At 41.0% G+C, this 234,552-nt stretch overlaps 7 protein-coding genes and 2 long non-coding RNA genes across 15 annotated transcripts in view; 6 read left to right on the forward strand and 3 right to left on the reverse strand.

The window, feature by feature from the left end:
• Window positions 1-1,631: 1,631 nt before the first annotated feature.
• Window positions 1,632-3,856, forward strand: LOC115797819 (uncharacterized). Its single transcript, XR_004021456.1, has 3 exons — window positions 1,632-1,745; window positions 1,861-1,954; window positions 3,749-3,856. It is a non-coding gene; the product is annotated as an uncharacterized LOC115797819 (long non-coding RNA).
• A 4,446-nt stretch (window positions 3,857-8,302) lies between these two features.
• On the forward strand, window positions 8,303-10,586 carry bhlha15 (basic helix-loop-helix family, member a15). The gene is made up of 2 exons (XM_030755002.1): window positions 8,303-8,631; window positions 9,275-10,586. Exon 2 carries the CDS (start codon window positions 9,323-9,325, stop codon window positions 9,872-9,874), a length of 552 nt encoding a protein of 183 aa, XP_030610862.1. The 5' UTR covers window positions 8,303-8,631; window positions 9,275-9,322; the 3' UTR covers window positions 9,875-10,586.
• On the reverse strand, window positions 10,574-24,719 carry tecpr1a (tectonin beta-propeller repeat containing 1a). Its single transcript, XM_030755003.1, is given in 24 exon segments — window positions 10,574-12,204; window positions 13,137-13,256; window positions 13,461-13,567; window positions 13,714-13,806; window positions 13,950-14,085; window positions 14,807-14,981; window positions 15,268-15,324; window positions 15,443-15,522; window positions 15,732-15,828; window positions 16,316-16,546; window positions 16,662-16,819; window positions 17,067-17,216; window positions 17,463-17,618; window positions 17,710-17,855; window positions 18,040-18,635; window positions 18,722-18,870; window positions 18,980-19,081; window positions 19,516-19,616; window positions 19,710-19,884; window positions 21,369-21,497; window positions 21,591-21,716; window positions 21,813-21,995; window positions 22,628-22,867; window positions 24,586-24,719. Coding segments are annotated over 23 exon segments (3,642 nt in total). The 5' UTR covers window positions 22,853-22,867; window positions 24,586-24,719; the 3' UTR covers window positions 10,574-12,054.
• A 2,289-nt stretch (window positions 24,720-27,008) lies between these two features.
• On the reverse strand, window positions 27,009-50,910 carry baiap2l1a (BAR/IMD domain containing adaptor protein 2 like 1a). Of its 2 annotated transcripts, none has more exons than XM_030755386.1 (14): window positions 50,670-50,910; window positions 49,199-49,274; window positions 48,922-49,008; window positions 40,374-40,435; window positions 39,586-39,657; window positions 38,565-38,699; window positions 34,431-34,583; window positions 34,192-34,335; window positions 33,538-33,658; window positions 32,914-33,127; window positions 31,141-31,200; window positions 30,903-31,050; window positions 28,267-28,307; window positions 27,009-28,170 (listed from the first exon to the last, which is right to left on the reverse strand). In XM_030755386.1, the coding sequence occupies exons 1-14, from the start codon at window positions 50,718-50,720 to the stop codon at window positions 28,098-28,100; spliced, it is 1,437 nt and encodes a 478-aa protein (XP_030611246.1). In that variant the 5' UTR covers window positions 50,721-50,910; the 3' UTR covers window positions 27,009-28,097. The 2 variants fall into 2 exon arrangements, with proteins under 2 accessions (XP_030611246.1, XP_030611245.1); XM_030755385.1 differs by having other exon boundaries at window positions 30,903-31,053.
• A 1,709-nt stretch (window positions 50,911-52,619) lies between these two features.
• tmem130 (transmembrane protein 130) lies at window positions 52,620-56,792 on the forward strand. The gene is given in 9 exon segments (XM_030755816.1): window positions 52,620-52,730; window positions 52,802-52,878; window positions 52,978-53,055; window positions 53,058-53,147; window positions 53,243-53,386; window positions 53,806-53,890; window positions 54,027-54,229; window positions 55,762-55,868; window positions 56,297-56,792. Coding segments are annotated over 9 exon segments (933 nt in total). The 5' UTR covers window positions 52,620-52,722; the 3' UTR covers window positions 56,438-56,792.
• Window positions 56,793-61,857: 5,065 nt separating this feature from the next.
• nptx2b (neuronal pentraxin IIb) lies at window positions 61,858-67,858 on the reverse strand. Its single transcript, XM_030754958.1, has 5 exons — window positions 67,165-67,858; window positions 66,431-66,650; window positions 65,866-66,113; window positions 65,595-65,774; window positions 61,858-63,236 (listed from the first exon to the last, which is right to left on the reverse strand). Exons 1-5 carry the CDS (start codon window positions 67,603-67,605, stop codon window positions 63,006-63,008), a joined length of 1,320 nt encoding a protein of 439 aa, XP_030610818.1. The 5' UTR covers window positions 67,606-67,858; the 3' UTR covers window positions 61,858-63,005.
• A 4,621-nt stretch (window positions 67,859-72,479) lies between these two features.
• On the forward strand, window positions 72,480-158,657 carry trrap (transformation/transcription domain-associated protein). 6 transcript variants are annotated; one of them, XM_030754529.1, is made up of 72 exons: window positions 72,487-72,519; window positions 73,053-73,220; window positions 74,157-74,206; window positions 74,576-74,686; window positions 76,068-76,172; window positions 76,574-76,657; window positions 77,068-77,124; window positions 77,294-77,419; window positions 78,012-78,089; window positions 78,962-79,050; window positions 79,547-79,643; window positions 80,943-81,081; window positions 81,265-81,343; window positions 81,941-82,175; window positions 82,264-82,600; window positions 82,855-82,952; window positions 83,335-83,529; window positions 83,672-83,863; window positions 83,956-84,121; window positions 84,204-84,460; window positions 85,098-85,298; window positions 86,621-86,772; window positions 88,230-88,429; window positions 88,651-88,868; window positions 89,149-89,346; window positions 89,441-89,701; window positions 89,967-90,128; window positions 90,364-90,460; window positions 90,702-90,823; window positions 92,306-92,476; window positions 92,767-92,835; window positions 94,767-94,886; window positions 95,560-95,679; window positions 96,010-96,174; window positions 96,340-96,521; window positions 97,123-97,321; window positions 101,097-101,225; window positions 102,608-102,874; window positions 104,136-104,342; window positions 108,212-108,370; window positions 108,659-108,796; window positions 109,870-109,980; window positions 110,766-110,912; window positions 112,671-112,884; window positions 113,508-113,636; window positions 114,591-114,740; window positions 116,122-116,321; window positions 116,752-116,873; window positions 118,351-118,564; window positions 118,729-118,908; window positions 119,186-119,332; window positions 119,622-119,741; window positions 121,151-121,438; window positions 122,090-122,227; window positions 122,392-122,504; window positions 122,986-123,121; window positions 125,115-125,306; window positions 128,399-128,594; window positions 129,337-129,443; window positions 129,589-129,735; window positions 130,399-130,499; window positions 132,666-132,867; window positions 134,070-134,231; window positions 141,504-141,594; window positions 141,890-142,095; window positions 142,714-142,975; window positions 148,251-148,476; window positions 148,775-148,992; window positions 149,977-150,161; window positions 152,366-152,569; window positions 155,040-155,234; window positions 157,559-157,843. In XM_030754529.1, the coding sequence occupies exons 2-72, from the start codon at window positions 73,121-73,123 to the stop codon at window positions 157,841-157,843; spliced, it is 11,520 nt and encodes a 3,839-aa protein (XP_030610389.1). In that variant the 5' UTR covers window positions 72,487-72,519; window positions 73,053-73,120. The 6 variants fall into 6 exon arrangements, with proteins under 6 accessions (XP_030610393.1, XP_030610389.1, XP_030610388.1 ...); XM_030754528.1 differs by having other exon boundaries at window positions 72,488-72,519; window positions 129,325-129,443; XM_030754531.1 differs by lacking the exon at window positions 113,508-113,636 and having other exon boundaries at window positions 72,488-72,519; window positions 129,325-129,443.
• A 24,313-nt stretch (window positions 158,658-182,970) lies between these two features.
• On the forward strand, window positions 182,971-205,937 carry LOC115798880 (uncharacterized). The gene is made up of 3 exons (XR_004021510.1): window positions 182,971-183,019; window positions 205,383-205,543; window positions 205,640-205,937. It is a non-coding gene; the product is annotated as an uncharacterized LOC115798880 (long non-coding RNA).
• A 21,285-nt stretch (window positions 205,938-227,222) lies between these two features.
• The window catches only part of fam20cb (FAM20C golgi associated secretory pathway kinase b), a 20,001-nt gene continuing 12,671 nt past the window's right edge, over window positions 227,223-234,552 (forward strand). The window contains exons 1-3 of the mRNA XM_030755784.1: window positions 227,223-228,496; window positions 228,715-228,890; window positions 232,686-232,764. Of these exons, the coding sequence (XP_030611644.1) occupies window positions 227,985-228,496; window positions 228,715-228,890; window positions 232,686-232,764 (767 nt within the window). The 5' untranslated portion in view covers window positions 227,223-227,984. The remainder of the gene's footprint in view (window positions 228,497-228,714; window positions 228,891-232,685; window positions 232,765-234,552) is intronic.

Raw genomic sequence — 234,552 nt, forward strand, 5'->3', positions numbered from 1 at the left:
GAAAGTTTCCTATTGCGTCTTTGTCTCCGTGGATGGATGGGCTTCGATATTTATTCAGGCTCAGGAGTGAGTGGCCAAATAATGTTCGTGTTTGTGTGCATGCGTGCATCTGCGGCCAGTGCTTCAGCCAATGGACAAAGGCTGACAAATCAGTTTCAGCACATCCTGTTATTGAGAGACACTGAATGGATGTCTGAGCACCGCAACTGAACTCGTAAAAAGCAGAGAGTGCCAAGGAATTGTATTCAGAAGAGACACACAAGGGAATACTGGTTAGAAAAACCTTGAATGCCATTTGTGGTGAAAATGCCAAAACCTTAGGTTTGTTGAATTTTTAATTTATTATTTTTAACTGTGACAGTTATCCCCACACCTGACAGGGACCACTAACAAGTGGCCAGGCATTAAAAAGTCCCCTTTAACACTTAAGCTACTATTAGGACATCATTTTTAAAAAGGTAATTTGGGCTTGAGCACTGACAAATTAATTCTAAGTGACATGTGCCATCCACACAGTTAACTGTAGGTGATAAAATTACCCAACATAACCTCTGCCACCACGGCCCCCAGAACAGCCTTAATGCTTCTTGACGTTGATTCTCAGAGTTTCAGGAACTATGCCGGAGGAATGGAACGCCATTCTTCCAAAAAAAAAAAAAAATCTATATATATATATATATGCCTTCAGTTGGTGTTTTGATGATGGTGTTGGTAGAAAGCTGGCTATATAGCTTTGAGTCAGTGACATGTTATAAAGCCATTACATGTGATTCACATAGTCTTCATACTCACCACTTGTTACACCCCTCTCCAATCCTATGTGTGGTCAGACATCAGGTAAGTGCATAATTAGGCAACACTGATTTTTCAAGGTAAAGCTGAAAGAGAAAACTATGTCATATACTAATTAGGTTCAATTTGTTACTGATACTGTAGGGACAATGGGCAACCAAAAACCCGCTAAAATAAGAGCCAGTTTGCAGTGGTTATTATACTGAAATTACACAAAATATTTCTCAGTCATTGTGAATCATTCATACAGGGATGAAGAGCTCCATTTCTGGCTGTCCTCAGATCAGATGATACAGGATGATGAGGAGGAGGGACTGCCAGTTACCTGCTTCTGTTTCCTCGATCAAAGAGGAGATTCCACCCATAAAGCCTGGAGGAGCACTGACTGCAGATCAGGCTTGGTAACAAGCTCAGTATCCTTCTCCCTCTGTCGTCAACAGCGATGGACCCAACAACCAACATTTGCTTCACTTGACCTTTTTGATACAGCTTTCCCAAAAGAAACCACTTGGACAAGACTGAGTTTAAATGTGCGGGAGATTTTCAGTTTGATCACAAAGAATTTAGACATGGCAAACCACCAAGATCCCCACAATAGGTTTATTATGTTCAGTGATGACTGTATACCGTCACAGCTTTGTAGTGACGTTTACTCCTCTCAGAACTGCAATACTTTTATTATGAATAGTGATTGTCTTATCAATGATAACAACAACATGACAGCTGTGCAAAGCTCCACTGCCCAATGGTCTTTCTGTCCCAATGCAAACTCTCAGAACGATCAGAGCAAAAAGACTGACAGAGACAATTTAAATACTGCCAAACGTAGAAGTCTTTCAGCATCCTGTCAAAAGTACACTCACACAGGAGACTCATCTGGACAGGAAGAAAAAGTGAAAATAAGGAAGAGTGTGTCCTTTGATGATGATGTCATGGTCTACCTGTTTGATCAGGTACTTATTTACTGTTGTACTTTATCCTTTAGGTTCAGTGAGTTTTGTAGACAAAGATAAAGAACCTCCTCTTTTTCCACTTATTCTTGACTGAATAAATGCTCTTTATTCTTAGGAGAGCTCCACTCTGCAGATGCACTCTGAACCCCACACGTCTCTGATAAGCAGCTATTCCTGCAACCTGCCAGGTGTCACATTAGAAGATAATGGTAATGTCTTCAGATAATGGTAATTGTCTTCAGAATTTCCCTCTGGGATCAATAAAGTATTCTGATTCTGATTCTGATTACAGCAGTGATTTTGTAAATGTTATGCCATTATTTAGAATAAGGAAAAACAACAAAATACGCACTCTGTTGGAGTACACGTATGTATTTTAATTTTCATCTGTGCTATTTGCAATTATTTACCATAAATCAAAGAAAAATATTACGCTTTTACTTGACATGTTTATTTCATTCAGGACCAATCTAGTCAAAAAGTTATTTCCATCTGCAATAATTTATATTTGGTAGTACTGTCGTGGAAAGCCTGAGGCAGGGAGCGCAGGAGCAAGACTTCACTATTGCAGAAAACAGCAGACACCCATGACAGCAAAGTCAGACTCAGTTCGCAAAGGAGCTGGGGTTGAGGTGCATGAAAGGCTGAAGCAGCCTAAACAGTGTGGCCTATATGACAGTTAGCAATTTGATGCATAGAAGGGTATCAGCTAAGCCAGGGATGTCAAACTCATTTTACATCTTGGGCCACATACAGCCCACATTGACAGACTGGTGAAAGTCCCTTTTCTGTCAGTGTAAAGATGTTTAACTGCACATTTAATCCCTGAGATATGGCAATATAAGAAAACGAAGTGTAAGTTCAACAGTACGTCTCAGGTTTTTTTTTTTTTTTTCATGATAAAAAGAATATTGCTGTAGTTAATGAAGGAAATCTGTCAGCGCAACTCTTTGGCCTTGAACTATAAGAAATAAATATGTAAGATTACAGAAAAGTTCTGGTATCTCATTGCCCAAACTTTCCTGTAATTATAAAGTAGAAAGTTTTTGTTAATTCAGAGAAAATGTCCTATTTTATTTATTTATTTTACTGTGGACAGGATGCACCCTGCCTCTCACCCTCTGACAGCTGGGATAGGCCACCCTGAAAAGGATAAGTGGAAGAAAATGGATGGAAATTACTGTGGACACATTGTAACAAACAGAAATGGGGGTGGGGGTGGGGGACTTTTGCGACATTTGTTTATCAAGTACTTCATTACTTTGCTGAAATATGAATGGCTGTAGGGGAGGACCAGCTGTAAGATTTATAAAAGTACAATTTAAGTCCAAAATTTGTGCCCTCCTTACCAAAGACGTCCTGTGGGCCAGATTGGAGCTGGGCTGATTCTGGCCCCCGGGCCTTATGCTTGACACCCCTGAGCTAATCCATTAACTTGACTGAAACAATGTTATGCTTAAGTTATTTTAGTTTGTCGTTACTTTGCATTACTTCTTCCTTTTTATATATATAGAAAAGGAACAATGAGCTCATAAAATAGGATGCTCAACTGTCTGACATCATACACAACACCTTATTTGCTGCTAAATTTTTATGCAGTTGATTGTGGATTACTCCTCAGTGATTAAATAATTATGTAAGAAAAATACAGACTTCACACTGCAAGCAATTTTTTACATTAATGCATTAATATATTAGTAATTCTGATCATTTGTGGAATAGCAGCAGTGTTTTAATAGACATATTTCTGGTTGAGTTTCTTGTCTATACTGAGCATGTGTGTGAACATAGTAATTACATGATCTTCTAAAAATTTAACATGCAAATTGCTGATAAATAATATTTAACTGACCGCGTGATTAATAGTCTTCATCTCACTTGTCATCTGTGTCAAACAAAGGCTTATAACAATGTAAGAAGATCAGGGGCTGAAACACACACTGCAGGATGTCATACAGTTGTCACTGTGACTAATTATGCATGTGGTTGGTTTTTGCATGCAGCCTTGGAGTGGGAGGACGACTTTTCAGCTTTGGAGCAGACTGAATGCCATTTTCAGTATGACGGGCGCTCTCATCCCTACAGCCTTTCCTTGCAGACACATAACCGGACAGCCCAGTCAAGACCAGAGAGTGGCTGTCTCCCCCAAAACTGCCTTTTCCTCACCTATGTCACTGAGTCAGACCTTGAATGAGGTAAGGGTGAATGGCACACAAATAAACACACATACCGAGCTGCATGTGGTGAATTTTATGGTAGGGGGTGAAGTAAAGACAGCCTATCACAATGTCCGCCTTCAGCCAAAGGCTATCTCACTGTCACCATGGCCTAATGTGACATCCACACTTGTTTTTCTTTCAGAGAGCCAGCCTTGGTCTAATGGAAAAACTGACTAATCGTCCAGATCTCCCCTCTTCAGCCTAACTCATCTCCTACCTGCCCTCCCCCCTTTTATGATGAGTCAGTGATTTTAATAGCTTTTTTTTTTTTCTCCGTCTTTGCTCCAGATTGATTCAATGCACTTGCTGTTCGTGACATCACAGCCAAGCAGGACTCTCTGACAGCACATTAAGCTTTCACAGTCGCTGGTATGACAAGATAACTGGCTGTGATGTGAAATTATAGCAAATAACAGTTGCATAAGAGTGCTGGTACCTTTCCAGCTGCAGCCCACTTTGGAAGCTACTCTTTATGCCAGGTTGCGTCCTTGGACCTGATGTAGGCAATAGCAACATGGCTGGTGTCAGCTCAAACTTACACAAGCTTAATGAACTCACATCTGCTTCTGCAGTCACATTTTATATTCAGATTTTTGTACAATCATTTCCAGGTTGAAGAAAATAGGTTGTTTATACAGTTTGTTTTGCTCAGACAGACCATGCTTGTGGGGGGGGCCTGTTTGCTTGCCTCATTACTGAAGTGTATTCAGCTCAGAATTTATCTGCAGCTGTGGCAAAATAAACAGTGCAAGCCTCAGGGGCCAATGGAGGTAAACTAAAATGCAAAGATAATATTTCCACAGAGGCGACTCCAGCAAGCTTTGGTTGATTAGATACAGTGTACCTGAGGAAGGAAATCTGGCAGGACCTGTCTTACTGCTCACAAGAACAAGTACATACAAACACACAGGCACACACACACACACTGCTTCTTTTCCATTTCTTCAGAAAACATTACTTTAAATTACATTAATTTCTTGGAAACTAACCTTTAAACCATGTCCTAAAATGTCCTTTAATAATTGACATCACATGGACTTTTGGGGAGTTTTTGTCCCACTAAGTAAAACAAGTCCACACACGGTGACTGTGTAAACAGATTTATGTTCCCACAACATGAGTAATACAAGTACACACACACACATATACACACAAACACACAAACTAGCTGCTCAAGGGCATCAAAAGCTGGAAGTGTTTGCTTCTAAAAGCTGGGAGCTTCACACCTGTAACATTACTGTTTTTTTGTGATATCCCAACACTGTGCTAATCTTGCTAACAACTAAATTATACCTTTATTATATGACACAAGTTATGAAATTCTCCTGATTAATGCCCCATTTTAAACTGATAAATACCATAATGTTTGTTTTTATTTCTGTCCTTTTTCCCCTCAGCTTTCCCTTAAATTTGTTTGGCTTCCTTTAAGCTAATAAGTCCGTTAGCTATAAACTTACATCCAAACTATACATCATAGTGAGATCTGCTGTGATGTGTGGTTTGGAGAAACAGTGGCACTGACAAAAACACAGGAGGCAGAGCTGGAGGTGTCAGAGTTGAAGATGTTAAGATTTTCACTGGGAGTGACCAGAATGGATAAGATTAGAAACGAGTACATCAGAGGGAGTTTGGAGACAAAGTTAAAGAGGGAAGGCTGGCATGGTTTTAATATACGCAGGAGACGAATAGTGGCTATATTGGACAAATGATGTTGAAAGAGGAAGAGCTCAGAGGAGGTTCATGGATGTAGTGAAGGAGGACATGAAGAGGGTCAATGTGACAGAGGAGGATGCTAGGGAAAGGGTGAGATGGAAACAGATGATCAGCATTATCTTTTATTATCTTAAAGATTGCTGTAAAATTTATTTTTAAAAAAAATTTTCTATTTTCTCCAACAGGCCATGTCTGGATCTGTAGCTGGGACTTGAAGAGCATATCCCAACATGGAACGATAATATTTATGCCTAGAATTGGCAATGCATTGGGGTGGTTTGGGTCATCCTTTGAAATCACAATTCCCATGTCCTTCAAGGTAATATCACCCATCTGTACTTCAGCTATCAACTTTAGAATTTGAGGTCGCCTTCATCTCCTGGTTCCTTCTCTCCAAACAACCTCTTAAAACAGGCCTCAGGCATTAGTGTCACATTTGAGCCAGTATCTAACAAAAATGTTACCATCAACAAATACCTCTACTTGGCAACATCTCCCTACAAATTGAGAGTGGTTTATCTGAGCTGGACTGCTGTCATCCGTTTCAGTCACCTGGTCCATAGTCATTGGAACTATTTGTTTAAAGCCATTTGGGATGAGGCTTCCTGACACTCTCTTGCCATGTGTCCACTGATACCCCCCTTGTCGAGCCCACTGATACTGTTGCACCAGCGCCTTCGTTTCTGCAAGAATCTCAGCTTTAAACCTCTCTCTCCAATTTAAGGTGTCATGCCACTTTAAATCTCCTTTTACGACTGCACATGCAGAGTTTTCATATAAGTTAGGTGAAGCATCTTCTTCCAGGTGTAAGGACTCTTTACATACCTGCTCAAAGGAGAGGTCGAGGGTCAGGCTCTCGTTGTATGTCACCCAAAACAAACTGGTCACACACGTGCAGGTCAGCACACTAATGGTCTTGTGGCTCTTTCATCTGCAAATGATGAACCAGCTCCCTTAACGTAAGATATATTTTCTAATTTTTGATTTTGATTGATCGTTTTTGGTTTTCGGGGTGTCTTTGAATTCAGTCCTCTGTAGGTTGATAATTTTAATTTACATCAATTATGTCGAACCCTTTTATATATCAGTCTATACCAGTTTAATTATCCACCATGATTTTTTTCCCCATTGAGATCTGATATGCTTTCAAAGTGTTCCTTTAATTATTTTTTTTTTTTTTTGAGCAGTGTAGTATAAGACATGCAGTGTGACATTATTTAACTCATAAATGGTCAGTATATCTCACCACAGTAACACCTCCCTGTTTCTGTAGTCTGTCTCCCACTGAATAAGGTAATCCTAACTGCCAACAGCTGTATTAGGCTGCCAAGTTAAACAGATCACATTTCCATGTGAGGAAGGGATGTGTTAATAATTGCAGTTGTTCTGCTACTCTTGGTATGGCGTGTTTTTTGTTGTTGTTTGTTATATTTTGTTTTGGTTTATTTGTTTGTTTTTGTTTTCTGTGGGTGTTTTTTTTTTCTCTCTAGTGGCCGGAGGCTGTCTGTCAGAAGCAACATAATTCAAAAAGCTCAAAAGGTTTGTCTACTGAAAAGTAAATATTGGAACATAGTTTAAATGAGGCCTACTTCTGTACATTTGGGTGTAGCCTGGAGGACTGTATTCAAATGAAGCAGTAGGAGGTGATAAGCCACAATGGAAAATATGTTAACTGTTTGGACCAACTAAATTTACCACTTACAGTTCTGAAAGTTTAGTGCACCTCTGCAGCTTAGCAGTGAAATACTCAACTGAGTGACTAAACAGCAGTTTATGTTTGGAAATGTTGTTGTTGAGCATGTTTTATAGTGACACAATGGCACATAAATGTGGAAAAAATTAGCATTTTTTAGTCATTTGAAAATATTAGACAGTGCATAATTATATGTGCATTTCTATCACTGAGGAAAATCCTTGCAAACTGATTATATTACCTTAATTCTCTTAAAAATTAAATAAAATAAATTAAAACTCCCCATTGTGTTAGTATTTTACTTATCTATTGCAAAATGGCTACATTTTTTTGATAAATGGGAACCAGGAAAAGCAAAAAATAAATAAATAAATAAAATCACATCAAAGTATACTTAGTTCAGCACATTCACTGTCAAAGTACTTTGACTACAGTTACTGCAGGATTTTCAATAAAATATATCAACAGAAACCGTTCGTCACTCAACTGTGGCACACAAATCATCAGTTATGATTATCTATTCAAATATCAGTTTCAGCTGCCATTTGTTGAAGCTGAGCACACATATTCAAGTACTGTCCTTATTTACTTACCATTTCATGCTTTTAAAAAAAACAAATAAATTCTCTCCATGTACTTCACTTTTTGAATTCAATATTTATATTTAGGCTGCTTGATGTACTTTCTATGACAAAAATATTAAAGTACATAATCATGTGTATCCTTAATTATATTGATATAAGAGGAGTCTTGGGAGCCGTTTTGAAAACTGGTTCCACCACTAACTAAAACTACCAACTAAAAACATTAGTGGAAGCCAGAAGGGGAAACTGCACTTATGCTCGCAGGCACAACAGCCCCGAATAAATCTGTCGTTTTCTTTCTTTCCTGCTCTCTTTACTGCAGCCACTTTGTTTCTGCACAAACCATGCTGCAACAGTTTAAACCGCGGTGTAAACCTCGCAGATCTGTGACTTTCTGCAGCAACAGCAGCAGGCGGTTGGCAGGTTTGGGGCGGAGGCGGAGCTGGAGGGAATTGGCTGGCTCTGTGATTGGCTGAGCAGCGCGACGTGTACATCTGTTAGCAACAGGTAGTCGTTCACATGTGACAGTTATCTGGGAGCCGGACGGTGATGTGCTGCTGCTGTCTCTGTCTTTCTTTGCTCCTCTAATTGACTTTATGGCGCTTATAATGACTGGCTGCGTGGTGACGCTTTTTCTGTAAAGAAAGAGGAGGGAAAATATTAGTTTAACTTCCCAGGTAAGGCTTTTTTAGTCCACTCTGCGTTGGTTAATTCCCCTTAACGGTGGGCGTATCATTTCTCCTGTGAATGAGTATGACTTGTGTCTGTTCATTTCATATCGGTTACAACACTTCCGTTGGTGTGATTAAACTGAAGTTAGGAAAATAATGGTGATGGAGCAATGCCCAGAGTTTACACTACTTTTTTTTTTTCCTAGCCACTTATCTATGTAAAGCAGCTTCATTTAACAGCATGTGATAGTATGGTTTAAAGAAACGTTAATTCACTGTTTATAAACCCACAACTAAAGCTACTCAACCTATATTAAAACCCTCTTGAATAAGTTTATGAGCTGATGGTTTAGTCTGAATATATGAAGCCATCTTATGTAGTGGTTTAAGTGAAGTTAAAGAGCTTGGCTGTTGCTGAGAGCTGGCAGGTCTGTTTTTGTGAGTGTAACCTTGGGCATTATCTCTGAACTGTGTGGAGTAAGAGGTGTAGAGTAACAGCAACATCGTGGAGTTTTCACACCGCAAGAGTCTGATTAGATACAACAGGATGCAAAGCTGTTTGAACTGGAGCTGACTGAAGGAAAAATATGAAGTTGAATGCTTTATATCTTTTTTATCTGTTCCTCAACACTCCTGTCTTTTCTTCCAGGATTCTTCAAGCTGAGATCTGTTCTGCCAGAGATAGAGGAGCAGCAAGATGAAGTCCAAAGGGAAGGCTGTGAAACCATCCAGAAGGACCTGGTCTGACCCGGAGCCAGAATTCGAGCCAGACACAGAGCCAGGCTCCAGTGAGCAGGAAGGCTCAGAGGCCTCGCTCCGGATCCGTGGCTCCTGGAGGGGCTCTCTGAGGAGCGGGGGTGGGAAGAGGCAGGGAGGAGGCCGGCGGCGCAAACATGGATCCAGCACCAAAGAGCGTAGCATTCGGCGACTAGAAAGCAACGAAAGGGAGCGCCAGCGCATGCACAAACTCAACAACGCCTTCCAAGCGCTGCGCGAGGCCATCCCACATGTCAAAACTGACAAGAAGCTCTCCAAGATCGAAACACTGACCCTGGCTAAGAATTACATCAAAGCTTTGACCACCATCATCCTGGACATGTCAGGGGGGTGCCTGCCTGCTGGCGGGGTCCCTTCGGAAGCCAGCGCTGCCAAGCTCCTCCAGTGCTACCAGCAGCACCTGGAGGAGGAGGGGGAGGAGGGTCTCACCCAGTACCTCACCAGCATGCATAGTTTTAGCCAGCAAAGCTAACAGTAAGATTAAAGTGAGGAGAGCCACCAGGAGGAGGGATGGACACATCACAAACATTATCCACTTCCCACAGTGGCACTGCTCTTGGAGATGTTCAGCAGTGTTTCCTGTGGGAATTGGGCTCTTTTCCAGATCACAGACCTCTAATAAATGCTAGCAAGAGGTGTGCTGTGCAGAACTTGCTCCTCACGCAAAATATGGAATGATTTAAGGGAGCATTCATGCAGCAGACACAAAGACTGCAGACATGGACCACAGTTATGTTCTGTTTTTAGAAAAGGGCTTTGCCACTATTGTTTTTCATTCTCTCTTTTTCTTGCCTGTTGTGGTTTAAACTGGGGAAGGGGACTGTTCTCTTTTGTGTTATCTTGTCATCTTTTATCCTCTCGAGAAACCTGCTCAGCGTAACCTCCAGCCATAACCGTTACATCCAGGAAAGGATGGCAGATAACCAAGCAGAAGGCTTAAATATTAAAATGGTGTTGCAAGAGAGCGTTTGCACATAATGATCCACCCTTAATCTGAATACACGGCTTGCTTCTCTTCTTTTGCACACAGACGAGGCAGAAGAGCTCAGAGAGACGCAGCTGCTGTTTAAAGTGTGTTACTTGCTTTTTTTGTGTGTTGCTGTGTGTTTGGGTTGCAAACTTTGTATGAAACATCAGAAGGGGAGAAACCATTTATGTTGTTATTAATAAACACATTTATTTATTATTGACACAGACCTTTTTTTTTTTTTTTTTTAAACCATGCACAAATGGACCACAGCACTGATGTGTTCATTATTCACAGATAATAGTGATCTCTGTACACTTGCAACATTTACAAATGATTCAGCACATTTAGACCATAAAGGTGCGTTTAAGCAGCTATTGATGTAAACTGACGCCCAAAATAATCCAGTATATGCCGTTTAGTTGTCCATGTAATATTACAATGACCAAAATACTACGTATATATTACTAGTTTGCAATTTTGTAACAAAATATAGTGTCTTTTCTTACTGCTCAGTCATTCTATAACCATTAAGTCAAAGGAAGTAGGCAGCATGCAAGTGGAAACACTCCTGAGAAAGAGGAAGGTTCAGTTTGAGTATTTAAACAACAAGACTTTTACACATAATTCACACTTTTTCCTTATTTACAATATTCACCAGTGCACACGCTCCATTATATATTTTTTTTGTAGGAAATAAGTCTTTGCACGAGGGATGTAGCGTAAGTTTAAACCAGTGTAGGTCTTTTAACAGTTGCTACATACTGGCTCCAAAAAAACACCCCAACTCTGTCCAAGTCAACGGGTAAATCTACAATCTGTCTAGAAACAATATATTTGGCTCATTAGAAGTGACTAATGCTAATAACAGAGCATGTTTTTTTACAATGTCTCAGCCAGTTTCATTCAGCCAGTGGTGGTTTCCCTTCACCATGCAGGCTGCTATAATGCAATAATCACCCCAATTCTTGGCTTCAGTGCAAAAGGAAACGCGCAAATGCTGCCCCCATCTTTCCTGCACTCTGTGGCATAAAGTCATTCAACAGTTCAACAGCATGTCAGATCAGCACACAAAAGAAGCAAACACTGTTTGTGTTAATTAGATTAATTGGCCCTGTTTTCTTGTTGCTTGCGGGCTAAAATGGAACACAATTTTTTTATTTTTTTTTTTTATTGTGCACAGCACTCACCCTGGAGCTGGTGATCCAGCAACTACTGAACTACAATTCAAGTACACATTAAAAAATATATATCTTTCATAAAAATCACCTTAACCTTGACTTGATGTGGTACTCTATACGCAGAAACCACCCAAATAAACAGAACAGTCACATCTTGATTAATAAATAAGGACAAAAAGACCACCAAGTTCAATGGCAAAAGACTAACAGTGCTAACAAAAACGTACACAGAGATGCCCGTAGCATCACATGAATGCACAGTACAAATGCAAAACAGCATCAGGACACATTCAGGTCAGCATCTACGTCATCAGAGATGGCTCTGATTGTCTGAAATCCATTATTCAGTTACACTCGCTCACATGATGTGAAGGCTGAAATATGTCAGTAGCATTAAGGATCACCTTGCTATTCCAGTGTTAAAATTAGCAGTAGTTAAAAAAAATAAATAAATACTACAAAGGTAATCTGATTTTTTTTTATACAGTTTGTGTGTGTGCCTGTCTAAGATCCCACAGCATCGCTGTTGACCTCCGTGTTCCCGACTTCCAGCAGGCTCCGAGGGAAAGAGGTGGATGAGTCTGTCAGAGCGGTAAGACTGATGTGGGACGGTTCTATAGAGTTCCCTCTCACTGTGATATGGTCCCATCCACCCTAAAAACAGGCACAGAGGGGTTAGCTCCAGGCACTTGTGTTATGTTTGAGGATAAACTTGTTTACGATCTGGCTTTAAACACTAAACACAGCCATTAAAGCCTTTGTGTTCATCACTGAGAGACACACCTTTATGTTATTACTGCAATTTGCACTTGAAGCCTTAGGTGTAGCACCTAATATTTACTTGATTGTTGTTTTTTTTTTTTGTTTTTTTAAATGGCAATAAGCTTGATATACTTTGTGTTGGTCAGTATGGTTTTTGACACCTCCTATCCAGCCCACAGTTAAGAATGTGAGCTCATAAAAAAAAAAAAAGCTGCATACATAAAATTTTACCCCTCTTTTCTTAATAAAAACAACACTTCAGGCACATATTTAAACAAGCCAGGAGAAAAACACCACATTTGGCATGTTGAATACATACTCTAGATTACGTGCACGGTTTCCACACACGTAGATTTTACTTGGACAAGCTGCACAGGATGCTTGGCAATGCATTTTAACATAAAAAAATATCAGTCCAAGAAAACAGTGACATGCACAATTGATTTTGACCGTTTAGTCACTTCTGGGATATTGATCCGGTCAGTTAAGCAGCAGAGGGGGTATTTAATCAGTTTCAGCTACTTTGGTCATAATGAAATTAACAACAGGTGCACTAGAGAGGCAACAATGAGACAACCCCAAAAACAGGACACCATCTGTCGTCTCTTTAGGAGCACGCCCCGATGTGTGCGGCCTGTAGGGGAGCACGTGGGGGGCCATACAAACTCCTGAGAGCCATTCTGAGTTGATGTTACTGTGATAACAATATGCTTTTATTATGTCGACTAATTACATCGTGGGTAGCACAAAATCAGTTAAAATGGTGACAATTTCTGATCACTCATAACATATAAACAACATATATACACAACAGTTCAGTTTACCCCAATGCCATAGTCCCACGACTGTCCTTTGGGGTGCATGGGTTGGACTCCGAGTCGATGGCACACCGTCCCACAGCTTAGACTGTGGCTGCCCTGCACCTTGTCTGCTATGATCCACACCTGCAGCCCCACAAGAAAAGCAACAAAATGACCCACAAAACAACATTTAATGTGGTGTTTATTGAGATGAATTACTTTCACATAAGAAGCTCCAAAAGGTTCCACACCCATGAATATGTGTGGTATAATCTATTAACTGAATTCAACTTGTTTTCATGTAATGCCTCATACAAAATGCATAAATGTGGTGCCATAATGTCCTACCTGATCCAGAGGCCCTACAGAGACTTTGCGCACATTATTAGATACGTGTTCCCAGGAGGAGCCCTGAGGGTAGCTGGGGGTCACACCCTGTCTGTACCACAGGTTACCTTGACAGAAAAATATCCACATCAGACACCTGGTAAGAGATACTTACCAAGACGTCTAAACAGAACAGACTTAACTGAGAATTTGCATCTATAAAAGTTAATTTACTCATAAACTTAAGCTGTAAATAAAAGTCTTGGCCCTTTACCGTTTTCATCTACAGTGTAGACTGATGTCCTCCCAACGGAAACCTGCTTCAGCTTCTGTTTGGCTGGAGAGGGGATGTGGTACCAACAATCTCCTGCAGAGGGAGATACCCACACATAAAACACTAGAAATAAAAAAGCATCCGCTCGAGTAAATTTTAAAATTCCTGATTTAATGATGACAAATTTAATGATTTTTTTCCATCTTCATTTTCGGCCTTCATTTTCTCCCACTGACCTGCTGGGCTCTGTGGTGACACAGATCCCCTGTAAAAGGCCGATCCGTCTCTGGCAATGGCCCAAACCTGGCTGGCAGCCCCAACGGAGATGGACTTGAAAGGCTGGTCTGTTCCCACATGGAGCCACGAGGATCCCTGAGAGAGCAGAGGGAGAAAAAGAAATTACCTCTGGAAAACCTGTTTCAGATACATTTAAAATCCTTGTCCATATTCAGATGTTCAGCTACACAAATGATCAGAAATCAAAGAAACTTTGGTCTTTTTGATGAGTCAGTTGATGAACAGTCTTTTTAAATTTTTTTTTTTCATTTTGATGAAAAGTAAATAAACCAGACTGCAAAGTCAAGGTTGTCTAATCATTGCAGATCAGCTGATCTTAAAGCTAGCACACATCAGTTGCTGGCTAACCTGACACCCTGCTACAGATCTGACTGGCTTTAGTCTGTCCATTGTTGCGGCGCGCTGCAAGCCACTTTTCAACCCACCAACAGTTTCACCATCTGTTTCATTAATGCCTACTCTGCTCTGTACGGGGGGGTTATGCTTTCCACGCATGTATATGTAAAGGTAGTGAGATCCCAGAATAAAGTCATGCTGCCAAATATAAATTACTGCTGAGAGAAATAACAATAACTTTTGACTGAAGTCGTAGTAATTGAAATAAATACAAAGATTTCTCTAAATCTTCTAAATCTAAAGCTTCTACTTTGACAGAAAGAACCTACTCAGTGGAAATAAGTGATGATGTGGTAATGCGCCTTTCTGCACTTTGTGTGTATTCTTTACGCAAGCAATAAGCTCCAAAGATGTCAAACAAGTTCATTTGGTTTCCACTTGCATATTATTAATGACTCACCGCAGGTGTTAGGGCGGTGACTCCCAGTCTGCAAAGCACGTCTCCCTTGTTACTGATCGCCCACACAGGAACCACGTCCACAGTGCTCTGAGCTGCACAGGGCAGGATGGTCACATCACTTAGTGGGATGGGGGGAATTTCTTGCCAAGGTCCCGTGGTGGTCAATTTACATTTCCTGTACATGAACGACAAATACAAAGCTCACAGGAGTCCTTAATAACAAAGATGTTGCTGCAGAATGACTATTTCAGGTTTGCTCCAAATCTATTATTTAAAATTGTGAAGTGAAAAACTTTATATGATTAGGAGCATAATATATGTTGCTGATTATAGCCTATTTGTCCCAGTCTGAATGAAAAATGTACCAATACACAAGTGCACCGGCCACTTTCAGACTGCTGTTTACCTCATTGGACAAATACTGCACGGACCAATAAAACCAGAGTTGCTTTTTATTGTACCTGGCCCATCGCCTACGACGCACGAAGTCCTTCATCGTTTTATAGCCATGATATGACCTGCACAGAGACATGAGCAAGCAAAAGAATTAATTACAGGAAAAATAAATAAATCAAGGTCATAGTTTGGACCAACTGACGCGGCAGGTGGGTTTCAGGAATGGCAAATGAAACCTACGCTGGAAAATCAGCTGCATATTGCCAGCCTTCTCTGTCGGTGCCGCCAGAGACGCTGTAGTCGACAGCCCAGTCAGACACCTGAAAACAGCAAACATGGGAAGTGAAACGCTGTGAACGCGGTTCCACCTTTGGACGCGCCGAGTTAAATTTAAGAACTGATACTAGCATATTTTTGAACTAACGGTTAGTAAGGTAGAATAACAGCAAACATATTTGTCACAGAACTGGTTTCAGATCAACACGGGGAATCTCCCACTGTGTGTGTGAATGTGTGTGTGTCTGCTTACCCATGTCCACTGAGGCGATGGAGGTTTTGTGTTTGTTTTTGTGCACTCATGTAGTCCCGAAGCATCACTCCACATGTAGCGGTCTGTCGGTAAGCCTCTAAAAAAAAGAATACCAACTTTCAATAAGACCTCAAAGAAAACGCATAAATCAAAACGTGTGATTCAGTAGAAATTACTGTTAATGTATGCTTTGTATTTGTCACATCAGAGTGCAGTGGTGCAGTGGAAGTGTCCACGGAGGAGAGTGAAACAGCTACATCTACTGGTGTTGCCTGAGAGAGACTCAGAACAAAATGTGGTCTTTGGCCACCGCCTACAAAACCATTCTCTCTTTGGAGGTTTCTTGTTGTGGCCTCTCCAGTGCACCTGTTGGCACTTTCATTTGCACCAAAGCAGAGGAAATGAATGATGTGTCCATATTTATATGCATAAATATGGACACATCACACAGCTAGGCATTAGACTGGATATTTGTGTGTCCCAGACACAGCAGAATTATGATACAAAACAAATGATTGCTAATATTTTGGCAACACTTTCCAATAATAAAATGATTAAAACTCCACTCTTGAATTGTTCAGTACCTATTGGTGTAGCCGGTGACGGGGTTCCACCTTTGATTCTCATAAATGAAAACACTCTTAACATCCGTCTGAGTGTAAATATTATCTGTGCTGCTGGCCAGTCCCTGGAAGAAGCCTCCTCCGTAGCCCCCAGTGTAGTACCAGGCTGTGTGGTCATGGCCGATCCCCCACACTATCCCAACACTGTTACACTCCACTATACGCAGGTGGCCTCCAACCTGCCGCCAGAACCTGCAGAGAGGAAATAAATATAGCTACGTGGTTAGAACAGAAACTCCTCTAGTTTTACACCCCTGTCTATGAATAGGTACATGCATCAGTCTAGCGACATGCTGGTTATTCTTACATCTGGTCGCAGGGTGTGGGGTAAGGCACGGCCTCTAAGCCAGCAGAGGGCTCACTGACAAAAATGTCCCCTTTACAGGTAATGGACCAGATGGCCTGTTTGGAAGGGGGACCCTGGATGCCCCTGGAGTCGCAGCATGACATACTCAACAATGCCAGCTGAAGAGCAGGAGGTAGGTGAGGGCAGACAGAAGGAGCCAAAGATGAGAAAGTGTTAGAAAGAGCAGAAAGAAGGGAATGAAAAAGAAATGGTAGAAACAGCAAAATGCATGTGAAATTCCTAATGGCATTTTAATAGACAAGCCAGTATAACAGTAAACCATTTTGTTTAGAAGTGCATATGTTATAGTGCATACTGAAACAGATATACTTTCCATTGTGCTATTTTTTTCCTTTCCATACCCACCCAATCATGCATTTCCAGCTCTGTGGCAGCTGCCAACCTAATAGGCCACCTCTGTTTGGTCCGCTCGGGAGTGTAGACGGCAAACGTGTGTTTGGAGTCATTTAGCACAGGAACCAGGATGGTCACTTCATTAATAAAGGCATGCAGGTACTGGAAGTGTGGAAGTGTTAGCAAAGAGAAGTTGAAATATACAGAAAATAGTCTGCTTTGGGGTTATGCTGCAGCCAGTGGTACGTTAAACACAGATGGAGAGAAGAGGTCACGTAATGTTAGCAATAACAGGAGCATTAAAGGAATGCCAGCTGAAGTTGCTGGGATGGCACAAAGTTCAGCACATGCCACAATAAGTGTCTTTTTTACTGTACGAATATACAAACACGCCCACATCCTTCTTACCTTCTTTTCCTCATAATAGTTGTAATAGATGAACAGGATGCCGTCCTTGTTGCCCTCTGGTCCTGAGAACTGCTCCAAGGCAAAATGAACATCTATCCACTTGTGAGGCTTCCAGTCTCTCCACCACTGCATGGTTCCCTTCTTCACCCACACAGACTGCAACGGGATTGAGTGAAAGAATCGATGACATGCTAATGAGTGAAACAGGTGGATCAGCAGGTCATAAAGTGCGCTATCACACACGTACCTGTTCTATGGCTTGTTCATAATGTTTGAAATTATCAATCTCTCTTTTGGTCCTCTCGCTGAGTTGCTCAAAGATTTGTTTCCGCCAAGCTGCCGTCTGGGCTGGACTGACTGACAAACTCAAGGTCTGGATGGACTGGACCAAGGCTGGATAAAGAAAAGTACAAAAGTCATGACATCAACACAGCTTCCCTCCAAATGTGGACTTACAAGTGAAACTGATCCCTTCATACATGGACTTCATGTAAAGTTAGAGAACAGCCAACAATCTTTGATTCTAAAGATTCTAAAAGTTCAATCAATTACTGATGAATTAGCTCACTAAACTCACATGCAGTGTTCACAGAGTTAAACCAGTTGAGCTGGGAGTGACTGTCCACAGAGCAACCTCCTCCACTGACCCAGGCCCACAATGGGTGCTCATCCGCTCCGTAAGGATCCTCCATGGCAAGGGTGTAGGTGGCTACTGAGGACAAGCTGCAGGTATCAGCGGAGTCCAGAACTGCTCCAGTTTGAGCCTGCTGGCTCTGTGCCTCCTCCAGATCCACATTACTCCACTGGGAATCAAGAGGACCTCCAGACTGACTAGGAGAGAGAGCAACACCAGCACAGGGAGCTTTGGCAGCTCCTTCTTGTGAGACGATCTCCTCTTCTGGGACAGCAGGAGTGGCTGATCCAACATCTCTTGAGCTCTTTCCCGGTTCTCGGTCAGAAACGAGTTCAGAGATGAAGCTGTCGCTGGTGACCTTGGGGATACGGGGTTTGGGAGTGTCAGTGGACGGGTCAGATGGGGCATCAACATAGGTATCAGGGGAGGTGGAGGTGACGAGGCAGCTGGCCCCATCTGCAGATCCCTTCTCTACGTCTGATTCTGCATCGCTTACTACTGACGGAGCACGTACCTCACCACAGAAAAAACATCCCGCACTGCGAAACACAGGCAGAGAGAGAATTAATTTTATTATTATATTCTGAGAATGCTAACTAGGATGTGTCCACTGAGGACTATCCACCTCTGCAGGCTGTTTGCGCTGGCGCTGGAGTGGGATCGGTCTCCGTCTCGGGGAACAGTGATAGCCTTCCAGGTTTTCCCACTCAGTTCACTGGAGGTCACACCTTGTCTGAAGTATACAGCCCGGTCCTCGGAGCTAATACCCCACACCTACACACACCAGCAAGACTTTCACTTACCAACATGTAGTAATAAAGCCATGTAGTAGATATTTGTCATGTTCGTTCCTACCAGTTAAACTCAGGACACAGTGAATCACCTGGTCATTCTGCCCTACGTTGATCATGATCATTTCTCCAACCATGCTGATCCAGCCGGAGCCACAGGGGTTGTGAGAATTCACACCCCGCCTGAACCACACCTGGTAAAGCAGGAGAGCAGAGTGAGAGATAGTCTGAAGATGCCACGGGTTTGATCCCATGATTTTATTTTGTCAATAATCTGCATGAATATTTGAAATAAGGTTGTTCTTTATCCTCCACTCCCACTTTATTTCCATGCAAAGGAAATAAATAAATCTTCATTATAAATAAATAAATACCTGGAAGGTTTTAAAGCTATTAGCCTGGTCATCCCACCATCTCTGCACATTCGGCCAGCGCAAACTGACAGTCAGGCATCTTATATGCCAGTAGGCCAATATGCAATAATAATACATAATGCATGACGCATAATAGGTTAAGCTATTGGGTTATGAAAGGAAAAGCAAACAAACAAAAAAAAGTATTTCAATTGATTAAAAATTAACTTGTTAAAGGTCTCGGTTTTTTTTACATGCTCGTAGCATTTTCTTACTTTATTGTCCTTCGTCACAACCCAGACAACGTTCCTTCCCACAGCTACATGTGTAGCTCCTACATCAGCGCTGGGAGACTCCACCACTGCCCAAGAGGTACCTGGATTCCAGGAAATATTATTGTCAGTACAACCAACAAGCACAATCACACATACACACCACATCATCCTCCCACCAGTGAGCCTATCTGTACCTTCAGGGCAGTCTCTGCTTATGCCCTCCCTGACGATGAGCTGCCCCTCCCAGAGCACAGCCCAGACCAGGTCTGCTGGGCCACAACTGATCTGGACCACCTCTCCAGGTAGAAGCACCTCCTCCCATAACGAGCCCTCAGGATTTTGGTGATAGATTCCCTCTCTAAACCACACCTGAGGAGAGAGAAAAAGAGATTCTGAAAATCAGCAACTGGTATCAGGCATTGCAAACACAGGTGCGCAATCATATCATTTTTAACTAGCAAGGTAGCATACTGCTAACTTCTAGCTTCGCTTATAATAGTAAATCAGCAAACTGATAAAGTCACACTTTTCTGTCTCACATTATTGTGGAGGACTTTTGGCCCACTCTTCATTGAGATTTGCAGGTATTTGTTTATGCACAGCTCTCTTAAGATCCTGCCATAGTATACCAATCAGGTTGAAGTCTGCTTTATTGCAACATCTAGATTTTTTTTCTTTTTCAGCCATTCTGTCTTAGATTCGCTGCTTGCCTGGGATCACTGTCATGATGCATGATCTAATTTTAGCCAAGCGTTAGCTTTCACACAGATGGCCTCACATTTGCCTCTAGAATACTTTAGTATACAGAGGAGTTTATGGTCAACTCCATGACTGCAAGGTGCCCAGTTCTTGTGGTTGCACGCCCCTCTGCCGCCATGCTTGACAGTTGGCATTCAATTGAATTCAGGTTTATTTATATAGCACCAAATCACAACAACAGTCACCTTAAGGCACTTTGTACTGCAAGGGAAAGACCTGACACTATTTTGGAGAAAACCCCAACAATCAAGCAACCCCCCTGTGGGTAAGCACTATGCAACAGCGGGAAGGAAAAACTCCCTTTTAACAGGAAGAAACCTCCAGCAGAACCAGGCTCAGGGAGGGGCAGTCATCTGCTGTGAACGGTTGGGAGGTGAGAAGAAAGAAAAAATAAGAAAGAGAAAAGAAAAGAAACAGAGTGCATGGGGACAGGATAAAACTCAAGCTAAGGAAGACAGAAGAGCAAAAATGTAACGACAAACGCTGCAGTGGTATATAAAACACGTGGGGAGTGAAAAGGAGGGAAGTGCTCACAGTGTATCACATGGAAGTCGCTGCAGCATTCTGAGCTATAGCGCATAATTACATTTCCATATATATATATATATATATATATATTTATATATATATATATATAATATATATATATATATATAGTATATATATATATATAATATATATATATATTATATATATTATATTATTAATTTATATATATATATAAAATATATATTATTATATATATATATAATATATGATATTATATATTATATATATATATAATTTATCTATTATATATCTAGTATATATTATATATATTATATATTCTATATTATATATTATATATATATATTATATCAATATATATATATATATATATATATATATTATATCTAATATATATCTATATATATATATATATATTTATCCGCTATTATATATTATATATATCCTCTCTTATCTCTCTTATTCTATATACTTATATCTATATATTATATATATAATATTATCTCTATATATCTTCTCTATCTATCTATATCATCATATACCTCTCTCTCTCTCTCTCTACTCTCTCATCTCTATCTTCTCTCCACCCCCTCTCCCTTGCCCTGCAGGGACACAGCCACAGAGACAGCCGGCCCTGGGTTCATCACTAATCTCTCCCAGCCTCCACAGCTGATGTCGCTGAAGGGATCCGGTAGAGTTGTCTGCTGTGAGGGGATCTGTCAGCACACAAAGAAAAAAAAGACAGATGGACAAACTGAAAACATACATTCACACATGAACACTCTTACATGCATATATTATACAGTAACACCCCCTTAGCCAAGCGTCCATGCTTTGTACCTCCTGTAGCGGAGCCATCGCCTGCGACGGACCAGGAGTTCCCACTTCTTGTCTTTAGTATAGGTGGCAGGGAAATCAATAGCATAGGTCCATCCCTGGAAGTACAAACATCTGAAAAAGTCGTACAAAGGAGAAAGAAAAAGGGCAGTAACTGAAACTGAATTAAGGGGATACAACAATTAAAAACTCACCCCTTTCTCTGTGGGCTCTCCCTCAAAGTTTTCATCCACATACCAGTCACCCTCCCACTCCCAGCTGCTGGAGGGCAGCTGGAAGTTGTCCAGAGGTTGGTGTTGTAGACCAGTGACATCACTCCACTGCCAGCGGTCGCTCGGCAGCAAACGTTCAGAGAAACCATCAACCGGATTCCAACGCTGTTACAAAGACAGGCAGAGAGAATGAGGCGTGTTAAAACATGTCACAGTTATTTTTTTAACCCCCAATCAGTAACAACATTTCGGTGTGGTATTTTGTCTTCTGTTGTGACTGTATTTCATGTTAAGGGACACCAATCTAAAGGCTTCTTCAGCTAAATTTACTGCACCTAAAAATACTGCCAAACAGCACTTTGGTGAGATATCCCATGGGATGAGGAAGTCCCAAGAATGACCTAATGCAGATCGTCTGACCGAGCAGTGTTGCAAAGGTCTTGCAGTTCCCACCAGTTGCAATCTTGCACTGGGAGAGTAACATTAAAAAAACTGGATTAACCTGCTTCTAATGTTCGCTTTTTAAGACACGTAGTCTAATGGGTGGTGGATTTAGCAACAAAGAAGTGGGACAGTACTGTGTGGGGATGTCGCACTTATAATGGGGAACTTTAACTTTCAATTTTACTCATGCAGTAAATGAAGCATATCTAAAAAGGTTTTTTTTTTTTTTAAACTTCACTAAAGAATACTGCAGAGTCCTTTTTACAGATTTTTCAGCCTTCACCACAAGAACATGTTTTTGTTTTTTTTAAACTATATAAAGAATGACACCCCCATTGGTCACAGAGACCCACTTGATTTTCATAGGTCTCTTCTTGGTAGCGGATGGACAGGTCAGAAGCATGAACGTTCAGGTAGATGTTGTTGTCGCAGGCGATGCCCCAGCAGCACTGCTGTGCCGCTGTGACCCGCTTGAACTCCATCTGGGCATCGCGGCACTGATCCCACTGCTGCCCCGCTGTGGACAGGCTGTAGACCCGCCCATAGACATCCACTGCCCACAGCAGGGAGACGGGCATGGCTGCACGTGGAACCTGACAAAGAGAGTGTGTTAATTTTGATAATGCATCTTTTAAAATGACATTGTGTTTGCTTTTATAGGGGAACATGCATGAATTTACTGGGCCTAAATTATTTGGTTATGGCAAAGACCAGTGAAGTGGGGTCAGAGAAAGGGTTGGACACTCCATTTAAGCAGATCAGTAAACAACTCAATTTTTTATCCACTACAGTTGGTCCCTCCATGGGCTGCCAGCAGTCTAGACCTCCCTCTTCCTCTAGCTGTTTAGGGGGACAACAAGGTGTTCCCATGCCAGCTGAGAGACATAACCACTCCATCATGTCCATGCTTTGCCCCAGGACCTCCTTCCAATTGGACAATTCTAAAACACCTCACCTAGGAGGCATCAAGGAGGTGACTGTTTGTTGTGATTTGGCGCTATATAAATAAAATGGTCATATCACTTCAATCCCTTCCTGAATGACTGAGTTTCTGACCCTTTAAAGCCGAGCCCAGACACCCTTTGGAGGAAACTCATTTACACCGCTTGAATGTGCAATCTAATTGTTTTGGTCACTACCCACAGCATGGATGTAGTGATTAGATGAACTCTGAAATGTGCAGAGGAATTTCAGATCCAAAAGAAATGGGGTAGATGTTGATTTGTTATGATTCAAAGCAGCCGCACTAAAAGCAGAGTCCAACGACGGCCCTCACAGAGCCCTCTGACCTTTGTCCCACAGACAAACTACAGGATCCCATGGACAAACATGTCAACTATCCCATCACACATCTAGGTTATTTTTAGCAACTATACAAGCAAAGGAACAATCCATCCATTTCCTCCTCATCCAATCCAGGGTCGTGGGTGGGCTGGAACCTATCCCCAGATTTTGGTCCATACATGTTCCATCTTTTAAAACCTAATAAGCCTCTTTCATTGTATTGATGTATTTATCTTTGTGTATTTAGGGTATTTTTCTGTTAAAACCCCATAGCTTTGAACAGTTTATACTGCCCAATTTAGACACACAATACAGAATGAGTAGCAGCCTAAACACATAAGTAGCAGGCCACAAATATGAACAAACTGTGTATGGAAAATAGGAATATAAGGGCTGCAGTGTAGTGCTGTGACCCTTACTCGCTGTTGTTGTTTACAGCACTTTTTGCTTTTTCTTATCACATTTCCCACATTTTATTATCATCTATTATTATTATTTATACATCTGGCCTCAGTAACGACTAATTGTATGTGCACATATGAAATGAACACAGGCAGAGCCAGCTCAGTGCTAGCTGTAAGTGATGGTCACCTCTTTCACAGCCTCTACTAACCAGCAGGGACGCTGCTGCTGCTGCTGCTACTGCTGCTACAAGGCGTATCCTCTGTCACAGTGTGCTGTAAATGTAGCACACATCAAATGGATGGTAATAATAAAATACATAAATCTATCTAATGCATACACCTTGGAGCAATTATGCTTGTGTATGCGTGACGCTTGCTACTGAGTAATAAGGCACGTAGCTGCCTATTAGCACGGTATCAGATTAGCTTCAGTTATTGGACTATTTACTGCAGCAGGGACTGGCAGCAGAGGGAAATGTGAGATGAAATGCCCCCTAACGAACCAGTGTACAGTAAAACCAGCTGTAGGTTTTAACGACAATACTCAGCTTGCTTTTTTTGGTACAGTCTTACAGGCTTAGCCAGATAAAAATAGCAAATCAAAAGAGTTCAAGCATACCAACCTTGAGCTTCCTCTCATAAAACGGCTACCGGCGCTGGTGGGAAGTCACAGCTGTTCATTCAGCCGGGAAATTGATGGAGAGCTGTCTAAATCATCATGTATGCGGTAGCTGCTCACATTCACATTACAAACACTCTCCCGTGTGAACCAGGAAGTGCTTTTCTTTATTCCGATTGGCTCTTTCCGCGGTAGCAGGGTGTTTGTAGAGCTCGTGTCCAGCAGGGGGTGCTGCTAGGCTATAATTCACGTTTACATGACAGTTTGAGCCAGGAGCAGTCAGGGATACTGTGGAAGTCTTGTGTTTCCATTTTTTATTATTTTTTAATTTTATATTTTGCTTTCAAGGAGCCAGATTTTGTTTAGAGTGGTTGAGCAATAGTTCTCCAGGCTTTCTGAATGTGTTTCAAAGCTTTTCTTTGGACACTGGCTGCTTTTTTGTTCATTTTCAGTCCAGTCCTTGCACCTGACCATTTTCAGAGGAATTTTTTTTTGGTTTTTTAATCCACGTAACACTGACCATGAATCATTCAAGCATAAAAAAACACCTAACTCAAGGGATGAACCAGTGTTGTGTCTACACTGACAGTATATGAAAGTCATGTCTTTAAGAAATTGAGAGAGATGCATCTCACCCTTCAGCTGATCCAACTACTGTTCAAAGAAGCCTCACCAGAAATGGTCTCAGTGGAAGGGCGGCTTTCAAGAAGCCATTCTTAAGGAAGGGAAACAGGGAGAAAAGGCTGAAGGATGCCACATTACACAAGAGCTGGACTGAAAATCCGCGACAACAGGTCTTATGGAGGGATGAATCCAAATTTGAATTTTTTGGTTCAAATCATTTTTGTTGTCATATATACAGAGGTCGTCAGGAGAGAGGTGCAACAGTGAGTGTCTAGAGCCATCTATAAAACACGATGGGCGCTCTGTCATGGCATGGTGCTGCATTTCAGCCAGTCATGTTGGAGATCTTGTCAAAAGTGAAGGAATAATGAACAGAGCGAAGTACTGACAGATCTGATCCACCATGTAGTTCCATCTGGAAAGCATCTAATTGGGAACAGCTTCATTTTTCAGCATGACAATGATCCCAAACATGCTGCCAGTGTGGTAAAAGCATACCTGGATAGAAAAACACACAATGGAACACCATCAGCCATGGATTGGCCTCCCCAGAGACCGGACCTCAACATTACTGAAGCAGTGGGATCATCCTCACAGAGAACAAAAGGCAGAAACATCCAAAGAAGAGCTTTGAATGTCCTTCAAGAAACCTGGAGAACTTTTCCTGAAGACTGCGTAAAGAAATTAGAAGAAAGCTGCCTAAGAGAGTTCAGGCTGTCTTGAAGACTAAACATGGTCGTACCAAAATACTGACTTTCAAGCAATTGAAATTTCTGTTTTTGCCTCATATGCTGTATTTCCTTTTATGTTTAGCTGCACCCATTTCCCATTTTCCTTGCAAAATATAACAAAATGCAGTGTGGCTCAAGAACACAGTACTGTATTTAGTATAATTACTTTTCTTGATTTGTGAAGCTCTTGGGCTGCATGTGCACATGAAAGGATGCTACGCACAATAAACAGAATTAAGTCAAGGTCCTAAAATACCTTAAAAAACAATTGCAGATGTTCTTTGTGGGTTTTTAATGTTATAACAATAATATTAAGTTATGATAAAAAGCACTACCTTCCATCTCAGCTAATAGCCAGTTAAATTAATGAGAAGACAACAGAAAACGAACACGAAGGTACTACTCAGGCTTTATGGTGTTTTATTGAGAAAAAAGAAAAAAAAAAAAAAAGACTACATTTGTCAACACAGTGGCAAGGTACTCGGAAGAAAGCATGTTTCAGTATGGCGGTGATGGGCTCACGTACATCAGAGGGTTAATGCGATTCAATAAACCGTCTCATGAATCACTTTCTCATCATACAGTTGGATGCAGAGAAGCAAAACACTTGGGAAAAAGTCTTTTTCCTCACAGAATAACACTTTGGAGATTTCAAACAGTGAGTCACTTATGTACATTTCAAATGATTCCCATTTAAGTACATTTTCATTTTTGCATAACCTGTGTGTTGTTCACAGAAGCTACATAACAACAGTGAAACAATGAGGAGTGAAATAATTCCCTTCATCAAAAGGTCATTTTACCCATTTAATATGCAAACCAGCAGTCAAATCTAAAAAGAGGTGGCATCCACGGCTCGCACTGAGCTGCTGCGTCTGATTTTTGTTTACAGATTTATTTAAATATTTCATACAAACTTATTGTATAAATACCCTTCTCATTCAAAACAGTGACTTACTGTTTCTGCCTTCACACACACCCTTTCCCCAACACGTCACTCTCCCTTCATTCTCACAACCTAAATACCTCTTTAAAAAAAAAAAAAAAAAAAAAAAAAAGACAGAAATAACCATAATATAAAAAAAAGAAACAATATAGATATTTTGGCAAGTCAGGAAGACAGCCTGTATGCTCGTCTGCTTCATCAGTATCAGGTAGGAATCATTTCCATCTGGATCTCATCGTTTTTCATCAAAACAAGTGTCTGAGTGTCCCACAGTCTTAAAGAGACGGGTTCACCCCACACAGGCTTCATCTGCCTGTTAGCATGTTAGAAAAGTTTTGGTTAATCTGTGTGAGCCCTGATAATTTTACCTATGCCTCATATAAAGAAAATGAAGATAGTTTAAATAGCATAAAATAAGCAAATAGGGCTCCTCAGTTTTTGCACTTGTTCGTACACAAAATGCCCGAAGCAGGTGGAACAGTGTTAAATGCAATCCACCTCATTTTTAAATTAAAAAAAAACAAAAAAAAAAAAAACAATCTATGATCATTCAGCCCATTTCCTGGGAGCAGCTGTATATGTATACATACTTTTTACTGGTAGTGATAGAGCACATTCTTGTGGTTTATTACTGGCTGCTTGTAATTCAGTGCAAATTTGATTTCTTTGATAGCAGCCTCACTGTTTACAGTTTTCTGTCTCCGTTCAATGTCAAGCCTCATATTAAGTTCCCGGTAAACAATGTAAAATAAATGTTTCCTCCTGCTGCTGCAGAACACATAGCAGCATTGACTGCAAAGCAAAGCAAGAAAACGCAACATGTTTGCCAATTTAACTGCAACTTTTACTGACATGATGGAGATTAGGCAAAGTCTGAACGTTCATTTTGTCTGGACTTATTACACAAACTCAAACCAGATGAATACACAAACAGTTTCTTTGTCCACAAAATTTTTTTTTTTTTGGCAATTCCTGCGTCTCCAAATGTGGGTTATTACTGTTGTGGCTGATGTTAAACACGCACTGGATTTCTTTAATACGGCAGACTGGTACTGAGAAAAACCGGCATGCAGGCTGGTGAGATGTTGGGTCGGGGAGATATTCAGTGTGTCGCGGGGGGATCCCTTGTTTTATGATTCCAGCACATGTAACATGAGTCCCCTGAAGGCATAACAGCGGTGAGAAAAAAAGAAAAAAAAAAACATAAGTTTCGAGTTAGATGAGCGGCGCAGATCTGTCATTTGTGACAGTCGGCTTCAGCTTGACCGTGGCAAAGGGGTTCCCTCCTCTGCGGGAAGAAAAGGAACAAAGTGGTTATAAGGTTATAGTCAAGTATCAGTTTAGTTAGTCGTAACGATCTGTGAAAATCTGCTGTGTCACTCACCCAAGAAAAGGAGCCTTTGCAGTTCCATTGACTAAAGAAACCTGTTATTTAAAAAAAATAAAATAAAATAAAATACAGAAGAAGAAATGAGTCTTCAACATCAAATCACAAAAGCAGAAACAACAGTGTTCAACAGGCACCACCACAATATCCAAAGACTGCCTCCAGCTGTTAAGAAAGCCAGAGTTGCTGGACTGGTTTGATAAGATTTCTGATCAACAGTTGCCCCCCCCCCCCCCCCCCCCCGCACCTCCTTCCTTTCTGATCAGCACAGCCGAGCTTTGACATGTAATTATGCCACAAACTGAGAACTCACCGAGGCTGGAATCTAGACAATCTAGAAAGGCTGCTGAGTGAAACACCCCCCCCCCCCCCCCCCCGCCCCCCACTCCCCGCCCCCTCCACCTCACCTTAGGATGGTGATAATCTTACTGCCAGCAGAGAGCAAGGCAAGCATGGAAAACAAAGTTTAGGAGCTGAAATATCTGACCTACTTACCTAGAAGTCTAACATAGTCACATAGTATAAGTTTGTTTATTCGTGGTAGATCAGATGAAATTAAATTTATATAATAAATTAGTTCTCTGTGTATAAGAAGGGATTTTTTTTTTTTGGCAGGAAACTCCCAGAAGTCACCAAAAATGTGACCAATCTTAAAGCTGCATTCATTCATTTTACACATCTGAGGTTTTTGTGTGGTTCTCGTCAAGCTTTTCTTTGTGGTTACATGAATCACAAAGAAATGAGCACAGATTTGCCTTACAAAGACAAACCTTTGATTAAAATTATGTTAAAACCAGAATTGGACTTTTCTAGATCATACAAAAGTAACACTTAAAAAAAATATATATATAAACAGTACAGTGACTCAGATTCAGTATCCTTTTCCAGCCCATTTTCTTTAATTAAAACATAACTTACAATTTCCCGGCACATAACCTAAAACTAAAAGTTAACTGGGTGTTGCAATTTTTCCCCTCGAAGAGCACAAAATTTAATGGTCTTTGACTCACATCGATCAACCACAATTTCAACGAGTGGCTGGCAAAGTGCCCACTGATCATCTTGTGATGGTGCAATCTTAGAACAATGCATGGATTTTCTTTTGCTACAAACCAGGCAATGTACACACCCCCACGGCAACCAGTGGATTTTTCCCAGAAGGAAGGAATGGCTTTAGGAACATAAACCCTGCCTCCAAAATCCCCAGACTCAAATGTGAGCGTTTGTGGGATGTGCTGGAAGAGATCTACCGAGAGGTCTCATTTCCGTGCTCAGGTGGTTTTTAATATTGTAGGCGATCAATTTAAGTAGCAGAAGTAAATAATTTGGCCGATGATGTGAACACAAACCATTTTTTCTGTAGCTGCTGGGCTGCTACTTTCTAAAAAAGGGTGTAAGGTATTGAGAATTTCAGGAGCAGCGTCGTTGGGCAGGTATAGGTCTCCCCTCGCTGTCGTATATTTCATAGCGAAACCCTGAGGCAGCAAAGGCAGAGGACAGTACAGGCAGTCCAGTACAGACAGAGCAGAAAGAAAGGTGATGAGGGAGAAAGAGGTGCGCCTGGGCTTGCCTGCTGGCTCAACAGACAGTAGTTCATTTTCAGTCAGGCGGTACGGTGCAGCTACAAAATTAAATTGAGACTGCACTCTCTTGTCCTTTATGCTTCCCTCTGTAACTCCTTCGTCTTCTTTAGTCTTGACATTTAAAAAAAAAAAAAAAAAAAAAAAAAAAAATCTCTGGTTTGTTTTACACTCTTCTTCTTGATATACTATATTTGTCACAACTGAAAACACCCCCGCTGAATGCAAATCTAAGCTCTCTGAAGATTAAACATGCTTCGGGGAAACGGCAGTTTTGATAAATATAGTTTACTTCCTTGAGCCTGTTAAAAGGAGCAGAGGTGCACGTCTAGCTGCGCTGCTTTTAAGGGCGTGGAGCCGATGACTGCGACTCAAGGAGCTGTTAACACGTGAACAGTCGGACTTCAAGCGCCTGTGTGATCCCATTTATGGTGTAGGCGTGGAGCGACAACTCAGCTAGGACACGTGTCCCAACAGGAAGCAATACCCCTGTGTGAACATGATGACTAACTTCATAAACTTCAGTCATTAAGCTCAAGCCATCGCAGCTGCCCATACTGTTGCCACCGAGGGAAAAAGGCGTCGCACAGAAGCACATTAAGGAGCAGCCCCAGAATATTAGCTTTTATGATGGCAGTATTGCTTCAAAGCACTACTGTGCCAAAGTATCCTCTTGTTTTAACTACTGTGTAGTTACAAGTTAGATTAATAGGATAAAGTGTCGAGTTAGCCACACTCACTTAATGGCTTCTGATTGTCCCTAAAAATGAATCACTTGTGAAATTAGAGAAATTCCTCACTTGTTTGTGTGTTACAGCAAAACATCCAGTATAAATCATATTTTCTTGGTAATCGATACTTTATTTCCTCCAAAAAAAAAAACAAAAAAAACTTAACTGCACACTGCTGCCTCTAACCACTTCCACCAGCTTAAGATATTTCATATCAAACCAAGTCATCAAAGCATGAGAGGCAAAAGATATCAGGTTACTTTAAGATGTTCCTGATGCAACAGATAACACATGGTTTACTCAGCCGAGTGCCAGTACTGACCGTGTTTACTGTTGAAGGCATTGAAGGGATGACTGGGCTGGAGGGGTTGTCGTCGCTGTAGTCTGGCGGTGGCAGCAACACCGGCTCCTCCTCCTCCGCCTCTTGCAGGCTGGCTATGCTCAGACGATGCACCGGCGTGCCTAGATTGCTACTGAAACATATTACATAAAGCTTCAGTTATCCAGCAGCAGCTGTGAAGTTATTGATTCAGTGCTTGGCATGCTGTAGCACCTCTTACCTATTTGATAGCGCTGGCTCAGTGTAAGGTCTGCAGTAGGATGAGGGAAACCAGCCCCGCCTGGTAACAGAAAGACACCGTTTAATCTCAAAAAGGTCAAAATAAAATGACATAATGATTCAGACGACTTCTTTTCTTCAGATCTGCTAAGATATAAAAATCACCGCAGCAAACGCAACACTTGAATGAGACGCTTACATCAGACAGAAAATATATGACAGACAGAAAGATTTCCTTCACTCCAAAGTTGTCTCCAAGTCACGTCGGGAGAAAACGATGACTTATCAGACCAGTGCAGTGGATTTGTTGCTAAGAAACAGAATGTACTGTGATTTCTCCCAACATGGCCTCTTCTTGGGGGAAAGAAAAAAATGCCACTAACTGCATTAAAACCACTTGAAATTAAAAAAGCCGCTTAATGACACGCACAATGAGCCGATAAGGCGGGCTTGCGTTAATTCTTTCAAAGTGGGACCGAAACGCAAACTGAAAGCACTCCGTAATCCTGCACGATCATTCCTAAGTGATCTGGCGAGGATGAAGATGAATGCAATTATTTGCAGAGGAGCGCAACGCTGCTGCAGCTCCATTAAACACAGCCTGCTGTACATAAACGAGTCTGATCATTTGTACAAACGGACACAAAGTCAACAGGTGCTCTGTTTGTCTGTGTGAATATAAAGCAGGGAAATACTTCATTTAGCACCTGTGCACATTTTTCCCTCCTCCCCTGGAGGTGACATGAAGTCACAGCTGCTCTACAAAAAGTGTGACTGCACCTGAACAGCTTTTTAAAAAAATTTCCAGCTAACATATTTCCTGTGACAAGGCATTTGAGGGAAGTAAAATGAAGAATTTATTGCCTGTTCAGTAAAATCCACATGACCAGATGCTATTTTTGTGCTTGTATTTCTGCATGTGTACGTGATGTTTTGGAGCACAACCAGTCGGCCAGATTGAGCTTTGTGACTGTCATATTAAACATACCTGACATACTCTGTCAGGCATGCGGTACAAGCACGGCACAGCAGTAAAAGTGCAAAGGAGAAACTCGTACTGCCACCTGAGTTACGTGGAAAAAACTGTACCCATGTGCCACCATCACTACATGTTTCTTGGAATAGACCTTTCCTGCTGCAGGTGTGCCGACGAGCTGCATCTTGATTGCTTTTAAATGAAGTACGTGTGGGAGGGCTTCCACAATTTTGGATTCAACTGTGGTTATGCAAGTCTTTAAACACCTAATATCCCATCCGGCTCTTAAAATTAGAGTGTAATACTAGCATTGTTTTTGCATTTCGGCTGCTTGGCACTCTCAATACTTTCTGTATTCCCAAACCTGTGAACGTGTCCTTTCTGAAGACACAATTCTTTAAATATGGGTTACAAATATGTACTTCAGAATATTGTACTCCTAAATATACACTGATTAGTCTGTGATTACGTCTTGCAACAAACTGATCTGTTCTCAAACTTAGAATTAAAACATAGGAGCGGCCGTCGGTTCGTGGATGCTGCCATGTAGCCCCGCCGTCCAGAATACATTGGACATGGAGGACATCGCCCTGCTGCCTAATTCATTTTATGCACGTGGCTAGAAACTGGCCACATGCTACGCCAAAGGTGGAGGAGAGGAGAATTTGCACAGCTAATGCTCCAGCTAATTTTACTAGTACCAGAAAGAAGAAAGGTTCGTGTTTTGTGAGAAAAACAAAGCTGGGGTTTTCTTAGTCGTCAACACAGCCCTGAATACAAAAGCAGCTGAAGACTCACTGCTGCGCCTTCTCCAGCTCTCCGTACAGCCAGCCGTCCTTCTCCTCCTGGATGAGCAGAGCGATGATGTCGCCTTCATCAAAGCTGAGGAGCGTTTCGTTGGTGCCCGCGGTGTGGGGGAAAATGGTTCTAACCCGGGTCTTCCTGCCCACATTCAGACCAGATGACTGCGATGTCGATCTGGACAGACTGCCCTCTCCAATACTGCCCTGATCTGGAGGCAGAAGAGATCAGAAATGAGACTGTCAGATTTCTGTTGAACCTGTGAAAAAGAATAGCAGCCTGATATTTTGGGGAAATGGCTAGCTGTTTTATTTCGTTTCTGTTCCCGCTCTTGTTTCTGGCTGCCTTTTTGCAGGTGTTTAATGAACAGGTGTGACATGAGAATTTATTCCTTACATTTTATTTATACCTATAGCTATCTTCAACACAAAAACACTGATCATGTTCATATCAAATTGCTACCTTTCCTTTTCCAACCTTTATTAGTTTTTTTGGTTTTTTTTACACCAATAAAGCCCCCCCCAAAATAAATCAGCATTTTCTAAACTCTAAGTCTGCAAAAGCTGATTTATGGGAAGCCCATATATATTTATTTATGCAATTTAAAACATCAATCAATACCTGAGCTGTGGTCTGAAGAGGAGTTAAGTGGAAATCGGGGCTCTTGATTAAACATATTGGCAAGAGGACTGATCTGGGCTTTCTGGGGTGGTGCGGGAGGAGGGCCAGACTGCATGTTGTTCTGGAGAGATGACAAAGACTGATTAGCAGACATATTATGATGACGTGAGTTGGTATTATTCAGATTTTGACAGGCATTTTGGTCCTTTGATCTCACTTGGATAAAGTCCTTACTGATGTGATAATAACGGTAAATAACGTTTATTTTCTTCCTCTTTATGCAGCACTAAACAGCTGTTGCTTCTGTGGACCGTAACACAATGCAAGAGCAACAACACGTACAAGATTTCCTGCTGATAGCCACGGCTGATGTCCTACTACTTTACACAACAGCTTTCAGCTGATACAACAGATTTCATCACTTCCAAAAGATAAAGTACAAAAACAACGGCACGACAAGATAAAACCCCGCAGGGCCAGTCTTTTACAAATGCTTTGTTCTAGTCATGTACTATTGTCTGCTTTATCCACAGTTTTTAATCAAAATAACCCCACAGTATGCTAAGTATATCAAGATGTGCGATCACATAAACTAATGCGTGACAGAAGAAATCTAAAAATCTTACATTTACAAATCCAGTTATAAAAACTCACCCTGTTATAGTGATCAACCAGCGGTGATTGTTCTGGAATGACGGACAGCCCTTCTATCATGCTCGCCACTGAGTCTGGCACCTTGGTGATGTCGCTGCACTTTTCCTGCCAGCTGGGGATCTTCACAGCCAGGATGTCTTTGGCCTGGAAACACCAGAGAATGAGAGTGTGTGTTAAATTATCCATTATGGAAGGTGTGATGTGGCTGTGCTGGATGTTCATCTCTGTCCTGTCCTTACTTTCTCGTGGAAGTTGCTAATTTGATAGGAGAACATGCAGTGTTTGTCTGCCAGGAAACAGAAGCGTCTCTTTTCTTCCAGCAAGGCCTCTCTGCAGCCATCGGCGATGAACTTCTGCATGTCCATCTGGCGTGATGAGATGGTCTGCAAATACTGCAGAGAGTGGTCATAGGACAAGAGGAACGGGATTAATAACAACAGCAATGACATGCATGAAAGATTGCATTATGTGTATTTGGAAGATTTCTCAAGAGCAAGTGAACCAAACTTGAACCATATGGTAATTTTTAATCTGTGCTCCATCAGGTTCATTAAAAGGCACAATGAGCATATATATAATTAAGAGGATCTATTATACTAATTTCCAGCTCCATAGTTTTGTTCTTAGACTCTAGTAGAGTAGCTTTGCCTGATTCACAGTTCAAAATAAACATTATTAATCTTAGTCCAAAAACTGAATTTAAAAAAAAAAAAAAAAAAAAAAAAAAAGAAAAGAAAATAGTTGTTTTCACTCCCTTCAAGCCAACTTTTAGCTGATTGGCTGCCCTGACAAACAAAAGGTTTGAACGCCATGTGGGCGGGGCTTCTGAGAGTCCAGAGTTTTGCCTGAGACCTCATTGAGGATGAGCCAAGAGTAGAAATAAAAAGGACAGAAAATAAGGAAGTGGTCTACTTTAAAATAATAATAGTAATTAATTAAAATAATTATTTCTATTTTATTTATGTCAATGCATTTTTTTTTATTTAGTGTTTTTTAACTTATTAAACTATAATCAGCCCATAATTCGTACATAAACTTGCAGCTTGTATCAGCGTTAAAACAAATCCTCAATCCCATTTTAAAAAAGGGGATTGAGGAAAGCTCAAATATTTGCTGTTTACTTTATTTTGATTTACTGCCTGTTTATTTTGCGAGTGCCAGCACCTCCGAGCTGCGGGATTTTGTTGTTTTAACACTGACCCGAGATGTGAATGAAAGTCGTTTGTGTGCACAGGTTAGATGCACAAATCACGGCATTAATGAGCTTTGTAGTCAAAGTCTCTGCACTTAAGGACAAGTTCGAGTCTCCTGCTGCTCCTGGATCCATCTTAGCTCAGTGGGAGCCCAAATCAGTGACCCCCTTTGCCAAAGACAGCCGGAGGCTGATTCTAGCTGTCATGCAGCACACACAGGCAACTGGACCCTGACACAAGATGCATCGAACCCTTTAAAATAACTTCTCAACCTTCACTTCATCCCTTTAGTCTACGCCTACTCCCCCAATCCTTTTTCATTTTCCCCAGGTTGTCATGGTGATGGTAAAGTAGCCTGTCTCTAAGGGCTCTGTCAAAGACCCTCCCCTACTGTCTGGTCTCATTCCCTCTGTGTGTGTCTCGCTCTCTCAGACACGGAATCAAAGCTCTTCATTTCCCATTTTCACCACTAAAATTGCCCAGACTTGAGGTGGAAGAGCAGGCAGACAGGGCTGAGCTCATTACTGGCAGCTTACCCAAGCCCTACACATTATTAGAAAGCCGGGCAGTTAGACTCGTCTCGAATGTGGCTCATTGGTGTCATTTTTATCAGATAATGAAAAAGTCAATTCTGAGGAAAGAAAGGCCCCAGTTTCAGCCCGGCTTGAGAAACGGGATCAGACTATCAAGCTACACCTGAATAAAATGGCTTGTTGTATGGGTGCCTTTTAAAAGGTGCCATTCAAATGGAAAGATAAACAGAAGACTGATACCAATCTAGCAGAAAAACACAAGAGTTGCAGAGGTGAGCCTGCAACACTTAGATCTCTTTTGCACTTTGCATTTACTGCTTGAAGACTTTGTATGAATCTCCCGCAACACACCAGGAGTACACACTGATGAAGATGTTATCAGCATGGGAGCATACCTTACTAAAACTGTATATACTTTTCAGCATTGACGGTGCCTTTCCAGATGCTCAAGGTGCCAATTCCATAGGCACTAATGCCATCACACCATCAGAGATGTAGTCTTTTGAACTGGGCACTTAGTCTGGAGGACATGGCATTCATGTTTTCCAAAGAGAATTTCAAATTTTGATACATCTGACCACAGAACAGTTTTCCACTTTGCCTCAGTCCATTTTAAGTGAGCTTTGGCCCAGAGAGGTTGGCATTGTCATATATGGCTTCTTCTTTGCACAATAAGAGCTTTAACCTGCATTTGTGGATGGCACGGTGAGCTGTGTTCACAGACGGCTGTGTTCCTGAGGCCATGCAGTGATTTCAATCGTGCCTGCTTTTAATGCAGTGCTGCCTGAGGTGACGAAGATCACAGGCACCCAGTACTGATTTTCAGTCTCGTCCCTTGTGCATGGAGATTTCTCCAGACTCTCACAGTCCTTTGATGATATTATTTATAGTAGATGATGAGATATTCAAACATTTTACATTGAGGAACATTATTCTGAAAAGACCTAATTAGTTGCAAAATGTTCCTCCAGCTGTTTCTTTTTAGTGCCACATACATTTCTACAATTTTTGCCCATATCCTGACTTTTATTTTTTTTTAGATTTGTTGCTGCTATCAAATTCAAAATGAGCTAAAATTTTTCTTAAAATGGCACAAATATTACAAATGTTCTATTGAGAATAAAACATGGGTTTATGAGACTTAAGTCAGTGCATTCTGTTTTTATTTACATTTTACACAGAATCCCAAATTTGGAATTGGGTTTGCACATCTACCAATAAAAATGGATCTGTTTTGGTTGTGATCATCCATGTCTACTTGTGAAAAGCTGTTATGCATGTTCTTTGCCTGAATGAACGTTGCTATAACACTCAAATAGGAACCAACTCTGACTCAGCTTCAAGCGTCCAAACTTAGATCCATTTCAAAACCTGAATAAATGCATCACATTAATTTTCCAGAGTGCAATGAAGCTTTAAACTCCCCAGTAATACTTTCTCTATTACATGATTACAGGATGGAAAAGTTGCTGAGCACAACGCAAAACAATGCTAAGAATGATGGGGGGTGGGGGTGGGAGGGAAGGGTAGTATTTATATCAGCACCTACCCACACATACCTGAATGCATTCAAAGTCCATCAAATTAAAACATACAGTACAACTTTCCTTCTAATCCACTATTCAACAGTAACTAGACAGAGAGCCAGAAAGTGATATTTTTTGCCCTAAGATGTTCTATATGGTAATTTAGAACTAAGTTTGGCAATTTGTAATGAAAAAAAAATAACAAAGGTAATAGTTTTTCATAAACTGCTGATTTTTAAATCACATGACTGCTCTATAGACCACACATAAGAAAGCCAGAACCAACCTCAGACACAAAGCTGATGACAACAAGATATTGGAGCATTTGGTGAATAAAGCACTGCTCTCTGCAGAGGAGCTGTGTGAGAGGTTTTCATTTTGATTGGACCATACCAATAAAATACTAAAAGGCTAAATGGAAAAGTATTTAACCTCTCCTGGCATTTTAGTTTTACAGGAATCAAAAGACCAATCCAATGTGCTACATCGAATACAACCTGCATCTCAACAGGCTCTGGAACTGTGTGCCTGCATGCATGCTTTCCTTTGTACAAATATAGGTGTGTGAGCCTCCAGTGAAAACAGTCATTCAAGCCAGCTAATAGTTCTATTGTACATCATGTAAAAACAGATGATCTGCAAGCAGCTTTGCCTATAGCGACATCTTTGATGGTTTTACTGCCATCTGAAAGGCATTTATAATGCCATTCTATCCCATGTAAGTCTAAAGATTTGAAGACACTATAGGTGTCCTTTCTTAAATGTCTGTCATCCGTGGGGCTGTTATGTAACATTAAAAAAACACACACACACACACACACACACACACACACACACACACAGGAAGAAGCAAACGTGGAATTTCATTCCAATGAGATGTCTTAATGTTACCGACAAACCAAGACCGCGAACCCTTCTTTCTTTGTGCTGATATGCGACTATCATGAGAAGTCTTGCCCATTTATCATCTATCCTGTCCAATAAATGTTGTCATCCTGATTTCATAGCCACCAGAGTGCAAGCATTTAAAGCTCATATACTTTAAAGACCTTCCAAAATATTAGTGCATAGTCCATCTTGACGTTAAGGAAAGGTTGGAGCTGGTTTTGCTTCAGTCTCACCTCGTTTTCTCTGAGCTCATACTTGGATGAGTGCTTTCCTTGGCTTTTCCTCCTGAGCTTCTTCAGGTCTGTCTGAGAACGCTCCAGGTAGTCCTGTTTCATCTTGTGCTCCGACTGATAGCGCTTAAAGGTGGCCTACAGAAGACATTTCACAAGAGGACATGGGAGAAAGCAAGGCCATTTCATTACACAAACAAGAAGAACCAAACCATCATCTTTACTACCCCCGGGGCACTTTAGCATCTATGAAATATGTTTGCATATCGATGGGCTGGTGTATGCAATGGAAACCTCCTAAAAAAAATGAAGTGGAAATGCCTAAAACTGCATCAGCTGGAATAACCACTTGAGGCCAGCTTCAAAAGTGAATCAGCTTGAAAACCTGCCCAACACTTCAACAGAAATCAGTGTGTCTGCAGCCTAATGCAAACATTTATTTCGGGGGGGGTATAGTAGCCAACTTCCCAACCTTTATGTCAAAAATGTTGTGTGTTTTAACTTATATTAAAGCTTAATGTTATGCATTATTAGGAGTGTGGCCGCACTGAGTACATGCGGCTGTCTTGACAGGTGCTTCTAGCTAGTAGCCATCTGCTAGGCTTTGCTAGCCACCAAACTCTTGACTTGTGTTTGTGATGTTGGAATATTTATACACAAAATATGCCTTGAACTGTGGCTATTTGTACTAATAGACTATGCAAGCTCCAATTTTTGGTGAGTGAAATTATAGCATTTTATTTGTATGCTTAGCACAATATGCACTGACGCATCTACGTCCGTGCACATCTCCCACATACCTGCCAACCTTAACTAAGCAGGTAGAGTTAACTGATAACTTAGCACTCTACCCTGTCTTCCAAAAATAGTCACTTCTTGCTCCAAACAACAAAAGATGATGGTGGTCAAAATGTGACATCCAAAACTATTTGCTGATGTCAAGGTGGCTATGCCCATCTTTTATATAATTGTGGTTGCATGTTTGCATTATAAATGAAAATATATTGCATATGGTGACACTTACATTCATGTATTTGACATCCATCTCTGTCTTCTTCTCCAGCTCAGTAACAACATCTCTGTGGAATCTCTTGAACTGCAAGGAGAAAACACACAAAACATCACTTATTTGTTGCAGCATACAGCGTTCTGCATGCATAGCTTGATAAACGCTATGTACAGTTCAGTCGCATGGCTTGTTCTAATAATCATGGAGTGACTTGGTGAATATATAGAATATATAGTAATGGGTTTCTGAGTGGATGAGATTTCACCCACAATGAATGGATTATCAGTTTATTAAGGTTAAAGATTTACAATCAGGCCAAGGCAGTTAAGATAATAAAAAAAAAGTTTTACATGCACACAGCATGCTGCGCCTTTTATTTTTTTTAAACATTGTGCTTCAATCGCTGGCATATTTCACCTAGTGACACTTGCCTTCAATTTACATATTGTCACAAGTATTTCACCCCAAGGCATCAGGTCCTGGAAATGTGGCTTTTCCACTTTGTCAGCTTTTCTATCCTCTTTACTTAAAACTATTTCAAACTCAGAAATTATTTAAAAATTTTGTAGAGGTTTAGTGCTGGGAGAGGACTGAGAAATAAAATGTTCAGTGTCTAACATTTAGAAATAAGCTAAGCATTTTTTTTTTTTTTTTTTTTAATCGTGCTCAGGCTAAGGCCAGCCCTGCATGGACCATATTTGGTGTTTTTGTTTTTGTCAAAAGATGCTAAGAAAGAAAGAAAAAAAAAGTGCAACACTTTCTAACTTAACAAGTAACCAGACTTATTCTTTAGAGCTACTTACATTCTCTTCCAGTTCATTATGGACCTTCTTGTGGGCTTCTGCAATCTCCATCAGAACAACACCTGGAGAAAAATTCAGCGTATTTCAATAATTGTGTCGAATCGTTGGCTTGTATGCCCACAGGGTTTGTACATATTTTTTACAAATGCGTTATTCTGATTCACTGCACTTTAGGCATTTGTTAGAACACACTTGGACAGAGATCTTTTGCTCCCACCAACAAAAGCTAACTTTAACTGCTGGCTCTAGCTGTATTTACTGTAGGGACATTAGCGTTGTCAGGCTTTTCATCTAAATTTATATTTCCATGGATCGGAGACTGTTTCTTCATGAGGGGTAGGAGACAGAAAGCATTTTAAAACCAGCAGGCACAGATCCAAAAAGCATGACATAGGCAGATACATATTAAGGGAGAATCTGTATCAACAATTGATACTTTTTCAAAAGCTTCCAGTTTCATAGAGCCTTTCACACATCTTTACAGCCCATACTTTACAAATGACTTCTCTCCTTTCAATATTTGAACAGCTGTCAACAAGCAGTCTCTATGAAACATTCTGGTATTGTGCAGTCAGATACAGAACAGTCTCCATTCACAGTCTGGCTACAGCACAGACCGAGCAGCATATGACATGAAACAATGGGCGTGAGTCAATACTGTAAACAGAAGGGGGACAATCATAGCTAAGCAGTTTATACTGTTACCTCTATCACAATTGGGCAAAATCTAGACTCGAGGTTTATTATAGGACAAAATGTTCTGGTGAAACCTGCAAAAACATGCACATTTCTGGGGATGTGACAGTCAATATGAGGGAAAAGAGTGAAAGTGAATGACCTGCACAGATTTCAGCACCTTCTGAAGGAAGTAAAGAAAGCACAAGTATCAGTTTCACTTTGTGATTTTTGGGTGAAGGAAAAAAAAAAAAAAAAAAAATCTCTAAAAAGGTGTCCATGTCAGCACACACCACCTCTGAACACCTAAGCACTCCTATACATTTGATCCAACACCTGACATTCCTCTCCATACACCCCCACTCAGAGCAAACAAACGTAATGATACAGAGCTGTACGTCTGCGATCCTGCGGGCAGCGCCCAGCTACAACAACATTGCCCTCTGAAGGTCACCAGAACGTACTGGTAAATGCTGCCTTTGTGTTTCAACCTGGGGGTTGATGGGGTGGGGGGTGGGGGGCAATGGATGTTGAGCTGTTTGCACAGCCCCAACAACAGACCACATGGGGTGGAAGGGGGAGGCTGAGAAAGGCCAGGAAGGGGCCTTCAAAGAGGCCATTGTACACCTGCCGGTTTCACCTTTGGGGTGAACAAGGTGTGAAAGCCGGCCCGAGGGAGGCCAAATGCTACAGAAAGTCATCACAAGGTGCATGAGTCTGTCACATGAACAACTGAAGGAAGACAGCACAATGTACAATTTCTGGGTATTTTTTTTTTTTTCCTATGGAAAGTAAAGAGGGGAAAAAAAGCAACTCTTTCCAGCTGGTTCTAAATAAATAATTATGAAGACACATTCCCTGGCTACACAGTTTTGCTTAAATGTTAATATCTACCAGACTGGTACTGCAATTCCAACATCATCAGATGAACTGAACTCCTCTGTCTGTTGCTAGTGGCTTATTTTCATTTGAGCACTGCAAGTATAAAGACAATGTAATCTTCCCCCAAGCTTTTCAAATAAACAATTGCATGTTCACTTTTTTTTTTTTTTTTTTTTTTTTGCAAGTAGATACAAGCTTGATAAAAGATCCTTGTGGAAAACCACACAATCCATGATTCACACATTCGACCTATGATTCATTATTATTAACACCAAACGCCTTTTCTTCACTTCGTTCAGCGCCCACTTAGCCCATGTAAAATTTACCCTAGCCTGTACATTACAGATAACACATCTTACAACTCCATTAAATGACCTTTGGACTTCAAACACTTGGAGCTTGGTGGATCTGATGCTTAGACAAGAGGGTGAAAAAAGCACAATCCAACTGTGCTGTCGAACAAAGTAAAGGTTAAAACTAACATCTGAAAAGACGTTTCTTTTAATGTCATTTGAAGCTGAACATAATTCATGTTCCTCGCTCCACGCCTATCAGTTGCCACTTTTATAAGACTGCTGATAAGTCAGTGAATGACAAACGCCTTAGACACAGTCAACAGGTGACGCTATTTATGAGATGGAAATGCCCTGTGCCAACAAAAATCCTGCTAGATAAGGAAACTGCCCAGTATGAGGTGATATTTGCATGGTAAACAGTGGAGCTCACACATTCTCTTTATTTCACAGTTCTTTCCAACTAATGCATCACATGTTCACCTATTCAACGAGCGGACACAACAAATCGACTAGCCCAGGACGCGTCCACAGTCATCAGCCACCGTCTTGTAACAAGGTTTGATCACTGAGGAGAGCATGCAGTGTCTGCGTGATCCTGTGTGAGTCAGAATCAAATGGTATCCAAGTTATAAGCATTACAGTGAAGGTGGGAAAAGATTGTGTTTGGAGGTTGCTACAGAGGAGCTACTCCCTTAATGTCATCATGATGATGAGGCCACCATGATTAATGCTGAATCCAATACGGTGATAACACACTGAGTGATCTCCCACTCGACTTCCTTATGACAGAGATCTTAGATACTCCTCTTAATTTAGCTAAGGTTAAATTACAAGCTCCCAGATGACTTCATGAACAAACTGCAATTGCAGACTGTTTTAAATGTAGCAACTTGCATATTTCTAATGTTTCACATGATTTCCCTTCATACTGCCGGCTGTTATTTTTTTGCCAGAGGCAGCCTCCCAGGGCGTCACCAGCTGAAAGGGTGCCAAAAACAACGAAGAAGTGTTTTCTTTTTTTTAAACCACTCCTAACGTTGACTTTTCAAAAAGTCTGAGATTTAAGACGTGAATAAAAAGCAACTAGCCGCATTTGATCGCCACTGCAGAGTCGTGATACAGAGTGAAATTACAACTAAGAGATAGAAGCTTTATAAAATGTGCCTAAATTTTTCTCCTCAGGAAAAGTACATCACTTGCTGACAAGTATTACATAAAATGATAAAAAAAATAAATAAATAAAAAAATAAAAAAAAAACTCCAAAATTACTAACAAATGGAACTTGAGGCGAGATTCCTTTAAAAAAAAAAAAAAAAACCCTCCACAAAGTCAAATAAGCATTTTCTAGCTCACATTTGAGAGATACACTTCTTTTTAATGGAACCACACTCAGTTCACACACAAACAAAATCTACTCCAAACACACATATGATAAAATCGATAGCCATTTTGACACATGGGCACATTTCTACTCAAGCCTCTTCCCTCACCTTAAACACGTGGAGACTTCAAGTAGCATGAACACGCCTGAGGCTGACTACTTCCTGCTGTGTGCTGCACATAGGAAGGGACAACATATCCCAGCCTGATTCTCTTAAAACTGTCTGAAATTCATAAGTAAAAATAGCTTATGGTGCTTAAAACACTATGGACTGCATCCTGCAGGCATCTTCATTTACATAAGCCATTTTGGGGTGTTGATTCTCAGTGTTAATAATAACAATTATCCACAGTGATGTTTTTGGCTTAATGTTGTTTAATGGTTTGAGTATTTACTGTGATTAAATATCTACTGCGTCTGTATCCAATCAATACCCGTTGCCTTGACAAAAAGTAATGACTTGCCGTCACACAGAGTACAAAATATCATTTATTAATACCAGAGCAAATAATACCCTGAGCACAGAGTCTCAATTTTTTTTAAACATTAAACTGAATGCTAGCTTCAAATGACTTCAAGAGGTTAGCTGAGGTTTGTATGTACATGTATTTAAATTATAACAAAAGTTAGTTTTGAACTGGCCATCAGGCATTCTGAGACATACCCCACTGTGTTGCAGTGGACTTGTGTGTCTCTGCACTGGCTCAGAAATACTCGTTTCCGTGTGCCTGCCAATTGGGTGAAAGCATGAATGTGTCTGTGTGGTTTGAACTCAGCACAATGTCAAATATCAGCAGTTTCATTTCTCATAAGCTATGTAGCATCAAGTTTTAAAACACTCCTCACACCCATGCACGCTAAGATATAATATTTTCATGCCTCCAAATAAATTAATAAAAGAACCTGGAGTCTAAAGACTTTAGCTTGGCAGACTGAAAGTCAGAGGACAAATTGAGCCTAGCTCAGTCTGAGTGTAACAAACTGAACACAGACAAGATAAAATGTAGAAGTATTGCATGTAGAAGGTTTTGAGGTGTAGGCTGGAAGATTTTTATGAATTTATTACCTCAGCAGTTTAGCAGTTTTCCCCATTTACAGTCTTTAAACTAAACTACGTTCACTGCACACGGTCACAATAAATTTTGGTCATGCTGTGGTGTCCAACCACTTTTCCCCCGTGTGACTGTAGCATATGAGATGAAAGAGGGATATCAATCTCTTCAATAAACTCCCAGAAGAAAATTTGCCTAAGCTGCTATCATTTACTATTATTATTATTATTATTATTATTATTATTATTGTTTCACAATCACGAGGGTGACGATTTTTTTGTTTTCAAAAATTATGCATCACATTTATTCCAAGAACTTGGAATCTTGGAAACACAAATGGCCCAACAAAGCCAGGTATTTAAAAAGAAAAAAAAATATCACAGATGTTTTTTCCTAAGGATAAATGTTGGTATTACATAGCAGGAAAGTCACAGACATTAATAATGATTGCTTCTTTTAAGGTGATCAGGTTCCAGGGTGACAGTAAAGTGAACACTAGCTCATCAGCATAGCTTTCTGAGACACTTAAAGGACCTGAGTTATCAGTTCCAACTATGACACTTTAAAATGTGTACCATAAAAATACATTGATTGCTAAGGAGACACATTTTTTACTCATTAAAGTGAAACGTAGCAGAATATAGCTTGGTTTTTTTTTTTTGAGTCAGTACAGGAGTACAGGCTATTAGGAAAGATAAACTGCTTAATCACACTGATTACACAGGCTATACTGTGTGTCATATCTAAAGAATAAAGCCAACCTCTGAAATAGCTATAAGCTAAATATTTGAAATGCCACCAAGTCTTATTCGCCTCAACATTAACCAGTCTTCAGAAGAAATGGTGCCTCTCAAAAGCAAAAACTTGTTATAAAAGCTATCAGCGGGACACACTCAGCAGACTGAGCTCTGAATCCTCGCTCTCTAAAGTGAAAGAAAAATCATTCTGGCTGACATCACCATTTTTCTCTTGCCGACAGTGTACGTCAATATTAAAAAAAAAAAGCAGACTAAGGCTTGACAAACAGTGTAGAGAAAAGGTGGAAGGGGTGCGGTTCATGCTATTCATTCTCCCGTAACATTTTCAGTCCTTCAATACCTGCTGCTTTTCAGAGTGGAATAACTCCCTGTGGAGTCCAGTCATTTGCTCATGCATAGGCAATTTCAAAATGTAAAAGCCCCGACTATAACTTTCATCAATCAAATGAAAACTTTTTGTAATGACCTGCTAAAATGTTAATTTAAGGGTAGCAAAAGCAGGCAGCGGCTATAAAGTCTGCAAACCAACTATGCAGAGACAGGCAGTAGTAGTTAGTAGCAGCGGTGCATTAAGTGATCACAGATGGAAAGAGATCTGGGACAAAAGAGTGCATGGCTGAAAAAGCTCATTATCCAAGTAACTTACTGATAAAGTGAATTCGTTACAGCGCTGCCTTTTGTGAAGCCAATAAATGAGATTAAAGAGCGCAGGAACGGTGACACAGATTAAGGGCTTTCACTCATCTGAGCACTTAGTGTTTCTTCAGGCATTAGAATAAAATTCTTTTCCTATCACTAATAAGCTTTCACATTCATTAAAGTGAGAATCAGAAAAAATTGAGCGGCACCCAAGTAAAAGCCTCGGGTAGCTTTCTGCAAATACCTTCTAACCTCTGTGACGCACGAGCTTTGTGTCATTCACGGAGGGAAGGGGGGAGAAAAAAAAAAATCTATCACTACAGAGGAAAAATCTTTACAGGTGTCTGCAGCAGAGAAGTATAGTAATCTATCTGGTGTCTCATTCTGAATAGTCGTGCAGCTTAAAGTAAATAAAGATTAAAGATTCACTTGAAGCCATGATAAACAAGTATAAATCCTGCAATAGTCAGGGCTCCCCTGTTTAAAGACAGTTAGGAAAGGCAGATGGAGGGATGGGAGGGTGAGGATGAGGATCAGTGGTGGGTAGGCAGTCTCCTCGGTCTGTCTGTTGAGCGTGTTTGCTACTCTACATGCTGAGGTGGGTGAGAGAATTCACACTATCGTGTTGTCTATGCCAGGCAGTGAAGGAATGGCCACGGAGCCTGGAGTTCAACACTTCACCTCCCATTCCACAGTCTGGATATCTGGGTAGGATTTTAGGCCTGAGCTCACATAATGTGATGGAGTAACCTGCCCCCATGCATGCGGATAGATGCGATCACACATACACACACACACACGTAGGATACACACAATCTAGTACAAAATTTATTGAGATACTTGAGTACTTGTTACCCAGAAGGGGCCAGTTTGACTACCGGTGAACGTTCAAAATCACAGCTCTCATCTGTGAGTTTCCATAACAGGAAATGAAAAGTAGAACGCAATGTTTGTAAAGCCATTTCACTTCAGTGATTTTGGTATGCAGAGACAAGCCTACGTAACGCAAACACATTATTAAGTGAAGAAATGAAAACTGCCATTGTTCACTGACAAGAACGTCTTAAACATGAGCTCCATTTCACAACAGCGCAGTATGAGACGTCTCCGATTATGTTAAAAACATTTCAGCCCTTGTCAGAATGTCAAAATATAAATTTGCCTTCTCTGTGTTGCCACTTTGCAGCTAGATGGGCTATGCTGTAAGGTGTCATAGTGGTAAAAAAAAAAAAAGAAATATCACTAACTTCTCTTTTCGCATCTGTTCCCTTCATCTACTCTAAAATTTTCTCAAATCTTAATCATGACTGTCCTCAGTGTTCCTTTAAAAGACAGAAGCAAACTGACAGAGCGTTGTCTTTCCATTTTAACTACCCTGCTTTGATTTCTTGTCTGGTTGTCACATCCTTCTGATTCACAACAGGCCAATCTGTACAGCACCGTGTCATGAAGTGATGCAGCAGAATACAAAAAAGCAACTTGATGAATTGTAATTGCGTTGAATTATGACCCCCCCCCCCCCGGACAAAGTAGGTCGGCTCCAAATTTCAGCACTAATCGAATAATTGGAGATGACTCACAGGATGGATGAAAAACAACCTGTACGTGCTTGATGGCAGCCTCAGAGAGGAGCCTGAGAAGCGAATGCGCTTCAATCCAAATGAGAGGTAGACGGTGCATAATGAATTTCTGCTGCTACCTTGCCTCAGGTACATTGTTATTTTGAGATGCTTGTGTAATTAACTAGCATATGGGGTGAGGCAAGAGGAATGTGTCACTATTATTAAACTTGAAATTGCAGGAAACGGCATTTTAAGAAGTGTCCAGCTTACATTACACTGGCAGGATGTGAGAGAGTTAAACTTCAACCATATGCAATATATATTCCAGTCCCCCTACCCCCCCACCCCCGTGTCAGAGATGTGGACCTGCACATTATTAGGCAGATGGGTTTAATGTTGTGGCTTTTTTATGTGTCGCTAATACAAACGGGGTAATCAGGGGAAAACAGGAAGCGTTTTCCCAGGCTAATAAAATAAGTCTGTTTACCAGATGATGATTAAAGAGTGGGTGTTAACCTTCAAGTCTGGAAAGAAAAACCAATAAACATTCTACATTCTAGCCAGCAGGGGGCAGCTCCTCTGGTTGCAAAAAGGACTCTGCTTGCATACATGTTTATGAGAAAATGACCTTCCTTCTCACTTGATTTATGACCTCACTATGCATGTTACTAACAACTTTATGGTCTCAGTCACTATTTTTAAATTTTATTTAGCAGAGCATGATATTTATTTAGGAAAATTATGACATCATTTAGAGGAATCCTCTAACAGGGACAACAAGGCATGCTTTGGTGTCCTTATTAGTTTGTCAAATAGATATTTATAGACTAGCTGCTACTGTATGAGTACGCACTTTCAAGCTCTTTTATGGTGAATGCAAAAATGCTCAAACTGAGGCTTCAAAATGGTCTTCCACAAACTAATGGCTGACAACAGCTGGGAACATAACCCTGCTGTAAAAGACACAAATTCATAGGTGTATGGGAAGCAGGTGGATTTTTGTTAGTTTAGACCAGAACCAGCCTAGCCATTCCACAGTTTTCAAGTTCTCTACTAAGCTAATGGCTGCTGGCTGTAACCTTACATTCATGTAGAGACATTAACGTGGAGAAATTTGGTAAAAGAATTTCCCATAAAATCTAACTGTTTCTTTAAGTACATAAGAGGAATTCTGCAGTCATTTTTTTTTCCAAAGCTTTAGTCTCACAGCAGAGACATTCTGGCATGGATATGCATCAGGCAGCCCCTCTTGAGAGTTCCCTCATTGCAGGTAGATTTAAAGTGGACTTGCATAATACTCACCGAGCTCTCTGGAGACTGGAGACATTATAGCATTTTCTCCGATCTTTGACACTGCATCAAAATACGCTTTTCCAGCAAGAGCCATTGCTGTGTGGGGAGAGAGATGGGCACAGTTAAGCTTCAGTGGACTTCCTGGATCATTTTTGAGCTGTGCTTTGACCATTTAGAGTGCTGCCACTTTAAAACAGCTGAAGTGCACCAAAGTTCACTGTAGTGCTTATGGCTCATTGTGGGCTCATGCCCTTTTGTCCTGTGCGAGGGTGAAAACTGTGTTTACCTGTGACTGATTTCTCATAGCTCTTCCCGAGGTTGACCAGGTTCCTCAGGCCTGGGTTGAATTGCTCCATTACATTCTGGGGTAAAGAGCAGAGTCTTGTTATTGTGGATAAAAGCAAAAAAAAAAAACAAAAAAACATGGCATCTCCTAACAATTCTAACTTTGAGACATTGTTTTTTAAAGTTTTTAAAATAGGGGGCCTGGTCATGAACAATAAAACTCACAAGGCTATTTTAGTGGGAGTGGGTGGAGAGGAGAAATACTAGAAAACAAGTGCAAGTGTTTGTGCTGTTGCTCTATAAATATCACCATGTGAGAACAATAAAACTTTCAATCTTTAACTTGACCCCTCACGAATGCTGTGCAACTCCCTCGAAAGAGCGAAGTCCCACACAAAAGTCCCGGCTATTTGCAGCACGAACCTCATCCCTCTCGCTCTCTCCCTCTTTCCCTATTGAATAATCAAGCACTGGTCACCCCCTGCCTCTATTCCCCTGGCACACCCTCAGTAGAACAATGAAGGGGCAGGTATGACTTTACATGGGGGAAAAAACCAGCAGAGAGAGAGGATTAAAAAAAACAAAACAAAAAACAGCAGGTTCCTGGTACACTAAATTACAGGTACAACTCCATCTCTTTTTCCACTGTTCCACAAACCAGTAAGAGCATTTCAAAATGTACTCAAGTCCACCCCAACTATTAAACTTTAACCTTTACTCAAAAGGCTTTCCATTTCCTGTCAGAGATGTGAAGGCTCACTTGCTTATCACTACTGAAAAGTAGAAGTGTAAGCTTGATTAGATTAGCCCAGAGTGACTAATCAAGATTACATTCAAATTATTGCTGCAGTCCTTTCAGATCTTCTGATAAAGCTGCAGCAGATTGATTGATTGATTGAGGGACTTGGAGGAACTTTAACAGGGCTGTGGTTCACTGTGATTTATGAAATTATTTAACAGCAGGGTGTGTCCCTGCTGTGGCAGTGGCATTGTTGAATTTTCTTTCCCTGTTAAACAGAAAGTTTCAGTTGCTCCAACAGTTTTTTTTCCCCTTCCAGTGTGAAAGCACAAATGGCTCCTTGAAACATTAAGGTAATGAGGGGGGAGAAAGTACGATTAGTCCCAATAAAACTAACGCACAGTAACAATATAACCATTTCTATCATTTTATGGTAGTTTTACCTGCGGTTTACAGCCACTGTTGAAAAGCAAAAAAGCAGACTCGCCTAACTAGAAATAGCTGATTAGTCCCAATAAAACTAACGCACAGTAACAATATAACCATTTCTATCATTTTATGGTAGTTTTACCTGCGGTTTACAGCCACTGTTGAAAAGCAACAAAGCAGACTCGCCTAACTAGAAATAGCTGATTACCCCTCAAATACACACACAAAAAAAAACAAAACAAAACAAAAAAATAAATAAACATAATATCTATAAATCATTTGCTGAATGCATCACCTCACTCACCTTAAATGTACTTTCAGTGAGCTTGCTCACATCCTCCGGATCCCGAGCCATGACTGCAGGTTGTTTCTTAAGCTCAGAATTTATGATATATAATATATAAATATAAATGAAGAAAAAAAAAATCACAACAAAGCGGGAAACAAAAAGGGCACTTGGTAATTCAGGTGTTGTTTCACTCCGAGTAATAAATCCCACAGCGAATCCTGCTCCGTGTCTGCACTCCGTGCATGCGAGCGGGTAGCGACGCTCTGCAGCCGGCGGAGGACGAACTGACTGGGACACCGAAAGACTTCCCCGTGCCTTTAGGGGCGGTGAGGGCGGGGGGGAGCTCAGACGAGGTGAGAGGGCGGGGGACCGGCGTGACGTCACGAGAGGTGTTACACAGGTTAAAGTTTTCAGGTATTGAAATACAAAGCTATGGCCTGTTGATTCAATTGACTGCTAGGAAGAAAAAAAACATGGAAATGTGACGTATTTTGCCAGCGGATTTAGATACAGTATTCCTTTTAGCCTAGAGAGGGCGCTACTGTACAATAATTAGTACTGTCACAGTGACGGAAGATCCCACTTGGAGCATGCATTAGCGATGGAAGGTTTACTGTAAGTCTGTACTCTAGTGGAAGTATTATTATTATTACAAGTATCTTCTCTTTAAGCTATTAGTTAGACCTACTTTTTACTCTTAATGCTGAATACATTCTCAGTAGCAATCAACAGCTGAGATACATCAGAATATTATGTTTGTATATGAAAGGTCATTTTCTTATGTTGTCTGTGTATGGTCAATAGGCTATGATGGCTCCTCATAAATATCATGTCAACACTTCATTAATCAACACTTAATTAATTTTTTTTTAATTTTAATTACAACTTTATCAGAACCTTACACGCTGCAGTTGAGTGAACAATATCCACTTCATATGCAGTTAAAGTTCAAAGCAGGTCAAATTTTAAACTAATTTCACTCCAAGTGACCAATCAAACTGACCAAGACTACAGCTTTCTTTGTGCTTAAAATGTATCTAAGTTCTCCCCTCAGTAACAAGCTTTAAAACTATCTGACGCAAACAGCAGCCACACCCATTACTGAAACTAGCCTTTATTTTGATATCATTGATGGGCCAGTAAAGCTATATAACTGTGTCTTGCACAATCATGGTGCTTTTGTCATGATAAAATCTGTCCACAGACATACAGTGCAAACACCCGCACAAGTACTTAAAGCTGCCTTTGTAGTAGTTCCCTGAACAATAGGTGTCACCAGCATCTCATCTTGCTATGGTGACACTCTCTACCACTGACAAGATTAAAAACAAAGCTGGTCTAGCTGCCACTAGTGACAATAAAGCTAATTCATCTCAGCTTAAATGTGGAAAATAATAGAGGAAAAATGAAACAGTAAGTAAATCAACAACTGTACTTTAGTATTGTGTTAAGCATTGCGCTTCAGTAAGAAAATTACATGAAAATGTACATGTAATCAAAATACTTTAAGTCAGCATTTTGGGCATATTTGTTGTTGTTGTTGTTGTTGTTGACTGTAACTAGGCAGAAAATAAATCAGGAGCATACATATATATGAATATCTGCTCCACTTGATTCATTCTGTGTTACCTGTACACTGAAATACTTGCATTTAAAACAAAAACAGTGGATGTAGGCGATATGGGGAGGGGGGGGTAATAACAAACCTATTAACTAAATCTTAACTCAATTTAAGTATTGTCCCAGTAACAAGTAACAAGTGGTTGTGCAATTTTTGTTTTGCTGATGCTAATTTCCAATTCAAAGAAACGCAGAGATAAAACCTGCCACATTTAAGGAGCTGTCCCACATGACTGACAGTAATGTGACCCAGGCTGAAGCTTCCTACTCAAAAACCAATTGTTGTTCTTCTTCCATGTGATTAAAATGCATGGTTATGATTTCAAGCCTTTCCGGCTCGTATCTCTTAATCTGGCAGACCAGAAGGAACGGCGTTCCCTCCTCTCTCCCTGATGCCAGTCGACTCTGTTTTCAGAACTAACTTCATACTGTGAGAGGACCAGCAGATATGGACGGGTAAGTTGAACAACTGCTACATTAAAGACAATTACTGACATGTTTTCAAATTTTCATATGTGTGCTTACAGAAAACACATTGCATGGATGTTGATGCTTCCCGTACTGGTCCTCCCGGGTGTAACGGGGACTACGGAGTCAGATTTGAGTATGTAATCCATGATCTCTCTCTTTCTCTCTCTGTTTTATTACTGTTCACACAGAAATCTTGGCTTCACAACTAAACACAGCTTCTCTTTTTAACTAGAAAATATTGCATGGAAGCTTGTTTTCTATCAAATGGAGGGAAATGCCACCTATGTGAGAGACAGAGGAGAACTGGCGTCAGATGTTCCACAGAGACCACGTTTGAATTCTGTGATCCCCAAAAGAATTTCACTTACACAAACTTCACCTATACATGGGACCTAGGAACGGGTATGACTTCTTACACTTTTAAATAGTTAAAAAAGGAAAAATAATCAAGTTTCTTCTCTTTGTCTTACGTTCTTTTTTTGATCTTTGCTACAGAGAAGTGATTAAAGGCACTGAGCCGGTTGTCCGCTATTATTACCCAGAATCAGGAAACTACACAATGTGGCTGAAAGTGGGAGCGAATGAGACCAAATATGCAGCTCCGGTCACTGAGTTCTACTCCACAGATGTTCAAGTGCTTGGTGGGCAGCTTTGAATTCATATATGCATTAACATATTCTAATATCACTTTTTAAAACAAAATTTCAGCAATTTTCTGTAGAAAAGGGCAGACTGCTTTAGCCTGAGCATCCCTGCAAATGACCTAATGTAAATGCTCTCATCTGGCACTAAATGAACCATTAAAACAGGTTTATTAGAAACCACTTTTTGTAGCACTTCTTTAAGTGAAGGTGTCTCGAAACTGGTGCTTCTCAAACTTAAAGATGGGAGTTCGAGGTGCAGAGGGGGCACGGGTGACCATGAGTGAAACGAAGTTGAATTAATGTGATTTATGAAGGGACAATCAGCGAAATGTTATAATCGTGACCTTTGTGGTCTTTGTGTGGAAAACCAGAAACTTAAAAGGATGAAATGATTAATAGCTGAAACTTTTTTGCAGATGCCATCAAACACATCGAACTGAAGGGGCCATCAGAATATGAGGTGTCGCAGGACAGCAGACTGACTTTTCATGTTGATGGAAGGTAAGAGAAGGTGGAAAGTGAGACTGAACAGTGTCCTCTGCTTTTCATTCAGCTTTTAATATAAAATAATATTGTCATGATAATCATTACTATAAAGAAAAAATCTCCTGTGTGTTGTTCGTATGTGTATCTTTAGTCCTCCCATGTGGGCTTGCTGGCGTTTCCTCCACAATTGCGTGCCAGACATGACGGAGGGCTGCACGCTGACCATGCTGTATGATAACATGCTCAATCTGAACCACACCTTCACCTCTGCTGGCTTCCATTGTCTGGACATCAGCCTCCGTAACGACGTCAGCAAGCTGCAGACCTCCTTTAGCCTCTACGTCAGGAGGAACAGTGAGTAACCACCTGCAGGCTAACAGGCTGCTTTCCATAATGAAAAGCAGAGGAATGAAAAGGAGAGAAAGAAAGAAACTGTGTGGCAGAGAAATTGTTTTAAAGGTTTTAAGGATCATTTGCTGTTGTGTGATAACTTTTAAAAGAACCCCTTTGCAAAATTTATTGGATAACAGCAGAATGTGCTGTCGCGATGTTACACAACACGGCTGAAACTCTGCGTTTGTGTGGATTCTTTCCACACGGGACAAGTTTCTCTTCAGTGCTCTCTGCCAGACAGGCTCTGCAGGATCTGACTGATGTTTTCACACAGATGTATTTTTATTCAAATAGCAATCTTTTTAAAAACCTAACCAAAGCGCAGCTGAAAATGTTTAAATTGCAAAAGAATAAAGAAAGGACAGAAATAAAAGTTGAAGGGTAAGAAAACCAGAAAGCTTCCTCCTTATAATACTAGATTGGCCACATCCATCAACATTACTACTAGACTGCATCTTCCTAATAGCTTCATTAGTTCTACTGAGTAGTGAGGAGTCAGATGAATATATTGTAAAGTTTAAACTGGCAGAACTAAACTACTTGATCATAAATGACACAGAGGAGTTCATGATTCAGCAGCATGCTCAGTTTTGAGTACTGAGGATGGGTTGTGCTTAATGATTTCTAAAGGCTCCAAAAAGGGATTCAAAGACACCTTGCTGCTGCTACAGGTCAGCCTGAAGGCTCAGCCTGGAGATACCCAAGCTGTTCAAGACACCTTTACTATTCTAAATCAAGAGACGTTTTAGGTTTCCACATGCTTTTTTTTCTGCAAATGATCTAACCTTAAGACTCCCTAACTACTCCCAGCACATTTACAATCTGTTAATGCAGCTTAACATGAAAGCTATTCAAAGTCTTCCCAATTTTGTGTTGAGGAACATTAAACAAATCATGAAACAAAGCTACTCAAGCAACCTTTTAGAAACTGGATTTGTAAATTAATTAGCAATTTTATGGCCATTTTCAAGGCTCTCTTGGCACTCATTTTCACTAAATTTTTATTAGTCTGTGGGTAGTTTCTCCTTTAATATAATTCCACTGAATCTCATCTAAATCATTGACTTTTTAGAATAAGTGCAAGAATACTGTTAAATACTCTAAACCAGAGACAAGCCATCTCCTGTTACTCTGTTTCTGTGTCATGAGGTGTTTCATGTGCCGTTTAGCTGCGTTAGTTCCACAGAGAGAGAATGAAGAGTGAAAATCGAGGAATCCAAGCATGGCAGAGCAGAATGATCTGACTGGTCCGAACACGTCTGCTGTGCTCAATTGATTCGTTGTTGCGATTGAGCCAAAATTAGTGTCAGCTTCTTACTCGCACAGAAACGCACATTTTCTGGGGCAAATTTGGAACTTACAGTGTGCAGCATTGTAGTGTGGCAACACATGGCCCAAGTAATATATGTGATATAATGGTTTCAGTTTTTATTGTCTCAAACAACAGACCGACACTCACTCAGATTGTAATGTTGTTTCTACCTTAATTACAGATAGTGCCCAAATTTTCTTCATCCTGTCATGTGCCGCCATTCTCGCAGCAACGTTGTCCTTCATCACAGTCATCGCCTGCCGCCCTCATCACCACAACAAAGCAAAGGTACGTAATGTGGTTTTTTTTATACCACTAAAATAATGTTTCATTAACCATGAATCCATAAGATAAAGGCATAAGTACTGATCATTACAACTAAACAAAGCTTTCATTGCAAATGTTTCATAAATCATGTTAATAAGAGGTTTTAAAATTGTGTATTTCATCAATCATGTAAATCCTTGTGGTTAGGATTTATGTAAGTAGCCTTTTATGCTATTTTTCAGTAGCTGAGTGGGTGCCAGTGATTGCAGTTAAATGCTGTGTGAGACCACAAGGAGGCTGCCTATTTCCAGAAATAAATCACACTTGAACAATAAATTACAAACCGCAGAAACGCAGAAATTTCAACCTACCTTACTGTGAAGCTGCATTTTAACTAAAAGCAACTTTGAAGCTGGCTGATATTTTTTTGGTTTCATGTCATCTTGCAGATTTCTGCTTCCAGTAATGCCCTGTTTCAGAAGAACCAAGACTCTGATGGTCAAAGCTCAATTCTTTTGAAACTCTCCAACATGGAGAGAGGAGAGAAAGAGCCACTTCTGTCACAACATGGGACTCAATGCTGCTCTTAACCAGCACACTGCTTTTTTTTTTCCTGCCTTTCGTCTGTGTGCCCCATTAGTGTGGCTACATACACATGCATGCATTTGGCAAAGGAAAATGCACACTGTCACCCTGTATATCCTGCATGTCTCAATATAGATATATATTGCTGAAATGTGCATGATCAGGGTGCAAGGCATCATCGCTTGATATGGCATTGTCTAAAAAAAATAAGGTGCCTGCATATATTTAGCACTAAGCCCTGAACTGGGTTAATTAATGGTTTCACTGCTAATGTTCACTTGGCTAATAGGTCAAACATTGCATTTGTCATAAAATAATGATGGCGATCAATTAATGAGTCACAGGGCTCAGGCTGACATTCAAATAAACTCATAAAAAATTAACAGCTCAAGTGTAGGTCATGATTAAACAATGAGTGTTAATAATCATGCTGTGAATGGATCGGACAACTCATTCATTCCACTTTTTATTAAAAAAAAAAAAATGACCATGACAAAACTTCGTTTTGTTGTTGCTCTCCAGAAAAAGAATGAAACAACTGTTTATACATTTATCTTCCAGTGTTAAATGCTGAGGGATAACTGCACAAGATTTAAATTTTTTTTTTTTTTTTTGCACAAAACTGATATTTGACCTCTGTCCTTGAACCTTTGACCAAGACTGTTTTAGGTGGTGCAATAATACTACCACAAACAAGCAAAACAGTTTTTTTTTTTTTTTTTTTACAAGTACGGATTGATAGAAGAATTTTGTTGGACAGCTACTGGAAATTCAACAGGTAGGGCAGTTCTCTGCCATACAAAGTGACTGATGGTTAGCTTCCCAGAGCGCAACACAGCAATAGGAAACAAAGGGAAACTGGTTTGTTAAGTTCTAAGTAAAAAAGAAAACTGTCAGTGAAGGATAAGAAGGCTGGATTATAACAATGCTGCCTGATGATATGTAGCACACCAGAATGATATAAAACTGCATACTTTTGCAATGTATTTTCTTGAATGCCTGCCAACCCTATTGACCCTGCAGGCTTATTTCATTTATGAATAGCATATTGAACAAGCCTAGGCAGTATTCAACAGCTCTGTATAGCTGTGCTTAAATACAACTGTGCATAGAACAAAAATGCTAATGTTACCATTAGTTAAGTCAAATTTATTTACAGAGACCAGATTGCAGGTTTCAGATTTGACTCTGAACAGCATTTGTATCTGTATAAGAATAAACTTACCACCTTAAATGGGAAAAAAAATGGCCTCTTTTGGGGTGGACAGACATGCAAAAGGTGTTTCGCAAAGACAGCTGATCCTGTCACAGCAAACATTTCAACTTGTTTAAACAGAATAAATTTACAGTACTGGCAGTCAGGATAGATGACATGTGACTGAGAGGGGAGGACGTCCAAGTTACACCACATAAAAACTGCAGCTTGCAATGAAAATGCTAACATCATGAAGTTCCTCATGTTCACAATTTAAATTAGCATATTTGGCTGCTAATATTTTCTCATTAGAACTTAGAACAAAGTACATGTGAGGCTGTTGGCACTGACGTTAGTTTAGTAGATTTTTTATAAATAAACCTCAAGTTTTCTATCAGCTTATACTGATACAATTCAATGCACAGTACAATATATATAATTGAATGAATGGATGGATGTCGTGAAAATGAACATTAACCAAACTTCAATAAGGCTGGTGTAGGCAACATGTTTTTGGGTCACTGGCCAGAAAATCCATCTGTTCATCCATTTTCTTCCACTTATCCGATTCAGGGTTGCATATCCCAGCTGTCGTCAGGCAATAGGCTGGGTACACCCTGGACAGGTCGCCAAGCTGCCGTCTGTCGCAGAGCTAGAGTCAGCTATACTCACATTCACACCCAGAGTCAGTTTAGAATCACCAGTTAACCAAACCACATGCATGTCTTTTGACTGGGAGAGAACCCACATAGACACTGGGAGAATATGCAAACTCCACAGGCTGCTGTGAGGTAATAGCACTAACCACCACACCAGGGTTAAAGACACAGTGCACACCATGCCAAGATAAAGAAAAGAATCATTGAGTTGCAATGGCCCGGTTAAAGTCTCAGCCTCACTGAAATGCTGTGGTAGGACCTTAAGAGAGACATGCATAAATGAATACCTGCAAACCTCAATGAACTGAAACAACCTTGTAAAGAAGCATGGGCCAAACTTCCTCAACAATGATGTGAGAGACTGATAAAGTCATACAAAAGCAAAAAAAAAAAAGCAAAAGGAAGCTCTACAAGCTATTGAATCATGAGCTGTCCTTAGTTTGACACACACTGATTCTGTGGCATAATTTTTGTTAAATAACTAAAGTCCTAATTATTCAAAACCAAAACATGGGTGTGAGATGAAAGAAAGGCTTAAATAAAATTCAGTAGAAAAACAATAGATGACCTTACATAAAATCTCTGAATCTTTTTTTAACTCCTCTGGCGTCAATCATTTTATTTTTATGCGTTTTTTTTTTTTTTTTTCACCTTGATGGTGTTTAATGATATAGCGTGTTCTCTGTTAGAGACGTCAGCATTATTAATTGTGAGTGCTTTGATGAATGCTGGTTGTCAAAGACACTGTGGGGAGATGCAGATGCTAAGATGAATATCAGGATGACCTTGAGCTAAAAAAAAAAAAAAGTTAGTCTGCAGCTGGTCACATTTTTTAAGAGAGAGAGAGAGAAAAAAAACTCATGTTAGCTTTCAACTGTGTTACATTCACTCATTTCTACTGAAGCTTTGCCAGCTTTGAGGTTTGGATGTGGTCATGGGTACATGGGTACATATATATCAGCAATATGAAAATGAATGGTCAGAATACAGCAACTTTTTCCTCAATGTATTAAATAAAATATTATGTTATATTTTTCTTTAAAAATAACAGGCAAAATGAGAATATTTCAAGCTGATGAAAATTTGCAAATTTTTCAGGTAAAAAAATGTGATGTGAATTTCTGCGCGTCACAGTAGGAAAAATGCTGCTTAAACTGCGCAGTGAGTCCAGCTTATCAGCAAAAGGCGCAGCTGGAAACACAGCGGTGGAGACCCGGACTGATTTATTTCTTTTTTTTTGGCAATCACACGCGTAATGTCCCTGAATCTGCAGGTTTAACGCTTTAAATAATTCGTTATGTCGCAGAGAAAGGCCGACTCACGGAGACACCTTTCATTCCAGAGCCCTGCTCTTTTCCTTTACTTTCCACGAACTCGACACTTGGCATCGATACTGTGTGATGAGGCACGTCACCAAATTCAAAAGCTATTTTCTCCAACCTTTGCCTCTTAAAAAGTTCACTGTCTGTGTTATGGTGCTTAGTGCGCTAGCATAAATGTTAAGGTAAAAAGTGCTGACTGATGTTTTTATCCGCTGATCACTGATTAGTGTTTCATTGGCAACATGGAAAATGTGTTCGCGCACAGGTCTTGGCCTGCCATCTGTTGCAGTGCATTGTGGGATTTGTAGTGTAAGTGGTGGGAGCGCCATTAATAATAGCTATATGACATCATCTCGCAGGCCATATATAAACTCAAGCCAAATCCGGCCCACGGGCCTTGAGTTTGACACGTGCTCTAGACACTTTGTATCATGGAGCATTAAGATTTATCTCAAATTCTAAAGCTCTTACTCATCAGTGTTTGCTGTATGAGCTGGTCCACCCTTCATGCTCGCAGGTAATGGTGTATTCTGATATATAAGTGTGTATTAGGTCTGCTTCCCTCTTGTCTTCAGACCAAACAGAAGAGTTCAGGTCCTTACACTCTGAGGTCTCAGGATCGTCTGTTGTTGTCTGTTCCCAAGGTCAGGATTGGGACAGGCAAAAAGCATTCTAATTCGCTGCTCCTTCTACATGGAATGAATTACAAAAAGACCTTAAACATAAGGGCCTGGTCTCAGTGCATGAGTTTAAGACACATTTAAATGAAACTTGAAGTAATTGTTTCCTGGATGACTTTATCAGTTGCTCACATTTTTGTGGAGAAATTTTGGCCCATTCTTCTTTACAATGTTGCTTCATTTCATTGAGATTTGCAGACATTCATTTATGCATAGCTCTTTTAAGGTCTCACCCATTTCAATCAGGTCGAGGTCTAGACTTTAACTTTAATTTGCTGCTGTGAACAATTTCCTGCCTTTAGCTGTTGGACAGATACCCACACATCTGACTCTGGCATAAAGAGGAGCTGATGGGAGACTCAATGACTGCAAGTGGCCCAGGTCCTGTGGCTGCAAAAAAAGCCCAAATCATCACCTCTCCACCACCGTGCTGACAGTTGGAATGAGGTCTTTGTGCTGTCTTTGGGTTTGGGCTCATCTGTCCAAAAGACATTGTTTCAGAAGTCTTGTGGTTTGTTCAGATGCAACTTTGCACACCTAAGCCGTGCTCCTATGTTCTTTTTAAAGAGAAGATGCTTTCCCCTGACAACCCTTCCAAGCAAGTCATACTTGTTCAGTGTTTTTCTAATTGTGCTGTCATGAACTTTACCATTTAACATGCTAAGAGAGGCCTGTAGAGTCTGAGATGTAGCTCTTGGTGTTTTCCAGTTTCTCTCAGCGTTGCACGGTCTGACCTTGGAGTGAATTTGATGGGATATCCACTCCTGGGAAGATTGGCCACTGTCTTGAATGTTTTCCACTTGTGAATAATCTTTCTCAGTGTAGAATGGTGGTTCAGGCTAGTTCATCTGGTGTTTTTTTTTTTTTTTTAATTCAGACCTTCTAAGGCCCAGATTATGTTTATTATGTCCTAGACCTTAAAATTTTAAAAGGGTGTGCTTTCCTTTTACCAGCTTCTTAAGCTTCTTAAATGCTTACCTCTGCAAATCCCCTGAAAACAACCTCTGTGAATTATACAAATTATTCTTCACTATTGGTTCGCTAGAGCACAGTGAGTATTTCCCTCTACAAAGAGCCTTTCAGTATAACAGGTTTTGGCTATTTTTCATTCAAGATCAAGTACTGTATTCTTTTGGATTCCATAATTCTGGGTTTTACTGAAGCTTAAATGATCAGTGTCTATTTTCCAAAAAAATAAAATAAAATGAATGTGTGCCCTGTAGTTTCAGCCCTTGTGCGAGACTTGCTTGTCTAATGAAGAGTGTCTGTGATGTGACTCCTGACCTCTCTCATCTGTTCAGAGTTGCTAATGCCACCAGGGACACCTGTTGTTGCTTGACTGACGCCATCAGAGCCTAAAGATCCCGCTCAGTCTGTCTTAATAACTGCTGGTGCCACTCCTGCCTCAACTAACCATTCTGACAAGAACAAGGCAATTTTTAAACCGGTGTACATGTCCATATCATTTTAAAACAAAGTCTACAAGACAGTAACCTCAGGAAAACATTTTATATTAATATTAAGGACATACCTTTTCAACATGAAGCTTATGGATTCATTTTGCAGCAATAATTTTCTTTATTTTCCACATTTTCATTCCACATTAAACACTTAGAAACACTTGGAAAACATTAATGGCAACTTATGCATTTATATAAGAAGGCACAGGACAATGGGATTGATTATACTGTGCTAAAAACAGATCATATTTTAAAAAAAAATACATTTTCCTTCTGGACAGAGACACTACATATTAGAAAGTTACATTCAAATTTACATTCAAGTCAAGCGCACGTTATAAGGTTTTGATAGTTTTTTTTTTCTTCTTCTTCACAATATAGAAGCTGTGAGTATGTTTTCAGCATGATTCACCATTTAAACAGTTTTTGTTATTATGGAGAAGGTGAGGAAGAGAGCACTGTGCTAAGCAGCATCACTGGTGTCGGATATGCAAAGAGACAGTAATGCTTCCCAACCCGGTTTATCACAATGCAAGCTGTAAAATGAAATCAGCAGCATTTCTAACACAGAATTCGGTCTATCGCAGGTGATCCGTGTGACCGTCACCGCCACATAAAATATGTTCTTCAGACGTCACCCCTTTAAAATAACTGAACATGTGAGGTTCAGATTGTTACTGGCTTTAAGCCCCACTGCCTGGTTAAAGAGGAGGCATAACATTAGTCACCCTTTTAATCTTTCCTCCCACACAGCATGCAACACTCACTCACATGTTAATGGCAAAGTTGGTCTGGACCTGAATGCATTTTTCATACTACGAGTGCGCTGGACTAGAGTGGATTTTCATTACTTCAGAGCTTTGGAGTGAGTGTGTGAGAGCGTAGGAGTGGGTTTGTTTTACATCTTAACACTAATACCTGCAGGGACTACGTTACTATGGGTGGCATACTGAAGCCAAGGATCTTAATTGTGGCAGAGAAACTGCTGTCATTAAGGAGCCACTGGAAATAACAACCAGAAGTGATTGTGCTCAGGCTGCCCAAAACAGTTTGCATGTTGGTGTGTTCCCACATTCACTGCTACATATCTAACAGTCAGACTTGGTTCAATTATCCCCTAAAATCTGCGTGTAAACCAGGCTAAGAAAAGCATCCATCTACAAGTGAAGTGAACAAGCTGTCTTACAGTAATAGAACACAACTTGGAAAAAAAAAAAGCTGAATGGATGGAAATGCTAGCATGAGAGGCTGAGATATCTAAGCGTTGGGCAGCCGCTCCTGACATATCTCCAAGGGCCTCTTGAACGCTCCCCTCCCAAACACTTCGACATTGCTCGCCAGCCAGGAGATCACATTCCCGGGAATGTACGAAGTGCAGTTGGCCATAGATTGGATCTCCACCGGCTTCAGAACACGGTCCCAAATGTTCACCTGACTCAGCTCGCCCACGAAAGCCTGTCCGGCATCAAAGCGCCCGCCCACCATGTCCTATAAGAGCCATAAACAGCAGGATGTGAATTTAAACAGCATCAACAACAACATTATCAAAGGTAATTACCTCTTCCAGAGCGGAGGAGGAGGCAGTCAGTGGGAATGTGGATGAACCACTCATTAAACTTTTGAACTGTCTTTTAAAGTGCTCTTGCTTTGCTCTAGTGTCAGCGCTACGTGACCCCTGAGGACACAAGTCAGGTCCTTCATCTATTTTCTGAGAAATCTCTTCTTTTGCCAAGGCTTTATTTTCATAATTTAATTTAAAAAAATTCTTATAAGCACAAGGACTGCTTTGTGGCCAACAAACAAACAAAAGCAGAATAATCTGATGGTGTCATGGTTGAATATTGGATTCATGGTTAATATGTTTGAGTTTTGTTTGTTGGTTGTGTGTTTGTTGAATTGTTGGACTCCTGTTTTGATTTCTTTATCATTCTAGTAGATGGAGACTTTTTGTTTCTTGTGATATTATTGAACATTTTGCTGTATTACTTCATGTTATCCTCATGATAAATTTCAGTTTTATGTTTCTGTGCTTTGATTCATGTCTTGATTTTTATTCTCTGTAGTAGATTTAGTTCTCACTGCGTTCCCTCGTTCAGCCTTTGTGTTTATACAGTCCTTTGTCAAAGTGTCTATCAGGCTTCCCTGTCTGCCACCTGCTGTGGTTTTGGAATAAAAGGCTCTCCTTCAGTTATTATAGTGAGCCTCTGTCTTGCAGATAAACTGCTTGAAAAACAAAACTTAGTTAAAGTATTCTCAAACTGTTAATTTCAAGATTAAAATATGACAAATACTTATTATTTATTTGTCATGTCCGGTGGAAAAAACTGTGAGAGACAGACCAGAGTGCAAAGTCCTTAGACAAACAGACCTGTTATAGCTGAAGCGCCTTCTCTTACCATCTTCAGAGAATATTAAGGAGACTAGAGCGACCTAAAACGACTGTATGACACAATCATCTGTCTGAACTGCAGTCGCACTCCTTGTTATGTGCAGTCTATAAAATGCACAGCTCTTTTGCTTCCTGTGTTCTTGTTTATGTGTTTGTCAGCAAGATTATGATAAAACTGAAACCCAGTGGAGATGTCAAGAAACATATGCATATAAAGAACCCATGCAATTTTGGTGTGTATTCAGCTATTTTTTTTTTAAGTTAAAGATAGAGTACTGGCATTGGCATTGGCAGAGTTTGTGCTTTCCATGTGCCTGTGTAGTGGCTCAGATATTTCTGTTTAAATCAAGGTGGCAGACTGACATACCACCTTACAAACCAACAGACAAAAAAAATGATATATATTTTAGGTCCAGTGGTGGATGCAAATGTGTTAAAGATGCCCAAAGTTTCAAATAATGAAGTTGGCATTTGTACAAGTAATCCCTATGAACCAAAGGCTCGGACCTCAGAGGGTTCTAAACATCCAGTTTCACACTGTTTTTTCAACTCTTGGATCAGTATGATGTCAAAGAGAGTTGGATATTCTAAACACCATAATTTCAGCCACACATCTCTGGCTGTGAGCACAGCAGCTCCACCCACTCTGCTGTACAGAGAGCAAGGAATAGCCAATCAGAAGAAAAAGGAGGCTGGCTGTAAAGGGAGAGGAGGTAAGACGGCTTGTTTCAGCCAGAGGAGCAACAAAGAGGATGTATCAAAGCCCAGTATGAGATAAATAAGAGTTATTTTGAAGTGTGAATCATGCAAAGCTGCTGCAGTAGATACCATAATAAAAATATGGAATAGATAAAAGGTATCAGAGCTAAACAGCAATATGACATTTTTTTTTTAACTAAAGCACCACTTGAAGACCACAAACCTTGGCAAATGCCCATTTGTGCAATTTTAAAGAGTGATCTGGACGCACACCAAATATTTAATGGTTCTTTCCGCACCAGGAGGTGTCATGAAAATAGACTGGGGTGGGTTTTGTGTAAACCCACTAAAAGCGAAACAAACAAACCTCAATAAAAACATGCATTATTAGCTACTTGGCAGAGATAATGATACATTGATTCATTCAGAGAGACAGCCCTCAGCATCTGTGGGCAGTGACAGATTTACTGTTGTTCTAATAATTGTTTCGTCCTGATAACCAGCCTGCACCTAATTTGTGCTGCTTTAAATCTGGGTAATTTTCTTCTTTCTAGCTGCAATTTGCAGAGACACCTCATAAATAACACTTCTTATTAGAGAAGTACTTGTTAAAACATTTTCGAGTTGTTTTAACGTGAAAGTGACGCACTAGGCAGTTCATGGTCACTTCATGAAGCCGTATCATTTCAGGCAAACTGACTTTTTTGATTATGAATCTAAAAATAGAGACATTCATCAAAGATTGTATTGTATTTTACCTGCTCCTGCCCCAGGATGATGACTCCTCCAGGTTTGATGGGGTGCCAGGCCGCAAGGTTGTCACCAGCTCCCAGCTTCTCCCCGTCTTGGTAAGCCTCCCACTGACCATCTCGTGTAGTCCAAGAAATGCAGATATGGTGCCACCTACCATCACGTACCTCCAATGGAAGCTGGGCTACCTATTGTTGTGAAGAAATCGTAATTTTGAAACATGTCCATTTTGGACAAATATGATTTTTACTGGATAATTATGACAATTTAATTACTTGCCTTGTCATTAATAAGGAGCTCAATTGGGTTATTGCCCCATTCAATCAGCACAATCTCATTTGCTTGCCCTGGTACACCATAAGAGAAGGGTGTGCCTATACCAGGGCTGGCGCTGGACTTGATCCACATGCAGAGAGTAAAGCGTACATTTCCTTCCGGCAAGCTCTTGGTAATACGGCCATACAAGTAGTTGGTACGCTGGGGCAGGGACAGCTTAAACTGCTCTGGGGACATGAAGTCTCCTCCACCTGTAATAAGATGGGCAGAAAAGACCCACAGAGATGGATGTGGGAGAGGTGACCCATGAGGCTGCTATGATTCATAAAATCATCAAGACTATTCTGAGTGCTGCCCTCTGTTTCATAGTAAATGAGTTTGCAGCACATTTTATTCACTCATAATTTTCCTTCTGTGTGACACTATTCTCTGTGTAATCATCCATCCCATAGAATGTGCTGTATATACCACTGAACCTTATTTATATCTCAAAACAACATTTCCTCTTGATTTCATCTCTGCAGCTTTAGTGATGCAATCTGATTTGACAGTTGGCGTTTTGCTGTACCTTTCTCCAACTCATTGATCCTCTCCACCAAGGCGTTTAGTGTGCTCTCTGTTTTCAGCCTGTACGCAGCTGTTGCATTGGACAGCATGCTCTTTTCCGCCTCCAAGGTGCTGACTTTTTTCAGGAGCTGTTTCTCCAGTTCCCCAAGACGCTGCTGCAGCAGGTCACGGAGCTCACTGGGGAATGAGGCTCCGGATATGTTGGCCCTCATTTGCTGTTGCTAAGGAAGGATAAACACTTGATCATGAGCAGGAAGTGCACAAAGATAAGCAGGGACACTAAGCCCCTTGAGAGCCATAAGCTTCTGTATGACTGATTGATGGGTTTACAAATTCAGTTAAGTAAAACTTTTTGGTCAGTTTTCCACTCCTGTCAGGATCATCCACAAAATTACTTTAACATGAGAGCCACACATTGGGCTTAAAATTGAGTATTTTCTGTGAGGCAGTCATGATAAGACTACGAAGAAGACACTGTTCAGTCTCTTGAATGCACAAGCAAAGTGATCGCAGGTCACCCGAGGTCCTGCCTCACACAGAATTAAACAATTAGGTGTATAATCTCTGCCCACTTACTGTTTTGATTATCCGCGAGAAATTCAGTAGCAATTCTCAGAAGTCTGTTGCTGTGCAAACAGAGTTTGTTTTAATCCCTTTAAATCCGCAATCCGTAATCAAACTAGGGTGTTAGGGATAGGTTTTGGCACAGTGGTTTGCGCAACGATGGCGTCTTACCTCAAGGTTCTCCAGCCGGTCCTTGAGTCCCTGCATTGTTTTTCCAAGATTGTCGATAGTTTCATTTGGATCCCCGGGAACATCCCCCATCGTGTTTTGCTTGTCTTTGCCCCACGAACCCCCTTTGTCGTACTTTCTATCGGCGGTGGCTGAGGCGCACAGAGACAGTTTGGTGGTGAGCTCGTTAATAGTGCCGAGCTGTTTGGAAATCGTTTCTTTCTGTTGTAAAATCGTCTCTCGTAGCTGCATGACCGTGTTTCTGAGCTCTTCTTCTTGACTCCCGGCATTTAGCTCGGGTAACAAAGTCACGGGGCAACTGGCGTCGCCCGTGAGGGGTATTGCCCGACAGATGTAGCGCTTTCCATCGTCCGCCTGGCCGCTTGTTAACTGACCACATCCCAGAGCACAAAAACACAACACTCCGTACAAAAGTGTAAGCATACCGGCGGCTTGTATCCCTCGGAAAGGTCGACGAGTAGGTGAAAACACAACCGTGAAATTCTTAGCACTCCAAGGCGAGTCCGCTGTTCAGTGCGTAAAGGTGTACTCCAAATGCGTCTACGCGTAAACCATCATGTATAACTATCTCTACAAAGTAGCGCCATGGTGTCTAACGAGCAAAATCAAGAACGGAAAATCTGTTCAGGGTAGTTTGCCAGTGTAAGCCCGTTAGTGTGGCTTGTGATAGCGAAACTATTCCTGGCACAAACGGAGCGCACAGTGTGGTGCTGATCAGACAGCTCCTCTTGGGAAAGAGGATTACCAAAAAAGGTGTCTGTGGAAAGTCCTAGATGTGTTGTAGTGGGCTGACGTCACCGAGTCTGGGTGAAACGTTTGCTTAAATGATGATTTGTTAAGCTGATTAAGACTTTAAGACTTTAAGTCGCTGTCGGACAATGATAGGATTGAAAGGTGTGGTCGATCAAAGGGTGTGGTTATTTTCATACTTATTCTTTATGATTATGCTCACCCTCCCTCACCCCTTATTTTCTCAGTTAATTAGTTTCCACTTCCCGATATGTGTGTGCTGTATGTGTCCAGGTCTGGTGGTGTATATGATAGTTTTTAGATAATAAAAATACAGTAACTTCCGAACGTATTCGTTATGTAAGTCCTGGCAGGTAGTGCATTCAAGTGATAATGCAGCTATGTTCGGCTGCATTAATTTTTAAACACTGCACCAACACACATGGCCTCAAGGCATTTTAGGAGCAGAATTACAGCCGCCAAAAAAAACAAAAAACGTAGCAAATCATTCCCAGTGCAGGTGAGTCTCTTCAATACAGCAAGCGGTGAAGAAACAGGATGTGGTGGTAAACAATTAGCAACAGTTGCCTGCCTAGTTGTGAAAGGTCAATAAAGCCTGTTGTGCTGACTGGAAGGCCTACCGCTGTGCTTTGAAGATGGCATCCAACCATGATCCAAACCACAAAGTCAATCAGGGTCTTTTTTTTTTTTTAACACTCTGGGATGATGAAATAAAATCATTTGATCACTGAGTAGAAATTGTTCAATTCTGGGATTTAAAACAGCAGAAAGCTCATGGAAATTTGGATTTGTTCTAATGTAATGATCAAAGAAATGTGGCAAAAAAAGAGGATTTACATAATTATCAGAGAACTTGTGCTTGTCATCCAGTCAGATTTGACTTTTTACGCCTGCCATTCAGATAAAAAGTGGCATTAGGGGTAACATTTATTCTCACTGCTGCAACTTGAATTGGAACTATTTTTAATTACCGTGCACATTCAGGTAAAGTTATACATATTTACAGCTAGATATAGTTAGGATTCCAACAAAGAAAGAAAAAGTCACAAAAGTCACTGAGCAGAAGGGGTTATAATGCTGCATGTTTTACTGGGAGTGAAAATAGGGGGAAAATAACTGTGGTTACACTTATGCATCATTGTGTCTGAAACATTTTTTGAAACCATTTGTCTGTTTCTTTTTTTGTTTTTTGTAAATAAACCTGCTAACACCTTAGACATTTGAACTGCGACACAAGGCTTCACCTAGTCTAAGCACAGCTTTTGTTGTGAGGGTCCAGAGGCCATAAAAGTTAGGACTCGTTTGATTCATATTTAAGTGACTTAAATGTGATACCTGGCATCTCTCATAGTTTTAGTTCATGTAAGTGCAATGCTCAGCAGGACAATAATCCAAAACCTTCGGGGAACATTATCGCAAATATGTTGGATGATTAAAAAAGAAAGCATTAGAAGCAAGATCAGGCGGCAGGGACTGGCCGGCGATGCCATTAGTTTGCCCTGGGGTTTAGCTGCTTGTGCTTGTGCATACAATAATCAGTGACAGCCCCTGCCTGCCATGATTAAACACAAAATATTTTAGACCATCACATCTTTTTTCTGTTTATTACAGAACGTAGACATAAGCTAACTGCCAGCAACAGCTCCTGGAAATGAAACTCCCAACACTGAATAAACTAGGGACAGCACTGCCATTATAAAATTCTGATTTTTCATTAACAGCCACATTCAGCACAGAGCAGTTTCTGATGTGAGTCTTTTACACAGCAGCTTGTGTGTCACATAGAACATGTCCTCTTATGCATGCAGACCTCGGGAGTGGATATAAAAATAAATAAATAAATAAAAGAGTGAATGTCCGCAGGAGCTCCAGAAGCATGAATAGATTTTAGGGTATTGTTGATGATTCAGACTCAGTCTCAAGGAAAGTGCACTTCTTTCTATGGAAGAAATAATGCAGGGGCGATGCGGCTTCATCATAAGGGCAGTGGCAGTCGCTGCAGCGCACTGAGAAAAACACATATCTAATGGACAGATGAGTGGTTTTGGAAACCAGTGTGTCATCCACTCTTCCCTCTCAGGATAAAGCCCCCATCAGTGAGCGAGAGAAAAAAAAAATACTGATGAAACAAACAGGACAGCGCAATAAGCCTGAGACAAACATCTTCAAGCAGATCATTATTACTTAGGGAACATAGAGTGCAAAGGAGAATGAGAAAGTCACATTATATGTCAGATTAACTCTTACATCATATGTGGCATTCAGTGAGAGGAATATCTCATTCTGCAGTCTTTGTGCCAGTGGCTTCAGTCTATGGGAGGAGGGGGAGGAGGAAGAGGAGGAGGGCTGTGAAGGAGAGAATTAAAACCCATTAGCAAAGCTTGTGGGTAGGACACAGGCTTGATAGATTGTGCAAGATAAATAATGATCATCTTTCAACCAGACTTCATTATTTCCAGAGCTATTAAAACAAGCATTATGAAAAAAAAAAAAAAAAAAAGCATTATATATACGCTGTCATTTGTGAACCACAAAAGCCTGCATGACAGCAACTTAATATGGTCAAAATGAAAGTTGGGAGCTGTTTGAAAAATGATCACGAAAAGGTTACATGCTCTGATCTCATATAATAACTGTTTAGCTTACGACTCAATTCAAAATGGAACAAAGAACTGAGTCAAGGGGATCAATGAACACTGTTACATTCATTTCAAAATATAGAACTTTAGTTATTGATACAGTAATGTGCCAAAGTATTGAGCACCTCTCATTTCTTTATGCTTTCCTAGGAAAATGGGAAATATGTGCAGGAAATACAGTAAAGACAAAAACCAATTTTGTACTAATCTAACGAGTTTGAAAGTCTTCCACTGAGACCACTGCTAATGAGGCTTTAATGAACAGTAGATGGATCAACTGAAGGATCAGCTGCATCTGTCTCTTAACATGACTTTCAGATACTGTTCATCTGCTGCAGACAGTTTTTTAGGCTTGCTGCTTCTTTTTTTGTACTCCAATTGTCCAGTTTTCTTAAATTTTTACAGACACGCTGCACAGCATACTGAGATATGCCAGGTTTTTGGCTAACAGCTCTCTGGGAATCACCTTATTGGTGCAAAAATACAATTTTATGCCTGTCAAACTGTGTTACCTTTGGCATTTTTCACATATTCAACTAAAAGAATGGGAATAAATGAGGAGTGGCTCAAGACTTTTGCACAGCGCTGTATTTTCAAATATTTTGAACTAGTGCAAAAATTATATAAAACACAATAAAGCAAAGACATAACAAAGCTATTTGTCACCCCAGAATGGAGTCATTTTTTAATAATAATCTTATCAACCTGGAGTTTCTTTGCCTATTTTCATACAGTTTTATTGGAAACTAACTAAATGTTGCACATATTTACTTTAATATTGTCCCAGTCATATGACAGTCTCAATTACTTAAAAACAAAACAAAAACAAAACATTCCTGTTTTGCTCTCCTTAAACTCAAATAACCAGGCATCAGGTGACAATAATAATGTGCCATGTTTGCAACACTTGTAGTCTGTACTGCTTTATTATTAATAAAGGATGGCATCATATTCACTTTACTCTGAGCACTGGTAATTTCAGAACATGGAGAGACTCCAGAACCACCTTCAGTGGGCTGCCATCTTGTGGTTAAAACTGCTTACATTAAGTAATAAAGCAGTATGAAGACATGAATCAAATTGGATAAACGTCATTGAAATTAAATATCACTGCATCCCTTGGCTCATTGAATGCAATTCTTCATACATTAGTAATTAGCTACTAAGATTATCTATTAATCTTTTGCTATGCAGAGCAATATCCCCCTGGACAATGTTTATTGTTCTCCAGCAGTAGCGGCTGCTCCTGATGCAAAATCTAACGTGTAAAAAAACACTTAAAACATTATTTTACTAACATTTAAGAGACACCTGAAGGCTTGGTGGCTTACTAATATATAAACTCACGGCCTATTGTTAATTTCTGAATTTATTTATTTACTGTCCCAACGGTATTGGGGCGTAACCTGGCAAGCAGAAAATGTGTGTATAACTTAAAACAAGGCTCAAGTTGCCAACCTTTAAATAAACCCATTAGTATAAACTTCTACGTGTAAACCCTCTATAAAGGATTGCTTATATTAGAATATATCTTAGCTACACAGCTAACACTGATATTATATTTATTCATGAAACACCTTTCTCACAGGGTAATCTATTACCTCCAGCAACCATGTCACAAACTACTTCCTCCGATGAAGAGGCCTGAGAGCCAGAAGACCATCGAAAACGAAGGTCTTATAGCCACTGTTTTGTTACTGTATGTTCTTCCGCGGGTACTATAATGAAACCTTTTCATTAAGAAAATGCATTCTTACAGAGCTGAAAGTCGAGCGTATAGCTATTCTTCATGTATAAACGCCAAACAAGCATTGTCACACCTCATTTAATTGTTAAAACTATGCAGTGATATGTGGTATGCGGAGGGATACCACACACCGTTAGGCGCAAACTGGAGCGCGAGCACGGCGGATACAGGCGAGGGATAGCTTCCTGTCGGTGGTGCTGGGTAAGTGTAGAAGAGTCGCTCTCTGTTGCAAACTTTGGATAAATATAAGCGGTTTTCATAGAGTCTTAGATGCGAGTACTTTTTGAGAATTTATTTTTGTCGGAGCAAAGGTGCTTTTTCTTTGTGACTCTTGTTTGTAGTGTCTTATAAAGAGTTTAATGTTGTGGGATCCGTGAGCGCTTTCTTTCTCTGAGGAAACTAGCATAGCATGACTGCTCGCCAAGCGGTTCCGTCAACATGCATAAACGCTAATTCATGTTTTATTGGACACATGAGTAATGGAGTAACGCAGCTTAACAAAAGAGTGGCTCCCATTTTATCCCGAAATTCAATATTTTTAAATTTTATTTATCAACCCCTATCAGAGTGCACAGAAATTGGGCTAGCTGATGCATAGTGATGTCATCACTTTGCGTCCGTTTATCGGCGTGTTGTTTATGGATGTTACCGGTTTGTTGGTGAAACGCTGCTTTAAATACATCTCCTTTTTTTGTCTGAGCAAAGATAAGTATTTTATGTCCTCTTTAACGCAGTGTACATGACCTTGTAGTGATCGCGTAGACCTGTGCGGACTGCAGCCCAGTCTGCCCGTGTTGCCACCATGGCCTTTGTACCTGCGCCCAGCCCCACTGTGGTGGACCAGACCACACTAATGAAGAAGTACCTGCAGTTTGTGGCAGCTCTCACAGATGCTAACACACGTAAGTTCATGAACCTTGATGTGTATTGTTAGTGTCAGATGTTTGGGGAAAAAGGGAATGAGAAAGGTTAAGTTTTATGTTTTCAAAAGCAGGTTTGGTGTTTGAACTGGGTGTAATTGTGTTTATAAGTCTGTAAAAACAGAAATGCCTTCATAAGTTTTTGTGCTCATTTAAAAAGTTTTATCCAGCAGTAATTTAAAGTTCCTATTCAGCAGATAACTGCTTCTTTTTTACATAGACTTTTAATTCTTTAGAGCCTGAAGAAGAGTTAACATGCAGAATGGATAAATGTTTAGACAACTTATCCAAATTAGACATAGTTACTTGCCATATACATTTAATAGTTTCTAGGAGTACTGGAAAGTTGTGTGTGGAGTAGGATTTAATAGGATTATTAGCGAAGATTTCTTTGTTGTTATGACACATCGAATAAATCACAACAACGACAGAAACCCAAGCAAATATCAAGAGCTGTGGCTGTTGGCAAAAGTGTTACTTTAAATGCAATTTGTGCATGAAAGAGTGAGTGTACACATTTGTAGATTTGTTGATGGGTAAGGGAATAGTTAGAAAAGTTAGAAATGCTAATAAACACATTTCTTATGATTTCTTAGTTATTAGACACACCTTGTTATTGCTGCTTGGTGTCTAAAAAAATAGATGATTTCTTAGATGAGGACCCTGTGCTTAGCATGAGCAATGTGATGAGAGCGATACGCTTTAGTCCAGTTAAAGGTACACGTGTGAGAGAGTGCTGGTTAGTGTGAGTGTGTGAGAGTGTGTTTCTTGATGTACCTTTTGATTACTCTGGACGGTGAAAGCAAAACTGATAAGATCTGAGAGCCCCTGCTGAGCACTTGGGAGATAACAGTGACATGCGGAACTGTATCATTAGCAAGTTTGATTAATGGCGACACTCTGTCCTTCAACTTCCAGCTGATGAAACTAAACTGAAGATGATGCAGGAGGTCAGCGAGAACTTTGAGGTGAGTTTGATGAATGTTTTCACTGTGTGATGGAGTGGATTCATTTTCATTGTCTCTGCAGATAGATTATGATGGATTTTTTGGGAGGTTATATGGCTCTTACTAAAGTGTAATTGTGTGAGAATTTGTTGAGTGGTAGCTGGGATCCTGCTCTTAAACACATATTTGCATGTGAATGTGGAGAATGTTTACACAAAGAAAAAAAGCTTTTGTACAGGAAGCATATTGATTTCCATTTGTAATCTGTCTGTTTGACCTTTAGTCTTGACCAGTTACATTTTTGCTGCATGCAGGTAAACAATCCTTGAGAAACTCAATTGACAAACCACTGGCTAGTCTTATGACAGTTTTGCTATTTGTCATTTTCAGAATGTGACCTCTTCACCTCAGTACTCCACCTTCCTAGAACATATCATCCCTCGCTTCCTTACATTTCTTCAGGATGGAGAGGTGCAGTTTCTTCAGGAAAAACCTACACAGGTTAGTGGCAAAAGACGAGTACACGGGCTTCTTCTTATGTCTCTTTTCCACTAGTATCTACTCAACTTGACTCAGTTTTTGAGGTTTTACATTAGGTACCTGATACCAAATACTTTGTAGTACCTATTTACTCTGAGTCGAAAATGTGGCCTCAACAGACTGTATGCTACTGATTGATCAAGGAGAGACATCACTAGATTTGTCATGAAAGCGACTCCCTCAAAAGAGTCAAACCCAGCAACGAGAGAAATGGATACAAACTAACCGACATTGCAGATGTTTTTGTGCTGGGTGGCTGACAACAGGATCCAGAGGGCGCTAGATGGAGCGATTGTGTTTGTGTCACATACAGATGATATCACAGGATTTTCAGGCTTCCTTGCTATAACGACCTCACCCACATTGAGGTGGAACTCAATTGTAATGGACCGAAAACCAAGTAGAGTTGAGTAGGTACTAGTGGAAAAGAGGCTTTATACTCACCATTATTTTTTTTTATTTATCACTAAAGTTATCCAGGAAAAAAATCATAAGAAGAAGAAATGCTAATTTTTTTTTCCTTGCAGTTAAAGTTTGTAAACCGTAACATGTTAGAATCAAAGCCATTTTCCAACGCACTATGGTTCATAGTTGCCTTTGGATTAGAGGAGAAGTTCACCCTAAAGTCAACTGTACTTATTTTATTTCTGGCCTATAATACTATGTAAATTTCTGAATATCCTTCACAACCAATACAGAATCTATCAATTTAGCTATTTATCTATCTATCTAGACTGCACTGCTGTGAGCTTTAGAGATATCTGTTTTAAAGGTCTGTGCCTTCTCTTCATTATAATGAAACTAATTGGCACTTTCCTTGTGCCGCACAAAGCACCACTTGATTAAATCATCCGGACATGGTTACTCCAATGTTAATCAAAGTTTAATGTGGGAACTAATTTCTCTTTTACTGAACTAGACCCATCAGTTGGATAGTTATCTCTGAACGGTGTTGTTAGCTGCTTCTTTTCGTTCTTGTGCGTAAACAGTAGAAAAAGTCTTTCCTTTAAAGTTCCATTATATTAAATAGCACATAGACCTCTCTACAGCTGATATCGCCAGTTCTAATTAGCTCACACCAAACAATCTAGATGGATGATTAGCAATATAGAACCAGAGGAAAATGCATTAATTGACTGATTGTGTTACCTCAGTAACCTCAGTAATTGCATTACTGGATTTATTTTTTTTAATTTTTTTACCAGAGCTGTTGAAAATGTTTCTGGTATATTAGTGACTGAAATTCACTATAACATTTCATGAAATTGGTGACTGTTAGATTTAATAAATTATATGAGTTTATGCAAACTTGAGTTATCTTTTACTTTCTTTCTTTTTTAAGCAATTACGGAAGCTAGTGCTGGAGATCATCCATCGCATCCCAACAAATGAGCACCTTCGTCCACACACCAAAAACATCCTCTCTGTGATGTTCCGCTTCCTGGAGGTGTGAACCCTTGTTTTCGTACAACACCTTAAATTTCATGGTTTTGTATCTGTCAACTACTTTAAACTTGTCTTGTAAATATTCTTACTGCATTCAGCATTACTGTGATTACTTGATTTAGTCTGTTAAATTCACACAAAAATGCTGCAGATTGTTCCCTCTGGTGGTAATTGTTGCAATTGGACATTTTTTCAGAAAATTTACGTAATAAGTGAAGATTTTCTCTGGCACAAATATTTTGCATGCTGATGTTTGGGTTTTACCGCTCAGTGTGGATAGTAGGCAAAAGAATGAGTAATTTGTCATGTATGTAAGTATCCAAAGCACACAGGAAGAGGGGTGGCTGCTTTATTTTTTTTTTTAATGTATGTTCATATTTTTCCCCTCATTTTTTGTTCTAGATTGAAAGTGAGGAAAATGTACTGATATGCCTTCGCATCATTATTGAGCTACACAAACAGTTCCGGCCTCCAATCTCTCAGGAGGTGAGTGTCTCCCGTGTTTAAATTTTGTTGGGAGCTGTAATGGTATTTCAGAAAATCTGCCCCATCTTTTCTCTCGGCCTTCGCTCATGAATGTTGTTCTTAATGAGAACGTGTTATGATCCCATTAAGAACACATTTTTGTAAATGTTCGTGAGATGTGATGACCTTTAAACAGTCATCATTAATGAATACCTTAAATACTTTATCTCTTAAATAATGATCAGTAGAATAATGACTAAAAGAAGAAACATGTTAAGGAGAAGAAAACCTGAATGAGAGCGAGTTGGGGCAAAACTACTAATGTAATTCTTAAAGAGCAGTGGGTTTGTTTAAGTCTTCATGAAAAATAGAGAATTTGAGCATTTTCTGAGTATTAGATCAACACGTTTACTGTATTCTTCTCTTCTCAGATTCACCATTTTTTGGACTTTGTGAAGCAGATTTACAAAGATCTTCCTAAAGTTGTTGTAAGTACGGCCTTCCCAGCAGGTGGTATTGCATGTAGTGAAAGAAGTGTTGGTTCTCACTTGACTGGGTTTTTGTAGCGGAAGCACTTCACATCTTCCTTGTCACCTGTGTCCTTTATGAATTCCTACTTTCCTTCTATTTTTTCCTTTCTTTTTTGGTTTTCTTCAGGCGAGGTATTTTGAGAATCCACAGGTGATAGCAGAGAACACAGTTCCCTCACCAGAAATGGTGGGGATGATCACATCGGTGCTGGTTAAGACTGCGCCTGAGAGGGAGGACAGTGAAACACGAACAGTAAGCTAATCACTGCTTTGTAGGTGTTTGTATCTCCACTCTGTTATTTCTAATACTGCCTGCTTCTTGCAGTACTGTCTGTAACCAGTGGAGGGTAGTAGTGCACTGTTTTGACACAATTAAGAGAAACTGCAGTAAAAATGTATCAAATAATACACTATGCTGTTATTTTTAAAGCAGTAACATGTTTTACATTTTAGACACATAAGCTTTCAGCATTATTATAGTAATGAATCCTTTGCTCAGGGTAAGCTGAATTTTGATAAGCCACACAATGTTGTCAGTTTAATGTGATGCTGTATTTAATGTTTGTCTCACTGACAAACTTGCTCCATTATTGAATGTGAGTTGCATTAACTGTTTTCCTTACAAACAGTTTTGGTCTTCAGTAGACATAAACTATAGTAGAAGCATGACTTTGCAGGAAAAATCCTGAAAATGTGCAAGCACTGGCAGTTATTACTCCACTTTTTAAAATTGAGCTGTATACCTGCTCCTTATGCAGCAGTGTAGATATTTCCTGGAATGAGTTTTCACGACCAGCGTGTATGTAACTCAGGACTTATATTTGTTCTTTTCTTTCTGCCTCAAGCACACTATCATCCCGCGGGGGTCCTTGTCTCTCAAGGTGTTAGCAGAGCTACCAATCATAGTGGTGCTGATGTATCAAGTGAGTAAAATACTCTTGTGCTTCTGTAATCTACATGTCTAGTGACATAGGAGTGTATGGTAACAATGTTCAAGAGTGAGGACAAAAAGACTTAAGGTTTCTGCAAAATGGGATGTTTGCATTTTGATTACAAATTTTATGATTTTTAACACAAAAAGTAAAGGAAACAAGAAAAAGAGCAAATTTAAAGGTTTAATTAAATATATGTTTCGCCCTTATTGGGGTGAAAATTACATAGTTTTTTTTTTTTAATGAAGAGAAGTTGGTTCCAGAATGGTCGCAAATGTATATTTAGTGATCTGCAAATGAAAACACATCCAAATGTGTTCATATTTACGTGTGTGTAGACGTGTGTAAACATGTACACACACGCACACGATTTGTGTGGAATTCTGAGTTCTGAAAATGTGCATTCCGGTCAATACGCAAAACACATTTCAGCACATGCAAAACCTTTTAGAAATTCATGCAGCACAGCCTTAATGTATATTAATAATTTACATACAGATATTTAACTTAACTTCACAGATCATGTTTGCAGATGACGCTTTGAGAATCTGCACAGTTTTTTTTTTTTTTGTCTTATAAAACAGATGTCTTACCTCTGGCTACAAACACGGTTCCAATCCAAATACAAAGTCACGGACGTTTTCTTTTCTTTTTCTTCGTAAGCATTTGTGACCATTTTGAGACCTAATTTCCCTCCACATTTCTTAGACTGCAGATGAGTTATGTATTACGGTGATTCCTGGAGGTTTTTCCAAAAATACATATAGATTATGTTTTTGAAATGATTTCCTTTCAGTTATTATAATGTATGTATCAAATTGTGGTTATTTTTTTTGTGCTGTGTGCTTGCTCTGTCCCCTTAGCTGTACAAGCTAAACATACACAACGTGGTGTCAGAATTTGTGCCCCTCATCATGAACACCATCATGCTTCAAGTGTCTCCCCAGGCCAGGTAAAGAACATCTGTGCAAGCGTGTCTCAGAAAAGAGTCTGAGTAATAAAAGTCATTTCCACTTCACGACCTCTGAAATGGGTTTGAGCAACTGATTTTATTTTCCTCTTCTTTCTTTCTTTTTTTTTTTTTTTGTACACCAAGTTAGCTGCCAGAATTAAAACCTATTTGGGGAAGTTAAAATAGTAGAAATTGGTTTAGCAGGAGGAAAAAACCTTTCCGGGTGTGAAGAGGGTTGTGTTAAACATTCAGGAAGGAAATGGAGCAGAATTAATTTCAAACAAAATACCTCAGCAGTCTCCAGCAGGTACAGAGAGAGAGTCTCTGCTTCATTCAGTAATAGCTGTGACGCAAACAAATAAGTCCCCCTTGTAGAGTTGACTCCCACGATTTTAACCTCTGTAATTATTGTGTGCATACATCATCATTAGCACTGTCGTCAATGTTTTGATGGGACTAAATGACTTTTTTTTTTTTTTTTTGTTTCTTTTTTTAGGCAACACAAGCTTTATAACAAGGAGCTGTATGCAGATTTCATTGCTGCGCAGATCAAGACTCTGTCCTTTCTGGCCTACATCATCCGAATCTATCAGGTACCCCTTACTGATGATTTAAGTGTTGAGTCAGCCACTGACAAACCGTATCATCAGATCCTCCTGAGAGAAATAACCTAAATGATTTTAGTTCATTTCAGATGCATCTTTGTGTGCATGATGATGTAGTGAATGAATTGCACGTGTTTGGATATCATTTCTGCTTATGCGTGTCGTGATTGGCAGGAAGCTGTGTACTGCAATTTGTTCAGTAATTGGTCGACAGTGAAACTGGGGGGGAAAAAATGAAGCTAAAACGGAGTAAGATTTGCTTTAGTTTCTCACACCAAAGAGAATTAATTTCTGATAGCTTCGCTGAACTCTCTTGCTTTATTCGCTGTGTGTGGGCATTATCGGAATCGGTGTTAAAAACAATAAAAATGGAGACAACTCGCACTGACATCAAAAACACTGAAAGAAATTGGGACCCACCTCAAAGAATTCTGTTAGTGTGTGAATGTTTGTTGCTGTCCAAATTAAAAGGAACGACATTTAGTGCTGTTATTTATTTATTTATTTTTTTGGAGGCGCACAACTGCCCTCAGAAAAGTTAATTAAAAAAATATCCTAATCATTAATTACCTCGCACACTGATAGGTGGAAGGAGGTTATGCTTTCATTTCAGCAATATAACTCAGAATGTTTTGAACCAAAGTTGAAACTCTGTGGAATATTCTTTAGGGGCCCAAGAACATATGATTTCATCTTCAAGGTCAAAGGTCATGGTCACCAAAAATGTTCAGATATTTAAAAAAAAAAAAATCTCGTCATTCATGAAATTTTAAAATTCGCATTTCAGTGAATTTTTCATCTGTCAAGATGAAATTTGGTACTTGGGTATAAACGATTACTGTTGATAATTCATTTTCTTTTTTGATTTTAAATTAAAATACTCACAATAATGCAAAGTGAATTACAAACCCTACTCAAAAATCATACATATACAGTTCGTATCTCTGTAAAATTTTTGTTTTTCTTTTATCATTTCGTTTTCTCAGAGGATGCTGTTAGGATACATAAACAGAATAAAGTATATCCAGACTATTATCCATTATCTGTTCATGTGAATCTTTTTTAAATAATTTTTTAAAAATAAAAATACAAGATCATATTTTACAGTTTTTCAAAGCTAATAAAATACATTTCTAGTCTTTGTGATTAATTTATGATGGACTGTGACAACATTGGGTGGTATCTATCGGAGCGTAGTACCGGCCCATAGAAAATTTGAGGTTGTGATGTATTTGCTCCACCGAGTGTCCTTCTAGTTATTCTTTATATGTTTGCCCACCCTTTCAGGACCTGGTGGCAAAGTATTCACAACAGATGGTCAAGGGTATGCTGCAGTTGCTGTCCAATTGCCCCTCTGAGACCGCTCACCTCCGCAAGGAACTGCTCATCGCAGCCAAGCACATCCTCACAACTGACCTACGTAGCCGTATGTATATGCACACAAACACTATATACTTTAATAAATTAGAATATTGAACAAACTGGCATTACCGGTAACATCCTTTGAATTTTTTAAAACTGTTTTTATTTGATTCTGTCACCCATCAACTGCTGTTTCAGGTGCAGCCATCATCTTTGCATTCACAGTATCTGCTTCATTGCGTTTCAGAGTTTATCCCTTGTATGGACAAACTTTTTGATGAAGCCATCCTCATCGGTTCTGGCTACACCGCTCGGGAGACGCTTAGGTAAGTTCTCTGTATGTGCAGTCACGATCATTTGAACTCCTCTGTGTCAGAACAGCCTCTTTCTCATGGATGATTTCTCAGCCAGGTGCATGTTAAGTGTCCTAGCATATTAATAAGGTAGTTCTCAGTACTGCGAAATTCTCAAGGAAGCTGACTGAAAACACTGCAGCACAGAAGGCACTGTCAAGTTGTCATGTACACTCGCATCTCCAGAGTGCAGGCTGCCTGCACATCCTCCTTTAGCTCCATTTCAAAACCTCCTTGACCCTCCTCAATTGCCAAACTAGCTCACCTCATCAACAAAATGCCTGTCATTTCACATTAGTAATACACAGGAAGCACGGCAGCTGGATGAGATCTGGCAGGATTATCAGTGTCACTCATTAGCTTGCCTTCTCTCTCCCTTTTTCTCTTCATCCCAAAGCTACTTTCCATATCCTGTTCTTTTTTCAGCCTCTGATTACTTTTCTCTGCCTTTTAGGAAATGTTGCTTCTCACTAGTACAGGCTTTTCAGTTTGTACCATTGTTTAGTAATGAAATATGATTCATCTCCAAATGTCACAGTTACATGTCTGTCTTTTTTTTTTTTTTTTTAGACCCTTGGCCTACAGCACACTAGCAGACCTGGTGCACCATGTGCGTCAGAACTTGACCCTGACAGATTTATCTCTAGCTGTGCAGCTCTTCGCTAAAAACATTGATGATGAGTCGCTTCCCAGTAACATTCAGACCATGTCCTGCAAGCTGCTGCTCAACCTGGTGGATTGTATCCGCTCAAAATCAGAGCAGGAGAATGGCAATGGGCGAGACATCCTGATGAGGATGCTGGAGGTGGGATCATTAGAAAAGCCTAATTTATTTTAATAAATGTACTGCTAGATGCTGAATATTTCCCCTCTTTGCCTATCTTAATCAACAGGTGTTTGTACTTAAGTTTCACACCATTGCACGCTACCAGCTTGTGTCAATCTTCAAGAAATGCAAACCTCAGTCAGAGATGGGCGTGGTCGACCCGGGGGCAATACCTGGGGTGCCGGCCACACCCACTCCATCCACCACCCCTGCCATTCAGCCACCTGCTCCTCCAACTCCTGTTGCTGTGGCACCTCAACCACCTGCAACGCCCTTTGACCGACCTGGTGAGAAGGAAGACAAGCAGACCTTTCAAGTGTCGGATTGCCGCAGCTTGGTCAAGACCTTGGTGTGCGGAGTGAAGACAATTACTTGGGGTATCACCTCTTGCAAGGCACCTGGAGGTGAGAGGGGGCACAAAACAAAGACAGGAAATAGCACAAACTTTTTTTATTTGTGCACAAGTGACACTTATTGGAGATAATTAGGCATGAACTAGTATTCCACATGCTTAACTTTTATTTACTATTGGGCAATTAAAGTATGTATAAATTACCTTATTTATACATCAGCAAAAGGTATAAATGCACATTTAGTAGCGATTTAAGAAAATTTAAGATTCTTTCATCTCATAAAATGTGTGCTTTCTTTTTTACAGAAACTCAATTTATTCCTAACAAGCAGCTGCAGCCAAAGGAGACCCAAATCTACATTAAGCTGGTCAAATATGCCATGCAGGCCTTGGACATCTATCAGGTAGAACCTTAAGAAAAAGTGACTGTACTGCAGGGGCGACGGCCTTGGCTGGTGATATTTTCTTTAGGGTTATCCATTTGTCCATCCTTTCCATGTCTGTGAGCTCTGAAGTTTGTGGTCACCAAAGTCACTGTGACCTTACATTTTATGGACATATGCCAAGAATTTGTCAGTTCTAACATAATTTTGCAGCGATGTCTCAAGTGAAAATGATGAAGTAGTGACACTATAACTCATTATAACGTTATTGCTCTGCTAAATAAAAAATTTATCAGGAATAGGAGGAGGGTGTCTAGTACAGAATTCAGCTTTAACAGATAGAAATGGGCTTTGATATAAAGAATAAATGCGGAATAATAACTCTCACGTCCCTGCTGACCAGGTGCAGGTTGCAAATAACCAGCAAACATACATCAGGGTGGCCAACTGCCAGACTGTACGCATGAAGGAGGAGAAGGAGGTTTTGGAGCACTTTGCTGGGGTCTTCACCATGATGAACCCCCTTACATTTAAAGAGATTTTTCAGACCACTGTTCCCTACATGGTGGAGAGGATCTCCAAGAACTACGCATTGCAGGTATGTGTCGTCAAACCTGTGAAGACAAAATGTGTCGGTGTTGGTTTTGATATATTTTTCTTACAACGATTCATATGCCGTTTCTTTGGTCTCGATTCAGCGCTTGCTCAAATTTCATTTCTTGTCCTCTGCTGTTTTTTAGATTGTGGCAAATTCTTTCCTGGCCAACCTCTCAACATCTGCTCTATTTGCCACGATCCTGGTAGAGTATCTTCTCGAAAGACTGCCAGAGATGGGCTCCAATGTTGAGCTCTCAAACCTCTACCTCAAGCTCTTTAAACTTGTCTTTGGCTCAGTATCACTGTTTGCTGCTGAGAATGAGCAGATGCTAAAGGTAATTGAGTGTTTTTTTTGTTTTTTTTTCCTGACCAAGTCTCTTGTGTATCAGTGCCACATTTTTCTAATATGACTTTACCTTCTCATCAGCCACACCTCCACAAGATAGTGAACAGCTCCATGGAGCTAGCCCAGTCAGCGAAGGAGCCCTACAACTACTTCCTGCTTCTCCGTGCTCTCTTCCGTTCCATTGGTGGAGGCAGCCATGACCTTCTCTACCAAGAGTTTCTACCCCTTCTCCCTAACCTGCTACAAGGTAAAACCACACTCAGCATTGCTCTGAATTACAGAAAATTCATATGTGAAATATTGTAAGCTCCTTTTTCAATTTCCATTAGGTCTGAACATGCTGCAGAGTGGCCTTCACAAGCAGCACATGAAGGACCTGTTTGTAGAGTTGTGTTTGACAGTGCCAGTGCGTCTGAGCTCCTTGTTGCCGTACTTACCCATGCTAATGGATCCACTGGTATCTGCCCTCAACGGCTCTCAGACTCTAGTCAGCCAGGGCCTTCGTACCCTGGAGCTGTGTGTGGACAATCTTCAGCCTGACTTCCTTTATGATCACATCCAGCCTGTGAGGGCTGAACTCATGCAGGTGGGATGTTGTTTTTATTATAATAATTAATTTACATAGAAACAGCTACAATTTTTGCTGCGCTCACAGAAGAGAAAAAAAATCAAAAACTATTTTTTTTGAGGATACTTGATATTTTTTCTCCAGGGAACTTTCTTCAAAGAATTAAAACCTTTCTTGAGGCTCTTGTTTGTCTGTGTTTCGACTGCAATCTAAAGGCAAATAAGTCCGGTGACATAGTGACAACTATAAGAAAAATGCAGCCACCAGGGTTTCCTCTTGGCTGTCTTTTCTGCTCATTGTCTGTCTCCTAGTCTTATAACTCTGGCCATGTGACATCTTCCTGCAAACTTGTTTGTGTGTGTGTCTTAGTGTTTTAGAATGTAACCACGGGAGACTGGGGTGGTGTCCCATGAATAAGTTCCTGCAGTGGAAAATCGACTTTATAACACTCAATGTCTGTGAACTACCAGTGTTTGTAAATATGGCTTGGAATTTAAATTAGGTTTCCAGCCAGGTTTTCCGGCTTTTTATTAATATTGCCTGTCACAGTATTGAGTTATTCTTGTATGGATTTAGATTGAACATTGTAATGTCCTCATTTTTTTTTTTTTTCCACACTGAAACTTATTTCATCCCTTCCTTCTCTATATTCCAGGCTTTGTGGCGTACCCTCCGTAATCCAGCAGAAAGCATCTCCCATGTAGCGTATCGGGTGTTGGGAAAGTTTGGAGGCAGCAACAGGAAGATGCTTAAGGAGTCTCAGAGACTACATTATATAGTGACTGAGGTCCAGGGGCCCAGCATCAAGGCTGAATTCACTGACTGCAAAGCATCCATACAGCTACCCATGGAGAAGGTAAAATATAATCAGGCCTTTTTGTGCCTTTTTCTTTTCTTATTTGATTCTACGAAAGAGATTTTATCCAGAGCAAAAGGAAAAACATCAGCACCAATGGTCGTAATAACAGGAAAATTCATTGGTTTTGGATGAAAAGAAGTAATCTGCATTTCCTTAAATGTAAACAGACCAATCCTGCTTATGTGTGTAATAACCCTCCAGAGGTCTGTTCCGAGACAGGAAAAATCCTTATGAATCCTCTACTTGGTTTAGCTTTTTGCTAATGAGAAAATGATTATTTCACTTTCTAGCACTTTCTGAAACCAGATGGAAGGCTCTTTCTTCACCTTTTTTTCCTTTTATGTTTTACTTTTAAAGGGAAAGAATTAAACGTAAAAGAGTTTGATATTCCTCATTATTGTTCTCCACTGGGAGCAATATGTCTTTGTCACAGTTTTGTGTGTGTGAAAGAGAAAGTGAGTGAGGAGATGTGTGTGTCCTCCAGGTAATTAAATTCATCTCTTGTTTCTCCTCCTCATCCCCAGTCAGTAATCATCAATCTAGTGTGGGCCACCATGACGGCATTATTTACTCTCACTAATGGCTGCTCCTTCTTCTCGGCTATCAGTCTGTGTGTTTCATCATGGGCGCGGGCAACCCACACAGACTGTCACATGCTGCAGAGGCACATGTTACCGCTAAAGGCATGAGTCTCTGGCAGGCTGGAGATGCAACCAAACAGTTTGTTGGCACATTAGGGAAAGACAACTGAACGTGCTGTTAGGTAGATCAAGAGATCAAATAACTTAAAGATGGTACAACAACAAAAAAAAAGACCCACAGTGGATTTAAATATATTTGTATTTTTTAGTCTTCTTTGTTTTCTTTGAAGTTTATAATCAGACCCTTTGGTGTAACCCTTCAGTGATATCTGATTGCTTTGTCAGAGGCTCACAAACATATCCTGTTATACTAATCCACAGGCAGGTCTATAGTTCAGTTATGCTTGTGCCCTCATCTCCTCTCATCCTCCTTCAATTGTTGCATTCCTCCTCATGTTCTCTTCTCTGTTCTGAGTGGCATTAATTAGTTCATTTTCTCCCTTTAAGTGCCTGGCTGCTGTGGCTTGACAGCCCATAATGTAGAAATGATAATGACCTTTGCTCGACCAGATGGCGCTCTATGTTACTTCTCCCAATTAATCACACATGTAGCATATGCAATTTAATTCCCATATTAATAATTTTAAGGAAATTGGAGTTGTGCTTCAGAGAAACTTGCTGTTTCCGAATGAAAGATGGTGGAGCTTTTGAAGTAACATTTGCTGTGTTTCCTCTAAGGCGATTGAGACAGCTCTGGATTGCCTGAAGAGTGCCAACACCGAGCCATACTACAGACGACAGGCCTGGGAGGTCATTAAGTGTTTCCTGGTGGCCATGACGAGTCTGGATGACAACAAGCACTCGCTCTACCAGCTTCTGTCTCATCCCAAGTGAGTAAACATTTTGGCTTTGATTTGACTGGGGCATATGCTTTGATATTGTTGTTACCATTTCTGATGTGATGCATTATATAATCCTTTATCGATGCGTTAGACTTTTTACCACAGAAAAATCCCCGATGCTGCCCAAGGAAGTGTTTAACTTTACTTAGTTGTGTCTTGGGTAAATGTTGCTGCAGTGAGTTGATGTATCTGCATTAGGTGATAAAATTGTACCTTCAAGTCCATCCACAGCCACATTCGCTGATTAATCACCTACCTTTTTCTACCTTAACTTGGCATAACTTGACCTTGCCATCTACTTCACCTTTCCTGTCCGCCCTCTCCCAGCCACGTCAGGTCTGTATGTATGTGCCTTGGTACCTGCTGACATGTCCTGCTTTCTCTCTCCTCCTTAATGTCTTCACCCTGCACTGCTTCATCAATTCCCTCTCAAGGGCAGGCATTGCTAATTACACATTTGCAGACACACCCTCTGGCAGGCTTCGCTGCAAAGCGGAAACCCATATATGAACAGACGAACAGGAAAGAAGGTTGTTGTCGGGTGGGTTAGTCACATTACCATCATTGATCCCTGGGCAGGGGCTAATTGACTTTCCCCTGTCTGTTTATTCTACACCATGCCCCTTACACTCTCCTGTCATTATGCACTAACACACACATGCCCACAAATACGTCTTTGTGCACATGGGGGTAATGAAGTGTGTCAGTTACGATCACGGGGGCTGTGCCCGCCGCCTTTTCAGTCGTCTCGATTTGCATTGTCTTTTCTCTCACTTGAAAGATTTTGTCTGCCCTTTCTCCCTCTCCCTCCCTTCATCATCTTTCAACCATCTCTCTTTGCCTCAGTATTTGTTCACTCTAAATATAGAAAGGAAGAAAAAAAAAAAAGCCCACAGCAATTCATGAAATGCCAAATTGGAAGAACGAAGCAGCGTTACAGTGGAATACCCCAGAATGAGTGAAGGGCAATTGATCTGACATTCTGTTGACCATGCTCCCCGCCTCTTTCTCCACCCCCCTCGCTCCCCCACAGCTCCCTACCCTTCTTCTCCCTCCTCCTCCAAAGAGCAGTTTTTTAAATGGCAATAATAAAATGAGGCGATCCATCAGGTCTGCCCCTGGCGTGTGGCATTATAAAACACAAGCTCAAGCATGGAGAAAGCAGCTGCTCAATCACATCATGGCCCAGTTGCCTTCAGCTGCAGTAAATAACAAAAATACCAACAGGGGACAAAAAGAGTGCAGAAGGAACAGAAAGGAGACAGAAAATTTAAGGACAAAGAGAATCAGAAGAATGTAGATGACACAGGCAATACATATTGATATATAGATATGTATTTTTTTTTAATGTTGCATAAATTCATATTAAATGATTTTTGGGTTTTTTTGAGACCTTTTTTAATATGTACATATCTCATTCATTGTGTGGTTTTCTCCCACATTAGCTTTACAGAGAAGTGGATCCCCAGTGTCATCATTTCTCACCGCTATAAGGCACAAGACACACCTGCCCGTCGAACATTTGAACAAGCCCTGACCGGAGCATTCATGTCTGCTGTTATAAAAGACCTGAGGCCCAGTGCGCTGCCCTTCGTAGCCAGCCTGATTCGCCATTATACTATGGTTGCTGTGGCTCAGCAGTGTGGTAAGGGATTGGTACTCTTTGCACTATAGATGTAATAGTAGTGATCAGTTTGGGCATTTATTCTCAGCTATTCTAATAAATTAGTCTCTTTCCATTTTCTGTGACACAAATTGTAATTGAAATTTCAAATTTACGTGACTCTTGTCATAAAGTAGTTTTAAAGTTTATATGTTTGACATTAAACACAGTTCCTTTCCTCTTGTCCTGCTCATTCAACCCAGGCCCCTTCTTGCTGCCGTGCTACCAACTGGGCAGCCAGCCAAGTACAGCCATGTTCCACAGCGAGGAGAACGGTTCTCAGGGAATGGATCCGCTGGTTCTGATTGACGCCATAGCTATCTGCATGGCCTACGAGGAGAAGGAGCTGTGTAAGATTGGGGAAGTGGCCCTAGCCGTCATCTTCGACGTGGCCAGCATCATCCTTGGGTCTAAGGAGAGGGTATGTTACTGAGGGGAGAGTGTTAGAGTTCACTTATTTATGAATTGTAAGATTTAGCATGAATTATTGTTGTGCAAATTTGTGGTAAACTGAGCCAGCAATACTCTGCCAAAGTGATTACTCCTATTTTAATATTGAAATCTGAGCTCAATATCTAACTGGCTTTTGATCAAATTAAATTAATTTTTTAGCATCTTGGAATTAGTACTCAGTGTTTAATTTATGTGTATAGTTTTTAAGTGGGAATCACCCTTAATTACCCTGACTACTACATCCTCAGGCGTGCCAGCTGCCCTTGTTCTCCTACATAGTGGAGCGTCTGTGTGCCTGCTGCTATGAACAAGCCTGGTATGCCAAGCTTGGTGGTGTTGTGTCAATCAAGTTCCTAATGGAGAGGCTGCCTCTGATTTGGGTGCTGCAGAACCAGCTCACCTTTCTCAAAGCCCTGCTGTTTGTCATGATGGACCTTACAGGAGAGGTGAGAGTAAATGATTATATAATCTATTTATTTATTATGCTATTAAAAGGAGTGGAACTAATGTTTTTTTAATTTGTTTATTTTTAATCCACAGGTATCAAATGGAGCAGTCGCCATGGCGAAGACCACCCTGGAGCAGTTGCTGGTGCGCTGTGCCACTCCACTGAAAGATGAAGAGAAGACTGAGGAGCTGCTAGCAGCACAGGACAAGTCTTTTCACATGGTCACCCACGACCTGGTCAGAGAGGTCACTTCCCCCAACTCGACTGTTAGAAAGCAGGCAATGCACTCCCTGCAGGTGCTGGCCCAGGTCACTGGCAAAAGTGTTACTGTCATCATGGAACCACACAAAGAGGTGAAACCACAATCTTCTCTCTTTTCTCTAAACCTGTTATTACGGTTTAATACTTTGCTAGTATGGTTTGTTAAATGCACTTCCTTCATGAACAGAATGAGCTCCAGTAAAGAGTAGTCCAGAGCTGCAGTATCACTGCAACAATTGGCCACATTGCCTAATAGGAATTTTTTTTATATCTTTCTATAGAATAGCGCCAAAAATATAATTGTCGTGACTGACACAAGGGCCTTTTTTTTTTTTTTTGGGTTTTCCTTCTTCTTAGGTTTTGCAAGATATGGTTCCCCCCAAGAAACACCTGCTGCGCCACCAGCCTGCCAATGCCCAAATCGGCCTGATGGAGGGTAACACCTTCTGCACCACCCTGCAGCCCCGCCTCTTTACAATGGACCTTAATGTCATGGAGCACAAGGTCTTCTACACAGAGGTGAGTCATGAACATAGAGCAAATTGACTTTCCATATTGTGGGCAGCACAGCGGTTAGGACTTTGACCTTGAAGTGACAAGATTGTGGGTTCCAACCTGCTGCTTGACTTTGGCTCGTCTGTATTAAGTGTGTATCCTGTTACATGGAGCATATAGGCTTTGATCTAATTTAATGGATCACTAACCTGTTGACTTCTGCTCTTTGTGTGACATTTGGGCTTTTTCCACTATTAAGCTGTTGAACCTGTGTGAGGCAGAGGATGCTGCTCTGATGAAGCTGCCCTGTTACAAAAGCCTTCCATCTTTGGTTCCCCTCCGTATAGCTGCCCTCAGTAAGTAGGCCCTGTTCTGCATTGTTTGTTTACCAGAGATGCTTACTCTTCTTTTGGGTTTGACTAGGTCCTCTGGATGAAGCCATTGGATAAATATGACATATTTAAACCCTTTTAAAATCCCTGTCTGAATCATTACTGTTGACCACATTGTGGTACTTTATCTTAATTCTATTACTTTGGTCTATTTATGGTCAGCAAGGAAGTGCTGAGTGTCATTAATATTCTTTATCCTCATTAGATGCCCTGGCAGCCTGTAACTACTTGCCACAGTCCAGAGAGAAGATCATTGCTGCCTTGTTCAAAGCCCTCAACTCCACCAACAATGAGCTCCAGGAGGCGGGTGAGGGTTGCATGAGGAAGGTCAGTGTTAACCCCTCTCTTACTTTTTGCTTTGCATTTAGTTTAGAATATCATGTTAAGGCAGCTTTTAGGAAATGCTACACTTGAAGTTGTTCTTTTCCTCCCTCAAACCAGTCATCTTTAAATGAAGTTGTTTTAGATACAGAAAATACTTGAATAACTTCTCCATCTTACTACTATTAGATTTTGCAGAAAAATCCTGATGCCTCTTAAATATATTTACAGATTAATTTTATGTGGTTAGTGTACAATAACACAGTGTGGTGGAAATTCATTCAGCTTTCAGCTTGCAAGACCATCTTTATTTAACTTCTTGTATTGAAGGATCTTTATGCTGGTGGCTGCTTTGTTTTTGAATTGTTTGGAATTAATTTCAAGACTTTATCGATTACTTAGAAAGCTTGTATCTGTGTTACAGTGCCTAATTTAACTGCAACTCCCTTGGAGCCAAAACACAGCTTAGACCTGAAGCTGCAACCTTTTAAAATCTGCATTAATCTGTGTGGTTAAACTTTGAGGGGATCTACCCAAGAACCGATAATTAAATGTAGTCGCAATCTTTTATTCGATTTCCGAGTCAGATTTTCTGCACCTTTGAAATGGCCTTTCAACTGAGTCACTTTTTCACGTTCACCTATTTATTTTTCTGTTTGTATATTATCTTGTTTTCCATTATTCCCACCCTTGCTTTATCTATTATCTTTTATGTGGAAGGTCTTTGTTAATCCTCCCCTCATACCATTTCTCCACCCACTTCCATCTTCATATGGACTTCCCTTAACTTTATCACACTCTCCCTGAACCAGCTCTGGATACTTTATTAAAGTATCCATACCATCTTAGCCTCTGTCTATTTACTCCAAGCTTTTTGTCCCCTATCCTCTCCATTTCTGTGTCATTATTATTATTTTTTTTTTTTACTACCATCACTCCTTTTCACTATCCTGTGAATTTTTTCCCCCCTGCCATTTTCTGTTCCCTCCCTTCTTTCATCTCTGCCCTGCTAGCACTAATGAGCGTTGCCATGGCCAGATCGATACAGGATGGAGTGTTTGTTCTCAGCGCTGAGAGGAAAATGAATGTGGCTGCCATGCATCATTCCCTCCCGTCTGTGTGAGGGTGTGTGGGTGTGCGTCATCGGTGTTTGGTTGGCTGGTGTGCTCGTTTACAGCTCACCGTGCTGTCATTTGAGTGGCCTTACTTCTTTAATGGAGACACAAGGGGTAGTGACCAGTCCACAGGGTTAGAAGTCCAGGAAAGTATCATAATGAGGAGGAAAAATTAAAATCACTGTGTTTTTAAAAACTTTAGGAAAAGTTCACCACACATCTGAATTATATTTGAATGCGATATACATAATTTTAATGCAAGGCTTGCTTATGTCAGAGAAAACAAACTCCAGCTCACTTTGTCCTGTTATCTGTACAGTATTCATTTTCGGAGTTGTGAAATATTTTTCAATTGTACGTTGTCCTCTTGTAGTTCTTGGAAGGCGCCACCATCGAGGTGGATCAGATCCACACTCACATGCGCCCATTACTGATGATGCTCGGCGACTACCGCAGCCTGACGCTCAATGTGGTCAACCGCCTGACCTCCGTCACACGACTTTTCCCAAACTCCTTCAACGACAAATTCTGTGACCAGATGATGGTGAGAAACTTCAGCCTCTTCAGTGTTGTCCTTGTTTTGGTTTTGTCTTTTAATCAACACCAGCCAGCCTAGCAGCCTTATGACTGGCAGATTAGTTGATGAGTCTTTTGACAAAAATAAATCTTAGTTTTGTAAGTAGAAAATATTAGGTCAGTTATTTATTAAGTCTATTTTTTTAATTTTATTTAACTAAAATGTTTTGGCACTTAGTGTTTACTTTAGTTTTAGTCAACTATTTTTTAAAAAAACACTTACACACAGGCTCAAGCTTATTTCTCTTTCTTTTTCAGCAACACTTGCGAAAGTGGATGGAGGTAGTTGTAATAACACACAAAGGAGGCCAGCGGAGTGATGGCAGTGTAAGTAAACACATTTCAGATCTGCCCGTGTACCGCAAATTTAATACAAATGGGAATCTTTCTTCAGCCATGACATGTATATGTCTTCTTTACTTTTGTCTGTCTTACTTTTAAATCCTGCTTGAATGCAATACAAAAGCATTCATGGCCACAAGGACCACGTCAATACGGTCATGTGCAGGCGCCATATTTGTTCAGATCATCTGTTATGTCCAAAGCAAATACCATTAACAAAAGGGGGCCTTGTTCTCACAAAGCTGCAGTCACATGTAGTGCACCTTCTCTGTGTGGCCTCCTCCCAGATGAGTTGTGAGTGTCCATATTACAATCAATGATTAATTAGGCACCAGGCAGGCTGTGGTTGGCCCTGTGCTCCGTCTCCTCATTATCTCTCCATAGATAACCTTGTAAAGGCAGAGAGAAGAGGTGACAGAAAGAGAGGGGGAAAACACATGCCTGTCCCTCTTATACAAAAAGCTTTTTTTTCTCTTTTTTTTTTTTGCTCCCTTCTCTTTATGTGACTTCATCCTGACCTATCTCAAAATGTTGTGTTTTAATTAGATGCAAATTGGCCTTTTGTCTTTCTTGCCCTCCAAACTTTGGTCTTTATGCCTGTTGACAGCAGACCTGGAAGCGAAAGCAGAACCAGGGTCAGCGAGTCAATTAAGCCTGATAAAGGAAACAACTAGGGAAGGAGGGACAGAGCAAGCATGAAGAAGATGGTGTGAAGACATATGGGCATAAGAGGGTTTTGACAGAGAGGGGAGTCTGGGGTGGAGTAACAAGGAGGAGAAGGAGCTTTTGTTAAGGATGCAGAAAACAACCACAGTGCATGAAAATTCATGAAATATGACTTTTTTCCCTGCTCTCTTGACTTTGTGTGAATCACATGAGTGTTTTTTCTTTTAAACTGCATTGATTCTGTGTTACCCAACTATAATAAAAAATTTTGTATATACATACAGTATATTAAAGTTAAACTGGAATATGAAAATTATGGACTTGTTCAAAAGAAAATCATATCTGTGTATATCAGACAACAGGTGTGATATCTGTATGTCTGTGATAAGCCAGTAAAATCAGTTGATCAGGATGTTAGCTGAACTCCATTTCCAGTGTGGCCCCTGCCTTTTTATTCACCTGAGGCTGATAAAAGTTGTTCCTGGGGTCACTTGTAAAGGTTGCAGCAGTCTGCCTGTCCATTATCGCCCTATCTTATCAGCTCACCTTCCATACGGAACAAAGACAGACAACACATAGCCACACAAACAAACACACACAAACAAAAAAAGCACACATGCTGTTCTGCTGACTCTGATCATTGTCTCCCATTCTGGCACAGCCTGCGTTGGAGGGTGTTGAGGTGAGATGTGACCTGGTGTTGCGCCCTCTGTTGGTAACTCTTTGTCAGTGATTGAAATTTGGTCTGATCCAATGTCGTGCTGGTGAATTGAACCAATGTCATGGTAGTGGTGGACTTGCCCTGTATTTATGTGTTCATGTGTCCGTTGTCATCTTCAGAAATGTTACCGTCATCTCAGCTTCACTCTAACGTCACATTTTGACTGTCTAGAAATGTTGAATTCTCCTGTTTTTTTGTTTTTGTTTCTTTTACCTCTGACTTTTGCACTTCCAAGATAACATATGGTTTATAAAAATAACCATGCTGTCCTTTTATTTGTTTTTACTCAGTGCAAGTCTAATCCAAAAGCTGGTGTGTGTGGTGCTCTGCACCTTTCCTGTGGGAAGTTAACACCCTATTAATTACAGATTGCATTTTCAGTCTTTGACTAAGATTCATCCTCGTCTTTCCACAGTGGCTGTCCATCAAGACTGTCTGTCAGAATTAATGTTTTTGTGTAGCTCATCTGTCCATGAATTTCATCCACTCCTTTGTTCCTTTTGTTGTCTTTCTCTGAATCTTCCTGTAGGAGATGAAGATCTGTTCGGCCATCATTAACCTTTTCCACCTGATCCCAGCTGCACCGCAGACTCTAGTCAAACCTTTGCTGGAGGTGGTCATGAAGACAGAGAGGGCCATGCTCATAGAGGTAGGAAGCCAATCCCTATAAGCCCATGCAGATGGACTTTTAGGGGTTGTCTTATATTAACGGTGGTGTAAAACCCCATCACGCAGGCAGTGATTAGGAAGGCGAATGCTGCTCAACCCGCTATTAACAAAATGATTTAGACGTATCAGAAATTAGGCATGCTTTTCTAGTTAATCCAGTTATGTGAAGGAGGGTGAATGGGGCATCAGTCATCCAGGTCACAATAGTCTCAAGAGCTTCACCTCTTATCCAAGAGGCTTCTTCAGTTCTAAAACCAAGAGAGGGGACCAAGAGGTGGGTCTAAGTTAATAGTTACAATGAAAGATGAAAGGAAATGACTTGCAGTTAAGAATGACCATGGTTTTGCTTTAAACAATGTTACATCTTGGAAAAATAGTCACTGATTTTGCTTAAGATGTGACATAGAGAATACACGATTAAGTTAAATACTTGATTACACTCCCAATTTCTTTCACCAGGGTTAAGATTCCTATGTCCATCTAATCTAAATTTTAGTTTTTATGCCTCTTTAATATACTTAACACCAGTTTTCACAAGGATGTGATAGAACATGAGTCTATATTTAGTGTAGTGAAGTCATTCTCATCTCCCCTTTTTCTGGCTGTTTCCTTTGCTCATGTTCCTTTTGTTCCCTCATTATTTTTGATGCTAGGCTGGCAGCCCGTTCAGGGAGCCTTTGATCAAGTTCCTGACGCGTCACCCATCTCAGACAGTGGAGCTGTTCATGATGGAGGCTACGCTCAACGACCCCCAGTGGAGCCGCATGTTCATGGTCAGACAATAGCAGCCCTGAGTAGCTGTCCCCTCAGTCTTTTCATTCACACATTTGCCATTAAAAATCTATTTTTGCTTTTTTGTTGCCTTTGTAATGGGCTATATTCTGGACTATATTGAGTGTTTCGAGCCTCAGCGGTCCTATTAACACAAAATTGAGATGGATCGATCCCAGTAAAATTTTCTAATTTTCTTCGTTTAGTATCATAATTCTTTATATGTGTAATGTACTGATGGCAATTGAATGCAGTGGACCTGGTACTTTATTGTTTTAGTATATATGTCATTTTGTGTTATAGTTACAATGTGTATGTTTGTTCTCATGCAGAGTTTTCTGAAGCACAAGGATGCCAAGCCACTACGAGACGTATTGGCCTCTAATCCCAACCGTTTCGTCCCCCTGCTTGTTCCTGCTGGAACTGCAGCAACTGTTCGACCTGGATCTCCCTCCACCACCACAGCCAGACTAGACCTGCAGTTTCAAGCTATCAAGGTATGCAGAATTCAGTCATTTTTATAAGGTAGACTCTCAAACACGCAGCTGGTACACATGGGCATGTCTAGGTGGTTTTTCATCCAAAGCTGTACAGAGCTTAACTCATATTTCTGTTATTTAACCGTAACTAATTTAGCCTTGTTTGTCTTCACATCTGTTCAGATTATTAGCATCATAGTGAAGAATGATGAGGGCTGGCTGGCAGGGCAGCACTCCCTCGTCAGCCAGCTGAGACGAGTCTGGGTCAGTGAGGCTTTCCAGGAGAGACATCGCAAAGACAACATGGCAGCCACCAACTGGAAGGAGCCAAAGCTGCTGGCCTATTGCTTGCTAAGCTACTGCAAGTATGTAGATTTGCTGAAGTTGTAATAAGAATGAAAACTGCTTTAATGTTGGAGTTGTCATAGAAGTTGGACAATGAATTTGGGTGTTGATATGAAAATGTGGTCAGTAGACTAATGTGAAACCCCCCCAAAACAGCAACCAGGCAGTGCTAATGATCTTTGTTGATGACTCAGTGACCTTTAAAGTGTTAGTTGAGAGATTCAGTAGTGTAAGCACTCAAAGTTAATAATGCACATTTTTAAAGATACTGCATTTTCTAACTTTATTTAAGTAGCATTCCAATCATAAATGACCTTCTCACCCTTCCTTTCTATTTGAGCACTGAGAAAGTACTAACACACTTGGTACACTAGGCATTTAGCAGATGTTTATTTCAGACCTTGCAATTAACCCCCAAATACTCCAACCAGTAGTTTCAGCTTAGTTTATATGTTCAGTCAACCTTCTTTTGACAAAGTTCTGTTTAGAAAAATGTCTAAAACTGGCTAATTAACAGCGTTGGTTTCTAAAGTTGTTTTGTACAGTTTTCCCGTTGATAACATTAGACACATTTCTTTGTCTTTGTGCGCTGAACTTATCCATTCCCACTCTTCTCAATAGGCGTAACTACTCAGAGATTGAGCTGCTGTTCCAGCTGCTGAGGGCCTTTACGGGTCGCTTCCTATGCAACATGACCTTCCTGAAGGAGTATATGGAGGATGAGATTCCCAGGAACTACTCCATTGCTCAGAAACGTGCCCTGTTCTTCCGTTTCGTTGAGTTCAACGATCCCCACTTCAACGATGAGCTTAAAGCAAAGGTATGTACATGTGCAATCAGAGCACGAAGGTTCGTTTTTACCTTCATGCCACGGGGTCTTGAAATTTCCCTGTGACCTTAAGCATTTGTTTACCCCCACCCCCACCCCCACCCCCGACCTCTGACACCATTTTTGGTTTTGCTATGCCTTTTAAATAAATTTTTGACCAAACAACATGTTAACCCTGTGAAAGACTGGTGACCTGTCTAGGTGTACCCACCCGTGATTCAGTGAAACCGGCTACAGCTCCCCTTTGGCCCTGTGTAGAATAGGCACTGGAATGATGGATGAAAGGTACTTTGGCTGTGTCTGTGGAGGGATGATTATGATGGTAGATATGTAATACCATTCCTGTCAGATACTTCAACATCTGTGGCCCATACTGGCCATGGCTGAAAAGCACACAGTGATTATATGTAGGCACACACATACAAAATGAAAGATATTGAGCCATAATGCAAATATTTTGCAGCATATGTCATGTTGTGGTGTTATTACTCCATGATGCAGTGTCTGCACAGGTAATCATGGACTTTATTTTGTTTTATAACCATACTGGCATTCCTTAGTGTGTGTGTGTGTGTGTGTGTGTGTGTGTGTGTGTGTGTGTGTGTGTGTGTGTGTGTATACTTGTTAAAATGAAATTTTTTTGGTGATAGATGCATCAATTTTTGATACCATAAAGCCCGGCTTATAAAAAACACCACCACATTTGATAAATATGCTAATTTGAAAGCAGCTTTGACAATAACACTAGATTTATGTTCTGGACTTTTTTCATTGTAGAAAAATAGATTTAATGTCATAGATTCACCATAAGTGCCCCGTCTCCATGGCTCGCCTGCGTTGCTTCCTCAATGTCGGACACATAGCATTTAGGGACCTGATCTCTGTGACTCTTATGGTTAGTGTTTTGTACCAGAAGTTCTGTGACAGAGTGGGGAAGGTCATTTTGTCTGGTTCTAGGACCTCAAGAGGCTCACAGATGAATGCTTCTGTACTCTCTACCTGACCTGCTGCTGCAAGCATTACAGTCATTCAGGCTGCTTTTTAATTAAGCTCCCTCTCCCGCATGCAGGCACTAACACACACACACACACACACACACACACACACACACACACACACACACACACACACACACACACACACACACACACACACACACACACACACACACACACACATTTTGAACAGCTGTAATGGCACATAACCTGGCACAGAGAAGCAACAGCGCTGCTGTTAAGTACAAACGGGTCAGTGGGGAAGGCCTGTCCTGGCATACAATAGCACACATCCAAATGGCTGTGTGGTAGGAATACACAACTATGCACTCACAGGTACACAAACAAGAGACTGCCATGTGCACACACACCCCAAATCCAAGGACAAACAGTTGTGTTTCTGATGCTGCTCACTGCACCTGTCCCTTTTGCTCGTATTCAGTTTGCATTCCTTGAGCCGCATACGGTCTCTGAAAATGAGAGGCAGAATAAAGGCAGAGGGGAGCGAGTTCAGCCAACTCATTCTTCTGTCTTTTTTTCTTGGTGGAAATGCTGCATTAGAAATTTTAGTAGGGTTTACTCTCTTAGCTAGCAGAGCTGCAGCACCCCGCCACGCTCACTCCCCCAGCAAAATTTTGCTCCTATTGTTGTTTTTTTCCCCCCCTTAATTGTCCTCCACTGGTGTGCAGCAGATGCTGGCTGTGCAGATGAAGCAGAGACCCAGACTGACAGGCGTGATGTGTTTCTGTGTGAATATGTTTGTGTTGATTGGTGTATGAGTAGTGAGCATGAGAATGAGTGTGGGTGTTGCCTCCATTGACATTTAAATAATTGCCTGTAGCATTTATCATAGGAAATTGTGGGTGTGTGTGTGTGTGCGTGCACTTTCTCAGGAAATCCTGGAGTTGGAACTTCAGGTTCCTATGGAACATCAGAACGGTCTAGGAGAGTATTTCAAAGAGAAGAGTGTCTAGAGAGAGAAGCAGAGAGACAGCAGAGTGGGACAGCAGCAATGAATCATCTGTGGTAGCGCAGACTGACCCCGAGCTGCTGCTGCTGTGTCGCTTCTTTTTGTTTTATCCAAACACTTCTTACAGAAAACCATTTTTGTGCTGTTCTTCTATTCAAAGGCCTTTCATTATTTGTGGAATCCATCTCAAGTAGACGAGCAAACAAACAATTTATGAAATTTATGATGTGCTGTGCATCTGTTTTGCATTCTGCTGCTTCTCTTTTTGTTCCAAAAAAGTGCAGTAGAACATTTTATTACAATATGTACTGCTACCACCTCACCCCCACCAGTTGAGGCATTAAACAACAAGCATGTGTGCATGTTTTTTGTTAATACCTGTACCCTGTCTCGCATGATGATCTAAACAACAATGAGCAAGATTAAAAAAAAAAACGACTTTATTTTTCATATTCAAAATATTATTGTTGTGCAACTGTAATACTAATGCATATTGACTTTTAGTCCGCTTGTCCAAACAGATTAATTGCTAAACCATTTTAATTAAAACACATCCTTAAAATCATCTGGTTTGCTTGGCTATGCGCACTCAAAGGGGAGAGTGCATCTCTTCATCATGTGTAAAATGAATGTACTGTTTGCATCAAGTAGTGATTCTCATCATTACATATTTACTGTGGCTTAGAGTCGTCTTTTTTTTTTTTTTTCCCTCAAACACAATTATCACAACTACCCTTAATTGAGCTCAGAGACGAAATGTGTTGGCGCTGCAACACACACAAACACACAGACTTGTTGTATGTGAATTGAAAATGGGATTTAAGATAATTAAGACACCTGCAGAATGAGATCTAGGCTATTCGCCCAGAAGTATACGCTCCTGCAGGAGCACATCATCAATGACATTATAAAATTATGCTGTTATCTTACAATGATTGATATCAGAGAAGCTTAGAATTAATAGGAACAGATGAGAGTGAAAAACAGAGTAATGCTCAGTGTGTGTTCTTTGTTTCTTCATTTGGGAATGTGTGTGTGTCTCAGCTTGCTTGTACATTGCAGAGAGAGAGTGTGTGTGTGTGTGTGAGTGAGAGAGAGAGAGAGAGAGAGAGAGAGAGAATATTGTGCTAATGGAGGAGATGGAACATATGCTACCACAGCTCATTCTCCACTGAGCAATGCCCTGTCCTCCCAATGATGGATTGAATAGGGCTGTTCATTAATAGATAGCAGCTTCTTTAATAAATGCAGTCGTTAGCTGCATTGTGGTTGGGTTAGTATGGAATTTACAAACTAATCAAGTCTTCATTCACATTCCCTGTTAAAATATTCTAAATCTTATTGATTTTTGTTTTTGCTTTAAATGCTCGGAGATTCATTAAGAAAATATATTACGTTTCTTTGGTTTTATCTCAGAGTATAAATTGTTTTCTTTCTATTCTTAAATGTTACATCATTTATTGCAGTCATTTGGGGCTGCAATTGACATTGCTGTGGTCAAGTATGTCTTTTTTTTTTTTTTTTTCCTCTGCAATCACTTTATTTATTTTTTACTGTTATTGTCAATCTGAAAAGTGTCCTGTGCTCATTTCCATCCCTTTCCTTGTTTCATCACTTAATTATTTGCCACTGAGGGCTGATTGTGTGCAGGATTTTCTTTAATGTAGGTTTGAAAAGGGTACACAAGGTGATTTTACTGATTAGTTTCTCCTTTCCTGAAAGTGTGCTATCAGTGGAATCATCCATTGTAATCTCTGCAGAAAGGGTCAAAGCTGTAAACTCCACTTTTCTTCTTTAATAGGTACTGCAGCACATCCTGAATCCAGCCTTCCTGTACAGCTTTGAGAAGGGAGAAGGTGAGCAGCTGCTTGGTCCGCCCAACCCTGAAGGAGACAATCCTGAAAGCATTACCAGTGTCTTCATCACCAAGGTACACATGCAAATATATAGACAGATCTCCCCCATTTTTAACATTTCTTTTCTCACAGTCAGTCGACAACCCTTGCTGCCTGTTTATTACATGACTTTGTGTCTTTATTAATTTTTCTGATTTCATTAACTGCTGTGTTTCCTCTCATAAAGTCCGACACCTCTCCTTAGACCCCTGTCACACTGATGCAAAGAATCCTGCGTGTGGCTGCGGACGACGGTCCACAGCCACACGCAGAGAGAACGTGGAAATTCTTCGCAATATTCCTCAGGTATCCGGCAGTGTTGGCATAACGAGTTTTCAAAAATTAGGTGCTGCCTTATTTTTGGCTGCGGGTGCGTTTGCGATCGACATGCAATGCACGCGATGGCTCCATAATACACATGTACGATCCGCTAACAGCCCGCAGTCCTCCGCAGTCAGGCTGAAGGTGGCAGATAATGACGGCTTAAGAAAAAAGAAAAATTTTACAGCCCCTCTGTGATCGTCTGCAATGATTTTTCGCGCTGTCGGAACTTCCTACCAGCGCAGTGATCCGCCGTCATCCGCAACACATGTTCGGCATGTAGTGTTCGTCCACAGCTCTCTGCAGGATTCTTTGCACCAGTGTGACAGGGATCTTACAGAGGCATCATCAGCTACATCCCATTTTGTCTTCTTTTCTTATGGCCTTTTACTTTAATTACTGTTATTTCATCTTTCTCTTCTTCCTTTGATTCTCTTCTATGCGTCTTTGATTTTTCTGTCTTCCTCCCACTAACCCCTCTCTATTTTGTTATCACGTTTGATTCATCAGACCATAATTTCTGGTGTAAATGTCACAGTGTGACCATGCTAAAGGTCAGCATGTTTGTTTGCACTGTAGCAGATCTCATCACTGACTAACAGCAATCCTAATGGCTGTTAATGGCTCCTCTACGGTCTGGTTAAAATTGATTTCCTAACTTATCTCCCTGTCTCTATGTACTGTACTCCCTTCTGTACCTCTTCTTCAGGGAGTTGGTTTTTGCTTTGGGTGATGTAAGGTTTTCAATATGTGTAAAATTTGATTGTGTGCTTATAAAGTATCATTCAGAGCAAATGAATTTTAGTACACTTCAGCAGTTTAAACACAGTTTATTCAATAGAATATCTTTTTATTGCTTGTGTACATATCAGGAGACTTATTGATCTCCATCGGCAGCTGGAGAATTAGCATAACAGGCCTAAAGCATTTTTGTGTGATTGGAAAAAATGTTTTTTGTAGTATTCATACAACATCCCACCAAGTCAAGTCCCGAGGATATACTGTGCTAACTCTCTGCTGTAGATTACAAAAGCTGTATCCATTTCTGCTTCGCCCAGCAGTTTTTAATGCCACTTCTTTCACATCCTTCTCCAAGGTTCTGGACCCGGAGAAGCAGGCTGACCTGTTGGATTCTCTGCGAATCTGCCTGCTGCAGTTCTCCACCCTGCTTGTGGAGCACGCTCCCCACCATATTCATGACAACAACAAGTCGCGCAACAGCAAGCTACGTCGCCTTATGACATTCGCATGGCCTTGCCTGCTGCCCAAAGCCTGCGTTGATCCAGCCTGTAAATACAGTGGTCACTTACTGCTGGCCCACATCATCGCAAAGTTTGCAATTCACAAGAAGATTGTCCTGCAGGTGAGAGCTAATGCAAAGAGAGAAGAGGAACTCAGTGGAATGGGGATTTAACACAGTACAGAAAATAAAGATGAAATGTGGGGAATCTGAGTAGCAAATATGAAAACAGACCGATTAGGAAATGATTCCATACTAAAATGGACACAGAAAAAACACAGCAAAATAGCAGATTTGAAAATAAAAGAAAATGCAGTACTTAAAACAGGTACACTTGTTTTCTGAGTGGTGCTTATGAAGAAAGTGATGCTGCAGAGTTGTGAAGATGGAAGGGCTATGTTGGGTGCCCCTGGTTCACTAAAGCCCTTTTCAGCCACGCGCTCTTTTCCATTAATCGGTCGGCCTCTGAATGTGTCAACTTCATGGGCGATTGAGCACCCCGGTGCCTTTTCTGTAAAAGTTTCAGACGAAAATCTCACTATGTCAGATTTAGTAATATTTACATATCACTTTCAACGCTGCACAAGTCTGAACTGTATACAGACACATTAAAGGACTGGCCTGCACAAGATTATGGTATACTGATGTAAGAAAGAACCAAGAAAGCAGCCCATTCATCAGCAGACTTCTGAGGACCTTTGCAGGCTTGCGGCTGACATGGACAGAGATTTTAATCAAAGGCTGTCTTCATCTAGAAGCAGAGGGAATATAAAGGACTGGGGTTGCAATGAGGCAAAGGAGTAAGAGGTGCAGGCTATGCAGATGGCAGTGTAAAAAGAGATGTAGGGCACTCAGAGAAGTTCTTTAGAGAAGTTTTGAGCCGGGTGTCTTGCATTATGTCCCTTCATGTGTGATTAGAAGTACAAATCATTAATATTTTTAAGCTATGGTCTGTCTTGGTTTAAGCTGAATCTTTTGAATAGTCAAAGGTAGAACTTGTGTATATGAAACTATGACTCTTTAGTTGCATTTCAGCAAGAAAAAATTCACTGCTCAAATAACTTAACTTTTAAATTTTGTGTCTGGTTTTGATGGAGTTCAGCAGTTGTGGAGCTACCTGAACAACTCCAGCAATGAAGCATTTGAATTCATGCCTGTCAGTGGCTTCTTTCACATCTTTTCCAACTCTGTAAGGGAATTGGGAATGTGTTGAGGGTGTGTGTATTTGTGTGTGCATATGTAAGAGGGATAGAGGAAGGGATTGTGTGTGTTTTCTATGTTCTCTGAATCTGCAGGGAGAAAACAGCACTTCCAGGGAGCTGGAAAATTTTAGCCAAAAACTTGATATTTACCAAATTAGACATGCTGTGTGTGCTCTATGCAGGTCTTCCACAGCCTGTTGAAAGCCCACACAATGGAGGCCCGGGCCATTGTCCGCCAGGCCATGGCCATCCTGACTCCAGCTGTGCCTGCCCGCATGGAGGACGGCCACCAGATGTTGACCCACTGGACTCGCAAAATCATTGTGGAGGAGGGCCACACTGTCCCACAGCTGGTTCACATACTGCATCTCATTGTGCAGCACTTCAGGGTGAGTAGATTTATGAAATGAAACGAAATTCTGGCAGCAGTGCAGTTCCATATGTCAGACCACCACGACCAAAAGTATTGAGTGCCATGATATCCTCCTGGGACAAATGGAGCAAAGCCCTCTGTAATTTAAATTAACCATGACAGATTTGTCAGACCCCTTAATAATAGCAAAAGTAATATGCTTCTAAGGATGACAGTTCAATATCAGCATTTTCTGCTGTACAGTTTCTCGTGTTGCGAGGTAAGCTGCCACCACACATACTGAGAGGTTAAGTGCCACTCAAGTGTACACATAGACATCCATTTAGTGTCTCTGCCAGCTCTCTGCTCAGCATGCTCACTGCAGGGAACCACGTTGGGGGAGACTGTTGAGGCGCTAATTTTACTGATTATCTAAGTACCCTGAATTACATGACACATCTTAATAAGTCCTAATGGGGAAGGAGCATACTCATTAAAACTTTGATGATCTTATGTGGACCAATTAGAAATGTTTATGATTTTAGTTAATTTCAGTTTTATATTGCTTGTAGTCACAACATTTGTGGTGTGCTCTGTCACTGAGTCGAAAGCTGGACTCTTAACATCAGTGTGTAATAATGCTTGTGTTAACCACCTGCTGCCCGTATAAGACTTAATGCAGATACAGCTTTAAACGCACCCTTCACAGTGGTGATTAGCAGAGTCAAAGAGCATCTCATGTGGACAAGTCAACAAAAGCAAACGATCATTGGGCTTTCTATTCGCCTTCCTCCATAAACTTGAAAGACACTTTTGCCCTCTCGCTTCTTCAGCTGATGTTCACCGCCTCGCCAGTCAGAGAGCGACAGTCTTTTAGCAGAAGACTGACATTTCCCTCAGCTCCCCTCTCTATCTCACTGACAGGCTGCTCTCACTGGGCCAGATGACTAATCTAATGTAATCACATCAGCATAATTACACTGGGGAGGAGATAATGACAGACAGATGAGAGACTTTGTGCGTGCGTGTGTGTGTTTGATAAAGAAATGGAGAGATTGTGTGCGTGTTTGTCTGTGTGCACACGTGATGGACAGGGCTTAGCCACTCTGTCATTAAGGGGCTGTGAAGTCCTGCTCTATCGGCTATAATTACCCTCAAAGTGAGAAGCTTTAATATTCTTTGACACTGACAAAAGCCCTTAGATAGACATCTCATCTCTAGCTCCTTTGTCTGCATGTGTGTTTGAGAGTCCCAGTTCAGTTTTCGGAAGCTAAGTGACTCTTGAGCGTGACACTTGAGTGGGGCTAAGTGCATGTCATCATGTCCTTGAGACTAAGTAAGAATTTGATGTCAGAGTTTGCCTATTCTGACTGAAAGTCTCAAAGTGATTGAGCACCCCATTTAACTTTGCATGTGTTATCACCCTAAAGTCTAAACTGGAAGGTCTAGAATACAGAAAAACAAACTTTTCCTGTACATGTATGTACTTGCCCTTTCACTCTTTGTTTTTGTTTTGTTTTTTTGTCAACCTTCTCTATATTAACACATTGTCCATAGACCAAATGCCTTGGAGCAGATGGAGCTGCCACAAGAGAGGGCTTTCTGAGAATCCTTATATATGATTTTAATAGAAGCACAAGAGTAAGATGCAGCAGCTAGTAACAGATGTAGGCCATTGTTTTGGAAGGTTGCTAATGCGATAGAAGAAAGTCTCATACAGCACTATACAAAAGTCTTCAGCTACCCCTCATTTCTTTATATTTTGTTTCCAAGGAGCCAGACTTTCCTGTAACATTTTAAAGTGGTCTTGAGCAACAGTTCTCCAGATTTTCTGAAGATCTTTCAAAGTTTTTCTTTGGACATTGGCTGCTTTTTCACTCATTCTCAGTCCACTCCTTGTACCTGACCATTTTCATTTGTTTAAGTCACTTAAAGACTGACCTATCGCCCATTCAGGCATAAATAAATTGGAAAAAAATCAATGCAAAGACCTGACAGGACCTGAGAGATACATCTGACAGCTGAAGCTGATCCATCTAATGTCAGAAATGGTCTCAGTGGAAGGGTGACTGTCAAGAAGCCATTCTTAATAAATTCTGAGTTAAGCCAAATTACACAGAAACTGGAGTGAAAATTAGTGGAAACAGGTCAGATTGAGTGATGAATCCAAATTTGAAATTTTTTTTTCAAACTGTTGCCAGAGAAGGTCAGAAGAGAGGTGCAGTAATGAGACACAGAGCCATCTGTAAAACATGGTGAGGCTGCATGTCAAGCCTGCGTTGAAATCTTGTCAAAATTGATGAAATTTTGAAGGCAGAAAAGCACCATCAGATTTTGATCTATCATTCAGTACCATCTGGAAAGTGTCTGATTAGTAACAGTTTCATTTTTCAGCATGACAGTGATCCCAAACACTCTGCCAATGCAGTAAAAGCATACCTGGATAGAAAAACACGCAACGAAGCACTATCAGATTGGCCTCCGCAGAGCCCAGACTTCAAGATTACTGAAGGAGTGTGGGATCATCTTGACAGAGAACAGAACAAAAGCCAACATCTAAAGAAGAGCTTCGAATGTCCTTCAAGAAGCCTGGAGTACTGTTCCTATAGGCTACTTAAAGAAATTACAGAAAAGCTGCCTAAGAGAGTTTAGACTGTGTTGAAGAATAAAGGTGGTCATACCAAATATTGACTTTCAAGCTTATTAGAATTGTACAAACTGTTTTTGCCTTATATACTGTTTTTCCATATATGTTTGCATCTGTCTTTATTGCTGCACCTGATTTTCCAAGCAAAATACAAAGAAATGAGGTGTGGCTCAAGACTTTTGCACAGTACAGTAGCAGAGTGGGATTAAACTATCTACATGAACAAGGAAGTGGTATCTTATCTGAAAGTAAACCTCAAAGACAACTTCAATGTTTCACATTTTTCCCCAAAGAATTTTTTTTTTTTTTTTTGTCACACTGAAATTTGAGCGTCTTTGAATCCACATGTTTGGGCTGCAGCTACGACAGTTTTTGTATGAGTAATGCTTTTTTATGGGTCTATAGAGTTTAAGTGGTTACACTTCATGCAAAACAAGCTTGTTTTTTAAAGCCTGTAATCTTGTCATCCACACTCATTTTCCACTCTTCCATACTGCATCTGGTTTTTACAGAGCGCCCGTTCAAGTTGTGAGATATACAGACGAAAGCAAAGCGCGCCTCAAGCCACAGTGCAATTTATATTGAAGTTTAAGTTCATCTGGTTGGCCTTACTGGCTGTTGTATTCACTTGCACTTCTTCTGCCTCTTTTAAACTCTGCCATTGGCACTGACAATTATCTGTTTGTGGTGTTTTGTAAAAAGAAAATGCACTAATCCATCCTGCCAGTTCCTGTGTAGAATATTAAACATGTAAGCTTTTGTGAAACAGATACTGTATGTTTAATATCTACTAATAATACAGTCAGTTCTATAGCTTTTTCAACATTAACACAAGTTCAGGTGTTTTAAAAAAACCCTGAAAATGGAGCAACTGTGTATAACAATGTCTGCAATTTCTGAACTGTTCAAGGGATTTAACAGATACATAGCTTTAGGTCTACACTTCAATCGCATGTTAATTGCTTCATTTCAAATCTATTGTGGTGAAATAATTGCTTATGAGGTTCTTAGACTTCAAGACAACTTTGGCAATTGTTTTCTAACAGTTACAAAATAATTGAAATTGTTCAAATCAATGAAAAAACAAACAATACAAACAAAAAAGGAAAGCACTGTGTGCGTAGTCTGGAGTCTTCTGACGACAAAGTGGATGATGTCACTTGCCTGTTAGCAAAGAAAGGGATGTAAAAAAAGATTGTATAGTTTTAGTACTTGTTGATCATTTTCAAAGTTTTACCTGGTGTCTTTTTTCCCCCAAGGTGTATTACCCGGTTCGTCACCATCTGGTGCAGCACATGATCAGTGCAATGCAGCGTTTGGGCTTCACCCCCAGTGTGACCATAGAGCAAAGGAAGCTGGCTGTGGACCTGGCTGAGGTGGTCATCAAGTGGGAGCTGCAGAGGATCAAAGACCAGCAGGTAAACGTACTGTTTTTACCAGTCTGTGGTGGTCATGAAGCCTGTTGACATACAGAGTCACTAAATTATCTCACTTCTCACAATAATCTGTCTCACTGCAGGCTGATGATGCTCATCAATTCACAAAATAAACCTTATTTATCTTAGTGGGTAAAATGTTTACTGAGTTGTATAACATAAATACTCATTACTCATGCTGCTGTAGTGAGAAACCTCAACATTATTGCAGAAAGACAATTATATTGTGTTAACTGTTGGATTTATCTCCCTCTTTCCTTGGAACGACAGCCAGAATCTGAGGCTGAAGTAGGGCCTGGTGGTGAAGGGACCAGTGGGGCTGCTATGAAAAGAGGCCTGTCTCTGGAATCTGCTGGGGCTGGACAGGATGTCAAGAGATTCCGTACAGCAACTGGAGCTGCTTCCATGGTGGGCTCAGTAATTAGTCAGATGCCAGATGAATGTGGCTGTGACTGATGGGCCCTCGTGCCCAGACAGATTCTCTTACCTTCGAAGTTCTCACTTGAAGTCCTTGTGTTACTTCCTTCTCTGGGTGTTTGCGGAACAGTTTGAAAGCTACTAATCAGACAGGCATTTTTTCTTTATTTTTCTCCCCCCACAGCGATTTATTGAATGAGTCTGAGGGGAAACAAATTGCTAACAGGATTGACAGCAGGATTGTTGGTGTTATTCAGCTTGCATGCAGCAGCAGTATGGCGGCACCACATCTACTTCATCATATCACTCTGCAATCTTTTGTTTCGAGGTCTTTTGGGATACCTTTGTTATAAGAAGTGCTTGTTCAAAATTTAATCAAATTTGTTAATTTGCACTAATGCCAGTCTTTAATACATGCAAGATTATCTTTCAAAAGGCAGTTTATATTTAGATTAAAGACTCTGAAATTGCCTCATGATATTGCCTGATGCGTCTGGAGTTCTGCCACAATCAGCTTAATGTTGCACGTCGTAGATTAGAGGGCATAATTGGGCAGTAACAACACGGTTTGAATAAAGCCTGCTTTATTTATTATACTGTTCATAATGAACTCCAAAATGTAAATATCCTTCAAAGTATGTTGATTTAAAGATAATGCATTTTAAGATGGCTAGTTTTTCATTTACCCTGTCCTATCCAGAGTGTACCCCACCTCTAGCCCTATGACAGCTGGAATAGGCTCCAGCACCCCTGCAGCCTGATGTCAGGCAACAATTTAATCTTTTTGAGTTGTCGATGTTTGTGTCTGCTTGAGCTGTGGAAATGTTAATTGCTCAGAAAGTTGGCGGGAAAGTTATCGGACAAATCCTCCTTTTTGTAGGCAAAAACCTGCTTTTGTGCAGCGTTTCTATGCAGCTCTTTCAGTACTGCTGCAGTTTTATTGTGAAGTTCTTTATTTTTTAGTGCCTTGTGGCTGCATTCTGTAATTGTTCTTTTGTCCAAAAAGGGAAAAAAAAAGAAAAAGTTCTTATATATTTGACAGATTATAATGTTTATGTTGTTAGGTATTTGGACGCAGCCAGTCCATGCCAGGCACAGAGAGCATGCACAACAAGCCTGTTGAGAAACAACATACAGACACTGTGGTCAACTTCCTCATCAGGATTGCATGCCAGGTAAGACCTCACCCATTTACCTCCATCTCTCTCACTCTCTCTTTCTCTCACACACACACACACACACACACCAATATATATGTTCTAACATCCATTAGTCCTTTCAGGTAGGGACACCTATTCTAACCACTCGGTCGGGTGAGGATAACGCTCACGCATGCACACACAAGCGCGCACACCCACACATCCTTTGTGTCCTTTGTGCGTCTCCTCATACAACTGTCCTTTGGTTTAGAGTCAGTGACGACCTTGGTTACAAGCCTGAAATAGACTGCTGAGATTTCACTCACCTTGGCTTTTCCTACTTTCTTTTTTTGGGCCAAGTTTCATTCTCACTGTTCATCCAAGCATCTCTGTTGAATTTAACCTCCCCCACCCCCCCATATAACCGCTGGGGATCACTCACTGCTCACAGAATGCTCTATAGCAACATAATCTTTTCTTTGTATTCCTCTTGATAAAAGTGTATTGTGATACTGAATTGATCCCAGTAGAAAAATTATGTCCTCACTGGCCCGAGGGATTGTGATCAGCCAAAGGACACCACACCTAGAGCTGATAGTGATTCATTGTGTTTGTCAAGGATGCCTCTCTACAGTGGATGCTTATCACTGTAAAGGTTTGCACAGGGAATGTTGAACTATATGAATGTATGGAGACAGTCCTTGTCTCTGCTTGCCCTGTGTGATGTCTCACCTCTTTGAGACATCATTGTAATGTTGAAGATGAAGGCCTATTGTCACCGATGATGATAACACCAGTCTTCCTGTCCCTCTCCTTTCTAGGTGAACGATAGCACCAGTGTGGCTGGGTCTCCGGGGGAGTTGTTGTCTCGCCGTTGTGTTAGCCTGATGAAAACCGCCCTCAGGGCTGACATGTGGCCTCGTGCTGAGCTCAAGCTACAGTGGTTTGACAAGCTACTAATGACAGTGGTAAGATGGCATGTGCTTTGAGAACGATTGTCACTTTAAGACTTCCTGCATGCTTCATATATCCAGATCCATGCTTGGTGACATTTGTGGTGTAAAACCTGTCATTATTGCTGTTATTCTGCACTGCATTTCCCAGAGATCAGTTGTCAGTGACTATGTTGAGACCTCTAGGGAGCAAACAGTCTAATATGCTCTACTATTATCTTGACTCTTTTGTCATGGCAAATGTTGCTGTTCTGGGGGTACGTTTAAAAATAAATAAATAAATAAAGCACAGCATTTACGTAAGTTTGTTATTTGGACTTTAGTAAAAGTATTTTTCAAAATATTTCAAACTAGTTTGAATAAAATCAAAACATTCAATCTTTCTGTTGTTGTTCAAGCTCCAAGCAATAAGCAGCAAACAGCTGAGGATAACTAATAGCTTCCCAGAGAAGTTTTCCCTGTCCCCGCTTAAGCTCCGTCTTAGTGTTTGCTCTAACACCTCAGAGTCCTTTGTCTGTTATCAGTAATGCATGAAGTGAGGCGCCAACCACCATAATGACAAAATAATGACAGTGGTGAGATAACAGCACTCTATCCGGGTTGGCCTGTGCCTTCTCATTCACCCCCCCCCCCCCCCCAAAAGCCCTCTTCATCCTAAACTCCTCATCCTTGCTTTCTGTATCGCCCCACTGTGACTCAGTTCATCTGTCCTCGCCTTTCACTCTGTCTCTAACCACTTCCTCCTCTCATCTCTTTTCCATCCAGCCTCTTATCGGAGCCCTTATTCTCTCTCTCTTTTTATCCATGCTTCTTCTCCTTCTCTACTCATCTCTCTGGTCTGATTTGGCGTCACTGTTCAGACAAGGTTATCACCATGCGCCGCCGTTTGTCACGTACTGCCCTTGTTCTCTTTTGGGGATCACTTCATCGGCTGCACCCTTTTCTTTCCCTACATGCACTCTCACACAAAACCAATCGGCCCCTCTATATCCCTTTGAGGATAGTCTGACAAACAAGGCTTTCTGTAGGTGTTATGCAGATGTATGCAGGCCCACCCCCTTGGGATCTCGCTCTACCTGCCTAGCCGCCTTACTCAGACTAATGAACAATGCTGCAAATCGGATTACCTTTTATCATCTCATTGTCCCGGCATGCCTGTGATTAAGAGTCAGGGGGAGTGGCATGAGGTGGCAAATTTGGAGTGTAAGATGAGACAGCCTCAGGCGTGCCTGTATGTGCCCTATCTGCGTGGCTCCTGCAGCGACAAGTTCCTTTTCTGTTAATACAGTGCCAAATCAATACTGCCCTAATATCTAGCTGGAGCCTTATCACAACAGTCACCTTGTTCATTAGGCAAGATTAGTGCCATGGATCTGTCCCAGATTACCCTCTTGGCCCTGCCATTGTAAACCTTGTTTGCAATTTAGACAAAATTAGGACCCAGTGTTGCCCATTGATCTTTGGTTTAACAGTCATCACAATGCCTTGTTTTTGTGTGTGTTTGTGAAGAGTATTGATTTCAAAGTTGTATGGAATAAATAGCTTGATTGTTTCATCTGTCAGCAGATGAAATTGCACTATAGTCCATATTACTTTGTTTTAGCATGTGTACACTTGACTGAAAAGATAAATATCAATATTTTCTTGGTATGAGGCTTTTATTAAGATGTCTAATAGGTGCCTAAGAGTTCTATCTGTCCTAATAACAATACAAATAAAAATGTGCTCCGTTGACCTTCTGTTTCTATTGTTTGCTTTTCTTTGACTTCTCAGGAGCAGCCAGCCCAAGCAAACATCTCCAACATCTGCACAGGACTGGAGATTCTTTGCTTCCTGTTGACCGTGCTGCAGCCCCCAGCTGTCCTGACCCACTTTAAGCCACTTCAACGGGGCATCGCTGCATGCATGACCTGTGGCAACACCAAAGTGCTACGTGCTGTCCACTCCCTTCTTTCTCGCCTCATGAGCATCTTCCCAACTGAGCCTAGTAAGCTGGCAATGATTTATTTCTAAATTTTCAGTGGAAGCTCGAGCAGCTGCACACAGGAGAGTGCTATATATCTGATTCTTCTCTGAGAAATTGTTGCGCCACATGCTGATGAAATTATAAATAGAAGTGAATTATGCTGGATATGTAATTTGCAAACTTTGCTCCTCAAAGGATTAAATCACGAGCCACAATGGCATGTTGTGCGTTCAGGGATTTTGGGACTTTATAAACCTATTTATGATATATCCAACATGACTTGCTTGTATAATTACAAAAAAAAAATGTTGATGAGAGCTGCAAGTCCACTATTTTCATTCATTAGACAGTCGATTCTGTAAATGATCTTTTAAATAAATGATTTGTTGGCCATGTTTTTTCTTTAACATATGTGCAGTTTCATTCTATGGATTGTGCGTCGTAGTAAAATATTAAAGATATAAAGATTGTAAGAATTGTTTTAAAGCACTTTCAACACAGGCCTAAAGGGGTCGAAACATTAGTGTGGTCAGTACATTGTGATGGTGAGCCCTTGCAGCATAACCGCTGCATCACTTTGCAGGGCAGTGATTTAGATTTTCAGATGTTCTTTGTTTGAAGCAAACATTGCTTTGTTTTTCTAGGCACATCAAATGTGGCGTCTAAGTATGAGGAACTGGAGTGTCTGTATGCTGCTGTGGGCAAGGTCATCTACGAGGGGCTTACCAACTATGAAAAAGCAACAACCAACACTAACCCCACACAACTCTTTGGTGAGATGAGCTCTTGTGTTTGTCTTCCCATTTGTCTCTTTCTACCTTCTTGTTTTCTGCTACGCTTTTGTTGTTGCTTATATATATATACTTAGAATAAAAAAAAAAATCACATTTCCACTTTCACTACAGCACCAAGCAGCCTCTCAGTCACTTTTACCAATTAAGCTATTGAGTGGGTTGTTAAAATGCAAGCCGATGGGCTCTGCTGCTCGGGCTAACATCTGGTCTGTTTAAATGGGGGGCCACAGTCCAGCAGTTTGGGAAAGACTGTCTTGGGAAAGATTGCTGCTTTCAGCCACTCTTCCTGTACAAACATTGCTGTTATCCACCCAGATGTCAGAGAGTGTTTATAGAAAAAGCTTTCATTAAAGCTTATTTCAGGAAGACTTTCAATTTGTTTTTCTTTTAGTTGAAATATACAGTAGGTTTCCAAATCTAGGTCATTCAAGGTGACAAATGGCTATTTGAGAGGAGTCTTAAAGGTATCGCTACTTTATGCAGTTTCCTAAAATTACAGTGGTGGTCAATAAAGTAAAAGGAAGCTCTTTGTATCCTGCTGTTGCAGTAAAGTCAAAGTGATGTGATGCATCCATCTGGCCAGGGGGTGACATTTTAACATTTGTCTCCTCTCCAGGGAACAGCAACAAAGAAGAACATTACTCATTCTTATTTCTGCCTCTGTTACACTTGAGGCAAAAAAAAAAAAAAAAAAAAAAAAAAAAAAAAAATATATATATATATATATATATATATATATATATATATATATATATATATATATATATATATATATATATATCTATATATATATATATATATATATATATATATATATATCAAGCTGACTGCAGGTGTCTGTGTCTGTTACCTCTCCCCAGAGGAGTGAAGCTTCTTCTCAAATTACTGCATTTCCAATATTTTTTTCTCCCTTCCCCTTCATTTGTCTTACAGGAACACTTATGATCCTGAAGTCAGCCTGCAGTTACAATGCCAGCTACATTGACCGCCTCATCTCAGTGTTCATGCGCTCACTACAGAAGATGGTGCGGGAACACCTGAGCCCCCAGCAGGCTAACCCAGGGGTCACTGAAGCCAGCACAGGTACATAAATTCAGTGGAAGGATGCGAGGAAAGCCAGTGACAGTCAAAGCACACAGGCTTTTTTTTTCTTCTTCCAAATCTAACTTAAAAAGTGATCACATATAAGGAAAGGATGCACAGTATACCTTTATATATTCAGTAGTTTTTAAATGAGCAACAGTTTTATGCACTTTTGTACAAATACAGCACAGTTACATAAACAGTATCTCTTCCTGTGTTGCTTAATATGTAACTCAGAGCTTGAGTTCACAACACCTGAGTCACCATTAGTCACCAAACCTGGCACCAGGAACCCACCGCTATTTCAGTTGAACTTATTCTGCTTGGCTGCAGTTACACCTGGCTGACATTATCAGGGAAGTTTTTGCTTGTGCTTGTCCCCAGCCTGTATCCAACAAGGGCTTGACTGTGTGTGAGGTGGACACAGTACAAACATGAATGTACACTCACATGGTGACCTTCTTCAGGCTCAATTAGAGCTCATATATCCCAGGTGTCCCACCAGTGCCTGTTTCCATAGAAAGACAGTATCAAAAGTTGTAAGTCAATGGCCCCAGCTGTGTTCTCAATAGCTCTTGTGGTCAAGGGAGATTGTGCAGATAGTATGCTTTCTCAGGGAATGTTCCTCAGCTCTGGTTCCTGGTATGTATTGTTTCCTGTTCTTTCTGTGTCAACAGATGGTTGCCTTGTGCTCTTTTGCTGTGGGGTTTGAAAGGCTAGTCACAGTTTGACACAGAACCTCTTGACAACTTGCCCTTTATATTAATCTGTGAGTGGGTGGGGAAAAAAAAAAGACTTCAACAAGTTGAAGTGCTGCTGTTGAGATGTTTTAGGTTTCTTGTTCATTTTGTTCCTTGAGCTTCAGGTTTATAGAAGTCTGGCAGTGCATAATTCCCGTTGTTACTCTTCAGAAGGGAGGTAATGACTGTAAGATGCTATCGGTGCTTTAAATGGGTCCCTAATGACTGTATTGGGAAACACAGACATTAACTGTCCACCATGAGCAGTTAGAGTCTCTAAGACCAAAGGCCATCTGATCATTAAGGCCTTTGCCTCTAAAGATTATTCACGTTTCAGTAATCTAATAAGCTTAACTCTAGGCCCGATTGTATTGAAAATGCAAAATTGCATTCTGATTGCTGCCACAATTTAAAAAATAGATAGGTCTATAGAATTTATTTATTCAAGGCCAGGTTATTGGTTGTGGGAGGAAAAAAAAAGATTTTAGCAAAAGAAAGAAAACAGCATATTCTTATGTTTTGTTCCAGCTTTGGCTCATATGGTGGAATATCTATACAAAACCTTATATTTTATATATAAATATCAGTACACATATTAAAACACTCGTTGTCTTGACTCTGCTATTGTCCTATTCTGATAGTGACCAGCGAGCTGATAATGCTGAGTCTTGACCTGGTGAAGACACGGTTGTCCGTCATGAGCATGGAAATGAGGAAGAACTTTATCCAGGTCATCCTTACTTCCCTAATTGAGAAGTCGCCCGACCCCAAAATCCTCCGTGCTGTTGTCAAGATCGTGGAAGAGTGGGTGAAAAACAATTCTCCCATGGCTGCCAACCAGGTAAGGAGAAGGACTGTTCAGGTGTGAGATGTTAAAACAGTATTAAATTAGAGAGAAGAACAAATGTGGGATTCGGGAGATGATGGCATTATTTCTCTGGTAAAAACAGGTGTAAATTGAGAACTGAATCAGCAAAGTTGTGAAAGGTGTGAAACCTTTGGACAAACAACAAGCAAAGCACATTTTCTACATCCAGTAAGGTTAGCATTAGCATAATACCTACAGAGGAGTCTCTAGTCTTTATTTTCTTTTAAGCTGAAGAATGAGAGCAAGCAGTATGCAGCTGACCTAGACAGGTGCAGCTGCATAGAAAAACTGAATAGATTATTTTTCTTTTTTATTTCACCCACCTTCCTCTGTGTCTGTTTATTGTTCATAATATTTTTTTCCTTTATCTCTACTTTCTTCCCCGCTCTTCTTTTCCTTTCAGATGCCAAACCTGCGTGAGAAATCCATCTTGCTGGTGAAGATGATGACCTACATAGAGAAGCGTTTCCCTGATGAACTTGAGTTAAACGCCCAGTTCTTGGACCTCGTTAATTACGTCTACAGGTAATTACCATCATTCATCACATGGCTAAATGGCCACACCACTGATGCCACCCCACCCTTGCATCCATCTTAACGTGAGGAGTGAAGGTCGGGGGCGGTTGAGGCGGGGAAAAGACACAGAAGGTTGGGCCAGGGAAAAAAAAAAGAAAAAGAAAGATGAAGAGGAAGGACTTGAAGCACCAGCAGTGTACCATACTTTTTTTTTTTTTAAGACTAAGGTAAAACTACGGAAAGATGGATGGATGGATTAAAGATAGTAATGATTATAATAAGTTGGTTATCCACAGGAGCTAAGGAACTAATTTATAATTACTATCGCTGTAGATTTTTAAAAAAAAGCGTGAGAAGGCAAGATGGCCACCCAAAGATCGAGTCAGGGAGGCAACAGTTAGTGATGAAGACAGATAATGCCTGAGGTTCTTCACAGGGTTACAGTAGTATCAGTATTCAGCCAGCTCATGACAGGACACCCAGCAGGTGGTGGTCAAAGGCGAGAGACCGTCTCAGCCTGCTATTCATCAAACCGTGGCTCTCATCACCTCTCCATCTTACACACATACACATTTAATCAGCCCAGTGTATCCTAATGCCAAAAGATTTAAAACGAGCAGTAAAGCCATGATGGACAGCAAGTAATGATAATGGAAGGATAAAGCAGCTGTGCCAGCGCAAAGTGTGATTAGGAGGAGGGTGTAAATACGAGCAGTATGCAGCTGCGGCAGCCTTGCCCGTGCTACCCTTTTCATCCCAGCTCCTCTCTCACTCCTTCTGTTTTATGAATCATCATTGCAGAGCCCATTCACTACAGCAGGCTGACATGGAAATGATCACATTGTTGTTTAAGTAGTTAGTGTGTTAATATTACAGCAGTCCTATTATTAAAGATACAGAATTTTTGCCCAGTATTCAGTCTCAACTGTTCCCTCTCTCGCTGTCTCTGATGTGTGGCACAGCTGTTTAAACATTCGTTTTTGAATTGTTGCTTCGAGATTGCTCCATGGAGTCTTACCTGTATGCCATATTTTTGAAATAAATCTCTAAATCTCAAGCAGCATTGGTTAAACAGCATTCAGGCTTCATAGTATTCTTTAGATTATTTTTGACAGTTAATCTAATAATCGAATAGTTCTTTTTTTTAAAGATTAGTAACAAAAAGGAAAAAGTCTACTTGACATTATGTTTCTCATGTTTAATAAAAAACAAACAACTTGATGCTTATTTAATTGTTATAAATGCATTTAACATATAATAATAACAATAACAAAGAATATGCTCCAAGTCTTCTTAAACTGCTACATTGTTTCAGTGGCATATGTGAGCACTGGCAACAGCTCCCAGCTCCATGGGGCTGAGAGTGATATTTGTCTGTTAATGGTGACATTTTCTAAGTCAAGTGTTTCACTTTGTGAATTTTGGTGATAAAATGGGCAAGAGCTAACATCTCAGATTATTTCTAACAAAAGTTTTGTCCCTCTAGGGATGAGAGCCTTTCAGGAAGTGACATCACATCAAAGCTGGAGCCGGCCTTCCTTTCAGGGCTCCGCTGCACTCAGCCGCTGATCAGAGCCAAGTTTTTTGAGGTGTTTGATGCTTCTATGAAGCGCCGCGTCTATGAGAGGCTACTGTACATCTGCTGTTCTCAGAACTGGGAGGCCATGGGCAGCCACTTCTGGATCAAACAGTGCATAGAGGTAAACGGTGTCTTTCTGGAGGCTTTGTAAGCTTTTTATCAGGCATTAAAAAGAATATATTGCTTAGGTCTTTTTTGGTTTCGGGTATCTACATACTGGTTACCTGCCATCGACTGTCACCAATCTTCTTTTATGTATTTTGCACCTGTTTGTGTGTTTGATAGTTGTTGCTGGCAGTTTGTGAAAGAAACACCATCATTGGCACCAGCTGCCAGGGATCCATGCTGCCATCTATCACCAACGTCATCAACCTGGCTGACAGCCATGACCGTGCCGCCTTCGCCATGGCAACACACATCAAGCAGGAGCCTCGTGAAAGGGAAAGCACTGAGACCAAGGAGGAGGTGAGACACACAGAGGGACGCACACACACACCTCACAACATGCCTCACATAAATTGCCACATTATCCCATTAGGAGAGCTTTTACATACTGTGGGTCTAAGAAAAGACTAATGCTTGTGCACCTTTGCTTGTCTTAAAAATTGTTTGTTCTTGTCACTCGCCCATTATCAAGGAGCTGTTGATAAAATGTTATTTCAAAACAGCATAACATGAAGACTAAATGTCAGAGCTCGAACAACAGTAACTGTTTTTCCTCTCCTCGTTTCTCCCCTGGTAGGATGTAGAAATTGACATAGAATTAGCACCGGGCGACCAGACAGCCATTCCCAAGACTAAGGAGCAAGCTGAGAGAGACACAGGCAACCAGCTGCACATGCTTACCAACCGCCACGACAAGTTTCTTGACTCATTACGGGAAGTCAAAGTAAGGTCCTCCTGCAGTTTGAGGGGTTGATGAAATGGATTGAACTTTGACAAAGTGTGGGCAAAATTACTTAGATCACCCAAGGTTGACTGCTTGCAGTACAAAAACAATGTTTTATGTATTAAATTCATTATAGTTTCAAAACATTTTCATGTCCCAGTGGCATTATTCATTAACCCCCAACTAGAATGGTATGTCAGCAATATTCTTGAGCCTTAAAAGGAAGAATTAAGAGTCAGTGCCTTGCAGAATCAGCAGCAGCTTTCATTTTTCCTCTCTTTTATACTAGACGGGGGCGCTTCTGAACGCCTTGGTCCAGCTCTGTCACATCTCCACACCGCTGGCTGAAAGGACCTGGGTCCAGCTTTTCCCTCGCCTCTGGAAGATCCTGTCTGACCGGCAGCAGCATGTGAGTATTATTTATTAGCATCTATTTTTCTGCTCCCAGAGCAAGGATGGACAAAGACACTTTATGTGCATGACCAAATGGTCAGATTTTGAAATGCTGTGAATATCCAAGAACAAGAAATGCATGCTATGCTGTGACTTGCCTGATGATTTTTTTTTTTTTTTAAAGCATCAACAGTTGCAATATGTCTATCCAAAGCTGTAGAAAAATGTATTTTTTTCCCCCTTCCCACTATAAAATTCCTTCAATGTCTTCATAATATATAATAAGTTTCAGTAGAAACTGCAACTTGTGGTGGAGGCTTAAAACCACAGGATGGTAATTCTAGTTAACTTGTACATTGCCGTTTTGTATACAAACACATGCAAACTTGACCACCGTATTCCTTTCTGTATTGTTTCAATAACTTGCGCATGCAGGCAGCATCTCAGGCTGTCTCTTTTCTGTCTCAAAACAATTTAAATTGATTGAACTTTTAAACAAGATGCAGTCACTGGTAAAATTCTGAATATTTATTTCCTACACCAGACCTCAAGGCACAAATACTGTGTGTGACTTGTTTATTCTGAGGCCAGTCTTAGCTTTGCATTTTATGTAACCATCACACCAATTTATGGTAAAAATTGGATATTACTGCTATTCATGCTTTTTAACCCTGAGTTGACTCTTACAAAGGAATGATAGAAAAGTTTATTCTCCGTTGGAAGGATTTTGACATGTTGGTGTTCACCACCAGTCTAATTAAAGTGACCATTAAGGCATAAATTACTCCATGCTGTCATCGGGCAGCGAAAATTGCATTCATTACCAATACATCAGAGTGTGTCAGTCATGATTTTCAGAGCACTAACCCCATGATCATGCTCAAAGTCTATTCTGTCCATATGTGGGCGCTCCAAGAGGCTCTGATTGAAAAGAGTGGTAGCATGCAGTTCAAACTAGCATATTATGTATTTTTCATGGATACAAGTACTAAAAAAGCGGCATTACTTTAAAGTCAAACAGGAAAACAAGGCTTCCAAGTTGAGTTGGACTGTGTTTAAATTACTAATGAAATATTTATCTTTTGCAGTACTGCCCAAAATGCAGTAGATGTGTATATAAAAGCGCAACATGGTACATAGTGCTGATCTCTGTAGGACACTAATTGGCCTTGAGTAACTTGTTCATCATGATGTGGTCTGAATACAGGAAGACAGTGTACAATTTTGTCATTTGTCCCTTGCTTTTCCTCTTATGTGTTATCTTCTCCCTTTTTTCGTAGTTCTTAACAGCTCTCTCTTACTGGAAAATGGCATCATGTTGCATCCTGCACATGCAATTCAATGCCTTTATCAATACGTCGTATCAGTGCACTGCTGCTAAAGTGATACTGGGTAGTTGATTATCTCGCTTTTTCTCCTCTCCAGGCTTTGTCCGGAGAAATGAGTCCTTTCCTATGCAGTGGCAGCCACCAGGCCCAGAGGGACTGCCAGCCGAGTGCCCTAAACTGCTTCGTGGAAGCCATGTCCCAGTGTGTACCTCCTATCCCCATCCGCCCCTGTGTCCTGAAGTACTTGGGCAAGACTCACAACCTCTGGCTGCGCTCCACACTCATGCTGGAACAGCAGGCCTTTGAAAAAGGTCTTAGTCTGCACAGTAAACCCAAGCAGAGCACAGAGTTCTACGAGCAGGAGAGCATCACACCACCTCAACAGGTAATGGATTTTGATTTTGACTAAGTATTGGCTTTTTTTAAGGCTGTTTTAAAAAAATGGATTATGTAAGATAAATAAGTGTTCACCAAATGCAGGAAGGAATTCTGGTGAGTAAAAAGATTCAGATATTGCCATACTTGAGCAACTTAACTTTGAAGTCATTACCATCTTTTCAGCTGTGCATGCTCTACTAATGTGTTACAGACATTTGCTTTTCTGCATAAACTATGTTATAAACCAGATTTCTAACCCAAGTGAGGTTTTTTTGCATTATAGTCTATAAAAATGTTATTGGATCACATATATACAGATACTGATATATTTCTCTTAGGCTAACAATCGGTGGACTGATAAATCAGTTGGGCATTAAACAAAATAAAATGGACTTGGTGCCCTTGGCCAAAAAACAGGAAAATCTTTCATGGTTATTGCTACTGTTGCTTTCATTGCTAGTTCTTTTCCACAGTGGAGGGTTCAAACATATATTTGTTGTGTCACTGCAGCCTCGTCTTTGAAGTTGGAAAATCTCCCTCTTATCCTGTTTGAACTAGACTCATTAGCAAATCTGGTCTCATTAAATTTACAGTTTGATTACTGCAGATGATCCAATTTGTTCCGCTTGTGTCCACATTGTGTTCTTCTTCCGTATAGGAGATTTTGGACTCCCTAGCAGAGCTCTACTCTCTACTCCAAGAGGAGGACATGTGGGCAGGCCTGTGGCAGAAGAGGTGCAAGTTTCCTGAAACAGCAACAGCCATTGCCTATGAGCAGCATGGCTTCTTTGAGCAGGTGAGAGGAAGCTTAAAGTAGACCCACTGAGGTAGTAATTTGAGGTGCTGTTATACTATATAGAATTTTTATGGAACAGTAAAATCTTTATTTACTTCTGTTTTGTTACCCCAAAAAGAGTTTTATTTTTTTTCTTCTGGAAATGTAACAACATATCTATTCAGGCTCAGGAAAGCTACGAGAAGGCAATGGAGAAGGCGAGAAAAGAGCACGAGAGGAGCAATGTTTCCCCAGCTGTATTTCCTGAGTACCAACTGTGGGAGGACCACTGGATACGGTAAGATTAATGTTTCTTAGCAGGGCAGTAAAGTCCATACTCAACAGAGTGATGACAAGAAATGACCCACATGCTTCCCTGCAAAGCCAAATGGTTCCTCTGTTTTTATGTCTGGCAGGATTCAGTATTCATTGAATTTAACCTTTAGTATTTGGTGTACTTTACCATGCAAGTCATTCATAAAATTAAAAGGATGTGCCATATGGATGGGATTAAATTAAACCTATGTAACATAACTGTGATGAAGTCAGACACAAAGAGAAAAAGAGAAGCTGGGGAGGAAGTGGGTTGCAAAGCAGCTTGCAGATGCTAAAAACATGGTCTAAAAAGAACATGTTAAAAAAAAAAAAAAACACTGTGGGGCTAATAAAAAAAAAAAAAAATTATTGTGAAGTATTGTTTAGAACAGCTGTGGCACATTTAAAAGTATAGAACATGTAAGCTTTGCTAAATCTGTACTCTCTTTTGTCTTCATTTTCAGCTGTTCTAAGGAACTAAACCAGTGGGAACCACTGACTGAATATGGCCAGTCTAAAGGCCATTCAAACCCTTATCTGGTGCTTGAGTGTGCTTGGAGGGTTTCTAATTGGGCTGCTATGAAAGAGGCTCTGGTGCAGGTGAGGAATTCACAGTTCCCATATATAAACGTATACACGTATGCATTTCTGCACACATTCACACTGATTGTTTTTTTGTTTTTTTTTGTTTTTTCCTGACTGTCTTCAAAAGGTAGCAATAACAGTTTCACAGAAAACAAACAGTAACCACACGTCCTCACTAACACAGCCACAGACACAGTGGAGCCTGTAGGCATGAACCCAGTGAACCGGACAGACTCTCACAAAACTTAATGTTTTCCTTCCTTTTTTCATTTTGCTCCTCGTTTCTAGTGCAGTGCTGGATATTAAGCCCAGGCCTCATGTTAGTGTGAGGTAAAGAAACTTGATATTGGTGCTGTCTGACCTCTCCATAACTTAACACACCCTGGAAGAATAAGAGAGGCGGCCATAAAGCTGTGGAAATGCAGTTAAGCTGTTTAGCCCGTGAATTTATTGGCTTCATGTTTTCCTAAAACAAAGTGTAGATGGGTGGCAGGCGTGTGATAGTACTTGACATATAACAAATATTCCTACTTTGCTCTTTCAAGGAGACTTGGAACCAATCCATTGAGCAGCGCTGTCCGAAGGTGACATCTAATTAAATTGTCTGGATGCCAGCACCAGCTTCACTATATCCCCTCCTTCTTGTTTCATTCTTTCCTTCCTCTGTTTACTCATTTCTCTTTCTTTTGTCTTCTGTTTCCCCAGCCTCCCTTCTTTACTTGGTCTTCTTTCCGGCATTATTGGCCCCTCTGCTTTCACTTTCGCCTCCATCTCTTCATCCCTCGCTCCATAGCTCTGGCTGCAACAGCTAATATTTACGACAGCTGTGTGTGTGAATAATTACCCCAGCATCTGCTGCAGGGTGATTTGTTTTATGGTGGAGGAGAGGAGCAAGGTTTTCAGTTGCCTGCCTGCCCACTCCTCACCAGCTCAGAGGCGAAGTCCAAATGTCCCTGCTTTCAATTAAAGCTGGCTCTTGATAAGGGCGGCCCTGTCTCCAGGATATTCATCAAGCGTCACCCCCGATAAGTGCGCTTTGACCGATCACTGTAATTTTCTCCAGCATCGGAAGAGCTTTCACAAATACGCTCACCTACACCTTCCCACTCTCTTGCTCTTTTCGCTCTTTATCCTTTTGGCCTTCTGTCATTCTGGGTCTCTTGCTCACTTGTAAACGCACAACAGCAGACCATAGGTGTACTGTAGGAGGCTCCCTCTGGGTATCATTTGTTTGATGTTAATGCGCTCAGCTTATTAATCAATAGCAGGGCCCTTTCCACTTCTTCGCGTTTGTGTCAGACATGTCAAATTTATTAGTCATTAGTACAAAAGTTCGGCTGAAATCATTCGCAAAATAAATCGGAAACAGTATTGTTTTACATTTGTCTAAGTACTAAATTATGCAAGGGAAAATGTCATAGGCCCTTTCCCCAGAGATGTTTTCATATCATTAAAACTGCCACATCACTGTGAAGAGTGCGCGTTATTCTGCTTGACATTATGGTGACAAATGCACACAGGAAAACAACTAACAATTGAACTCTTCTGGGATTTACCTGACAGTGGTGCATGTGTCACAAAATTATCCAGAATTCATGTGTGAAAATGGGTTCATTCTATTAGTCTAGTTACATATGACAGCCTATGAAATTAATTATGTTTATTCACTTTTACATATTTACTCACTTTTCACAAGATTTGTTTCTGCCTCTATGATTTTTGCAGATTTCTGCGTGACATAAAAAAGCATATTCTGATGAACAAAGAGAGAAAATAGAAAAGTCTGATTTTCACAGCAGTCTTATTGTGAATTATCTTGGCAAGTATATGATAGTAAAACACAAACTAAGTCCATTGCCGGACTGCGGGAGAAGGATCTCATCTTTTGATTGTAGTTGTGCGAAAGTATGCTAATGAAATTAGTTGCATAATTCTGAACCCTCTATTATGCTGTCGCCATAACTTTATGTTTTTAAATGTGTATTTTTCTTACTGTGTGAATTTCCAGGTGGAGCTGAGCTGTCCCAAGGAGATGGCTTGGAAGGTGAACATGCACCGTGGCTACCTGGCCATCTGCAACCCAGAGGAGCAGCAGCTCAACTTCATAGAACGTCTGGTGGAGATGGCCTCCAGCCTGGCCATTCGTGAATGGAGGAGGCTGCCTCACATTGTTTCCCATGTGCATACGCCATTGCTCCAGGTCAGTATACCAGAGTTTTTCTGTTGAAAGGCTGTATTTAGACCAAAGCCCTAGTCAAAAGACCAGGAAGGGTACTGGAGGAAAGTAAGTTTATTGTGATAAGCCCTTGAATAGATGCATGTCAAGAGATCATTTGTGGCCCTAAGACATTGAGCCTCTGCCCCCCCTCCCCCCTGCTCCAGTCTTGTAAAATTGAGACAGATGATTTAAAAAAAAAAAAATCAAAACCCCTTTAAGCCTCTCTGATTCCACCACAAGAGATTACAATAGACAAGGCAAAGATGAAAAAGGAGAGGGGGGGTGGGGGGGCAGGCTAAGGCACTGAAAATTGAAAAAGGTGGAGAGTGAACAGAATGGGGGAACACAGGGAGAAAGAGTGAAGACGAAAGAGTTAGTTTAGAATGGCTGTAATTACTTCCCTGCCATCAGATACTATTTGATTAAATACCTGCAGCAGAATTACATTTACATGATGAATGGGATACTCTGAATGAAGGTTAGAAATGGGCCATCAGCTGATATTAACAGATAATTGTGAAAAATATTGTACTGCCTAATTTATTTTGTTTTGGGAGATTTCATTTCGGAATGGGGGGTTAAGTCTTCAGCTCTGATTTACTACATTTATCTTTTCAAAATGGGTATTTGAATTGTGCGACTATGTTCCTCGTTATTGTGTGTGTGTGTGTGTGTGTGTGTGTGTGTGTGTGTGTGTGTGTGTGTGCGCGCGCGCGTGTGCGTGCGCTCGCATATGTGCAGTCCAATTATTTAGCCTAGCCGAGGGAAAACAAGCTATTTATTCCTCTGCCCAGCCAGTTGTAAATCTCCATTCCAAACTCAATATCTCAAATTCACAACTCCGTGAGCCTTACAGGCCGAGAAGTCCAGACTCTGCAAATACAGTAGGGTTCAAATACTATTTGAATCAAGTTATCATCAAATCCCAGCTCTCAGCAGTGACTGACGATCAATGGATTATCATCCACACTATTGATTATGAAGGTTGGCATTAATATTGATTGATGAGTAGTTATAATGAAATGATTGATTATATGTTCACAAAGCTGCTTGGGGCCAATCAATGAGGCCTCTTTTCACAGAATGAGATAGAAGCCCTCGCTTATCATTTTCACATTTTCCCATCTCCTTGTCATTTCTTTTTTTTTTTTTTTTTTTTTTTTTGTGCCGCGTCCAAGCAGATTAGCTATTGAAGTAATGTAGGAAGACATAATGATTTTGCCTGCAAAATTCTTTTGTTGCCAGAAAAATACTACTGCATTTGTGTGCATGAGTGTTTTTGTTCCTGTGACATTTTGGTAATATGCAGGATAACAAGGTTTCTTTGACCAATAATAATTGAGTCAGATTGACCTGAAAACATTACGTGCAAATTAAATTTTATAAAAAATTATAATATGATGATATTTTGATACATAATGAGCGCTGCTGTTTTGAGAAGGCATTGCAGTTTTTTTTTTCTTCCAGAGCTGTGTTAGAACTCACACGAGTATGAGTTTCAAGAAAGATGAGGAGAGATTAAGCAATGTATTTTTTTTTTTACTTTATTTATTTTTTTTACTTTATCTCTCAGTAGAGTAACAGTCCTCTTTTTCTTGCTGTGTTTTAAAATGATCCTTTTTAATCTCCATGTTTTTACTTTTAATTCTCTTTTCCATTAACACAACAGTCATGGGTTTTTTTAAATCCTCTGCTCCCATGCGGTCTTTCTACCTGTTAACAAAGCTCTAAACGCTCGGCCCATTTATCGGTGGGCTGATAATTATTTGCTGACGTTAGCTGTTTTGCTGATCATTATCAGCATTTGTAACAGCCAGTAAATGACAATTTAAAAAGTAAAGATGAGAGAAACACCCTTCAAACATGTAATGGGTGTTGACATTGCATACTTTGTCCACTAGAGGGCACAAACACAACAACCAGCTGATCAGAGCACAGTTGGGCAGAGCTTAAATGAGTAAATAAATAATTACACATAACAAATATTTGGGAAATCTGTTTTTTCATGTGTGTGAAAGATAGAAAATATTGGCTGATAGATTTTTTTTAATGACCAAATATCGCTATCGGTCTTAAAAAATCCTGTATCAGTCGGACTCTACTCTGTATCCATTTTTAAAACCATGTCATCACCTATTATTCTTGCTCTTTTTGTAACCTTCTTCTTTACCTTTCTATACCATAAATCAAAAAATTTTGTGCTGTACACCAAACAACAGAGATCCCAATATTTTTGAGGGGAGATGCGGCAAATCCTTTTTTTTTTTTTTTGGCTGAAATTGAATGTCAAAACACCCCAGAGCAAACATAGCTTAAAAACTCGGAGCCTCAACAGAGAACGGGGGAAACAAACCAAGCAAACCCATTTTCTTGACCAGACAGTTCCTGATGGCAGATGGACACCATGTGTATCATACAGAGCAAACGAAGCAAGGAAATCTGAATGGATGTTTACATTTGTTTAGGTGTGTAGACAAAATATTAACAAGATTATGTTCAGCTGGTGTACATTCTGGACCAAATCTCTAAAGCTGACTGTAGAGCAGAACTGGCAACACAAAATTTTAACTCAACAAAAAAAAAGTTATTGCAAGCAAGAGAAGCATTTGCCAATTTTCTGCTACTTCACAAACTTAAATAAAAGTTTACATGTTAAATTTAAACTCCCATCTCTCCTCCATCACTCACATGTTTTCTCATTCTATTTGAACCCCCAGGGTTAACCCTAACTCTTGGGAAATCTCATCCAAATTATTACTACCAAACATCAAAACTTAATTGCATTTTTCAAAAACAATAGGTAAGGGTTACTTACATTGATGCCATTATCCTTGATGAATGAATAAGTATTGCTTTTCAGCTACTTTAGCTTTACATTCTCTCACAGTTTGCAGTCAGCATTTATTTCATCACAAGATAATAAAAGAGGTTTCTATTGCAAGCTTCATAGTTATAAAACATGCAGCAGGAGTAGCCAAAGAGTCAAGTGGGCATGTTTAAGGTTATCATGAATGTTAAATGAAAAAATACAAAAGAAGGAGGAGAGCAGATTTTTAATTATCATTTCTCTCTAGGCGGCACAGCAGATCATTGAGCTGCAAGAAGCCGCCCAAATTAATGCAGGGCTTCAGACAGCTAACCTGGGCCGCAACACCAGCCTCCACGACATGAAGACTGTGGTGAAAACATGGAGGAACCGACTCCCCATTGTTTCCGATGACCTGTCGCACTGGAGCAGCATATTCATGTGGCGCCAACACCACTACCAAGGTATGACATATGCACTGACAGGACTGCCTCTAAATGCAACACCATGATATACTGGAACATATTTTTAGCCATTGTACATGTGTTACAGGATGCCACACTCATGCAGACACTCTTTCTGATTGCTGCTTTGGTGTCCACTAGTTCCGGGAAGGGCTCTTCTTTAAAAGGCCACGATGTGCAGAACCCCCTCAGGGTCTCAGTACCTTTCCAAATGTCAGCTCACTAAAGCACTCTCTCTTTCACTGCGGGACACAACACACACACACACACACACACACACACACACCCTCGGACACACACATGTTTACCTTGCTCAGTGCTCAGCTCTCTCCTGCAGTGACTTTGAAACCATTCAGAAAGGCAGTCACTGCAAAATGTGATGTCTCAAGCAACTTGAGCTCAAACTCTTACTGTGAGGCACTGAAATAATGATAGCAGTGGTTCTGCAGCACCATGCCAATAAAATCCACTTCATTTATACATGACAGCCTTCAAACTTTAAGTGAAATGGAATTTTCTTGATGAAATTCATTGCCATGGCTCATTTACTGTTCAATACGTTTAGTGTCCCCAGTGCCCTCCCCTGTGTTATGACAGCAGGGCCTTCAGAGTGCTAGAAACTCCCCACCCTTCAAACTGCCCTGAAGTCTCATCTTTTAGCTTACTTATCACTTTATCACTTGTGTGAAGAGAAATGCGACATTCGTTCATGTTTTTTCTCTGTCCGCAGCCATAGTGACAGCATATGAGACGAACACACAACACGATCCAAACAACAACAACGCCATGTTGGGAGTTCATGCCTCAGCTTCTGCTATCATTCAGTATGGCAAGATAGCTCGCAAACAGGTACTGGTTCAGGCTAGCAAACTGACTTTTATTAAAATGAATAAATCCAGATCAGTAAAAGGTATCAACTTCAACATCTGTCTTTTTTTTTCTGGTTTCTTTACTACTATTTAATTTCATTTGTTTCACACTGTTGTTTTCCCAGGGTTTGGTGAATGTGGCTCTGGACATTCTGAGTCGTATCCATACCATCCCCACAGTGCCCATTGTCGACTGTTTCCAGAAGATCAGACAGCAGGTCAAGTGTTATCTGCAGTTGGCAGGTGTCATGGGCAAGAATGAATGCATGCAGGTGAGATGGGAGCTCCATGTGTTCTGCTTTCTGTTACTCTGTATATCAAATGGATGAGACTGTTGCCTTTCACCTTTTATGTAAGCACATTTGATGCATTAGTGATTTAAGCATTCGTGCTGATATCTGTCAGCAGAAGCTTGAGGCATAGTTAGGGGTACTTTGAGTGGGAGATATAGAAGAAGCAATAAGTGTTTGGGGTGGCTCCAGGTGACAAGTTATAGCAGTGAGACTTATAAGAGAGTGTGTAACTCAGGAGCTTGCTCTTAAGCCCATGGAGTGCTCTGATTAATAGAAGTAGTTCAACACACCACAAGTCATTAAAAGTGCCAGTAGACACTCTTCTCTCCCTCGCTTTCTCTCTTCTATCTCATCTGTGGTTCTCTGTCTCTTTCTCCTGCTACACATCGTTTGTCACAGCGCTACGTAGGGGACACCTAATCAGAGGCTCACCGTAATGAAAGTTTAGTTCCCTTAACACCTCTACTCTTACTTCTTAATGAACAGTGAGCAGTTTGTTTGTTCTTCACCTGTGATTATGGCCCTGTCTAAAACACAATGTTGTGGTTCTTCTTCACAATTCCTCTAACATAGATGAAAGTTTACTTCCTGCAGTTTTGCTTCAAGTTAAAACTTGTTGTCCTTGTGTCTTTTTGTTTTTAGGGTTTAGAGGTGATAGAGTCAACCAACCTGAAGTACTTTACCAAGGAGATGACGGCAGAGTTCTACGCTCTAAAGGGGATGTTCTTGGCTCAAATCAACAAGTATGTCGACCAGATGTTTCGTCTTTGATGACCTTTTAAGCGTTGCACATTTTTCACCTTTTGCCGTCAACATCCAAGTGTATATTTCTGGGGCTGTCTTCTCTTTATTCATCATCACATTGTCTTGAAACTGTGTCAGTGGTCCCTTGATGCTGTGTGGGTGTTTCATCCTGCCAGTACATAGCAGTCATGTTTACTTGGCGCTTCTTGCTTCAGAGTAATCCACCTCTAAAGCTCTGTTAGCAGGTAACCCATGTGACATGGCTTAGAGGAGATCTATGTCATCAAGTGTCAGTAGTTTGTTTCTGGCCGCAGGGTTTGCCTGTGGAGCATTACAGCTGCTCTCTCCATGCTTTGCTGGGCCATGCACACCCACATCCACACTCTTTAACATTCTTTCTCCTTAAGCATCTCCCTTTTTTTTTTTTCTTTTTTTTTTTGCCCGTCATTTTGTCATGACATGGCGTCCTGAGGGGTGAAAGACAAATTGAGGAAGGCTTATTAAATGTATATGCAGCTCAATAATTAACTCAAGGCAATTTACAGGAATCTCTGGGATCAGCAAAACTTGCCTCCACCTCAGCAGGGTTTATTGCAATCATTAAGTTTCCCCTGCACCAGGGGAGAATTAACAGCTGAGTGGGGGTGAGGGGTTCAGAGATTCTAGTGTGTGCGTGTATGCATGTGCAATCACATGTGCGAAGGATTTTGGGATCAGTCAATTAAACGGGTGTCAAATATTTGACAGTCTGTTGGGTGCCTGCGCTCCTGTTGAGCCGGCTAGCATAAACCGTTAATGTACTTTAACACTCGCAAAGCGACTGAGGAAACCCCATTAAGTATTACTGGAGGGTCTTCGGCTCTGACTCCCATAGCAATCAAGCTCCCGTTTTTTAATCACATGCCAAATGCCTTTTATAATAACACATTTTAATTGATTGGCTTGGGAGACATTTCACTGTGAGTATGTGGCAGAGTTATTTTAGAAGCACTCCTAAAATGGAGGTCCAATCACCCAACTTCAGCTCAGTAAGACTTTTTCATTGACAGGCCTGTCTCCTTGTTTTGACTACAGGGTGGTGTGTCTCGGGGTGCCTCTTGCATCTTATTTATTAATCAGAGGCTGAAAGGTGTGTAAAAAATTATTCAGACTGCGTGCCAGCGGTTAGAAGCTTCTTGGCATGGTGAAAATAGCTGATGATTCAGAATATATTTCCCCTGTCAGCATAAATGTTGCAGTCAAAACTTGGGTCGGCTGCCAGATTTCACCTGTCTGTTTCATAGCTGCTATTTAATAGTTTGTGTATCGAATATTCAGTGTGTGACTGCTAGACTGCAATACCAGGATAGAAGCTCTCAGTAAGCTGCAGTATTGTACGTGTGTGTGCCTATATAGGATGGATGGATGGATAGATGGATAGATAGATGGATGTGAAGTTATAGGTTCATCTGTACAGTTGAGTTCAAATCATATTATTTTATACCATGTAGGGGACCAAAGGACATACAGGCACAACTGTAATTTTTTTAATGTGAGTTTTATTATATCCCAAAAAGACAAAGATGATATCAGAAATACATTGTCAAGGAAATAGGCTATTTTAAGAAATAAGAGGGCCAATAAAAGAGGTTGGCCTCTGCATTTGAACCAGCTCCACCCTTAGCCCCCTCTTTTGCTGAAGCAGCCAACAGGTAACTCAAGGAGCATAAAATCTTAGATCTGTATCTGATTTGTGTAAATGAATGTTTTCAAATTTCAATTGTGTGCTTGTGGATGCTACCATCACATACCAAAACACAACTGTTAATTCAGACTGGGTTGAATGGGTATTCTACAATGCCTCGGGGAAAAACTCTGAAGATTACAGCAGCTGAAATGTGGTGTTTATTGATACTTAGTTAATAATTCAAGATGTGATCATCATTTCTCGCACACTCCTTCTTTTTCCTTTTCTTTTGTTCGATCACCTCCCACTCATGTGCTGCTCTGTTCAGTGTCCCTCCCTATTTCCGATCTTTTTTTTTTTCCTTTCTGGTTCACCTTTCACTCAGTTATATTCCCTTTTCCACAGCTGCCTCCCTTTGCTCACTTGCCCTTGACACTCATTAACCGTAGTATATCCCTCACTCTCTAACACTTTTCCTTTCCCTTTGTTCTTGTTCTAGGTCAGAGGAAGCAAATAAGGCTTTTTCAGCAGCAGTACAGATGCACGACGTCCTGGTGAAAGCCTGGGCCATGTGGGGCGACTACCTAGAGAACATCTTCGTTAAAGATCGTCAGCTCCACTTGGGAGTCTCCGCCATAACCTGTTACCTCCATGCCTGCCGCCACCAAAATGAGAGCAAGTCCCGCAAGTACCTTGCAAAGGTGATAAGAGAACTGGGATGCAAGAAAGGGATTTCTACTGTTGTTTTGCTTAACTGTTGTTCTTAGTTGTTCAGTGTTTTGTTTGCTTGATAATGAAACCAGCAACCATCCTGCCTAAACCTGTGATTCTTTAAAGCCAGTACTCTCTGTAAGACCCCCCCCCCCAGAGAGGGTCACTTTTCGTTCTCTAGTTTCCTGACCTCATCTACCCCATACATTATTGCTGCCAGTGAGAAGAAAGGCATTCTTTTTTTCCACCTCTCAGGCTTAGCCGCGGTTACAAGTAGAGAGTAGTAATTTGATCGATTACAGTCTAGCAATGGGGATGGGTTCTCACATTAGATCGATGGTGGAGTGAAGGGCCATCCTGTGGCACTTGGGGTCAACAGACTAATGGCCTCCCCTGACACTCCAATCTCATGACCCTCTACATGAATCGACCTTTCTCTAACAGTTTGACCGATTCTACCATACAGCAACTCTGTAGGCAGTGCGTAGGTGGTAAAGAGGTGGACCTTCTTGCTAACAACCGTCCAACCTTCTTTAATGCACACTAACTCATTCAGTGCAGCCACTCTAAAAGTTAGCACAGAACAAAGTCCCCTCTATGTGTCAGGTTAGATAAATAATACACCATATGCACTGTTAGCATCTGGTGTTACTATCACTTTCTGTTTAATAATTTAATGTCAGCTTCACCTTCATATTAGATAGGTTTTTTTTTTTTTCTGGTGACCCCACCCATAAGTATTGTGCTGCCAAAGAGGGTTGGCAGCGCTTAGTCCTGATGGATGAAGTGAGATGACCAGTCATTATCAGTAATTATGCACAATCTGTGTACTCAGAACCTGGTGGGGGAGGGGGTTGAGTGGGGTTAATGTCTTCATCATAATGCGCATACACAAGCTTACCAGGGGAGGAGAAATCACCACCACATGGCTCAGCTTTGATCATAGTGCGGATTGCCAAGATGAACATAGCCAGGAGCACAGCAATGGTCTGGTTAATGGTTGCAGTGTTGCCCCTTGCTAGCTGGTGTCTTGCAGCAGATACCTAATTGTGACGTTTATGGAGAATATTAATGTGACTGCCTTGGCAGAGAGAAAAAAAATCTAGCGATCTTCTTAATTTGTTGTTTCTTCTTTCTGCTTCTCTCCTCTTCTTCTTCTTCTCCTCTTCTCTCTTCTCTTTTTCACCCGTAGGTGTTGTGGCTGCTCAGCTTCGATGACAAGAACACTCTGGCTGATGCTGTTGACAAGTACTGTATTGGAGTCCCGCCCATACAGTGGTTGGCATGGATACCCCAGCTTCTGACCTGCTTGGTTGGATCAGAAGGAAAACCTCTGCTTAACCTGATAAGTCAGGTGAGTCCTTTACTTTGTGCTTAAGTCAAAAATCTTTGTGGTCAGCTGTCAGTGGATGTGGGTATTTCCCGCGCACATCAATCTTATTATTCCTTGGCTCTTTGTATGCATTTGGGGCAGCACATCTGGCTAGCGTGTTAGCGTTAGTCCTTATGCACGTCTTTCTAATCAAGATAAATTAACTGCATTCACGCCAAAGTGGTCTCTCTCCTGCTTTCTATTTACCAAATTAAGCATCCAGATTCTTTTAGTGTCCCCTTTTACAACAATTTATTGGCTTTCACCAGTCCCTGGTGAATTGGTTTTTAAATTATTTGTTCAAGAAATGATTATAAAGTTAATATTGAACGCATCCGCACTGCAGGAACAGAGCTAGTAATTAAACCAAGGACTAATTTGCTTTGCTTAATGGAGTATTATTTCCGCACAATTTGAAGAGGGTGATCTTCAAAGAGTAGTCTGCTATAACAAACAGCCATCCTCTCAACAGAGCTGGGATGTTGTATAGAGGATATGAGAGAGAGTGTGAAGGAGGATATAAAGGCGAGAATGAAAGGACAAGGTTTGAAAGTGACTTGGATAAAGTAAACAAAATGCCACACACAGGATAATTGAATAGAAACATACTTGGAGATTACAGTGAAAATATTAATAACCAAAAAAATCAGCCAATTTTATTCTAATTTAAATTAAAGCCGCAAGCGGCGATGAGCGGGCCCTCGCACCCGGCGCGCGTCGACCCCTGGCGCGCTCCAGCCAAGCCGCGCGTCGACCCGTGGCACGCTCCAGCCGAACCGCGCTCGGAGGTTCTCGCAGACGAGAGAGTAGCTGGCTCACCCGGCTGCTGACGGCTCAGCAGGCTAGCCGTACTTCGCGTCGATCGTCTCCCGCTCCCACTAGGTGGCGTCGGTGAGTGCCCACTAATTAATATGTCACAATGCTCTATGTAATGCCTGCAGCCATCAATGAAACTGTAATGACCATAGGATGATGAGTATCAGTGTCCTACTGATTTCCTGTTGCCACTAGGTGGCGTTATGAGTGTGAAACAAAGCTGATAGAGGGGTGTGTCCAGTCTCCCTTACCCTCCCATTAAGCCTGTGAAGTTTGAGGCACATCGGACAATGTATGTCAGAGATGTAACAATTTGGTGCACTGTGGTATATGAGTAAAATCCCACATTTAGAGGGTTGCTACGGCAACAGCGTTCAATATTCTACAAAACCATGAATATCTTTTGATGGGCTACTTGTGTAGATGATCTGGAGCCATTTTGGTGTGACTGGATGAAAAGCTGTAGTAGAAGATGATTCAAATAGCAGGCCTGAAAAATGTGAGAAATGCTGCAAAAATGAAACCTTAATTAGAACATGTCAGGCTTCCTGTTGGATTTCGGCTATCGGTCCAAGAGACTTTTTTGTACGTCTTAGGATGTTACTTCAGCATGCACGATTTCAGGTACACAGACCAAGCACTGCCCTGGGGCTGATGTTTAGAACCTATCTGGGCCTGAAATGGAAAAAAAGTCCAAATTCAGAGGGTTGCTACGGCAACACCGTTCAATATTCTACAAAATCATGAATATCTTTTGATGGGCTACTTGTGTGGATGATCTGGAGCCATTTTGGTCTCACTGGGTCAAATGCCCTAGGAGGAGTTGAGGCAAAAAGGCCTGGAAAAGCCGAAAAATGCGGCAAAAATGACACTTTAAAGTGAACGTGGCTGACTTCCTGTTGGGTTTCGGCTATCGGTCCGAGAGACTTTTTTGTAGATGTTAGCATTTTACATCAGCAGGCACATTTTCAGGTACATAGAGAAAGCACAGCCCAGGGGCTGATGTTTAGAATCTCTGTGAATTTGAAATTGAAAAAAGTCCAAATTCAGAGGGTTGCCATGGCAACACCGTTCAATATTCTACAAAACCCTGAATAACTTTTGATGGGCTACTTGTGTAGATGATCTGGAGCCAATTTGGTGTCACTGGGTGAAATGCCCTAGGACAAGTTCGTTCAAATAGCAGGCGTGGAAATCGCAAAAATTGACACCTTCAATTGAAGATGGCCGACTTCCTGTAGGGTTTGGGGTATGGGTCCAAGAGACTTTTTTGTACGTCTTAGTATGTTACACGAGCATGTACATTTTCATACATGTAGAGAAAACGTAGCTCCGGGGCTACTCAAAAAACTTGCTATTTTAAGATATTCCGAGCTGCCACTAGGCGGCGCTCTAACGTTTATGGACTTTATGCATATGAGTGTGTTCAGGGCAGCATGCTTATCACACCACTGAAGTTTGAGCCAGATTGGGCAAGTTGGCTTTGAGTTACAGCCATTTTTGTGTTCATGGCGAATCATCGAACTTTGCCGTCCCATAAGGGTCACGCCCTTTTGTCAAAAACTCACAGTTTTGAAAACACAGTAAGTCCAACTTCTTAAGGCTTTCCAGGTGAAATTTGAGATGGTTCTGCTAAACCACCTTGGAGCTGGACCTCCAAGTGTAAAATATGACATTTCCTGTTCCCACTAGGTGGCGCTGCGACTGATATTAAATATTGTCATATGTATGTGTTCAGGGGGGCACCCTCATCCTACTGGAGAAGTTTGATGCACATTGGATCATGTAGGTATGAATGAGAGGCAATCAAATTTTCATGGCGAATGATCAAAGGTCAAAGGGGCATAAGGACCCCTCCCCCTTGGCAAAAACTCACCATTTTCGAGATTTAGATTCCCCTGGGGGTGTAGGTTAGACAAACCAAATATGAAGATGATAACGTCTAAAACCTCTGAGTTATTAGAGAAAGTGTGAGGGCTGCAAATCGCCAAATTTGCATAATTAATTCAAAATGGCGGACTTCCTGTTGGGTTTAGGGCATGGCTCCAAGAGGATTTTTTGTGCGCGTGGACATGATATACATGTGTATGAAGTTTCATTCATGTACGTGAAACACAGCGGTGGGGCTCCAGTTTAGGGGGCGCTAGCGAGCCATTTGGGCGCGCCCTTGCCCGAGCCCATTAAAATACGTAAATTTTCACCAGGTGTGATGCATGTGCAAAGTTTCATGAGTTTTTGAATATGATAAAGCCCCCAAAAAGCCAATTCATTTGCCTGAATAATAATAAAAATAAAAAAAATAATAATAAAAATAATAAACGAAGCAATTACAATAGGGCCTTCGCACAGTTCGTGCTCGGGCCCTAATTAGCCTACATCAACAGGCCAATTCTGGCCCGTAGTGTGTGAAGAAGTGATGATTACTTTAGGAGTCCTTTTTACTTTTTAGCATGCAGATTAAAAGGAGCGCGACCCTCGATTATATAAGTGGAAGAGAATGTGGATGGATGTCAGGGATGGTTGGTTGTTAAGTCCATTAAGAAATTGCATTTTCGCAAGTTAGCTATTAAATATGACCTGAGCTGCTGAAAGTTACTGCGTTATTTGTGTTTGCGTTTAGTGTGTAATTTTAGTTTATATATATATATATATATATCTCAGTGTGTGACTATACAAATTTTCCTTCTATAGAGACTCACTTCTTTCTTTTGGTCTGCCTTTTCATGCTGTTATGACTGAGGGGTAAAAGGTTGACACCCTTTTCTTCTCTGCCTTTTTTGTGTAAAGAACAAACCACATTTTAATGCATGGCATTCTTTATCTCTCTCGCCTGACTGAATTATTTAGAGTTTCTCAGCGGCGGCGGGATGTTTAAAAAACGTATGTTGAAATATTGATGAAGGTGAGGAGAAAAGCGCCTGGGGGCGGGCGGGAAGATGAATCAGAAGTTAGCAGCGAATCTCAGCACCCGTTCCCACACATGCTCCCTCCCTCGTTGGCTGCACCGTGTCTGGCATGCTCCCTCTTCCCCTTAGCTCACCTCAGCCATGCCAAATTATGACATTTCTTATCTTCCCATTAGTGTGGTGATCTCTGGTTCCTCCTCTTCCTCTCCGCCTTCCTTCCTCTTTCATCTTTAATACAGCTTTTAGCTGACACTTAGCACTCCCTCTTCCACTTGCTCTTGACGTCTCACTTATCATCTCCATATTGTACTTTTCATTCCAAATCCTTTTCTGTGTTTTTGGGACAGTGAAAAGAGAAGCGAATTGTGAAAACATGTTTAGTGTACGTACAACATAAACTTCATATATATTATAATATTAGTCTGTAAACAGTTGCTGGATGTAGTTTCCATGTATGTGTTTGTTTGAGACCAAGGATCACATTAAGTTATTTTTACATTTTGCCTTTTTATCTTTTTATAGACAGGTGTACTTTGACCATAAACAATCAGCAAAGCTTTTTGCTAGACTGGGGGAGTGGAAGGTTTTTCCCAAACGTAGATCAATTAAGTAATCATTTATTTCGCTGTGTGTGTGTGTGTGTGTGTGTGTGTGTGTGTGTGTGTGTGTGTGTGTGTGTGTGTGTGTGTGTGTGTGTGTGTATCCAGGCTGTCCAGGCTCCGACCCAAAACAGCTGCAGCCTTTCACTGCCTTGTTAATCCTGTCTCTCTCCCCCACCTTCAGGCTGCCTTTAGAGCACACCACCTCTCTCTTGCTGACGATGTAGAGTTATGTGCCTTTTGGGAGCTGAGTCTCTTGAAGAAATTCAGACCAGCTGAGATCTGGAACAGTTCTTTTTAGTAACCCAAGGAGATGTACAAATGTGTGTTACATAACCATGGGTCAATCCATTTTCAACTTGAACTCCGTTTTATGTAATCATGATTTGTACAGCTAGATGTCACTGGAATGTGGATCAAGCTAGAGAGGTTCCAAAATCAATTTATCCTCAGGCTAAAGTGCAAAAAAAAAAGCTTCTTCTCTTTCTTCCTCTGTCTCACTACTATAGCCGCCTCTCTAACCACTCATTCTTGGCCCACCTTTAGCCATGTTGAGCTTGGACGTATCCCTTCCTGCCCTGCAGGCAACTAGATGGTCTACAAGAGATCAAGTAGGTAGTGAGAGAGCCCCACACACATTTGAAACACCCTTCCAAGTTGGCCATATTTTAAATCAGCAAAGAAAAGCTGTGCTCAGGCTTGTTTTACCGTGGCATACAGTTACAGTTTTTAATACTGCAATACTGTAAAAAGAAAAAATTTTAGTGAGCCTTGTCACAACTCACGTTCTGCCTTGAAGCATTCACTTTGTGCGGTGATGGCGATGTGTCACACACTCAGATATATCAGTGTCAAGTTTACGGTGCTCATCCAAGGAGAGATTCCTTTACATTGCAATTTGCATGGGTTGTCACTCATTTCATTTGGTGAAAAGTGACTTGAATTCAGATTGTAGCCACGGGAAAAGGCATGGATGGATTATTTGGTCAGAGGTTTTTTTTTTCTTTCTGTGTGTTCAGGACTTTCAAGGCTTAAACAGTGTGAATCTAAACACTTTCCATGTCGCCGTCTGAGCTTTCAGATGCTGTTTGCACATTTGCACTGCAGCCCTGAACTTTTCCAGACATCACCCAGCAGAGGTGAACGTGACAACGCACATGTCCGACCTGCCAGCTTGTTAGTACAAAGTCCATATTATGGCGGATGGCGCCTGCGCCCACCAAAAAGTCTGGTGCATTTACTGCAAACGAGTGAGCAGTATATGTGCTACCTCTTATATGATAAAGAAAAAGTAGGATTTTTTTAAATTGAAAACTCACCTGAGTATAATTTTCAAACTACAGGCGGATTGGAAATTTGAGGAAAACCTGAACTCTGTCCCTGCAGTGAGGGGACCTGGTGGCTTTATTGCATTTTGCTGCCATGATTTGGGTCTTGTTATCACAGTAAATCAATACAGAGCTGTTCCGATCAGTCACCTTTATCCTAAGATAAAATATTCCTGTGCTGATGCAATGACAGTCACCCATCCGTAGGGCATGATGGGTCATCGAATGCTTTCCTTACACCCCATTTAACACCTTTGATAGATTTTTTTTTTTTTTAAACGTGTTAAACAGCATTCCAGCACCATCAAACACCAAAAGAGGGAAATGTCTTTTAAAATGTTTTTTCCATCCTCTCTGATACTTAAACACTTTGAAGCTGTTCTGATGGTACATCAATACATATCTTTGTTTTTCTAATAATTTGTCACCTATCGTGCATATTTCTTATTTCCTGTAACATAAACCTTGATCACATGTTGGATGCTCATATTAAACATTTATTTAATGAGGTAAAAAGTCTCATTGAGATTAAAATCTCTTTTCTGAGAGAGACCTGGCCAAGAGGGCAGCAAAAGTTAAAACAAATAAAACACATAACAATTTAACAAGTGACTATTAATCAACAATCTAGCACATATATGCAAATTAAATGCAGTTACAGATAACAGAAACTATGATGCCAGCAGCTATATCACAGCTACTCACCTGCTCTTAAAAGCTTCTGTTTACAAGGGGCGGCCAATTAAAAGAAAGTTGCTAAGACAGCTTGTTTCAATTCAGTTCTATTCTATTTATATAGCACCAAATCACAACAAGCGTTCCCCTAAAGGTGCTTTACTTTGTAAGGTAAAGACCCTACAAAGACAGAGGATGAACTGGAGGGCTGCCCCTAGGCCCAGTATAAAATGAATTTAGTTTATTTTAAATTATGAGTCATGCAAAGCTATTTTAAACAGCCTGTCACATCATTCCACTATAAATGTAAGAGAATAAAACAACAGCAAGAAGAACATCTGCCACATATCTACATTTTAAGTTCATTGAATGTTTGTTTTAGTAAATACAATATTTTTATTCTAGAATATAACTTAGCGTGGATGATCTGCACGCTCAGTGTTTTAGTACAGATATATAAATTATACACTCAAGACAGAGTGAATCTACCTGGTGCATTACTTATCAAAGGATTCACACTCCACGGAGTTTAAGGTGAATTTGCTGTGTGTTTAAAACTCGAAGCCTCTTATGTCCCACCTTTGACCATTACCTCTTCCAGTGTTGTCAGTGACTTTTCTTGGAAGTCTTGAAGGCAGTTTCATCATCAGTCACATTGAGTTTTGTAACTCAGCCGTGACATGTTTTTAACTCTCCTAACTCCCCTGACTCAGAGCTTCAAACACTCCCTCTGTAAGAGCACAGGTCTTTCGCAGTATCAGTATGATCTCTCTCTCTCTCACTCTGACACATATAGGCATATAGTATCTCTCTGTCCCTCCCTCTCTATCGCTTCCTTCCCTGCCTCTGTCTATCTCCCCACTCTCTTTCCTTTGCAGTCCTTAGGGGGAGTCTTTGAAATGTAATCTGTGACCCTCTTTTATCTGCTAGGTGGGACGAGTGTACCCCCAGGCTGTCTACTTCCCAATCCGCACCCTTTACCTGACTCTCAAGATTGAGCAGAGGGAACGCTACAAAAGTGGTGAGTAAACACAAGTGTGTGTAGTGTGTTTCCTGTTTAGCACACTTTGAACAATAAAATATAGAACATGTTAAGTTTGAAAGTGTGTATAGGTGCAGAAGATATGTTTGTAGAATGAGGAAAATGCTTTGCAGTATAACTTTGCATGTTTATCTGTTATTGATTTATATTAAGACATCTTTTTTAATTGCAATTATAATTCACCTTTTTTTAATTTCTACCTTATTTATTCTTATAATCTGTCATTTCTCATTTTCTCAACTCTTTCCTCCTCTTTTCCACTCTTCTCCCCCAGATTCATCTGGGCAGCAGCAGCCTAGTTCAGTTGGGACCCAGCCTCACTCAGGGGCCTCAGATCCAGGGCCTATCAGGGCCACTGCTCCAATGTGGCGCTGCAGCCGTATCATGCACATGCAGCGGGAGCTACACCCCACACTACTGTCCTCCCTGGAGGGCATTGTAGACCAGATGGTGTGGTTCAGAGAGAATTGGCATGAAGAGGTGAGGGAGGGGGGAGGGTGCACATCCGATTTTGCTGCAACGTGTGTGTTTTAAGATGCTCAGAAGGTGAAGATGTATGACAGCAAGTTGGAGTGAGTTGTGTATATGTCATGCAGCACTAAAGCTAAATGTGTCTTGCATCACATCATGAGGTAGGTCTGTCCAAACTGAGCTTGATGCACTTTATATAGTTTTAGCCTTGCTAAGCAGCTTCCACACACAGCAGCTGTGATGCAGTAAGAGGAGAGAAGACAAGTGATGGATGGGTGCTGTGAGCGTGTAGGATGGGGCAAGGGATTTAGGGCTGGAAGTTTTTTGCAATGTGTATGTGTATCTGCGTGATTACCTGTGATGATTTGGGGCATTGGGCAGCAGCTGCAGGCTCTATGCGTCATTCCACTGGGCAAGCAGGGGAAACATAGCCATCACTTCCCTTCTTTCCCTCAATTGTGCTTCACTGAGGGTATTGCGAGAACATGTGTATGTTTGACTCTACTAAAAATCACTACTAAAAAAATGAAATGTTTCCAATTGGAAATAAAGGATAGGATATCTCTAATAATTCTCATATAATTTCAGTATTTCTCTATTTTCTCTTCTTCCCTCCTCTTTCTGTAGGTCTTACGGCAGCTTCAGCAGGGCCTGGCTAAATGTTACTCAGTGGCCTTTGAAAAGAGTGGTGCAGTGTCTGATGCCAAGATTACACCCCACACACTCAACTTTGTCAAGAAGCTAGTTAGCACCTTTGGTGTTGGCTTGGAGAATGTCTCCAATGTTTCCAACATGTTCTCCAGTGCTGCCTCTGAGTCACTAGCCCGCCGGGCCCAGGCCACAGCCCAGGATCCTGTTTTCCAGAAGATGAAGGGACAGTTCACAACAGGTTGGTTGGCTTTTAAAATACTCTCAAATAGAGAGATACAGAAAGGCTTTGAGGTTGTCTTTCCATCTCTTTTCAGTTTACCATTTTCCAACTTATTCAGACCACTTGAGAGAATATGAAAAGACATAAAATGTGACACGTGTTTCAGGCGACCAGGGGGGAAAAAAAAAAAAAAGCTGTTTTCTGAGAGTATGACAAGGTGAGACAAGTGGCCACGTAGTGAAACCAACAACACCTCCCAGCTCTTCTCACTAAAGCCCCTCACCAGACATCAGCCACCTTTCAGCAAACAAAAGCGGCACTTGTGCGACTGTACGTCTATACTCGTTTAAATGATAAGTTAGGTCCACGGCTGGCCTTTGTAACAGTATATTGAACCGGTCATGTTATATCTGCACAGACACTCATACAGCTCATATCAGTGCGGTAGCAGGCTGCGCTGTCGCTTGGAGCAGCTGGAGTGCTGGCGTTCTACAATGTAATTAAAGTTTCCAACGAGATGATTGGATTTTAGGGAGGGTTCGGGGTTGGTGACTGGTCAGAAATAGGTGTTTGCATGTGTGTCTATTTGTGCCTTTATTACACAGTGTCTACACACGCCCACGCCAGTTTTGATTATACGCAAGTTGGCAGCCTTCCTATTTTATGCTGGTGCAGTATTGCGGTGATGATCTCAACAACCAGACAAATTTTGATAATGTAAAGCCAGAAGAATTATTTTCCTCTTGCTCTTTTGGAAACCACAAAACAATACAAGCTCTTCTAGTTTCATTGGGGTTTTTTTTTTTCTTTTCAAAAGTCTGTAAAACACTACATCACCTTAGTGAAATACACTGTAATAAAACTTTTATTTCGTGGCATCATTTTATACCAGGGTGAAACAGGTTTGCAGGGCAGCTTTTACAGACCACAAAAAGTTTAGTAAAATGTTTTCCATAAAATCGGTGTTGCTGAAATGTAAATGTTTTGTAGAGAGTCGAGTGCTTTGTTGTTGAAACTTGTATGTACTGTATTATTATTATTGCCAGGAAAACAAGCATTGTTTACCAGTTGCTTGCTGTGCCAAAACTTATTGTAGTTCATAAAGCACTGACACAGATGTAGATGAATTCAAGAGCCTGCTTTCTGTTCTGCTACTGTAGCATGAAGATAAAACACTTTCCCTGCTACGTGCTGGTCTACAACAATATTTGGTTGGCTTTTTTGTTCTCATTATAGAAAACTTACTGGCGAATATGTTTGGCAGTGAATTACTAACATAAATCACCACTTGTCTGTGTGGATTCATTGTTTCTTCTTCTTTTGGGGGGTCTGTGTTTTGTTTTACTTGATGGCAGACCTCCAGTGTCAGCCACATTAATGTCAAATATAATGCCATAATTGAGATGGCCCATTGACAGTTGAATTCCTGACAGCATGCACTTTACTTCTTTGAATTGCCTGTTTTTAAATCCTGAAACCTCAGAAAAATCTTTCTGCTTTCCTGATGTTTTCTCTGAGCTGTCGTATGCTGCTTAGACACGGACTCTCGGGAAGAGAATGACACTCTGCGACGAGAGGAAGTCTCTGATCTGGTCCCAGTATTGGATTAACACACTTAAAAGGAAAATTCCTGTGATACATTGCATATGCTTGTAAAGCAGTAAATGAAACCTACGGTCAGTTTTTGGCTTGCGTGTTCATATTCATGTGAAAACTGTGGAATGCAACAAGACAGGTGCGGTTTTAGTTTAGCCAAGGCGCCCCTCTGAGGCGTTACCTCAAAACAATCACTCTCCTGTTTTTTTGAAAGCCACGTGTCTGTTTTCCTGCCTTACATAAGGGAGTTGAACCACAGTTCACTGGAGCCAGTTTAAACATGGACCATCTGCAGGTCCCCTCCAGGTTTCAGTGTTCAGATAAACCTTTCCGCTTTCTTTCTGAATTGCATTCAGAGTAAATCTTTTTTTTTTTTTTTTTTTTTTTTGTTGCATTTCCAAACAACTCCTCCCGCCTGCGCTTTAATCTCACATCCTACTCCCGTTTACCGAGTACTGACAGTGAGATGTCTTGAGATGTGTTTGGCCCTGAGACGGAGGACACGGAGACTGAGTGAATGAAAAGCAGCCGGGGGAGAATGTCTCCTGACTAAAAGAGAATAAAAAGTAGTAATGCAGGTTAACCAGAACTGATAAACATAGAAAATGACTGAGATGAAGATAAATGATGGAAGAAGAAAAACGAACAAAGGAAATTAATGTGAAGTTTGAGTGAAAACATGAAGATGGGTGTGAAGGCATTGGTGGGCAAAAGCTTGGACGCTGCACACAGACTGACTGAACAACAAAAATAAGACCGAGCGAGACTCAGAACGAGCACTTTGATGATGAATCTTACCAGATGTTGTGGCGCCAGCTGTGCTCACGCAGCCAGGCGTCACCAGGGCTTCTGCCTCGCAGGGTGCCTGCCGACCGTCACTACGCAGCTGTCCCCACGGCTACACGGGAGCGAGGCCGACAGAGACTGAAACCACACAAGCCCTCCCGAGTGGAACAAACAGGGTTTACAGAACTGCAGAGCAGCTAAACTCCCATTCCCTGCACCACGTTAGTGGCTCGCTCGCTTTCACGGGGTTTGTGGGCTGGAAAATATGGGTTTATGTGTGCACATATAACATTTGGCAGCAGGGAGGCATTCAAATCCAATTACGAAGAATGCTATTTGCATGAGTTACTGTTTTAGCAGTGGATTTGTTCCAGAGACCTTTGTCAGAAGAGTTTTCTTTTTAATATATTTAAAACAAAAAAACAGACACATTTCCTGGCTTTTTAATTATTTGCCTGTGGGCTAGACTTTTGTCTTGCTGAGTGAAATCTAAATGTTATAGTTAAATGGAGCTCAGTATAATTCTGTATAGCAATTTGGCTTAGCACCTACGTAACTTTACTTAGTCTTTAGTTAGAAGTCTAAAATGTGAACATGCTGCATGTCGGTGACCCCTGAAACTCTCAAAACTTTAGCTCACCAGTCAGCCATAAGAAAGCTGAATATACTCTGTACAGAAAAGCCAATCAGGCACAAGTCAGGGCCAGGGCAGTACATGGGGAAATGATAGTTCTCTATAGAAAGGTGGCCCACCTCTAGCTGCAGGATCTATTACTTGGTGCAGCAGTGTAGACCATCTGGCATGGCCAGGTAGGGCAGAATATCCGCACTGATTTCTACACATAGGTTAGAACAGCCTGGCTACTTTCCACACTGCACTCTTTTTCTCAGCATCCTATTCCCCACCAAGCAGGGGTCAAATATAAGTTCAGGGGGACTGAAAATAACTCTCTTATCTACTCGCTCTCACTATTGAGAGAACACTCCTGAAGTTTTTCTCAGCAACAGACTCTACTTATATTGTTGGCACACATCTGAGGAGAAGGAAGTCTTCAAATTGACATAACCGCAGTCTGTAGATCTTGTGCAAGACTTGTTTGCTTTTTAATGAGTGGCCCGAGGATGACTGGAATGTGTTTATTAAATGTTTTTGATTTGAATGTAATCAAAATGAGTGATGCGTCTGTTTGCGTTACTATGAGTGGCCCGAGTTTTTACAGCCTCTGTTCACACGCTGAGTCTCGAACATGCTGCAGATGGAAGAAGTTTTATAAACAGGCCTCAGTAACTATATTTAGAAATCAGAAAAGGTGAATTGTTGCGCTCTGACTGTTTCAGGAAAGGTCTTTGTTGCTCATGTATGATAATGTGAAATGTGTAGGACTTATATATATATATATATATAAAGACTTATATTTGATAAAGATGGAATGATATTACCATATTGCTTCATGGCTTTGAAAGTGTGCTGCATGCCTCGCCTCTTCTATTTGTAAGCATTATACACTTTTATGGCGCTGAATTGTTGTCGGGCTGCAATTGTCGCAGGACTGTTTCAATTTTACCTCTGCTATCAAGGCAGGTGAATTGCAGGCGGACGGATAGCGAAATAGGGCCACTCCGAAAAGAACATTGGCTGTTTTAAAGGGCTTATTTAAAGTATTAGGAGGTCTCACTCTGGGAGAGATTGAACGGGTTTGAAATGGCAAGGCCTTGCAGTTTCATGGATTCATTATAACAGGCAGCACAACAGGGTGTACTGAAATGGGAGAGGTAGTCGAGTGCACGTCTGTGTGTGTGTGTGCGTGCGTGTGTGTGTGTTCGTGTTACAGAATTGTCCTAGGGGCTTTACTCTAAAATGGAAAACCTGCTTGGCTCACTTCCCCTCCTTCCGTTGTTATTGCTGCAGCTCATCTCAATATGTTATGTGTAATATGAGTTGTGACTTGAAACAGGAATTTAATACTTTAAGACTCTCATTTTTATAGCACTAATTTAATCAGCTTCTGGCCTCCGACAGGGAGTTTTAAGTCAATAGAGCAAACAGTTCTCCTTGTGCTGCCATGAATAACTTATCTGTGACGTTCCCTTAAGCAAGGCACTGCACCACGCTGCTGGAGTGGAGTGGGCAATAGTGCAACACAATATTTTAAAAAAAAGGCTGTTTCCCAGATGTAAATTTGTGTCACCACTGCCATGCCGGAGGCCATCAGAGTAAAAACAAGGTGTTTTAAGTTACTGGATTAGAAAAACACCCAGATCGTACTGCAATTAATCTTAATATGTGGATTCAAAGAGACCTTACAACATTCACATTGAAATGTCTTTAGATCTGTAAGCTTTCAAATATGTTTTCTTTTTTTAATCTTAGTTATATTTAACTGTGCTTTGAGTAGTAATGTACACCTATTTTTCCCTAACGACTAATGGTTGGGGTCACAGACTGGTCTCTAGGCTTGTGTCACTGGGGCTTTAGCAATTACTTTTAAAAAATATTTTGTGTATATAGCACGGTGGTTAAAGGTCTCTCTCTCACTCACACACACACACACACACACACACACACACACACACACACCTGGAAACTGCTCACCACAGTTTCACAGTCTTGTCCTGCTGGTGACGTAAAGCAGGTCCACTGGACCATTTATGGGATTAATGTCTTGCTGAAGGGCATTTTCAGGATTGTTCATTTGGGAGGGACCACTGTAACAAACGGATTTCCCCATCCAGACATGTTGATGTTGGTAGCCTGCAGATTTTATTTGACCGCTTTCAAAGGCTGCGTCTGGTTTTATACAGTTTTCTTCTTTTTCTCCATTAATGTCCAAGTGTCTGCTGTTTCAAAGCTGCTTCATCTTTTTGTTTTTTTCCTTGTTGACTCAGTGAACTTTTTCCTCTGTCCCAACAGACTTTGACTTCAGTGTGCCAGGCTCCATGAAGCTTCACAATCTCATCTCCAAGCTAAAGAAGTGGATCAAGATCTTGGAGGCGAAGACCAAGCAGCTGCCCAAGTTCTTCCTCATTGAGGAGAAGTGTCGCTTCCTCAGCAATTTTTCTGCACAAACAGCTGAAGTTGAGATTCCTGGCGAATTCCTAATGCCCAAACCTACACACTACTACATCAAGATTGCAAGGTACATCATTATTCTACACGAGTACAGCTGGGCTAATGAGCGCATGTGGAATTTGCTGTAGTCATGGTTGGTACTTAGTAAATTTTTAAATGGCTAATGACTGTCAGATTGACCTGCTTTTACTGGAGCTTCCCCTCGGGGATTTTATCCTGATCTTTCATTTTAAATTCTGGCTTACACGTGTCCCACTGTGCCATTCTTGTATATTAGTATGGAATCACAGTTGCTGCTACCCTTTCTCTCTCTCTCTCCCGCACTGTTTAATACTTTGATTCTGTTCCTCTGCAACCCTCTCCAGGTTCATGCCCAGAGTGGAAATTGTTCAGAAACACAATACCGCAGCACGTCGTCTCTATATCCGTGGCCACAATGGAAAGATCTACCCCTACCTGGTGATGAATGATGCCTGTTTGACTGAGTCACGTCGAGAGGAAAGGGTCCTGCAGCTTCTCCGCCTCCTAAATCCTTGTCTTGAGAAGAGAAAAGAGACCACCAAGAGACACCTCTTCTTTACTGGTATGACTGAAATGGAGCATGAGTTTTGGAAATATAAAAGGAATAAGGATGATTTGGGGTAGAGATTCACTGATTGTGAAATTTTGGGCTGATACTGATAACAGCAATATTTTGGCTAATAACTAATCCCGATATTTTTTTTCTGCTAGTTTATTGTTGTTGTTATTTTGTTACCTTTGTGCCAGGAAAACAAGGGCATCATCATTATTAAAATAACTGATCTGTTTTAAAGACTCTGAGTACTTCATACAGCTATTTTTAAATATTGAGAAAAATAAATATAAATACCATCTCATTTACCAATATACTGATATCAATCAACATGGCCAATATTGATTTTTTTAATTTTTTATTTTTTTGGTCAATTTATTAATGTGTTAGGAGTCAATGTTAGAACAAGACAAGCAAAAGAAAAAGAGGAAAACATTTTTAAGACGAAAAAACACTGAAACAATATTGCTTAATTTTCAAACACCATTTGTACTCATTTCTTTGGTGGCTTGTCTCTGTGCAGATATTTGCTTTATAAATGTATATGCTGGATGCTTTCTTTAAGGGGAAACAGTATTAAACAGTCCCTACCAATCCAGTTCCTTCCTGAATGGTTGGTATTGATTTTATTTGAGGTGTCACTGTATGTAAATGTTTAGACTGCTTCCACTGTGTGACCGATGCACAGCCTTTTACCGTCTTTGACCCTGCTTGGTGTTGATTGAAGGCACGCCTTCAGTGTAGCTTTTCCCAAACTCTAGAGTATTTTAGTTGTAGGCTTAAGTTAGCAGTTTACAATGGTAAAGCAGAGTTTGTTATCTGGCAAGTGCAGCAAAATATTTACAGTTTGTCTCTCGTGTGATTGTTATCCCACCACTGTCTCCACTTATTTTTTTTCTCTTATGCTTCCCTTCATTTAAATTCCTTCCTCTGCTCTCCCCTTGCCTCTCTTCCACCTTCTTTTCTTTTCTCTTCTTCCTTCCATCTCTCCAGTGCCCCGAGTGGTGGCAGTGTCGCCTCAGATGCGACTAGTTGAGGACAACCCTTCATCTCTGTCACTGGTAGAAATCTACAAGCAGCGCTGTGCCAAGAAGGGCATCGAACATGACAACCCTATCTCCCGATACTACGATCGCCTGGCCACTGTGCAGGCTAGAGGCACACAAGCCAGCCACCAGGTGACTGGGTTCTGCATTAACATCCATCCAGAGTGTCTGGTTTGAAATTTCACATCACACTTGAACTAAATTTAACTTATAATTTCTAAGGGGGAACAATTGTGTTTTCAGCACTGAGAGTATTTTTAGATAACTGATATTAAATGATTAATGTAGCATAAGAAATGCACTAATTTCTTATGCTACAAAAGAAACCCTCAAACCTCAAGTTAATTTGAAAATCTGCAAATGTTGGAGATTCAGTTTTCCCTGGAGAGGGAGGATTTTCTCTAAAAAGGGATGAAATAAAGTGAAAAGTAAAAATTTATTTTGCAAGCTGTTATGTCAGCTAATTACCAAAACAATAGATGTTCTGTTCTTGATTCAGTATGAAACTCTCCTACTCCTGATGAGCTAAACTCAATACTAGCTGCATTGTTACTGTTGTAATAATGCTTCTTTAACTCATCTTTACCTATATAGATTTTTTTATAGAGAGCATTTTCACTCTTGATTCTAATATACTCGAGCCTGACACTTATTGATATTTCCTATACCTGGAATGAGCCCTTTTGGGAAAAAAAAAAAGCTTCAGGTTATGGATATAACCCCAGTTCTCTGATTAGCATGAGTAAGTGTCTCATTATGTGTAACCTCATCTGTTTAGATGCCACCTGTTTAGATTAGACACAGGCTTTCTCATATGTGGTTTAGCCCAGAACACAAATAGCTGGTCACTCTAAAACCCTGAGTTGCAGCGCACTGACTGCACACAAGGTATGCAGCCACTGTTGCTCGTCAGAGGCAAAATGCAGGCAGTTGTATAGAGGAACACACACCCATAACCTTCAGGATAAAGAGGGGGTTAAGCCACATACTGCCCTTTATATTATCTGGGGAGAATTGAATGCATGTCTGATGCACTTAGAGAGCATGGATCTCCCTTACATGTTTAGCTGAGGCTAAAGCAATCAATAGGGCCGTCTTGATGGACAGCATTTTTAACTCAGCCTGTTCCAGGGCTTCAAATGGGGAACAGGAGAGGTCTCACAATGAAGCTAGTGGTCGAGATGTGGGTATTTAAAGCGTGCACCATTCATGAAACATCATGGTCTTCCCCTTAAAACCAGTATGGCAGGCTGAAATAGCCACCAAATACACCTTGATGGTTGAGAAGGCTTTACCCTTTTCAGTCAATACCTGAAGAAAGGATAGAATCAGTGCCACAGAGCACTAAAATGGGATACCCTGTGATTCTAATTCAGCTGTGCACAGGTTGAACCACTCACAGGCCAGGCCAATGGACCTAGCCTCAGTGGGTGGGGGTGGGATATTTCCCCCTGTTCCTGAAACAGCAGATCTGTGTAGTGGCAGTGGTCATGGTGGGCTGCACAACAGCTGAAAAATCTCAGCTAATCAGTGCTTGGCTGGCAAGTGTTGGGCTACTAGAATCATAGTGACCTCTTAACCTCACTCTGGCTTGAGTTGGGGGAATGAGACAGCGGTGCTGGTTTATCAGCCTTGCCCGTGATGGCAGGCAGTTCATCTGATGCTAGCAAGGAATTTGCCTCCAGCAACAATAGCAGTTGTCTGGGGTTCTGCCTCTGCCTCTGCCCAGGTTGTGCTTGGCATTGTGGCCAAGTCCTTGGGCATTTCCACTTCTCCCTGCAGTACAGCCACCTCACACATAAAGGGTCACCACCTGACAGGTTAGGCTGGCGAGCTAGCCCGCAGCAGAACAAGCTACAGGATGTGTAGCCCAGGCAGAGATCTTGTTGCTGCAGGGAAAGTTTTCCAACTTTGTTCAGGTTGTTAGCTGTAGCCATGGTTAGCAGGATGTTACTACTGAAAGTATTGCTACTCAGCGCAAGCACTAGCTACAGGTCAGTGTTCCTACTGTGAACTAGTGTACAACTGAAATGTTTGGTGCAAAGCACCCGTGACTGAGTTGTGCACTCAAAACTTTGGACAGTTTATCTTAGTACCCAGTGGTCAACAGGCAGCATTGACCACTGGGTACTAAGAGGTGTTCCCATAGTAAGACATGAAACAAATGCTGTGAAAGAGAACCCACTCAAACCTCTGGTGAACTCTGGACACAGACCTGTTCAACAATTTAGTTATTATGTATTCAGTTAAAAAGAAAAAAAAAACATAATTGATGTGTTGACTAGAGACGAACCTGCCCAACTAACCTCCACTCCATCTTCATGGTCTACTACCAGGTCCTGAGGGACATCCTCAAAGAGGTGCAGGGCAACATGGTTCCTCGCAGCATGCTGAAGGAGTGGGCTCTCCACACATTCCCCAACGCCACTGATTACTGGACTTTCCGAAAGATGTTCACCATACAGCTGGCCCTCATTGGTCTGGCGGAGTTCATGCTGCACCTCAACAGACTCAACCCTGAGATGCTGCAGATAGCACAGGTAGGAAACTCATACAAACACGCACAAAGAGGCATATGTTGGGCTTCCTGTCAGGGGAAGAGTGGGATCAGTTTGACAGGGGCAAATTCAATAGATATACACACCCTTAGATGCATTAATAGATCACTATTACCCTCTCCATATCAGGCTGTATGAATTACCATTCTCCCCCGTGACATTCACGCTAGGCCTATCAGTCAGCCAGCCGCTGTCAATGCAAAGGATGTTTTGACAGAGCGTTATATTCAGTCCCTCTGCTCAGCTATCAAAGACGTTTCAATTTGAAGAGACCATGTTTGTGTGCGCATCCACACATCTGTCTGCTGCTGCTCAGGGTCTGCAGGCAGCTTTCTCAAAGTCATTATTAAAGATGATTGTGTCAGTTGGCCACCCCTCCCCTCTGATCCTAATCGGCCTTTGCTGACAGGCGTTCCTCCGGGCAGCTAAGCACTGGTATTAAGCCCCCTTTCTGCCTGTTCCACTCCACAGATCCCATTAGACACAGGAGGATTTTGGTGCGAGTGTACACACATACAAACACACACACAAACCGAGAAAGAGTGTGTGCAAGGACAGGACATCACAACCTGCAACACTGTGCCTCATCCTGCCTAAATAGAGACCTTATGTTCCTTAAAGTTGGCCCCTATAGAAATCAATTAGGAATCAGTACCAAAGATCCTGCTGTGCAATGTTCATTGGACCTTAACTCAGTTATTAGGCCCAAATTTAACTACACATCAACAACAAATGCAAAGACCACAGACAGTGCTGCATCTTCACTGACACTGAATATAAATTGGAGGGTGTGGTGCTTAATAAATTAGCTATTTGTCAGTCAGATCACTTGTTTTATCACCCTGGAACAGCTCCACCAGTCACAGTGACACATGACATCAACTACTCAATAAACGAACAGGGGCTTCTTGAGGAAATTATCCTATTTTCTGGATGGTGCAGAGCAGCACAATGTGAAGGCAGAGGGTGTGTGTACTGTTACTGAGCTTGTATAGTGATGATAGAAATGAATGTTGATGATGGGGTTTTTTTTTTCCATCCAGCATCTTCATTTAAACACTCAATAATGGGCCAATCTGATGTGTGTATCATTGATTTTGGTTACTTTGTAGCAGCCCTGAACCATATATATATGTGCTTCAGTAAACTGAAAGGCAGTAGACAGTACTGCTTAGTGATACTGTGCTCTGGCACCACACTTCTCTGCAGATTTTACACATATGTGTACTCTTTCCTCCAGATGGCAGAAAGACGGTCTTTTCACACAGTATAAACCGACAGTGCACCACAGTTAAGAATCACTTATATGTATTAATAGATTAATCCTTTGCCAACATTTGAACTTCAGACACAATTAACCTTTTTTTTTTTTTTTTTTTTTTTTTTTAATTTAAACAGATCTAAAGGGTGGGGGGGGGGGGGTAGTTATCAATATCAATAATAAACCTCCTACCCATTTTGCTCCTTTCTTAACATTTACTTTCATTTTGTTATTCAACATAGTGGTTCGTATTTTTTGTTGCACCATCATGAAAAAAGGGCTCACATAAAGCATCCCATCACCTCTTGAGAATCTGTTTAATTTGCTTACAGTATTAGGTCTCTTTACTCTTTGGCATTTGTTGTGGAATTCATCCGCTATCTGGGATTTCTCACAGTCAGGTTCGCAGCCCCCAGTCACTTCATGTGGCACACTAATGTTGCATCATTCCATTCACACCAGCCTCTAAATAAAGCCGTAGCTGACCACTAGTCTGGTGCTTTAGCATTCTGAGTGCTGCCTTCACAGCCAACAGTCTGCAGGCTTATCTGAGCCTCCTGGGAGTTGCCGGTGTCTCAGCCCACTGCCTCTAGGCCCTCTGCTGGGGCTTGGAGGAGCAAATGAAATGTAGGTGAGAGAAGGGGGTTGTTAAGGACGGGGAGGGGGGGTAGAAAAGAGGCGAGACAGAGGAGGAGAGTGAGTAGGAGCTAGAATGAAATGCTCTGCTATAAAGCTGTCAGAGCTACTCACTTTTTCTTATAAGGGAGCTTATCTTTCCTGGAATGGCTGCTTATGTAGCGGCCCTCTCGCACATAAATGCAGGCTTAAAAGATGAAAACTTGGCCGTATATATTTAAGTCAGCAGAGAGCAAAGGGAGAGGGCGAAGGGGGCAGTGGAAGTGAATTAAGGATTATAGATGCTGTGCTGCGGATAGTTTGACATGTTACTGTTTCTGGGACATGAAGATCAATAATGGCAGCCATTTTGTTGGCGTGGGCTTGTTTTGTAGCTCCCTGAGCCTTACTGAAGAAGAAGAGTTGTTTTCTTGGTGCTTATGTGGTCAGAGGAAGGTGGACAACACTGCAGAACAGGATGTTTCCAGATCGTTTTTCTTTTTTCTTTTTTCCTTCTATGTAAAATCTATCTCAGCATTGTATAAAACTGATATTTGCCCTCTCCTCTGATTTCAGGACACCGGAAAGCTCAACGTTTCTTACTTCCGCTTCGACATCAACGATGCCACAGGTGATCTGGATGCTAACCGTCCTGTTCCATTCCGCTTGACGCCGAACATCTCGGAGTTCCTGACCACCATAGGTGTCTCCGGCCCGCTCACTGCCTCCATGATTGCTGTGGCTAGATGCTTTGCACAGCCAAACTTTAAGGTAGTTCATCTGCTTGTTTTTTTTTAAATACACTACTTTACCAGAGAATGAATGGATTGAATATAGCCTATGATCAGAGGCTTAGCTTACTTTTTATAAGGCCTATTCGTGGACTATATGTTTATTAAGCCTAGCCACCACGACATCACCCACAGGTTTCTGGCCTCAGCATTTTGAAGTCATGTTAGTGTCGTGGAGCTGAAAGTGACTAAATTATGAGCTAACATCGGCATTCATAAACAGTACACGTGTAGTGCAAAGACACACTAAGTAAAAGACTAATTACTATTTGGATGGCCTGTGCCTCAGAGCATGCAATAATATTTGAAAGATAATTCACTGAAAGTCCCCCAAAACACCACAAACGCAGTCGAGAAGTCCACTTCGGTAATTTGCAACAATGAGACGTAGCACACAGCCTCCACCTCTAATTTTAAATCTTAAACCGTTCTTATGAGGAGTAAAACTCTCTCTGGAGATCACTGGATTTTATCAGGCTATCATGTTAATTTTATCCCTGAAGTTAGTTTTAACATGCGAGTCTGTAGAGATTTACTCACTTCTGGAGCAAGCCTCAAGTGGTCATTTGAGGAACTGCACGTTTTTTGTGCACATTTTTCAGCCCTGCAAGTTCCAGCTTGGTAATAAGATAAAGCTACGGAAATTAAAATATGTATATGAAAGTATTTCTTATCCGATTACTCGATTAATTGATGGAATACTCAATAGAATACTCAGTTACTAAAATAATCTATATATGCAGGCCTAGTTCAGTTTAACCTAATAACTTATTCGTCTTGGAAGCTTTTGGAAGAGGTGAGATTCAGTCTACTGCCGGTGTTGTTTCTTGCAGTCACTAGAGTGTCGTGGTTTGTTGTCAAATTTAAGCTCCTGCAGCGCTCTCCAGATATTGCCTGGCAGTTAAACTTGTTGAACTTCCTCTGGGTTTAAGTCTGAGGCATAGCTAAAAACAAAGCAGTGAAAAACAGTAGCAGCCAGATGGTTGTGTAATATATGTAAAGCAGGGCCGTAATGACAGGCTTGCAGTGTCTGTGTATAGGTCAGGCTTATACTTGAAGTCTGACTGATGTTCCAGACACAGAAGTGCTTAAGATGCAAATAAACAGAACACTTGACAACGTGAACTAGTTAAGACCAAATGCCACAAACCGGTTCTGCTTGTGGCCAAAGCAAAGAGGTATTACTGTGGAGCACAGTAAAACACAAACACTTAACAATCATCCACTCAAATATAGTGAAGCCTTAAACCATTTAAACAGTCTAGTGCCATCGGAAACCGAATAAACACTTTAGGTAAGGGTAGGGAACGGTGTGTACGTAGTTACGTGATGATTGCCGGGTCACTTTTTAAATGGTTATATATTTCAGGTCTGTGCCACCATAATGAGCTGTTGACAACACAGAGAGATTTCCCCATGGATGATTGATGTGCCCTAAATTGGAGTTAACAGCTTTGTTTTATATGTGTGTTTGAAATTGGCAGTGACTTTATATAAACTGAGGTTTTTATCATGTGTCACTGCGCTCATTCCCACGACTGGCAGTTTGAACACACTGCCCAAGAAAGCCTGCCCGGCAGACTGGCATATAATCACATATGAAGTCTTCCCCTATAGACTTCATAGCTATAGTTTAATAGATATCACCAGTTATTCTGCAGTGTAAAGCTTTATGCAAAACTTCAGTTTTACATAATTAGCAGCATTGCAAAATAAAATCTTAAATAGACGAGAGAAATACAGATGAATGTCTTTTTACATCCAGATATATTTTGCGGTCTTCCTCGATAGATAGAAATTAGTGAGTATATACATAGCAACTCAATTGAAGTAATAAAATCAAGTAATAAATGTTTTGTCTTTAGGATGTTGATGCATTAGCAAAAAAAAAAAAAAAAAAAAAGTAAATAAGTGTTTTGCAATCAGATGTAATCAACTAAGGTGATTTTATTTCTTGCACACTGCTTTGGTAAATTTAGGCAGCTGCTTACAAGAAAAAGACCACACAGTAACTGAATGCTATACTCACATTGGGCACGGTTGTCTCCCATCCCCATTCACACTGTGCTCTACAGTCGGGGCCCCCCCCTCTGTCTCTCTCACGGTTGCTCTCTTTCCAAAGTGTGTGTGTGTGTGTGTGTTTATGAAAAGGTCTGCTTTAGAGCACAGTGAGGTTCATGCTTTTATGCATATTGCGGCTAAATTGGGGGAAATTTTGGAAGCAGGGACACACAATCCTCTCTTCTTTGTTAAGAAATGAATCGGCGTCCTGAAAGTGACTTCCTCATGTCCTCTCTCTCATAGGTGGATGGAATCTTGAAGGCCGTCCTTCGTGATGAGATCATTGCATGGCACAAGAAGACCCAAGAGGACACGTCCATTCCCCTGTCGCCAGCCGGGCAGCCAGAGAACATGGACTCCCAGCAGTTGGTCTCACTGGTCCAGAAGGCCGTCACAGCCATCATGACCCGCCTCCATAACCTGGCTCAGTTCGAGGGAGGAGAGAGTAAGGTCAACACTCTGGTGGCTGCAGCAAACAGCCTGGACAATCTGTGTCGCATGGATCCAGCCTGGCACCCCTGGCTCTAAGAAATCAGAGGCAAAGGAGGAGCTGAGATCACATTTTGTATAATTTTTTTGGTTTTTTTTTTCATTACACATTTGATTGAGACAGACAAGGGTTGTTACATCGATGTCGCTCTTTGGAAAATGGAATCATATTGAAACAAAGGCCCTGCTTGTCAGAGTTTGCCAGTATTCTCAGTACTTACATCTTTATTTTTATTTAAAAACAGTCCTCCTTCAATGTATATTTATTTTTGTATCAAAATGACAGGGATCCTGCATAATGTCAGCGGCCCTTTCTTTACTGTGACAAAGTGGCATTACAGGGATTTATTTAGGTATCATTTAATCTAATCTAATTAGCTGACATTTAAATGGTTTATTTTGTTGTTTGCGACATGTTTTACATGCTAACCAAGAGCTTGCAAGGGTTCCACTTTGATTTCTCTTCCCCTCAAATGGTCATGTGTCCTCCCAAACCTGTACCTTTTTTTTTTTTTTTTTTTTTTTTTGGCATACCTGTATCTGTACCTGAGTAACAGATGATATTCTTTGATTTTTATTTTATGCACTGCTTAAACTATATTAAGATGTCAGAGAATTTCTGTATCAAAAGCCTGTTTTCGCCAAATTTGTTTGGACTCAGCTGGCGCTGTAATAAGCTATATGACCGCTCTAATGCAAATATGTCATTCCCAAGCTGGTTGTGTTATCCTCCCCTTTTTGCAGAGGTACTGTACCTTTTCCAACAGACACATTCTCTCTTGCCTTGTAAATAAGCATTTTATTGTAATAAAATGCTCTTTTTTTAAAATAAAGAAGCTGTGTTTTCTCCTTTTCCCATAATCTCCTGCAGTTTTCTTTGCTCTGTAAAGAAACCAATGAATCTCAAAAATGAGTTTTAACTGTGTTCACAATTACCATAAAGCAGAACCAACAATTAGTCTTCTTCCTCTTTTTGTTTTTTTTTTTTTAAAACGTGTTGTAAAACAGCAATAATAGCCAGTAATCCCCATCTGTGCCTCACATCTACTGCATCACTGTCACAGCCATAATCACCCTGAAGGACGCACTCTTGGATATTATTGCTGTAATAACTCTTGCTGCGAAATGACTCCAGACGAGCCGTTCTGTGATGTTTGAAAAGTCTATTGCCGTCATCCTCGCAGTTCACAGTTAGTAGACGTTTATAGAGAGGCGCTTCTTCCCAGCAGTGTTGAATCAGAGTGCGCGTTTGTCTCACGGAGGTACAATAACCTTGTGGTCATTCCCTTCCCTCTGGTTAAAAAGTCCTGCAGAGGTGCGGCGAGGCGTCCCTCCACCGGTGCATGATTAATGCGTGCCAGCAGCTCCCCGAGTGGGCTGGCCTCGCTTGACTTATACACACTGTCAGCCAGCCTGCCTGCACTCATAAACAAAGGTTATATCTCTGTTTACCTCTATAGAAACACAGTCACTGCCTTTTAACATGTTTACACGCTGCCTCGAATGTTTCTCATGCACACAAGAAAGGAAAGAGTGTTTGGTGTCTAAGTCGCAACAGCAGCTGGTAGTTCCCAGCATTCACCGTGAACATCCTTCTTTGTATCTGCCGTTTCAGTAAGCATCTTTGCTGGTGGATAAGAGGCTGCGGTGTTTTGTGAGGCGCTTACTTTTGTACATACAGAAAGCATCTGTTGAAGGAATCCCCCATCCCCTCAGAAGAAGGTTCATTTCAACTTATTCTGTTTCCGCTTATTGTGAGTCAGATGATGTTTGGACAACTAACCCTAACCAAGCTTTCAAAGAGAAATGCAGAATGTGTGCCCCCAAATACTAAAGGTCCGATGCATACCATAAAAAGAGGCCGGGCAGAGTTTTTGTCATGCTAAGAACATGACAACTATTTTGAAAATAACTACTGTTTGATGCTCCTGATGCAGCAGCAAAAATTCCCTCAAATTACAGAAACTGACTTTGTCATACTGTAATTAGTATCATTATATCAAAGGTTTTGCTGGAAAGAAAATAAGAATGTCTGCAGAAATTAGTGCTAACCCATCTAGGACACAGTGATCATCTAAGTCCACAGGATTTGTCCTCTGAAAATGATTTTAGGTCAGTCCGTAGGATATCTTAGTCTGGCCCAAGTGGAGAACATCTAGGTAGCAATATACACTAATTTTATTAGGTGCACATTTCTTGTTCTGGGTTAGACCCCCTTTGGAAACATTCCTCAGAGATTTTGGTCCATATTGAAATGACAGCATCACACAGTTGCTGCAGATTTGTCGGCTGAACATCCATGATGTGACACTTTCGTTCAGCCACATCCCAAAAGTGCTGTATCGAATTGAGATCTGGTGAATGTGGAGAACACTGTTGTGTTCAAGAAACCAGTTTGAGATGATTTGAGCTTCGTGACGCGGTGCGTTATCCTGCTGTGAGCAGCCATCAGAAGCTGGGTACACTGTGGTCATAAAGGGATGGGCATGGTCAAGCAACAGTACTCAGGTAGGCTGTGGTGTTTAAATGACCCTCAGTTGGTACTAAGAGGCCCAGAGTGTGGCAAGAAAATATCCCCACACCATTACACCACCAGCAGCAGCAACCTGACACAAGGTAGGATGGATCCATGCCTTCATAAGTGTTCACACCAAGTGCTGACGTATCCTGTGAATGTTGCAGCAGAAATCGAGACTCATCAGACAAGGCAACATTTTTTCAGTCTTCTTCAATAAAACCTTCACAACATCAGCTGCATCATTTTACTGACTGCTGCGTCACTTCCCAGCAGAGTCACACTGGTTTCAGCAGAAGCTAGGCTGACTCAGTGACCTGAAACAAATCCCTCTCTCCGAAAAACAAAATGATATTCATGTCAAGTCTCGGATGGTAAACATGATGAAAGGATTAACTTAGGCAGAGACAGACTCACATTCAGTCTTTTTTCTTTTTCTTCCCAATCCTTTTGAACAATTGTGTGTGAAGTTGTGGGACAGGCATCTATTTCACGCCTCAGATGTCTGTTCTGATTTTAAAGAGATTACATGAAATATGAAATCCACAACACACATACAAAAACATACCCACTGCTCATCCCCTCCCCACCTGGAATGTGTCATAAAATGCCTCCTGGGGTCTTTCCTTGGCATCCTGTAAGCGCAGATACATCACAGGAGCAGAGGTGATGGCTGCAGCACCCGCACCTCCGTCTCCACCTTTATTTCCCTTTTCCTCTGCATCATACGAGTGAAGTGGAGGCAAAGGCTTCACTACCATCACCACAAAATCTCCCTCACCTCACCTCCCCTCCCCTCCCTCCCTCCCTCTCTAGAACTGTGAGGAGTGGAGGTGATTGATGTGCTCCGTTGGGAGTGGAGGTGTAGAGCCTGGATCATCATCAGTGCTGGCACAGAACAGATATCTCAAAGGACATGCCAAAGCAGGAATAGATCCTGGCAGGACCAGATGATGAAATCTTCCCCTCTCCAATGATCCTCATCCCCGTGGAGGATGGCTGAAGGGATGGGAGGGTGGGGGGGGGGGGGGGGGGGGGGGGGGGGGGGGGGGCTTAACGGAGAAGTGCAAGAAGGGAAATTTTTCAGCAATGTCGCAACTAAGCTGCTATAATATTTCACAAGAGACACATTTGGATAGAGCGTAATGAAAATGTACAGTAGATGTTGAGTCTGGGGGAAGCTGTGCTGAGCGTAAAAGAAGACAGAGGTGAAAAAGTGCTTTGCCAAACACCCTAATCCACTCTTTTCTTCACTTCCCAATTTATCGTTCAAGAACAGGATTCGCAGCCAGCATTCAATTATATATCACAATGTATCAGGCTTTGCAGCGCGGTAGGGGGAGACGATTCTTTGTATCTTCATGTAAACAAACAGTATTAATCAAAAAACGATTGTGTGCTGATCTCCAGCCAGGGAAGCGGCACAGCTCATATCTAACAGCTGAGGATTTGTTTTGTTACTCAGAGAATGAGCCCCATTAGGACCTCTAATGGCATTTCCACTCAGAGGAGTTGAGCTCATTAGTTGTGTTTCGAAAATCTGCCATTATGATTTTAATTGCACAGGCTGTACACACAGCAGTATTGCATGCAATCAAAGTCATTTTCTTTGTCTCGGTGACAGTGATGCAGCAGCCCATCCACATCTCACTTCTCTGAGTTTGAACTTGTTCTGATATATTTTGCATGGAAGGACAGCGGAGGGCTTCAGGGTGAAGCGTGTCAAGTGACAACAACATCTTAGTTTTTAGTTGTTACTACACCTGCTACTATACTTGTTACATCTGTTTTACTGTCTGGCTTATAGTAGTGCTAAAATGACTCTTGCCAAGCTTCAGCCTGTTCCTTTAAGTAAACATCATGTATCTCAATCCTGTTCCATCCTCAGTTTGTCTTTACTTGTGTCCCTTCCATTTCAATTATTAGAAAGCCCATTTTCTCCCTAAACCCAAGCCTGTTTTAATCACACAAGTGACTGCCTCAGTGGTGTTCACATGATTCCTGGTGTTGAACACTATTTAGCACATCACACTGCTTCAGAAATCAATTTGTGTGGAGCAGCGATCGCTGCCCCGCTCCTGCTGGACACATTGATTAGGTGCTACAAAGCTAGAAATGTGCTTGCCCTTGGCGGTGCGGCATGAAAGGTACTACAAGGCTCTCAAACCTGTAAGTTTGGCACAACACCCGGTGATGGATTTTGTAACGGTGCGAACCCGTGGGTGAGAGGTTTCTGAAATGGTCCAGTTACAAATAAGCTGGCATAGACAGCATACACTTTATGGCTTTTAGAAGTGATTTATTTGTTATGATTACTATTATTAAAAATCACAATGCCCTTCTGCAGCCTATCAGCATTATGGATAAATCAGTGGAGAGAGGGCTCGCATAACAATCAGTCCTAGGATGAGATACATTTACTGCTTTTTGAGATTTTTGAACATGTCTTATCTGCTTCCAAGTTGAAGTTAGACATTTGCCACTTTCCCCCGAAACAACCCTGGCATGTGTCGTATAGGAAACAGCAAGTTCTGTATGATAGGGGGTAAGTCGTAAGGGCAGAAGAGCATGTTTTCCAGGCAAGATGTGGTGACAGGCTGTCTTAGTATCCTGTCGTTTTCCCAGAATCAGTCCTTTAATAAGGTATAGAATGCACCTGCTGTTCCTGTTCAGAATCATTCCCTGTTAGACATGTCAAATAAAAAGCAGCAGGACTGGAGTCAGGAAGCTCTGCAGCGGTCGAATGGGGAAATCGACAACTCTGTTTCTTAATGGGTTTCAGGGTGGATTAAAAGGCTTTGATGGCAAAAGTTTAAAAGTAGGTGCTGCCTTTTAGCCATGGTAGCAACTCAAATAGGTCATCCCTGTTGATGGATTGCCTTTAGACTTTAGACGGGTTTCATGGTCACCAGAAATAGATCTTTTAGATAAACATTCAACCTGGGGAAGATATTCACTTATAGGAACAGAAGACTTATATCTCCTTCACTCACTGCGTTATCATTAGGCCCCACATAAAAGCCCACTTTGTACTTGGGGCAAAAGTACATAGCAAATGTTAGCATGCTAACAAATTAAACTAAGATGATGAGCCCAGTAAAGAGTCAGCATAATAGTATTGTTATTGTGAGCATGCCAGTGTGGTTATGGAGTAAACTTCATTGACTTTATTCATGGATCTGAGTCACAATGTGGAGAGTAGCAACGTCAAATGGTTGGAACAGCATTGGTCCCAACCTCTGGACCCTACAGTGAGAGAAACAAGCATTATGTTCAGGCTTTTGAATTTTAACCTGAGGAGGAAGCCATACTTGACTCAAAATGAATACCATCCCGGAGGCGATTGTTCAGGAAAATCACTGGTGTCTGTTGTAAAGAGCTCCTCTTTCTGTCATCAGCTGTTGCAAATAATCGTACAGCTCAAACTACAGTTTCTTGATAAAATGTCTTACACTAACAGTAATTCCAAAGATAAGCATGGAGTGTAATAACAGAGTTCACCTCCACATTTTTATCCTAGTCAAATTCATGGCTCTTACAGCGATTTTTCACTTGCTGTCTGAAGCCACAGTTTTATTTTATTTATTTATTTTTTTGGAAGTTATCTTCCTCCACAATCATTCCCCCACTCCTTTCTCCTCTTCTTGACGGGAAAGCTGTGAAGCTCTGCTTCCTTCAACTTGGAAATTCAGCCAAAAGCAGCGCACTGTGGCATTTTTTCATACAATTTCTAATCCTGACTGTTTATGTCATCAACTCAGAGTACACTGCACACGCAATGTGGCTGCAACCTTTGTAGGTCGTGATGTAGTTAACATTTAAGATTTTGAAACAGTGAAAATATTTGAAGTGTTTTTTAATGGCACGTTTAGCAGGATATTTAAAGCATATTAGAGCCCAAAAGCTGAAAGAGTTTAGTCCTTTTAACTGCTGGCCATCATGGATTTGTGGCCAGCAGCACCTGAACGGTTTCCCTCCAGTGCTTCCCTCCATCCCGAGCCAATTAGTGATTCTCCTCATAGGATGTCCTGATCAGAGCAGGCAGAAAGCTGCTCAGCTTGGTTGACAACTGCCCCCCCGTCCCCTTCCCTCCACTCATTCAGCCCAGCATCCTCAGCACTCTCCCTCTCCTCTGCGCCCAACCGCGTGATTTAATTTGTTTGGTAATATCAGGATTGGCATGTTCAGCCCAGCTTCACTCTAAAGTGAAATTGGACAAGGGCATTGGAGCCTCACCATGTAAAACAGCCTCACCTTGACAGCTGCTTGAGTGGGCAGCGGATTGCAGGAGAGTGGAGGAGGTGGGGAGAGTAGAGGAGTGTGTAGGGGGAGAAGGATGTACCTGAGAGGAAGGCAGACACCAATTCACTTCTCTCTTTTCCACAGGGGAGGTTTGTGTCAGGAAGGGGAGCCAGCTACAAAGATGGAAGCATTTCGAAGTTAAGACAAAGCACCAGGTGCTACTGGGGACCAACCTGCTACACAACAACATGCTGGAGCTTGTCCAATGTGTCCAATCAGCTTCCAGTGAGACTCTCACAGATAGATCTGGCTGTAATGTGTGATGGATCTCAGTGCAGTTTGTCACATCTATTTACTCAAGTCAGAAGCTTTGCATTTGATTGTAGAGATCACAGCATGTGTGCAAGAGGGCTTATTTCCAGATTTTCCCAATGCTGCCAAAATCCACTTTACTGTTTACTGGAAAATGCTGACCTTCATTTGATCTCTGTGGCAGCAGATATCTTTTTTTTTTCTTCTATCCTGGGGTGAGTCAAATCCATCATGAGGATTTTAATGCCTCATTAAAATAATAATAAAAAAAACACACACACACACTGTTTGGGAAGTTCAGGATATCAATATCACTCACATTTCTGTATGTTTAAATAATTTTCCAAATGTGGGATGAATACATTTCTTATCTTTAACACAGTAAAGATAAGAAGTATTTATTATCTTCACAAATAGAGCTGAGGAAAAAAATAACAATAACTAGCCATAAAAGCATTTTAACCATTCATTACACCTCAGAATAACATTTCAATAGGTTTGTAAACTCGAACAGAGGAAACACCAATGCGCATGCTAAACGAGTTAAACAAAGCTACCTCAGGCATGTGCCACTTAAACTGAAGATGTTTTACAGCCTTCAGTCCCAGCAGGGGTCCATATTTTATTTAAAGCCAACAAGCTAGATGGCTGATTTGCATTTATATTTGGCCTCACTACACCTATTGTCTCATCAGTCTTGTCTTTTCTTAAGTAATCTTGATAGTGTAGCATCGCTGAAACGGCTGCTAAGCAAGAAAAAGGTGGTAGTGACTTGTTGTAAACCAGTGAAGCTTACTTGCGGTTGCTAGAGTTTTTAAAAGTAACGTGAGAGGCAGAGCCGTGGACCCAGCTGCCAGTTTGGATTCAGGAGACGGGAGTTCTTCCTTCCCACTGTCGCCAAGTGCTTGCTCATGGGTGGTCACCTGATTGCTGGGGTTTTCTCTCTAGTATTTTAGGGTCTTTACCTTACAATATAAAATGCTTTAAGGTCGCTGTTGTTGTGAATTTGCGCTATACAAATGAAATTGAATTTAATTGATGTGATGTGTGAACTATGGAAAGCAGGTAGGACTCCAGAAAGGCAGGATAACAAGCTTAATGTAAATGCGGAGCTGTACTGCTGCAACAAGTAGTCTATTCTCTTGCTAACCCTTATTTTGGCCACTTTTCTGCAGCTTCTTTCAGATCCAGGGCTCTCAGGTTTGACATCTGCATTACTGTGAGTGATACCTACCCAGTTGACTTAACATTATTATCCTCACACAGCAGACCTCCTGCAAAAAGTTTAACAAAGGAGTGCAGAGGCTAAGAGGCAAAGTCGTGTATATGGAGTGACAGCTTAGCAACCCAGCAGACAGACAACTGAACCTTATTATATATATATGTGGAAAGTCCAGAGCCACGTCTCAGCTTCTTCTGCTGCAACTCAAACAGTAAAAGCTCCTGGACCAGAAACATGCTGAGGCAGCGAGGAGAGATGGTAATAAGATTAGTTTTTCTCCAAACTTTCATGCAAGGCAGATCATGACCATCATTTGTGACTATGTCACTCTGTCAAGGCCTCTGCTGCTTCTGATAAGTCATGGAGGCTTGAAGGACAGTGATGAAGAACAGGAAAAATGTGAGTCCCTGAATGTTTAGCTGACACTGCTGCTTCAGAGCATCAGATCAGCCTGAGAAAGAATTGAAGGTAATTGGATTCAATAAAATTGTGCTGTAGTCGATCATTCTGTACTTTTAGAAAGTTGAAGCTTCGGCTCGCAGGTGCGCGCGCACACACACACACACACACACACACACACACACACACACACACACACACACACACACACACACACACACACACACACACACACACATGTGGACACACATTCCCCGCTTGCACCCGTCATGTCAAACAAAGTGAGATGGCCTAGATAGGTAGACGGGGAGACAAGCAGGGTGTTAGAGGGAGCAGAAAGGAGTGGGGATCTGAGGCCAGATTCATTTCCACCTCCAGTGGAGGGAGACCACCTATTTAGCCTGTCTTTGAGAGGCCAGGCCACAGGGACGATAACAGATCACGGCCAATCAGCCACCGGAGCTCAGATCTAACTGATGGCCTTGAGAAAAGAACTCATGACTGCATTTCCCGAACTTACGACTTCAATTTCCATATCATTAAGCCTGTCTGCGGTGCTAGTTTCCATAAATCCACAGCAATACATAACAAATAATGGCTGTCACAAATGCGGCAGTGTCAGTGCTTGTGTTGTTCATCAGTTTATGTCCAAAACTGTAGCTCGCTCATTTTGTCTGTCATATCACCAGCATATAACCTTGTTAAGGGACATGGGGGAATATTTTGATGTGTTGCTGGAACACAGTGAAAAATCTTATTCTGTTGTTTAGCAAGTGAAAGAGTGAAGGGGGAGCCCCGATCGCCTGTCTTCCCACCTCATTACCCACACCTGGATAGGACTGTGGGGGATCCTAATTTAAGTCACTCGTTAGCAAAGTCCTAATGCATTCTGACAGCAACAAGAAAAAGGGATGGAGGGAAGGTGAAGAAGGATCAGGGGAGAAAGAGGGCGAGGAAGGCAGCGAATTGTTTTGACAGAGACAACCGCAAGACACAAAACTAGAAGAAGGGGAGGCGCCTGTGCGTAACGAGAATTATTCTTATTTCTTGCTTTGATTTCCATAAAATGAGCATCATCTTAAATCATCCGAGCTCTCCGCTGTTGGCCTTGTATGCATAAACCATTAGATTCCCTTGCTAATGCACGTAAAGTAATGAACACAATATCGTTCTCCTCCGCTGTATGCCGCAGCGCAACAGGAAATCAAATAAAACCCTGTTTACCAAATAAATTCTTCTGTGTCTGTTAGGTCTGCCTCCGGTTGATTGTATGTTTTGCAGCAGACACAGCTGCACGGTAGCTGCAAACAGTAACAACACATCAGCATGCTGGGTGATGGATCGGAAGAAATTATCAAGGGAGCAGGGGTAAATTTGACTTCTGAGAGTGAAGCGTGGGGAATTTGCACCTCCAAATGGGTTTGGAACAGGGATGGAAAGATTTTCTGTGAAAGCAAATCCCTTTGTCTGCCTGCTATTTGGAAGGATATATCCTCCATTACCTTACAAGTCCAATGTTCACATCTAGCACAAATCCTATTTTGCAGTCCCCAGTGAAACGTTTTACAAGATTTCCATATTAGGCCAGTTATATCCTCACATTCAGTAATTGAAAGTCAATGATGTCTCTTCCACAAGAGTGCTGGTAAAAGGAGAAAAGAGAGAAATTCATTTGATGGGAAAAAGGGGTTTGTAGGTCTTTATTAAGTGGGGCAGAATTAAGAAAAAATATACTAAAATGTTCTGAAGCAGGCTGAGAACCCTGAAATTGATATTTATGTATCTATGATCAGGCACTAGTCCTTTCTAAACCTTTGCATTTCTGTGGCAATTCCTGTCATTGCTTTTATTATTGCTGGAGCAGAGATAAAACGGTCAAGGCTCAATTCAGGACTCCTGGATGCCTCTTATTTCTGCTCATAATCAAACAAAATTTCTTGTTATTAAGAATCTGATGTTTGAGTTTGAGTGAGAGCAAAAACAGCCACAAACCCCTCTAAAACCCGAGACAACGAACGGAAAAAGAGAGAAGGTCGGAGAAGCAGGAGACCAGCAGGTTCATCTGGATAGACATGAGAAAATGCTCCATTCCCACTCATTAGTCTTCACCTTGTGTGTAATTCTGGCTCGGCTGCCTGTCGAAGCAGCGCAGTGGGAGACGGAGAGAAAGGCGGGATGGGAAAAAGCAAAGAGAAAAGAAGAGTTGGTGACAATATTCTTGGTGATGGCAAGGAAAAAAAAAAAGGAGCTGGAAGATGTGAAAAGAAAAACAGGGAATGATTAGAAAGAGTCCGAATGAATGTGAAGCAGCTTCACTCTGATCTGTGTTGGAGTGACAGTGAGACATGTTATTGCTGATAGCAGAAAAGTTATGCCATGGCTTCCTAAAGTGCAAACTCATTAATATCATTAAAATATTTTTTCTTTGATTTTCACATCTTTGGGAGCTGTGCTGCAGTGGTTAGCACCGTCACCTCAAAGCAAGAGGGTTTGCCTTCTGTAGCCCTGCGAAATCAAGCGTGACCTTCTGTGTGAGCAGGAGCAGGACTTCAACTCTGGACCCTCGTCTATCATTAATTTAACACAGTTAAAATAGTTTTGTAGCTTTAATTTACATGAGATCTTGTGTATTTTTGTTGATATTTTATGTTAAATAATAAGTATGTACATGTGTAAAAACAACTAAATTATCTAATATTTCTATCTACCATCTACTGTTAATTTTTGATCATATCAACTGTAATATCTGTTTTTATGTCTAGCTTTATATTTATAAATCTTTACTTTGCCACATATAAATTTAATGGTGTTACCGTCCTAATATACCGTTACAGATCATTTCAAGTAGAAGTTGACAAATAAACCACAACAGAAAACCGCTGCCCCTCAATCAACATGATCACAAAACATGAAATTATGTACAAATTGTTATACAAATGAAGGTGTTCAGTCTCAAATGTTTTTTAGGAGCGATTAAACCAACAGTACCCTAAACTTGTGGTGTCTGTATGTGACTCCTGTACCAGAGTAGTGTGAATGTCCAGAGAGGTTAGGTTCAGTGATAACTCTACATTATATTTTTAATTATTAAAAACAAGTAATGTGTGTGTTGTGGCTGTGTGGCTCTGTAAAGCACTTAGTGACATGTCTGTGAAAAGTGTTATATAGTTAAATTGTACTTACTTAATTGCCCATACTACTTTTAGGGTAACTACCCGCCATACAAACCACCCCTGTTGAAACTGGTAGTGTACAATAATAATATAACTGAGCAGGCGCCAGCGTTTGACTGTTTTGGATTTGTAACGGGGAGGAAGAGGAGGGGTGGGAAAAAGTGCTGTTATAGTAAAGTCAGTGAAGAGGTGTATGATGTTTGATGGGTCTCTTGAACAGTTGGTTGAACAGTGTGTGCATCTATGGTGTGAATTTGAACATCCCAGGTGAAGGAGTCATCACATTTACAAGATTTTCAGAAAACTTGACCTCTGACCTTTAGCTTGAGGCCAAAGTCGCAGAGATTGGAACATTTTTAGTAGCTGTATATGTGTCACATCGTTCGCTGACACCGAGGCTATCACAATAGCTCAACTTTTTCTTTGAAACGGCTGAGCTGTGGGTATAAAGGATCCCTGTAAAGTCTCACAATGAGTTGACCCCCGATGATGATGTAAACATGACACCTGAAAGCATCGTCAGTTTTGAAGTGAGACCTGCAACCTGCTACACAACATGCATCCTGGCAATGCGCCTCATTTTTAGAGTTTCCACAGAAACACCATAGCTTTTATTAATGTTTCATGTATTTAAAAATAACAGTATTTTTTTTTTTTTACAGTGTAGCTAAAAGTAGCTCCTTTCAATCTGTCATTAAAAACATGAGAAACGGCCGCAGCAGATTGCATATTGTAGCCTCCCCGCGACGCCCACATGCACGATAATTCTAAAACTTTTTAATAAACTTCAAAATGAACTCCAGAATATTTCGTAGTGCTGATATTTGTTTGGGTTGATTTCAGGTTACCACACAGAAATAACTACTCCTGCCCAGACTGCATGCATTCATACAGTTAGGATGAATATGAATATGCAATAAATATATATATAACTACACATTTAATAGTTGATTATGCCCTCACTGTACCCACCCAGTAATGCAGCCTCACCCATTACAAATATAACAGACAGGCACTGCTGAATAATTCTGTCCCTGATTGGATATAATATTGGGAAGCCTGGAAGAGCAAGATATCAGTTTTAATTTGGTTGGCTGATGGATTTGGAGGGATAAACAAATACACAGAGGTCTGAGAGACAGGCAGGGATGGAATTCCTGGTTACTTTTTTTATGGTTGGCTTTCTTTGTGTAGCATGACGTGAAGCTAGCCCAATGATTTTTTTTTTTTAAAGCTGAACTCACATTAAAGTATGGATAATTTTATACCTTGATGGGTGAGGGAAGTTAATGGGAAGAAAATATTCAGAAATGTGTGATTTTGTTTCATTTTGTATATTGAAATTTAGCTGCCTGTAGGGGATGAAAAGGGTCTATTAACTGGGCCTTATAGCTAAACCCTTTCTCCAAACTATTGCCAAATCAATGTTTAGCATGGATAAGTAGAGTCCATAACCTTTAGCTGTACATATGTGATATATTGTTGTTCATCTTAGGATGTATTTGCCTATTTTTTTTTTAATATGTCCCAGTACATAAACCTTTAGCATTGACAGAGGTTGTAGTTTCTTTTGAGATATACGGTGTATCTGAACTGTGAATCTAGTCCAAGAATAAAAATATGGACCTGAAAATAAACATAACAGGTTCTCTTTTAAATGAAGACTTACTGCTTCAGATCAGTTGACAGAGTTTATGGCAATTTTATGTAATGCCTCTAATTTGCATTTGCCCACTGTTCAGAAACATCTTTGAGGCCGATTTAAAGGAAGTGACATGAGCCATACTCTGCTTTGTCCTTGTCCAGCTGAGCTGACTATGTTTCCCAACTAGTTGACCTCTGCCGCTGCGTCGGAGGCACTTTCTGGCTATTAGACTAATTTGTTCTGGGCTCCTGCAGTCCTGCAAAAAGAGCAGTGAAAAGGTTTCAGACTACAGTGTTCCTTCACAGGAGGGTTGTAATTAGCACAGATTGAAACGCCGTGCCTACCCCTGTGCAGCGTGACAGATGCCTTGAATGATAAACACAGTGTGCAGCCATGCAAAATTGCATTTACAGATACATTTGGAAATCTGAATAAATATGAATTCATTGACGTCGGCATTCAAATTTACATACGGATATTACAGTTAGAGTTAGATCACTTAACCTTCATTTAACCTCTTGATGCGTTTTGTTTTAGTCCATCCAGCTGAGGTGCAATTTAAAAGGGGTCACGTGTTAACCTTCAGCTTGTGTAATAGTGTCCCTATCGCAATGAGAGGATGTGTAATACTGGCTGGCAGATTAAATCAGTTTAAATGTGAGTTTGAGTGGATGCGTGTGTGTGTCTTTGTGTTTGTAAATGTGCATGTGTGCACATGTGTGCGTGCGCCTTCCTGTAAGGCAGGTCAATGTCACAAGATCACCGGAAATAGCCTTCTTATCTATGTGCCGTTGCAGTTCCACTTGACACAAGGGACGGTTGTCAAATGAATCATAGTGTACAGGCCTCCGCCACAACAAATAACCCTATTACCTTTGTGGGAGGATTGAGAGATGACTCCTGTGGACTCTTCCCGATTAATAATTAAAAACACTGATGCTGTTGTCACTTTTCATAAATCAAATTTAACAGTATGGTGATGGAGGGTATGTGGGCAGGTGTCAGCATGCATTAGCATGTTTGCGTGCGCATGCTGAGCGCGGTAAACTGCACAGGCGATGACTTACAGCACGACCTTAGCTGTTTGATGACGGGCTGCTACATTGTTTGCTATGAGTTTCTGATAATTAATGGCACTGCCAGAGTCGTGATAATGCCACGATTTTCTCACAGAGTAAAAAAAAACTAAACTAGTGCTACTCTTAATGAATATGCAAGCGTAAAAACGAATCAATGGACAAAACATAATTTAATTGTTTTTTATGATAATGTTGCAGAGAAGTGAGAGCTGTGTTTACCTGCAAAATGAAACTCTAATAGAAAAAAAGGCAAGATATTTATAGAAAACAATTTTCTTCCCAGTCTATAAACAGCTCAGTGAATGAATAGCTCCTGTGTCTGTGTGTGTGTGTGTCTAAAAGAGCCATACAAAACCATCCTCAAAGCGCTCAGCGTTATCATGAAGGACAGAAGGTAACGTCCTGTCACACTGACAACTGTGTGTCTTTGAGGCTCCATCCATGTGAGGGACTTTGTGTGCATCTGCGTGCCACGTTTCACGAGTGAGTGTTAACGTGGGCGTGCTTGTGCGCAGCCCCGTCCAGCCTCTGCGCGGGAGCCCGTGGGGCAGCTGTGATAAATTGTTGACAGCCTGCAGTAATTACTGATCTGTGCTCCGATAGCTTTATCCACCAAGTCTGAGGAGCAGATAGTTTTCAAGCTACCAGGTCGTCATGTGTAATGAAGAGATTGCCTCATTTGATCTCACATGGAAAAAGAAAAAAAAAAAAAAAAATTCTAACGAAACGGATTAAAATTAGACCCTGTTCATTCATGGAGAGCATTTCTCGTTTGCGAGACTTTCCTCGGCTCTGGCTTTTAACTTTGCTTTGCAGTTTCTCTTCTCCTGTGAGTCACTTTCCTTTGACAGAGTTATAATGTTGCAGAGATGAAAATAGATGAAAAATAATGAATTCACTGTGCGCATTCTCACACGAGGCTCTGCAGCTACAGTGAGCCTGATGACATTTAGATAGTATTTGTGTTTCTCTGTGGGTGACCCATGTCAAAAAAGCAAATCTTCCCTTTTCATCTCACTGAATCTCTAATTAGAGTGCAGTGAATCATGTTATTTCCTCCTATTGATATATTCTCACTGACTTCTTCACAAAATCACGCGGTTGCAGGAAATCAAGTAAATTGTGTCTAACTGATGTTTGGGATGCGATGGCTTTCATGTAGCATCTGTTTGTATTATCAGCCTGCATGCTCTTTTTTCCTTCTTTTTTTTCACCATGGCTATTTTGGCAGGGCGTCTTAGCTGCCATGCTAGCACCATAGCATAATGGGAAATGATCCTCCTCAAAGGCAAAAAGAAACATTCTGCATCAAACACTTTAATCAAGCTGTTGTACTGTGGTTCAGACATGAATGCGTTAATTGTGATAATTTCTTAGTGTGCATTCGCACTTCTTCCCTAATCTGTTGCTGTAATGCATGGTAATGCGAGGTGTGAGAGGCTCTGATTGCATCTATGTGGTTCAGAGCTCCAGAATTTTTTTTAACATGCCATTCATGACTGCGTCTCTAAATTTTCTTTTGGAACTTTATTTTTGTGTGTCATCATCCAAGGATAATTTTGGCTCAACTTTTTTAGCTGTGAGCTCAAACCAAAGTGAGGTAGGAAGCGGTGAAATGGGCTGCAACTGCCTTCTTGTCCGCTTTTTGGAAGGAAATTATATTTGTAAGAAAATCTGCAGGAAAAAAAATTAGGGATTGCTGCCATTTGATTGACTTTGTATTATTATTATTATTTTTGGGTGGTGGCTGACCCCAAAAAAAAAAATGCCTGTGAAAAAAATCCTTTGGGAGTTAGTATAATTAACTGAATTTAATCAGAGAAATGTTTCAAATTTTTGTCCTGTTCAAACAGTGAACACAACATTGAGTTACTGTGCGTTACTGTGCACTAAATGCATTGAAGACAATTTCTGATAATTTCTGATAATAAAAGTTGAACTCATAGCTGATTAAACTCAGGGTTAGTGGAATCAATTTGCCATTTAGCTATGAAATTATAATTAAAAATGTACACTAGCTGGTTTGTATTTTGTTTATAAGCCATTTGTGAACACTGCCTAGATGTTATTGCAAAGTAGTAAAGTATGTACCTTGAAGTAGTGACTCTCCTGTCTTCTGTCGGCTAAAAACAGGTAACTGAGGCTGCAACGTACACTGGTTCATCAAAATTGGACAATAGAAGGCTGGTAAAAACATTGCCTGGTCTGAACATTTGAATGGTACTGTCAGAATCTGGCATGCACATCATGAAAGCGTGGATTCATCCTGCCTTGTATCAGTGATCCAGACTGTTGGTGCTGGTGTATGGGGCATATTTTCTTGGTGCACTTTGGGTTCAGTACTAGCTGAGAATCTTTTAAACACCACAGCCTACCTGAGTATTGCTGCTGACCATGTCCATCCTTTTATGACCAGAGTGTACCCATCTTGTGATGGCTGCCTCCAGCAGGATAACACACCATGCCACAAAGCTCAAATCATCTCAAACTGGGCTTAAACATGACAGCGAGTTCACTGTACTCAAACGGCCTCCACAGTCACCGGATCTCAGTCCAACAGAGCACCTTTGGGAGATTCACATGATGGATGTGCAGCCTCTAAATCTGCAGCAGCTTTGTGAAGCTATCGCGTCAATATGGACCAAAATTTTTCTGGCGCCTTGTTGAATCCATGCCATGAAGAATTAAGGGAGTCCTAAAAGATGCCTGGTTTGCTCACTGATGCCTCTGTTCTGTTCTGGGGGGCTTACTAACACTCCCCACATCTCTAGCTTTCCACCTATGCACAAGCAAGGCCAGGGAAGTCCCAGCACAGTGTCACACCATCAGAAATAAATGACTGTGGATGCTCTTTAAATATAGTGGCCCTAATAGAATCGTATTAGCAGGAGTTTTCTTTAACTTCATCTCCCAGCATTTCATTATTTGCACCTGCTGTAGTGGCACCAGAAAAAAAGGGTGCTTCCAGGGTGCAGAAATCACAGTGAGTCATCTCGACTCACCGTCACATCTGATAATTATTATCATGAATACACCAGTAAAAAACATTTCAACATCGTGAACAGCGGGGAGATTTCAGATAAGGATGTTTTTCAAATTAATTTGGTTTTGATCAAACACAGTGTCTTCCTTTTCTAAATCAGTTGTCTTTTAATCCATCATTCATGCCTTTATCAAAACAATTTCAGCTTTAAGAGCACATTTATCAGCTCACTTTTAATTTCATCAGTTGTTTTTTTTGTTCTTCTGCTATTTTTTTTCTTTGCCAACAAATCTGTCCTCTGCCACGAGTTTCCATCTTCACTGAGGAAACGGATGGGCCTCAAGTCACCTGTTAATCCTGCTGTTCACAGTGGAAACACATGGCAACACAATATAACACAATAGTATCAGCACAATCAGATTCAAAAAGGTATCTGTTTTGCTCTCACACAGATATCACAATGATACATTATGTGACAGCGAAATCGTATAGAATACAATTTCTAAACAGTCAAAGATGCTTGGCAGGAATATTCGTTTCCTTCTGCTGTGAAACTGTTGTGCACTTCACTCACCGCATTTGAGTTACTTTTGAATCAATTCTTTGCTTGTTTCAAATGCAGTCGAGGTTGAGAAACTCTGACCGGATCGATTGTTTCACTGTAACAATTAACATCAGGTCATGTATTGATTAACTGGCCATCACGCTGCAGCAGCCTGGTTAAAAAAACTATACTCTCAACTAGAAATGTGAACAAGTTTAGCAGTTTTTAGATTCTTGTGGGCTTAAGGTGAACTAATGCTCACGAATCCCCCCCCCCCCCCCGAGGACTCCAAATGAAACAAAAACAACCTCAGTTATGTGTGTCCAACCAACTTTGAGTTATGGTTTGTAACCTTTCCACCTTACAGAACTCTGTTTCCCAAGGCCACGAAAGGTCAGTGTTGTATCTCACCTCCACTTGACACCGTGACTCCACAACTATTACTCCACAGCCACTGCAAAACCCTCTCACTGCTGAAGCACAACAGACGTGAACTTAAACAGAGCTTTCAAAACGTCCTCTTAGGTGAATGTCACATGCGCCCAGTTGAGGGAACACTCCTGTGATGTTGTGGGCGGAAAAACAAACTTCTAAAGAAGGTGAGATTAGAGAACGTCTTTGCTGTTTTAAAGTAAAACAGTAGTTTGGACAGGGCCGTTCTTTTCTCCTGCAGATGGAACTGGCTCTGCACAAAACTAAGTTTTCTATTCCTCCCTCATCATCTGCAGTTTTAATCCAAACAGGATCTTTTATCCTCTGTGCATCTGCTATCATTGGCTTTGCCTTTGGGATGATGATTGCATCAAATAAACAATTAGGAACATGCACAAAATCCAATTCAGCTATCACTGGGCCAGAGGTGGGTAGACTATCGCAGGATAAGCAGTTAGGAAAATGGATGGATGGATATTAAGAACTGAAAGATTAGTCAGTCATCGTTGACAAATTATCTGCAACTATTTTAATAATATGTTAGGGGTTTCAGTTATTTATAAGGGAACAAAAGGGAAAAAAAGTCAAACTTCAAAGACCTTCAGAAAGTCTGAAGAACTGCTGTTCAAGACCACTTAAAATTCTTTTATAGAATAGATGAAGTTTGGCTCAGGACTTTTGCACAGTACTGTATGACAGAAAATTTGCACACTATCATTAGAAAATACAAACCGCTAGTTAATAATATTGAACGCACTGGATAGTGTTAAGTGACATGTTTTTCCAGTTCATTTGTGTTTGTTTTCTTTTCTAATTCAGAGTTTTCAGTATACAATAATACTAACAAGCTATCGGCTTAATCTTCCACTTCAACAGATTCTTATTGCCATGGTTTTCATTAATCTATGCTGCCTGCATATAGGGATAATCGGTGTAAACAAATTAACACAGGCCCACAGGTTAAAATGTTATTTAAATGAAATGTTTCATTTACTTCCTGGAGCAAGCTTCTCATTGCCCTCACTTTCTCTAATTAGTGGCATTGCTTGATTACACTGCTTTTATTGATTTAAAAAAAAAAAAACATTTAGTGTTTATATAAAGTGGATTGACCTACAGCTATGACCATCAGAGGACGAGCTGAATGTTAATCTATTATCAATATGCACCCTGGAGCATTGTTGTAGACAGATAAAGTTTAACTGAGGTCTACAGTTTTATTAATTTGCATCTTTTCTTTCCCTTTCAGACATGCAGTTTCCTGCATTCAGGCAATTTTCAATATATATATTTTTTATTACAATGTAACCAACAAAAACTGGCAAATCAACATTTAGGGTCAACAGTTTAAAGCATCCTTGGAAAATAGGAGTTTCCAGAGGTCCAGCTTTCTTTGAGCTCGTGACTACTGGGATTTCCTGGATGGATATCTGGATGGTGATTATTAGCACAGCCATGCAAGAAGGAGGAGACCGTGTTGTCACTCACTTCTCTTGTGACTGTCAGGCTTCATACTGAAATGACACACAGAGCGCGGGGATTTTAACACTTAAAGCGTATCCTGTATCTTTCTGATGCTACAGCAGCAGTGAAGTGAGCCGTGTTATGGCCGCTAATTAAACGTGATGTTTTAATCAGCCTAACAAGCTGCAGTCAGTCATTCCAACAGGTTCCTAATGAACCAACAAGTGTTTGTAGTGAAAAGAAATCTCACACTGTGTGGGAACTGTCTCTGAGTCCTGTGAATGGGGAAAGGAGCGGGTCTACTTTCTGAGAAATTTGCAGAATGCTCTAAAAAAAAAAAAAAAAAAAAGATAGACCAAGATGATACTGTAATAAAAAAAAAGGACATTTTCTACCTTGTGGTTTTATATTTTACATATAAAGATATCATCATCATCATCATGTTGTTCTGTTAGGTATTTATGTGAATTTTTTTCATGAAATTCATAAAATTATGGTAAATGGACTGCTTCTTGTATAGTGCTTTTCTATTCTACCTGAGCACTCAAAGTCTCACTTTACACAACTTGTCTCATTCACCCGTTCACACACATTCACTCTCTGACGGATGCATCGGAAGCAGCTCGGAGTTCAGTGTCTTGCCCACGGATACTTTGGTGTGCAGGTAGGAATCGAACCACCAACCTTCCAATTGGCAGATGACCTGAGCCAGACGCACCCCAGGCCACATGTGATATCACAATGTCCTTAAAGTTTGACCTTTTGACCTCCAGATTCCGACGATTTCATCCTTCTTCCAGCCAAAATTCCCCGAAGACGCATCAACACACGGACGATGTAATGCTGACCACAGGTGGCTGCGGCTTGGAGCCGTAGTAAACCATGAGAGCCCGGTTGTTGGCCGGTAAGTGTCTCGAGGATTATGCAGACCAGCAGGAGAATCACCAACATGATTCAACATAATTACTGCAGATGTCATAGAGAATGTCCTTCGCTTTAGGAAAGCCTATTTAAATAAATCCCATTATCAATATGCTGAGGCAGTTTTTAACATCACAGGGAAAAAAAGATGAAGGGGCGAAAAAGAGAGTGAAGAAAACGAGCGAATGAAAACGAGGAGACGGACGGATGAGGAGAGGGAGTGAGATGTAAAACAGCGTCTAACGGAGATGAGAAACAAAGAAAGAAGGGTAGATGAGGGTGAGGAGATATGATAATAGATTCAGTACAGAGCCAAACCAATTTTCGTTCTTAACCTCATCTGGACCAGCTGATGATTAAGAACACAGCTGGGGTCACCTTCCCGCAGCCCTCCTTTCTCCATCCTAAATTAGAGACACTTATGGATTCATGACATGCACAGAGTGGATAGTGTCATTCTAAATTTTATACCAATATAAAAAACAGGGCACTTACAGTTAATAAGTCAGGCTTGCCAAGATGGGAAACGTATGAGAGTGTGATAAGGAAGTGGAAATATCTGTTTCTGTGCCACATGTGAAAGGTCAGAGATCAAAGACACATAGTTAGAATCTGAAGATCGAAGTTATATTTAGGAAGGGTTAAAGGTCGCTTGCATGCATATTTTAAGGGGCCATTCCAGTCAATAATCTGACATGTTTTAAAGAGTTTGTCAAAGTAGAGTTGGAAGATTGGTTCAAAGTGCTTTGAGATTCAAGTCTCGCAGGAATCTTCGTGCCTCCGAGCAGAAACTTTGGGTTAACAAGAATGAACGGGTGCAGTGACTTTAACTTCAGTGGTCCTGTAGAGTCATTGTTAAAACGTGCTTAAAAAGTTTAACCCCCGCCCCCCCCGGCAGATTTACTTCATCTTCACTTTACAGCTCAATCGTAGGTGCCAAAAACATCAGTTCCTCTGATTCACGCTTCAGAGCACCTCTACAAATGCCACGCTTATTCACGTTATGGATGCAGTAAGCCAAGAAAATTAGGAAGGGAGTGCACCCACATGTTTGTTACGGTAATGAGCAGATACGCCTGTCAGCTTACAGTTAAACCTGAACTGGCTGTTTGGGGGGATGGGAATGAAATATCCATGTGCCATGTCTGTGCCTTATAATATTCCCATATGGAGTTTTATGTTGCAGTTAAATACTTTGGTACATAACCCTTCACCAATAGCCAGCAGTACAATATCACATAATTGCCTCTTTGTGTTTAAATTTGTTCTGAAGTCAGAGTTTCTGCAGGTGGTGCTGCCATTCTTTGTCTCGCCGATCACAAAAACCCTTTCATGTTCCTTCTTTCACTGCTTCAAACAATCATATTTTGCTGCTTTGAAACATGTGAGATTTCAGACATGTGTAGCTGAATTTGCAGCATCACTCAAAGACCTTGTTAGAACAGTGGAACAGCAGGATTTTGTTTCCCAACATTCAAAGCTAATCTGGTATTCAGCGAAATCTCTCACACAGCAGCGATCGACGCTGCAGTCTGGGCCGCTACAACTAACAGATCCATCCCTTCTTTCATCCACATCTTCGCTGACATGCTTTTTTTTTTTTCCTCCTCTGGGCTCATTTATCCCATTGGAGTGTAGCTTAGTGTAATTGACTCCAAGTGCAAAGTAGAGCTGAAATTGTTCACAGTAGCACTACAATTTCCAGTATTATAGCAGGCGAAAGCCCAGAAGTTAATTTCCGTTTTCTTTGTTTTTCCTTTTTTCATTTCCTTTACAGTACGTTTGGCTCCCTGATGTGAGCACTTCCTGACTCTGTGCAATTGTTGAGGGATGTTTTATAATGGTTGCTGTATAATGTTTCATCTTATAACCACTTAAGCCGTAGCCTAGTGCCAGTCTCAGTCTATCCCTCACACTAATAATAACTATCATTGTAAAGCCATTAGGGGGCATTGGCATTATCTTCAATTTTCTACTTTGGAGCACTAAAATAATCCTTCAAACATGTAACTGAAAAGTGAAAGCACATAGAAAAAAAAGCAGCATAATCAGTTTGGCACTGCTCCCTTACACAGAGGTAAACTCTTGTGCTGTAGACTGATTCATGTTGAAGATATTCCATATTACTTAATGGGTTTATCATTTAATCTGAGGACAAAAGTGGTGTTTGAAATAAGCAACTGTGATCTCTTGGATTCCTGATTACAAGTTTGGTGACTATAACCCCGGCAGTCATGTATCACATGGACACAAACCAGCTCCTGTTCTTATTTTTCTACAGCTGAAGGGCAAATCTAATGGAAATCAAACAGGATTTCCATTAGAAAACACCACGTTGCATCCTTTCCTCCAGCATCCAATTTCCTCGCTGTGGCTGTGTGGGCTAACAGGTTAATAGGTTCAGTGGTAACCCTGTGGTAAATTGGCTGCTCTGTAGTGGTTAAGGGAGTAATCAAAGGGGCTGATTGTGGACCGTTCACCTGTCCCGATCCCAGAGGTCACATCATCAAACCGGCCGCTCACACTGCTGCCGTTGCTGTCGGCCAGGCTAGCAGATGGCTAATTGAAAGGGCTGAGGCTTTCAGGAGGCAGATAGCAGAGGTGGAAAAAAAAAAGAGATGGAGGGACAAAAGAGAGCCAGAGGGAGGAATGAAGGAGTGATATTGGAATAAAGAGTGCAGAGCTTTACAGGAGGTCCTCAGCAAGCATTAAAAAAAATTTCACAATATCAGATGGGACCACATAGGTGAACTAAGTAACTGAAGTTTAATAACAAACTGTATATAAGAGATGGATGCAAAATTAAGCCAGTGTCCAAATCTGCATTAACACATTGGACCTAAACTCACACAAAAAACATGAAATATGAGCAGAAAAAGGTGAGATTTTTTTTCTTTTTGCTGTGAAAACCACAAACATGATTAACAAACTTTTTATAACTTAAAATAAAAATATGTTGCTGTTGTCCCAGCTTGTCTGAAAACCACCACCATCATCCCTGTCCCAAAGAAATCCTCATTCACCTGTTTCAGTGACTACCGTTCCGTTGCTGTCACCCCCGTCCTCATGATGTGCCAGTCATGCAACATCTTAAGACTGACCGGCAGACCACAAGCAGTTCAGGTCAGCAGCAACACATCCAGCACCATCATGCTGAGCACGGGGGATGTGTGCTGAGCCCCCTCCCCTTCACACTTTTTTTTTTTTTGCCCACAGTGGCAGTGGAGAGAGACAGGTAATGGGGGAAAGATACAGGGGAAGACACGTGGGCAAATTGGCGACAGGCCGGGACTCGAACCCGCACTGCCCGCACCGCAACGCAGCATACGTATGTGGTCCCCAGCTTCACCACTAAGCCACCTGGGTGCCTCCCTTCACACTTTTGACCCATGACTGCACGCTGCACAGCTCCAATGTCTGCATCAAATTTGCGGATGACACGACTGTGGTGGGTCTCATCAACAACAATGACGAGACAAACTACAGGAGCAAAGTGAGCCACCTGGCCTTGTGGTGCAGCCACAAAAATCTTTCTCTAAACATGGAGAACACAAAAGAGATTGTTGTGTACTTCACAAGAGCGCACCCCCAGCATTCCCCTCTTACCAGCAACGGTACTGCTGTGGAGAGGGTGAGCACCACCAAGTTCCTGGGTGTGCATGTCACAGAGAACCTCTCCTGGACCCTCAACACCACTTCTGTGGCCAAGAAGGCTCACCAGCACCTCTACTTTCTCCACAAGCTGCGAAGAGCCAGAGCCCCAGCCCCCATCATGTGCACATTCTTCAAGGGCACGATTGAGACCATCCTGACCAGCTGCATCACAGTGTGGTGCGGCGCCTGCACAGCACCTTGCCACAAGACCCTCCAGCGCAACGTGAGAGCAGCTGAGAAGATCGTGCTTCTGGTTTGTGCAAGTATTCTCTCATAAAGCAAAAAATGAAATGTGGGAAGAAGCACTGAGAGGGAGTAAAATTGGGGAAAGCTAAAAGAAAAGTGTAGCCAGTAAGAGTTGAATAGAAATGAAGAGATGGAGGGTTTACACAAGTAAAGCATGAGAGGCAGTAAAACAGGAAAACTTTTAAATATTATGTACAGAAGAAATGAGGCAGGCCACAGGGCCATTCAGTCAACATGACCTCTGTCAACCTTTTGCAACAGGCCAGCAAAACCCTGTTTGAACAACCACTGCTTTCCTAGCACCAAACATGACCTCTGGACTGTGGCTCTGAATATTTATAGAGACAACATGCAGAGGAAGAAGCTCCACTGCGCATTATCCCAGTAAGAAATTCATGCTGCTATTGTCTCTCATTGCAAATGCTTTGCAAAGCATTTTTGACCTAATAAAAAAATAATAATGTACTATATGTTTTTTTTGCCCAGCAAGAGGTCCATTTCAGCCCGTGCTGTGGCCAGCTAGCCTCGTGCTGATTATCATAGTGGCGCTGAGCTTTTAACCTTGAATGTCCAGTGGTATCTGCAGTAAAAGTTAATGTAAACAGTGAATGACTTTGGTTTGAAGGACAAAAAGTTTGGAAGTGATTTGAACTGAGCTATATAGCATATGCTCTGTCAGATGGGTTTGGGGTTTTATTTATGACATTTGATGGGTGATTGCGGAATGTGTTAATCACTTGCAAAAATAAAACCATCAATAATGGCTGTTCCTTGCATCCCAATTTTCCTGTCACTTGATGTGATTGTGTTGTGATTGACTTTCTGGCTCACGCAGGCAAACAGCTATTGAGAGTGGCAGGCGAGAGAGGAGAGACAGGTGTTCGCAAGCAAGCAACTAGTCAAATATTCAGGCATTTTGGGAGTCAAGCAGTCAAGCTGTCAGACAGGTCACAGAGATCTGCCTTCAGGCAGAAATTCAATTTTTGCACAGAGAGATGAACGTTTAGGAAATTCGATATTGATGCAGTCAGACTAGACACAATCAGGGGCTCAGACAGGTGGTCAGCCAATTCAACAGTTAGGCAGACCGTGCCGTCAGAGAGACAGACAGGCAGTTTGATCAGTTTGACCAACAGCATTCGGTCCGCACTGTTATATTCCAACAAACTCAGAGAGCACAGCAGAACAGGCGCTCTTCACTGACCGGAAACAGCGGATGAGCCGAAGGGCCCACTGAAAATGAATGGCTCATTTAACAACAGGTTTCTCTTCCTGGTAAGGATGGAGGTAGGATAACTAATCTGACTGCTGTGAAAGCTGGAGGATAGACCGGCGGTGAGGTTAGGGCCACAGAATCTGCTAGTGCAATTTCAGTTAGTGCTCAGTAGATGTTACAGTGAAAACCTCAAGTTGTGGGGAGTAATCATGAAACACTTTGAGGTGTGTTTTGCAGTTTGGGTGATCACAATGCAAAAACAGAGGCAGGGCAGTTTGGTTAAATTGGCTGGAATGATGCAGTTTCAGCCTCATTAGCCAATCGCTGCCCATTAATTCTTTTAGAATCTGTGTTGTGACGCAAGGTTTCTGGTGTGGACATTATCCCTGACCTTACTGTCGACAACATTAATGATCAGGCTTTCATAAAATACATTCAGATTCCTTAATGAAATAAGATTAGAAGGAAATAGAAGCAGGAGATCTCAGGCTGCTGTGGGTGGGTGGGTGGGGGGTGTGTGTGTGTTCAGATGTTGTCTCCTCTCTGATGGAAGTGCATCGTTTACTTTTTGGCTGACAGGTTACTCATCTCAAAGCTCGTCTCCACGCTGAGACAGCAGAGAATTTAGCATCCATAAAATGAATAAAGATTGCAACCACACTTTGTGGTACAGAAAGTTGTAACATTTGTAATATTTGCACAGTTGTTATATTTGCACCCAGCTGTGCCAGCTGTACCGCCAGCTGTAACTGCTGCAGAGCGGAGTTAACTAGAAAAGTGACAAAATTAATGTTAGTCTGCATATCCTATTTACACTAGTGAGTGAAATGGGCTATACTGTAGAACTGTAAATCACACTTTACAGCATCATCATAAATGCATTCATACGGGGTCACAAGATGCCGCCTTATTCATTTTCATGGTGGCGCGTACACTCACAAATTTCCACGTTTTTTTTCAACGATTTGTGGTGATGTTCTGCGCCCTATAGACCACTTCAGCTTGCTTATGAGATACATAACCAAGTTCTCTGCCTTGGCTTCACACATGCATGAATGGGCTTAAACAGTCAATAATCTTACATCTTGCGTAGAAATGGGACCATTTCTGATAATGAAGAGAAAAGACTGACACAAAAGCTTTGTCAGTCTCGGAAAACGTGCTTCACGGTTTCAGCGCTCCTCATAACTTCTGCATTAGTGTAATGTTTAGTATAATTTTAAAAATAGCTTTGGAGAACTCTGAGTACTGAGTAGCTGTACAATTTGGCTCACTCCTGTCCAAATTTGTGCAGCGATTCTCAGTAAATTAGCACAGTTCACTTATCATCCCTAGTATAGTCGTTTTCTAGATTCTGCTTCATTCTGCCATTTGGACCTACTTTTAAATAAATTAAAAACCCAGTTTCAGTCCCTTTAAATTCTCTTCACATACCTCCTTCTGTCAGGTTGTTTGTTAAGGTATTTTGCCTGCTCGGAGCTGCTAAATGATTAAGAGAGATTTATTCCAACTCCTGCTCAGGTCAAAAGCCTTGTTTTGCTTCCGGGTGCAGCTTAATAATGCTCATAATGAGGGCTGGCAGAGAATTAATATAAATTAAAATAGACCAAAGAGTGCATGCAAACTTGTCTTCATTAATAGGTAAGTGACAATATAATTTTTGTGGGGTACTATTGCCAAGAGGCTCATACAATGAGCTCTGTAGAGGCTGCCATCCTATGAGTTATTTCATTGTTTTTGGCTTAATTAGCTTTTGATAAAGCTTTATGAGGGGGTGTAGATGAAGGCAGAAAAGAAGAAGGGTAAAATAAAACTGCTTTATCAGGGTATTAGCCTCTGGGTGCTGTTCTCTTATTGTGGGGTCTGGGCTCTTCACATTGTGTATTAGGTTATATTAATTTGGAGAGTGGTATCTCTTGGAAACAAGGGAGGCCTCTCTTTGATGTGCTCTCCTCTGCGGTTTCTCCAGGACCATTTTTCATGTAGGTGCTCCACTCTGTATTGATTAGGCCTCATAAATAGTGAAAGAGTATAGGGGTGATGGAGAGGTCTGAAAGCTGCCCTAAATAGGTTAATGCTGGAGAGCGAGAGCTAGCAGGGAGGAGAGGAGCAATGAGAGTCTCATCTCAGAGTGGCTCAGTAAAGGCACTGCTGAGACCATGTATAATCCCTTTATGAAATTAACTAAATGTGCAGGGAGCTCCTGATCTACCTTTGTCTCATCCCAATGAAGATGTGTACTGTGTGCACACTGCTACTGCTGAAACTCCACCAAGAATTAATGCCTCAATTTTGCTCCAGATTGGATTTTTTTTCTTTTTTTTTTTTTTACCAATACAAAAAGATAGGTGGCATTAAAGTTTAAATTTAAATGTACACACAGTTATAGACTGTATATAAAAGATGGCTATAGTGTTTGTCCCCTTTGATTTGTTGAATTTAGCACCATGGCTGTTCCCATCTTGTTTTTGGAGTTACACGTGCATATATTTGAGACTAGTATTCTAAGTCATCATTTAATGCAAGCTAACTTGGTTAGCAAGCTGTGTAATGAGTGCATTGATGGTGATATCTGCTAATTACTGCTCAACTGATCTGTAAAATACAATAAATTCACTCATCAAAACTGGAACACAGACTTTTGGCAGTCTGTTGTCACAATGAACCACATGCAAACCATATCGTTTGTCAGACATTTAAAATAGTGCAAAATGCACCAGCACAAACGTAAAGTTGGGAATTTTTTTTTCTTTTGCGTTTTTGGCCACAGCGGCTTTTGTTAGCAGTGGAGAGAGACAGGAAATGGGGGAAAGATACAGGGGGAAGACACGCAGGCAAATTGGCGACAGGCCGGCATGCGAACCCGCACCGCCTGCACCACAACACGGCATATGCATGTGGTCGCCGGCTTCACCACTAAGCCACCCAGGCGCCCTAAAGTTGGGAATTTTAACATGAGGGTAGTCTCAAGTTGGCATTTGAAGAACTGCAGTTTTTGGCATATGGAGCCTAAGCGTAAGGCTGCATCCAAAGTCACTTTCTCACTCATTAATGATGCCCTTAAATATTTACTCTGTGAATTTATCTTTACTGTGCACTGTAGTGCAGTGAAAATTGAGATTAATGACACAGTTTATAGTCCCTCATCTATAAAATGTGACACCTTACATTTTTCAGCAGACTACAGCAGACATGCATGGAAAACAAAGCGCAAAAAATATAATGTAATATACGCTCAAGAGGGCATAATTTCAGATATCAGAGATCAGACTGTGATTTTTGCTTTACCATATACAGTGTTATAGCTGGACTCTCTTTTAGGCTGGGTTCTGCTCGTGCTTTTCTTCACAGAGTAAACCGAGTAAAGTGAAGGGAAAACATCAGTGGTTCACTTCAGTAAAAGCTTAAATTTGTGGTGGTTTTTTTCTGTTACTGCACACCCTTTTATCAGCATTGTAGTGTTTCAATACGGTGTAATATAGAGTAGGTTACACCCTGGAATAGACGCGTTCCTTTCTGTAATTCAGATCAGTCAGATAGAAACAGCAGTTTGGAACTGAGCCGTGAATAAAGCCTCAAATCCACATACACTAACACAGTCACTCATGCATACCTTCTGTTTTTTTCCCCCCTCTTGTTTATGCCATATCTGCTAAACTGAATATATGCTTACATCGGTGTCTTCTGATTTCACAGATACAGACGTATCTGTGTCAGTTCTTTTAGATTAAAAGTACCTCGCTCCATTTCCTGTTATCACACTAGACTGCGCGGCTGTCACTGCTACATTAGTGTGGAGAGGACAGAAAGATGAATGTGTGTGTTACAGCGCTCCTAACAGTGTACAGTATATTACGATGTGTGTTCTGTGTGTGTGCATTTCCTCTAGGTTTGTAGTGAATTTCATGTGTGTGTGTGTGTGTGTGTGTGTGTGTGTGTGTGCGTGTGTGGGCACGTGCACACACATGTCCTCCACCTCATCATGTGCATGGATGTAGGGTAATGGTGTAGCAGGGAGCCACAGTCATCTGTCTTTGTTCAATGCTGATGTCCTGTTATATATCAGAGGCAAAGATGAATGCAGTTAATAGACTGTGACGCAGCCATTAACTACAGCTGTAATAGAAGTGTAATGGAATCAAACAGCCATTGCTCCCCTCAGCATAGGCAGGCACAGGTAAATGTTTAAAGACCAGTAGGTGTTGAGGCAGCTGCGTCTTCCTCTCTCACTTTCTTTGTTATGTGTTTCTTTTTACCCCATCCACTCCTTCCTTTTTTCTCACACACACACATCCATATTTTACCCCCCCCCAATCTGCTCCACCCCTCCTCAGTACCTCTCCTCCCTTGGTGCTGCAGTCGTCCTTGAACCTCCATCAGTTTCTTCACCAACATCAAAGCCAGCAGATAAAAATGTCCAATTGTCCCTTTTCCTACTGATACTCGCTGCTGCCAGACAGATCCACTGATGTCTGCTTTTATCCTCTGTGTCTTGGGAATAAAATGTGACATTGTTCCCAGCACAGCCCCTTCCTCTGTAACCTCATTTGTAACTCTTTGTATATTCCTGTATGGAATTACCGTATTGATTGGTGAAATTGTCGTTTATGGCGGAGCTCTTGAGTTTCAGGAGATAATGGAAGTCGCCTTATCCACCAACCTGGACAGAAAATCTTTGGGAAATGGAGAGCAATCATACCCGCACAATGATCGCATCCCTTTATGGACAGCTTAAAATTCTGCAGGACTGCATGTGCATCAATATTGCTCTTAACTGCTATTTAAATCCTACTTTTACATTATTTTGACTGTGTTGTCTGTTTCTAGCTTTTCTGCAAATTTCACAAAAGTCTTTTTGAACCTAAAATATTACATGTAAAAAAACAAGCCATTTTCATCAAAGCCTAATTCAACCATACACTTTTTGTCACAGTGATCTTTCTGCAGTACACACAGCAAAGTAGAGATTTCACCACCGCCGTCAGTAGCAGCGATCTTTCTAGAGAGGCCCAGTCTGTCTGTCCCCAAATTTTATTTGCATTTTAGACATGGAGGGTTTTTGGGGGGGCAGTGTGGGCGAGCACTGACGTCCAGCAGTTGGTGCTTGTGGCACAACTGCCCCCTCAATTTTAACTGCACCCTATACACCTCATTCATTCACAACATAAACACATACACTTATAAGTTGGGCGGGGGGAGGGGGGGTGGGCCATCTCACACCCCGATTTCTTATGCCTCGCCCGGGGTCGGGTGGTTCCTTGGGGACCGGGCTGGCGGCATCTTGGGGTCACTGTTGGCCCTGGGGTGGTTTCCGCTCCCATCTTCAGAGAGTGGGTAGCTATGGATGAATGTGTGTCTTTGTATTTGTCACAGTCTTCGTGAGTATGGGTGGGCGAGTGAATATGGTGTATCTATGTTTATATGTGTGTGGGAGAGTGTGTTTGTGCATAAATGTGTACATGGGTGTGCTTGCCGGTGTGCGTGTGGTTGTATGTTTGGCTGGACCTGGGTCTGGGCCGGTGGCTTGCCTCCTGACCGCTCCTTGCTGGTTGCCTCTCCCCCCCTGCCCCCCTGGGGTGTGGGTACCTCCTGGTTCCTGGGTGGGGCCGGATGTTCTGATGTGGGTGGTGACCTGCTCCCCTGGGGGCTGCGTTGGCTTCTTCGGCGTGGGGGGGGGCCCTGTGGGGGCTCGGGCGGCCCTCGGGTGCCGGGGGCCCTGGGGCCCTGCTGCCGGCCGTGCGGGGGGCTGGCCGCTGGGGGGGGGGGCTGGCTTCTCGTTGCCTCGAATGCTCTGGTGCCCTTGCTCCTTGGCTGCTGGGACTCCATCTGAGACCTCCGTCCTCCGTCTGCTGGGAGGGGTGTACGGTTGTCTTTGGAATGAGTGGCCGTGGGTCTTCGTAGGTCTTGATGGGCTGCTGGTGGCCTGGGCTTCCTGGGATTCTCTTTGCCTGCCTCTGGGTTCTGATGGGCGGGGCTGCGGCTTTATGCCTTCATTGGTAAGTACATTTCATGACACAAACACATACACCCACATAATAACACAAAATGGTTGGTTTGTATAACTATTCTTCTTTTATTTTTATTTATTTATTTTATTTTATTTATTTTTTTTTTCCCCCACACAATCTTTAATTTTGCAGATATTGTCAATATCTTAAGTTTAACAAGTGGCTAACTATTTGGTTTACTTACTTGCACTCTTTCCTGTTTCTTTTTTCTATTTTCTCTCCTTTTTTTTCCCTTTCTTCTTCTTCCTCTTTCCCTTTCTCTTTTCTTTCTTTTCTCTTTTCTATTTCTTAAGCCTGTCATTTCTGGCACAATTTGATAAATAGCATGTTAAAAATAATTCAAATAAAATAAAGGATTACACAGTAACAAGAGGAGCCTATAGAGAACCTATAGAGCTCATCTTGAAATAGCAAATATGTTTGGCACAACAATGCATTCAGATCACAGTTCTGTTTGCAAGATCTGCCAGACATGACAGGCAAAAAAAAAAAAAAAAAAAAAAAAAGAGAGGCCCAGTTGAAACACATGATGCAACCTATGAAATCTGCTGTTACCTGTGGCACAGCCCCAAGTTATCTTGACTTTCTGGTTTTCTACATGTTGACATACATTACAGTGCAATATGCTTTGCATATTGACAGCGATAACAGGAGTTCAGGGCCTGTTACTTGTCATATCAGGCTGCTCCTCAACCTCCATGAAGTAAAAGGTACAAAGAGGTACACCTTTATCCTGTGCTATGTCAACAATTTTATGCTTGGAACATAGATGTAGCCTGGTTCTCAGCAGGCGTCTGTTCCAATTTCACATTGCATATTTGCTAACTTGCAGTCTTCTTAACTTTCTTTTGTTAGTTTTCTTTGCACATTACCACCACCAGCAGTTGGTCAGTGCAACAGCATGAGAATAGCAGCAGGTAGTATGTGTACGGTGGGTGTGTGTATCTTCATATGCAGCAAAGCAGGGTGCACACTGTAAAGAGATTTATCCATAGCACAAGTAAAGGTCAAGAAGTCTGCATGGGACCTTTAAGAAAATAAATTGTACCTTGTTTTCCCATAGAAGTTTATTAGGGAGAACATATGTGCTAAGGTAGTCTGTATGAGGAGAGAGAGCATCACAAAAGTAGCCCATGGGATGTTACTATTAAAAGCAGTCTTTTTAATATCTGGATTTTCTTCAGTTTTTTCCATCATTGGCATGTGACATTCAGAAGAGAAACCACACCCCCTCAATAGGAGACATGTGGAAAGTCCATTAATTAATATGTCTGACACCTGCAGTACCTGCAGTACTCTCGCTGACAACTGCAGTACTTTTCTCAAGTATCTGACTATAACCTTGCGTCCCTGTTGCTACATATTTGTTTGTTGGCCAATGTTTTGGCTCCATTGGGTGAACATACTGAGAATTGCGCTACAAAATTTTTTGCACTATTGATATGTAAAATAGGGCCTTGCCTTTGGAGGCATGCTCAGAATGAAAAGAGCCTTATCCTGATAATGTATGCATGTCATTGCTCATTTCTGGAAGAAATGTGTTTAAAAGTTAGATTTGTGCGACTTCTCCGGTGCCACTGGCCTTGAAGGGTGGTATTGGATGTCGGTGGCTCGTGAAGCAATTGATAAGATTTTTGCCTGGATGATGAGAAAATATTTAAAATGTTCTCAAGTGGCTACAGTGGTGAAATAAAAGCAGCGTATCAAACAAAATCTCTTCCCGCAACCACAACAAATCTTTGCACGCTGAAAGGTGCAGAGATGATTAAAGGCGAATAAGCGCCATGCCGTCCACCTGAGAACAATCACGCAGTGATGTATGAATTGTGTCTGCTTGCTGTTTGTCTGAGATGTGTAGCTGCGTCCTGATTAATCAGACTCACCTGTTTTTGGCCCCTACTGGGACTGGACAAACCAAGTAGAGAATGATTACCTGGTGTGATTAGAGCTGGTTGGCTGCAGTTATCCACCACGGGGCTCTGCACCTGTTTCTTCTGCTCTATAAACCAGCATTGTGACTTTCTGCTGCTCCTTTATTTTGCAAGTTTCAATAAAATTTTACTACGGTCTCCAAATTGTGCTCTATATGAAAGCAAAAAAAAGAGTATCTGATTGCAAGCAAGTCCAAAACATACATTGTAAATGAATGTTAGCGTCTCAGCAGGCAGAGCAGCTCCACTGAGTAGTAAATCAACCTCAACTTGTCCTTCCACCTACTACCCCCCCCCCATCAGTGTTACGAGTCATTGCTCTCAGGAGCACAATCCACCATTCTGGCTGCTTATGTGGCTGCCTGCTCAGGATTTAGTAGACTGGTAAATGTTGTCATCCATGGTACACAAGCACACACACACACACACACACACACACTCAAGGCCTCTGTTGTTTGTCGTGTCGAAAAGTCTTGTTAGTGAGACTGATGGAGAATTACCGCTTTGAAAATTGCAAACACGCTTCTGCGCGGGCCCGAACAAAACACACCAAAAAAACACATCAGAAATTAGTCGTGCTAGAAATGCCCCTGTGGCTGCTTCTTGCTGGTAAGCAGCACTGTAAGTTGCTGTGGAAGTTTTCACCATTGTTCACGAGAATTTGCAGGTGGCACAAAAACCTTCGGTGAACTGTCGGGAACTGATGCAAAATCTAAGTTGCCACTAGGCCTGTGGGGATGAGGTATAAAGATACAAATCAGGATAGTTGGGAACTACAAATGCTTCAGGTGTTACACTTTTTCCTAAATGTCAGGCTATATTTTATTTATAGTCTGGTAAAAAAAAAAAGGAAAGGTATTTGTTTTTACAGTTTGACTGTTTTTGGGGCGTCAGTAACCGTTGGTTCTGGTGTTCTTGGGTGAATGCCAGTTTAACTGCACAGTGGAAATTTATGCTTTCTAAAAGAATGATATCATTTACTGTAATTTTAACTGATTTTGTGCTAAGCTGTGATCATCAGGTGTTCCTTGAATTTTTGAGCAGTGTATTTATTGTTGCCTGTTTTTTTTTTTAAAGTATTATGTAGTTGTTGTTGTTGAAGCACTTGTGACTGCAGATAAACATGAAATTGTCTAAATCTATGGAAAGTCCACATCTCTGCTCTGTTCCCACTGGGTGTTGTGTTTGAGGCTAATCCAGGGATTCTTTGTACTGGGTGAGTCCTTCTTTTGATTGGAAACAACCAAGTGTGCACCATTGTAGAAGAAAATAGGGTCAACTACACACACACTAGTTTGCAGGTAAAAAATACAACCCAACAATATGGAGAAAAATGTAAAGTTTAAAACAACAGCATTCAACTCTGTGAGTCCATTCTACTCTCCAATCCATATATGCTTGAAATCACACTGTGAGAAGCCTCCTGATAAAATGTAATTGTTAGTACTGACATGTGCATACAAATCATACAAGAGAGGAGACATAATAAAGAGAGCAAGAAGCCAGCATGGACACACACACACACACACACACACACACACAGAAAGGAGCAGTGAAGCAGGCTCACCTTGCTGTGTACTCTGAGATGTAAATGTGCCGCTCACCCTGCCACTGCAAACCCTGCTGTGATCAAAGCGCTTTTAGAGACGCGACTGCTCTGCTCACTGTGAGAATCTGCACAGAAGAATATCACTGCAGGTGGAGACACGGGGCATTTTAATTACATTGTTTGTAGGCGCTCACACACGCACACGCATGCAAATTAATGTGTGTGTGTGTTTTGTGTGTTTGCAGTCAGTATGTGTCTGAGTGTGTGGATGTATGTGCATATGTTACCAGGTTCAAGTGTGACTCCAGGCTGCCAATGGTATCTCAAAGAAGCAGGTGGATCTCTTCGAAGGACCCCCCTCCCCAGCAGCTACCATACTCACAGGCTCTGCCGCCTGCTGTTTGCATTACAAACTTCCAGACCATAAAGCATATCATGCAGGTCTTTGTGTCAGCATTTTTAACAGTGTTTCAGACTCCTCAAAATGACGCCCTCCCCCCCCCGACACATTTTGTAGTCCACCTTTGCGAATTCATTTGAGCATGAAAGGTTCTGGGCCAGAGGTGGATATTAGCAACTTCATAAATGGTTTATGACAACGGCACAACAACAGTGTATGAAGCCCGTGACTCAGAGAGAGAGAGCGAGCGAGCGAGAGCTTGGCTACAAAATTCTGCGGCGTCTTGAAGATAGTCAAACAATTTTCAAGACCAGCAACTTTTGAGTCTATAAAAATTGATCTGTTTGTCATGAGACCAGACCCATTTGGGATTCCTCAAGCATGAAATCTTTGTGAAATGGGTGTATCAATCAGAAAACACACAGAGACATAGATTGAAAGATGATTGGGGGGAAAGATAGAAATGAGAAAGAAGGAGTGAGTGGAAGAGACAGAGACAGCGTGTGGGAGAGAGAAAAAAAAAGATAATTTTAATTTAGTCATTGTCTCAGCTTCCCTAAATCTTTTCATGATGAAAGAGACTCTTCCAGCGATCTCTCTCTCTCTCTCTCTCTCTCCCTCTCTCTGAGCAAAAAGCAGCAGAGTATTACTGCACCGTCACACCGGATATGAAAAGCCATCAGCTCCTGTTACGTGTCCCACTATATGATATCTTGCATCTTCTTTATGTGCCTAACAATGCAGAGCTGCTGTCGGGTGAATGCTGCATTAGCGTACAACATCTGTGTAAATAAACGCACTGCATCTTAAGCACGGAGTAAGCCGATTCTTTTCTGCTGTCGACGAGCTTCACATTCAGTCGGGTACAAAAGCGGCTCAACAAGCATCTTTCATGTTTCCAAAGCTGCCAGAAAAATTATTCAAGAGCAGCAGCACATTGTTGACTCTGGTTTTAAGAGCTTCTGAAGCAAGGTACACAAACGCTCCAATCATGGGCATTTTCAGTGTTTTCTTTTTTCATTTAATACTATTGAAGAAACAGCAAGCTTCTCAGCAACAGTGGAATTTGTTGCATGAGATGAAAACTGTCGCTAGCACATGTTTTCAGCTGTAGCGGTGGAGAGTAACTAATGCTAATTCTATGATTTCATTTCAAACTCGTGGCTTTGTTGTGAAATCTGTTGAAGCTGATGTTTTATAAAATTACATTTTATATTAAAAAGTACAAATGCATGGTAAAGAAGGGTCAATTCAGATGAAAACGCAGAATTCCAACATTAATCTTTGAGATTAATCTCAACTTTTTTGAGAATTTTAAGCCATTTTGCAAGGTTGGATTACCTCCATCATGCAAGAGCCAGCAGTGGATGACCTAATCAAATTATGTGTTGCAGGTTTTAATTAAGAAGTAATGAAAACTATTTCTCAAGACTACATACAATAGACATTTGCTGTGAACTGGATTTACTCAGGAGAAAAAAAACATGTGGGTACACAGTCGATCTGTGGGAGCCAGAATTCTGGCTGGGTTGTTGGGGATCAAATACTTATTTCACTCAGTAACATGAAAATCAATTTATAACTTCTATGTAATTTTTTTTCTGGATTTTGGTTGATATTCTGTCTTTCTTTATTAAAATGAAAGTACCATAAAAATCAGAGACTGTTCATTTCTTTGCAAGTAAGGAAACTTACAAATTCAGCAGGAGATCAAATAATTATTTTCCCCACTGTGTAGTGCAGATAAGGTTCAGCTAAGTGAGACAGAAGCTAAGCTAGAGACTTCACATTTACAAGATAAATGTTACTGAGGTCACAGATCAAGTGAGAAGTTTTTGCAGACACAGGAGTCATCCTGTGCGGGCTGATAGAAAAAAAAAATCCAGCTTTAACCCTTTTTAGGGGCCTTAATTGAACACACAATCAAAAAAAAAAAAATGCAAATTACGTTACCATAAAGGTAAAGATAAGAGTTTAAGGCGCTTCTGCAATGAGTTCACTTTTCACACCAGGAAGCTACGCCCATCAAGTTCTTAGATGTAGTTTAGCACATGTAGTCACCCATTCCTTACACCTTTTTTTCAAATTTTGAAAGTAATTTAAAAAAAAAAAAAGCAAAAAGAGCAAACCCTGCTGTATTATATTAGATGCTCATGCAAGCTGTTTCAGTTTTTGGAATTATCTGTGCTGATGGCTTCACTTAAGTGCTTTGCACCCTTTGAAAACAAACAAGAAAAAGAGTCATAATAAGTTTAGGGCTGTGTCCCTTGTGTAATCATAAGATTGACAATGTGTTGAGTCTTTTTTGGCAGGTGCACCACTCAAAATATGTGGACTATGCCAGAGAAAGACTGTCTTGTGAATTGGCGACAATGAAGTGACCTGAATATGTATGTGTAAATAATCCTTATTCACTGTATATATGCAAGCATTCATTTTTTTTTCATTGTTTAAATTCTATTTTACAAATGCCAAATGTATCCAAACTATATGTGTGCAGACTCTTTAATTGGTTTATTTCTGGGGATAAACAGACACAGCTACAGGGATGTAGGGTAAAAAAGGTACACAGCATAACCAGAAAAAGATCTTACTTAGAAAGCAGAGACTGACCACCGAGCAGAGACGACCGCCACATCACTCTAAAACGTAACCATTAAGTCTGAGTTTAAGAGGGAAGAGAGGAAGCTAAAAGCCCCAAAAAACGCCGGTGCTTTTGGTCAGCACTGCTCCCCAACCACAACATGAGCTGAAATGAAGCATGATCCCCACTGCCGTCTACCATCCCACACAAGCAAACACACACCATCACCTTCAGCTCTGCTCCTCTTCCTCCATTTGTCATCAGCCTAGGAGAACAAAGAGAGAGAGAGAGAGAGAGAAAGAGAGTACCTGAAAATGAGGATGGTGGTAGAGATATAATTGCTTTCTTGTCTTTTTCGGTTCCCTCCCAAAAGCAGGAGGCATAGCTGTGAGTGACTGAGGTTATCTTCACCGCACTATCTGCTGAAGAAGCACATTAATGAATAGTGCATTAAAAGTTTGAGTCTGTTCTGCACAAAAAAAAAAAAAACAACACACACACACGCACACGCACAATATCCTGCAACTCCTGTAATTTCAAAACCACAATAGCCTCTATGCAATCTTGAAAATGAAAAATAAAGGCCTTCGGGCAGTATGCATAGAACTTCTTTTTATTCAAACAAGGCAAAGAAAGAGTAACATTTACTCATCTGTGGTTGTAGCCTAATTGATTCATTTCACACTTCTTCAGTCATTTCTCAAGTTCAGGCTTTCCTTCGGAGAAACATACTGTAAGCAAATATACATCCAAGTAAACACAGAAATTACCATGAACAAACAGAGGCATGGGCAAATCAAACAGGGCTGCAGTGACTAGTTTGCATTCAAGTAAGAAATCAAGAGTAAAAACACTGCAAGAGGACCTGGAAAAAAAAACAAAAAAAAAAACTATGTGAACCTCTATCTTGCACCACTGATAACCAGTTGGGTAGCTGTATGAACTCAAAATCCAGTTTCTGTACTGTGAATGCCTGTTTAATTAGCCTTGTATGATGGGCTGCCCATCAATTACACAGCTAATTGCCACCCTATCAGCCCAAATAAAACGTGCTATCGCACTCTGGAGTCTGCATCATTGCGCCACATGATATAATTTCCTTGTGAATCATTTGGATAACGAAACGAGGAACTGACTGACATAAATGTGAGTGGGTGTGTGCACTCGTAAGATGGAATGCAGGAGGAATCTCGAGCTATGATTCAAACCTCTGATCTAGTTTGACAGAGTGTCCATTAGTCTCAATCAAGGATAAGTTGTATTTTTTCTGTGCGTGTGTGTGTGTGTGTGTGTGTGTATAGCGGTGGGGACCTCACTAGTAGACAGGTCTCTCCTTTCTAAGCTCCCTGTGGACAGAAGTGTGCTTCTTGAGCTCATTTGAAGATATATCTGCACTGCACAATCCCCCCCATTCTTTATTGTCTGCCCAGCCAGCAGTACTGCTCAAACACAGGAGCAAAAATTTTCCATTCAGTTACCTCTATGTAGATACTGTCCAAACTAACCTGCTCTCAGATCAGTTTACTTAGGCAAAAATCTCCTCTATTTAGCCACACAGTCATTTGCTGCAATATTTGCTCTTTTCGGAGGGCAGCAGCAGTCTATTCACCTGATGGAACTGAAGCAAAGAACGACTATGAGTAGATTTTCACATCGGCCAACCCATGTGAAGTAGAAGAGACTGTCATTATGCTGTTCAGTGGAGCAGCAATATCTCTAGCTGCTTGGGGACATTGGGTGCCTGAGCGTAGCCAGCCAGCCCTCCTGTCTGTCTGTCCACCTGCCCACCTCTACCTGCCTGCCTGCCTGTCTTTCTGTATGGCTGCATATGTGCTTCTCTGGTTATTTCTCTGTCTACTAGTGGGTTTTCTCCTGGTGTGTAGTTGTGGATTTACCTGTGTGTGCACGTGTGTCTAAAGAGAGGCACGAGCTGTACCCCAGGGATTGGACTCTTGGCTCCAAGACAGCACAGCAGATAATAGGAGCTTCTATGGAAGATTATTGGGCCTTGTTCTGTCCCCATCTGCCTTTTAGTTTTTTCCTCTTCTTGCAGCTCCTGTTTTAAATTTGACTGGTAAGGTTGTCGAAGCAATTAAATCCCCTTCCTGTCACTGCCTATGTCACTTTTATTTTTATTTCTCCTTTTGCTAACAGTTCCTCTATATTCCTTCCTCCAGTTTTCAGGAACTGTATACAGAATTGCAAAGGTTTCAGGTTGAGAGAAATTGTGCACCAGTCACTCATCTTTTTCACTTTCTTCAGTCTTTTCTTATCATCCTTTTCTCTCTCTGTTCTTCCTCTATCTTTCTCCTTTATGCCAGACCTTGACTGCTGTCCTCATACAAAGAGCTGCAGCTTAGACTGAGACAAATGACGACTTCCATCATGCAGTTTGTGTGTAAGACTTGCAGCAAAGAAACCCCATAAGTTATCACTGCTGCTTTTGGAGAATGCCCTAAAAGCAGGTGACCTTAGATGTTTAGTAGTCAGCTTGTGTTCAGCTTTTAACCACAGACTGTATAAAAAAGACGAATGTAGCATCACTTGCACCACCCACTGTGACATCACCATATTTGTGGTTTGTGGACTCCACATTATGAAGACTCAACGCTGATGTTTTGGCCTCCACTATGTTATTTTTTATTTATTTATTTTTTGTGAGACATAATGCTAGCATACACCATATGGACAAAAGTATTGGGTCACACCCCTTAATCTTTTAATTCAGGTGTTTTTAGTCCCATTGCCACGGGTGTATAAAATCAAGCAACTAGCCGTGCAGTCTGCCTTTACAAACACTGTGAAAGAATGGATCGCTCTAAAGCGCTCACTGAATTCTCACACTGTACTGTAATGGGGTGCCACTGTTGTAATAAGTCTGTTTTTCCCTCCTAGATGTTCCACGATCAACTGTAAGTGGTATCACTGCAAATTAAATGCTAACTGTGTACCTGCTAATTAGTGCTAAATAAAAGGATAAAAAAAAAAAAAAAAAACACTTACCAAAACTGGAGCACAAGCTTCTTGGATAGTTTGCATACCTATTAAGTCTCCCGTTTTGGCCGGGAAATTCCCGTATTTTACCCCTCTGTCCCGCCGTCATCCCGTATTTTCAGTTTTCAATTTTCAATTTTTTTTAAAGCATTCCTGTGCCGCTCCAAACTGAGTTGTCACTAGGTTATCACTAGGTTAGTGCCATCAGCAGGAACAACCCCATAAAAACAACTGGACCTCAGTTGGGCTCAGTGTTGCCAACTTAGCGTTTTTTTCCCCGTAAAGCGACAGCGAAATCCTCCGCTGTCACCATGTTTTGTGTACATAAAGCCTTCTTACTGTGTCCCTTCGTACACTTTGGCATCGCCCAGACCTCACTTTGACTCCGCCCTGCGACCCCCGAACCTCACTTAAACACCGAGCCTGCCCACCCGCTCCCTCCGTTCCCATCCCCGGTCCTCGCTTTGGCCTTTATCAACCTTTGAGACAGGTGACAGCGAGTTTTCTTACACAAGTTGGCAACAGAGGCCCAGATAAAGGAGGAGAGTTGAACGTAGGTAGCAGTCTCACCCCACAGTGTTTTTGTTAAATTTGATATTCTAACATTAAACAATACGGGACAAAATTGATCTATGTAATGTGGGTCTAGGCAAAGCATTAAAGTTATTAAGTTATTTCATAAAGTTTATTTGTAGTTCTAAACATATTTATGGTGTTTTTTTTTTCACTTTTTGTCTCTCCAAAGATGTTTTTCCTCTCCTGCAGCCTCGATTGCAACTACAGTACATCCAAATGAACAGTTATGCAAATTAGGTGATGACGTCATATAGTGACCTCTATTTTCAGCAGCGGAAAATTTCCCGTATTTTTAAATACAAAACTTGACAGGTATGAGTTTGTACCTCACAGTATATAGAGAAGTATTATTTGTCAGATGATAGCATTAAAAATGCTCCAAGATGCACCAACATCACAAACTCGGCTGAGAGGTCTAATTCAGGAATTAGTAGAATGCTGTCAATCACAGTGACCACACCCCTAAATTTAAGCCTCAGCAAAACCAAACACAGGAGTTGTAGCAAAGTTAGGAAGTTAGGAATGGATGAAGTACCTTTTTTTTTTTTTTTTAACTTGGACATAAACATGTTTTTTAATCTTATTAAATTAGTCGGTTTATCATGGGAGTCTGTGAAGACTGTCTCACGTTTTGAGCCACTCCAGGATCTGCAGTTTTTGGCACTTAGACACCGACTTCATCTTTCAGCCCCGGAGTCAGCCACTTGGTTTTAATAAACAACCAACAACAAAAAGAGAAAGACACCTCTAGCAGCACCTGAACAGAGCCAGGTTACCTCGCTTCCAGTCATTATGCTAAGCAAACTTGTGTCTGCCTCTAAGCCCATACGGTTCTTAGACAGGAGATTAATTTTAATCTCGTGTAATTCTCACTAATTTGTAAAGGCCATTTACATATTATACTGCATGCAAAAGTGATTATGGGAATTGTTCATGTTATCATATGTGGTTATCTGAGACCACATCAAAAATCTGTTATGTAAAGCTGAGAATAATCAGAAAGGTTGAAACATTTGAAAGTACAGTAAGTTTCCACCCATCCTTCCAGCGTTTATCCAACTTAGGGGCGTCGTGGGGCTGGAGCCTATCTCAGCTGCCACTGTGCAAGGGCACACAGTACACAAAGGGCCAACTGTGAGACAGACAACCTCTCACACTCGTATCTACACCTGCCAACCAAGAATCACCTATTAATCTAGATGCACATCTTTGGACTGTGGAAGGAAGCTAGAGCACCAAGAGAGAATCTATGTAGGTACAAGGACCATGCTAAGCAAGGCGCTGAAAAATTACATGTAAGATGAAGAAGAAATATTCTTAGCTATCAAATTGAATTTGATGTATGGCACTGACAATGTTAACTTTTTTGTTACCAAGTTCAAATTTTGATGCTAAAATGGTTCTGCTCTACTCATCAAAGGCTTGTTCAAATAAATCAACTGCCATTGTTCTCCTGACTGTGCCTCAAGTTTCCAGCAGAACAATGCTCACTAAGTAGAATTGTGACATTGGGAAAGATGGTATTTTCTTCTAAGCCAAGAAGAGCTTTCTCTCTGTCAAATCATGGCTAAGTGAAAGTCTTCTCAGGAGGCAGTGCACTTTTAAAATACTTGAAACTGGATCACTACTATCCAAAACGCAATCAGGGAGACCATAAGTGAGCACACCATCAGAAGATGGGTTTGTTCTCTGAGAGTTAGAAAGGCAACTTCATCATGTGTACAGGCTTTACTGTATACCCCCCTGCCAAGATTCCAATCAAAGATTCAAATCAAAAGATCTGAGACCGTCTCAAAGCATGAGTCACTATTTCTAAACCAATTTCTCAGGAGCGGAAACAAAGCCACGTGTGACAGGACTTATTGAAAAAAGACTGATCAACTGATGCTGTTTTGAAATTCATGGCAGCAACAGAATGGTGTATGCAAGGGGACTGAGACCAGAGAAAATGATATCACAGCAAACCCACAGTGAATCACGGTGGTGGAAATATTCAGATTTTCTGACTCTGAGTTGGACACCTACAGTGAATTGGCCCCACACAGATCAAGGAGATCCAGCACTGTATTGCTCAGAGATGTGCTTCACCCTTTGGTTTGTCTGTTTGTGGGGCAAGAATAATGAGTTCTCACCCACCTCAAAGGTTTACAAGAACTTCTTCAGACCTAAAGAAGACCAAGGATTACTGACTGTTATGAACTTTCCTCCACAGTCATCCAACGCTGACGTTCTGAATTCATATGAAATTTTTTCAAAGCTCAACTTTTCAATTAAAAACTTAAAGACAACCTTCCATGCTTTTCAGGAGCACTCACTTTCTGTGAGCGCAGTTCACCGTGACATCCACAGATGCAGGTTAAAGCACTGTTATGTGAGGATGAAGCCATATGTGAATTTGATCCAGAAATACTGCCATCTTATCTGAGCCAAAGCTCATTAAAAATAGACTGAGGTAAACTGTTCTGTGGCTTTTTGTATTGGCATTGGAAGCTTGCACATCTGGAAAGGCACCATCAGTACTGAAAGGTATATCCAGGGTTTTAGAGCAACATATTCTCCCATCCAGACCTGCAGTCCAGACCCTTCACCAAATGAAAATATCTGGCACGAAAAATGAAATGAAATGAAAAATAGCCCCAAGAAAAAGAGACAAAATTACAGAAATTGTGTCATTGTTGATGGAGCTGTACAAGTAAATATTCACTATAACTAAACACCAGTTGATTAGGTTTATTGTGTTAACACCATTTTACTTTTCACCACACAGTTCTAAGTGAAATATATGCGATATACTTAGTAGCAAATTCTTCAGTTGATCAATCTGTAAATAAATACACAAATTCACAATTAAAAACTCTAATAATGCATCAGAAATCAATGATCCAAAACATTGCAACTATGCTGATAACTTAAAAGTCAGGTCATGGCTTCAATAATTGGATTACATTGTTCACCCAGACCTGTCAATTCCCTTTATTGTATATTAGAAGCACTTAATGAAATAAGGATTAACTAATGAAACTAAAATTGTGGAAAATCTGTGCCAGCAGCCTTCACAAAGTCAATTGTTTATCCATCAGGGCTGAGATTATATATAAACGGATAAAGCGGTTTAATGGGGCCACTTTAAGTGAATTTTCAAAAAGCCCTTATTAAAAACAGCCTTTAATTCATCATTAGTTTTTTTTTTTTCCTTCTTTGCTACCCTCTACCCCAGTGCTAATCCAGGCCCAGTGTTTCCTCATCCTGACAGCCAATGAAATCAAGCCTGGCACCCTCAGCCCAACATTATTAGCAAATGCACAAGAAAATCTGCCTTAGCCTGTTGGGTATGTCTCTCGCTCCATCTTACTCTCACTCAACACACCAGGGCTACAATTCCCAGTGACAGGTTTCCAGCCTCGGTATGTGTGGGTGTGTGTGTGTGTGTGTGCGCGTGTATGTAGGAGGGCCTGGGTGTTATGCGCCATGATACTCAAGCTACAGAGCAGCTCTTTTGCTAATTGCAGCTATTAAGCCTCCAGAGACCGTCTCAGACTCTAGCATGGTTAATGAGGAGTGCACAGTGAGATAAATGAGACATTGTATATCTAATGTAGGAACAATGATAGAGTGACAGTAGATGTGCAGCTGAGGGGCGCTTGAAGCATTTGTTTTCACCATGACCCCCATCCCAACAGCACTGAAGAGGTATCACTTTTTGAATGGCATTAATAGAGGTTATCGTTTCCCTTTCTTGAGTGCTGATTAGGTCTTTGCAATAGAGTGATATATGCCGTGGCCTTCTCACTCCTCTGTTTATCGTGAAGAAAAAAAAAGCTCCTGCATCAAACACTCCTAGGGATCAATGTTTTCAAAGCCAAGAGCTGTGCAAAGTTCAGGACCCACAGGGGAATATAGAGTCCTTCAATTAAACATAAAAGATTGTCACCATCAAGTGAAAAGAAAATCTTTCAACTTGAAAAGTTCCATTCGAAGAAGTAAAAATAACTCTCTCTTTATCTTGATGGTAAGATATTTATATAGTCGAGTCTGAAAGAATTGTAAAGCTCAAGTTTCAGGGCTCGTGGTTTTTCACCCCACCAGCTGCAATACGAATATCACCAAATGACAGTGAAAAAGACTGGATGTCACTTTAATTTTAAGTCATAATGTATTCATCTGACTACAGCATTAGTAACAGCAGTCAAATGGGCCCGTGCTTTTCACAGTAATGAAAAGCTACTATTTATGGATGTCCCTGCACATACTGTAGCTTTGCAGGAAATGTGATGGGCAACAGCAACAAGACAGTCATGTTGCTCACCGTGTAAACACACGGTTAGGCTATGTATAGGTGCAGTGTGTCACGGTGGTGATGGTGGATGAGTATAATCGAGGTCTAATAAGCAGGGTCGGTGGCAGCTCTGCGGTGGCAGAATGTACAGTTTCACCCTCGGGGGGATATCAGTGGCTAATTCAATGAATCATGGTGTCAGTTTTGATAACCCCGTGACACTGTCACCTCACCCTTTAATCTAACATCCAGTACCAGTTTCTACACCAGGAGCACACAAATAGCATGTGTACAGTTGATGTTATCGCTGGGAATACTCCCGAGTCCTCGCAAATGTACTCTTGGACTCTCTTCTCAGTGATTTTTTTGTAAGGTAAAAAGAAACCCTACTGATACTGAACTTACTGTGTACATTACAGGACTGTATAGCCTACAAACTTTGATTCAGTTAGTACTGATTTAAGCTGTCTGTTAGTTTAACATGTACAATTATGTAAAAATAAACGTTTTCACAGGAATATATGCAGTCCTGTGAAAAACTAAGCTCACCCCATTATTCAGTAGATTGTAGAATCATTTTCTGTATGACTTTCCCAGTCTGTCACACCATTATGGAGGAATTTTGGCCCACTCTTCTTTAAACCATTGCTTCAGTTTGTGGGCATTCATTTATGCACAGCTCCCTTAAGGTCCTGCCACAGCATTTTAATCAGGTTGAGGTCTGGACTTTGATAACGCCTTGATCGTGTTCTTTTTCAGCCATTCTGTTGAAGATTTGCTGCTGTGCTTGGGATCGTTGTCCCGTTGCATGACCCGATTTTAGCCAAGCTTTAGCTGACAGACAGATGGCCTCACATTTGACTCTAGAATACTTTGGTATACCAAGGAGTTCAGCGACTACATGGTGCCCAGGTCCTGTGGCTGCAAGACAAGCCAAAATCATTACCCCACCACCATGCTAGACGGTTAGTATGAGGCGTTTGCACTGACATGCTGTGTTTGGTTTTCACCAAATGTGGCACTGTGCATTATGGCCAAAAATCTCCACTTAGGTCTCGTCTCTCCAAAGGACATTGCTCCACAAATGTTGTGGTTTGTACAGCTGCAGCTTAACCTGGGGCATGCTAACATGTTCGTTTTAGAAAGAAGAGGTTTTCGGGTAAATCTTCCAAACAACCCATATTTGTTCTGTCTTTTTTTAACATGCCACCAGAGGTCTGGAGAGTCTATGATGTAGCTGACCTGAAGGTGAATTTCCTGGGATGTCCACTCCTGGGAAAATTTTGGTACACACCAGAATGCTCCAGACCAGCAAACTGCCAAAGCCTTTAAAGACTGGGTCATACTTGCTGATCATCAATTAATCAAGTGCATGTATGAATTAGTTTTCCTACACATTACCCAGGTTAAAAATAAATTTTCTGTTGGCCTAACCAAAATTGCCATACTAATCTATATTTCACTTCCTAGGACCGGCATTCACCAGTACCAGCTAAGAGGCTACCAACAAGGAAACACACACAGAAACCATCGATCAATAAAACCTCTTTGTATGAGTCTTATTCAGATAGTGTCAAAGCTACCCATGTGTAAATATATACTGTTTATCTAAGTAATGAAGAGACTCTTCAATGTTCTTTGGCACAACAGAAGAAGCTATTGGGGGGCGGGGGTCCCTTGAGCCTATAGTAACATTGGGTTATATTAAAACATACTCTCTAGTAATTACATTGTATTTTAAATCTGTATTTCAGTTGCCAAAGTTACAGTGCACAAGCCAAGCCAGCTAACCAGCACTAAATGGTCATCTAAGCACACAACTTTATTTTCAGTAAATTCTGGATTCTGTTTTTTGTCAAATCCAGTGACCATGACACCATATTTTATTCATAAAGTCAGTAATTCGCTGACAGTGAAGTCTATTTATTTCTGTGCTGCTCAGCCTCGTGCCTCTGAAAGCCTTCAGCTATGTTCAGGGACAAAACATGATTTCTCAGAAATTAAGTTGAAGAATTTGTGGTGGACGTAAGAAAAACTTAGAGTACATTACCTGAGAAAGCCTTGTGTTTTATTGTTGACCAAGGCTTTAGTTTAAGGAAAGATTTGAAGATGGAAGATATTGAATTTGGAAATATACTTTTGGAACCACTTGTCCTTCCAGCTACACAGCACTACTGAAGTAAATATATGTAATAGATGCATAAACACACATAGACGTGATAGGAAAGTGGAAGAATAAATAAAATGTTCTTTGAAAATGAGAATTTTTCTAACATATGAGCACACAACTTTATTTTAAATAGGAAAAAATTGTGATATTTTTCCAAAGGAGGCAGTTTTATCTTTTCATGTGTGAATCACTAGGGTTCCAAACCTGCAACATAAACCCAGACTTTGTATACAGTCTATGCAGGTGAAGGATAGGAGCTTATCTATTATACATATGCAAGAGGGACTGCAAATGAAATTATGAAAATGCACTCTGCTTGATGAAATATGACCAAAATATTTCGACAGGTTAACAGGAATACAACCCAAGGTTCAAAATCATTCAGTCGAAGTCTAGAGTATCTTATTTTCTAAGATGATTTATAATAAACATGATATAAAGTGTTTTCTGTTGCAAAAAGAAAATTGCTGTGCATGGAAACAGACGATACAGCATGTTGGCTAGATACTGGAAAGAGCCATATCTGTAGGTCTATATGATCTTCTCATTAAATTACTTCCTTATTCCAAAAGTAAGTGACTTTCTTTTTCAGCATGTTGTCAAATGACAACTCGCCCAGCTGAACTCATAGCTCGGCAAGGTGATGCCAATTCCACAGTGTCTCCAGTGCGAGTTCATGCTTTTTTTTTCTGGCGAGAAGATGTTAAGTCGATCCTGCATTTTAGACAGAAGGACCATCTTTGCTTTTGGTTTCTCACTGTGATATTCTGTTGTTGCATATGTTGGAAAATGCTTGGATACATGTCAGATCTTGTTTTGAAAATGGGTCCTGCCTCAGAGAGAAAATCTTCTTTTCTCTCTGAGGCCTAGGTCCTGTTAAAGCTTTGAAAATGCTTTGTTCTTGCAGCATCATTGGAGATAATCCACTGCTATATCATTATATTCCATTAGAGGTTTCTCAAATCCTTCTTTGAATGTAATTTCTGGACTTGGTTTTCAACTCATCAGGATATCTTCGGCCATGGAATTGGAGGCTGGTAACGAAAGTTGATCATTCTCTCACTTCGCAGTATGGTGAAGAACATTATGAAGTTTGTGTAGATGTCTTTGAAAATTCTCCACCAATTTCTTGGCATTGGCTTTTAAATTTGGTTGGTACATGTGAGTTTTTCTAATTTCCACGAACAAATATCTTTATATAAATATGTGGAACATACAGGGGCAAGATTTTTTGTTATGGGAGCTTTCTTGTTTATATTGTGGTCTGCTAGTAGACCCAGTTCTATCGACCAATCACATTTGAGCAGACTTTGTTTGCATGCCATCAAAAACGGTCCATGTAGAGAGATGAAGAGAGAAAAATTGCATTTCACAAAATGCAATCTTGCAACCACTACCTAATGTCCAATGGTGATTTATCAGTTTATTAGCTTTTCTTAATTTATCTGCATTGCTATATGATGGGTGGAGGACTGAACAGAAAGCCCTGGAAGATTGTTTACTGCCCTTGTGGCTGCACAAAGACCTGATTTGCTGTTGCTGTATTTGACATAATGAAACCAAGCTGATTATTATTATTTAGTGTCATACTTGTGTTTGCCATGTAGTAGAGCTAGCATCACTGATAGTCAGTAATTAGCAGGAAACGATGTTTAAAAATAAAAGTGGTGTGTTGAAAATCAAACTTAAAAAGTGGGTTTTTCACACGCTCACAACCTATTTGCTATCCACTAAGAACCGACAGAATTTAAGCTACAGTCTTAGTGTATAGTCATGTGAAAAAGAACGTTTTCATAGGACTCTACAAAACTAAGCAGACCCTCACTACTTCCACATGAATTAAAGGGGTAAGTAGCTGCCAGGTGCTGCTAAGCAAATGTCCTTCATTAATTGATCATCAGTGAGTGTGAGCACCTCGATAAAAACAGAACTTCTGGCAGTTTACTGGTCTGGTCCATTCAAGTACGTGTTAACATAATGATAAAATCTTCCAAGGAGTTGGCATACCAGTAAATTCACCCCAAGGTCAAACCATTCAGTGCTCAGAGACACTGCATAAAACTTTATATAAAATGTAACAAAATAATGCAAATTTTGAGTTAGGCATAAAAGCTTTTGCTTCTTCCGGTTTTGGTCTCATGTACCTATTGTTGTGCATCTATGATAGATCATTTGTTTTTGTGTGAACGAAACAAAAATAAACTGAACTGAGCTGAACCTCATACTAACTACCATACGCGGTGGTGGAGGGGTGATGATTTGGGCTTGTTTTGCAGCCACAGGACCTGGGCACCTTGTAGGCATGAACTCCTCGGTATACCAAAGTATTCTAGAGTGAAATATGGGACCATCTGTGCACTAGCTACAGCTTGGCCCAAATTGGGTGGTGCAACTGGACAATGATCCCAAGCACAACAGCAAATCTACAACAGAGTGACTGAAAAAGAAAATAATCAATGTGTTGCAAAGGCTCTGGCAAAGTCCAGGCCTGATTGAAATGCCGCACAGAGTCGTGGGAAAACTTTCTTTTTCACCTGACTGTACATACATTTATGGATGTTGTTGGATGTCTAGAAGGCACAGAATAGCTTAAACAGGATTTCTGAAAATGTCCCATGGGACCAATTTGCAATCATTACCGATATTAACACTGACCAGCGGATGCTCTCTCTAGTGGTTCCAGTTATGATGATAGACATGTAGTAAGACATGCTAGATCCATTCATCCCCATCTCTATTGTAATTCATAATGAAGTTATAATCTTCATAGTGGAGACCGAGCAACATCAAAGATCTGTTCTTTGTTCTTTCTCAACTTCAGATGAATGTATTCATTCCCTTCTCAATTTCCTCCTTTCCTGTCTTGGCAGTTCCTCTCTCCTTTCTGCTTTTCTTTCAGGCTTAAATCTCTGTCACTCTTTGCTTGCTGATGTTGGCATTTTCTCCAGAACTCATCTCCATTTGGGATTTCTTGTACAAATCCTTCCCCCCCTCCCCATCCCCCCACAAAGTACTTCTTGTTCTTCTGTCTTTCTTTTTAAGACCAAATCAATACCTGGATACAGCAGAGGGCATGAAACCAGTCACTGGCAGCAAAGACAAAACTATTTGTATCTCTTAATTCAGCTAAGAGGCCAATGGACTGGAGGTTTAATTTATTGATGTATTTATTTATTTATCTATCTATCTATCTCCTGGACAAACAAACCAATCAGCTTAAAGGCTAGCTTGACGGACAGGGCTGCTGTTGATCAAAAGGCCTCATTAACATTTCAGTCTGCCACTGCCCAGATAAGACAACAGCAGCCATTTTGAGGTGCCATCTGTCAGATGTGCTAGGTGGCCAATAATGATGGAGATATTTCACATATGTTATCAAATAACAGATACCATAGGTTTAATGCGTTTACCTTCCATTTTAGTGAAAGTAAGCATAATGATTTTTCCAAGTTCAAAAGATAAATGCTGTAATCTCTTCCTTTAAATAATAAAGGAAACTGAACATTAAGTAGATTAACCTCAAAAAAATGTGTGCTAAATGGCTTGTTTCAGATAGATGATGATGATGCTGAGAGACTGCACCAAGGTCCAGTGTAAATAAAGCATAAATAAGAAGAGAAGAGCGGCATAGAGGCAGATTAAAACAAGGACGGGCCAGCGATTTAGTAGCTACAGAGATCATGAAAGAGCATGTCTCGCAAGATTGTGACAAAAACAAGGCCTTGAAATTGAATTCAATTATAAAGCAGGGATTAGCCAGTGATATATTGCACGATTTGTGTTCTGAAGCTGTGTCATTTCAACAAGAGGCATGTTCATGCACAGCGTTCCTCCAGCTGCTGGGAAAAACATGTTGACAGTCAAATTAAATGAGTTACTGAGTCTTTTCTCTTCTCAGCAGCAGATCATGCCTTCATAGTTGTGCGGGCAGAGAGGAGGGCATGCCAAAAATGGTAAAGAGCGTTCTCTTCATTCATATGTTAACGAGCGAACGCATGATGTGCATCTGACTTGCTCGCCGGCTGTCGTTAAACTTAGACGAACAAGAATGAAAGTCCGAGCTTTACTGCACACAATGTGACTCGTCCTATTACCCAAAGTCGTAATGCTCGTACACAATTCAGAATGGGAAACCCTTTAAAAAAAAATAGCAAGGCATAATAAAATCAAGCAGATCTGTTGTGCTGTGGGATGCATCCCTGAAACAATTTAGTTCCACTTAAAAGGATTAACCAGTTAGACTTTTACTGCTCTATAGAACAAAAAAACTGAGGTCGATAAAAGCTGTTGATCAATACTAGTAACTCGGTGACTGCTCAACCACAAACTCTAAAAAGCCTTTTTCTCCAAACAGAAAACAAAGTGGAGCAGAGTTATGAGCCCCATATTGTCCATGTTAATGTATCAGGCCCTAACAAAACAGTCTGCTGGATTTCAGGATTCAAATGAGCTTATTCCTGTTGTCAGTTTTGTTGCTGCTAGTGAGATATATGTATATATGTATATATAAAATTCTGTGGGTGGGTGATGAAATGAATGAGGTCAAACCACAATAAATGGTGAATGGATGCCGCAGTATTTTCATTATTGGCATTAATTCTATAATTACTATGAAAAGATGATTATAATGTATTGTGAACAGTGCAAATTTTCTCCATCATAAAGCTGTAAACAGAACAGAAAATCATCATATTTAAACTGTGTATTATAATTATCTCATCTCACTCTAAAAAAAAAAAAAACACGCAATGAGCACAAACTATATTGCTCTTTTTTCTTACATTTTTAATCATATTGCATGCTTTATATGCTCTGTGTTGCATGTTGCATGTCATGTAGGATGGGTACATTTGGAGCTACTGCATGTTTCTTAAAAACCCGCCTTTAAGCGCACGCCAATTAACACACCAGACCATCCCTTCACTCCCTTGCTGCTGAACCCAATGACAACCGCTACACAGTTGCTAAAAACAATCACACAGATGGTGTGTTCACTTGCGTCTTGACATCCTTCTGATTTGGAGGCTGTCAGAGCTGTAATCTGGAGACAAACTCGATATGATGCAATCGACAAACGGTTCAGCATGCAAGTGTTTCATCGATCTCTGCATTGAAATTCATGCTGTAGGCAGGATGGAGTGGCACTACAGTGCTGTGAAAAAAAAGTATTTGCCCCCTTCCTGATTTATTTTATTTTTAACTATTATTATTCATATTTGGCACATTTACATGTTTCAGATAATCAAACAAATCTTAATGTCATGACTGAGTGACTGAATACATTTTTTTTTAATTCAGCCACGTTTGAGGGTTTTCATCATTTAAATCATCATTTAAGGACTGCATTTTATATTTACTTGGGTTATTTTCGTCTAATATTAAAAATAGCAAAATACAATGCAACAAATTTCAGCCTCCATACAGTTGAAGTGAGAAATAAAGAAAAGCTGTTTTGTAATTGGTACTTTCAAATGATTTTACTGGGCATTGTAACATGTGAGTCTACAGTATTAGACTGTGTAGCTTTTGGACCAAGTCTATAGTGGCCATTAGAGGAACTGCTCTGTTTCACACTTGACAATGGTTTCATCTCTCACCTCTGGAGGTTGTTGCTTGGTAAGTCTTACAGAGCTGCTAACATGGTTTTGTGTGTGTGTGTGTGTGTGTGTGTGTGTGTGTGCGTGTGCGTGTGTTGGACCTAAAAATGTCTTAATGTCTTAGATGTCTTGTAAAATGTCTTAGACACATTGTGTGTTTGTTGAACTTAAAAGAGATTGAAAGCATCTACTAAATCAGCTATCCCATTGTCCCAATCAATCCCACTTTGGCTATAATACAGTAGCCCTCCAGATATTTCCTCTGACTGGGGGATCAATAAGATTGACTGACTGAAGACTGCTAATCCCATTGCCCCCCCCCCCCCCCCCCCCCCCCTCCCAAGATCAGGAATTGTTTTCCTTTGCTTTCCTTAATTTAAAGTGGACTAATTGAGTGATAGAGACTGCGGGATGTGTGTGTGTGTGTGTGTGTGTATCTTTAGGCTTGATTTTGATCACTGGCCAAAGAGTATATCTGTAATTGCTCTGAATTTGTCACAAAAACTTTGGTGTCGGCGTGGTATCCATTAGGTGAGTACTGTTACAAATCAGCTGGCTTTTTACTATACTTATCTTGGCACAGCATCCACTGGCCTGAAATGCACTGGATGCTGTAGGCACGTCCTCTGAATTCAAGCCTCTTTGAAAGTCTGTGATAAGCAACAAAAACGAGCAGCAAATATGAACCCCGCTGTCCATATCTGTGCTGATTAAGAACAAGGAGCTCTATACCAACTCTAAGATCACTCATAATTAGATGGACATGACCGTCATCCAAACGCAATCACTTGGGATTCAACCAAATCTGTCTGTCTTTCAACAACACACACTTTGATGGCGCACAAAAACCTATCTGAACCATACACTCAGCAGTCCCCCGTTTTCATCATCTGGCTCTTAGTTTTCTGCTTGCATCTTGTCTGCAAAGGACCTCCGGTAGAAGGAAATGAGATGCAGCAGGAGGCCTGAGAGAAAGCCTTTTGCTGGTTTAAGATCAGCCACAGGTATTAAGCTGCTCTCAGGGCCCAACAAAGCTCCAGCAAAAAGCCCAGGCAGGCAGGTGGACAATGGGGAATCAGATAGAGGGAATTCATTGAGATATACTGAGGCACTATAATCTGGGGAAAACAGAAAACCAGGGCTTTAATGTTTGTTTTGTGTTCTGAAAATTAGTGTCAGAATGCTGTTATTTGATGTTGGAATAAAAGATCAGGAGATTCTGATACTGATTTCATATTTTGTGAAGGTGGTTTTTTTTTTTTTCCCCCACTCATGTTCGCTCACATCACCATTTCTATCACGGCTATATCTAGCTCTCTACTCAGTCTGCACCCTTAATCCTGCCTCTATCCTCTCCCTCACAGATTTCTGAATCACACATACGAGTTTTCTCTTTTTTCTTTTATACCTCTGGCATCCCTTTTTTTTCTTCTCTTTTGCCATTTTAAGCATGTCATCAGTCTAATGCAATCAAGACCAGCCACCTGCCAACCAACACCTTTTACGGGAAAGCTTTTGTCTTTATGCACAAAGACTCTGTTTTTAGAAGGACTGAGATGGACAACAGAATTAAGACTGAAGGAGAGAAACTCATTCCAATGCACACATTTAAAAGGAAAAAAAAACATGCATTTAAAAGGGAAAATAACTGTTATCACATTCCAAAATCAACATTTTTATTTGTGAAGTTTACATCTCACAGATGGGTTGTTAAGTAGAGAAAGCCAAAAGGTGAGTTCCTGTGTCTGTTGCTCTATTAACAGTATCAATATCTACAAAATTAATACAGGGGCTTGAGCCACTGCAGTCTTAAGGGAAATAATACAAAAAGGGTTTGGTGTAACAGTAAATCAATATATCCTGCAAATGGCAAAACCACAGGCGACAGAGGTCTTGCATGTGCTATCTACTGGACAGTGATGTATAGCGTATGTTACGAGGTTGTAATACTTCAAGGTTTGTGATGTTTTACACCAACTGATAATAACCTATATGGCCTGTGCTGCAACAGATATCATAAAGCAAAATCCTGCAAATCACTAAAAGCAATGTAATAATAAATGCAGACAGAGCAGACATAAAGAAACAGATGGTTTGTAGCCAGTAATCCCAGTATTAGGGAATGCACTCCAATACGCCCCCTACTCTGAGGGGCTTCAGCTTTAATACCTGTTCTGTTCCTAATGAATTTTAGCAAAAGAATAAAAACCCGAACAAACAGCTTTTTGCTCTCCAAGGTTGAGAAACGTGGTGTAACTTTATTGCAATTTTGTCTGACATTCGATGAGGAAAGCGGTGGAGAAACAGCCGCCCTTCTTTCTCCCGCTACCCCATTCAATAAGGCTCCCACTGAGGCAAGGAAACAGCAGACGCACCTTTTCTTTTTACCCTGAGGGGAAAGTACTTCACATTGAGGCCATCACTGAAAGGTCAAGCCGCTCTGAATCTCATGGAAACTCCATTTAGGATACACACTTCCTGCGCCATACTGGGTCCCGTCCAGCTATCATCTCTGTTACAATAACATTTCCACGACCTGGCGGGGGGGGGGGGGGGGGGGGGGGGGGGGGGGGGGGGATGTGTATGAGCTCCAGAGGTGGAGAGAATGTCAGGACAACGCTCTGACCTTTTAATCGCAGTGAATACAGATGGGCATCTAACACTCCGTTGATGTCAGGAATACAACCTGTGTCATTTCCATTCACAATGCCCTTTCACTGTCACCGCTGTATGTGTGTCTCTGTAACATATCCGATTTTAACATTTAAGCATGTGAAAAAGTATTTGCAACCCTTTTGCTTTTCTTGTTTATTTATTTATTTATTTATTTGCATATTTGTCACACTCACAAATTTTAATATTAGACAAAGATAACCCGAATAATGACATAATGCAGTTTTTAAATGATGTTTTCATTTTTAAAAGGGGGAAAAAGTTATCCAAGCCTACCTGGCCCTGTGTGAAACAATAATTGCCCCCTAAACCTAATAACTGGTTGTGTCACCATTGGCAGCAAGAACTGCAATCAAGCATTTGTGATAACTGGTGATGAGTGTTTCACATTGCTGTGGAGGAATTTTGGCCCACTCTTCTTTGCAGCATGTACGGCCTGTTTAAGACCTGCCAAAGCATCTCGATAGGCTTTAAGTCCAGACTTTGACTAGGCCACATCAAAAGCTTTATTTTGCTTTCTTTTCTTTAGCCATTCAGAGGTGGACTTGCTGGCATGTTTCGGATCATTGCCCTGCTGGGTAACCCAATCAAAAATGTCCTAGATCCCCTTTTATGGTCCTGATAATATGGAAACGTGATGTCTTCCTGTGAGAAAAAAGATTTTTGGTCTGTGTACAGCCATTTGAGTAATACCTCAAAGTCCTGGTATCCAAAGTATTGCTGTTACATGCCAAACTGTGTGAGCCAGATGTCTGCCTGACCACATGTAATGGAAAAACTCAAACAAGATACCATCTATGGTGCAGGACTTTGTTTGCTACCACGAAAATGAGCTCTCACGTAAATGAGAGTGTAATGAAAGTCCTCTTCATTACTAATAGGAAATCACATCACACAGATTGGTACTTTGCTAATTTGTAAACATCGTAATTAGTAAGGAGTAATTGCACACACACAGAGATCATTTGATTATTTTGTTTATATTTTTCTCTTAACTCTGTGAAGTCTAAGTTATCATCGGTGAAGACCCTAACTCTAACCCTAACACTATGCTACTATGTTCCCCTCAAAGAGGTTGCGGGATGCCTGGGGCAAGGCAAGGGGGGCTCCAACAGAACCTTCTGGTTCCAGGTTTTGGGGGCTGGTTTATTCCCTCAAGCACAGCCAGGATCACAGTTTTGTCAATCCCTGAAAAACTGGCCCCCTCCTTGGGGTCTGGAGCAGTTTTGGAGGGATCAGATCTACTGGCCATTGTTTATTCGGGTTCTAAATAACTCTCGCCCAAACGCTGGTCAGTCAGTCTGTCAGGGCACCACTTGTCCACTCTAAAATGTTTGCACTTGTTTTTGATTGCATGAAAAGTGTGCAGAAAATCAAAAAACTGCAGGTGTACGCAGATCAAAAACAGCATTCCCTGTTGGGTTGGGATTCTGGATCTATTCAGTCATCCAAAAAGTAGGTCTGATCCTTGCAGATTTACATCTGATTTGTGGACTGGTGTCAGATTTGTTCCTAAATTACTTCCCTCTTGCTGTACACACCACTGGGCTTTTGGCACTGTGACTTAATGGAAAGAAAGAAGCAAGAAAGAAAGCATATCTTCCTTAACTCACAGACCAGATTTTTCAGCCACCACTCAGATAAAAATATTGGTGATAAAATAGACCTGCAAATGAAGGGTGCTTTGTTGATCAATTCCCTATTGATCTCGAGTTGGCAATTTGATTGCACTGAAGCATTAAATTTATCATAGCAGTTATAGCATAAAATGTCCTCAGTGTTTTACATGGCTTTATGACCCAGTAGCGCAATAATTTTCTGAGATGTCATCCACAAAATACCTTTCAACCACCATATCCTTCTGAATGCAGTTTTGTGGCCTTGTGGAAACTATGAAGCCCCACTGTGTGGGTCTAAAGCCAGGATTGTACCTCCAGTAGAGAAACAAAGACAAGTGTCACAGCGGTGCACATGTGCGCGCGCACACGCCCACACAAGCAACACGCTTAAAAGCAGAGGCAGTGCTGCCAAGTGGAGCCCGCTGTTTTTTGCAAACCGCGTGTTTATGTGGATGCTTTGTGTTTTGCTGGCTGACAGCGATGGGACTTTGTGATTTGAGGAGAGGAGGAGAGAGGAGAGGAGTTGCATGGCAGGCCTACAGGAGAGTGCCAAAATGAGAAGAACAAGATAAGGAGTTAGAGAAAAACTAAGAAGAGGGTGGGATGAATTGCAAAGTCAGCAGTCAGGAGTTGGTTGATTGTGTGGAAGCTTCTAGGTGAGGTGGAGAAAGCTGGTGGAATAGGCAGGCTGGTGTGCACTGTTCACTATCCACTACGAGTAAAGATCCTAGATCAAATAGGTTCATATATCATTCTCCTAATGGTATTGGCTGTGAGTCAGATCTTTGAGCCACCCCTTTCTCTCTCATTTTGACTTAACGACTCCAGGATCTGTCTCCATTTAACACTATTTTTGCTCAGCTGTCATAACTGTTGAGATTTACTGCGAAACCATTCCTCCACTCCCGCTGCAATTAGAGACCCAGACATGTCGGCTGGATTAATAGCAAGATTTCAGTGTTTTCAAGCCATCTGGATGTTTACATTATTTTCAGGTCCTAACATGAGGCTTTGCTCCTGGAGCACACCCACTCCTTGTGAAGGCAGCCTGCACTAAACCCAGAAAATGTTCTAATATAAATGTTGATTTTGGGAGATGGTATCTGTAAAAGAGGTCATGTAAAAGCACGGAGTGTGAAAAAAAAAATGTGTTTAGCAAAAAGAGCATGTCACAAGATAAGAATGTTTTTCACTCCCTTGGTAGTTACAGTGATTAATTCAAATATTTGCATGAAATTGAATATGTGGGCATGTGGAAAAATAAGATTCAGAATGAAAGGTGCAGACGTTTGAGTGAAAGTAAGCAGTTTAACAGGGATGGGAAAAGTACCATGTCCCAGAGAGGAAACGTAGTCATACTGAGCAATTTTTAAAACTTTAAATTACATTTTTAGATTAAAGTTAAAAAAAAAATTGTGCAAAACTCTACATAGGTAAAAGTAAGAATTATTTTTCATTAAAAATTTGAAACAATATGAAAAACTACTATGAGTTCAAAATTTTAATGTAGAAACTGCTTTTAATTGATGCAGCCTAATGTGTTACTCTGTAAGCTGGCTATTGAGTACTAGAACAGTCGATGTTTAAATAGTGTTTTAAGATTAAACAGTAAAAAATGAAAATTTCCAGTGTTACCAATACATTTTGTGTATACACACACACACACACACACACACACACACACACACACACACACACACACACACACACACACACACACACACACACACACACACACTCTTCTAAAAGTATTGGAACAGTGAGGTCCATCCCTTTATTTTTGCTATAGACTGAAAACATTTGGGTTTGACATAAAAAAAAAATCAATATGAGAAAAATGATCAGCATCTCAGCTTTTATTTCCAGGTATTTACATCTAGATCTGATACACATTTAAGAAGGTAGCACCTTTTGTCTGAACCCACCCATTTTTTTCAGTTCTTGTTTGTTTTGGGGGGGGGTTACTCCCTTCAGTCTCCTCTACAGCAGGTAAAATGCTCTGTAGCGTTAAAATCTGGAGACTGACTAGGCCAGACTTAAACCTGCGACTTCCTGCCCCTGATGAACTCCTTTGTAGTTTTTGCAGTGTGTTTTGGGTCATTATCTTGCTGCAAGATGGAGGATCTCCCAGTCAGTTTGGTTGCATCTTTCTTTAAATTGACAGACAAAATGTTTCTGTAAACTTCTGAGTTCATTGTACTGCTGCCATCATGTGTGACATCATCAATGAAGATTAATGAGTCCATCCCTGAAGAAGCCAATGCAAGCCCAAGCCATGACATGACCTCCACTGTGACTCACAGATGCGTTCATACTGTATATTTGGGATCATGAGCAGTCTTTCACCTTTGTAAAGGTTCATCTTTGTCTCATCAGCCCATAAAACTTTGTCCCAGAACACTTTCTTAGCAAATTCTAGCCTGGCCTTCCTGTTCTTCTAGTGATTTGCATCTTCTATCTACAGCAGATGAACAGTATTGAAAATCATGTCCTTCAGTGGCAACAGGTTTGATGGAGTGATGAATCAAAATTTGACATTTTTGGTCCAAATTATTAATATGTATAGAGGAGGTCAGGAGAGAGGTACAACAGTGAGTCCCTACAGTTAGCTGTAAAACACAGCATTTATGTTTTTGCATCTATTTCTCATTTTTCAAAAAAAAAAATATAGAAATGAAGGGTGGCTCAGTATAAAGTAATATACAAAAAAATTAGATTAAAGTCACAAATTTATGAGAGAAAAAATTGGATCAACCTCGACACTCCACAAACCACCAGTAAACAGAGAATGCTTAATACATATGAGGAGGTGCAATAAGATGATGTATGTACCCAGTGACATCATTGTATCTATTGATATCATAGTTCCAGATGCACAGACTTTATCGGTATGCTGTTTTCTCATACATAAGAGGGAAAATGCTACACAGAAGTGTTTGTTTCAACCTTGCAAAGTGATGCAGTGGTTCCTGGTTGACTCTTGAAAACCCAATAAAACCACAAGAAAGAGACGAATTTCATTATCTTTAGAGGCAGCCTAGTCTTTATGCTAAGCTAAACTAATTAGCATTTTATGACGGCAATGGCAATCTTCTCATCTTACACTCACCACATTAGCAGTGAAGCATAAATGCCCAGACTGAGAGATTATTTCCTGCAAAATGGGGTGGTCTCTATGCAATGTAGCATAACTTCACTGGTTAAACTGAAGGTCAAGGAGTACCTTGGGCAATCAGAGTAAAAGCCAACAAACAAATTTCCCACAGAGGACTGTTTTTAACGAGGAGCTGGGAGGGTGCTGAGGGTCGCTGCTATATCTGGACCTGAGCAGTGAACTCTTGTGTTGGGGAGGCCTGGCAGTCAACAGAGCCACGCTCTAAAATAAACACACACTTGTACCAAAATGATCCAAACAGGAACAGTAATCCATCCAAGCCAGCCTTCATTAAAGTGGTCCACCCAAGGTCTAATTATAGGATTACAGGGCAGCCAGCAGGACACAGCAAGGGCCTCTGGTTGGATGTAGCAGATCACTGTACCTAGTGACCCAGGTATCCACCCACAAGCACACACACACACACACACACTCCAGCCCTAACCTCAAAACACTCATTTATACACTAACCATTTTTATCCTCCTCTCCATGGGTCTCAGAGTCTGAAGTCACCCAAACCAAACAAGGCATACACCTGGTAAGTATAGTGCTGACTGTGTGCCTCCCAAACAGACTTAAAAATAACGCCAAAGGTAGAGCAGCAAGGAGAGTCAGTGCCACAGTCTGATAGCAGAGAGTGGTAGACTGGGTCAGGAGATCGCGTCTCAATAACATCTTATTATAGCCACAGACAGTCTGGGCTTTTAAGATGTTTTAAGTGATGCCCCTGGAGCAGATGTATCACCACTTAGCAATCTTAAAGAGGAGAAAGCATCCTTCCTTTGCTCCTTTCCAGATTTTTAGGCAGCTAGGGGCTTCCTGTATTTTCTTCTTCACTTAATTTTTGAATCATCCCTCAGAGGTTAGATAAGTAAATGAGCTGCAGGTTTCCTGATAAATTCACACTAAGTAATTTTCAGAGGAATTTTCAAACACTTTTAACCTCAATGGGTTTTATGTTTTACTAGCAACATGACACTCTCTCACCATAACACAATTTTTTGTTCTTGCATAATTTACAGAGGGTGAATATCACAGACATTTATGGTGAAATTTGACCATGATTTGATCTGGCATTGTATGGATATTCAGAATCAAATAGCTTTGTTGATATTTTTACTTTTACTTTTTCATTGTGCACCATCTTCAGATCTAAATTTCAGTTTTTTTTTTTTTTTTTTTTTTTTAGTTTTAACACAGAATATTAAATAAAATATTATCATTCACATCAACATGTGTGGCTCCCTGTGCTGCTAATTAGCAAATATTAAAGTTGCTAAAGTCTAAATAATGACCCTTCTTAACTTCACAGACCTGCTGGCAAGCTTGTAGTCTATTTTCCAAGGCAAAATCTGCTTATTTTGAATGTGCAGCATAGGTGAGTGACTGAAGCTACTGGGGTGTGTCAGCAAAATACACAGCTTTTTTTTTTGGGTGGCCAGCTTTATTGGCAATGGTTCAACAGCAGAGGTCTTGTACTGCACTCCAAACTATATTATCAACTTTAATATTGTATGAAGAGGCTGACATTTAACCTTTTTACATGCGGTTTGCCCTGTGCATGTGTTGGTATAACAAACAAACAAATGGGCTTAAGGAGCAAAGCTAACACAAACACACAGTGATCATAGTGTTAGTTCAGGCAGTCAAGTCAAAGTCAAGCTCAGACAATCCACATCAGCTGATCGGCTGGCCTATTTAAGCAAGCTTTTGCCTGCCCACATTTCTTCTGCATCTGCAAGGTGCTTTGCAACCCACCTCAGCTCCTCCTATGGCAGCTCCTCCTTGAATGAAATAATCAAGCACTTTGAAAAAAAAAAAGGAGAGCTATGAACTCCACACGTGTGTGTGTGTGTGTGTGTGTGTGTGTGTGTGTGTGTGTGTGTGTGTGTGTGTGTGTGTGTGTGTGTGTGTGTGTGTGTGTGTGTGTATGTGTCACTGCTGATGAACAAACATTAGCACGAGGAGCAGAACTAATGCTGTCTGAATGAGCCACTGTTAAAAATGCTTTTTTTTTTTTACATTACAACTGTAATGTCACTCTCTCTATTTTTAAGATTGGCCTTAAAACTTTTTGATCAAACTTATAGTTTTTTCACTCTGTTTATACACCACTCTCCATTTAATCATTAGTTATTATTAATCTCTGGCTCTCTTCCACAGTGTGTCCTCTGTCTCTCTCTCCCCTCACCCCGGACCGAACATGGCAGATGACTACCCCTTCCCGAGCCTGGTTCTGCAGGAGGCTTCTTCCTGTTTGTTCCTGTTTTTCCTTCCCACTGTCACCAAGTGCTTGCTTACGGGGGGCAGGGGGATTAATTGATTGATTCTCGGGTTTTCTCTGTAATTACTGTAGGGTCTTTACCCTACAATATAAAGCACCTTGAGGCAACCGTTAATTGCTATTTCGCATTATATAAATTAAATAGAATACAATTGAATTGAACTGTGGTTTAAAAAAATAGATAGTGAGGCACATAACATTTAGTCAAGACAGTGTACAAAACAATTTCACATTAGGTGATAATAAATTTTACGGAGGTTGGCTGCAGCTCACTGAACATGCTGTTGCTATCTCTAGATTGAAGTTTCAAGAAGACTTTAGTGTCATTGTACTGCAGTTCAGAAACAACAAGATTAGGTAGGCATCCCCTGGTTCTCCACTGAAAAAAAAGAAAAGCACTCAACAGACAAAATAGCAGACATAAGTTAAATGGCAAAAAAGGGAGTCTAACAGCTTGGGGGGGGGGGGGGGGGTCAGCATCCCTGTGGTGTGTGAGTGCAAAGTCCTGTAAGATTTGCTGGAGGGGAGCAGTTCAAGGGATGAGTGGGGTCTCCAGTAATCTTAGAGGCCCTGTTCTGACATCTAGACAAGTAGATTTCTGCAACTGTAGGCAGCTAAAAAGCCCCCTGGTCCGGTTTAGTGCAGCTGCTGTACCATGTAGTGATCTTCATTGGTAGACACTAAGGAGGAGATCTTGTGAAAGTCTGATTCTCCTCAACCTTCTCCAAAAGTAAAGGCTTTGTTGTGCCTTGCTAATGACAGTGGGGCTGTGTGCACTCCAGAGGGGCTCACTCCCAGAAATTTGAAACTGGGGACTTTCTCTGCAGCCTCACCATTTCTATTCACTGGGCTCAGATCATTTGTTTTCTTCCTGAAATCTACTGCAATCTCCTTGGTCTTCCTGGTGTTGAGGATGAGATTGCTGGTGGGGCATCAAGATGAAAGGTTTAGTACTGCCTCCCTATATCTGAAATTTTATGATGGTGTTTGTTGCGCGGACAGCTTGGCAGTCACGGGTAAAACGCCATTGTTCAGGGTGTCTTGCAATGACATTCTACTGGAATGGCATTGCAAAACCCCCATTTAGGCTGGAAGTGGCTGTGGTCAGTGTGGTTGCCACATTTTGAGGCACTACTGTAAAGTCTGTTAGCCCTCAAAGGTCACTTAATGGCTACATGTCTGGCTGTTGTTGAAGCATGAGAGTTCAAACCCTGAGCTGGACTTCCTCAGATCCCCGACAACACACCTGTCAAGTGTGAAGTGGATGGGTGAATAATTGTTGGTAAAGGTGAAGAGCGGACACACACACACACACACACACACACACACACACACACACACACACACACACACACACACACACACACACACACACACACACACAGAGAGCACTTAATGTATTTGTTTAATTTATGGTGCTTTTATTATATATGGAACAGGTGGACAACAGTTAACTTTAGCTGTCAGTTCAGTGACCGTGATAATACTAACAAGAACAGAAAACAGCCCACTTTAGTTTACCATCTTGTCATAATTATTCATGGAGGAATACACTGTATATTTTGTAAATACGCTAATACTTGTGTAGAGTTACTGATCTGTAAAGGGCTGGCAAGATGTGCTTTTTTTAAGCCCCCAGGCATCATCTCGAGGAACAATGAATTCTCTATGAATATTACATTTCTTACAAATGAGATGCCAATTATTTTTTTTATCAACAACTTCCATCCCTCTGTAACTAAGAACAAAGTGATGATCACAAAGGGAACACACATCTCTCTCATACACTCCTAATATGCAATCAAGCAAAATGTCAAGCTTGCTTTGCGCTGACACCCACAAGTGATAATTGTGTAAACAAAAGGCTCATCACTCATTCAAATATTATAGGGAAATAGATGAAAAGGGATAACAAAAGAATACAACTCATACCAAGAACAGAAGTGTATTGAAATTGAAAGGAGCGCTGCTTTGGGTGTGAGCTATTCAGAAGCTATCTGATTATGCCAACCCCATAAGTTCTACCAGCTCTCCTGAGATTTTTACCAAAGAGATTATTATGGCAGTTTAAATGCGTTTGTGTTTACACATCTTGCTCCCAAACTGGGCAACTGTTAATGGAGACGAGGAGGGCCTGAGAGGGGAAGAAGAAGACGAGGGTCGAGGAGGAAGAGGAGCAGCGAAGACGGCATGAGGCTTATTGGGGCCAACAGAGGGCATTGTTATCTATAATATCCATTCACATGTGCCGTATCAGATGCAGCGAGCGCGGCGCTTCTCAGAGATGGAAATTAGTCTTGTTCCCCACTCAGCCCTGGTCACACCAAGGGCAGATCAGACAAATGAATTTATGCAGACAATACACAAGAACGCTGATGATACAGAGGGCCGCATGAATGGCAGAAAGGGTGGTGGGATTTGAAGCAGAGAGATCTGCATGCCAGTTTGTCTTTCAACCTGCTCTCACTTTTGTCCTTACAAAACCAAACAGCTGTCAGCATTTCATGTCCATGCAGCTTCAGGGTGACTTTCGCAGTTTGCTCGATGCTGCAGCGGTTACTGCTGGCAGAAAAATCACACAATAACTACAAACTAAAGTAAACCTAACGTGACAACAACTGGGTGCACACTGATGGTGGATTGCCCTTCATTTGATAGATCCCTTTCTGTAACAGGAGCTTAGCATGACACATAATCCAGCAGGGTGCGTGGAGCAGCTCTTTTCCCCAAAAGTGCTTATTTAATCTAGTATGTCATGAACAAAGTCTTTCTAGAAGAAAGTCTTGCAGCCGGCAGCCATCCTGCCAACGCCTGTGGGCAGTTATTTCAGGTTATCGAGATCAAGCCTGTACTTAAATGAATGGAGGGAAACATATAAGTTTTATTTTAGCAGGCATAAACCCTTCTCTCCTTCTTCAAACTACTTAAAACGTGTGCCAACCCCATAAGTTCTACTACAAATGTGCAAATTTGCTCAATCCAAAATGCTTATTTGTGTTAAGGTTAAAGTAGGCAGTGAAAAGGTAAAAAAAAGTACACTTGCCAACATCTTTACTAAGATGATGAATAGATATGCTTGCCACCATGTGGCTGAAACCTCATATGCACACAGGTACAACAACATGATATGCTCGTATTTTTCTTGGGGTGACTGTTGATTGGCTGCTTGTTTGGGATCTTTTTGCTATTCAGCATTTTTTGAGTGACTCTGTTATTTGCAATGACTCTGCAATGAAATATCAGTGAAGAGGGGGGGGAAGGACATTTTTTCTTTAACATAAAATCAATAAAATGTTAGAGCTGCTAAACAAAATGAAAATATCATTTCCACTTGAATCACCTCTCACCTGAATTTATTTGGCAGACTTTGTACAGTAGTGAAGCTCACTCTTCACTGTGATAATCCAGATAGGAACGCGGCTTAGGCTTTCTTGGTATCTTCTGAGTGATCTCACTGAGAGACACTGTGAAGTGCAGAGGACATAAATCTCATGTATTTACGACCTTTGCTGTACTCAGCTAGCTTTTAGGATACCCTGCCCTCCTACTCCTCCTGGTCTTGTCTGTACAAGGTCTATGTGCTTTTGATACTGTTCCCACATGGCATGTGATAGTGCATGGTGTTTCTCAATCCGTCTGTTGCATCATAGCTCATGACTGAAAACAAGTCAGCTTTGTCACTGGAAATTTGAGCGTTCCACACAAAGGCGGAAATTTGACACTGGAAATCCCAAACTTGGACGCCTTTGTCTGCTCACTTGTTTTCTTTCTTGAGCTGCACTTTGTTTGTGTTTAAGCTTGCATTTCTGCTCAATAATAGAGTGAGGCAAATAATTGGGTGTTGCAAATTGTCATCTCACAACAGTCCACTTCTATTACCAGAGCTGAAACGCTAATGTCCTTTGACAGCACATAAAATAAGTAAAGAAAAATGTGTTGACACATCAGCCCAAAAATGAGAAAGTGGGATGAATCGAGCAGTTCTCTGGATTCTACGTGAAGGGCTCAGCTACAATTGCACAAGACAGGCCTTGTGAAGAACCACTGACCCATCGACTGCTGTGATCCATGTCTGACTGACATCAATACACATTCATCTCTGCTTGTTTCACCTCAGGCTAGCGGGCCACAGGCTGCAGTGGCTGGCATGAGATGTGCACGGACAACAAGCATCACTTTGTCTTCCGCGCTGACGCTATGACTGATATCAAACACCAGAGAGGGCAATCTGATGGACCTTTTGCTTTGTTGTGAATTAGCCACTGTTAAAGGGCCCCCGAAATGTCACTGGTCATTGTATCTTATATTTGTAAACCCTCCATTACACACTAATTTAGGGTTAGATAGGTCCTCTAGGGGAATTACAACAATCTTATATCTAACACAATAGACAATGCTGTGGGGACAGCTGGATATATCCATTATTAGTGTCTTGACAACTGATGCTTCTTTCTTCCTGCTTCCTCCTCACCTTCTCGGTGCACTTCCGGTACACACATGATCACACACATCAGATTAGCAGAGATCTCTAAACTGTTGTTTTAATTTTGCCTCTATAGCAGCAGCTTCATTAACATTCACAACTAATGCTTTGTTCCAGTGGGCAAATTCCCGCACAGAGCCTATCTTAACCCATCTCCACTTTCATTTCTTATGAATCAGTGTTAGTACAACAGCCACTGTCATCAACCTCCTCACTCCCTCTATCTCTGGGCTCTTTTTAATTATAAACTAATCTAGATTTTTATTATTTTTTTTAACCTCTTTTGCTTATTTACAGCCACAAGCCAGCATGGAGGCAACATTAATGCTCCTCCAATTAGCCATAAAAAAAAAAGAAACATTACTCAACTGGCCAAATAGTAAAGAGGGCTTTTTGTGTCTCATTTCAGTATTTAGTAAATGTGATTCTTGTGGTAGACTATACAGGTCTGAGGTCAGAGCAGTAGAAAAGCAAAGAGTCTGTTCATTTTTCTTTACTGCCAAAGTCATTTTTGCCTTTAGAATGCAGTGCTGAAAGGTGCTTTGTGGTTTTCATTTCATGCAGCCTTTAAACATTATTGAAGATGCGATTGCTGCTGAGTGGCAGCAGTGGAGGATGGAACTGGATCCTCAGACTGATGAGCGGTCTAATAGGCCTGTCTAATGTATCATCGATGGATTGACTGCCGTCTCGGAGGAGACATTTCAGAGGGATTCCAGCAGATGAATTTCAGGCTTTACAAAAAAAAAAATTAAAAAATAAAACGATTTGCTGCTGTGTGTGAGCCAGACTGGATATTGGCCAGGAGAAAGACGCCCTCTTCTTGCGCAGTCGGGATGTGCAATGAGGATTTATTCCAAGAGGAATACAGACAAGCAGTTATATGCTTCACATGGTCTCGCTGCCCACCCCAGCCTCTCTCTCTCTCTCTCTCTCTCTCTCTCCCTCTCTCCCTCCTTCCTCAGCCAATCTGTGCGCGGTGACGCTGCGCAAAGGCAGGATCTAGCCTTGGCTTCATCATCATATTTAACACACCCACCCGGATTCACACATTCTACAAGAGGTACGTTCTCTTGCCCTGCTATACTCCTAGAGGTTGCCCGGCCCTGGGGAGGGAGATTTCGGTCTCCTGTTACCTTACTCCTTTGACTCGTCACTGGTGATTTGACAGGGATCTCGATGTGGCAGAATTACGCATGCTGGATCGCTTAGGTGAATGAGCGCACACACGTCGACTACTTCCCGGGGACTTTCCCCCAAAAAAACATTTAAATGTGAAGCGCTGCACTTCTCGTGTATCTATTCCAGGCTGACGTCCCGGCTAACCCAGGCCACTCTTCCTTGCACAGGCTGGGCGGTGAGATCGATGCGCGCTGTCGGACCTCTTGGGCACCAGCGTTTAACGGATCGTTTTCTCTTCTTGTCCCGGCTGCTTTTGGATCCTGCTCACTTGTAGACTGTATTTCTCCTGATAATTTGTTGGCTGACAGGAAAGGAGACGGGGCAAGTGTGAAGAGGATGAGGCTTGCGCAAATCGACCGCTGGTCTGAAGCGACTCGACCTGTTTTACCTGGACTCTTGCGGATGATTTGGCGTTTCGGAAATCTCGCCTAAAACACTCGCGAATAAAGCAGGACTCTGATGTTGAAAATACAAAGGTTGAACACTGAATCCTTTACTCAAGACGGCAAGTGAAGATGGGTCCTACGTGTTTAATGTATATTTCATTAGATTGGCGTCCAGTCTAATAAACATCATCAGCGATGTAGTCAGCTTGTTCATCTGCGTATTGATTATTTGCAGTAAGTACTCACATCTACTCAAAAGGGAGACAATGAAGATGATTCTCCTGCGCAAATTCCGTGTTTTGATTCTCATGGTATTCCTAATTGCATGCTCGATGCACATCATGATAGACTTGTTACCAAAGCTGGAGAGGCACAGCAACAGCGGCTGCTCCTGTTCCCACACGCCGAGCGAGGAGCCAAAGAGCTGGGGCAAGCAGGGCTGGCCTAACAAGCACAGTCTGCGGATCCTCCAGGACTTCAGCAACGAGCCCAGCTCAAATGTTTCCTCACACTCCCTGGAAAGGGTCGTGGTTGCGGGAGATAAATCACAAGCTTTCAGGAGACTTGACCATCACGGGCAACGTGGTGACAGGAAGAGACAGTTCATACAGGACGCCACAGTGACCAAGAACGTGGCGGTTAAAGGTTCAATACTGTCAGCTCTGTATGACCATCCCTTATATAAAACATCCCTGCCGCCTTTGACAGACGAGGACACGCTGTTCAACGTCAACACGGACATCAGATTTGACCCGAAAGCAGCAGAGGATCAGGCATGGTAAAGTGTTTTACTGTAAAGTCAGTTTAACCTGAAGCATGCCACAGCCAACTTTAATGCAGCACAAGCTACAAATGCATAATTTCTTTAAACATTAAAGCAAAGGAGTTCAGTCTTGTGCAATCATTAGTCATTTAGTCATCTGTGCCTCATTATTTATAATGATAATGATCTCTCTACCCCTCTCTTTTCTTCCTGTCCCTCCTCTTGTCTTCCAGGACTGGGGAAGGCAACATAGATGAGTTCAGCCCAACAGGGGAGCTGACAGCCGATTCCTACCCCAACTGGCTCCGTTTCCACATTGGGATTAATCGATACGAGCTGTACTCCAGACACAACCCGGTCATCGATGCTCTTCTGAAGGACCTGGCTACCCAGAGGATCAGCAGCGTGGGTGAGTCATATAAATCAACACGGGGCGACTTGATCGAAACAAAAAAAAAAAACAGCAGGTGGGCTTCAGTGAACAGATGGAGGGTCAAAATTACATTTGGTCTGAAGACACCACGTTGACACAGCAGAAACACTTCTCACTTATTTCAGGCTGCCGCACATCATCACAGCATATAGACTGTGTGCTGATTAAATCTGCATTTTCCAGCTGAAGGTGAAACAGTTCTGCCACATTCCCAGTGTCATTTAGTGAATCGTTAAACAAGATTATAGGGAGTCCAGACCAGTGTCTACTGTGCCCATGGATTAAAACCTGTGCCATTTGGTCATCCAATAAATATATCTCTTGTGATGACTGGGTCAGCTCACCCAGTCACCACAAAGATGTCTCATTTTTAATTACGATTTACAACAGTGTCTTTTTTCCTGGCACTTTAAAATAATGATTGGTTATTTAAAGGCTTAACTTGGGTGACCAAAGCCGATATAAACACAACCTAACCAACAGATGCCGATACCGGTGCTAAGAAAATATCGGTGCACTTTTTAAGTCTTTCATTTTTGAACATTAATTAAGCCTGCACAAAATTAAAATGTTAAAAAAACAGATTCTTCTTTCTCTGTCATTGGTAAGTGTCATATTATTTGCTGCTAGGCTAATGGAAACTAAGAAGGCCAATATCAACATATACCAACATTTTTACTTATACATACACACAGAGCTTGAACTCAAATAACCCATTTTTCAACAACACAACACACATTTTCCCATTCTAACTGATAATGCCCCCTCTCTGATGTTTGGTGGCTGGAAATAAGTAAAAAATTATTAAACTATATGGACAATGTTCCTTCAGACTTCTGTTATATGTGTTTAATTTTGTAAATCCAAAACCCTGATCACAGCGGTTGAAAGTAATCTTACAGGAGCAGCAAAAAACTTCAGGGCTTCTTATTGGGATAAAAATGAAGCCTAGTTGCGACTGAAGTGCCTTTTATTGATCGTCAGTTTTCACTCACTGCATGCTGAGCCTGTTGAACTGAGTGCTCTGTAATGTTCAGCTCTGATTCTCTGGACAGTACTGGGTGGAGTTGTTATGTGAAAACTGTTTAAGTCTCATTTATACTGCCTGGAGTGGAAAAAGGGCCCACTGTACCTAAAACTATTTCATCGGTGGCACCTGCCAGAATATCACAAAAGTGGCCTAAATTACAGCAGGCCGCACAAAACACATTTTATCCGCACACTCGTATAAGCAGCCCGGTTGGGCCGGCGGTTGTGAGGAGGGGCTGCTAACTGACTGAGAAGTGTGCTCCTCAATCTCTAAGTTATATACAAAAGCATGCATGAAGATGGAAGTCAGCTGCAGGCTATCATACAGCAGAGCTGAATCTGATCAGCCTGCATGCCGCCTGCCTCACAAAGCTGAAGGTATAATATAACACCCCGATCGCTTCTCATGTATTTCCACAAAGCGTCACAGTGGAATACATCAAGCCTGAGAGAACACCTGGACTCGATGCAAATCACACGGCTACACTGCCGTTTGAATCAAATCAAACTCAGGTTTTTTTTTTTTATTTGATTGACAGGAGTGCTATAAATCTAGCCTCCTGCAGAAAACCCCTAAATACTTGAAGAAAGTGTAAGTAGATACCTGATAGAGGTGATAATCGCTGCTGGACCAGCTGGCTATATTGAATCGTTCTTTCTTTGGAGGAATTGTGTTCCTTTTTGGCTCCGTCTAGCTTCTGCATTCCAAGAGTGCTTGTTGACTTAAGGTCTCCTATCTTGGGCTCGCTGTTAAAAAGGTATTCCAGATTCCAGGTTTCCCTGCCAATGGCTAAAATGTAAGTGGGCTATAGCAAATATTACATACTTACTGGGGAGTACTGGATGTTTATTAAAGTACAATTCATATGTGGTAACTAGCACACAAATATATTTATTTCTTCTGTGTCTTTCTAGTCAAAATGCTCTCTAATTTTCTCAGATTTTCTCCCTCTTGCTTTCTGCCTGTCAGCCTGGGTGGATAGAGGAAGCAGTTCTCAGCATCTCTTGCCAGCTAAATACATGGTGCCTCAGTAATTACAGAGTCTTAACACAGGCCTCGGGCAGACTACCAATAGAAACCAACAGCAGTCATCTATTATCTAAACTTAAGGATAGGAGTTCTTGGATGTATTATATGAAGACCTAGGATGCAAAAGAGGCAGCTATGATGCAGGATATTAGAGGTGATAGGAAAAGTCTGAACTTTAACGGCTCCAAGCAGAGACTCAGGTAAACATTTTGCAACATGGAGTCTCAGTGAATATGATATGTTTACTGAGGGTGGAAGCTGAAACATTATTTTCATGGCCTCTTGTATATATTTGCTCTGCATGCATGAGTTCCTCGCAATTACAGTCAGAGTAGCCTTTATTTAAAATGCCTCCATACGTCTACACACGCAGCTTTGTGCGGCAGCAGGTGGGGGCAGATGGACATTGATCTTCTATTTTTCTGTAAACAGTCTGCTCGTCGTCATGATTCGTGCATGTAAATGGAAGTGAACACATTGACAGAGAAGGACGTTCTCTGGCAAAATGCCACCGAAAAACAGCTTCCATCGGTGTAGAAATAAAAGGCACTCTGTCATCTCTGCTCCTTTTTTTTTTTTTTTTTGGGTGAATTTCAGTGTTTTTTAGCCCTGCCTGTCATTCTGGCCCCAGCTAGTCCCCCGAGTGCCTTTAGACTGCATTATCATGTTCAAAAAAGGGAGAGAACATGAAAGATGGAAGGATGAATAAAAACACAAAGACACAGAGAGAGAGGGAGAGACCCTCCAGAGAATACTGGGGGGAGAGAGTAAACAGCAGCGGAGCAGCGAGCGCTGGATGCACGCCGGCCGTCCTTCACCTCTCACTATCCCTTCCCCGTCAAACAAACGCTGTGACATCAGCGCTCGGTCTTTTCAGAGTTCAAGCACACAAGCACACATACATGCTGGCATAGAAATGACCCATTGACACTGGTATATGCAGTGGTGCGCTTCCCTTAAATAGCAATGGAGACTGATGTTTCTGCTGTGCTGTGAGATGTCTCAAATCGGATCAGTCCCATTTAAAAAATACATAATACATCTACAGGTGTGTAAAATGTAAACAGAACATAGTTCAAGCTAGTCTCCAATATTTGGATGTGAGAGTGTTATTGAGCTTTTTTCCAACCCTACAATGGTAAATTTCCTTAAATAAACACAAAAAAGAAAAGCTGTGTAAAAGTGAGATTAAAATAGTTTCCGATAATGAGCAGACTAATCTTTGCGCTTTTCAAGGAGAAAGTTTTTCAGTAAACTTTGAAAACAAAGGACACAGACTGGGATTTAAATTTTCTTAGAGCTGGAGTTCAAAACAAGAACAGCACAGTCAAATGCAAATGAGCTACACTGCCAACTTGGACGAGCAAAAGCTGAACGCTGGTATTAAAAATAAAGGCTATGACTTATTTTATTTGTTTATTTAGTCATTATCATATTTCAGCTTACTTAATTAGCTGAGCTAAGAGCTATACCTGGCTTTAGTTTAAATTTTGGAGGTCAAAACACAGCTCACAAAGTACACACAGCTAACAATGCCAGCTTGCATAAAGCAAGTCAGTAAAATTTTGGTGTAATTAAAACTAATCTACAGTGGCTCGGTTTATGTCAGGGCATCAACTACAACTCATTTCTTCAATATAACTACAAAGTATTTGTAGCTGATACCAGTTTATATAAAGTTAATAGCGATGTTGTCTGTCTGACTCCAACAGCAATGAAATCTGGAGGCACTCAGCTGAAGCTCATCATGACCTTCCAGAACTACGGCCAGGCACTATTCAAACCCATGAAGTAAGTTTTTTTTTTCCTGCTTTTGAGCGCGTGTGTTCCTCCTAAACTTGCAACCACACACAAAGTTCAGTGTTGACCCTGCTCTCTTTAAGAGAGAGAGAAAAAAAAACCCCTCCTTCATATGGTATTAAAGCCCGAGTGCCATTTCAACATAAAACACCGACTATGCAGCTTTCTGCCTTGGCTGACTTCCTTGTTTCGCATCCCAGCCACCTAGCCATTCTCCTCACAACATCAATCTCATTTCCTCATTCTCCTTTCTGGCAATATCAAATTGCTTCCATTTCAGCACAACCTTGATATTAGATTGAAGGCCGACATCATTCTGCTGTGTCAGAGCCAAATGTTGAATAGGCGTTTCACCTCTTGGAGCTTTAGGATGACACATCACATTCTTTAGCAGCCATGTTGGAGGCCCTCGGCTCGTTTTGTTACTGATTCCCTCTGATTAGTTTTCTCTGTCCAGATATTATCACACCATCTAGTCAGCTAAATGCCCCTATCTTGTTGCCAGCATGAGATCCACATGTTAGCAGAAGCAGCTGATCCAGCTTATCGTAATCCAGCAGAATCTATTGTTGTTGATATTTGCCCGTTTAGATTATTTCCTGTTAATAGATTGTCTGCACACTTGCACCGTGGGACTTTCATCCATTGTGGCTGTAGGGGTGGCATTGTTGGTTGGCTCATCTTTCCGTCAGCTTTGGTCCAGAGCAAAAGTTAGAGAAGGCATTTGGATGATAATATTCATGGTGCCCAGATGATGAAATCACACTAAAGTACCACTGACACGGCAGATTTTTGTGAATTGACACAAAACCTACATTCACGGTGCCTGTAAGAGGAGGAATCATCGTTTTAGATGATTACACGGCTTTTCCTCATGAAGTGAAATGCATATTACCTTTTCTATGAAGCTGGTACAGAAACTTCTTTCCCCTTAAGGATGAGCTTTAATTACTTTGATAACCTCCTTTCCTCATTAGGTCAAAATTTTTATTTTGTGCCTTGTTTTGTTCATCCTAATACCACCATGTTATCCTGAGTTGTACATTGTGTTTTTGTTCTAAGGAGCAAATTTAAGCATGTTGATGAAGTGAGAAGTGACAGAACGTCTCTTTTTCCTCTCAGTGCATGGTACAGAGGTAGTTGTGCCTCATTGTCAAAGCGGAGTTCTTGATAAGGGAGCAAAGCCATAGATCCTTTTTTCGTCCTAGAGAAATCTAGGAAAAAGTCATTAAATCTAGTGACAAAGTCAGCTCAGATGTTTAAAAAAAATTAATGTCATAATCCCAAAACTGAAACCCTATAATGTTTTTTTTAAACTAAAGGCTACAGGCTTTCATGTATCCCACTTACAAGCCCATCTGTAGTGGTGCCAGACATAATTGCTGGGAGCCTTATGATTCAGCCGTGAAGCCTCTGTTCTTTGCTTCATCTCTGTTTAATCTTATTCCAGTTGTGAATCAGTGAACTACAGTGACCTGCGGTTACCTGTGTAGACCATTTTAAAACCTTTTGCCTTAACTTGTAAAAGAGTCAATTCTAGCTGGTGGTTCCCTGCCTCATTTGTGCCTGCTGTGAAATATTTTATTAATTCACTTTTTCTTTGTCCACACTGTCGTGTTTAGAAGATATTGCATCTAAAGAAAGATGCTCTTTGGTCCTAATTCCACTTAAACTGGTGGATTTAAATGTCACCTGTCCTTTGCTATTGTGATTGCAATTTAATTGTGGGTTAATGGTTCTCTGCACAGGCTGTTTTCTGGCCCCTGCATGTCAGTTTGG

This window comes from Archocentrus centrarchus, chromosome 19 (genome assembly GCF_007364275.1).
Source record: "Archocentrus centrarchus isolate MPI-CPG fArcCen1 chromosome 19, fArcCen1, whole genome shotgun sequence".
NCBI lineage: Eukaryota > Metazoa > Chordata > Actinopteri > Cichliformes > Cichlidae > Archocentrus > Archocentrus centrarchus.

Bases quoted from the DNA above. Each gene is read 5' to 3' on its own strand.
- bhlha15 (XM_030755002.1), top strand. From the start codon at position 9,323: ATGAAGTCCAAAGGGAAGGCTGTGAAACCATCCAGAAGGACCTGGTCT.
- baiap2l1a (XM_030755385.1), bottom strand. From the start codon at position 50,720: ATGGCTCGGGATCCGGAGGATGTGAGCAAGCTCACTGAAAGTACATTT. The intron at 49,009-49,198 runs GTAAACACAGTT...CTCCCCACACAG, and splicing joins CTATGAGAAATCAGTCACAG to CAATGGCTCTTGCTGGAAAA. The intron at 34,584-38,564 runs GTGAGACTGAAG...CACTCTCTGCAG, and splicing joins ATGAGCTCAGAGAAAACGAG to TATTTGCAGACCATCTCATC.
- nptx2b (XM_030754958.1), bottom strand. From the start codon at position 67,605: ATGCTTACACTTTTGTACGGAGTGTTGTGTTTTTGTGCTCTGGGATGT. The intron at 66,114-66,430 runs GTACAGCAAAAC...ATCTTATTACAG, and splicing joins GATCAATGAGTTGGAGAAAG to GTGGAGGAGACTTCATGTCC. The intron at 65,775-65,865 runs GCAAGTAATTAA...TCACAACAATAG, and splicing joins AGCTCCTTATTAATGACAAG to GTAGCCCAGCTTCCATTGGA.
- trrap (XM_030754528.1), top strand. From the start codon at position 73,121: ATGGCCTTTGTACCTGCGCCCAGCCCCACTGTGGTGGACCAGACCACA. The intron at 81,082-81,264 runs GTATGTATATGC...ATTGCGTTTCAG, and splicing joins CACAACTGACCTACGTAGCC to AGTTTATCCCTTGTATGGAC. The intron at 104,343-108,211 runs GTGAGTAGATTT...TTTTCCCCCAAG, and splicing joins TCATTGTGCAGCACTTCAGG to GTGTATTACCCGGTTCGTCA.